This window comes from Gopherus evgoodei, chromosome 6, assembly GCF_007399415.2.
Source record: "Gopherus evgoodei ecotype Sinaloan lineage chromosome 6, rGopEvg1_v1.p, whole genome shotgun sequence".
In the NCBI taxonomy this organism is placed as follows: Eukaryota; Metazoa; Chordata; order Testudines; family Testudinidae; genus Gopherus; species Gopherus evgoodei.
In genome coordinates, this window is record NC_044327.1 from 59,286,417 (window position 1) to 59,568,395 (window position 281,979).

Below are 281,979 nucleotides of genomic sequence, written 5' to 3' on the forward strand. Positions count from 1 at the left end.
TTGAAGACTATTATCAGGTAACCACTCAGTCTTCTTTTCTCAAGACTAAATGTACCCAGTTTTTTTTAATCTTCCCTCACAGGTCAGGTTTTCTGAACCTTTTATGATTTTTGTAGCTCTCCTCTGGACTCTCTCCAATTTGTCCACATATTTCCTAAAGTGTAGGGCTCAGAATCAGACACAGTACTCCAGCTAAGGCCTCACCGGTGCTGAGTAGCGTGGGACAATTACCTCCCAGGTTATACATATGACGCTCTTGTTCATACACCCCAGAATGATATTAGCCTTTGTAATAACTGCATCACATTATTAAGTCATATTCAACTTGTGAGTCACTATAACTAAGGATGAGATTATATCATGGAAGTCATGGATTCCGTGACTTCCAGAGACCTCTGTGACATTTTCCACTTCAGCCCTGGTGTGGCACAGCTGAACCTGTCAGCCAGTGGGGCCCTGGTGCTCCAAGCTGCCATGGGGTGTAGAGGGCTTCCACAGCTCTCAGCCACTGTGGGCAGTGGAGGGACCTGGAGCTCTGAGCCGCTGGTGCTGCAGTTCCCAGCCATCATGGGTGGTGGGGGCCCCCTGCAGCTCTTATCTGTGCCAGTCCCAGAGCTCTAATCTGCTGTGGGTGATGGTGAGCGTCCCACAAATCCGAGCTGCTCAGGTGGCAGGGGGCACCTGCAGCTCTGAGTCGCAGCAGTGGCAGGGGGATGCTGGACAGCAGGAGGTGGCCCACAGCTCTGAGTCACTGACCCCAGTGCTGGCAGCAACTGCAGGTGGCAGACGGACCCTGCAGTTTCCAGCTGCTGGCCCAGGAGCTCCGAGCCTCTGTGAGTGGCGGGGCGACATGGAGCTCCCAGCTACCACAGGTGTCAGGGGACCCCCGAGCTGTCAGCTGCAGCAGTGGTGGGTGCTGGACCTTCCTCCCCCAACCTCTCCCACAGCAGGCTCTCATCCTCCCAACAGCCCCATTTTGTCAGTTATTTTTTATTAAAAGTGAGGGACAGGTCACAGATTTCAGTGAGTTGTTATTCATTGCCTGTGATCTGTTCCTGACTTTTACTAAAAATAATTGTGACAAAATCTTAACCTTAACTATACCCCTCAGATCCTTTTAATCAGTCCTACTGCGTAGCCAGTTATTTCCCTTTTTTGTAGTTGAACATTTCATTTTTCCTTCTTAAATGTAGTACTTTGCACTTGTCTTCAGTGAATTTCCTCCTATTGATTTCAGCTCAGTTCTCCAATTCATCTCTGAATTATAATCCTGCCCTTCAAAGTGCTTGCAACCCCTCCGAGCTTGGTGTCATCTGCAGATTTTATAAGTATATTCTCCACTCCATTATCCAAGTCATTAATGAAAATATTGAATTGTACTGGACCCAGAACTGACCCCCCTCTAGATACGTCCTCCCATTCTGACAGAAAACCATTGCTCACTACTCTGTGACTGCGGCTTTTCCACCAGTTTTTCACTAGTAATTTAATCTAGACTACATATCTGTAGTTTGCTTATGAGAAATGTCATGTGAGACTTTGTCAAAAGCCACAATATAATCAAGATACAGCATGTCTACAGCTTCTCCCCTATCCGCTAGGCCAGTAACCCTGCCAAAGATGGAAATTAGGTTGGTTTGGCATGATCTGTTCTAGACAAATCCATGCTGGCTATTATTTATCACCCTTCTTGGAGGGAGTCTCAGACTACTGAGAGTTGGGTGTGGGGGTTGGCATGAGACCCTCAGGGTTTATTCAGGGATTAATGGAGAAAATCTGGGAAAAGGGTTGCTGGGAGAACCTGGTGCTGCCTTCCTCATTCTCTCCTTCTCCCCTAAACCTTTTCAATTTTGCACCTCATTTTGTCCCCTTCCAGTTCCTCATTCCTTGTCCCGCTCACTCTTTCCTACTCTGCTCCTGTCCTCAGCCTGTTTCACCATTTCTGTTTTCATCTCCTTTGCAGCTGCATCTTCTTCCCTGGGTGCTTCCCTCTGGTCTGGATCCAGAAGGGGAAGCAGAGAAGCCACCTGGCTCCTTGAAGCAATTGCCAGTAATTGCTTCTGAATATGGCCGATTGCATCTGGGAGTTGAGCAGATGTGATGGGTCTGTGCACTGTGCGAGTGTCACATCAGGTGTATGACCCTTGTTGGCAGCCTAGTCTGCACCATCCCAAATGTGTGCCAGTGATGAAGCGGCACAATCCAATGAATAATGAATAGCCAATGTTGTCATAGCAAAAAGTGGAGATAGAAAGCCCAGGCCTGAGAAGTGGTCCTGGAAGTGTAAAAATAGAACAGTAGACAATCCCGTTCCATGGGTACAGGACCCTGTGGATATGGTGTTGCCAGCTTCTCTTCTTCCTGTTGCACTCCCTCTGGGGCAAGATCCCACTCTACAACTCTGGCCTGGAACAACCACCTCAAAGAGTGGGGCCATGTTCAGTCTCCAGGTTCATTCAGTCCTTGGCCTTTTCACCGAGTGTGACAGCAAGGGTGCTAATAGTGATGGTTGTTTTTGTGAGGTGGACATTTGGCCATTAGAGCTGGACTGAAACTACCATCTCTTTTAGATAGCCCACCAAAGAGCCATCTGACAGTACTGACTTTCAGTCACTAGTGAGCACTGCACCATACAAAATCAGAATATAGAAAAGAAAAAACTTTGTTTCCATTACAATTCCCCAAGCCCACCCAACCCATAGTTCCTGTTTTCAGTGAACTCTTATTGAGGCTTTTAAAGGATTTGCGACTTTAGCCTGGGATAATCAATGCAGATACTGAAGTGGAACTCTGAAATTATCCAGACAAAAACAAACTGACAGTCACAAACAAATAATATGTGTATTTCAAAGTAGGGCATTTAAATTACTGGATAGAGTGGTTGTTTCACTTCTCCAGACACAAAGTTAAAATGCACAGATAGGAGACAGATTACTAAAACTACTAATGCAGACTTCATTACCTACAAGCCTTTTGTATTAGACACAAAACAGAAGCAGATTAAAACAGAAATAGTTTGAGTTAAACTCCACTGTTTTAGACTTTAATGCCTGGGCAGATGGTTAAGCATTTTGATTGTTCCACACCTTCTTCTGGCATGCATATGATCAGTATGAAACAATAATAGTCTAAAAATAAAACTGCCTGAATGTAATTGTATTATAATAGGTTTTCTTCCTCTCTCATGTATGTTTGTTTTTACTTACACTGTCAGAGAATATCACACCCTACCTATTGCATTTCCCAGAAAAAGCCCTGAGTAGTTTGACCTAAAACTCCAATCAATTACATAGCTAGAAGAGATTTAATGAAGAAAAGAATAGCTTTAAAGCTTAATTCACTGTAGTTTTTCCAAAGCAAGATTTATACTTTAAGTGGATTTTTCAAGCCCCAAAATGAAGGATGCATAGCAATGTAATGGAATAATCTGACTTCCATGGCTGTATTAATAAGACATAACCATGTTAAAAACAAAACCTTCTGTGCGTCTAAAATCTATTTTGTATAATTCTGTTATTACCACAGTTACAGTGCCAACATCTCACATTCCACATTTCCTAGCTTTTCATTCCTGAAGGATGTTTGGTTTCCTTAAACATTAGTCCTACATAGAACTTAACCAGTAATTGGGAAGATAACCATAAAATCATAGAGATGTAGGGCTGGAAGGGGCCTCAAGAGATCATCTAGTTCAGCCCCCTACTCTGAGTCAGAACCACATCTATACCTAGAACATCCCTGACAGGTATTTATCTACTTATTCTTAAAAGCCTCCAGTGATGGGCATTCCACAACATCCTTTGGAAGCCAATTCCAGTACTTGACTATCCTTACAGTTAGAAACTTTCCTAATATCTAACTTTAATGTGCAGCAAAGCACATTTAACTGATTATATCTTGCATACCTTCAGTGGACGTGGAGAACAGTTTATCATCATCCTCTTTATAACAGTTCTTAACGTATTTGAAGACTGTTATCAAGTCCCCACTCAGTCTTCTTTTCTCAAGACTAAACATGCCCTTTTTTAACTTTTCTGCATAGGTCAGGTTTTCTAAACCTCATCTTGTATGTAGTTTCTAAATTTAAAAAAAAAAATGTAATGAAAAGAAAACCACCAAGTAGACAAACTTAATCCATGCAAACCACATCAACTGAAATAAACTAACAACATTCATACCTATATAGTGCAATTAAACCTGCTATGGAGATTGATGCAAAAACTGAACTGAAAAAAGATTCACAGTTGAACTAAAAAATGTACAAGATAATATTTAATCAAAACAAAATCTGTTTGGATACGAAATTTTAAACTCACAAAATTAACACCTGGAGATTGCTAGGGGAATATATAAACCATGTAATTTAAAAATAAATGCTATTTTGGCCAGTGACTGAAACCCTCAGTTGTTGTGAGCAACAAAATGGCATAACCAGTATAGACAAAGCATGATGGGGCAATAGATCATGTTAATAACATTTGCAATAAACAATAACAGAACAAAGCAAACATCTATAAAAATCCCATGAGGAATTTGCCTTATCCATAATTTTTCTTTACATTAGAGAAACTGTGTCAGGAAAGGCCATTACATTCAATGGCACCAATTAATTTCTGCAACTTTTAATGACGTCTTTCTGAGTAAAAACCTCAGATAATACCCCAAGCACATGATTGATAGAAGCATATGTTTGATTTGTACTGGAGTCCTGACTTTTTTTTAGTATTTTTAAAGAGTCCCACTGCAGCCAATCAAGCAATCAACATGAAATACTCAGATCCTCTCTTGTAAAGTACAAGAAAACAGAAAGACAATGTGATTTTCTTAGCTGAGCTGACAGACTGTTGGTGATTTTACGTAAGTAGTTTTCTGGATGATGGATTACAGGCATTTTTATTTCAAGAGCAAATGATAGACAAAACGAAATGTTCAATTCTCTTTCTATTCTGTACATTATAATGCCCTTAAAAGGACTGTTGAAATGCAGTAGAGATAAATATAATTGATTCTGAGAAGTAAAACACATAATAAAAAACTGTTCCTTACGTTTGGTTTTCTGGTTTTTAGCTGTCCAGCAGGCTTCATGACTATCCTGTAAATTTCACTTTAAAAAAAAAAAAATCATAAATCTTCAGAGAATTTTTTTAAATACAGCAGCAAATCAGGTTAGAAACCTAAGGTCCATAACTTTCCACAGGAGTTAAGCCCTTATCTTGCTTAGACACTTTTGTAAATCCTTCTAGGCACCTATCTGCATCTTTAGGGTGCTAAATATCTTTGCAAATCTGCCCCTAAATGCTCTTTTTATTATGGAGGTTGGTATGTGCTTTCACCATGTATTTAAGAACATACCCAGGACCAGTTTCACAGAAGGATAGCTCTAGTATAACCTTTCCAATTGTAAACTCTAATTTACTTGTATTGTTTGTGTCAGTCAGTGTTTGTTAATCATGTTCAGGTATGCGTGGGGAAAACGCATGTTGTATGCAAACTGTCTTGAATGTTTTGCAGTAGCATACATTTCATTGATTTATTTTGATAGTTTTTTTTCATATGCTCAATCATTTTTGCAATATCACGATAAGTATGACTGTGTCATTCATATTTCTATTCTCCTGATGGCATGCAAATAGCATGCTATAATAATATTTTTATATATGGCTATAGTATTTATTATATTTTGTTAACATTTCTCTAGGTTAATGTTCTTTCATTTCTGTGGAGTAATAGTTATTTTACTTTCCCCCGTAGTATTAAGCAACTGAATTGCAAACATGAATGCTGCTTAGTTAAGTATTCTCATCTGCAGCGTTATTAAATATTGTAACAGTTGAATCTAGTGTGCTTACTCTTGCCAAATAGAAAGCTTGGGGGTGGGGGCTTCACAACTGTATAATCCATGAAGTGATAACGTTTCAACCCCGTTAAGCTTGAACTACATATTTGTTTTAATTAGTTCTTCAAGATGGCCTTTCAGTTCTATGTCACTGTTCCTGATCAGTCCTTCAAAGCTCATATAAATCAGACACTGACCCTTTCTCTTCTGTTTTACAGCATCCTTGCAAAATTGCCACAAAAGCTTAGGAGGGGCCCAAAGCTACTTACATGCCACTACTGTGATGAAGATAATGAAAAAAATTACATTTTACTTGTGCACAGACAGACTACTTGCCCTGGGCAAACAGAATTTTTCATGGCTGTTTTACTATTAATTTTTCTTTCATTACAGAAAAGAATAATCATAAATACGTTATCATCAGGCTATATTTACGCTCGTTGCCCACATATAGCTGCTGTATAACTATACTTATACTAGATGCCATGACTTTACCTTCAAGGCATGCATTTTGCAAGAACACTCAAATTCTTCCCATCTCAAGAACTTCCCTTTTCAGATTCTGTAATGGCAAAGTTTGGGGTTGTAATTATTTATTATGTGAAATATTAACTTGGGTACATCTGATACAACTAATACAAGAGTTGGAGATATTAAAAAGAATGAGGTTTATCTTCCCTGGCAGAATTATTTGAAAGAAGCTCTTGCATGGTAACCACAGCACTGATATTTATTTCAGTGTAATAATTAGGAAGGAGACATAGGAGAAATGCTGTCAGATTCTGGACACAACGGTCTCCTCCCTCTTTCTTCTCCTGCCATCTTGTGAACAACTGGAAATGCTCAAAATAAAATGTGTATGTTATGGGTGACTCATGTAAGCATGCGTCTGTTTTGTGAAAAAGACGAGTGTTTCATCCTAGGGCCTAATTCAGTAGATTTATCTGCTACAATTACAGTGCTTTGATCACTCCAGAATAGGTGGTGTAGCTGTCCTTTTCCAATTCACTCTCCTTATCAGGATACATGTCTGTTGATTTGTGGGAAGCTGGCTGTTTTTCGTTCCTGACAAACTCCAGTGATTAAAATGTAGTGGCTTGCTCTTGTTCCCCTGATAAAGGTGACAGCTGCAGAGTTTCCAGTGTTAGTGGATATGGTCCATGCAGATTGCTTTTTAATGAAAGCAATATATTATCTTACCTAGAGACCCTGCAGCCTTACCTTGTTAATGTATTCTAGCTTGGCACCACATTCATCTATAAATTAGTTGTATTAAAAATGCTTCTTACTATTTATCCAGTCTTTAAAGAGGTTTTTTTAGTTTAGTTTGTTTGTAACTTTGTTTCATGCCATGACCACCACCACCATCACTTACAAGAATGCCCAGTAACTTTGATTTCTCATAAAATATTTCTAACATTGAAAAATATCATCACAGACACCTCCATACTCGATGAGTTGATAATCCTTCACATTTAGTCATTAAAATATGCTCTAAGGGATATGAACTCAACAACCCTTGATTAAACTAGTAATATCTGCAATGGTTTTCTTTTTCCACTGCAAATTTATGATCAAAATAATAGACAAATATAAGCATGTTAAATCAAGGAAAGTGAAGCCATTAAAGTCCAATTGCATTTTGTATGGCAATATCTCTTTTCAAATTGTTTGATTAAAATGTTTAATATGAAACAAATTGGAAATCTCAGTTTTGCTATATAATGTAATAAAAGCTTGCAGGTTCTTAAAATCTATGTCTAATTCACCCTCACTATGAATGTTGTGATCATCAAATATCAACGGTGCATTCACTGGCAATATTTTCAGTCATCTCTTTTAACCTCCCTGGTCCAACCAGACTTCTATGGATTGGTCAATAGAATACCATCTGGCAAACAACTTGGGCTCTTCTTTTATTGTGATTTTTTAAAAAAATACTGGGCAAATATTTTATCTCAGTATCACTGATAAATGTTGGAGGGAGAGGAACATGGAAGTTTAATGACATCCTTAATCCACATGTGTAAAATAGAACAGGACTTTGGCAAAGTGGGACAAAAAAATTATCTTCAAATCTTCTATATGAATCAAATCTTCTACATGAATCAAATAACAGAGATGTACCCATTAGGAAAAATTATACTTGTATCTGTTAACAGCTCAGAAAGCATGCTATGAAGATCAAAACCAAAATATATTCTGTCCAGTCCTAACATTTTTAACACATCTGTGTTCTACATTTTTATCCTTGAAGGAGTAGAATTCAACTCTCTTAGAACTTATATATTTCTCTGCCATCTCTGTATCTTTGTTGACCATGCATATAGAGTGGGGCAGATAAGTAAAGGATTAGTAAAGGATTACAGAAAAGCCTTTGGTTTACATATACTATGAACTCTGCCTCTGCAGTTAATTTTTTGAATTTTTAAGTTTTCTTAGAAAGATAACAAAATGTCCTACCTGATTTTTCCCTCTAAGCCAGCATTGCAGTTTTCTTTTAATCTTCTGCTTAGAAAAACATTGTTTGAGTATCTAAAAGCAAAAAAAACTTTTATAAAATTAAGAATACTCAAATCTTTGCTCTACAATTCCTATTAACAATTGCTTTGGTGCAAGAGATCTATGTATGTTTATTTCCTTCATTATGTTTATTTGTATTATTGTTACACATAAATCTGGAACTGGGAAAAAATTTTTTCCCACTGGTTTCAGTTTTGTTCCTTTAAAAGGGAAAAAATAAACTTTAAATGTATATTTTTCAGTGAATAAGAAAATACAAGAATAGAAAAAAGAAAGAAAACACAGGAACATATAATTATGGAAAGGGTACAGAACTGTGTCATCAAGGTTTTCCACTCACTTAACCAGGAAATAAGAATCCATAATCTAGCTAGTAACTATTCTCTTGTGCTCCCTTTTTTCCGGTAAGGTTCTTTCCTAAAAATAGTCTCTTTCTCACTCTCTCTTTAACACAAGATGTTAACTATATTAAAGGTATTCGTACCAATTATTCTTTTTAGGGACACTCCTTCTTTTCCTAGAACCTGATTCTAAGCCCATTAAAGTCAATGGAAATTCTTCATCTGACTTCAGTGACTTTTGGATCAGGCCCACATATCATATTTATTCTCTACTAACACCTCTGTTTTTTTATTACTATAGGGCTTTGGCATGAAAGCAAGTTCTTTGTCCCTTTGCAGTTTGTTTCTCATTTGAAGTCATAGTTCTCTGGTTGTGACATCACAATGGTCTCTAATTAAGACTTCAAGTGAGAAATAAATACTAGGGGTGAAATCCTGTCCCCACTAAAAATCAATGGGAAATTTCCCATTTCACTCTAGGAGTAAAATGCTTGGGAAACATTATACTGTTTTCAGGTCATGTTTTTGTCCCTAGTGGTAAATTAAGAGGATTACACATACACAAACATACTGTACATCATCAGATGAGAGGTTTTGGTGCAAAGGGATCATAGGACTAGACCTGTACCTCAGCAGAATTGTTTCTGAATAGAATGTAAAAGGAAATTTTCTATTAAGCATCAGGTGCCCTTACAAGATTGCTTCCTTTTCTCTGATGCTTGGTAATATCAATGCTACTCTTAACATATTAGCCATATTTAGCAGAGAATATGTAGAGAAGAAACTGACCTTATGTTCATAGTTCTAAAATACAGCTCTCATTTTACTGAACACTAATGTAGTAATGGCTGGCCATATAATGGTCAATAAAATGCATGTAAAATGATGGTCTGTTATTAAATATAAAGGCTGAGAACTTATGTAAAGCAAAGAAAGAGAGAATCTGCTTTTATATCTTCCTAGGAGATATTATGGACCAAGATACCATAAACCTATCTTTGTAAGTCAGGACCTTGCTCTAAACAAATACTCCCTGAAATACTGTGGGCCAGATGCTCCAGAAAATTCCAGCCTCCCTTTCACCGCTTTGTTGGTGCGAAGGAAGGAGCCACAAAGCATCTAGATCTGGCAAGCCAAGAATCCTCCCAGTGTACCAGGGTAGTCCACTGATGCAGAGCAGGTGTAGCTCATGTCTGGAGTACCTCCTTACATGGCCCCATGCGTGGCCGCAGTGTAATGAGGAAGGCTGGAGCAGCAAGGAATTGGGATATGACTCCACCATCAGGAAAGCAATGGGAAAAATACAAGAGCTCACATGAAAAAAAAATCCACTTTGTGATCATTAATCTTTCAGACAATTATATAGACCACAAAACATATGCAAGCAAACCCACAGAGCGCTGACTACAACACTTGTTTTTTAAGTATAAACAGCCACTACTTTCTGAACTGGCTTCTCCAATATATTACCCTGTAAATAATCCATGTGAAGTAAACAGATGGCTAGTCTCTATCAGTCATTCCTCGCTATCTTTTTTGCTACATTCCTGTTGCATAAAGACATTTTGATTGACAAAATGACATACTGATATAAAACAAGCAGGAATTTCGTGATGTAAATCACTAGGGAAAGGAAAGATTATCAGGGAACTAAATAATGCAACCTACAGCAAAATATATCAGTAAATCATACAAACCAGGGTAAATTAGATAACACTGTCCATATACAATTACACTGTTTGGTTCCCATGACAGCCTTTAAATGTGACATGTTATTTGACATGTGTGCAATTAGGGCTTAAAATCAATGTTTGTCTATTCCATTTAAAATAAAAAATGTACCACTTCCAAATCAAATGCTACCTTTTGATTCAACATAGACAAAAATAATATCAGGTTAGCAGCACCACATTTGCAGTGTGGACATAGACCAATGAGGATCAGCTTTATTAGAGTCGATGACAGAACAGATCCTTGGGAGTAATTACTACTGTGTATTATTTCCTTTCATTATTATCACTACTCATTTTTCACAGGCTTTTAAAAAGCCAAGAATTGGTGGAAACAATGCAGTAAATTCTAATACATAGTAATATATGTAGCGTGGTGAATGCCAGAGGGGATTAAACATTTTCCAAGCATTTGGAGTAACACCCTGCTACAGTACAAGCCCCCTAGTCTCAGATGTGATATGGTATAAATGGATTGGAGAAGCCGCATGGTGTCTAGAAGTTACAGCATCCTGTAAGGAAGCTGGCTGCTACTACTAACTTGCTGTTTGGTGTAGGATAAGTCACTTAACTACTCTGTCATAGTTCTCTCATTTGTAAAATGGGGATAATGCTACTATCCTATCCACCTCAAAGGAATGTGGGAAGGATTAATTAATTTCTGTAAAGTAATTTGAACATTTAAGGCAATATATAAGTGCTCAGTATTATTACTATATTGGGATCATATTCAAGGATGGGAAAGCGCTCTCCCCTTAGACTTTCACAGTAATGTATGTAGTATGGATACCAAATGGGGACATCAAGTAGTTCAGAGATTCTGGTCTGATAAGCATCAAAAGTTCAGATATGAATCTAGAATTATGCAAATGATTCAGACTTCCTCCTCCACAAACCTCTAGTTGTCCCTGCTTCCACTACTTTAGCCTCTTCAGCCTAATCAACAGTTTTCCTGAAGCCTCCATCCCTCTATGTGACCCTCCAAAAGGCCTTATCTCCCTTCACAATATGTCCCTCTGCAGTAGATCCCAGCTTCCACCCAGCTGCTACCCTTCAGTAGGCTCCTCCTCCTCCTGATTCCTTCTCCGAGGACCCCATGATAGTGACACAGTCACAAGTGAGTGACCCCACAAATTAAGTGGAGTTGAGACAGATGTCATACTTGCAGAATAAGGGCGTTCAGATGAATACACACAGTTCACAACTTGGGCAGATAAGAAACATGATCTGAAAATCTAGAGATTTGTAAAGTAATTATCAGAGCTCAAAGAACTAAGTGTGAGGTGGAGATTATGATGAGCTTCCTGGGTTGTGAAATGCTGCTGTCTCAATTCCAACTCTGAATCCATGTAAAATTCCCCTCTATTGCAAGGAATAGAGGTATGGTCTAGTTGCCCAAACAGAGGGCTGAGACCTAAGGAATCCTGATTTGTATTGTATTGTATTGACTGTGTAATTTTGGAAGAGATCTATAATCTTTCTGCTTCAAATTTCCCATCTCCAGAAGGGGAGTAGAAGAGCGTTGTGAAGATTAGATGATATTTGTAAAGTACTTTGTAACTCAAAGTGTGCAGTACTATTATTGCAATGCAAGTTTCTGCCTTGATGGATATATTGGGATGCAGTTTATGCTGAGCAATTGCAGATTAACACAGTTCCAGTGATTTCTCCAATGGGGGAAAAATTAAACCAAAGAAAAGAATGCCACTATTCTGAGTAATTACTTGAGAGTAATTACTTCCAAGACATTCATGCAGTTTTAACATGGAGTCCTCTTAAGAAGGAAGCCAGTGAGAAATGAGGCAATTGTTTAGGAAAGGATAGATAACACAACAAGAACAAAATTCATGGAACTGCTATGATGTTTGCCGCAGACACATTGTTCACGCTGCTCGTCTGTTATATCCTATTACCCTTCCCTTTCTCTGTGTTGTCTATGTATATTGCAAGCTATTTGGGGCAGGAACTGTCTCTCATTCCATGTTTGTATAGAGTAGCACAATGGGGCTCCACTCTCAGTTAGCATCTAGACACTAGCCTCTAACTTGCAAAGGGCCTGAACTTGTGAGGTACTGAGCATCCTCAACTCCCAAAAGAATTAATGAGGATTGAGAGCTCTCCACACTTCACAGGAGTTGCTCCGAGCCTCACAAGACTGAGCCGCCATGTGGAGAGAAACCATAACACTTCCCATGTTGTGTCAGGAACCCTGTTCTGACTGTCCTGTGTGAAGATTCCTATAGGATAAATAAATATGTATCACACTATGTATGTCAGATACCTTACGCTGCAGGTTGTAGTGCTGTTGAAAGATGGCAGCCAAATCTCCTTCCCAGAGTACTGCATTCTTAGCTAGAACTTGTACTTTTATCAATGGATTGTATTGCATTGTCCAATATTTTAAAAGGTGTAACTGCAGTCTTACTACAGTGAAAGAAAAACTCTAAACAGAGTCAAAGAATTAGTTTTTTTAAATGGTACAAATTCACTTGCAGCTAGTGCTTGGAAAGGGTAGAGTACATATGGCATCCCAGCCTCTAAGTAGACAGGGGAATGGTGCAGACTCCCCAATAAAATTCACAGTCATCACTTTATCCTCTTTCAAATCTTTCCTCAAAACTCCTCTCTGCTGTGAGGCTTATAAAACCCTGCCTGCTTAGCTGGTGGTGAACAATGGCTTATGTTCACTACCCCAAACCCCCTCGTTTCACTTTTACCTCTTTCTCTCCCCCCACATCCTAGTTGTCTTGTCCCTGTGTTGTATCTTGCCATAAGACTAAGCCATTAGTGGCAAGGTCTGTTTGGTTTTTGAGTTAATATCTTTGCAGCAGCTTGCACAATGGTGCTCTGGTCCTTAATCAGGATCCCTAGGCAATACGGTACAACACAATACATGTACCTCTTCTCTTCCATAGAGCTATTCAGTGGATTCTGGAAGGAGATGGGGAAACTCAGTCTAACAATGCTTTGCTGGTTTTACCCCTTCCCCTTCTCCGCTGCTACCACTTTTAAGACTTTGCCAGTCTAAAAAGTTGCAAAAGCAAAGTGTGGCATGACAGGCTGAAAGGGATCCAAGGGCTTAAACAATCATGTACCATTGATTGGGATTCTAAAACTACTGGAAAGCTTCTTGTTTACCAGCCTCCTGATGCAGTGGGGGAGCAGAGCCGTAACTAGGTATTTTTGTGCCCAAGGCAAGAATATAAAATTGCACCCTTCCTTAGGGCCGGTTCTTCAGTGGCAATTCGGTGGTGGGTCCCTCAGACCCTCTCGGAGGGAAGGGCCTGCCGCCGAATTGCTGCTGAAGAATGAAGTGGCAGCGGAAAAGCCTGTGATTTTGGGGGATCTAACTCATGATTTTTGACTGCTTGGGCTGGTAATGTTGCTTCCAAGATGATCTTTGGTTCCAGTCCAGTTCCAATCCAGAGACGGACTCACAGGTTAAGACAGGAGGGACATGCTAGATAACAGCAGTGGCCACTAGGGATCAGCATGTGTCCCGAGAATGCTGAGAGTTCAGGTTTGCAGGGCAGGAACAGGGGTGGCAGGTTTGTAGAAATTTTGGTGATGCCCAGAACCTGCCCCCGCCCACCAACCCAAGGCTCTGGAAGGGAGTTTGGGTGAGGGAGGAGGTCTGGGGTGCAGGCCCTAGGCTGCGGCAGGGGATTGGGGTGTGGGCTCTGGGAGGGAGTTTGGGGATGGGAGTGGGTGCAGAGGGATGGGGTGCAGGGGTGAGGGCTGTGGGTTGTGGCTGCAGATGAAGCGTTTGGAGTGTGGGAAGGGCTCAGGGCAAGAGTAGGTGTGAGGGCTCTGTTGGGGGCTGGGAATGGGAGGTTTGGGGTGTGGGAGGGGCTCAGGGCAAGAGTAGGGGTGTGGGTTATAAATATCTCCATGCCAGCAGCTTTTTTTTTCTCCACTGCTTTCTGCACCCCCTGCCTTTATGTGCCTGAGTCAAGTGCCTCACTTGCCTCGCCCTTGTTACAGCCCTGTGCAGTATCATAGCTGCTCGTGCTAATCTTTTAAAGTTATGTTAGGTGCAATTCCCCAATGAAAGCAAGAGTCTGGGGTCCACTAGATCTCAAGCCACTAAAGAGTGTGTGCATTCTGGTGAATTTTAGCACAGTTCTTGACAAACTTCAACTACTTGAATAGTCAGAACTGCCTCCCCTTCATTTACACATGGCAAAATGAATAAAATGCCCGAAATATTAATATTCCCCAGCCATTTGACAAATAAAATGGTAAAATAGCTGACTTGGCCAAGGCCACAGTGGGAGTCAGTTTTGGAGCCAGGAGTAGCATGCACAATTCCCATGGTCTTTGTCTCTTTAGTCCAGTAGATCACACTGATTCAGATGCTATTGAGCTGCCCTCGCTTGGAATAGAATAACACCTGCTGCTCAGCCAGAAGATACCCAGCTTACACCAGCCTTTGTGCCTTTTTTTCTCTGTCATCTCCTTTTAACACTCCAGATACTGGGCTCCTGAAGATAGTCTTATGAAGAGGGCCCAGAGTATTGCTAAGCAGAGGGAAATAACTACAGTATGCTTTTGCACTGATACTATCTCCTTATTCTGACAAAGCTAAGGTATAAGGGTTTGCAATGGGAACATTTTCTCATTACATGGCAACAGCTCCCTCTACTGTTTTACTAGGGGAAATTTGTAAAGGGCTTTCCATTGTTAGAGGTGACACCTTAGGATGTGCTGACTTATGACGTTTTAACCCCCCTGAAACCTGCCCTGCCGTTAGTTTGAACAGGCAGCAGAGGTGGCATTGCAGTATGCTACTGGAACAGGATGATAGCTAAAGAGAGAACCAACATGATCTTTTTCTGAGAACTCAAGGCAGGAACATAGCCTGGATCTTCTAACACATGCTCAGATGACTTTGTGTCTAAAATCAGAGCTTATTTCTTTGTGTTCACCTACCCTTCATGTGTGCAAGCCAGGACAATTGAACAAACAAGACGTTATAGTGAATGAAACAGTCAAAACAGCTCCCAGCAGATACCCAGCCCCTCTGATGGGGGTGTCCAATCTTATGGACTGTGTTTGTTTCTACTGGTCATTAAATACAATATCTTGATTTATAGAGCAATGCTGGTTTTCTTTGCCTGACATGCACAGATATAAACAATCTTAATTTGAAGATTCCCTCCCCACAGTCCACTTAATAGTGAGAGCACCCACCTGGTATTTACTAACTAGTAGTACAACCATTTCAGTACAGATGTTACCTTACACTTACAACTGCAGCAGGATTACTCGAGGGCACGCACAGCAGGTTGCCACAAGGAAATTAAGTTCTAGCACCAAATTTGCTCAATTAATTCCATGGGCCAGGAGTGCTAAGTTCCCCCTACTCAGAAGTGCCTTATGACACTCCAATGCCCTGCTGCTAATGCTCATAGTGGTCCTGACAGGCTCCAGTCTGGAGCGAACTGTATCCAACTCTCTTCTACTAGAGTGGAGGAAACCACAGTGTGGGGCTGTGGCTGGGAAGACAGGCGGATCCTAGGGTGCACTTCAAAATGATTGCAGACGAACCCTATAGAATCAACTCTGATTAACTGAAGGGCTGTCACATTCCCCCAACAATGCAGTGCACCATAAATCAGTGCTCAGAATCTGTGATGATGAGTGCTATAGAATAACAATGGGTAGAGACAAGAACCATTGCTTACCTGCTTGCCGACAGCCCCATTTTGTCTCAAAGCCCCTTCATTTCAATGAGCTTGCATAGCAGGGAAGAGCTGACTAGTCCACTTCACAAGCATTTTACCATCAATTAATACACTTAATAAAGAACCTTATTGGGCCAAGTCACAATGCCCGGGTATACAGGTATATATTATTCTAGGTATCAGACCACAGCTAAAATAATATACAGAGATAGCCATCACCTCCAAAATTTACTCTTCCCCTCCTGCTTCCCTTCAGTGGTGTTTTCTCCCTCTGTCCTCCAGTTTATACCTCAGTGATTTATATACACATGACAAATGGGCTTGAAGCATTGGGCTGGGCGTATATACAATAACAGGATGCAAGAGCTGCCCTGAGGGGAATACGAGTTCTCTGCCTCCTTGTCCCCTGTGCCCCAATTAATTATCTGAAAAATAGGAGGCAAGAAGGAGAAAAACATTTGAAAAGGAATAAATTCCAGATAAAAAGAGGAGCTGCAAAATGCTTGGTCATTTTGACATAGGTGCATCTTCCTACACTTCTCCCAGCGCCTCAGCTTTGTGAATACCATTTAGCCTTAGGAAAGCTACATTCTCTAAATGTGGGGGCAAGGGAGAAACTTGGGTTGAATGTCCTGATTAAAGAGACATGCGAGCAGATAAGAATATTCACTTTATCCCTGGCTAGCTAGCCATACTGTATTCCTGCTCAGGAGAGATCAAGGATTGGTTTTTAAGGGATGGACTCTCTTTCTCACAATTAATAAAAGGATCCTTTCTCAGACAAGAGCCCCTTAACTTCTTCAGTAGCTGTGTTTTTTGTTTTTCAATATGCCTGGGTACGACAGCAACAAGCACTTTACAAATGCCAGTACAATTTTTGGTGGATTGACAGTTTAGGTAGTGTGTGTGTGTCTGGGCATCAGAGAGGCTAAAAAATGGAAATGCAAATATTGTTAATCCAGTTTCCAGGAGCAGGACAGGTGGGTATTTCAAATGGGAAGTGCTCTCTAAAATATGTGGCAAGAGTTTCAGAAAGTTCCACGGAACTTGTTTTTCAATGTGCTCCTGACTCTGTCCTCCCCCGATTACAGGCACCTTTTTGTGGGATAATCATGTAGTGCCCTGTCATCATCCATTGTTTCATAATCTTCTCTGAGGATTTCATTTGATCATTATCATTTTATTACTTTTTTAAACTCCTGCTCTGCACTTTTCTTTTTGACACTGAGTTTTGTATTTATCCGTGTAAAAATTCAAGTAGGTTTGTAAAAATATTCTATTTGGCAACCAGTTCTTGGCTGTTCCAATCAATTAGGACTATTAGTCATGAATGGATGGAGTAAAGGACCTGGGTCCAGGGCTTGCAAATGTCATCAGGACCCAAAAATTATCTTGGCCGCCTGAGATCTGAACTGTTTCTGTCTGTTTAAATTATTCTGTTTTTCAAGTGTGGTTTGCCTCACAGATTTCTCAAGTGGGAAGGGACATCTTGAATTATTTTTGTGATGTTCACAGGGCGTCTAGTAACCTCTAGATTGAAGGGCAGAAGGGATTGACACTTGACTTTGAGAAGAGCAATAAAGGGGGCTCTTCATTTAGAATGTCCTTCAGTCTCTGAACCTCTTCAACTGTCTGAGCAAAGCACTGTGGGCCAGGTCAATTAATGGATTCGTAAGGAAAACAGGGTGCTGCAAAGAAGTGTTGACAGGTCAATAGGTGACACACTTCTCTCTAACTCAGTATTAAATCAATTCCTCAGCACGTTGCTAGTGGGCAGTGTGCTGCAGAAGCTACCCACTTTCAGATGTGTCAAGGCAGCATGTGGTGAAGAATCTTTTGGTCTTTTTTCAAGACAGTCTGTTAACTCAATGGCCAAAGTATAATCAGAGCAATTAAAATCTGCAGTTTCAACAGAATATGGTGTTTTATTTTCCAGTAGTTTTTGCCTGTCCATTGCATTGCCTGCCTGAGTCATGGCATAAATTTATTGTAACATCACATTAAATTAGCTAATCATAGTCACTGAAGTGGTGCATAAGGAGAGACCCGTACCTAAGGTCTCAAAGAACATGAGGGCTGCATACATTAGAATCAACATCTTGATTGCATCTAGAAGCAGATGGGCAAACAATAGTTTGCGAAGCACAGGCGGAATCTATTCAGACTAGCCCACTTTATCAAGCAGTTAGGCTGCCTCATTCAGTGCCAGCTCAACCACCCAAGTGGTCTTCCGAAGTAGCTCCAGTTAGAGTGTACTGCAGCAGTGATAAAGCAAGAATGTCTGTGATGAGGACTGAATCAGCAAAAGAAAGGCTACAATCTCTTAGCTGACTGCAGATGGAAAACAAGTGGTATAAGTCACGATATCATCTTGGGAAATCAAGAGAGATCATGGTTCCAAAAGACCTGTAGACTGCAAATATCTTTGGCAAGAGACAGACTTACTCCACCAACAGATGGAACAGTTACAGTCCCTCTCAATTAATCTACTTGATTCTCCCAGGCCCAGCATCATCTCCATCTTATTATGCCAATTAAGCTCTGGCCAGTTTGTCTTTATCTAGTAAATCAGTGTCGTTTACATGCCAGATCAAGTGAAAGTCTACAAGTGAAGGCCATAGGTGCCTTACTGAGAAATGTTTGACTATTACCAAGTTACCAAGTGAAGATGGTGTGAATACATCAGGATGTTCAATACAGAGACCAGTCCTACTAGTGTGAACTTCACACGTTATATGGTGGATCAGAGAAAAGTACTTTCCCCCTTGATCACAAATGCAGTGAAGGAATGTAAATTCTATCAGTGCTGCAATCAGTCAGTAAGCACACTTGCAAGTATACATGCTGTGTGTACTGTACACAGATCTGTCTATATTATATGACACGTGGATAGATTGTCCTTTATAACAAATCTTAACAGAAGGTCATTTGTTTAAAAAAAACCCACACACTTCTATAAACTCAGTTAAGGTCCCAACACCAGCATTCTTATGTCATAAAATCAACTGCTCAGCTACCATTCACGTAAAAAGATTTTCTACAAAAAGGATAGGGTTTGCACAGGACTGTGAAGATGCTTCTGACTCAGCACTGTAAATATCTTTTCTCCTGGTCCTAATAGTCTCATTATAGGTACAATTAGTTTTCATGTCCTGATGAGTCCAAGACCAACATTCTAAGATCAGAATCTAGCCCTCTACTTTTGATCAACTTTCAGTCCAACCTGTTTTTTTATAGCTTGAGGCGCATCCTATTACGTGTTATCTGGTGTTACAATTTACAACCCCACTGGAATCTGACATTTTCCTAATTCTGTTTCTTGCAAAGCAAGTACAGGTTTTTCTTAAACAACAATTCTTACTCCTTTTCCAGGAAGGAAGTAGTATACATGTGCCGCCTTATCTCCTGATTTAGTTTCACTAAATGCTGGCTTGCTTACTTGTTCAACAAATATAGGGGCCTCATTTACCTTTTACAGAAACAAAAACTGAAATTATTGATTACCTGTTTCCTTCAGGACACATTGTTAAACTGCTTCACTTCGAAACCAAAGAAACTGCACAAAGCAGAAAATCCCCCTGAAAATGTAAAAAGGTCAATGGTGCATTTGATGACATGTGTGCTTATGAAGCCACATAATTCATCATTTGTTACTACAGAACTTGTTCCCTGGAGGGATCAGCATTTGCCAATAAATATACCATATGGTGGGTTCTGTATGGAGATTTTTTTTTTTGTTTCTAAATTGTTAAGGATCTCCCATGACAACAATGACTAAAATAGGCCAAGCCTATCAGGGTTCCCTAGACCAGTAATGCATGTCGGTTAGAGGATGAAGTCATGTCTGACTCACACATCCATTCTTCAGTGAGACATTTGCAATTAAAATACTTGGCTTGTTATTTGACTTTCAGGAAGAGCCATTACTCCTACTTTTAGCTGTCAGATTCAAAAGTTGAAAACTCTTTTTAAACACATAGGAAAGTGAATCAGCATTTGAATCACAATTAGTGACCATGGCAGCTTGGATTTCTGGCCTAGATCTGTGAAAAGCTCTAAAAAGGGAAGCTACAATAGTCTGACTTTTCCTCCTGTCAAGCAGTTAAAAGCACCATTTTATGTACCTTCTAAACCAATTTGACAGGTTGTGTAAAAAGCTGCTTCAATTATTGATGCTAGACTCTTCTAGGAAATGTTCATGATTTGCACTTTCATTCCATCAAGGATCTTTTCTTTAGCAACAGTGCTTGAAAGGGTAAAGAGAGACAGAATGTGCTTTCCATGTTCTTCACTTACACTGTTAACAGGAAGTTCTGTACTACAAATGTAAGTATTATTTCACTCAAGCTCTGTAATAGAATATGCCAGTCAGTCAAGAAAACCATTTTACAGATGACAAGAAAGCATCATCTGCTTCTCAGAATCCCCTCTGCAGTTTTATTTGGTGAAAGCTTTCTTTTTCACTTCCTGTCCTAAACCATTAAGTGGTGTTGCTCTGCACTATTAAAATCTGCTGTTTTATCCAGATGTTTGGATTATACAGAGATGGGAAAGGTACAAATCACTAAGTAGAAGAGAAACAATAGGAGAGTAAATCACAAAGTTACATGGAATAATTGCATATTTTATACCTTCAAAGTATCTACTCTTGGAGATAGATGCATTTTTTCCCCCAAAATTGAGACTGTTGCACTGGTGTTGGGATTTCTTAAAACAAAATGTATTAATGTTGACATGAGAGCTCCCAACTTGCCTAATACTAAGAGTTTATTAGCCAAAAAAAAAAGCTAATTTCTTTTCTTTACTTACTATGTACAATTGAATTAGGGGGAACACAGCAATCTGACAGGAAAGGAATGTTTATTGACCTTGTTATATGCTTAACCTAATTATTTACAATTAAAGCCTTTCAAGAATTCCCCTTTAATAACAACCAAAACACCTAGATAATACTATTGGCAGGGGAAAGCCATAACTGGGGAAAGAAATAATTTATAATCATGTAAAATAAATGATTCATAAAACCTGCAATGCATGCAACTGTGACCAATGAACATTACCAGTCTAAAACCAAAATGGGATGGCATAGTCAACATGCTGGATGGACTGAAAACTAAGATCAGGGCTAAACATGAAGCCACCTTTTGTTAATAAGGTAGAGTGAATAATCTGATATTACAATGGTTTTTCCCTCACTCTGAGGAAGGACTGCTAGCCAGTGACTAACTAATTTTCTCTTCCTAATATACATTTTAAAGAACCCTTTTTATTTCTAAATTGGTAATAGCTTTGGCAACATTTTAACATTTCATTTACTATATTAAACCAAAATAGGAGGACTATTGTGTAAATCCTATTCCTTTCTCCTTCCCCCCAGGCAGATGTAAGAAATATATTAATTTGAATGTGGTTTGGAATACAATGTACATTTAAGGTTCAGCACTAAAGTGCTGTTCTGCTCTGAGAAATGATGTGAAAATTGGCCCAACTCAGCAATGAGTGTGTAAGAAGCCAAGCCTTCTCTCTAGAGGGATCTAGGAAAAGATCAAGGAGACCATCAAGAGTGCCATAGCTTATGTCATTGCCACCGATACCAGCAGACTGCATGGAGGCAATATCCTGTGGCTGGACAACAGGATGAAGAAGTCAGCAATGCGGGTATAGGACAGCATGACTTGTTAGTACAGGGGCATGCAAATTTGAGAACTGAAACAAGATTGTGTCAATGTACCTGACAGTATTTATGGACAGTATTATCAAATAAGTAGATGTGTCATAATAAGTGACTTATTGAAATGCTGATTCAGTCTGTCACTGTATACCAAAATTTTCTGAAAAAGTAGAACATTAACATATGCGTTAATTTGTGCTTACTTAACATTTAGTCAAGAAAATATTTTCACTTGTTTTACAATTATGAGTTTTCAGCTTATGCACTGTATTTCTGATAGTTAAATTGGTTTATAGATTTTTGTTTTAGGGAGCTAATACACAAGTTATAAAAACCATGCAAACGTTATTTTATATTGTTGTATAACATTAAAATATTTCTAGTACCTCTTGCAAATAAGAAATTTAAATTCAATAGCATTATAATAAGCATTATTTGATCACTTATATTACATCTTACAGTTCATTAAAATCCAATTGAAGTATATTAATCCTAAACAAAAAGGAAATAAAGATTTTTGCTTCAACGATTTCTATATGTTACTTTGTTCTCTTTGTAGAGGCTCTTATACATAACACAGTCTGGTAAGCACCATATTTGGATTCAGCACACTCTAGTTGTCTTAAAAGACTTGTTACCCGCTTCTAACAAAAAATGCCTCTTACAGTTAACATTTCTGGAAACCAGGCTAGTCTCGATAAGGAAGGAGGAAGACCAAGGTATTAATAGTTTGGGGAGTTCAAATGAATTGTCTCTTGGGGTGGGGGGCTAATTATTTTGGGAGATGCCACAGTTTTGGTGCATTTACGATACATCCACCTGGGTGTTGATTATGACACTTCTGCAATTCACAGTCCCTGCTAACCTCAGAAGGAACTGAGCTGGAATTTTCATATGACTTATTTGTGGCCTGTCTTTGTTCTCTCCCTCAGGAAAACCAGATAGCTTTATATCTTCTTAAAGGATTATAATATGATAGCTCAAAAGTCAAAATCCATGGAACTCACAACAATTTACCTCCTTTTATCTTTCCTTGGCTGCCAATCTTTGCTAACAGAAATGAATGGTTAGCCATCAAATGTCGAACATCAGTTAAGTCTATCATATATTTGTGCTTTCTAACTTCAAGGGTGAGTTTAGTGGTTTCCTCATATAATAAACCACACAGACATCCATATGCCATGAATGCCACAGTGTACAATTTGTACTTTCAAGGGGACAATGTTTCTTATGTCGCCTAGCAGTGGTTTGTAGCTTTTTGTTCAGTAGCAGTGTTCTTATTAACATGCTCCTATATTTAACTGAGGAAATGTAATGGCATGCCTCCACTGTGAGATTATACTACCAGTGCTGCCAGCACACCATGATCCTAAACTGCGCTCTCAGGCACAGACCTCTTCTACTCAGACAATATCAAAAGCATCATTAGATCAGGTGATTGTAGCATATGTAACTAGGTGAAACATACTTTACTTTCACTTTTAATGCAGGATTTGAATCCAACTTTCCAGATACGATACGCAAGTGTATTAACTCACTATAACCCACTCATACCCCTTCATAATGTTTTTAGATGTCAGATATCCCGGTAACAACAGTTATGATACATCAGTACTAAAGTCATGATAGGCTGCTGGTTTATTGCTCTGACAAAACAAGGGAAGTTGCAGAGCTAATCCATGTGGTCCATGTGCAGAGCTAATTCACTGCCCTCTGAATGCCAAGCCCCTGCAGTTCACTCAGGGCACGTCTACACTGGCCTTTTACATCACTTTCTAACACCTTAGCTAACATGATTAGAAGATGGGCATAAATGTTTGTCCCTAATGTCCTTTTTACAGTACAATTTACACTCTCATTAGTTACTTATTAAAACAATTAAAAATCCAGTGTAGATTAGTCTTGATGATAACAGCTCGCTAAAGGGTGTATAAAAATGATGACTATAATACTCATCTAATTCTGTTCCCTATTAAGGCCCCAATCCATCAAATCACATAAGCACATGCTTATCTTTGAAATTGAATGCAGTGGGACTTCAACCATGTACTTAATCATTTTGCTGAATAGGATGGGACTGCATATATGCTTAAGTGACCCGCTGAATTAAGACCTATATTTTCAAAGGCGGGCTCTCATTGCAGTTGTCATGCCTCTTGTCTCTTGCAAATGCACACAGATAAAATGGCAATTAATTATTACATACTTCTAATTACACATTTCTAATAGTATAATAGGTGGGACTCTTAGAAACGGGCTCCTCCATGTGCTGTCTCTATCTTGAGCTTTGAGCTCATCTACCTGCTATCTCTTTGACTTTCCTTGCCACTTTATTCTTAAAGCTCTACTTTCAATTCTGAAATGTTACAAACTCTGTCTCCCTCTGGTGGTCAGTTGTGCTATACTGCAGGAAGCATCTCAGTACACCTTCAGTTTGTCTGTATTCTCAGTACAATTATCTTTTCCCTTAATAGTAAGGATCTGTTACAAGCTATACTTTGTAACAAGTAAAACCCCTGCAATGCTCACTTTGTTGGCATGTTGCTGAAATATGCTCCTTTAGTGCTCAAGATTGGGGATTATGTTAAAAGTTATGCTCTGCAATAATAGTTGGTGCATATTGCATTTCTACCAGTACACTGAAAGCATTTGGAATACAGAAAGTTAATTCTCCTAGGACAGATGCTGAACTGATGACCATACCGTTCACTTACAATTACCAAGATTTAAACAATCTCTGTCAACACTGTTTTGTACGTTTTCATATTGTTTGGATTTAAAACCTTTACTAATCATCTTACATGAAGCCCTAGATTTATCATTAAGGAAATTTTGGCTCCCATAATTTGGACAGAGAGAAGAAAACACTCATATTCCTCGTACAAAACAGAGTGGATCTATTATATCCTGACAATCTTTAGGACCACTGCCTCTGAGCAAGTCCTTGACATTTGAATTCATGTGTGCTCTGGTGTGTGATCAGATATGGAGAACTCCAAATCCTGGAGAATACCAAACAACGGGCACACAATTCAACTAGCAAGTTTCATTTAGATCCCACCATAAAGATGGCTCCAATTTCATCTTCAAGGTGGGGAGTGGGTGAAGTAGGAGGAAGCTGATAGCACAGTAGTAGGCCACAGACTCCAGAACTACAAAAATCTGCCCACCGCCATATGCCCAATTTGATATAGTTGTAACTGGCAATTTCTCCCTTTAACAAAGTGAGTAACCTTGACTATAATTACAGATCTCTAAAGTGCAGCTAGTAATGATGTTGGCTCCCCTCACATCTGTGGAGCCACAAACCTAGTTTGTGCTTCCTGTGGCTGAAAACATCTTAAATGTGTGCTAAATTCATAGCACTCCGCAAACATCATGCTAAGACCAACTAATTGATATTCAGGGCATGAATGGAGCCATCACACTTCTGGAATGTGAACATATTCATCTTCACTTTACAGTCAGTCTGTTTCAAGCTCAGAACATATCCATCCACTTCCTGTGCTTTGCGTTTCAACCAGAAAGATGGCAATCTCCATTGGAAAACTTGGAAATATGCCTCCCCAGGAGAAATATGAGGTGGCTGTCATGCAGCACCTTAGGAAGCAGCAAGAGAGATTCCCTAACAGACTTACATTTGTTTGGTTTTAATCAACCCCACATTCCCTTCTCTCTTGTCTGTGTCAGACACTACCTGGTTCTTATTTTAAAAGCTGTTCAGAATAGATACCACTTATATTAAGTACAGTCAGTTTCTGGAATACAAGTTTCTGTCAAAATCCTTCCTCTATTAGTGATACAAGCTGGAACTGGAGAAATGATACTTCCTTAAAAATGCCTCCTTGTTATTTTCCCCTACAGTGTAAGAAAATTCTTTAGAGAGGGAAATTAGGAATCTTAGAAAACAAATAAGTGATTTTTTTGGTAGTGTGAGATTGGAATTTTGTAAGAACTAACTCAGGATTCATTAGAGAATGTAAGGGTTTTATCCCCATACTGGTGTTTTACCCAGTCAATGTTTGTTTCATAAAATAATGTGTGTGTGTTTTATATTTGTGTGAAACTGTTCCCTCCCCTTTGGACTGGCCATTGGTGACAAACCTGTGTGGCTCCATAGTTTGGTTCTGCTTTGGGGAGCAACAGTTCCTAGGACGGCTGGGAGGCATGATGCAGTGTTGAGCTTCAGAGTGCTGCAGACCTCTCTGGCTTGTTCCCAAGTAAGGTAAAAATAATCTTACTTGCTGTTGTTGTCCTTCTGCATAGCCAGGCCAGTGAACAGCTGGAACTCTTCCTTCCATTGGGTCTATTGCTGGACTGGGGCTCCAGGGGGCTTCAGATAGTCTATGGCTCACACTGCCAGGGGCTGCACTGCAGAGAACTCAGAGCTCAGACTCTGCCATCATATTTCATTAGCAAAGAGCTCAGGTGAACGCAGGCTAAGATGAAATTTTTTTTAACTTTGTTAAACCTTATGGACTGCTCTGTCCATGTGGTTAGTTGCTTCCAACCAAACTCCCCACATTCCCTGTTTTCCTGACAATAACGGACCTTCCATGGGCCCTCTGACTCCAGTTCCACTGATCATGATATGATGGGGACCTGAACCACTTCCTCACCCTTAAAATTGATCCTGCCAGGTCAGGACTGGGGCCCATTGTTGGAGTAGTGTAGCAGTTCTCAAACTCTGGGTCAGGAAGCCCTCAAATTTTGTCCCCTCCCCCGCAGGACGGTGGGGCTTGGGGTTGGGCCCTGCTGCCTGGAGTGGCAGGGCTCAGGCTTCAGTCCCCCTTCCCGGGATTGTGCAAAATTTTTTGTTTTCAGAAAGGGGTTGCGACACAATGAAGTTTGAGAAACCCTGGAGTAGTGTGTGTAGGTGGAAAATTCTTTCCCTGAAAAACCCTACAGTGTCCTTGTTCTGGGGAGGCTCAATAGTTAAGCTTATGTTCAGATCTGCACTTGAAAGTCCTTCTAAATCGAATTTTAGTGATTGAATTGAGTGTCCAAACACTCTCACTATTAAAAAGCTAACTGAATTTCCTATCGTATTTACTCAGGCAAATATTGTCCAGCTTTGGCAGTGGAAACACTTAAAAATCAGCTTTTTAAAAAAATGTTTCCTAACGGATTTATGCTTTCACAGTATGTTCTGAAATATACCTATAACTACCACACACCCGCACGCACCCCTACCTCCTGTTATCACATTTGTCTGCAAGAACACAGCCTTAGCTCCACTGTGTAGATTAATAAAGAAGCAAGCCATTGTATAGATGTAAAAGACGGAGTTGTGTTCTTTTTAGGAAGAATGTAGTCTGAAATAGTATTTATAGTTGTGGTTGGCTAGATAATATTGTGTTATAAGAACATGAATGTGTGGACTGCTGATGTTGCATTATTACCAATTGTATGCTATGAGGTGGAGATAGCTGTACTTATTGGGATATATCTTTGTCATAAACAGATACCTAAGGGTTAATGTCTCTTTCACCTATAAAAGGTTAACAAGCAGTGACCTAAAACACCTGACCAGAGGACCAATCAGAAAACAAGATTTTTTCAAAACTGTGGAGGGAAGTTTGGGTGTAAGTTCTTTGTTCTTTGTCTTGGTTCGGTGATCCTCTCAGCTCTGAGAGTGATCTCTCTCCATCTCCAGTTTTCTAATCTTCTGTTTCCAAGTTGTAAGTACAAGGATAGTAAGACAATAGGATTATATTGTTTTTTTGTATTTACATGTGTGTAGTTGCTGGAATGTTTAAATTGTATTCTTTTTGGATAAGGCTGTTTATTCATTTTTTTCTTTTAAGCAAATGACCCTGTATTTGTCACCTTAATACAGAGAGACTATTTTTAATGTCTTTTTCTTTCTTTTTTTTATATAAAGCTTTCTTTTTAAGACCTGTTGGAGTTTTTCTTTAGTGGGGACTCCAGGGAATTGGTGGGAGGAAGAAGTCAGGGGGAAAATCTTTTTGTGTTAGATTTACTAAGCCTGACTTTGCATACCCTCTGGGTGAGGGGGAGAGAGAGATTAGCTCTCTTGGTACTTGTGTTTCCAGGACTGGAAGCAGGGAATCTCCTAGGGTTGTCCAGGGAGGGGAGCCTGGGAGGAAGTAACCAGGAAACAAGGGGAGGGGGTTATTTCCCTTTGTTTTAGGTCTCAAGGCATCTGAGTCTAGGGGTCCCCCAGGGAAGGTTTTGGGGAGACCACAGTGAGCTAGGCACTGTATAATCCCTGGCTGGTGGCAGCGTTATCAGGTCCAAACTGGTAACTAAGCTTGGAGGTTATCATGCTAACACCCATATTTTGGATGCTAAGGTCCAGATCTGGGCAAAAATGTTATGACAATCTTAGTTTAAAAAGGTGATGTGCCATATGGCAAACTTACCTTATTTTTCTCCTAGTTGTAAGTGGGTTTTTCAATGTGGTATTTGGTTAGAGTTAAAGTTGTGTGTTTGCTGTCAAGTGTGATGGAGTTAGTAGTTATGCTGTTGGTGGTTGATGGGAATTTTATTCCTGGGGGAATTCTGTGCCAAAAAATTAAAAATTCTGTGTATACATTTTAAAATTCTGCATATTTTGTCAAAATAACACAATATAATCACACCAGTTTTAATTATTTTGGTAATTTATTTCGAAATACCTGTCTGCCAGTATGTCTGTAACAATATGAACAACAAAAAAGATTCAGGAAATGTTTTTTGACAAATAGATTCTTTAATAGGTATATTAATTCAGAACTTTGAGTAATAATTCACTTAAACTACAATACAGAATTGTATTTCTCGCCCTCCTCTCAGAAGCTGTGCAAAGGCTTGGGGGAGTCAAGGGTAACAGAGGAGCTGAGGGAGAGGGAAGTAATTGCTGGGAAGAGCCTGGGTGTGAACTTGGAGAGTGGTTGGATGCGGATGGGAGAAGTATGGAAGGGGAGGGTTGGGTGTGAGGAGAGATTGTTAGGAAGCTTCCCCCATGCAGACCCTGACTGACCCCTAGCCTCTCCCTATCAGTCAGGCACATTTTACCCATCCCCATGTGTCCCTGCAACTCCAGGCATTCCTGCACTCCCCACTCAGCCACTTCATCTCCCTCCATCCCCATGTGGCCCTGTACCTTCATTCATCCACACCATGCCCCATCCCCTGTGGCTCAACACCCTCACTCACCTACCCCGTCTCTCATGTGGCCCTGTAGCCCCACTCAGCCTCCCTCCCCTACCTGTCCCCGCACCCCTTCCCCATCCTCAAATGTCCCTGCACCCCCACTCAGCCACTCTTCTCCCTCCCCCATCCCCATGTGTTCCTGTACCCTTCACTCACATTCAGCTCCTCCCCCAGTTTGTCCTCCCCACTAGCCCTTCTGAACCCCCAGTGGCCCCCATGTGCCGCATGCTGTCCATCCCCCCATATTCCATGCCTCTTGACCTGACCCCATGGGCAGGGCGCTATGAGGGACACAGCCTCTTCTCTTCCCTATCTGCAGCTGCATCAGGAGCAGGAGCAGTTGCTTTCTGTTCTGGTGCCACAGAAGCCCTAGTGGGCAAAAGGCATAACTGCAGCACCTCTCTGACAATGTATTTTCTGCAGGGAAAAAAAAATGTCTGAGCAAGACATGAATTCTGCATGTGCACCATGGCACAGAATCCCCCAGGACTAGTATTTGTATATTTGAGAAAGTGATATGAAAGCAATATTATGTAGCATGGGATGAGGAACTTAAATGGGAATTTCCAAGGGTTTGTGTTGATAGCTGTTGCTCTTGAGCAACCTTGACTTAGACTTTTTTTTTCTTTTGGTAAGACAGGACTTTGGTTAGAACCCATACACTGCACATGTGAAAACATTCTATTTTCATGCACAACTGTGTACTTATAATCCTGTATGCTTCAAAATGCATTTTTTAAGAGTATATTGTGATCTAGGCATAGCTTTGGTACAGTAGCTATAACTTAGAACAGGTGCTGGTTGGACACATTTGATCAGCAGCTAGAATAGCCTTTCTATATCTCATTCAAAACTTACTATAGTAACTGCACCAAAAAGTAGAGAGATTATTCTTATTATATTTTGTCATTTGGAAGTAGCTGAATGATAGACATTTAAGCCTTGCAGTAAAACGTATTTAATACTGTTGATTCACTGACTATGCTGTAGTGATTCTGTTTGTCAAATTTCAGTCAAATAGGTTTTTAAAGGGTTAAGAAACACTGCCAGTTTGCAAGGGTAGTAACAGCTGAGTCTTATTCTACAGTCAGACAAAAACTGCACCAGCACTAATCTCTTCACTAACACATTAATTTGCATTCAACACATAATGTGCTGACATTTTCAGTTTATTTTCAACTCTGCTGCTTTGCTGTATTCTGAAATTACTTTGCCTGAAAGGTATGAAACATGCTATGAAACATCTTTTAATGAGCACATTTCAAGCCAGTTATTAGTGCTACAGATATATGGATGCTGGAATATTTGTATTGTTATGCTGTCATTCATACTTTGTTGTGCCATTGATCTTATGTCAGACTTGATGGTACAAGATAGTTTTTGAGTGACAGCTTCAATGGAATGAATATTAAATTTAAACTGATACTTTCTTTGCCTTTCTAACTTGTCTTACACAGTTCTTTGTTTTAGACCCTCACAAACTGATTATGCTGGATCTTGTGTATTTCATTTATCAGTAACCTACTCAACCAACATTTTTTCTTCTAGTGTACAGATTTAAAGACAAAGAAATAACATTATAACCAAGCTGCTTTGCTGATGTTCAACACCACACTCATAACATTGTCACTCCACATCTACCCAAGCAGTCCCACCCACCAAATCCCTCAAAACAGCTGTAACAAACAAATCAGCTAACCAACTAAAACAAAATATTCCTAGCAGAGTTTTTAATACCTGAAAGGCAGGAGAGACAGAGACTAAATGAAGTCAACAAGGATTGTTGGATACTGCTGTTGGATTTTATATGGGAAACACTAAGGGTATGTCTACACTTGACACTGGGGTATGATTCCCAGCTCACGTACATGTTCCTATGCTAGCTGTGCTTGAGCTGGCATACTAAAAATAGCAGCATAGCCAGGGTTACACAGGCAGCAGCTTGGGCTAGCTGCCTAAGTACATACCCCAGGGTCCAGGCAGTGCTGCCCCAGCTACACTGCTATTTTTAGCATGCTAGCTCAAGCAGCACATCTACATGGTGACAGATATTGCAATCCTATGCAACACCTTTGAAACCATATTTTACAAAGTTTATATATCACTGTAGGCCAGGGATTGTATGCAACAACATGGGGGAGGGTTACCAAAACTCCTTCAGGAACCAAAAACAGTGAGAGGTGATTAAGGTGAATCACTCAGTGAACACCTCCAGAGATGTATCACTTATTGGGAAGCCTTGCATGTAAAGACTGAAACTGGGTTTTCCAGAGACAAACAGACAAGAAAGGGCTTTTGGCTTAAAAAGGGCTTTTGAGTGAATTTTAATAGAGTCAGAGCCTTCCTTCTGATCCAGCAAATGGAAAGGACCTTCTGCCCAAGGGGGTCCCAACACTTGCAGAAGGGTTGGAAAGAATTTAACTTTCTAGGGCCCCATAAAATTGATGGGTGATCTATGGTTAGCTTTAGCATGAGTTTAGGAATTTTTGTTTTGTATATTTTTTCTTTAATGTTTTTACCTCAAGAATAAATGTGCTTGCTTAGAACGAGCTGTGTGGTACCTTGTAACTGCAGACAATGCACTCTTTATAGCCCTCAGAGAGAAAAGCAAAGCACAGGCACTGGACTGTAGGCAGACTGGCTTTCTAGGGATATTGCAGTGTAGGCAGGGAGCTGTGCAGCCTTAATAACCCCAGGCAGAAGGGAGTGGGACAAGGATCCTGCCCACAGATAGGTGATGGTTGGAGACTTGAGATCTGATTGGGCATTTCTGGAATGAACTACAGAGGGTGGGAGACTACAGAATCCGATACCCTGAAGGTGTGATATACGCATGCTGGGAATCACCCCCTCAGCTCCAGTGTAGACTTAGCCTCAGATACTCTGGTGATAGGCTGCAGAATAAAAATAAAAGGTTACTCACCTTGTGCAGTAACTGTGGTTCTTCGAGATGTGTCCCACCTGGGTGCTCTACTTCAGGTGCATGTGCACTTCTTGAACCCTTGATTGAAGATTTTCTATAGCAGTGTCTGTTCAGCCCATGCATGCACTCTATATAACCTGGTGCCATCCTCTGAGTGTACATAGGTTTTGCATATGTTCAGTTCCTTCTCTAGCTGAACATTCAACAAGAACAGCCCAAAGTGGAGGGGAAGGAGAATGAGTAGCAGAGCACCCATAAGGGCACATCTCAAAGAACCACAGTTACTGCAAAAGGTAAGTAACCTTGTCTTCTTAGAGAGGTGTCTCTGTGCGTGCTCCGCTTAGGTGACTCCCAAGCAGGATCCTCACAGGGAGGAGGAAGCTTCGGAATAAGTCCAATACTGAAGAGACAGTACAGCAGAATCAAGTGCTGCATCAGATCTGGTTGCAGCGACCAAGGCATAGTGTTTAGAAAAGGTATGCAGTGAGGGCCATGTAGCAGCTCTACATATCTCAGAAACTGGAAAGTTTATGAGTAGATCTGTGGAAGTTGCTTGTGACCTGTAGAGTGTGCTGTAATTCTTTGGGATGCACAAAGCACCAACAACACCACCACAAGCAGTAATATACCCAGAGATCCATCTTGTCGGTCTCTGTGAAGACATAGTGGACCCCTTTGATCTTTCTGCAAAGGAGACAAAGCATCTAGGTGATTTCCAAAATTGCATCTGCCCTAAGTTGTGAGTGTGTTGAGGTGTGCTTCGCCCTAACAATGATGTGTGCATTCTCATTTATTACTGTAGCTGTGTGGATGAAAGGAATGCTGCCACAGATATTGTGCTGATCTTTCCACCAATCCAGGAAGTTCTTCATCTGCAGGGGAACTGTAATTGGTTTGTTCAAGCTGTTCCTGGTTGAGGAACAAGTCCTCCTGAGCCAGCCCTGAAAGCAGTGGAGGAGTAATCTTGCATGCTTGGTCACAAAGGTGCAAGCTGCCATAGTCCCCAGCAAGCAGTTCCTTACTTTAGCATGGAGGCGTCTTTGAACTGTCCTGATCATATTCAACAAAGTTATGAATCTGTGTGTGGAAAGGAAGGCCCTGCCTGCCAATGAATCCAAATATGCCCCAATGAATTGTGTTCACTTCACAGGGGCTAACTTGAACTTTATGTTTTGTTGACCTGTTGATGTCCAACTGAACACTGCAATGCGGTGCTCCACTGAAACCTTTAAGTCGACCCCCAACACCTTGGCTGCCAATGCTGTCACACACTGCTCCCACATCCATTTGCCACGATACCACAACCCTTCCGGAATTTGAGAGAATTGTGGAAAATGAACATCTTCCCAGCCACCAGGACCGTAACAACATCCCTCATTACCGCTTGCAGTTGCATAAGCCCTTTTGGACTCACACATTTAACCTTCAACAATGCAACTTCAGTCCTGATGAAGCTTGGAAAGCTGAATAGAGGTCACAAGAAGTCACAAACAACCAACTTGTGGAAGATCTAATGCAGAAGATCTCTGGCTTCAATCTCCCATGAAGCTCATGGGCAACCCTAAACCGTAAGGGGAATGATGTAGTTGGGGCAGGGGAGGAGGATGGAAAGATTGAAAACCAGACCATTAGTTCTCTTCCTTTCTGGCTCCATTGCTGATGTGTGATGGAGTCAAGTAAGTTGTTTCCTCCTCCAACCCTTCTACCAGATAGGAAGACAGAAATGGCTTGAGAGATATAGAGCTTGCATAGGATCAAAAGGATGGGCAGACAGGAGTGGGACTGTTTACTTTGTGTAAGCTTAAGGCTGACTCAGGTTACCGATCTCTGCCAAGTGAGGCACTGTGTGGTATCCCTGTTACTTTTACCCTTGCCACATGTAGCAGTTTAGCTATTTGTCCCCATAATATCCCCAACAACAAGTAGGCTCTTCCATGACTGAATGAACGTCAGTCTGTCAGGGAAGTATTTGAAAGAATCTGCAGACTGAAGTGGCTGTGTCCGCGTGAATCCTCTGTTTCAAAGTTCAAGCAAAAGATGAAAGAGCAGTCTGCTCTAAAGATGCCTCCTCTGCCTGCTCCATAATGAGATTTGTGGGGGGCAACCTCTCAACAGATATCCATTCATAGGCAAGAGAGCCTCACTTAGACTGGCAACCAAAGAAACCTGAATGCTTTGCAGAATCCTAATAACTGGAAGCAGAGGGGGCACAAATTCTTCCTCTTCTATCTTGGCTAACTATTTTAAATGCTGATGGCAGTCCCTCAGAGGCCTGGAGAATTATATATCACATGAATGAGTTATGGTGCCTAGATACCATGGCAATGAAGGATACATAATGGTAACAGTTTTCTACTTGCAGGATACATTTCAGCCAACTGGGGGTCACAGAACCAGTGCATTTATCCACTGGGGACCATAAGGTAGTTAACATCTGCAGGCTCTGGAGACCTGGGTGGGAAACTGTAAATGGCTCCTACTCATCCCCCCAGTGTCCCCTTGTAGCTGGGAGCGCTAACACAAGAGTTAGCATCCCACTTCCCATCTTGGCCCCTAAGGACTCCATGACAATCTTTCTTGCCTCAATAATACTCTCCTTGGGGGGGTCAGTTTATTATAAAAACACAGTGTACCTATCCATAACAAAAGTTCCAAGCCACAGTCTAGTCCCCACCCCCAGTGCATGTAGCCCTGACAATCTCATATCCTCTAGTCCAGTAACATAGCACATACCGCACTCCAGCCTCCTCCACCAGATCCAGATGCTTCTTCAGACCTCTCCTATCATTTAACCAGGAAAGCCATCCCCAGCTCTTCCAGCTGGAGTGCAGCCCCACTCTTCTCAACAGGAACTCCCAAAGCATCTATTGGGAGTATCCATCATATTCCCTTGTCAGCTAACCTCTCATCTCATACAGGCCATCAGGTAAACCCATCCACTGCTTCCCCACCTTCATTCCTCTCCAGCTTGGAAGTTGGCAGGAAACTCCCTCTGCTGCCTTCAGCCCTCTCCAGATCTAGCTCTGGGAGGTCAGCAAGCAACCTCCCCTTCAGCCTTCCCCCAGGAACTCCTCTCATTCCTCCTTGCTCCTTTATGCCCCAGGTGTTGCCTCACCACCTTAATTGGCCAAGCTGTACAGTACTTACGAAGAAAGGGGCACTGGACCTGCTTCATTTAAAGGGAATAGCCACCCTGTGACAGCGATCGATAGCTCTGAGACCTGGAAGTAGTAGAGTGAAAAACTTATTTACATGAGCTCACTTCCATGAGACGTAAAACCTTGTGGGGGAGGAGGGGGTTTGACATTTATAGCAGGCTGTCCTTTCTACAGGGTTACCCTGCCAGAGCCACTATTCAGTGCTTTCCACAGCAGCAGATCAGCAGCATGTTGTGATTGGCTCACTGCATTATAGCTGGCACAACATATACTGTACAAGACGAGTTAGGAACATGGAATAAAATGTATCAAGTGTGCGATGGTGTCAACCACAACATCCAGCTCTTTCCTACTATACTCTATAATCCAATTATCTCTGAGCCTTTAGAATCAACTTCAGCCAGAACTATCCATAGGATCCCTTTAATCAGAAATCCTGAACATCTCAAATCCCAGTCCCATGTAATTTAGCAATCTCGTGGTTTTATAGTGCTTGAGTAATTTCAATTTACCACATAAAGCACCTGCTGTCTCTACGATATGAAATGCAAATATCCTCAATATGGATTGGAAGCTAATTGACAGCAGGTGTCCTCTAAAGCCACAGTGTCCAGAAAACGTAATTTCCTTCTCCCAGTACTTGACAATATTTACACCGTAACCTGTTACAATCCTTCACCAAGGCTCAGCTTGTCTCCTGCTGCCACAAGATGTTATAGATAGCTAACACGCATCAAATCAGTCATGAGACTTTAATCACTTTAAGGAGTCAGTGTCTTATAACACAAACTGTCCTTCAGGTCTCTGTCCATCACATATTCATGCAAGGCATTCTACCTCTAGAATTTCAGACCTGTCATTAAGTGTTGATGGTGCAGTCATTGTTGAAGGGTAAATATTTTTAATATTCTGTTTTATTTTTTAAAAATTGTCCATTTATCCTTCATAAACCATGTTATATTTGTGAGCTTCTTGACGTTCACAAGATTGTTCACACACTCACCACAAATCTGACTCAAGAAATCCATGCATCAGACACAGTAACTTTGCTTACTCTTTTATTCAGACATTATCTTTCAACACTCAGACAACTGGAACACGTGTCCCTTTTCTCTTTGCATTTTTATTTCTTATGGACACATGGAAGATGAGAGGCCCAGCTAGAGGTATTTCTGTTCCTGGCTTTCAGATATTTTGGAGGTTTCATTGTTTTCTTAAAAACCACAGTTTATGTCAGCTGGAGTGCTAAATTCGTTCCTTCTATTTGAAAACCAAGGCATTGCCAAATGGAAGATAAGAACTAGAGATGTTAACACAAACTATGAATTTCACTTCTGAGTGTGCTTGTCTTTTATTATTTCAATTTATTTTTCTGATCTCTCCATTCTCTTAACAGATAGAATTGCTGTGGAAAGCCAATAAGCAATGCATAATGGGTTAGTCACATATCTCCTCTGAAGTCAGTAACAGTTGCAAACAGTGAAACACATTTGGAAAACTGATCCAAAGTGACCCCATTTTGCTCCATTAAGCTACACCCTGATCTCTCACATTATCTTACCTGTAAATCACACAATAAGTGGGACGTTAATTTGTGTAATTTTAACATTGTAGCTTGTCTTCTTTGAAAAGAAAAATGTCACCAGTAAACTTGCTGTTGTTGTAGTAAGATCTGTCTCACCAAGTCCACATAGCCCAGTTGAGAAATGAGGGGGAAATGCATCACTTAACAATTGCCTGTTACTCTGCTTTAGAACTATATACTGTAGGGATTGCCAAATGGAATGTTTTGATAATGTATAAAGAATCTAGAAGAGAACTGAATGAGGAATTAAAAACTCACTTCTTCCAGGAGGTTGCAAAATTCTGACTGACCCATTAAAAAAACCTCTATATAGCAAGAGAAACAACATCCTTCTCTGGATCTCCCAGTATATCTTGTATTACCAATGTTTGTCTTTCAAACCTGAACTAGTTCTCACTGAATTTAATGGAAAGTCTGTGGGCTACAAAGAGATATGAACTGGGCTTTAATAGACTGTAGGGTCCTCATAACAGGCACTCTGAGGCTAGTATAGCACCAAGCACATTCCAATTCTTGACAGAAAATAACAAAAAATGTTAATTCTGAAACTTATTTATGAGTTTCCTGAGCCACTGACTTTTTTTTTTAAAGCTACAAAAGCACATTTAAAATTTGAAAGCAATTTTTAACACAAATGACTTTGCACATTTGACCATTTGCGTGGAAGTCTAGGCAGTTGTTAACTGCACGGATACTTCCATCATTCAATACTTAAGCATTCTAAAAACCAAAAATGCCACTGTGAGGAAGCAAAGAACAGTGAAATGAGAAGTATCTGGACCCATTCAGATGGTATATTGTTAAGACTGTTTTTATTTCCTTTTTACAAAAAATAGAAACAACAGACAAAACATACCAGACAAAAAAACAACGTTATTGCCTTGGTCTCATTGAGGAGCTCAGCAGGCAGAGTCCTGGCTGAAATTTTTACAGTATATGTCATTGAGAAAGGGAAATACAGACATATGACAGTATATCCATGCAATAGATGAAGTACAAAATGCGTTCAGTGGCCAGATGAACATTCTTGAGGTTGCCCGTGTCACTGCAATTTCCAAACCATTACTTTTGCTCCCTCATGCCTTTGAACAGAATATCTTACAAAACAAGTTATAGACACACACATAGCATAAAAACATTTTGTATATGGTTTAACTGCTACAAATTTAAGGCATCCTAACAGTCTTGTTTTGCTGGTGAGAGTTATGTCTCATATTAATGTTCTTAAAAGAAGATATTTCAGGCATGTCAAACCACGTTCGAAGGCAGATGAGACATCATGAGATGTGATTTAGAGGAAGAATTCCTGCAGCTCTGGCTCTGCAATATTTTTTTGGCTGTAAGATTTCAGACTTTTCCTATTGATGTCATTATGCCTGGGGAGAAAAAGAAGAAAATTATCCATGATCATACTAATGATACGGAGTGTTTGGTCTTGCGCTTGTTTTATTTAGAATGCAGGTTTTGTGTGGTGAATGCAACCTTATCTACAAGCTTGATTCTCCAAACATTTACTACTGAATGGAGGGCTTAGTACTGTACTGTACGTTGTTCCATTGACTTCCTTATGGCTCTTATTCAGGTATCAAATTAGCATGGGCAGATATCCAAAGCCAGCCTGGGACCTTTGTTTGTAAAGAATTGTGTACATTAAGGCACTATTCAAATATTTAATGATAATGGGTAGAAATTTCAAAAATTCTTAAGTCCCATTGCAAGGGAGTGGGATTTAGGTGCTTTTGAAAACGTTACCTCAATAGTACATTCAGAAAATCATATTCAGTACACAAAAATTCAAACAAAAGGATAGCAATAATTATATGGTAAGCTCATTATGGCAAAGACCATACCTTGTTTGTAGAGCACCAAATATTTGGTACCTTTTACAATTCTTCCAGTTTTATTAATTAAGATGTTATTTATTAGCAACATCGATAAGTATGCCTTCTCTATAATATATATTTTAATCTCCAGAACGCTCCATTCAACCAGTTTTCAAAGGGGTATACAATATGCTCAGAATTTTATCCTTTAATTTAAGCAAGGAAACCAAAAAGAGAAACATTTAAGTCTGCAAACTATTTTATAATATATAAATTCAATTCAGAACATTCCAATTCTTTTGATTTATCTGTGGTCTGAATCTTCCAAGAGCATAATGTGAGTCCAATGCTGTTCTAATTCTCTTCAATGAAGTTTTTAAATTTTGGGGTAGGATTTTCAAAAGTGCCTAAGGGAGTTAGGAATCCAACTCCTCCCACTTTCACAGTGACTTCTTTTGAACACACTTAAAATTTCCCACCTTCCATTATTTGTCCTTAGCAGTAATACTCCTACAGTATAATCATCATATAACTTGGTCTCTGTAAGGGCCACATTCTGGTGTGTGGGTAAATTTCACAGAGCACGGTCAGACAGAGCGTGTCTGAAAAGGTGGCTTCAAGCTCACGTTTGCACAGATCCTGCTGTAGCTCTGCAAACCAGACAGCTGCTTTTGGGATGACTTGCTACTGTGCTGTTTCAGTTTTATGCCAGTGTAACACCACTGGAATCCACAGCTCTGTGAATCCCTCAGCCTTCCTCATGTGGAAGGCCATGCAGAGCACAAAAGAAGATACATGACTCAAGCATCCTCTCTGCTACAGCTCTACAACTGCTCCAGGGTTTGTGGGAGGGATGCAGCTTTTCTAGGGGAACATGTCATCTAGAAGCTGCACCTTGACTCCACCTAGGGAACACCATCAGACTAAAGGCAAAACACTGCTCATCACTGCCTCTCCTCAGTTTGCTGCCCAATGCAGCATTTTCCATGTTTTTGTAAACCTCAATGCTGAGCTATGGGAGGGAGTGGGTGGGATCTTAGTGCCCCGCTTGGATACTGTTCCCAGTTCCTGCCAACCTGAGGGAGAAGATTGTCATTACAGGTTTCTAACAGATTGTCATAACAGGGTTTCCTGGTTGATAGTGGAGATGGCTACCACTGTGCCCCTAGACTACTGCACCATAGTGTCCCTTACACAGCAGATATTAATGACTGACCATAACTAATCTTCAATCTGTTACGCACTCACTTTGCGCTCGGAAATATAAATCCCAGTGTAATCAATTACTGGGCACTAGAACTCTCATTGGCAATGTCTATTGCTTTAATAGGCATTTATAATTTTAAAAGGGTGTACTATTTATTAACTGCCTGAGGGCACTATGATGGTGGATTCCCCTAATGCACTAGAACATCCAGACAAAGTACTTCTAATTGCTGATGGCTAGCGGCTAATACAGCGCTTCTTACTGATGAGACGAACCAGTGTTCACTTTAATGTATTACAGATTTCAAATGAAAAATTGTGGGAAGTGAACATTTCATTGGCATCTAGGACACAAGTAATTGCAAACATTTGTTTGGACTTGTAATAAATAAAAAGCTAACCAGTCCTTTCAAAGAGAAAAAAATCACCCTCTACGTTGAAATCTCTCCTCAGATGTTCAGAGAAATGGAGTGAATCTAATTTTACAAGGACCCTGGAAATGTTGTTAATTTATTCGCTATCAAACTGTGACCAACTTGGAAAAGTGAACAACATGCCGAACCCCGACAAATGAGATTTTAAAATGTTTTTTAAAAAAGAAGTTGGGATTGGATGGGGATGTTGGTTGATTTCAGGTTGATCTCAAATAATTATCCACCATTTGCTACAAAATTACATATGGAAAGGTTTGAGTTAGAATGAGTTTGGGGCTGTCCAGAAAAATAAGACAGGCCTAAGCATCTGAAAAAGGTTATAACTGTAGAGGCAGCACCCTATTCAAAACAGGTACTTCTTTTTTTGGAAGAAGCTGCGTAATGTTTCAATCAGAATTACAGTCTTCCAACTCATTCCAGGGGAAAGTCGACTCTGCCCAGAATGACTAGTAATGGGACTGAGGCTGATACTTTCCCTAACCCAGTGATCACTGACTGGTCGATCCTGGAGCTTCTGACAGTTGATCACAATCTCTGGACGCTAAAATTTTGGTGGCGCAGAGGGGTTAAGGCAGGCTCCCTGCCTGCCCTGGCCCCATGCCGCTCCCGGAAGCAGCCAGCATGCCCCTGTGGTCCCGGGGAGTGGGTCAGGGGTCTTCGTGCACTGCTCCTGCCTGCAAGCAATGCCCGTGCAGCTTCCATTGTGCCACTGACCAGGATCCGCCTGAGGTAAGTGCCACCCGGTGGGAGCCCGCAGCCCTCCTGCACCCCAACCCCCAGCCCTGAGCCCTCTCCCAGAGCCAGCACCCAATACCCCTCCTGAACCCCAAGATTCTGCCCCAGCCCTGAGCCCCCTCCCAGAGCCAGTATCCCATACCTCCTCCTGCAGCCCGAACATCCTCCCATACTCCAACCCCAGCCCTGATCCCCCTCCCGGAACCAGCACCCCATACTCCCTCCTGTACCCCAACCCCCTACCCCAGGCTCAGCCTGGAACCCCCTGCCACACTCTGAACCCCTTGGCCACAGCCCAGAACCTACATCCCCTCCTGAATGCCAATCCCCTGCCCCAGCCGGTGAAAGTGAGTGAGGGTGAGGGAGAGCAAGCGACAGAAGGAGGGGGGATGGAGTGAGCAGGGCGGGGCCTCGGGGAAGAGGCGGGGCAGATGCTGGGTGGCACTTATATTCTAAAAAGTGATGTTGTGCGTAAAAAGGTTCAAGACCACTGCCCTAACATATTAAGCTGCACAGGCTACATGACACTAGTGGGTGCGGGTTGTGGGTGAATGGAAAAATGATAGGTGCAGTCTTGTCAACCTTGAATGTTCCAAAATCATGAGAGAGACCAAACAAACCAAAGGTTGACTTAAATATCATAAGAACCCTTTAAAAATGTTTTAACCAACTGCTATTTGGTTCTTTTTCTGATTTCTGACTCCTAGCAAGAACAGCCCCTTTTGTAATTCAAGAAACTCTCCTGAAGTGCACAAAAAACACACACCCAACTGGGGGACCTCCTCTCTTTTACTCCTGGTTGACAGGGGGGCTCTTCCCCAAAACCATCCCTTCCCCAAGCACTGATCTCAGCTCTCTCCTCTGTGCCCTGCCCTCTACAGCCCCCTCTCTTCAAACGGACACCAACCCACACCTCACTCTTTCTACTGTTTTTGGGCTCTGCCCCTACCAATTCTCATCCTAAAATACATTCCCCTGCTCAGCTCTCTCCCCTCTTCCCTGGATGCTGCCCCTTGTGAATGTTCTGGGAGAGTGCATCCCAGTTGGGGCTGGATCCCTGCAGGCTGGAGAGGAAAGGGGGGACACCCACCCACTGAGCCATTTACATGCTCCTTGGATCCCTTTTCTACCATCACATACCCCTATCTTTGCTTCTCTCAGCCCCACTCAATGCTGAATAGAGGAGGGGACAGTTAAAAACTATCCCTAAACTGGTTCCCTGTTTCTCCATCTGCCTCATGGCCCAGGAAGAACAGACAGATTTGTCGTGAGGGAAACAGCAAGGAGAGCACCAGCCTCTGGTGCAACTCATACTGCAGTCCAAAGTCTGCAGCTCAGTCTCCCAGGAGAAGCCTCTACAGTCAGAACTGCAGCTTCCACTACATCACAACAGTGGTGTTCAACTTTTATTTGTGGACCTCTAAAAAATTTCAAATGGAAGTGTGGAGCACTTTGGAAATCATAGATAGTCTGTGGATGTTCATGGGTTCGCGGACCACAGGTTGAATACCACTGTCCTATGGTAATTACAACCTTTTGTGGACCCCTTAGACATAGTCTGCAGACCTCCAGGGGTCTACAGACACAGGTTGAGAACCACTGCACTACATCTCCAGCAGAAATCCTGCGCTACCAGGAACTTCTCATGAAAGGCCAATTTTAATGGTGCAAAACTGTGGCACTTATGAAAATACTGTGAGGGCTGGCAGCCCTTTGAGATGGTTCTAGCGTAGGGAGATGATTAGTGGCTTAGTATTTCACCATACTCAAATGTCTGAGCTACTTTGGCTGGAGACTGTCCAAAGACATTACAAGAGACTGTTATAATACAGGCATTTTCCCTATCTTAAAATAGGTCAGAAGCGAATCTCCCCAATATTCCCCAGGGGAAAAGAAAATCTTCGTAAACTATACTTTAGTGTCCTGATGCTGATTTCACCGACACCAGTGTAAGTGAGAATTCTCAGATTCTTGTTTGCCTGAACCAATGTTTCTCAACCCCTGGCCCACTTGTGACCCGATCAGTACACAGCTGTGGCCCAGGTGACATCCTCAGGGCCATACAGGAAGTATATACATTGTGTGGATGTGGCCCACATGACACACACAGAGCTGTACATGTGGCCTACAGTGGTAAATAGGTTGAGAACCACTGGTCTGAACTATTAAGATCAAGTTAGGTATATGCGAGAAAGATTTGGATGGTAAGGGACAGATAGCCCTAGCCCTACATTTAAAAAAAACAAACTCAAACTACTAAACCTGCTAAAGTCATTCAAACTCCTAAACTGCTAAAAGATTCATTTTAAACTTTTCCCAAAGTTGCTAGCACTAGGTTAAAATAACAGAGCAGTTTAAGGAATATTTTCTTTTAAAACAAACATATATCTTATCAAATCCTGCATTTTGCAGCACATATTTATGGTTACTGAGAGATTGGTCTGTCTGCCTGACAATCTCATAATGCAGTACATTTAAATTAGAAAGATTAAACAAATGGTCAAAATCATGAGGAGACTTTGTTTTAACATATATAATTTTTTCTGAAGTCCAAGGCTGGATGAGAAGAACACAGAAGGCAGAACACTGTACTTTATGTTCAGATTATGATTGGAGGTTGACTTGCCCTACTCATGAGAAGAAATTTGATTTCTATTCTCATCTGGTACTTGACTTTCATTCAACAGAGACCAAGCGCTATGCCAAACAGAACTAAACTGCATGGTGGATTTATGAGTATGACTACTTTTATGCATGCTCACAGCTGAAGCCTCTAAACTAGTTCATCTGTGACATTAGCAGAAGTTCATCACAAGTGTGGCTTATTTTTTTTTTTAATTTTTTTTAAGGAAATCAAGTATTTGCCCTGTTTTTTATTCCTGACATCAGTCATATCATTTATCTCAGCAGCGAATTATTTTTAACAAGCACATGCAATTGGGGGGAAAAAAGCAACAATAATGAAGCCAAACAATTCACTCCGTATCAGCACATACCATGCACAGTTACACAGACGGTCTTCAATCAGCATGCTAGAGGAAAGACTGGTGTAGCTGGAGCAAGGCCCCTAGGGAAGTGCAATATACAAATCAGTTGAAAACATGCAATAAGCTTATCACATGCACAGTGCACACAGACATATTTAAAGTAATTGTGCAGTCAAAAGGCTACAGGAGAATTTTTAACAGTAAAAACTTAAAAAAAAAAAGATACTTTAAAACATAATTAATCTGTTACTTTTTTGAGGTAGAGAAAGCCCATTGTTATGAGGTATCTCTGACCAGCTGTGAAACTACATTTCCAGATGAATTTGGTGTTTGATGAAGATAACATGCAAATGTGGCATCTTGATATTTAATAAGATGACCTCTCGAGGTCCCTTCCAGTCCTACAGTTCTACACAGAGCAAGTGTTAATACTGCAAGCAATGATTGATAGCGTCAGAATTTCCTTTCCAACTGTTTAATCTTCCTAAGTGAGCTAAGTAAGCTATTTATGACACTACTTTCTATCAGTTTGCAGTGTTGTAGCTGTCTTGGTTCCAGGATATTAGAAAGACAAGATGGGTGAGGTAATATCTTTTACTGGGCCAACTTCTATTGGTGAAAGAGAAGCGCTCTGCGTAAGTGCGAAAGCTTGTCTCTTATCAAAAGAAATTGGTCCAGTAAAAGATATTACCTCACCCACAATGTCTCATTTTCTGCCAGAACATTTTTGAAGACAATCAGTCCTTTTCTCTCTTTCTCAAATATCTGAATCCATCTTTTTGAAAAATTTCACTCTTATGGTATCGAGTTACTTCTGTATTTCAATGGCAGTTCAACTATTACAGTTACAACAATTTGTAAGCTATTTGAAGGCCCAAATCTGCAATCTTTAATCTGGCTGTGTATTTCTATGCAAACAGCATTAAGTGCACCCTCTCTTGTCCACCTAACCTATCCCATTGACTTTACATTTTTAATTTTCATTTAATGTTTTGGCATTACACACTCTATTAATAATACAGTAAATTGTAACCCATCTCTTATGAGATTGCTTTTTCTTCTTTTTGCCTTTCTTTCCTTCATTCACTTCTTTTCACTGGCTGTATATTTGGAGGCACCTTTTCCTTCTCTTTTTCCATTTACTCCTAAATTATATTTTTGACAGTACATAATTCTTCCATTTCTCTCTCCCTTAGTCTGTTTTCTGTTATTTTGGTGTTTCTCCTCCCTTTCAATTTCTCCTTCCTTTTCTTGTCCTCCATTCATCCCTTTCCTCTCGTCCTTCTCACCCCAAGAGACTGACTCATCACTCACTTTCAGTGCTTCTCCACATCCTGTCACTCACACACTCTATTCTCTTCCTCGCCAGACATGCCTGTTGCTCCTCACAGCCACACACACACACACTGCAATCACACTGTTTCCTACCCCTCTGTCTCTCTTGCACTCACACATACACACACCCTTCTTTCTCTCCCTCCCCCAGGGGGACACTCTTTTGGAGTAATTCTTCTCCCTCTTTCAAACAAGGGAGGCGGTTTCTGAACAGACACATCCTTCTTTTCCCTGTTCCTCTCAGGAGGGGCACTTACTTTGGCACCCAGGCTGCATGCAGTGATCACGGCTCAGCTCACTCTGACACGCCAGCTCTCAGATAGCAGGTACCAATCAGCTGCTCTGATATGAACAGGAGAGTGTAGGGGAAAGAAAGCCACAGCTGGGAGGGTGTGAGGAGTGAATTGGGCAGTGGCTGCTCATGGAGAGCACTATAGCAGAGATGGAGGCAGAGAGGGGCAGCAGCAGCAGAAAAAGGGTATGTTTACATTATTTTCTGCCACCCATTCATTCCTGCCACTCTAGGTAACCAGGTCTATAAGACAGGGGTGGCCCTGAATGTATTTACTCCTTTGTAATCAAAAGGTTTTAAAATTAATGTTCTCACTATGAATTGTCCCCCAACAATAAGATTAAAAATGTATTCTGGATGAAATTCCCCTCTGTGCAAAGCACAGAGCCAATGCATCAATTAAGGGCACTTATGGACTTAAGTGGCTCCTAGTGGTTCCTCTCATGGAGGGAGAATTTCACCCTCAATGATTCCCCTTCCTTCCATAAGTCTTCAAATAAAAGCCAACTATGATCTGCAGTCTGTGTTTCTTTTTACCAAGCAAGTAGTGCATATTGGTTGTTTGTGCGTACATGGCTGTGGGGAGGGAAGAACATGAAGTTGTCATTCTTAACCATAGGTAAATTGTTCATTATTTAAAAAGGAAAAGAAATGAGAAGGAAAAAAGGCTTCTCTCTCACACCCTGAGAGCACTCACTGTCTTATTTTTTCCTTTAGAAGGAGCTGCTGGATTTCCCTTGCTATCTGCAGCCTTTCTTCCTAATGAGGTAAAGGGCAATGTTGATGAGGTTTTCATCAGGTTTGCTGTTTGACAGTTGTTGTTGTTGTTCTGGTTCCCGCTCAGAGTCTCCATTATAGATCTAAATGTTCCAAATGGTCTTTTCAGCTGATCCCCAGGTTCAGTGCTGGCTGGAGCCCGCTGAGGCGCTTTGCTACGGTCCTTTTCCTCATTCAGTGCAATCTCTGTTTGCTCCATCTGCACCACGGGCTCCTCAAAAGTTACTCTGAGTTTTAAATTCTGGGAGGTTCTGCGCTTTGAAGATGGAGACTTGAGGGCACTCTTAGGACTAGTAGCAACCTTTTGAACAGTGGCACTGTCAGTGCTGGACTGAGAGGTATCTCCAGAAACCTGGCTCTGAGATGCAGTCCCAGACTGATACTGGAGTTCGTTATCAGGATCACTGCTCTCTGAAGAGGGAGATGGGCTGTGGCCATCCACAGATTTGGAAGCTCTAATGCCAAAAGGAAACCGGCGCCCTGCTGCCAAAGTGTGTTTCTTAATCATCAGATGCAAACTCTCAGCGCTTTCAACACTTTCTACTATGGGTTGTGGCCTTGGTTTGTCAGTTCTTTTCACGGGGGTATTCTTCAGGTCCTCAGAATTATTTGAGTCTGTATCAGACTCGCTGAGGGATCTCTGCATAAGCTGCCTCAGTCTGGCTAACTTCAGCTCCCTTTTCTCTGGTAAAATCTTCTTCACATTCTTGGAGGAAGCATGAACATCCTGAAATTCCAATGTCAGCTTCTCCTGCATACAGACATTCTCAGAGATTTCTTTCCCCAACAATTGGCGCAGGATTTTATCTGAGTCCTCGTCTTTCGTCTTGGACCGAGTACGGCTGGAAGTTCCCATACTGCCAAGAATCTGAATCCCATCTTGGGTGTTCAATTTACTTTTTGGTAGAGACAAATCATCTACACCAGAGGCTTTCCACTGAGGTTTTCCAGAAGTGGGGGACAATGGTGAACTTAAAGGAAAAAAAAAAAAAGAAATGATTTTCAATACAGGACACCACAGTCAAATATGTACAGATATAAAATTCAGCGCTGCCATTTCCAGGGCACGTCTGTCTGAGCATATTGCACCTCTTAGCCCCTTGATCTTTGTCCACGTAGAATGTATTATTATTGAGCAACTGCAGGGGCTCTGCAGTGAAAGCTTTAATTCTGTTTCCATTCTAAACTAGATTTTGACTCCCTTTCTCTGCTAACGTTGACAAAGAAAAACTCTTTACAACCTGTTTCATAAGTAGCCTGTTATACAAATTGTGTATGGCTACTTGAATTCCAAAGAAGAATTTTAGAGGAAAATTTGAAAGAAACAGCTGTTTTTCAGTTATAGACCTTTCTTACACATTTTTCAAAAAGGTAAAAAACCACTCCTTTTTAACTAATTTTGTCCAGTCATAATGCAAAGATAGCTTGGCCTAATTACTACAAACATGCTTTGTGCTAATCAGAGGTGCATTTCACACATGTTGGATTTCACCCACCGCTAACAATAAACCATGTAAGACTATATAAAAAGCTAGGGCCATTCAGATCTTCCCCTTTAAAGTTATCTTGAAAAGGATGTAAATATACATTAATTAAGTTCAACATTATTAGGATGTTACTCCAATAAAAAACCCCAAATATTAGAAAGTGAGGAAATACAATCTTAAGTCTGGTTTGCAAAGGATTTATGTTACAGAGCTCTTTCCCTGAGGCACAGCTTTTAGAGTCCACAAATTCCATATCCTGGTTACAAACCAAACACCACCCTGCTATTAGTCATGGCCACTGGCAAAAAGACTCAGTTATGGTTAATTTGGGGCAGTATAGGTGTGAATTTCTTTTTTTCAAACCACTGTAGTTCTAATCATTTCACAGTCCTAATACTGTTGTACTAAATTAATATACTATTATTAATCACTTCATCTTAATTAAGAAATGTTTTAGTATATAAGTGAAATAGACAAATTAAAGCTGTATCTGGCCTCCTGGGAAATATGCATGCAAAAACTACTTGGGTGAAAGAAGGTTATCATTTGGGTGAAAGAAGGTTAGTTCTGATGATCTTCCTTGGGTTCTTGGAATGTGCTTCAATGAGCAGAGTATTGACGTGGCAAGATGGGATGGGTGAGGGAGTTGTAACTGGAAGGAAAACAGTGAACACCATGAAAGCAGAGTTTAAAAAAAAAAATGAAGAGCCACTTTCATCCCTACCCACATAATCAAGAGGAGGAGGTTAGTGGTTAGAATTAGTGAGTGATGCAGAACATGAATCTTCCTCTCCCATTTGAAAAAGATATACCAACCAAGCAATTCACCCACCAACCTACCCCTCTCATATACAAAGACTTCTCCAATCTCAGAAGGTGTATTTGCACTATCTATTTCTACTTCAGAAAATATTATAAATAATAATGATTTGCACTTGTGTAATACCCCATCCAGTGCACTTTACAAATACTAATGATTAGTATTTGGTCCCACAACTTATTAGATACTGTATAAATAGTACTCTAAGGGCTTGATCCTAAGTCCACTGACATCAATAAGTGACTCTTTCCATTGACGTTAGTGCTTATGTTAAAATGAAGTTAGCTCCATAACACACCCCTGTTATGCAGGAAAGTATCATCTCCATTTTACAGTTAAAGACACTGAGTGAGAAAGCGATTAAGGGAACAATCCTGCAAACATTTAAGTATGTGTGTTACTTTACTCCCTTTTGCAATCCCATTGAAGTCAACTGGATTGACAACTGAGTAAAGTTAAGCACATACTTAAATTCTTGCAGGATCAGGATATAATTGGCTTGGCCAAAGACATAAGAAGTCTGTGGCAGGGTCAGAAACAAACCAGGCCTGCAGGCTCCAAGTCTTGTCTCCTTCCTCTTCCTTAGTGTTATTCAACTAATGTCAAGTCGTCTATTTTAGCGAAAGGCGCTGACATGTTAAATTATACATGTTTCTGGTTCTGTGGCTTTTTACAGTAACTAGTATGGGCAAAACACGTAATGAGCATGAGAAGCCATATTAATCTGCAAGCATTTTTTGTTAGCAACTGGTTTTATGAACTATAGCTAGCATAAGGTTACAATGGTATACATGGTACACAAAGTGGAGCTTTACAATTTCACCAGGTGTTTCCTGTGTTCACTGTGATTCATCTTATACAAAATGTGCTCGGTTTCCATAATAAATCAGATTTTATATGGTGAGGAACAGGAATGATTAGTTCTGCTTACCTCTTTCTAAGAGCATTCAGTATTTACACTTATTACAAGCTAGCAATTTAAAAAAGATGTGAACTTGAAATCAGCAATGAAAAAGAAATGTAATGAGTTTTAGCAGATGTTTTACTATTTTTTAATGTGTGAATGATTAGATAGACTATGATCTCTCCTGATAATAATTATGCAATAAAAAGGCTCCAAGTTACACTACTTTAGAATTCCACTTCTGGAAACTGTTACCTTGGGGATGTTGGTAGTGATTGGCCCTCTGATCTCTGGGCTTCCAAAAGCTGCTGGAGTTGGTTCTGTAATGTCACACGTTCTACTGTCTGCCTGGAAGGAAATATTAAACCATTAAATCCATTTTTAAAGGCTGCCTGTATAAGAGGCTAAATGATACCAATCATTCAACATCACACTCAGAAGAAAGTCTGTTCATCTATAACTGAAGATGCAAATACAGAGCATATAAAAATATTAACATGGACAAAGAGGTTCTGTACTCCTGTAAATTGCCTCTAATCCCTACGGGAACCCCGTAGTCACTGCATAGCACCTTCTGAAAGCTGCCTAGTTAATATAAATTATTTATTACTGGTAGTGACTGCTGTAAGTTGCAAGTTTAGAATTTTAAGCAACAGTTTGTTGGAGCTGAGTGATGCACAAAGCTTAATCCATCTAGTGCCAACTTAACATCCCAAACTGTCAAGTCACAGCAAACTTAAGGTCAGATCATGATGGCTCTTGCTCAGCTGTGCATGGAATGGAAACGGATGCCCCTTGCAGGAGGCTCTAGCTTTGGGGAGTACAGGTATTGCTCACTCCTATTCCCTCTGCAGAGCAAATCACAGGAAGGTCAAGAGGAGGGAGGAAGGCCATTACCTCCAACACAGGACTAGTGCATCAGCAGAACTATCTACTTCATCCTGAAGGTCAGAGCAGACTGTGTACCTGCACTCCCACATAGGACAGTGGTGAAAATACCCACTGAGGGTAAAAGAATACAACCATAGCCCATACACAACCTCTTAATTTCCTGTTTTACTCTGTATGTGCTTTGTAAATAGTCTTCATGCACGTCTAGAGCTTTGGACAATCACAATTAAATAAACATACAATATTGTGCATAACTGATATTGCACGTATGATTATAGTGCAACCCTAGCAAAGAACGAGAGAAAGTCCACATATGCAAATATGAACACAGACACTTATTCCAGGTAGAGAGAGATCTAGATAAACAAAAATATGAAGATGACATCCATAATAAATTGCATCTATCTTGTACCTGTATGGCTCAAGACAGACATTCAGTCTTGTACCAATGACAGATTTAAACTCCAGTATCTCAAAATTTTGTAGAACTAGAAATTGAGGCTTCATAACTATAGGAAAAGAGAGACTCTTAGCTTTCCAATAGGAGACATAGTTCTTCCTTCTGCTAGGGTATGTTCCCATGTACAACATTTTACCATCAAGACATTTTTAAGTAGTTTAAGGTCTTTTTAAGAGGTGTTTTAAGTTTATTAGTTTTAATTTTTCTCTCCTTTGACACTTTGCAGTTCGACTCGCGGTAACTAAGACACATGTAGAACAATATAAGTACTAATCCCAATACATTTTTTTTTAATTATCTAAAAGATTTCCAGAATAGCTTTTCTGTAAAATGTGTCATATAGAGAATACATAGTGGAATAGGGTAGAAGAACAGATTTCGCCAAGTTTTCAAACGCGTGTGCAGAAATTGTGTCAACCAACGTGCATACACAAATATTGGTTGTGTGTATTTTTCTGAGAGTCCACCTTAGATGCTCACCTTTGAGCAGTTCACCCTTGGAAACATTTTGTTACTTCATTTAAAAAATCCAGTTCTCTAGAACAGGAGTTTATGAAGTTTGCACCCAACTGAAGCCATCACTGACAATTTGTTAGGAAACTTGACACTATATTAGTTAGCCTCATATTTGATACAGCAATGCTGGCCACTAAGATTATGTGTACACTGCAATGAAAAACCCACGCCTGTCCCATGCCAGCTGACTTGGGCTTGTGGGCCTATGGCTGTTTCAAGGCAGCGTAGACTTCTGGGCCTGGGCTCTAAAACCCTGTGAGGTGGAAAGGTCTCAGAGCTCAGGCTCCAACCTGAGCCCGGAAGGCTACACTGCAACGAAAGAGCTTTGCAGCCCAAGCGCTGCAAGTCCAAGTTGGCTGGCATGGGCTGTGTAGTTACTGTGTAAATATACCTTAAGACTGAAGCACGTTTTATACAATACTCTATCTTGATTCAAGCAGCCTTTTACTCAGCTCAAATGAACCAGTGAATGAAGACTCTGCCTCGAAGAGTGGCCATACGCTACAATTTATAACTTTAGGAGTTGTACTTGGTGTGCACATTTACTTCCCTTTGCTCTAAAATTACTGAATCCCAGGACATATTCAAGACATGGACAAATCTGAACTATATTGATTGAGGCCACAAGAAAATGGATTCATCTGTTTTGAAACGATACGTAAAGATACTTTCTAGGAGCAGAATTCTGGATTCTCCAGTCCTGAGTGGAAGGTGGGGGAGAACACTGCATGGAGCTTCTTGTGGCTCCCTGATTCAGGGCTACCCAACCTGAGTGCAAATTAGGGCACCACAGGAGCAGCCCTAACTTAATGCTGGTATATGATTAGCTGAACTCTGCTCCACTGTGTCCCATCCTCTCCATCCCCTTCTGCTGGGGGTTGGGGACGGCTGGCTCAAGAGATGGTGGAGCCACATCTGCCACCTTTCTGCTGGCTCGAAATTCTTGCTCATAAGGACTTCACCACTGGTTCTTTCTGGCTGGTTCAAAATGTACTACTTACAAAGTAGCCTTAAGCAGACTGCAGAAACTGGACTTAAGTTTCCTGGGATGAAAGCTATGACTCCTCTATCCACTGACAAAGCTATCTCCTGACATAGCCACGAATACTCGACATAAGCTAAATTAGGGTACCATCTTAACTAAAATACCCATATTTGTGGGCTTGCTATTTAGACAATTACAGATAAGCTTCACACAAAAGAGAAAACTAGAAAGATTTAATAAAAAAAATATGCAAGACAGGTGGTGTAAAGTGCTGTTTACCCACAATGCTTTCAGCACATTTGATTTTATTTCCTATCCCTTTAAGCATAGGTACTTATACATTAAAAGTGACCATGCAAAAAGCACTACCTTTTTATCTGCTTTATGGTTTTGGTCTTATCTACTGCCTTTATAATTTTAATATTTTTTTAAATCTTGTTAGTTGTGCAGAACTAACATGGCTCTTGACAGAGAGCTGGATTCTTTCCTAGCTCAAATACCATCAACAGAATTGTTAACTAAGTTCCAAATACAGAGTCTTTATAGTTGGAAATGTCAGAGCCAGAAAGAATCCAGATGACTTCTCAGATCTCAGGTTGTATTTGCAGGACTGACAGAAAATAAATGTTTTTTTCTTCTAATGTACCAAGTGGATCTGGAAAGCACTAAAGCAATAATGGTAAGATCCCAGCATGCCATTTTACAGTTACGTCTCAAAGCATAACCACACTAAGTTATATACATCTTCTCTTCCTTTAAATTTTCCCCCTTCCTTCCCTTCGCCTACACAGTTCTGTATACTATTTTAAAATCACTCCCACAATCTGTCAACACTAGATTATACGGTAAACTCCCAAGACACACTCTTTTCTAGGCAAATTATTTTCATTTGCGATTACTCTCTGATATCTACGTATCTATTCACTCCCCTCTTACCCTTTTCTCAACTTTCAGTTCAGCATATTAAAATAAGAAAAATAAATCACATACAGTGAGAACTCATCTGAAAGAATGCAAACTGTTTCATAGGTGTAACTAAAAACTTCCTATACTTGTAACCTTTCTTTATGTGTTTCTCTCACTAGAACATCTTTTCTTACAGTTACTCCAGCCAAGCCTCAATTATTTTTTAAAAGGCATTATACAAAAAATCTATTTATTCTTTATTAAACTAAAACTATTAAAGCTTACTCCATTCCCACATTTCCTTCATTTCATTACGTAATGAATACTATATAACAGACAAGCATGCACACACACTGTGATAGCCTTGTAAATTACAGGATCATATATTCTTGAGCAGTACTTTGTCATGCAATATCATAAGCTTTAGTATTAAAATACATAATTACAGCTCACCCTACCTTGCTCCTAATCAAGTCACAGAATTTCGTCACTGATGACAGTGGGAACAAACTGAGGCCCCAGACACTAGCAAAATGTTTCAATGTACCAAGATCTATTGTTTTATTAAAAAAACCCAGACACTTTATACAGCAGAAAATAAAACACATAAGTAAGTAAATGATGGAATAACATTTTAAAGTTTACGCCTAGTATCTGTATACACGTTTATATTTTATAAGAGTACCACACACAAAAACAACAGAGCATACTATAAGGTTAAATTTTATCCTATAATCATTTTTATTTGTTTGGCTTCAACTGCACAACATTATAAAACCATTCATATAAAATTTCAGCTAAATCCTGGCATTTTATCTACAGAATGTAGATTAACACTGGGAACAAAATGACAGACTGCTTTTTGATGAAAACCTGTAGTCCACGCTTCATTGACATGAGGGTATTTTTGTCTACATCTTTTTATTTCAGTGCTTGGCTTGGGTAGATGATTCCCACCCCCAGCTCCACCAACATTATCTAGCTATGGTATTATGTCCAATATATATGCTGCAAACCACAGGCAGTCCACAGAGAAGTCTGCCATGGAAGGACACTGTCAAAGACATCTAGGGAAGGGCTGATTTTATATCTTTGGGCCTGACAGAATTGTTCAGGCCAAGATAGCTCAAGCAACACACAGGTCAAGGCTGCTAATGCCAGCAGAGGGTCAAAAAGGTGGCTCATTTGTGCAGCAGGGTGTCTTCTGATCAGAGACCCATGGGTTCCTTAGGCCACAGATATACTACTGAGAAAATCAATCTGATTAACCAAATTGTTAAAAACCTTGGTGACCTTGAGAAGTACAACCGAGGCCTTTTTATGTAGGCATTGTGAAAAATTTGTGACTGTCTTGGGAATCTCTTTTGGTTGGCTGCTCCCATTCTGAATTGATCATTCAGAATGACAGAGAAGTGGAGGATGGGCTTTTTACAGTGAAGCTGATGGTAAGTACTTGTTTGTTGTTTCACTTTCCCTATGACCCATGGTGGAAAGAATTTTCCTGAATCTCTCTCTCTTCTGGATTCTGAGTTCCCCTTAGTCTGAAGATGAGAACGATAGGTAGGATTTCTGGTTTCTAGACATTTTCTATTTTCTAAGTGTCATATCTTCTCTCTGGAGAGAGACCGAGACCACCTTAGAGACCTTTTGTTTACACTCTTAGCCTTTGAGCTCGCCCATTTGCTCTGATCAAGGGGAAACTGAAAACTGATCTGAATGTTGTTTTACTCCTGGTTTTGTGCTCTCCCTTAACACTGAACCATGGAGGGGTTTAGTTCAGTAGCAGAGAGTCTTTCCCCTGGCAGAGAGCAACACACAGGTGCTCGTTTTCTGGAGACAGTCCTTGAAACAAGAATCAGAAGAGATGATTCTTGAGCTGGTTTAGGCCCCCTGAGCTTCTTAAGTTCAGCTGGTCAGGCTGAACGGCAGGGATGGTGATCTGATTTCACATAGCCAGATCCTACGTGTATTTGGGACAGTCTGACTTGATAACATGCTAAAGGTGGTGCCAATTCCAGGGAGGCAGATAAATGGCTGAAAAGGAAGGTGGTAGATGAACTGCTGTATCTGTAGGACACCATTAACCTCTTCAGCGCTTTCATGGATGGAGATAAAAGGGGGTTTCAGACAGAGGCACTTGTCCCTGGCTGATGAGACACACTGGTAAGTAAGTAAGTGGAAGTCACTGAGTCTTCCAGCATGTCTGGAGCTGGAGTTCCAGTACTGGGGCTGAGGTTGGTAACCCAAACAGGCAGGCAGAAGTTGCTTTTTCAAGCCAGTGATGGATTATTCCACTGCCTGACTAGGTTGCAAGACAGCTCCACAAGAAGCTCACAGCATTTTGTCTCCATCAGAGATTGAGGAGAGGCAGCAACACTGAGTGGAACAAAGCCCTTTGGCTTGAAAAGACAGACTCCTACAGAGCACAGATTGATTTCCAGCTGGGTCAAACACAGAAACCAATATGGAGTCAAGTTTAATGATTCTAAAGGTTTTCTATGTGCTACAGTTCAAGGGAAACCGGGGGTCTGAGAAGGTGCCTGTTGCTGTTGTCAGGAAATATTCTGAGCTACGTTATGTTCCTAAGGGGGCAAATGTGCCCACTGCTTGCTGGCTGACAGGTTAAGTCTTCCCTCCCCAATGAGGCATCAGAGGTAAAATCCAACACAGATACGGTGAGTCTTGATAAAAGAGAATTCTACTGAAAAAGAGAACTGAAACAAAGAACTGATGGTTGCCATTTATCCTCTCCATTTCTATTTCAGTTTGTTGAAGCTATAACAACTGAGATGAGTATCTGAATAAAAGTGAGTTTTCAATACTGAAAGACAGCATATGAAAAGTGTGACAAGATAGAACATTTTTCTCTTTTGAATTCACTGCTTTGGAAGGCGTTTCTCATTGTGTGAGGGAAGTGGGGAAAGGAACACAAGCAGCTGGATCTAATGCACTGCTTAACGACCTAATTCTTGAGCGTCATGTTCAAGTTACCAGGAATCAGGCAGGAGCCAGATGAACTCATCTGGACGGGGTCAGACACTAGTCAGGTCATCATGAATCAGGACACGGTCAGGATACAAGTAATCAGGCATATCTGTGTCTGAAGCACTGGACGAGGTGTCCAAGCAGCAACCAGGTAGAGCCTAATTGTGCAGACAGACATCTTCCAGTGCTTCTCTTTGGGTTTAAATAGGAAGCGCAGACCAATTAGAGATCCTGGTGTTCCTCCAATCAGGGCCCAGAAGAGGCCTCAGTGATATAGCTTCTGGTTCCTTGTTCTCTCCATTTGGTCAGCAAGTAGTGATCAACTGGGTGTGAGCAGGAAGGTGTCACTCGACTAGGAATCTTGCAGGCTCAAGACACGTGGGGTCATTACAGTGTGTGTCTAAAATGTAAACTGTAACTAACTGAGATGTTTCAATAATACAAGTATACACATATTTGCATATATGTACACAAAAACAAAATACCTCAAATGAACTGAAGTGTTCTGTACTGATAGAGGAGGCAAATTGCTACTGTATAATCTTTTTGTTATACATATACAAAGTCCTATGTGGCAGACACACATGGACTTAACAGCAAAGGAATAATAAATATTCAGTAAAACATTTTGACCCTGATTCTCAAGACATTAGGTTTGTAATTGACTGCATAAATCATGTGACCCATTTTTCCATGTTTGCATGTGTAAATGGGATATAGTGTACACTAAGAGCTGGATTTTCAGTGTTCATTTTGGGTCTAATATTACCACTGACCTCAATGGGAGCCAAGTTAGGCCAATACTGAGTGCTTTTGAAAATTCACCCTAAGGAGATATTCAATCACAATAACTGCTAACACAATATAGTCATGCTATCCCACATCTAACATTTTGAAAATCAGGCCCTTGTAGCTAATTCATTTGCTATGAGCCATAGTGATGCGCTCAAACTTGGTCATATCCAGAAAAAAACAGAACAAACAATATTTCCAGAATAGCTTTTTCCAAGATCCAAAGATTTTCTAACTACTATTTTCATGATTCCTCACAACATCAACACCTAACACTGTAATTGCAAAGAACTGTTTTAATTATCTAAATGTATGCTAAGTGACTAGAAAAATAAGATTAGAAATCATGTGGTCCTTAGGATTTTAAGGGGACAGGTATAAGGTGATTACTTACACACACATAAATACACAGATATCGCCACTTATACCCACGCCCACATAAGAACAGAAAACTTTCACCAAGATTAGTAGAAGAGCTAAGCAGCTAAAGATGAAGCTAAAGATTGATTAGAGTTTGAAAGAGTATGGTGATGGATAGAGAAAGAAGGGGAAAGTGTTAATTGACTAATTTTAATGTAGAGGTAGCTGAGGGACCTAGTTAATAAACTGAAGACAAGGGAGAGACTTGTATTGAGAACAATCCTGGTGTAGCCACTATCCCGCCTTCATGAATTAGACACTTACTCCTTTAGTTGTTTAGTTAATTTCACAACCTGAGATGCCAATGACATGCATGTCTCCACAACCACTAAGTAACGGGAACACATGGTGTGTCCATGTCGTTCAGCACTTTGTGAAGGTTTCTCTCCAGCACGGTTTTGCATGGTGACATTTGCTCCATATTCAACCAATGTCTGCAAAGATGTAGAAAGAACACGAGCAGCTGTAAGTGTCTTTAAAATCTCTGCTATAAACTATGGCAAAGATTTTCAAGTCAATGGGAACTGCTGAATTTAGAACCCTGACTTCAGGAACTCAGTTTTGAAAATCTTGGTCTAAATTATTTTTAAAAATCATCCATAGAAATAACTCTTCAGTAAGTCAGAGCTCCTAACTTGACAATCAAAGTTAACAATGGGGCATAGGAGTAATTTAGAATACTGAGCTACCCCTTCAGATGATCAGAGAGACCAGATGATATATTTCCCCCATCTTGCTTTACCTGTCCCCCAGTTAACTTGATTTTACACCTTTTGTTACTTTGTGTAATGTAACTTTTATAATGGGTTTTAAATCTACAGTATACTCTGGGGCTGAGACTAGTGAATGAGAAGTGTTTACATTTGGACACCTGCCAAATTCTGCTTGTGATAATCAGGGCTGAAAGTAAGAGAAAATACTTACTGGTACGGGGTCCCCGGAAGGGATGGGGCCTTGGGTCAGCCTCCTCCAGCCAGCCCTTCCACGTTGTCTGGCCTGTGCTGCCTGAGGGCTCCAGCAGTGATTTAAATAGCCCGGGGCTCTGGCCGCTGCTGCGGTGGCTGGGAGCCCCAGGGCCTTTTAAATCACTGGGCCCGGGGGAAGCTTCCCCTTTTGCGTGCCCCTTCCCCCTCGTTGGTGGCCCCTGGAGTGGAGGGGCGGAAAAAGGGGCAGCAATGTTAAAGCACTGCCAGTGTCCACTTCTTACTGGTACCCCGTACCGGTCTACTTTCACCTCTGGTGATAATACAATAAGCCTTTTTCAAATGCACTTGTACAAAATCTGTCTTTTTCTGTGAATGACTCCAACTAGCCTGATTTCAGGAATGCCTTACTATGAAATTAACAATCTGAGCTTTTCAGCTCAGATGGGTTTCCCTTGGCACTGGAATCCCTGGGTATAATAAGGTCAACGTAGTTAGCTTTCTGTCCTGGTCCCTTGGCACAGGAGCATGTTGGAGATGGAAGGTGTGGCAGACTCAGAGGGGTGACAGACACACTCGAAGAACTCTAGTAGAAGGGAGTGGCACAACTTTCCTTTACAGAAGCTGTGCTTTTTTAAAAAAAATCTGTTTAATTATTATTTCAATCAATTTTCCTGGTACTGATATAAAGCTTACTGATCTGTAATTGCCAGGTTTTCCCCTACTGGTTTATCTATCTATCAATCAAATAAAAATTTTTTTCAAAAATTCAGGACAGTTTATTCAAGTTAACTCTTCAGAAAGGAAACAACACTAGTCTTGCTTCCATTTAACTTCATTTCCCAGAATAGACTGGAATTGTTACTGTTCCATGCAAAATCATTTGCTAATCACTACTCTTTCACAATTTATTGCACAGCTCTAAGGGACACTGTCAAAGTTGGTAGCCTTAAACATTGACCTACCATGACAGTGCTCCCATCTGGTAGGTCCTACACCTTTCGCATTCCTTCCATCTATTTCTTTTCCACCTGATCGTTGCAACTATCTGAAAAATAACAACAAAAACACTAAGATAGGGATTGCGCATGTGCGCTGATTCGTTTAATGTGACTCTCACAATAAACTGGGCAGGGTACACTCCTGATGTGTTTCAAAGCAGGACAGCATCTCACTAACAAGAAAATTCAGCAAAGTTTTGTAATGGTCATGTCTCCAGATCTGTTTGATCGATTTCTTACCTCAACGTCTGCTGGTTCAATTTTCCTCTATTGCACTTACTATTTACAGATGCCTGAAATGACTTTCCTGAAATTAGCACTCCTTGTCTACGACTCTCAAAAAATACTACTACTGGTCAGGTACATTTTCTCTGTCTCTCTCTTCCTCTTGTCCTCATATCTTCTTTTTCCCATCTTGGCTTCTGGCTTTTGTCTTCCACCCATGTAGCTGATCATCTCTTTTCCTCTTCTCTCTATTCTCCTTCCTTTCTGACCAATATCTTTCTCAGATACTCTGCTTTTCCACACAATCCCTTTGCCATCCATTTAGACTAATTCTTTCCCTATCCATTAGTCATCCAATCAACAATTTTGGCTGCCTAACACAAGAAGTGCTAGCAGCACTGAATACTAGAAATCATTCTTGTGCACAATGCTTCTAATGATCCTGCACCCTGGCTATTCATGGTTTTTCCTCTCCTTCCGGATAGTTGCAATGGTTTGCTCGAAAGAGAAATAGATGGCAAGCATCAGAAAGGTAAGAACTTTCAAAGGAGGTTAATGCCAGAGTATGCCTATCAATCCTGACAGAGTCTCTTTCAGCTCTTTAGGAGTTCATTAACTCATTAAGGGGTAGTCTCATCTTAATGCACATGGAGTCACGTTATTTTTCTTTGTATCAATTAAAAAAAACTCTCTAGGAATTCAGTCCTTAATTCTTGTCTCATTACAACAGAATTACTTTGGATTTATACAAGTATAACAGAGTGAAGTTTAGCACTTAAGGTACGTAAGTTTTTAGAAGTTTTATTTTGAAGCCTACTTGTTCAAGCTTTTTTATGGTTTTAGTATCTTTTTTATTATAAGGATTTATTTCTTACCTATGAGGTTCTCCATTTTGATATTAGGGGCTTTTAATCTGCAGATTTATAAATTCAAAAGAGCTCTCTGAAATAAGTGTAGTTAGTACTCTACCTGTATACATCCTAAATAGCCATGCTGGGCAGCTACATGTACTGCACTGTTACCATCCTGGTCAACTTCATCCAAAGAAATCCCTTGTTCTTGCATAAACTGGAGAAGCCACAAAAGTATTTTCTCCTAGGGAAAAAAATTAAGAAAGAAATAAAGCAAAAGCAAAACTTATTAGAGACAGCAATGGTAACACTGCCTGTTATTAAAGTTGCTTGACACTTCTCAAAAGACCTTGTTTTCAGTTCAGGTATCCCCTTTAAAATTCCTCCTCAGAACAATCTCTGTGGATGCATGCAGTGTTGGCCAACAATGGTGAAGGACTATTTTTAATTTTTCATTATCAGAAAACAAAAGTACAGTAAGTATTTTAGAGAAATGCTTGTATAGGATTAAAAACAACTGTAGTTTAGAAGTGTTCTTATATAAACTGCTTTGGTGAACATTAACATCCAAACTTTAGAAGCTATCCTCAAATTCTGTGCCTCCAATTAGCATGATGCACATTATGCTATTTAGTCACCCATTTATCATCTGATTGTACCTAAAAATCAAGTAGGTGGGTGACTAAATGCTATCATTTGTATCAGTAGTGGATTGCAAGCACAAAATTAGAGGCCAGGTTCAAACCCATTTAAAGGTTTTCCCTAGATTTTAGTTCTAGGTAACTTACTGTTATTATATTTTTTTCAACATTAAAATAACTTCTATATCTCAAATAACTACACTCTAATAGTATACCCCCAAATGGCATATGTAGATAAATTAATTGAATGTTTGAGTAATACAGAGGAAAAATGAATTCTTGAACACCAAAAGGCTGTTTCGGTGTCCAAGAAATCATTTAGTGTATTTTGAAGATGAAGATTCTTGGAAATGCACAGAAAATAGAGATGTTCTTCAACTAAATTAATTTTAAAAAAATGAAGAATGATAACAAGCAAAATCTATAAGATTTGGGTAATGTAAAATAATCATAAAAGTGATTCACATCTGCAATAGACTATAGATATTGATGAATTATAGCTGATATTTTCAAGGCTTGTGACTATCATCCACTTGCAATAGTTATTAAGGTTAACTTACACTTGTAGAATTGTATCAGAGGGTAGCCGTGTTAGTCTGGATCTGTAAAAGCAGCAAAGAATCCTGTAGCACCTTATAGACTAACAGACGTTTTGGAGCATGAGCTTTCGTGGGTGAATACCCACTTCCTCAGATGCATCACCTGGAGCAGCATGTCATGTAAGGATGCATATCATGACTGACATATGCTTAGAACTTTTTGGTTGGGGAAATTTTAGATTTTTTTTTAAACAATTAGATCTAGCATTCTACAAGTGCAGCAAAGAATCCTGTGGCACATTATAGACTAACAGACGTTTTGGAGCATGAGCTTTCGTGGGTGAATACCCACTTCCTCAGATGCATCTGAGGAAGTGGGTATTCACCCACGAAAGCTCATGCTCCAAAACGTCTGTTAGTCTATAAGGTGCCACAGGATTCTTTGCTGCACTTGTAGAATGCTAGATCTAATTGTTTAAAAAAAAATCTAAAATTTCCCCAACCAAAAAGTTCTAAGCATATGTCAGTCATGATATGCATCCTTACATGACATGCTGCTCCAGGTGAAGGAGGAGTGACTACGTGATTATTAGGATGAGTTTACGGTCTGTCAGTTTGTCTGTTGTGTGCCTGCTTGATTTGAGTTTATAGGGTTGTCTGTTTTGGGGGCTATGTGCTGAGCCTAGAAGCCTATCAGGCAAGGCTGAGAGCTTCCTAATGAGGTTCTAGGCTGCATACTTTAATTCCTGATCCCTCTAGTATCCCTTGACAAAGGGGCGGGGCTAACACAGTGAGAACAAGGATTTAAAAAGCCTGCTCCCAAGCGATCAGAGGAGCTAGCGAACAGGGGAGTTTTGTGAGGGAGATCAGAGAGGGAATGTGAGAGCCAAAAACACTTAGCAACCATACTGTAAACTTAGGCCAATAAACTCCCCTCAAAAAACAAAGAACAAACAAAATGAGTAAAAATAATGCAAGCGGAAGTCCAGCAGCAGAGTGGGGGCTATCCAGTTTATTGCACTGAGTGAAGCATGTATGATTACCTGCCTTGTGGGCAGCTGGTGTATGTGTGCATTAGGTGCAAGCAACTCATGGCTCACAGAGACCATGTACAGGCTCTTGAGACCAGAGTGACTGAAATCAGGGGCGGCTATAGACATTTCACCGCCCCAAGCACAGCGCTCAGCCGGTGGCCGGTCCTGTGGCTCTGGTGGACCTCCCACAGGCATGCCTGCGGAGGGTCCACTGGTCCCGTGGCTCCACCAAAGCCGCGGGACCAGCGGACCCTCTGCAGGCACACTTGCGGGAGGTCCACCGGAGCCACGGGACCTGCGAACCTCCGCAGGCACGCCGCCAAAGGCTGCCTGCCTGCCGCCCTCCTGGCGACCGGGAGAGCGCCCCCCGCGGCATGCTGCCCCAAGCACGCGCTTGCCGTGCTGGGGCCTGGATCCACCCTGACTGAAATGGGGGGAGCTAAGGGAGACAAAGAGATACAAAACACAAGACTTTCAGGGACGTAGCGCGATCCCAGCCCTGGTCTGACAGCCTCAGTGCTGCTGAGGAGGATGAAAATCTCAGGGAAGGAGAACATCAAGCTAGAGCGGAGGGAGACAATCCTATAGTTGGGACTCTCCTTCCAGATGATTTCAGGGTATCCTCTTGTACTGAGGATTCCCCCCTGGGATAGGAGACTTCTATTATTAGGAGATAGGTAATAGCAATGGAGGATTTGATTATTAGAAATAGAGATAGTTGGGTGTGTAATGATCGGGAGAACTGCATGATGAATTGCCTGCAGGTGCAAAGATCGTGGACTTCTTAAAACAGCTAGATAGATTTATGGGCACTGCTGCGCAGGAGCCAATGGTCATGGTACGTATAGGTATCAATGACATAGGGAAAAGTAGGAGAGAGGTCCTGGAAGCTAAATTTAGGCTGCTAGGAAATAAATTGAAGTCCAGGACCTCCATGGTAGAATTCTCTGAAATCTTCCAGTTCCGTGCATAGGGCCAGTTAGACAGGCAGAACTGCAGTGTCTCAATGAGAGATTAGTAGAAGAGGAAAAAAGTAGCAGTGGCTAAATCAGCAACTGGTTCTGTGCTGTTCCCAGTTATATAGGATAAGATGAGGGCTGCTTGTGCACTCTCCCTGTGAAGGCCATCAGGCTTTGACTGACCCCTGAAGAAACTGGGGGGAGAGGAACCTATCCACCAGAGAAATGAGACAGGGTTAGCAGCCCATTAGTTCTTTCCCACAAAAGTCACTGCAGAACCCAAGAATGATGGGGGTCCTTTGGGGTCGGTTCACTGTAGGGTTTATTTTGGGGAAAGGGGACCCTATAGTAACTGAGGACTGTATAATCTAGTAGTATATCCTCCCCCGAGCTCCCCACAAATCAGTATTATTGGCAGAAGCATCCAAACACTGAACCTTTTACGGTTATTCATCACTAGATTTATATATTGATTAGGTTCAGTATAAGATAAGGTTAATTTACAACATGCTTTTAGATAAAGCTTAATAAAAATGGCTAGAGTTAGGCAGATGTTATTCAAGTTTTTCCATCCCTTGCACCTTTGCTGTCATAAACAGATGGTTAAGGGTTAATGTCTCTTTTACCTGTAAAGGGTTAAGAAGCTCAGTGAACCTGGCTGACACCTTACCAGAGGACCAAAGGGGGGACAAGATACTTTCAAATCTTGGTGGAGAGAAGTCTTTGTTTGTGCTGTTTGTTTTGTTCGTTGTTCGCTCTTGGGGCTAAGAGGGACCAGATGCACACCCAGTTTTTCTCCAGTCTTTCTAAATCAGTCTCTCATGTTTCAAAATAGTAAGTACTAGCCAGGAAAGGCAGATTAGTCTTATGTTTGTTTTCTTAATGTGTAAATGTGTATTTTGCTGGAAGGATTTTTACCTCTGTTTGCTGTAACTTTGAATCTCAGGCTGGGGGTGAGGAAGTCCCTGTAGTCTATATGAATCTGAATACTCTGTAAGCATTTACCACCCTGATTTTACAGAGATAATTTTTACTTTTTCTTTCTTTAATTAAAAGCTTTCCTTTTTTAAGAACCTGATTGATATTTCTCCTTGTTTTAAGACCCAAGGGGTTTGGGTCTTGGGTTCCCCAGGGAAGGTTTTAGGGGAACAGGAAGTATGCCAAACACTATATTTTGGCTGGTGGTAGCGTACCAAATTTAAGCTAGTAATTAAGCTTAAAAGTAATCATGCAGGTCCCTAATTTTTGGACGCTAAAGTTCAAAGTGGGGAAAAGACATTGACATGGTGGCACAGCGGTGGTATTGGGTTTAAAAACCAAAAGCCAGTAGGATTTTTTTTCTCTCCTTTCTAGCTGCTTGGAAAGCAGCCTGAGGGCAGAGATGTTAAATTTTTTAACAAGAGTCTTTGTTAAGAGGAGGCTCAAGCTGTGAGCCAGCAGACAGCCAGCAAAGGGCATTTACAAGTGAATTGTTTTTTCTTTCTTTCTACCTCTTGGGCATAGCTAGTTAGAAAATCTCTGTTAACCAAGCAGTCAGTAAGCTGCAGATGGGTGCGGCCAGCACAAGAAAGCAGGAAGAATGAGTTCCAAGGAAGCCGCTAAATAGGAACTGGCAAAGCTAGAAGCAACAGAGAGAGACAACGAACATAAGAGACGGATGGAACTAATTAATGCAGAAATAGCCAGAGAAGAAGCGGCCTACAAGAGAGCTATAGAGATGAAAGAGGCTGACCACTGGAGGGCTTTGGAGCTCCAGAGGGAGGCCCACTAACAGGCCCTGGAATTAGAAAAAGCTAAGCAGAATGAAACAGCCAACCCTAACAACCCTTCTCCAGGTACTGTTTCCCATCCCAGGAAATTCCCCACCTGTGAGCAGGTGATGACACTGAAGCCTTCCTAGAAAATTTTGAAAGGACCTGCCATGGGTACAACATCTCTACAGACCAGTACATGATAGAGCTGAGGCCACAGCTTAGTGGACCTTTAGCAGAGGTGGTGGCTGAAATGCCTAAGGAACACATGAGCAATTATAAACTTTTTCAAACCAAGGCCAGAATCAGAATGGAGCTAACACCTGAGCATGCCCGTCGGCGGTTCAGAGCCCTAAGGTGGAAACCAGATGTGTCATTTACCCGACATGCCTACCACATTGGAAAGAATTGGGATGCCTGGATATCAGGAGCAAATGTTAAATCTCTAGACGAGCTATCCCTCCTAATGCAAATGGAACAGTTCTTAGAGGGTGTTCCTGAAGAAATAGAAAGGTACATCCTAGATGGGAAGCCCAAAACTGTAACCGAGGCGGGGGAGATTGGAGCCAGATGGGTGGAAGTGGCAGAAAAGAAAAAAGCTACTAGCAAGGGGAGTGAATATCACAGAGGGCAAACAGAAAATAAACCCTATCACCGAGGGCAACCCAAGACCCCACCTACAACCCAAGGAAAGCCCCAGACACCCTATTGTCCCACCTCACCAGTCTCCAGCAACCCACCTCGGCCCAGTGACCAGTCAGCTGGGGGGTGCTTTAAATGTAATGAACTGGGACATATAAAGGCCAACTGCCTCAAGAACCCCAACCGAGTGCAGTTCATTACACCAGCATCACACCAAATATTCCCAGGCCCAGAGGCCTCTCAAATGCTCTCAAAGCGAAGGAAAAGAAGGTTATCGCGTGGAGAGACACGGAGGCAAAAGTGTCAGCTATCCACCAATCCTTAGTGGACCCCAAATTCATCAACCCAGAGGCCCAAGTGACAATTTACCCATTCATGTCAAAATCTGTAGACTTGCCTACAGCTGAACTGCCTGTCCAGTACAAAGGCTGGTCAGGAATGTGGACTTTTGCAGTCTATGACAATTATCCCATCCCCATGCTACTGGGAGAAGACTTGGCCAACCAGGTGAAGTGGGCCAAGAGGGTGGGAATGGTTACATGAAGCCAAGCCAGGCAAGCTTCCAGACCCATCCCTGTTCCTGAGCCATCCACAAGGGCCCCGTCTGTGTTACCAGAGACGCAGACAAAGGCGATGGACCCGAATCCCCTGCCAACGACTGCAACAGCCATAGTGCATCCAACACAACCCAGACAACCCTACCCAAGAGGCTTGGCCAGAGCCTGAAATATCACATAGTGCACCAGTGGAAAGTGGTTCACCATCAACGAAAACAACCCCATCACCTACATCACTTCCAGATGGACTGAGCCCCAGTCCACAGTCTAAGGAGGAACTGGTGTCTCCAGCCTCAAGGGAACAGTTCCAGACTGAGCAGGAAGCAGATGACAGCCTTCAGAAAGCTTGGGCAGTGGCATGGAGCACCGCACCGCCTCTCAGCTCTTCTAACTGATCCCAGTTTGTTGTAGAACAAGGACTTTTATACAAGGAGACTCTTTCTGGTGGACACCAGGAAGACTGGCATCCTCAAAAACAGTTGGTAGTTCCAACTAAGTACTGGGGAAAGCTCTTAAGCTTAGCCCATGATCATCCCAGTGGCCATTCTGGGTGAACAGAACCAAAGACAGGTTGGGAAAGTCCTTCCACTGGGAGGGGATGGGCAAGGACATTGCTAATTATGTCCGGTCTTGTGAGGTGTGTCAAAGAGTGGGAAAGCCCCAAGACCAGGTCCAGGGCCCTCTCCAGCCACTCCCCATAATTGAGCTCCCATTTCAGTGAGTAGCTGTAGATATTCTGGGTCCTTTCCCAAAAAAGACCCCTAGAGGAAAACAGTACATACTGACTTTCGTGGACTTTGCTACGCGATGACTGGAAGCAGTAGCTCTAAGCAACACCAGGGCTAAAACTGTGTGCCAAGCCTTAACAGACATTTTTGCCAGGGTAGGTTGGCCCTCCGACATCCTTACAGATTCAGGAACTAATTTCCTGGCAGGGACCATGAAAGATCTGTGGGAAGCTCATGGGGTGAATCACTTGGTTGCCACCCCTTATCATCATCAAACCAGTGGCCTGGTGGAGAGGTTTAATGGAACTTTGGGGGCCATGATACGTAAATTCGTCAATGAACACTCCAATGAATGGGACCTAGTGTTGCAGCAGTTGCTTTTTGCCTACAGGGCTGCAAACATCCCAGTTTGGGGTTTTCACTATTCAAACTTGTATATGGCCACGAGGTTAAGGGGCCATTACAGTTGGTGAAGCAGCAATGGGAGGGGTTTACGCCTTCTCCAGGAACTAACATTCTAGACTTTGTAAGCAACCTACAAAGCACCCTCCGACACTCTTTAGCCCTTGCTAAAGAAAACCTAAAGGATGCTCAGAAAGAGCAAAAGGCCTGATATGATAAACATACCAGAGAACGTTCCTTCAAGGTAGGAGACCAGGTTATGGTCTTGAAGGTGCAACAGGCCCATAAGATGGAAGCATCATGGGAAGGGCCATTCACGGTCCAAGAGCACCTGGGAGCTGTTAACTACCTCATAGCATTTCCCACCTCCACCCTAGAGCCTAAAGTGTACTATGTTTATTCTCTCAAGCCCTTTTATTCCAGAGACTTAAAGGTTTGTCAGTTTAAAGCCCAGTGAGAAGATGGTGCTGAGTGGCCTGAAGGTATCTACTATGAAGGAAAAAGTGAGGGTGGCATGGAAGAGGTGAACCTCTCCACAACCTTGGAATGTCTGCAGCAGCAACAGATCAAGAAGTTGTGCACTAGCTTCGCCCCATTGTTCTCAGCCACCCCAGGACGGACTGAACGGGCATACCACTCCATTGACACAGGTAATGCTCACCCAATTAGAACCCCACCCTACCGGGTGTCTCCTCACGCCCAAGCTGCTATAGAACGGGAGATCCAGAACATGCTACAGATGGGTATAATCCGCTCCTCTACTAATGCATGGGCATCTCCAGTAGCTCTGGTACCCAAACTAGATGGGGAAATACGCTTTTGCGTAGACTACTGTAAGCTAAATGCTGTAACTCGTTCCGACAACTATCCAATGCCATGTACCGATGAGCTATTGGAGAAATTGGGAAGTGCCCAGTTCATCTCTACAATAGACTTAACCAAGGGTTACTGGCAAGTACCGCTAGATGAACCCGCCAAAGAAAGGTCAGCATTTGTCACCCATGCAGGGGTGTATGAATTTAATGTGCTTCCTTTCGGGCTGCGAAATGCACCCGCCACCTTCCAAAGACTTGTAGATGGTCTCCTAGCAGGACTGGGAGAATATGCAGTTGCTTACCTCGATGATGTGGCCATTTTTTCTGATTCATGGCCCGAACACCTACTACACCTGGAAAAGGTCTTTGAGCGCATCAGGCAGGCAGGACTAACTGTTAAGGCTAAAAAGTGTCAAATAGGCCAAAATAGAGTGACTTATCTGGGACACCAGGTGGGTCAAGGAACAATAAACCCCCTACAGGCCAAGGTGGATGCTATCCAAAAGTGGCCTGTCCCAAGGTCAAAGAAACAGGTTCAATCCTTCTTAGGCTTGGCTGGGTATTACAGGCGATTTGTACCACACTACAGTCAAATCACTGCCCCACTAACAGACCTGACCAAAACAACCCAGCCGAATGCAGTTAAGTGGACTAATGAGTGTCAGAAGGCCTTTACCCAGCTTAAGGTGACACTCATGTCTGACCCTATGCTAAGGGCCCCAGACTTTGACAAACTATTCCAAGTAACCACAGATGCATCTGAGCGTGGTGTAAGAGCAGTTTTAATGCAGGAAGGACCGGATCAAAACTTCCATCCTGTCGTGTTTCTCAGCAAGAAACTGTCTGAGAGGGAAAACCACTGGTCAGTCAGTGAAAAAGAATGCTACGCCATTGTGTATGCCCTGGAAAAGCTATGCCCATATGTTTGGGGACGGCGGTTCCAGCTACAAACCGACCATGCTGCACTAAAGTGGCATCATACGGCCAAGGGAAACAACAAAAAACTTCTCCGTTGGAGTTTAGCTCTCCAAGATTTTGATTTTGAAATTCAACACATTTCAGGAGCTTCTAACAAAGTAGCTGATGCACTCTCCCGTGAAAGTTTGCTAGAATCAACTGGTTAAAAATTGTCCTTGAAATGTGGAAAATCTTGTAGTTTACATAATTAGTAGTATATGTGAAGGTGCATGTGTTTTATTAATCGGTTTATTCAAAAGTTCTAGGAAGAAATCACCTCCAGTGTGGTTCCACACTGTCTGAGATTTGGGGGGCGTGTCATAAACAGATGGTTAAGGGTTAATGTCTCTTTTACCTGTAAAGGGTTAAGAAGCTCAGTGAACCTGGCTGACACCTTACCAGAGGACCAAAGGGGGGACAAGATATTTTCAAATTGTGGTGGAGGGAAGTCTTTGTTTGTGCTGTTTGTTTTGTTCGTTGTTCACTCTTGGGGCTAAGAGGGACCAGATGCATATCCAGGTTTTCTCCAATCTTTCTAAATCAGTCTCTCATTTCAAAATAGTAAGTACTAGCCAGGAAAGGCGGATTAGTCTTATGTTTGTTTTCTTAACTTGTAAATGTATTTTGCTGGAAGGATTTTCACCTCTGTTTGCTGTAACTTTGAATCTCAGGCTGGGGGGAGGCGGGGGGGGGGGGGTTTCCCTGTAGTCTATATGAATCTGAATACCCTGTAAGCATTTACCATTCTGATTTTACAGAGATAATTTTTACTTTCCTTTTTTAAGAACCTGATTGATATTTCTCCCTGTTTTAAGACCCAAGGAGTTTGGGTCTTGGGTTCCCCAGGGAAGGTTTTGTGGGAACAGGAAGTATGCCAAACACTATATTTTGGCTGGTGGCAGCGAACCAAATTTAAGCTAGTAATTAAGCTTAAAAGTAATCATGCAGGTCCCCACTTTTTGGATGCTAAAGTTCAAAGTGGGGAAAACACCTTGACAATTGCCAATGCATCTAATTCCTAAATTGTCACACTTTTGGCAAATTATTTCAGGCTTGTAGCCTCCTGGAAAGAGCATGTAAACTGCACCAGATTGCTTGGTTGTTTTCTGATGTGGCCAAAAGTCCATTAGCACCATGATGATATGACTAATCCCTTTTACCAAAGGTGAGAGAGTAACGTATCAACCTAATGTGTTACTTAACCCTACCCACAGCCAATAATTTACAACTTGATGGCAGGAACTAGAAGGAGAAATAATTTTAAAACACCTTAATTAAAATATGCAGTTGTATGATGCCTTAACATTCTGATTAATTAAGGAAGTTTGTACTTAATAATTAAGAGAAGTTGCATTTAGTAATGAATGTAGTTTCTGTTGCAAAACATTTGACTTGAAGAACAGTATAAAAGGGAATTCTTGTGCAAACATTGAATCAGTCTTTTTTAAAAAGTAAAAACTCATTTAAAATGGAACCTTACCTGACCATAGGAACCTGCATAGTGAATAAGGCTTGGGTGATCTTTTGAGCAACTTAATTCAGCAATGGCTTCTGTTTCGCTCACCATCCACCGTACACACTCCAGTTGACCATTCTAAATAGAGGAAGAGAAGGATTTTAAAAAATTCCAGTTGTTTTAGATGCCAAACCACATCTACTACATATGGAAATGCTAATGAGAATCATATATGCATGTTGATGGTCATGTAAATCATCCTAATTGCTTTGCAACGTTGTATTTATATCTACTGATAACATATTTGTTAACCCAAGTGGGATGGCCTAATTATAACTTGATACTGATAACATTTTGCCTACTTAAATTTACCCTGGAGATTTACATGAATAAATTATTCCTCCCATTCCCTTCTAAATGCCTGTTGTACAGAGTTTTTGGCACAGAATGGCTGCTGAATGACACCACAGATGCGGCTTCATTTCAAGAGTAAATGAAGTGATACTTAAATATTCAAGCTGTACAGAATGGAACTCTGCTTGTGTTACTCATGAGACTAGTCCCAGCAATTTGGAAGTCAAATCAATGGGACTACTACCAGTATGAATAGATAAAGTATGGTTTGGCCACATATATTAAACTTTTACTGTCACACAGTTAAAGGGATACTCTCTAGATTAGGAGATACAAAATTTGACCTCTCTCTATCTGCCATTTCTTATTTATCTTTTTTTAAACCTTTGTAATGCTCTATCTAAAAAGTTTCAAGTTACTTTACTCACTTTCTTATATTTCTTTCAATTTAATTGAAAATAATTAAAGCTGCAAAAATATTTTAATGTATACTTTTAATCAGTCCTTTAACAGAAATCTTACATCTCAGATCCTGGCTCAAATGCAGCCAAATTTAAAACTATCTTGACAAAACAATATCTTTTCTACCACCCCACAAATAAAATCTTCTCTTCTGAGGCTTTTTAAATCAGAGAAATGGATAAATGACAGTGTTTGCTAGACCACTAGAGTCATCAAGGGCACCCTTTCTAATGTGCAGCGGGTTTTCACACAAGTTAAAACAAATTATCAATATGGCAGTGTGACTTGTTTGATACAGCACTTACTGCAGTTCAACTCTCCAGCTCACGAAAGAATCAGAATGAGGTCTTAAATTACATGGCTTGGTTGAAATTCACTCAGTCCTTAATGGAGAATGAGGTGCATCACACAAACATCATCTTCTGAAGCATGTGGCAGCGGTCATTGTCAGAGACAAGACGCTAAGCCATTAGAATAATTTGATATGGGAATTCCTGCTCCTATACACAGATACTGGGTCTGTACATTGGTGTAAATCAGGATTACCTCCATTGGAGTTGTACTGGCATAAAACAAGTGCAGGGAGAATAAAACCTATTATAAAGAGTTGCAGGGATAGGGATTAAGGACTGTCAAATTTAGTAGTTATGCCAAAACAATTTTAAACTTGAAGGACCACATAAGCACAATACACTATAATTAGTGGAACTTGTGCCTGAGTCTCCTACATGGTACAGTACCCATGCCTGCATAGTATAATAAATATACATACTGTGACAAAGTTCCTCCTCTACCTTATTGGGTCCTGCGCTTATCGGCAGATTTGCTCATCTCAGCGATCTTCCCCACAGTCTGGGTCAACTCCTCCTGTGTCTGATCAGGAGTTGGGAGGTTTGGGGGGAACCTGGGCCAGCCCTCTACTCCGGGTTCCAGCCCAGGGCCCTGTGGATTGCAGCTGTCTATGGTACCTCCTGTAACAGCTGCATGACAGCTACAACTCCCTGGGCTACTTCCCCATGGCCTCCTCCAAACACCTTCTTAATCCTCACCACAGAACCTTCCTCCTGGTGTCTGATAACACTTGTACTCCTCAGTCCTCCAGCAGCACACCCTCTCACTCTCAGCTCCTTGTGCCTCTTGCTCCCAGCTCCTCACACACACTTCCTCTCCTCTGGCTCCCCCCTCCCTGACTGCAGTGAGCTCCTTTTTAAACCGAGGTGCCCTGATTAGCCTGCCTTGATTGGCTGCAGGTGATCTAATCAGCCTGTCTGCCTTAATTGGTTCTAGCAGGTTCCTGATTACTCTAGTGCAGCCCCTGCTCTGGTCACTTAGGGAACAGAAAACTACTCATCCAGTGACCAGTATATTTGCCCTCTACCAGACTCCTGTACCACACTGGTCTGGGTCTGTCACAATACATAGCGCTTTTTATCTCAAAGGATGCCCACACATTTTATAAATAAAATAAACTATTGAAAAACAGCCACTCACACTGGGAAGGAAGACAATGAAGTTAATAGAGTATAGCAACAGTATCTGACAGGTTAGGATAAGAAGTAAAGAAAAATACTATACCCAACTGAAACTGCAAGAGGACTTTCGGTAGACAGAATGTAGATATCCAAACTTGAATTTGGTCATGACAGTGATTCTAAGGCTATGTCTATACTGAGTACCTAACAATGGCATGGCCGTGCCACTGCAGCTGTGCCTTTGTAAGGTATGCAATGTAGCGACTCTGTCGCTGGGAGAGAGCTCTCCTGGCAACAAAATAACACCACCTCCAATGAGGGGCGGTAGCTTCATCACAAGGAGAGCGTTTCCCACTGATGAAGTGCTGTCCACATTGGTGCTTTTTGTCATTGAAACTCTTGTCGTTCAGGGGGGTGTTTTTTTATACCCGTGAGCGAAAAAATTTTGACGAAAAGTGCAGTGTAGACATAGCTTAAGATCCCTATAACTCTGAAAAGCAATTCACTTGCCAAGAGTAGTTAGATATCGATTTAATTCCTTATTTGAAAGATGGCAGTTTAGTTTTACTGTCAAACTTCCTGCACACCATTGGATTTTACTACAGCACAACAGCACTATAAACTTTCATGTTTTACTGTATAATAGATTTTCCCATAAGCTTTAACTTTTTCCCAGATGACATTCATTTTTGTAGTTTCTGACAGGCTGCATGCTGTGGTCTGCAAGAGGTAAATTTTAACTTTGGTCTGATACTCCAAACTGCTCTTGATATCTAAGAAGTTTCAGCTTCAGATGTGGCACATTGAAAAAAGCAGCATTAGAAACTACCAAAAGTGCTGTCATGCTTTACCAACACATATTTCGCATACTTGTCTTTAATGCTATACTCATCTGAATGAAAAACAAGACATAGTTATAGCAAGTAAAGAATACTAGTCTGAATCTAGTTAATATGAATAAAAGTTCCTTGAAATATAACAGCTGGTTTTTCTTAATAGCAGTTAACTAATTTAAAGTTAGGTTAATGTGTATGTGAAAAAAAACAAAAATGACCCATTAAATGATACAGTGGTTTATGGCTGACATTAATTCTTTAAAAGAAACACATTTTTATTTATTTATGTGACATCAATAACAGAAATAAAAAGGATTGAAAATAATATCATCTTAGTATCAGCATTATTTTAGCCATCACAGATTATTTAAAACCAAGTCACCTTTATTGCTAACCCAGCTGGTGTTAGTTGTTCATTGTTTCGCTCATTCAAACAGTCTTCTCCCATCAAAGAAGTGAGATGTTGCAAGCACTCAGCATGTCCCTGTGATGCTGCTACATGCAACAGATTGTTCTCACTTTCATCGTGAATTTTGTCCAGATTGTCTGCTGCTAGGTGTGGCTGTGCAAAAAGGAACAGTGAAAAATAAAGTATATCAGTTATGCAATTTAGGATAAAAGTTTAAATAGGATATCAAGTCTCATGGTTCAGGATATAAGCCAAACACTTAATACATGGGCCTATGAAGAACCATTCTCCATGCACATGTTATTGTACATTTGTCCGTAACAGGGGGTTTACACTTTCTAAAGCATCTGGTGCTGGTGTAATCAGAAACTAGAAGGACTATTGATCTGATTCAGCAGTTCCTAACAAGATTCCCATATACAGAGAAAGGTCATGTCCTGTGGTTTGGCCTTTCTGTATAGTTTCTGGTTACTTTATCTGACAGAATATACTCACATTTCAACTGTTTTTTAAATTTGTCCCTTTTCTTTTTTGCCACTATCTCTAGGAGTAATTTGGCATAAAGTGTCCATGACTCCCCTCAGCAAATTTGCCTATGCTTCCCATCGCCAGTTTCACGTGCCACTAGGAAGACAAATAATTGAAAAACGTCAGATTTTTCCTAGTTCATGGTAAAAGTGGCAGCTTATATTAAGTACAGTGAAAAATGTAATTAAGCTCTGAAACTTCTGAATGCTACTTTATTAGCTAGTTCCATTAATATTATTTATATTGCAATAGTGCTTTGAATTATTGGATTAACCAATGCGCAGACATATGGCAATATATGATCCTTGCCTGAATCTAATTTTAAGACAAAACATAACTGTTTTTCATAAACAGGAGAGAGAGGAAGAAGGGAAGACAAAGGTAAGGAATAACAGTGACAAGATCATATGGTTATGCAGATTAGCTAGGGCACAATCTGATTCAATTAGGTGTTTTATACAAAAATCCTCTGCATTTCTTTACTTCCAGTTTTTTTAATTCTGTTTTTATTATTTTTAGTATTGTGATCTATTCCTCTGCCTATTTCTAGTGTTTGAATAACTCTGCTTTTGTCTTTGTTGCTGTGTTAATTATGTGCCACTGTGCTTGCTTTAGACTGGTAAAGCTAAACAAAAAAGAGAGTACAAAATACTGCATGCACTGCTACTCCGACAGCCTTTCTGAGTATTGCCTTCCCTGCATCATGACGTTAATTTGCAACTAGTTACTTTGGAAACACCTATTCATGGTTTCTAATCAAAGAGCTGGAACGAAACAAAACTTCAAATGGGTCAGAGGGTAATCAAGCTTTAGTGTGAGCTCCCATCTGTGAATGCTGCTCTAACAAACTGGCATAAACACTCCTGAATAATAATCAGAATACAACAGAAGCCCCTCTGTTCCCATGGCCAGCATCTGAGTAGAAATTGATGTAATCCACAAATAACTGAACAAGGTGAACTGCAAACATTCTGCAAGGCAGAACTTCATTAAGAAATAAATTTTAATTTAGTAAACAAGTAGATTTTAAGATGAAAAGCATCTGCATTTTATATTATTTCAGTGTATTATCTACATTACAAATCTTGTCCAACATGACTACCTAAGATTAAATATCATATTTATATGTAAACTCCACAAGTTTCTTTGGAAACCCATGCACTCAGTTTCTAATTACAGGGGATCAAATGGAGTTGCAATGTATGATATGCACCTAATCAACTGTTGACTTATTGTATTGTCTTACAGATATATGTTTTATTATAAATGCCTTATGAAAAGGATGACACTTACCAGTAATGATATCTGTCCTTCTTTCACAATGTTTAAGATACTTTTATTTTTTTTCATGTCTTCGCCCCTTTCCTCTGGGCCTCCTGAGCAGCTCCAGTTCATATTACTGTTCAGTTCATCAAGTTTGTTTTCTGTCACGGCTGTCTGCAGATGAAAAGTCCTCAGCTGGCAGTTTGGCATTGTTTTCTCAGTTTTATGAGCTTGAGGATCAGTAAATGTCCTGTTGAGGAAGCCCTTGCTCTGGGCTTCAGTTTCATGGACTGAGCTACATTTAACTGGAGGCTGGGAAAGCTCTAATTCTTCAGCTAAATGCTTGTGCTGATTAAGGACAATGGACTGCGCATTTCTCATCTGAGAGCTTTTCACAGGGGACAGAACACAAAACTGTGTCGTGCTGGCTGGCAAGTTCTCACTGTTTCCTGCAGAGCAGGTCCTGCCACTCAGACCATTCACTGTTGAACATACACCCAAAATCCTTTTCTCTGGAGCCACCTTGGTAAAAGCAGCAAGTTGCTGGCTTGATTTAATGTAAGGCACATCCAAAATTTCATCCATATCCAGGTCATAGTGCTCCAGTTCCCCAAGAAAAACACCAGACTCAATGTTTTTACTTTTAAGACCCTCTCCATCTCCTGAACACTGATCATCATTCTGAGATGCAAGGTGAGAATCGCTACCTTTCTGGTATTCCACCTTCTGGTTCTTTTGGTCATCACTTTCATTGTTCTCTGAGCTCTCCGGCTGGTGCTTTAGTGGGGAAACTCTCTTCACTGGTCTGAACTTACTGTACATGTCTGCAATTCCTGTTGGTTTTTGTGCATTTCCAATAAGAGTTGAAACTCCACAGCTCCAGCTAGTGCTTGAAACTACAGAAAAAAGGGAATTTGAGTAAGAACAGAATATTAGTATCAGGTGTACATCTTTATCCTGTTGTATACTTTGAAGATATGATATTCCAGACCAAGTATCAGGAACAGAAATTTACTAGAAAACATGTTGCATTCACATCTAAGCAGATATGCATTTAACCATACTTCTGCTACAGTAATACCAAAATTAAGCAGTCTGGAAAGAAATGCCTTTCAAGTTTGACATACATCTTAAACAAAAAGAACTGAACCAAATTTAATGAGAAAAATATAAATCCCAAGTAACATCAAGTGGCAAAGGCCCATTGGCATTCATATTAATCCTGTCATAAAACCTTGCTAACCCATGCTCTGCCATTTTTATCTGACTGAGCTTCATTGAAAGAGTCGGATATTCTTCTGGGAGTTCAGCAATAGGACTGTTCGGAAATTTCCCATCACAACTGACCTTCACTGGAAATTTGGATTTTTGACTAAAAGTTTCTCACAAAAACTGTCTTCTTTCTGCAAAAAAAAATTATTCTTCATCAAAGAACTGAAAAAGTTCTTGGACTCTGTCTGAAAATGAGATATCTATTTGGATATACCACTATGGTGCCTCAAGGGAGTTGTAATTCCTTGTCTCATGCCCCCATACTCCTCTATGGGTCAGGCTCCCCAGCTTGACTTTATGCTCCATTATATATTGCAGGCACGGGACTCCCGTGAAGCACCACTTCCTCTCACCAACAGGAAAGACTGTGATGCTTCATAGGAAATGTACTCTGACCAAGGGAGCTTGTAGAAGAGAGTGGAAGCATGAGGCACCTGAACCTCAACTCCCATGAGGCATTACATCAGAATTTCCCAATTAAAATATCTGGCTTTTTTGGTGGAAATAGTTCTGTATTTTTCATGGAAAATTTCAAACTATTGGTTTTCTTTCCATTTTGGTTGAAAATTTTTATGCAGAACGCCTCGATTTTTCAACCAGTTCTATCCAGTAAAAAAAATCCTCCACCCTTCCATAACTACAAAACGTACAGCCCCGGTTCATCATAACCACAGTGCTCAGGATCAGTGGAACCCCAGTAATAAGCTTCCTTTATATTTATATTTTTAGTGGGGGAGGTGGGAAATTCACCAAATTTCTTTCACTAAAATCAACTTAGATATTTTCTTTCCAGGTGACTTTTAATATTTATAAAGAATGAGCACATTCTAAAGTTCAAGAGGCACATTTTAAACATGGTAGATTTATTACTAGCTGTAGTGTATCAGTGAGGTCTAATTTGTGATCACATACAACTTGTGATCTGTAACAAACACCTTTTCTAAGAATCAGCAATATACAGTTTTCAATACTTTATTAAAGATACGAATCAATAGAATAATACTGCTTAGTAACTGGAGTTCTCTGAGTATCACCTTGATTTCTTTGGAGGCTCTTGTGAATACATATCAAAGAAAACAACAAACAACAACAACAACAACAAGAAGCCAAGTAATTTAGTGGGCCAATATAAAGAACGCATTGTACTGAATTATTTATGTATTGTATAAGATTCTAGGTTCAAAGGGTTACACTTTTATGTTGGTTTTATTTACATGTGAAATTTTTTCCAAGTGATACAGGGAAATGGATACCATATGTTTTCCAGCTGTTTTGTTCTGACAGGAACCATTAAGGGCTCTGAATGGAAATGAATTCTGCCTGAGTCTTATGAAAACACTTCTTTCAACAGAAGGGTCTTGACAAAGAAAAAGGCATCAACATTTTGTTTGTCCTCACTTTCCTTATGCTTAGATCCATTATTCTGTTCCTATGCTGAAACAAGCTACCTTTGCCACTTTTTAATCTTAAAAATTTAAATCTACACATAACCGTGACAGTAAAAATATTAAACCTGATGTTAAGAGAAAACAAAAAGTTGCTTTCTACAAATGTTCTTGATTCACCACATGTTCATTTAATTCTTGTTTCCTGCATTACATCCACAGAAAACCACTTTTTGCTCATTACTCATTTTTCTTTCTGTTTTGTCCACGGACATTTCTTTATACATATTGCTTACAGAAAAGCAGATTTAAACACAAAACAATTATCTATGTTTCCTCTAACTCATGAATATATTTACTTATTTAAGCAGAAAGATGAATTGATATCGCACATAATACAGGACTAGAAGGTTGTACCATTTACCAACAGGCTCCTATAGGGAGTGAGACTGATCAGACAGGCAGGCACAATCTCTTCTGATGCTGCTTTCTGTGCGTGGGGATCACATATTTTGCACCAGCCATTATACTGACAGAGTGCTGATCCCCTATGCACACCGGCCCCACTCCACAGACCTGTGCAGAGAAGAGGAGGGCCATGATCTTGCCTCCTCCCCACCCCCTTGTCATGGACTTTTTCCCCTGAGAGATCAGAAGTCAGTAGGGGGGTTGATTTCCTGAGGTCTCAGGGATTGCTATTGTGAGTAGCCTTTACACAGATGCTCCAGTGGGAGAAGGCTCTTGCTCACCCCTCCACATGCATGAGGTCATGCAGAAGCCACTGGCAATCAGGGTCAAATAAAGGCTAACTGCTTGACTACTCTAGAAATCATGATACAGGCACTGAACTGGAACCCAGGAGATCTTATTCAATTCCAAGATCTGCTGCACACTTACATAACCTTTGGTATATCACTTACACTGTGTCTCTCTGTTTCCCAACTATAACAAGGAGATAACTCTTCCCTACTTCATAGGAACTGAAGGTTTCCTGAAGCCCATGCTACTGCCTTAACCACTAGACCATCTTTCCAGTATGCAAACTTCTCTACGAACTTACTCAGGAACAGGAGGTTTGATACTGGGTGGTAGTTGGCTAGGTCTGATGTCCATGGAGTCTCAGAAGTCCCATTCTGAAAATGTGATTATTGCACCAAAGTGAGATGATAGTTCCTTGCAGCACTTGATGCTTGGTTCTGCTGTGGACTCCAGGCAGTCAGGGTTAATGAAGAGGTTTACCACCTTGAATACCTCCTTAGCAACTTCAGAGGCTGACCTATGGAGGCTGAAAGGCAGATTTCTTGACCTGTAACACTACTTTAGCATAGGCTTTGAGAGATTCTCTCGGTTTTGACTGGTCTGTTTCAGCCTTTGTTTTCCAACATTGGTATTCAAATTTCCACCCCTCTCTTTTCATCTGATACAATGTGTCAAAGAACCAAGGAGGTCTGTGTAAGTGATGGGGAGGAGGGTACTGCTTGGAGGCCACTGGGCCAATAGTCAACACTAGAGCATGATGATGATATGCTGCTGTTCTTAAGCATGTTTTGGAATGTGATGGGCTCCATGAGTCTTCACAGTCATATCAGGGTCCTGGGTCTTTCTTGTTTAGTGAGAACTGGGAAAGCTGTGATCATTTCCTTAATGAGATGACTGTCTTTCCAAGATAGTAGCTGGGACATGATGTAATCTATAATGACATTTAGCTGCATGGGCTGGACTGGAGATGACATGTGAAAATGCTAGGAAGGCAAGTGAGGAAATGTGTTTTGGGGCTTTTGAATCTGAGGTGATGTCAGCATAGAAGCTGAAGTCTTGCAGCTGAAGTCTGGCAAATCTGGAATATTCATCACTGTTGCCAACAAAGTATCGATGATCTCCTTTAATGAACTCTTTAGGCTGTCATGGTTTGTAAATGAGCACATCATCTATTTTAGGCTTGGTTTTAGTTGGCTCATTTCTGTCGTCGGATGAATCAATTCAGATTACCTTGTCTTAATGAAGCACCTCTGCTCTGTCCCTGCGGGACTCGATATGAAATTGGAAGCTCTTACCATCTGAAAATTCCCTTATTGTGGTGTTTACTCCCTTTCCATGATCAGTAACGAAGACTTGGCCTAGCACTGATCCCTGTGGTACCTCACTAGAAACCTGCACAACATTTTAAAAAAATCTAGCCCTTTGTATTTTAAAGTTACCATTTATATACTGTACAACCACTTAAGAGACAGGAATAAATATATGGATAATTTTACATTTGGAATTCTGCTGCCATCTAAAAGAAAAGCCTTATCTTTCCTCTTATGGTTCATTACTTCATCAGAGCCCCTTGAATGAATTAAGACTTTCATTTATTCCAGGTCCAGCTGTCTTGGACTTAGTATACAGACAATGAGGCGCAGTCTACACTATGGAATTTTTTAGAAAATTCCTCACAGTTGTTCACACTGATTCATCTCCACCAGTGTTAGCAAAGTTGGGGCTTTATGAGACAAAGGGATGCTATTTATAACAATGGGATAATAAGAACCAGTTCTGAATGTATTTCTATTTTAATTAATAACATCAGTGAAATATATTAACAATTTTAACTGAAGGTGGTGCTGTTTTACAGTTTAATATACTAGCAGATTCAAAAAGCACAACTTGTGCGTTGACATAAGTGCTCTGGCATGAGAAACTTGATTTGTGAATGACCCTGTGTGTGTGTGAGAGTGAGACCTGGTCTACACTACGCGTTTATACCGAATTTAGCAGTGTTAAACCGAATTAACCCTGCACCTGTCCACACAACGAAGCCCTTTATATCGCAATAAAGGGCTCTTAATACCGATTTCTGTACTCCTCCCCTACGAGGGGAGTGGTGCTGAAATCGGTATTGCCATGTCGGATTAGGGTAAGTGTGGCCGCAATTTGAAGGTATTGGCCTCCGGGCGCTATCCCACGGTGCACCATTGTGACCGCTCTGGAAAGCAATCTGAACTCAGATGCACTGGCCAGGTAGACAAGAAAAGCCCCGCAAACTTTTGAATTTCATTTCTTGTTTGCCCAGCATGGAGCTCTGATCAGCATGGGTGGCCATGAAGTCACAAATCCAAAAAGAGCTCCAGCATGGACCGTATGGGAGATACTTGATCTGATCGCTGTATAGGTAGACAAATCTGTTCTATCACAGCGCTCCGTTACAGAAGACGAAATGCCAAAGCATTTGAAAAAAAATCTCCAGGCTGATAGACAGAGGCCACAGCAAGGAGTCAGCACAGTGCTGTGTGACAAGCGTAATGGAAAACAAAGAATCAAATGGACGCTCATGGAGGGAGGGAGGGGGGGACTGAGGACTCCAGCTATCCCACAGTCCCCGCAGTCTCCAAAAAGCATTTGCACTCTTGGCTGAGCTCCCAGTGCCTGAAGGGTCAAAAACATTGTCCTGGGTGTTTCAGGGTATATTGCCGTCAATTTAGCCCCACTTCTGAAAGAAAAGGCAAAAAAAATCATTTCTAGCTTTTTTTCAGTGTCACCATATGTCTACTGCATGCTGCTGGTAGACGGAGTGCTGCAGAGCTGAACAGCAGCATCCCCTCCCCTTCCTTTCCTGATGGCAGACGGTGCAAAAGGATTGAAAACCGTCCTCATCATCCCGTGAGTGCTCCTGGCTGGCCTTGGTGAGGTTGGCCGGGGGCGCCGGGCCAAAAATGGGAATGACTCCTGGTCATTCTCAGCAGACGGTGCAAAAGGATTGAAAACTGTCCTCATCATAGCAGCTGGAGGTTGAGCTCCATCAGCCCTCCACTCTTTCATGTCTAATGAAGATTCTGTACTGCCTGGACTATCATAGCAGTGGGAGGCTGCCTCGCCCTCACTAAAAAGTCAGTGTTTCTTATTCCTGCATTCTTTATTACTTCATCACACAAATGGGAGGACACTGCCATGGTAACCCAGGAGGGGTGGGGGAGGAGGGAAGCAACGGGTGGGGTTGTTGCAGGGGCACCCACCTGGAATGGCATGCAGCTCATCATTTCTGCGGGATCTCTGGGGCCTTGACCCGGAGCGGCTGTGCTCTCTGGTTCTCTAGTACACCTGCCCCATATTCTAGGCAGGAGTGACTATTTTTAGACAAAATATAAAGAAGGGAATGACCTGAGGAGTCATTCCCATTTTTGTCCATGCGCCCCTGGCTGACCTCAGCGAGGCCAGCCAGGAGCACCCATGACAGCAGCAGACGATACAAAAGGACTGAGAACCGTCATCACCAATTTCCAAATGCAGACGGTGCAAAGTGACTGATAAATGTCATCTCGTCTCCAATTTCCAATTGCAGACGGTGCTATAGCTGGTAATCGTATCTTCTACCTTGCAACGGCAAATGAATGCTGCTGTGTAGCACTGCAGTATCGCGTTTGTCAGCAGCATCCAGTACACATACGGTGACAGTGACAAAAGGCTAAACGGGCTCCAGGGTTGCCATGCTATGGCATCTGCCAGGGCAATCCAGGGAAAAAGGGCGCGAAATGACTGTCTGACGTTACTTTCACGGAGGAAGGACTGAGTGACGACATTTACCCAGAATCACCCATGACACTGTTTTGGCCCCATCATGCATTCGGATCTCAACCCAGAATCCCAATGGGTGGGGGAGACTGCGGGAACTATGGGATAGCTATGGGATAACTACCCACAGCGCAACGCTCCGGAAATCGACGCTAGCCTCGGTACATGGATGCACACCGCCGAATTAATGTGCTCAGTGTGGCCGCGTGCACTCGACTTTATACAATGTTTTAAAAAACAGTTTCTGTAAAATCAGAATAATCCCATAGTGTAGACATATCCTGAGTGTTCTCAACTTCCTGGATTTCAGTTCCACCTATCCATTAGGACAAAGCAAGGTTTGGGGCTAAGATATGACAGAAACTGGCATTAATATTAGCTCACTCTACATCTTTTTCCAAATGATCCATACAGCAATAGCCTCAATGTAGGATTCACTTGTCCTAGCTTGGATAGAGGAAGAGCATTGCAAATCCTGTCAACTATAACAAATAGGCTATAGAGGAGAGAAGGCGGGAGATGATAAATGAACTGGAATCTTCCAGACCTTGTCCAGACTGATTTTAGGATGTGACCAGGTGAGGTGAGGGAAAAAAAAAAATCACACTCAGATGTCTGGGAGGGAATCACGAGGTTAGTACAAATAGAAAATAACGAAGGAGAAGAAATTAGGTAAAAAGAACAGATTTTAGGCTGAAGAGATATCACAAGTATAATTGTATTACTATACACTCATTTTAATTATTGTTTATCTGAACATAATCGTGTATCTTCCCTTTTTTTCAGGGTCTGACATTATCCAATCATTCATTTATTCCAGTAATTTCAAACATATTTAGTTGGGACATACTTAGGAGGCATGATAAATACCCAGAACTTACAAATACAACTGCCACCAAATCACAATTTTACCTAATATAAGTCACATATTGGTAAACTACCAAATAGCTTGGTGCATAAATTGTGCAGAGCATACTCCTGGGGGAATTCTGTGTCACTGCACAAGTGCAGAATTCATGGCCCCTGCAGATTTCTTTGCTTACCCGCAGAAAAATGACTTTTGATGGGAAAGCCAAGGGAAGCTGCAAGAGGGGTCATACGCCAACTCCCTGGCAGTGCAGAGTGTTGGAGCAGCAGTGATCTGTATGCTCTGTATGACTATGCTATGTATAACCTGTATGCTCAAAAGATCTGTTATACTTCTTCTTGCCCTCTTTTGTTTCCTCTCCCTCTCTGAATACCTGTGAAGTGGCTTCCCCCCTGCCCCTCCCTCCTGGAATGCTTGTGGGATGAATGGGCTGGTTGAGCAGCTGGAAGATCAGAAGAGCTCCCAGGTAGACAAGGTGTCTGGGACTCTAATTAGGCAGCACTCACACACCCAACACATAGACAATGCCCGAGGTGGAGTGTGACCAACCAGACACGGCCAAGTCATCTCTAGTCACAGGCCATGAGGAGCAGGTCCTTAAAACGGGAAGGGGTCATGTGCTCAGGAGCACACTCACAAGCTTGTATCTCCCGTGAAGGCCCTTTGAACAGGCCGCCTGGCCAGTGGTTCGCCGCATTTGTCATAACATTTCTTCCCAGATCTGGACCTTAGCATCCAAAATATGGGTGTTAGCATGAATACCTCCAAGCTTAGTTACCAGCTTGGACCTGGTAATTGCTGCCACCAGCTAGGAATTATACAGTGCCTAGCTCACTGCGGTCCCCCAAAACCTTCCCTGGGGGACCCCCAGACTCAGATGCCTTGAGTCTTACAACAAAGGGAAATAACCCTCTCCCCTTGTTTCCTTGTTACTTCCTCCCAGGCTCCCCTCCCTGGATGATCCTAGGAGATTCCCTGCTTCCAGTCCTGGAAACACAAGTACCGAGAGATCTAATCTCTCTTTCCCCTCACCCAGAGGGTATGCAAAGTCAGGCTTAGTAAATCTAACACAAAGAGATTTTCCCCTTGACTTCTTCCTCCCACCAATTCCCTGGTGAGCTGCAGACTCAATTCCCTGGAGTCCCCACTAAAGAAAACTCCAACAGGCCTTAAAAAGAAAGCTTTATATAAAAAGAAAAAGGACACTAAAAATAGGCTCTGCATTAAGGTGACAATATACAGGGTCAGTTGCTTAAAGGAAAAAAATGAATAAACAGTCTTATCCAAAAAGAATGCAATTTAAAACATTCCAGCAACTACACACATGTAAATACAAAAAAACAATATAAACCTATTGTCTTACTATCCTTGTACTTACAACTTGGAAACAGAAGATTAGAAAGCCTGGAGATAGAAAAAAATCACTCTCAGAGCCGAGAGGGCACAGACACAAGACAAAGAACAATGAACTCACACCCAAAACTTCCCTCCACCCAGATTTGAAAAAGTCTTGTTTCCTGATTGGTCCTCTGGTCAGGTGTTTCAGGTTACTGTTTGTTAACACTTTTATAGGTGAAAGAGACATTAATCCTTAGCTATCTGTTTATGACAGCATTGCATGCCATCGTGCCTCGGGAAGACTTACCTTCATTGCACCGTCCATTGCTGTGCTGTGGGACTCTTACCTTAAAGGATCCTAACATCTCCAGTGCCATGCCTGTCCTGGAAGTGTAAGTGTGCGAGTGTTAGTGTGACCCTCCCCCCCTTCTTTTGAGCTTAGCTATCAGTATAATAAACATGCTGCTTTCTGACAAACTCTGGTGGGTCATTAGTCCTCCCTAAGCTTACTAGCTGGCCTAATGTCAGGTAACACAGACAGGTCGGTTTGGGCACCCAGAGCAGCCGGTAGAGATGTAAATCACCACCTGGGAGAGGGGGGCTGGATAGCCATGTGTATATGAGAGAGAGAGAGAGAAACACTCTGTCTTTCTCTCTCGCTATTACAGCACTCTCGGCATGGAGGGGCAGGGCTTTGGGGTATTTCCGAAGAGGTAGGAGTGGGGCAAGCTCTGTTCCCTCAGGCAGAGGAGAATACAGCAGCCTGCCTACTTAGGGAATGGTTCCCATTGTTCTTAGTAAATTTCCCCAGGAGTATAAAACAAGTATAAAAATTTTAAGGCTCCTTTACATTGCCAGAGTGGTGTAAAGGAGCCTTGCTGTAAAGGACAATATGGCCTTATAAATGCTTATGGTGCTTAGTGATGAGAACTGGTCTCAATTTTTGGATTGAAAAAATGTCTTATCAAAATGTACTTCATGAACTGTTTGCTACTGACCTTTTGGACATGGTCAGTAGCCAGTATAAATTGTGAGCTTGAGTCCCCAGCCATCACTTGTTCTTCAGTTGTCTGTGATGTGACACTGAGCATAGGCTGCATATATTTGTTGACTAATAATTGGAAGCAATGTGTCAATACTACCTACATTACTATTAGATGAGGGGTAAGGAGGGGAGTGGGGGTTGGTGATTTCCTCCAATGCTCTCCACTCCCATTCTCCATCCATTGTATTGTAGTTTAAATAAATTACCAAAATAATTGAAACTAGCTGGATTATATTGCATTATTTTGACAACAAATATGCAGAATTTTAAAATATTGTGTGCATAATTTTTTGGTGCAGAATTCCCCCAGGAACAAGAGCACCAAACTTGGAGGAATAGAAAATTTCAATATTTACTGATAATTTCCCCAGTAGGAAAGCAATCCCCTGGATATTCTTGTGAACCATGCTTTATTTAGTTCAGCGGATTCAGTAGCATAGAGGGTTACTGAATTAACCTTTCACTGCTGGGGACAAGAACTCAGTTGGCTTTCATCAGTAAGTGAATAAAGATCTCAAGTAGGATGCTGTTCTCATTCTAGACATCTATTTAACAACATCACAGAGTCATCTCAGCTAACAGAATACACCTTAGTGCAATCAACTAGCTCAGCGAAGCTGGTTGGGCACAGATGTCATGAATAGTTAACTGCAATGGCCTTATCAAATCTACCTTTCTCCCCAATGTTCACTTACTACGAGAAAGCAAGCAAGCAATTTCATACTGAACAACAAAAGCAACAAGAGACAATTTCTGCTCAAGTAAATCATTCTTGCTTAGAAAACACTGGAAATCAAGTGATCTATGGGTTAGCAACACCGTGACAGAAACGGAACTAGCTGGAATTATGTTTAAATGGATTCCTTTAACTTTAGTTGGCCTCAGTATAAATAGGGCCATAAAGGTCCTTGGATCTAATTACCCTGGCCATGAACAGCCCTTCCATGAGATGGGATGGGACAGAAAAACCTTACAGGATATGTCTATATTGCAGCTGGGAGCAAATCTTCCACTTTGGGTTGACAGACTTGCACTAGTTCAAGCTGAGCTAGTGCACTAAAAATCGTATTGTGGACGTTGGAGCTCTGGCAGAGACTCCTGCTAGCCACTCAAACTCAAGCCTGGGGGGTCTGCCGCCCAAGCCACAATGTACAACTATTTTTAGCAATCTCGCTTGAGCCCTGCTAGTGCAAGTCTGTCTACTCACACTGGATGCTCACTCTCAGCTGTAGTATAGACATACCCCCGAGTTCTCCTTGAATCATTTTGCGTCATGAAGGACAACTGGATGAACAAGAACTTACCTCATACCCTTTTCCCCACAGAATGGGATGTGCTTTCCCCCTTAAATCCTGTGGAAACCCAGGGATCTGGAACCCCTGACTGACTGTGGGGCCCTCTGCAGCTTTACTGAACTGTTACGTTTCTCTCAGACTCCACAGTCCTAGCAATGTGCCCATTAAACAGCAACTTCTTGCTGGTAAGAGGGTCACAGAAAAGATAATGCCCTCACTTTGCATTAACTCTGCTGCCACTCATGTCATACCATTTTTTCCCAGATTTGGACCTTAGCGTCCAAATATGGGTGTTAGCATGAAAACCTCCAAGCTTAGTTACCAGCTTGGACCTGGTAAAGCTGCCACCAGCCAGGGATTTATACAGTGCCTAGCTCACTGTGGTCTCCCCAAAACCTTCCTTGGGGGACCCCAAGACTCAGATTCCTTGAGTCTCACAACAAAGGGGAATAAACTATTTCCCTTTCCCCTCCTCCCTTCCAGGTGTTCCCTCCCTGGGTTCCTGGAGAGATATACAGAAGCAAGCTCCGTGAATCTAAACAGAGGGATTCCACCCTCCCTGTTTCCAGTCCTGGAAACACAAGTACCGAGAGAGCTAATCTCTCTTCCCCCGTCACCCAGAGGGTATGCAAAGTCAGGCTTAGTAAATCTAACACAAAGAAATTTTCCCCTGACTTCTTCCTCCCACCAATTCCCTGGTGAGCTGCAAACTCAATTCCCTGGAGTCCCCACTAAAGAAAAACTCCAACAGGTCTTAAAAAGAAAGCTTTATAAAAAGAAAGAAAAATACATTAAAAATAGTCTCTGTAAAAGGTGAAAATATACAGGGTCAATTGCTTAAGAAAAAAAAAGTGAATGAACAGCCTTATCCAAAAGAATACAATTCAAAACACTCCAGCAACTACACACATGTAAATACAAAAAAACAATATAACCCTATTGTCTTACTATCTTTGTACTTACAACTTGCAAACAGAAGATTAGAAAGCTGGAGATAGAGAAATCACTCTCAGAGCCGAGAGGGCACAGACACAGGACAAAGAACAAAGAACTCAGACCCCAAAACTTCCCTCCACCCAGATTTGAAAAAGTCTTGTTTCCTGATTGGTCCTCTGGTCAGGTGTTTCAGGTTACTCCTTTCCAGGTGAAAGAGATATTAACCCTTAGCTATCTGTTTATGACAGAGAAGGTGAGAGACTAAGGAATGCATTTCCCCTTAGGCACAGATCCTTGACCTTTAGGAGACAATAGGGCCAGAAGATGCCATGGAGGTGACAGATCCAACCCTTTTACACCAGGGGGAAAATCCAGCTGGAGAGGATTCTTCTCAGACCCTTTGGCTCCTTGTTGACCAAAAGAATGGACAGTGAGAAAAAAAAAAGATGCATTATTGGATTTTTGAAAATAAGAAGTGAAATCCAGATGACGATGGGCCCTGAAGGAGCAGCAGTCAGGCAATAAGGACAAAAAAAAAGATCTGTTGAAAAGTTTGGGTGGAATCCATGAGAAAGCATGCTGATTGGTAAATAATGTTATGTTTTCCTAGGATTAAAGGTATTCAGAGCAATTTAAAATCAATATAACCAAACACTTTCTCATGTTACCACCGTATTATTCAAACATTTAGATGAAATGGGTGAAGAAAATGGTATTGACTAAATCCCATTCTTACACCATGAATAACAGATTGGTAATGATGTAATACAGGATTTTAGTCTCATCAAGAGCTTCTGGTGATACAATTCAGTTCAGATTGTCTTGCAGTGACTTTGCTGTACACATATCTTTCATTTTTTAATATAAAATAAAAATGTATCTATATTTTTCTGGATTCTTGATCCCTTGATTGAGCTTGCTGAACTAAAATACAAAAGAAAAAATAACCAAAAAATGATTCAAACCCACAGCTGGAGGCAAAAAAAGTGGCAGCTTATTTTTTCTGCAGCACACCTAATCAAAAGCACCACTACGGAGGTAGAGGAAAAGTCTTGAGTGCAGAGTAGCTATTATTTTGCTAGCCTAGTAAGTAATGAGATTTTGAGGTGGATGGCTGGACCAGCTTCTAGCAGACCTGGCTTGACATAAGTAACTTGCCTTATTTCTTATTGGGCATGACTGGGAAGATGAATGGAAAGTTAAGTTCTTATACAAGCAGTATGCTGGAGTTAGGATGGCTAGCTCAGATCAGCAGGAACATTCTCGTGTTAGTAAACAAGCCTAAATGTAAAATAAGGTAGAGTTCATATTGTGTGTGCTTCCACCTCCTGTGTTTGAGACTAATCAGCTAAGTGTAGCCTTACTGTTTACCAAAGAAAGGAACATGAGTGATGAGATTGGAGTCGAACTGAGTTTTGGGGGAACTGAATGGAAGAGGTCTCAGGGGAGCCCCAACACCTCTCCTAACACCGCACAGTTGTTCTGCATACAATTATAATTTAAATTGTCAATGGAGTGCAGACATATCAGGTTGTCTTCATTTACACTTTTACTATCTTCTGTAGGGGCTGGACATATTTTCTCTTTATGTGGAAATAATACATAATAAATAACTCTTGGAGAGATTAATAGTTTTCCTATAATCTGCAGATCAGGAAGTCAGAAGGACAGGAGACCACAGTAGAACAGAATAAAACCTGGGTTTTTCCCAGTGAGTGGAGTCAAGCCATTTCCCTATACATAACAGGCCTGGTTTTGCCTCCTAAGCTGCAGTAACAGGAAAACCCCATTGTTTGAATGGTGAACCTGTGCGTGAAGGAGAATAGATGGGACTTGTAGACTCCTGCTGCAAGAAAGGATGAACCCAAATGCTTGTTCTTGAGTCCATACATAACTGCTAACATTTTCTAAAAAGTTCTGCAATAATTGTTCACTTAAGCCAGGACTCTAGGAGCTCGTATGCCCCTGTATGACTGTGATGTGTGTATGTATCCTAAAGTTTGGCACTTTAGTGCTATACAGTCACTGACTAATTTTTTTTAATCTCAACTCTTTTTGAAGACAGGTAATTATTATCTCTATTTCCTAATAGGGAAACTAAGGAAGAAAAGTTAAGGTTTCTCTCTCAAAGACAACTATGTAAAAATGATCTCAGCTGATATCAACTGATGTAGTTCTACTGATACTTCAATGGAGTTATACCTATTTATGCCCATCAAGGATATGGAATGTTATCTTCTCACTCAATGGTTCTACTCCTTGCATATATTCCATTATACTTTTAATGAAAAAAATAAGGTCATGCTACTTTCAGTCCTACACAACCTTTAGGACTGAAATGGTTACCAGCTCTGAGAAAGTAAATTGTATTATTTTCTGGATCAAGCACTTTCAACAGAACTCTTAGTTAATTTCCATTGGTAGGGGTCCCCTGGCGCTACCGTCTGTCTTCCAGAAAAGCCTGTAATTGCATCTATCCAACCTCATTCAAGGCAATTGGTGTGTAAAGAAGTAACTCAGTGGGCATCATTGGAAGACAACTGACAGCAAAAGAGACTTTACAGATGGAACCTAGTTAACAATTCAGCTGCACAGCAGGCTGTGACTATCCCAGGATTTCTAAGAAGAAGCAGGCGTAACAAATATTCCAACCTTGTTATTGGTATACATTCGCAAGGCTCTCTCTGCAAATAAAAAGAAATATTATTTCTTCAAAGGGAGCTGAGCAGACCATTCTGGTTGGGAAGAGACTAGAGAATGAATTGTGACTTTATTGCAATTCCTAGCCTGCTCCCTCTTGCTTTATCCCCTTTTTGTGGAGCAGTTTATGTAGCGATATGTGTGTGGAAGATTATAATTTAGTGACGATCCCTCATAACGGACAGTATTGTAAATATAGTAGTTTAGAGAGGTGTCCTGGAAGCTGGGGTTGAGAACACAATGTAGCTGTGTACAGCAATTCATCACAGTAGTTCTCTTGTTTGTTTTATTAGAGGTTTTATTCCTTTCTCATTCACCAGTTAGTTGTTTAATGAACGCCGAGATCATTATAGTTTACATCCCATTCCCCGTCCCTTCCCCAGCCACTTGTTTGCAGCAGAAAGTATTGTTTGAATACACCCTCCCCTCCCTACTGCAACCAGTCACAATCTGAGCAGAGAAGTAAGTGAGGCTTTACTTCCCTTTATTTTAAAGTCCAACTGCCATAAGGACTGTGACAATCTAGCCCTTAATAATTCTGGCAGGAGAAGCAGCTATTAGAAAGCTGCAATTTAGCTACAAACCTTGGTAATTTACAACTATGTGAAAGGAACTACAGAAATAAGGGTTGCCAAAGTCTGGCATGGTCCATCTTCCCCTGAATTTCAGATCTCAGGTTTCTGCTGTAAATATTTTAGATTCAACAATATTAATGAAAGCACACTTAAAGCATCAGATGAAAGCATAAAAAAAACTTTTCATAGCTCCATAGTAAAGTATTACTCTCATCAATTCATTTTTGTTCATCACAAAAAGAGAAACAGAAGAGGCTTAATCTGATTTAGAAAGTGAAAAACAACACTGCATGCACTTTTTGTCAGTGGGGGGGTAAAGGTCTCCAGCTGGTTCTCATCTATATGCCATGATTCTTCATTTAGTTTACACTATTAAACTCAAAAACTTTGCTTTAATCTTAACTGTTACAGTATGTCTTAGAGTAGAGTACTGTAGAATCTATCTTGTAGCATCTCTGATAGGGTTTCAGACCCTGGCAAAATATCATCCCTCAAACTGGTCATGTCATAGGCAGAGTAAATGTATCCAACATTCTTTCATTGGCGCCTACATCATTATATCTTGTCACCAATGGTTTCTTGGGTTTTCAAGTAAATTGTTGAATATATTGTGGTTTGGATTGCTCAGATGAAGCCTTACGTTTATATAGCCAAATCCTTTTATGGAATTTTTTTTTTGTGCTAATGACCTAACATCTGTTGGAAAAAAAAAATCCATGTTTCCAGAAAGCAGTACAAAAATAAATGAAAACAAAACCAGCAGAACACTGCCAAGAAGCAAAGGCTGTCAAGTCCTTCACCTTAAGAAGCAGCCTAAAAGAGGATGGGAGAACAAAAGTGGGCAGCATACCTGATCTGTCTTCATTTTGCGAATCACACCTTCTACATAATTCTGGGATAGTCTTGAGAGAAGTTACCGAGTACTGAAATAGAGAGAGGGAAAAATGCATATAAAATACAAATTGGCTCATTCCCAAAATTATACAAAAGAAAAACACAATAGTAGTAAGGACACTCTTATTCCAAGTGTCCTATGTAGCTGAGTCCTGAAGTTACCCCTAATCTGCACGAAATGGAGCAGCTGCTATCTGCCTATGATGGCAACTGCATCCCAACATCCAGCACTCCATCTAATACAATAAGTGATATGTGAAGGGAGAAGGATACCATTACATACAAACACACACACACAAACTGCATGTATTTTTTATTGCTGCTGTTGCATGAAAAGTCAAACATTGATCCGTACATTTCAGTATTTTACCATACAGATAATATCAGCATTTCTTGCTTGGACTTGTCATCCTTGTGGAGCATAACTGCTTGGGTTAAGATGTCACATATATTCATCATTTCCACAGGTGGTACCACCATATTAAAATTGACAGAGGCTTTAGAAACCCAGGGACTACTTTGGTCGCCTGTGCTATACATTATGGTGTTTGATTTTGCAAGATCCAGCATACCTCTCTTTAACATAATTTGTTTTATAGCAGATAAAATTCAGATTTATACAATGCTATGTGAAAAAATATGCTAGTGTGTTAGAGATCTGATCTCAGAAACAGACACCTCCCCACAACACACAGGCAAACAAGGACATAAATCCAAGAATAGCTTTCATTAAAGCAAACATGTATTACCACTTTGATGTGAGGGGATACACCTGATGTTGATCAACAAGTTACTCTTTGGATTCAACTTTAAAGGGGTGGAGGGAGGACGACATATTAATCCGACTAAGCAACAAACGTTTCCTTATAATCTTGTGGAATGCCTTCAATCTGCCATATGATCCAACATCATAAAAATACAATTTCCCACAAACAGAAATCTGGTTACTCAATATCAAGAAACCCTTAATCTAATGCTACAGTGTCACAAGAATTTCCTTTCAAACCAACACATATCTGAAAATCATTATGCCTTTTTAAAAAAAAACAATGGATTCTGCACATTTAAAAGAGCTATTAAAAACAGACAAAAGTAAAGTAAAAATATTTAGGATTAATATAGAACAAAATGTTGAGGAATATATAAAAACCATATGTTCGTAAAGGAAGGCATATTTTCAGCTAGTTTGCTATTGACAGATGAAGCCGAACAACAACACACAAAAACATGGCAGCTTTCCACACAAAAAAGGAACTGTCATACCAGTTTTGTTTTTTTGTTGACAGTTTGCCAATTGCATGTCTGAAGCAAATTAAAGTTCAAGTGACAATATGCCTCTGCATGATACAAAGTAAATCTCAGGTGACCAATTACAGAAATAACTTACTTGTTTGATTCCAGTGAACTCAAGTAAAACAGTCACTCCATGGATTGTGGCTACTTCAAACACATACAACCACCCCCCAAACACAGCTTCCCTCTATAATTTACTTTTCTTCTTTAGGGCCTACTAATCCTAAGAGACATGGGGCACCTGCAACTATGTCAATGGGAACTGCAGATGCTAAGCAGTCTCAGCATCAGAACTTTAATTTATTAATTAATTTTTATATCGCAGTGCTACTCCGAGTACCCAACCCAGGGAGAAGTTCCATTATATTAGGGGGAAGTACAAACACACACAAATATTTTGTTCCTGCTCACAATCTAAGGGTCTGTCTACACTGCAATTAGACAACTGCAGCTGGTCACACTAAGGGGCTGTATAGCTGCAGTGTAGATGTTCGGGTTGAGACTACAGCTTAAGCTCTGGGACCCTCTCACCCCATAGGGTTCTAGAGCCTGAGCTCCAGCCCAAGCCCAAACTTCTACACCACAATTAAACAGCCTTTTAGCCAGAGCCCAAGTCAGTTGGCATGGGCCAGCCACGGGGTTTTAATTCCAGTGCAGATATACTCTAAGACAATAAGTGATATGTGAAGGGAGAAGGATACCATTACATACAAACACACACACACAAACTGCATGTATTTTTTATTGCTGCTGTTGCATGAAAAGTCAAACATTGATCCGTACATTTCAGTATTTTACCATACAGATAAAAAAAGAATGTTGAACTGGCATAGTAAGATTCTTAAAAGAAGCTACCAAGAAATTTGTAGCTCTATAACAACACCAGTTGGTGCAGGTTAAACTATTAACACAGTCTGTAATTCAAATAGAATTAGGCCTTTTGTACTCCAATGTTATGTGTTTGTCAGGCATTCTCAAAAGTGAAGACCCAATCCTTCTCTGTCTTTTTTTTCCACTTCTGGAAGTAAAAACTTTCTTGTTGGTCCTATGTTGTATTAAAATATACTCAGTTACCCACAAAAAAGTAAATTAAATGTGTTATAAATTTGATGATGATGATGTTTAACAATGTATGCTTGATTTCGTTAACAGATTTTCTCCCACCCACTTCTATTCTCAGAAATATTTTTGCACTTTTACATTTCTGCTATCTGCATTTGTGGTCAATACAGAGACATGGCTTTCAGCTTAGAAACTATAGAGCTGCTAGGAGGTAACAGTACTTGCTTCCTGTAGCAGACCTTTCCCAGCAACTTCCTTCTCTAGCTTTCTAGCTCCAGTCCTGGTCCACCAATGGTTGTTAACCTTTCTTCCAGACAGAATTTCCAAGTTATTTGATGGATTGAACTACAATGCTGATAGCTGTAGGGCTCCCATTCTTTAACCAGAATGCCATGTTTGCTACACAATTCAGTGATGTTATTTTCCACTTTTCATTCAAGGATCTTAAAATGCTTTACACACATTAATTAAGCCTCACAGCTCCTTTGTGAAACAGATATTATTAAACCTCACTAAAGAAAGAGAAACCGAGACAAGAAGCAGTTAAGTCATACACTCCAGAGCACAGAGTGAGTGAGCGAGCAGCAGAGGATTCTCCTTTAAACAGCAGACACACTCTATCCTGGTCTTCACTAACTCAGAAGAGGAGTTATCTTGTGGTTTACACTAAAGTCCAGTTGCAAAACAAAAGCATGTTACAAGACTAGATTGCTTAGTAGTAGTATTTTTTATTTCAACCATATTACACAGAGATGATCCAGATTCTAAGAGGTGCTGTGTGCCCTCCACCCCCACTGAAAAAGATGGCATTCAGCAAACCACATGATCAGGTCATAATCTGCAATCTTGATACTCCTATTGTGGAAAAAAAATGGTACTGCTAGAAAGAGATTAATAACAGCAGGCAAGAGATTTCTAAGAATTCAGTGGGAATCCAGACAAGCCCAGTTTTTCTGCTAGTAGAAGCTGTAAATCTGTGGTCACACATTACTGAAAATGATCATGGCTTGTTTAACCAGTCATTATTCCAGCAATAATGACTACAAAATCTTATGGAATAGAAATTCTAAAATCTTTGCACTTAATATTATTTTAAAGTTTGAATTAAAACTTCGTATTAAATGAATTCTAAATATACACACCCACAAACAAGCAAATCTTCAGAATATCTAGCAGGTACATTCTAGGCAGTTTCATGCAAGTTTAAAATTGACTGCCAGCCCAATAATAGCAGAAAGAAAAATAATGGAAGAAAAATTAAATGCAGCGGCACACAGAGACATAACAGAAACAGTTTTAAAAATAAAATGAAGGGAAATGTATAGTGACAATAATGGCTATTTGTTAATCTTTCACTTGTCATATGGAGCATCCTTAACTTGCACTACATTGGAACTGAGATGTTCAGCACTTCCCAAGAGACACTCAGCACCTCAGTGGGGACACTGACAACCTCAAAGGATCAGGTCCAAAGTGATCGCTGAAAGCATCAAGGACCTTACCCTGCTCCCACTGATGTCAATGGCAAAACTCTCACAGATTTCACAGGCACTGGATTGGGTCTCCAGTGCCTTTGTTTTCATCTTAAACTCCTAACTCCTCTGTTTTTAGCTAGATGATACAGACAGCTTCTTGTCCATATTACAATTAAGTTTTGCTCAGTTATTAACACTGTAGAACTTTTCCTAGAACAAACTATTATTGTTTAAATATTATTCTGGAAAATGCAGCAATTCAGTTGTCTTCCATTCACATCAAATCAACAAAAAACAACTAAGTTTTAGTTCCAAATTCTGGCCTATCATTCAAAATTCTTGACTGATACTAAATTCTTTAACTGGTATATTGTATTGTAACTCTGGATATTAAACACTCTCTTAAAAAGATTAGAGTTAACTGCCAGAGTTAAGATTACAGTTGCACCAGTGTATTAATAAGTTAAAATATTTTAAGTAAATTTTAAAACATTTTTAAATTCACTACTTCATGGTTTAAAACTGTGCAGTACATTCCTCTTTCACGACACTTTTCAAGGGTTGCTACTTAAACAGTGATCTAGAACCAGTAAAGCAATACATAGAAAGCATCACCACATACGGTGCTTCCATAGTAAAATGAAAAACACCCAATTTTCCCCTCCAGAGACAAGGTTACAAATCCTAGCTCGAGTTGCAATTGAAAATAAGGTAATCAACTCTTAACTATTCCCTTCAGGGTTTTTGTGTGACTTACAGAACTCTTACCCACAATTCTGCAAATTCACAATCTGTGTCCAGGACACACTGTGGGTGCTGCAGGTTGGGAACAAGATTATGAATTAGCAGAGCAGCCTTACAACATATTTTATTAATTCATTTGTTTATACTGCATGTCTAATCCAAATGGCTGCCTAAGCATAACAGATGAATATTTATTGACATTAAAAATGAAAACAAAAAGCTTACACAAAAACTTTGTCTATGCTATGTCAGTGCTCTCAACCTCTTCCTTTAATGAACACAGAATTCACTTATGTAAACATTAAAACAACAAAACACAAAGAACAGCACCCATAACTGAAAAGAAAATAGCAGACTGGTGGCTTGACTATAAGTAAATAATTTACTTCCCAAGAGGATAAACTATGGGCCAACTGGCTATGATTAACTCATTTACAGCCCTATTCTGATACTTCATGCTCATGTGTATTGTTTGCACCATTTGATATAGACATATCCTCTGAATTTTATTCTTCTCTTTTAACAACAGACAGGAGTTGTTTTTCTATTGGCTTTTGTTTGAATCTAAAAGAGTTTGTAAGTCTTAACAGCCTTCTGCCTTTTGTCTCACTGTGTAGAAATTAGAGGATGATAATTAGTTCTGCCTACTGCTCAAGAAGTCAGTCAACCAATGTCTGGCTGGGGTGAGCAGTCACTGAGAACAGCCGATTTTATTAATAGAAGACAAAAGGCTTTCAAATTATTTCAAATTCATCAAGGAATGCAACAGCTAATCTATGTAAATATAAAATTTTATTACTGTATTTAATTACCTCTTACTGTTATTAAAGTCACATGTAGCATCTTCTTTCAAACCCAGCTCCAATCCAGCAGTGCCACAATGCAGAGAGACCCCTGAACCCACACACAGCTCTTTGGGAAACAGACTGTCTTCCTGTGTGCTTGTACAATACCTAATACATCAAGGCATTTGGTATTATTGCTGTATTGCAATAGTAAGTAATAATAATAATTTTAACAGCATAACATGAGTGTGTAGTAAGCAGCCTGTATTTTAAACTACTAAGAAACCATAAAGGGACCACTAGAACAGTATACAACTTACTAACAGGGCTAATTTTATCTGTCCCCATTGGAGTGACTGGGAAAGGGGGAAGTGCGTACTGATTTTTAAAGGTATATATATCTGAGATTAAATGCAATTTACAAGTTTCATAGTGCTCCCACTTTTATTCATTTCCCACTCTTCTATTGTCTGTTTCACTTGCTCTTTCATAATAGTAATAAGTGAAGATGTGCTAGTTGGTGACCTAACATCATTTTGGACAGAATGTAACATTACCCTACTCACATATAAACTACACCCAAATAAATCTGTGATTTGTGGCACTTAAACGATGGCAGTCTAAGAGTCTCAAAAATGAGCATCTTACGGGAGAGAAAGTTATAGTTTCTATTTACTTATACACACATGTAAAACTTAAAAAAATATTTATTTTGTGTTTAAAACAGCTCTAGTATTCCAAAGGTAGTTTCTGTGGCCATTCAGATCTGGACCTGTTGGCCAAGATGACTCACAAGGATCTCATCTGGGACAGAAATGTACACTGAGAAATGGATTGAGACCACTAAAGCACTGCACATAGGCCACAGAACAGCCATCGGATTGTAACAATTTCCACTCACTACTTATCTGCTTTGGATCTTGTCAAGGTTCCTTCCCCACTCTGAACTTTAGGGTACAAATGTGGGGACCTGCATGGACACTTCTAAGCTTAATTACTAGCTTAGATCTGGTAACTCTGCCACCATCCAGAAATTTCAGTGTCTGGAGCACTTCCTGCCTCCCAAAACTCTCCCCTTCCTGGGTGGCCTTGAGGGACATCACCAATTCCCTGGTGAACACAGATCCAAACCCCTTGGATCTTAAAACAAGGAGAAATTAACCACCCCTCCTCCTTTCCCCCACTAATCCCTGGTGAGTCCAGACCCAATTCCTTGTATCTTAAAACAAGGAGAAATCAATCAGGTTCTTAAAAAGAAAGCTTTTAATAAAGAAGAAAGGTAAAAATCATCTCTGTAAAATCAGGATGGAAAATACTTTACAGGGTAATCAAATTCGTACAGCCCAGAGGAACCCCCTCTAGCCTTAGGTTCAAAGTTACAGCAAACAGAGGTAAAATCCTCTCAGCAAAAAGAAACATTTACAAGTTGAGAAAACAAAATTAAGACTAACACGCCTTGCCTGCCTATACTTACAAGTTTGAAACATGAGAGACTGATTCAGAAAGATTTGGAGAGCCTGGTTGGACGTCTGGTCCCTCTTAGTCCCAAGACCGAACAACCCCCAAAATAAAGAGCACAAACAAAGACCTCCCTCCACCAAGATTTGAAAGTATCTTGTCCCTCTATTGGTCCTCTGATCAGGTGTCAGCCAGATTCACTGAGCTTCTTAACCCTTTACAGGTAAAAGAGGCATTAACCCTTAACTATCTGTTTATGACAGATCTGAACAGGAAGCATAGCAGGAAAGTTGCAGACGGTTAATAAAAGTGCTCTGGAGCTGCTCTCTCCACAGCAGCATAAAGGTGAAACCTGAAGTTTCAGAAAGCCAAGAGAGCTTGACAGAGAGCCCTAAACAACCCAGATGAATTAGCCTGCTGGTCACATGCACACAGGTAATTGGGGATTAGAGGGGCAGCAGCATAAGTGTTTTGTGGATTGACAAAAGGGAGAATTCTGTCCCCTGTACCCATCCCTAAACGCTTTCCTTGTAAAAAGTCTGTTTATTCAAGCATTTGACCACATAAGAGATGAGCAGAGTAGTAGAAAAGCCAGTACTTCTCAAGTTAATCTTGCCTTTGACATCAACTCCTTCATTCTCCTGCCTGGGGATAGGAATAATATTTCTTGTTCTATAATCTATGCCATTAGCTCAAAGGTTCAGCAGGAGGTCAGAGTACTTCCTAATAGCATGGGCAATCTAAGCTGTACAACAGTGAAACTGGTAGTTAAATCCATCATTTAGCAGCATCAGGTAAAATGCGAGAGGCAAGAAGAGGAAACATCTATTCTGCTTTATGTTTTTGTAAAACTGGGCCTAGAAAGAGATTACAGGACATAATCTAACATGGGACAGTCATCACAAGACAGTGCCCTGGAATAAACTATCCTCTCAAGACTGGATCATTGTCTTGTGATGTCTCAAAACCTCCCTCCCCCCTCTCCTTTAAACAAAAGTCAACATAAAATAGGTAAAAATAAAATCCATTTTAAAAGTAAGCTGCATGCGAGTAAAGCATGTGGAGCTTTTTTAAAAGGAACCATCTTCCGAAATGCTAGAAAGAAAATAAAATCCTTTGCAAGAGCTTGTAATGTTATCTGACAAGAGAGCTTGGGCTCTGCACTTTGTATCATAAAGGTGAGCTGCAAATCAAATAAATAAATTCCGCTTACAACAGAAATATTTGTGTGTTGAAGAGCCTTCACTCACCAGACATTCAGCATACAAACAATTTTTCTTTTCTATTGATAAAAGAGAAACACTTATGGCAGAGATATGATTAGGGAGGGAGGAATGAACTGCATTAGTGGTTCCTGTAATAACTGCCCAGTGTGCACCTTACACGAACAGCTTTTTTGCTCACAATAATTACAGCTGCAAGTATTTCAAGAACACCAGGACTGAGATATTTCTTACTTGATCATTTTCTGTTAGCAGCTTCTTTCAGAATTAATTATTCATGCGCTAATACTCCCTCCTCCCCCTCCCTGTGGAATTTGGAAGCAGTTCAGTGAGTTGCTGGATGCTCCAGGACTAAGCTCCACCCTTCAGCTCAGGCCATCAAAAGAGTTATTCCACAACTGTAGAAACACTCCACCAACCAGTTATTAGCATTAAGACAAGCTCAAATGAAATGTACTAAATTAACCTGAGACAATATATTATATCTAAGGGCCTGTCTACAAAAACAATTAGACTGTGGAAAACTGGGTATGAACCTACCCTGCATTAGCCTGTCACAGTCTAACTGTCCCTTTGGATCCTGCTGCTGTGGGTTAACAATTCATTAGAGTGCTTTGAGCTAGTTCCACTCCAAAGTGTCTTGCTCAAAGTGCGCCAATGAACAGTTAATGTTCACCTGCAAGGTCCACATGGACAATTACTCTGCAGTAGGCTAGTGCAGGGTAGATTCAGATCCCAGCTTGCACAATCTAATTGTTGGCATAGACAAACCCACAGTCTCCTTTTAGAGAAGAACTTCAGCTTATATTCATTTCAGGCTACGAGGGTGGGTTGAATTTGGAGAAAAGCTACGAATAGAGAGAAAATTATCAGATAAGACATCTCTCATTCAAAGTCTCTCTCCTCACTCATTACTTATAGGAAGAAGCAAGCAGCGAATCCCAGAAAGAGGGAGGGATAAGCAGAATTTAATTATTATAGTAGAGTAATAGTAGGAATGGAAGCTTCCCCTTATAAAGAAACAGCTTTGTAAACTAACGAGTTATGTGGGAACCAACCCAGTTGCTTCTTCCTACCAAAGGAGGCCTCTTCAGAGGAATGGAAACTTATTTTACAAACCTTCCTCAGATAAGGCCCATATACATTCCCTTAGTGCCTCTAAGGACTTTAGTTTCCCATATACAATAGCAAGCTAATTGGTGCAGAATTTTTATATCATGCCTGCAGCAACTTTGAGGCAATAAGGCCTTTGCATTTCAGATGGAATGAGATGAATAGGGTACAACTGGTGCGTGTGTATATGTATTACACACACACACACACACACACACACACACACACACACACACACACACACACACACGAGATGTGTGTTTGGAGTGGTAGGAATGTCCACATATACCACAACCTTTCAAGGATTACAACAAAATGATAGGACGACGATTTCCCAGGAACTGTGGAAAAAGGAACTTACCTTGAACAGAAAGGGTTTCTGAAGCTACAAGAATAAACTTTTGCACGTGGCAAGAGCAGTGTGGTTTTTGCATAGATATAAGAACTAACTCCAAAACTTGCCTTTCAGAGGTAATGACATCTAGAAAGACACCAGCCACAGGTTTGTCTAGTTTGTCATTGTGATTAAACATAGCACCTCATACTCAAATAGAGGATCCCATGTGCCTGGCTGAAAAATGCTGCTAAGGCTGATACCCACGTTTCTAAGGGGCTTGGTTGTAGGGCTCCAACCAAATCTCCTGCAGAAACTCTAGCTTAGCTGAGCGCACCAAAACTTTGGGATTATTATAATATTTGTATCACGAGCATCTAGAGGACAGTGCCCCATTGTGGTTGGCACTATACAAAAGAGGCAGTCCCTGCTCCCAAGGAGCTTTCCCCTCACACGTGCAATATGAATTTGACCAGATCAATTAATGAAATATCCTGAATTCTGTTTGTACACCAGACTTGATCAGAGGTTAATGAAGAATCCATGATCAACAGTTAGGGAGTCAAGTGTAGGTTTTCTGGTCTGAATGAAGGAGTCACTGCATCAAGTGCACGGTTCTATGTCCTCTGAAGAAACTTCTGCAGGTACATTTTAAGAAACCCACTCAGGATGAAGCTGATGCATGGCATCAGCAACCCTAGCCACTGGAGCTAACTGGCTACTGATGGCCCCCTCAATGCAATGAATGATGCAATGAAGTTTTGGATCTTTGCAAATCTTTGTCATTACGGTAACATTATGGTCAGAGTCACACTTTATTTTGAGCTCTAGGTGAGCAATTCTCTGCACTGGGATCAAAAGCTCTTCCTGATTTTGAAGAAAGGGTAGCTATGGATCCTTTCCAGCTGCTTTCCAGTTATGAATGGTTCTGTTTCTCCATACAAGGTACTGACTGGCATGTTGTTTACGTATGAGTATGTGTGTGTAATGTGCGACCTGTGCCTTGCTGTGACTACTACCAGCCACTTCAGACTCTGGGTGCAGAGGGTTGTTCAGAAGAAAGTCTTCAGGAATTATAAGCACTCGTATACAAATGCTCTTTTGTCTTTGTCATGCTGAGAATTTTGTTTTGTTTTTCTGTGACGCATATGTGGTACTCCTTCCTCTCGCTGTTAACAGGTAGGAGGTAGTACACACACAAACCTAGGATGGCGGCCGCACAATAGAGATGGGATACTGGTACACATACCTAGACTGGAAGAGCCAGTACCCCTATACTGCATTGCAAACCTGGTCTCAGACAGGTATAAGCCCAATCCCACTTACTATCCACGTATAAGCCTTCTGACTTGGGTTAGCAAGCTCTCAGGACCCAGGTCATAGGAGCCACCTGGGGTGAGGTGGGGTGGGGTGAGTCCAAGTCTCAGTGGGACTTGGGTCCAAACCTTGTCATTTTGCAGCATTGACATAGCTCAAGCCTGGGTCCCCCAGTTCATGTCCAGAGATTCCACCAATGCTATCCCCAATCCTTCGGCCCTGTATTTCTCAGTCCTCTTACCCCCCTGTAATCCCATGATGATATGGCTTCATGAGGAGTGTCTGAAGAGAATGTAAAGCTTAGGAGCCAGCATGCAGAGTGAGGGAGAGGTGGCAGGAGAGAGACCCTTTCCTGCTTTCCAGAGCCTCAGCCCCTTTCCATGGCACAGCAAAAGTTTATGGCTATTGATCATATGGCACAATTCCCATTCCTGAAAGCTGAGTCCCTTTCCCAAGCAGAGCAAGGGACTTCGGGCTGAAACCCAGACAAGCACAATTCCCATTAGGCTGCATACTGAGGCAGGGCTCCACAGGAGGAACAGGCTTCTCAGCATGCCCAGACATGAGGCCATGAGCAGGATACAGAGCACTATGAGAGCTTCTATGTAGAAAAGCCCCAGTAAACAGACCCTCTGCAGAAGAAGGCAAAGGAGAAGGGGTATCTGGTCACAGGTATAAACCCTGATTTTCACCCCACTTGTTAATTAAAAATATTAATTACTGCCTTGTGAAGGACATATTTGCTTGATCCTTTTTGGGTCTCTGGACTTTTCAGGACTTCTCCATGATTATCATGGAAATTTCCTGAACCTCAGTTGGAGGAAAGGGAGCTCTGTAGGAGCCTGGCTTCTTTCCTCAGGGAACAAAGGGCCCACTTCAGTATCCACAGGGCAGGGGATGACTTTGGCTTATTTCTGGTTTTTTTCCCCCCTGTCCAGCCCAAGTCTTTTGCAGTTTAGCTTCCTCCTCATGCTTAGACTGTCTCCCTGAAAAACTCAGAAGCCTCTGATTGGATTTGCGTCTCCTTGGGGCAAGGTGGAGACATGCCAGTCCAAATCTGAGCCCTGTACTCTGGCAAAGCAAGTGTGTTGGGTGGCTGGGAAGAGACAGGGTATAATTCACCCTCTGTAGCTGTTGTAAGTGATGCCTCACATAGGGAATACCTCATTAGATTTAAGTCAAGTATTTGCAAGCTAGCTCTGCCATGTCTGAGTGAGGGCAGAGGAGCCCAACAGGGGAGATGCTACAGTAGCAGATCCAGGTGATTGAAGTCACCATGTTGCTATTTACCCATTGAACAGAAAGAGGAAGATTATAAACTGCAAGTGCATGAAAATGAATACAAATAAAGATTTAAAAACAAAATGTTCAGGAGAAACTTAACCGCCAACTTATTCCACCTCTTGAGGCAGAAAATCCGGCATCCTGAGCTCAAGGACAGAGCTTAATGCCGGTGCCTCCAAAAGCAACATTGTATGCCTCTGAATTCCATACCTAGGTGGGGGGCATTAGTCCATTAGTGACGGATGAGAAGAGAAGTGGTGCAACAGAACCATGCTCTCTTTAGACTCCCTGGAAGTCCTGCTGGCTCTAGCTGCAGTATAAGACCTCAAAACATATCAAATTGCAACCTATTAATGAAACTTGCTGAAGCCTGGAGCTGGCCTATGTGGCAGAGTAGCCAGTTACACAAATAAAATGGTGATGGGGGAAGAGGATAACATATGGCACTATTTTCAATTCATTTAAAACTATTCTTTTGGTGATTGTAGGTAATCACTTGATGGGTAATTCGCCCAAATAGTTAATAAAGGCAGTTCAGCATGAGTAAAATAAATGTATTAATTTGATTTGCAGATCATCTTTACGAATGAAGGCAAAGTGTGGGCCCCAAGCACTACTTTCAGAGATTTATGTTTCCCTTGGGGAAAAAAAATCTGATTTTCATTCTTGCACACGGGGACATAGTTTATTTTTTCTATATACGTGAATTCAGTTCATATATACTGGAAGCAAAATAAGTAGCCTCTGCATGAGGTAAAAGCCTGCTTTGGCCTCTAATGACAATGAGATGTGTCTCTTATGCTAGAAATCGAGCCACTTCAATCCTCTCTCTCTAAACAAACAAAAAATATTTATACTTACAGATATATCATCGCTAAAATCTATTTCATCCAAATCAAGGTATTCAGGGGCTTCCATTATTCTTCTATGCACATTTTGGGTGAGTCAGTACAGCAAAGTCCTATTAAAAATACAGAAAATGAGGTATTATATATTAAAGAATCTAAAACTTTTAAAATGTTTTCACATGGTCACGACATTATTAAAAAAGTATTTAAGCTGGACTAGAATTGCAGTACCCTTCCAAATACCTTTAATTTAATTTGTTTGTTCTTGGCTATGCATCATGGGGTTGTTTGTGCATGTGCTTGTGCCCATTTCAGCTAATACAGCAGGACAGCCACCTTGAATATGAACAGGATACGACAAGACTCCAATCCTGCAACTTGTTGTACACTCACAGGCCTGGTCTACACTACGAGTTTAGGTCATATTTAGCAGCATTAAATCGAATTAACCCTGTACCCGTCCATACAACGGAAGAAGAGGTGAAATCGACATTGCCGGTTCGAATTAGGGTTAGTGTGGACGCAATTCAATGGTATTGGACTCTGGGAGCTATCCCACAGTGCATCATTGTGACTGCTCTGGACAGCAATCTGAACTTGGATGCACTGGCCAGGTAGACAGAAAAAGCCCTGTGAACTTTTGAATTTCATTTCCTGTTTGCCCAGCATGGAGAGCTGATCAGCATAGGTAACTATCCAGAGCTCATCAGCACCATTGACCACGCAGTCCCAGAATTGAAAAAGAGCTCCAGCATGGACCGTACGGGAGGTACTGGATCTGATCGCTGTATGGGGAGATGAATCTGTGCTATCAGAACTTCGTTCCAAAAGACGTAATGCCAAAACATTTGAAAAAAATTTCCAAGGCCATGATGAACAGAGGCCACAACATGGACTCAACGCAATGCCACGTGAAACTTAAGGAGCTGAGAAAAGCATACCAGAAAGCCAAAGAATCAAAAGGATGCTCCGGGACAGAGCCACAGACATGCCACTTCTATGCTGAGCTGCAGGCAATTCTAGGGGAGACTGACACCACTACCCCACCCCTGTCCGTGGACTCCGATGATGAGGTACTCTCAGTTGCCATGCCTGAGGATTTTGCCAATTGGGAACATGAGGAGGAGGATGAGGATGAGGATGAGGAGACCACACAGCACACCTTTCTCCCCAACAGCCAGGATCTTTTTCTCACCCTGACTGAAATACCCTCCCAACCCTCCCAAGGCAGTATCCCAGACCATGAAGCCGTAGAAGGGACCTCTGGTGAGTGTACCTTTGTAAATATAAAACATGGCTTAAAAGCAAGCATTTTTTAATGATTAATTTGCCCTGAGGGCTTGAGATGCATTCATGGCCAGTACAGCTACTGGAAAAGTCTGTTAATGTGTCTGGGGATGGAGCATCTCCATGAAGCTCTCCTGGAGGTACACTTTGCAGAAGGTTTCTGGGGAGAGCAGCCTTATTCCGTCCTCCATGATAGGACACTTTACCACGCCATGCTAGTAGCAAGTAATCTGGTATCATTGCATGACAAAGCCTGGCAGTATATGGTCTTGGTGTTTGCTGGCATTCAAGCAACATCTATCCTTTATCTCTCTGTGTTATCCTAAGGAGAGTGACATGATCCGGTGTCTGGTGGAGGTTCAGGAACATCAGCTGGAGAGACTGCCGCTGCAGCCCCTGTTTAACCACCATCCCTCCTCCCCACGTTCCATAGCTGCCTCCTCACCCAGACACCCAAGAACGCGGGGGGTGGGCTCCAGGCACCCAACCACTCCAGCCCAGTGGACAGAAGGCTGTCGTTCAACAAGTATTGAAGTAGCCTCTTCCTTCCCGTTTCCTCTCCTCCCCCACCCCACCGTGGCTACCTTATGAGTTATCTCCCTATTTTTATAATCAATTAATAAAGAATACATGCTTTTTAAATGATAGTGACTTTATTTCCAATCTGTGATCAGAGAGCGGTTTACTTACAGGTTATTTTAGTCAACCAAGGGGGGTGAGTTTTCATCAAGGAGAAACAAATAGAACTGTCACATTGTACCCTGGCCACTCATGAAACTGGTTTTCAAGCTTCTCTGATGCGCAGTGCTTCCTGACGTGCTCTTCTAATGGCCCTGGTGTCTGGCTGCACATAACTGGCCGCCAGACTATTTGCCTCAACCTTCCACCCCACCATAAATGTCTCCCCCTTACTCTCACAGAGATTGTGAAGCACACTGCAAGCAGCAATAACAATGGGGATATTGGTTTTGCTGAGGTTTGAGCAAGTCAGTAAACTGCGCCCGTGACCCTTCGAAGGTCCAAATGCACACTCTAACACCATTCTGCACTTGCTCAGCCTATAGTTGAACAGCTCCTTACTACTGTCCAGGGTGCCCGTGTATGGCTTCATGAGCCAGGGCATTAAGGGGAAGGCTGGGCCCCCAAGGATAACTATAGGCATTTCAACATCCCCAACAGTTATTTTCTGGTCTGGGAAGTAAATCCCTTCCTGCAGCCATTTAAACAAACCAGAGTTCCTGAAGACGAGAGCGTCATGAATGTTTTCCGGCCATCCCACATTGATGTTGGTGAAACATCCCTTGTGATCCACCAGTGCTTACAGCACCATTGAAAAGTACACTTTGTGATTTATGTACTGGCTGCCTTGGTGGTCCGGTCTCAAGATAGGGATATGCGTTCAGTCTATTGCCCCACCAGTCAGGGAATCCCATTGCACCAAAGCCATCCACTATGACCTGCGCATTTCCCAGAGTCACTATCTTTGACAGCAGCAGCTCAGCAATTGCATTGGTTACTTTCATGACAGCAACCCCCACAGTAGATCTGCCCACTCCAAATTGATTCCCGACTGCCCGGTAGCTATCTGGTGTTGCAAGCTTCCACAGGGCCATAGCCACTCATTTGTGAACCATGAGGGCTGCTCTCATCTTGGTATTCTTGCAGTTCAGGGCAGAAGAAAGCAAGTCACAAAGTTCCATGAAAGTGCCCTTACGCATGCAAACGTTTTGGAGCCACTGGGAATCATCCCAGGCCTGCAACACTATGCAGTCCCACCCGTCTGTGCTTGTTTCCCGGGTTCAGAATCGGCGTTCTACAGCATGAACCTGCCCCATTAACACCATGATATCCACATTGCGAGGGCCCACTCTTTGAGATAAGTCTCTGTCCATGTCCTCATCACTCTCGTCACCGTGCTGCCGTCGCCTCCTCACCTGTTTTTTCAGCTTCTGGTTCTGCATAAACTGCACGATAATGCGTAAGGTGTTTACAGTGCTCATAACTGCTGCGGTGAGCTGAATGGGCTCCATGCTTGCCATGCTATGGTGTCTGCATGGAAAAAAGGCACGAAACGATTGTCTGCAGTTGCTGTCACGGAGGAAGAGGCAACTGACGACTGTAGCTATCTCACAGTTCCTGCAGTCTCTGCCAACCATTTGAATCTGGGTTGAGTTCCCAATACCTGATGTGGCAAAAACATTGTCGCGGGTGGTTCTGGGTACATGTCGTCAGGCCCTCCCTACCCCTGTGAAAGCAAACAGGAAAAAATCGTTTCTTGCCTGGCGGGCCTTGGTGAGGTTGGTTGGGGATGCTTGGGCAGACATGGATGCTCCTGGCCGGTCTTGGTGAGGTTGGTTGGGGGCGCTTGGGCAGACATGGGCTCTCCTGGCCGGCCTTAGTGAGGTCGGTTGGGGGCACTTGGGCAGACATGGGTGCTCCCGGGCCGGCCTCAGTGAGGTCGGTCAGGGGCTCCTGGAAAAAAAAGGGGAATGACTTTAGGTCATTCTCTCTTTAAGTTTTGTGTAATAGAGATTCAGTCCTGCCTGGAATATCATGCGAGCTGGAGGCTTCTGCCTCAGGCTGCTCTCCCAGTCAGCAGCACCGCGCAGTCACACCAACCTCAGCCTATCCCCTGCTCCCATGGCTCATGAAGCCTGGACAGTAGTAAGGAGCAGTTCAACTATAGGCTGAGCAAGTGCAAAATGGTGAATTACTCTACTTCCCCGTAAACCAATCGCCCTTCCCTCCCCCCTTTGATCTCTGCTTGCAGAGGCAATAAAGTCAGTGTTGTTTCAAATTCATGCATTCTTTATTACTTCATCATTCATATGGGGGGATAACTGCCAAGGTAGCCCAGGAGGGGTGGGAGAAGAGGGAAGCAATGGGGGGGTTGTTGTATGGGCACCCCCTAGAATGGCATGCAGCTCATCATTTCTGCAGGATGTCTGGGGCTCTGACCTGGAACGGCCGCTTGTATCTATGGTTTTTTAATAGGCTTGCCTGATATTCTAAGCAGCACTGAATCTCCATTAGACAAAAAACTTAAAGAAGAGAATGACCTGGGGAGTCATTCCCATTTTTGTCCAGGAGCCTCTGACCGACCTCACGGAGGTTGGCCAGGAGCACCCATGTCTGCTTAAGTGCCCCCAACCTACCTCATCGAGGCCAGCCAGGAGCACCCATGACAGTAGCAGATGGTACAATATGACTAGCAAAGAATCCTGTGGCACCTTATAGACTAACAGAGGTTTTGGAGCATGAGCTTTCGTAGGTGAATACCTACTTCGTTAGATGCAATTAGTGGAAAATTCCAGGGGCAGGTATATATATGCAAGCAAGCTAGAGATAATGAGGTTAGTTCAATCAGGGAGGATGAGGCCCTGTTCTAGCAGTTGAGGTATGAAAACCAAGGGAGGAGAAACTGGTTTTGTAGTTGGCAAGCCATTCACAGTCTTTGTTTAATCCTGAGTGGATGGTGTCAAATTTGCAGATGAACTGAAGCTCAGCAGTTTCTCTTTGAAGTCTGGTCCTGAAGTTTTTTTGCTGCAGGATGGCCACCTTAAGGTCTGCTATAGTGTGGCCAGGGAGGTTGAAGTGTTCTCCTACAGGTTTTTGTATATTGCCATTCCTAATATCTGATTTGTGTCCATTTATCCTCTTCCGTAGAGACTGTCCAGTTTGGCCGATGTCCATAGCAGAGGAGCACTGCTGGCATATGATGGCATATATTACATTGGTGGACGTGCAGGTGAATGAACCGGTGATGGTGTGGCTGATCTGGTTAGGTCCTGTGATGGTGTCGCTGGTGTAGATATGTGGGCAGAGTTGGCATCGAGGTTTGTATGACTGGTAACCATCATTGCCAACTTGCAAAGCAGCAGATGGTACAGTATGACTGGTAACCGTCTTTGCTAACTTGCAAAGGCAAGGAGCTGCTGCTGTGTAGCACTGGAGTACCGCGTCTGTCAGCAGCATCCAGTAGACATACTGTGACAGTGAAAAAAGGTTGAATGGGCTCCATGCTTGCAATTCTATAGTATTTACTTGGGCAATCCAGGGAAAAGGCCGCAAAACTGCAGCAAGGGAGATTTAGGTTGGACATTAGGAGAAAGTTCCTAACTGTCAGGGTAGTTAAACACTGGAATAAATTGCCTAGGGAAGTTGTGGAATCTCCATCTCTGGAGATATTTAAGAGTAGGTTAGATGAATGTCTATTAGGGATGGTCTAGACAGTATTTGGTCCTGCCATGAGGGCAGGGGACTGGACTCGATGACCTCTCGAGGTCCCTTCCAGTCCTAGAGTCTATGAGTCTATAAATGATTATCTGCCGTTGTTTCACTGAGAGAAGGTTGACTGACAACATTTACCCATACCCACCTGCAACAAATTTTTGGCCCCATCAAGGCATTGGGAGCTCAACCCAGAGTTCCAATGGGCAGCAGGGACTGCGGGAAAGCTACCACAGTGCACCGCTCCAAAAGTCGACGCTTGCCACAGTACTATGGACTCACACCGTCGAATTAATGTGCTTAGTGTGGACACATGCACTCAACTTTATACAAGCTGTTCCCAAAAACTGACTTCTGTAAAATCGGAGTAGTTTCGTAACGCAGACATACCCACAGACACCCTCTTCTCATGCAGAGCCCCAATGAAGTCAAAGAGGCTGTGCATACAGAGTCAGTTGCAGGAGAGAGTCCTTAAACAGTAACAACCCTCTAGATCAGAGGTGGGCAAACTATGCCTCACGGGCCACATCTGGCCCACGGGACCATTCTGACCGGCCCTTGAGCTCCCAGCTGGGGAGGCTAACCCCCGGCCCCTCCCCTGCAGCTACACCTCCGTGCGGGCAGTGCTCTGGGTGGCAGGGCTGAGAGCTCCTGCTGAGAAGAGTGGCAGTGTGTCTAGCTCCGGCCTGGTGGCGCAGCTGCCAGACATGCTGCTCTGAGTGGCATGTTAAGGGGGCCAGGGCTGGGGGGTCGGATAAGGGGTAGAGGGTCCCACGGGGCAGTCAGGGGACAAGGAGCAGAGGGCAGTTGGATGGGGTGGTGATTCTGCGGGGAGGGGGGCGGTCAGGGGATGTGGAACAGGGGGGTTGGATAGGGGTGGGGTCCCAGGGGGGCCTGTCAAGGGGCGGGGGGTGTGGAGACAAAAACTGATCTATACCTATAGGTACCAAACCTTGGGGTTCTTTACTAGTTCCTCACAGTGAAAAAAAATAGCTTAAGAAAAACTCTGTGCATGAATCAGAGCTCACACATTCCAAAGGGGTTAGGATTATAAAGTACTCATAATTTTCTTAATTCTAACCAAATCACTTTCCAGCTTGTCAAAGGCATACATCCTGACCGAAGACAAGTACACTGCTGAAAAAAAGAATATATTTAAGTTAGCTAACAAAGAAAGATGATAATGCATTAACAATAACAATTAAGATGTAAGGCACTAAGTACTAAGCATTATTATGGCAGCAAATTCACTCTACCAGCACTTCTGTGTGACAAAGGAAAAGCTTGAAGCAAAAAATATACCAGCCCCAGTTCATCAATATGACGATTGGTAAACAATGCATTTACAAATAATGGAAATTAAGCTGTGCTGGTCTAAACAGAATCATTGTACGTATCACTAACATTTGGTTTCCAATGTTCTAACAAGTTTAAAAAAAACAACCCAAAACTCTATTCTGCAGGTGTTATATTCATTGGCATAAAAAATTGTAGTCATTAATCTCCTATACACGGACCTCCACAACTAAAAGTTGATCTTAAAACAGCTGCTCTTCAAACATTATAAAAAGCAGAAGTGAGAAATATATTCAAAACAGTTTTTAAGCTTGAAAAGCTGAATGTTTGATTCTCAAATTACTGCAAATATAGGATCATTCAGTATCAGGTTTTCTATGGAAATTCAAAGATTCCCCCCCCCCCACCTCCCAACACACTCAGGTATTAATATATTTCTCCCTCACAGCACTCTACAGACAACTGTTTAAAAACATACAAATCTTACATATTTTCCACTTACACAAAACAGGTTTTACCTCAATTAAAACTTTGTGTTCAAGGAGCAAAATACAAAATGAGGACAACTTTCAAGACAGACTCTGGAATAAATTCATTTGTGACTTAGTTGGTGGGTTGGGTTACATATAGATGGGACAATGGGAGGGAGATGTGTGTAAAATGGTTAAATAATACAAAACAAGCTATATCTTCTTTATATGATGGAGCAGAAGGTGGTGTATAATAGGAAACTATTGGGCAGAATAATTGCACTCATTTTGTTCACTTGCCAAATATCAAATTGATGCTCAACGTGCACTCACATAGTAAGATACTAGTCAGTGTGAGTAAGGGTGACGTGATCAGGTCTTCAGAGTTTTCCGACTGTTTGTTTATTAATGGGCACATAAGACTGCAGTACATTTGTTATGGCTGTTACACAGTACATTTAGAGGGAAATTACGGCTTAGTCATGGTAAAATAATTAGTTGTAGATATTTTAGTCAAACTGTATCAACCACCAAATTACTCTTGCAAGCATAGGTCCCATAACATGAGAAAAATTTCCTGCTCCATTTTGTACATCAATTTGGCATTCATTAAATGTGCCAACTTACAGGTGGCCAAATTTTGCTAGATCAGTAACTTGCATTATGGGAAACTATGCAGGTTCAGAAGCAGGTTCTGCAGAACTGCTATGTACCACACTATACTGGTGGCAGGCAGAACAGGGCAGGAAATGGCAGAGCCTTGACTCTGCCCCCGACAACGTGCCCAGCGACACAGTAATAATGGCACATTTGACAGCATACGCATCTCTGAGTACAGACCTAATGCAGTTCACTCCTTCCACAAAACAGTAGGGGAAGAGGGATGGAGATTATGAGTCTCTGAGTCTCAGCCTCTCAGACTGATCCAAGGGCAGTGCAACAGTGCACTGTCCTTTATTCTGCACAGATTGTTACCGCTGGACATAGGCTATAATGAGGGGTGAAAGGCAGTGTCAGAGCAAAAACAACTATTAGTGGGGGACCCCGAGAGAAAAGGGAATGTTACATGAAGTAGGGGTGGCCCCCTTTACCTAACTTATCTATACTCATTTATCATCCCATTGGCACACACCCCATTAGTAACTACAAAAAAATGAGCATCAAAAACATCAATCCACTTCCTCCATGCCCACATATCACTGCCATGCAACTGAGTTGGTATAACTGTGGTTCTATAGATATGCAGCTTCATAACAGGATCAATGTTATGAAGTCCCCAAGCAGGCTACAGAAGGGCCCAAAATATGGCAGCAGCTGCTGCTGTATGAGTGTCCACATCTTTCAAGCATTTTCCTGTACTGTCTATGACATGACTTAAGTATTTGACAGTTGCCACCGGCTCTGTGTCCTGTCCAGGCAGGTTCATATTGAGCTGAGTATCATCTGTAGCTGGAGGCTGCTTGATGGTAATGGTCAGGGATTAGTTTTAGCCATATGATAATGGAGACCAAAGTGCACTCCTTTTTGCCTGATCAGATTGGTGAATAACAGCAGCCGAGAGCCAAACTGAGCCAATAAGACAATGTCACCAGCATATTCAAAATCTCAAAGAAGCATGGGGTTGAGCTCAATGCCTCTGAATGATGCCTCCTCATGCATATCCATCAGCCAATCAATGCCAATATTGAACAATGATAACAGAACACAGCTTTGCCAAACTCCATGGAGATAGGAAGCCATGTGTGTATTTGACATAGAATGGAAAACTGAGTTTAAATCAATTATAGATCTTTTCTGTCAATGACATTATCTTCCCAGGGATGCTGGATTGCCTCATCAGATCTCACAAACTTGCTCAATGCATTAAATAAAAGGCCTGACAGAAGTCTATACAAAGTGTTGTGCATGTCTTATTAAATTCAGTTATCTCAGGGGTTCTCAAACTGTGGGTTAGAACCCCTCAGGGGGTTGTGAGGTTATTACATGGGGGGGGTCGCAAGCTGTCAGCCTCCACCCCAAACCTTGCTTTGACTCCAGCATTTATAATGGTGTTAAATATATTAAAAAGTGTTTTTAATGTATGGGGGGGCTCAAACTCAGAGGCTTGCTTTGTGAAAGGAGTCATCAATACAAAAGTTTGAGAACCACTGAACTATCTCCTCAAAAAGCTGTCTCAAGGTAAAGATCTGGTCATCAATGGAAAAAAAATCAGGTCTAAAGCTACATTGAGTATCCCAGTCTTTGTCACAAAGTGGATCACTGATTTGAGACACCAGCCCAGAGTGAAGACTTTCCCTGGGACCACTAACAGCATAATGCCTCTATAGTTGTTACACTCAGTCATATTGTCCTTTCTGAATGGAGGCAAAGTAACACCACTCATTAGGGATAATATAAGTGTGCCAGATGGTCTGGAAGAGCCTACACAGCCATGTACAATAATATTCTCACTGGTCTTCAACAATTCAGATGAAATGTCACAAACTGAGATTTCAGCTTATGGACTGTGAACTGGATCTCTTCTTGGTTGAAGGAAGGTGGCTTTTTCGGAAGTTCCTGCCCCTCTTAAAATGGAAGAGGGACGTTTTGATTCTTTGTTGTCTTCATCCGTTGGTCCATATTAAGTGGCAGGACAAGATCAGAAATGAGGTTAATCAAAGCCAAATTCAGCAACTACCTTCATTAGCATTGTTAATATTTCAATGGCTTTCTTGGTATGAACATATTAGGATGGAAGACCAATGAATTCTGAAATGTGTTTACCAAGGATTGGCTCTACCCACCTGGCAATGAAGTGGTGACAAAAAATTCCCAAATCCATCTGCAAAGAACCTAGAAGAGTGTGCCTCATCTGAACCAGACACATACCTGCCCATGGTGAGGCAATATATGACTAAATATGCAATAAATAAATTATAAGATACAAAATTTAGGACAGTCACATAACAGACTGGGTACACACAAACAGGTATAAACAGTGTCTACAGCTACAATATCCTTATACTGCAGCGAGATGTACTACTAAAAGTGTGTCTTACCAGAGTTTTACTTCAATTATTAACATTATTCCAGTTTTTCTTTATTTTACTTTTAAAATCCATCCCTCTTTGGATTGCAGTATATCCAAAAAAGTGTCTTGGAAAGAAGTATTTTACAGTGATGAAAACTATTTGATAATTTTGTTGGCCTTCAGAAATAAATTGATTTCTGTTATTAAATGTATGGAGAAGGCACAACAAATTTTGGTCCAGCAGACCGACTTGCTTTCATTTGGGAACAGAAAGACAGCAGCTTTACCCTCAATTGTAATTATTCAATTTAAGACGATAAGGACCGATAGATTCATGAATAACTTGAAGACAGAACTGTGAGGATCATTGGCATAAAAACAACAGGAGTCTAGGTCTTTTTGGTAATAAACGAGGTTAAAGTGAGAAATCTAGAGTGCAGAAACAAAAACATCAGTGATACAACTTTAGGTGCTTTGATGACCTTAGTCTCTGCAACATCATTCCCAATCCAAATGCCACCATATGTTGCCTTCTCATGGTTCCAGAGCAGAAGGGCTCTTTGAAAACATAAAAAGATTAAAACTAGCAAGGGAAGAAGGTCAATAACCACCACAAATATTTTCCCATAGGAAAAAAAAACCCTCTACTTTTTATTTCTGTACTCAACCTTAAATTCTGCATAAATAAAATCGCTAGGACACTGGTAAGTTTTATTTCCTGCAGCCAGCTATGCATTCTTTTCTTATGTGCTAAAACTGTACAACAAACTGCAATACCAGCAACCCAAATAGCAAAAACAATGACCAAAAACATTTGCATTGGTCCATGCTTGGAGTGTCACTCAGGGGTCGATTACTTGTTATAGTTTAACACAACAGAGCAATGCTATATACACTGTGAATCATATGGCAAAAGTCATAGTTGGTGCTGCTGTGAACAGGAGCACTTTGCAGCCAGGTGAATCCAACATACCACAGGAGGTGTGAACAATCTTCATAACATTTACCATCAATTTCTTAGCAAGATTAACAAATGCAATGCTGAAAATAAGTACAAGTGACATTCACTAGTGTCCAGTGATGCACCTACTGATACAACAGATTAACAATATGTTTCCAACCAAGCTCACAGCAATCAGATGAGAAAGCAAATTATCATCTCTGATATGACAGCAAAAAGTTCCATGTTTTTTAAACTGGTCTCTTTTTCCAAATGCATTTTGCTCCTTAGAAAGGTTTTGGACTTCAAGAATTCATGTAAAAATGTCATGTGTCCGGTGAGATGGTTCACATACATATTACTTCAACAGCTGAGAAGAACCCATAAAATAATCCAGTCTGTTGATGGAATGCAATACTGAAAAAAACCTCAAACCACAGCACTCCATATGTATGTACCCAATGGGTATATTTATTATTTTATGGACACTACTATTGTGAGAAAGCACAAGGATATTACATAACTGAAGAAGATGGAAATATATTTGTAAAATACATAATAAAATAATAATCTCTCACATGCACTGTGTTGTAATTAATGCTAAACATCACATAATTTAGGGGTTATGCAGTTTTGCTAAAAATCACCTTCCCCTTCCTGTTCAGGTATGAGAAACATTCATTGTTTCCCCAAAATATTAGGTTGTTCTTTGCTACCCTTCCCCCAAATAAAACTGATTTATCAGAACTTAAACCTTGTTGCCTACAAACACAAAACAAAAATACAGGCTAAGGACAGAGACAGACAAATTTGTGATAAAATGGTAAAAAGGAAAAAGGAACGAAGAAATCTTATTATCTGGTAGCTTTTGCCAACCAAAAATACAAGTGAAATTTAATTAAATTATTACCTGCTGGAGAAACAACTATTACTTAAAAATCTTTGGGTGCACTGACTAACTACCACATCTTTCCTGAGGCTGAAGCTGAAAACTGGAATCCTGGCAGGAGGGTCATTTGGCCAGGGCCTCAAGCTCAAAGGGGACCTCAAATTTAGACACTTGTTAATTTTTTTGGCATTTGATAAGTTTTGCAACTTGTTTTCATGTGCATCCCTATCGGATCAAAATGTGACACACTCTCTCAGCTTACAGATGCAAATTTAAGAAATTGCTTCAAGAAATACTCGAACTTAGACTCTCTGGGAGTTTCCTAATATCACAACTGTATTGCATAATTTTGTCAGTTTGCCTGCATCAGTGGTTTCAAGTGAACGCACCTTCAATGTGTTGAAGCAGGTAAAGAACTATCACCGTTCAACTATGGGACAAGAGCATTTGAATGGGCTCGCCATGCTTAATATCAACTGTGACATTGCATGAAAGCTACATTTTTCCTCAATAATTAGTGCATTTGCACAAAAAAGGGCTAGAAAAGCATTTGTTAAATAAAAAAATATTCAAATTATGTCTCACTTTTTTTGGTGCCTTATTTTGTTTTCACGTGTTGTATTTTTTTATTTTTGTTGTGGCTAGGGGCCTCAAAAGCTGGAAGTGGCCTGATCCTCTCTGGACCTCTGGGAGGGCCTGGTTTAGTATGACCTATCACTTCATGCATCTTACTCTTCTTTACACATTCTGTGTGTTGGTGTGGGTGGGTGAGAGAGAGAGGTTGACAGAGTGAAGAAAAAAAGGAGTGGAAGGGAAGGCAGAGAGAAAAAAGCAGCAGATACCTCGTTTTAAGAAATGCAGCTGAAGGATAAACAGTAAGCTATTTTCCACATCTCAAAACTACGATGCTAAAGTACTTGGGGATTTACTTAAACTTTCAAATCAAATCAAATAACTCATATGTAAATACTTTTGGTTGACAAAAGACTAGGTTTCCTTAAGTGCATATGTGCAAAAACTAATATTAAAGATTTATGCTCTAAATCCAGAATGCCATGCCGGTTGGCTTTAATTAGAGACTGTTACTTTACACAATTATAGGTCTGAGATCAAAAATAAACTTATTGCCCTCTCTTGAGCATTAGATATTATCATAACATTTCTTCCCAGATCTGGACCTTAGCGTCCAAAATATGGGTGTTAGCATGAAAACCTCCAAGCTTAGTTACCAGCTTGGACCTGGTAATTGCTGCCACCAGCCAGGAATTATACAGTGCCTAGCTCACTGCTGTCCCCCAAAACCTTCCCTGGGGGACCCCAAGACTAAGATTCCTTGAGTCTCACAACAAAAGGGAATAAACCATTTCCCTTCCCCCTCCTCCCCTCCAGGTGTTCCCTGCCTGGGTTCCTGGAGAGAGATACAGAAGCAAGCTCCGTGAATCTAAACAAAGGGATTCTACCCTCCCTGTTTCCAGTCCTGGAAACACAAGTACCGAGAGAGCTAATCTCTCTTCCCCCCTCACCCAGAGGGTATGAAAAGTCAGGCTTAGTAAATCTAACACAAAGAGATTTTCCCCCTGACTTCTTCCTCCCACCAATTCCCTGGTGAGCTGCAGACTCAATTCCCTGGAGTCCCCACTAAAGAAAAACTCCAACAGGTCTTAAAAAGAAAACTTTATATATAAAGAATGAAAAAAGGACATAAAAGGATCTCTGTAAAAAGGTGACAATATACAGGGTCAATTGCTTAAAGAAAAAAAAATGAATAAAACAGCCTTATCCAAAAAGAATACAATCCAGCAACTACACACATGTAAATACAAAAGAACAATAGAAACCTATTGTCTTACTATCCTTGTACTTACAACTTGGAAATAGAAGATTAGAAAGCCTGGAGATAGAAAAATCACTCTCAGAGCCGAGAGGGCACAGATACAAGACAAAGAACTCAAACTCAAAACTTCCCTCCACCCAGATTTGAAAAAGTCTTTTTTCTTGATTGGTTCTCTGGTCAGGTGTTTCAGGTTACTGGTGTTACCCCTTTACAGGTAAAAGAATATTAACCCTTAGCTATCTGTTTATGACACGCCCCCCAAATTGCAGACAGTGGGGAACCTCACTGGCGGTGATTTCCTCCTAGAACTTTAAAATAAACAGATTAATACAACACATGCACCTTTACATATACCACTAAGTATATAACTAACAGACTTTTACATTTTAAGAACACTTTTTAACTACTGGATTCTGGGAAACTCTCATGGGAGAGAGCATCAGCTACTTTGTTAAAAGCTCCTGAAATGTGCTGAATTTCAAAATCAAAATGCTGGAGAGCTAAACTCCAACGAAGAAGTTTCTTGTTGTTCCCCTGGGCAGTATGAAGCCACTTTAGTGCAGCATGGTCAGTTTGTAGCTGGAACCGCCGTCCCCAAACATATGGGCATAGCTTTTCCAGGGCGTACACAATGGCATAGCATTCCTTTTCACTGACTGACCAGTGACTTTCCCTCTCAGACAGTTTCTTGCTGAGAAACAGGATGGAAGTTGTGATCCGTTGCTTCCTGCATGAGAACTGCTCCAATACCACGCTCAGATGCATCTGTGGTTACTAGGAATGGCTTGTCAAAGTCCGGGGCACTGAGCACAGGGTCAGACAAGAGCGTCGCCTTAAGTTGGGTAAAGGCCTTTTGACACTCATCAGTCCAATTAACTGCATTTGGCTGGGACTTTTTGGTCAGATCGGTCAGTGGGGCAGCAATTTGGCTGTAGTGTGGTACAAATCGCCTGTAGTACCCGGCCAAGCCTAAGAAGGATTGAACCTGTTTCTTTGACTTTGGGACAGGCCACTTTTGGATAGCATCCACCTTGGCCTGTAGGGGGTTTATGGTTCCTCGACCCACCTGGTGTCCCAGGTAAGTTACTCTGTTTTGGCCTATTTGACACTTTTTGGCCTTAACAGTTAGTCCAGCCTGCCTGATGCACTCAAAGATCTTTTCCAGGTGTTCTAGGTGTTCGGGCCAGGAGTCAGAAAAAATGGCCACATCATCGAGGTAGGCAACGGCATATTTGCCCAGTCCTGCAAGTAGACCATCTACCAGCCTCTGGAAGGTAGCAGGTGCATTTCGCAGCCCGAAGGGAAGGACATTAAATTCATACACCCCCGCATGGGTGACGAATGCTGACCTTTCCTTGGCAGGTTCGTCTAGCGGTACTTGCCAGTACCCCTTGGTTAAGTCTATTGTAGAGATGAACTGGGCACGTCCCAACTTCTCCAATAGATCATCAGTGCGTGGCATTGGATAGTTGTCCGGACGAGTTACCGCATTTAGCTTACGGTAGTCCACGCAAAAGCGTACTTCTCCATCTGGTTTGGGTACCAGAACCACTGGAGATGCCCATGCACTGGTAGATGAGCGGATTATACCCATCTGTAGCATGTTCTGGATCTCCCGTTCTATAGCAGCTTGGGCGTGAGGAGACACCCAGTAGAGTGGGGTTCTAATTGGGTGAGCATTACCTGTGTCAATGGAGTGGTATGCCCGTTCAGTCCGTCCTGGGGTGGCTGAGAACAATGGGGCGAAGCTAGTGCACAGCTCCTTGATTTGTTGCCGACATTCCAGGGTGGTTGAGAGGTTCACCTCTTCCACGACACCGTCTTTTTTCCCTTCGTAGTAGACACCTTCAGGCCACTCAGCATCATCTCCCTGGACTGTAAACTGACAAACCTGTAAGTCTCTGGAATAGAAAGGCTTGAGAGAATTAACATGGTACACTCTGGGCTTTAGTGAGGAATTGGGAAATGCAATGAGGTAGTTCACAGTTCCCAGGCGCTCTTGGACTGTGAATGGCCCTTCCCATGATGCTTCCATCTTATGGGCATGTTGCGCCTTCAAGACCATAACCTGGTCTCCTACCTTGAAGGAACGTTCTCTGGTATGTTTGTCATACCAGGCCTTTTGCTCTTCCTGAGCATCCTTTAGGTTTTCTTTAGCAAGGGCTAAAGAGTGTCGGAGGGTGCTTTGTAGGTTGCTTACAAAGTCCAGCATGTTAGTTCCTGGAGAAGGCGTAAACCCCTCCCATTGCTGTTTCACTAACTGTAATGGCCGCTTAACCTCGTGGCCAGACACAAGTTCAAATGGTGAAAACCCTAAACTGGGATGTGGTACAGACCTGTAGGCAAACAGCAACTGCTGCAACACTAGGTCCCAATTATTGGAGTGTTTGTTGATGAATTTACGTATCATGGCCCCTAAAGTTCCATTAAACCTTTCCACCAGGCCACTGGTTTGATGGTGGTACGGGGTGGCAACCAAGTGGTTCACCCCATGAGTTTCCCACAGTTTTTGCATGGTCCCTGCCAGGAAATTAGATCCTGAATCTGTATGGATGTTGGAGGGCCAACCTACCCTGGCAAAAATGTCTGTTAGGGCCTGACACACAGCATTAGCCCTGGTGTTGCTTAGAGCTACTGCTTCCGGCCATCGGGTAGCAAAGTCCATGAAAGTCAGTACGTACTGCTTTCCCTGGGCATCTTTTTTGGGAAAGGACCCAGAATATCCACAGCTACTTGCTGAAATGGGAGCTCAATTATGGGGAGTGGCTGGAGAGGGGCCTTGACCTGGTCTTGGGGTTTTCCCACTCTTTGGCATACCTCACAAGACCGGACATACTTGGCAACATCCTTGCCCATCCCCTCCCAGTGGAAGGACTTCCCCAACCTGTCTTTGGTTCTGTTCACCCCAGCATGGCCACTGGGATGATCATGGGCTAAGCTTAAGAGCCTCCCCTGGTACTTAGTTGGACCCACCAACTGTTTTTGCGGCTGCCATTCTTCCCGGTGTCCACCAGAAAGAATCTCCTTGTATAAAAGTCCTTGTTCTACAACAAACTGGGATCGGTTAGAAGAGCTGAGAGGCGGTGGGGTGCTCCGGGCCACTGCCCAAGCTTTCTGAAGGCTGTCATCTGCTTCCTGCTCAATCTGGAACTGTTCTCTTGAGGCTGGGGACACCAGTTCTTCCTTAGACCGGGGACTTCGGCTTGGTCCCTCTGGAAGCGATGTAGGTGATGGGGTTGTTTCCATTGCCGGTGAACCGCTCTCCGTTGGTGCACCAGGGGTTATTTCAGGCTCTGGCTGAGCCTTTTGGGTATGGTTGTCTGCTGCTTCTGCCAGTTCTGGCTCGTTGGCACCCTCTGGCGTTGAGTTTGAAGAAGTGGTTTCAATTGCTGGTACTGGTTGCTGTTCCAGTTCCAGGCCCGGGACTGGAGGTGCTGTGGCTGTTTCAGTGGTTGGCATGGAATCCTGGTTCACTACCTCTGTCTGGGTCTCTGGTAACACAGACGGGGCATCTGTGGACGGCTCCGGAACAGGAATGGGTCTGGAAGCTTGCCTGGTTTGGCTGCGTGTAACCATTCCCACTCTCTTGGCCCGCTTCACCTGTTTGGCCAAGCTTTCCCCCAGTAGCATGGGGATGGAATAATTGTCATAGACTGCAAAAGTCCGCATTCCTGACCAGCCTTTGTACTGGACAGGCAGTTTAGCTGTAGGCAAGTCTACAGCTTGTGACATGAAGGGGTAAATTGTCACTTGAGCCTTTGGGTTGATGAATTTGGGGTGGACGAAGGATTGGTGGATAGCTGACACTTGCGCCCCCGTGTCTCTCCACGCAGTAACCTTCTTTCCGCCCACTTTCAAAGTTTCCCTTCGCTCCAAGGGTATTTGAGAGGCATCTGGGCCTGGGGTTCTTTGGTGTGATGGTAGTGTAACGACTTGCACTCAGTTTGGGTTCTTTGGGCAGTTGGCCTTTATATTTCCCAGTTCATTACAATTAAAGCATCTTCCAGCTGACTGGTCACTGGGTCGAGGTGAGTTACCGGAGACTGGTGAGGTGGAAGAATAGCGTGTCTGTGGCTTTCCTTGGGTTGTAGGTGGGGTCTTTGGCTGCCCTCGATTGTAGGGTTTATTGTCGGTGTGCCCTCTGGGGTATTCGTTCCCCTTGACAGTAGCTTTCTTGCTTTCTGCCACTTCCATCCATCTGGCTCCAATTTCCCCCGCCTCAGTGAGATTTTTGGGTTTTCCATCTTGTATGTACTGTGTTATGTCCTCAGGAACACCATCCAAGAACTGTTCCATTTGTATGAGGAGGTGCAGTTCGTCTATGGATTTAACATTGTTTCCTGATATCCAGGCCTCATAATTTTTCCCAACGTAGTAGGTGTGTTTGGGAAATGACACATCTGGTTTCCACTTTTGGGTTCTGAAACGCCGACGGGCATGATCCGGGGTTATCCCAATTCTTAATCTGGCTTGTTTTGAAACAGTTTATAATCGTTCATTTGGTCCTTTGGCATTTCAGCCGCCACCTCCGCTAAAGGTCCACTGAGCTGTGGCCTCAATTCTACCATGTACTGGTCTTCAGAGATGCTGTACCCAAGACAGGCTCTTTCAAAATTTTCCAAGAAGGCCTCAGTGTCATCACCTGCCTTGTAGGTGGGAAATTTCTTGTGCTGTGGAACAAGTATTGGCGAAGGGTTGTTAGGATTGGCTGTGTTTTGTTGCTTAGCCTTTTCTTATTCCAGGGCCTGCCGGTGAATTTCCCTCAGGAGTTCCAACTCTCTCCTGTGGGTAGCCTCTTTTTCTCTTTCCCTCAGCTCCATCTCTTGTAGTTTTTTTTTCATATCTCGCCTGTGCTTGGCGTCTTTGATTTGTTCCTCGGCCTCCATTTTTGCCTTAGAAGTCATGGTTCCTGTTTTCTTGTGTTGGGGTGCCCTCCGGTGTTTATTGTCTGAACTGCAGGTTCTCTGTTGCCTCCTGGGGTCTGCCTAGCAACAGTGCCTTTTTCCCTTTCTTCCTCTAGCTAGTCTTTTAAATGTAAAGTAAACCAGAAAAACCACTTTATTTGCATGTGTATTGTGCTGGGTACTTGACTCTCAATGGGAGTGCTATAGTCTAACAAAAGACCTTATGTCACAGCTTAATGTTTCCTTGCTTAATATGCAAGCTACTGCCAGGAGAGAACAGAAAAAAAATTTCTCTCTGGTTCCTTTTAAAACCAAACCCTCTCTGCTTAAAAGCCCCTAGCAGAGAAAAGAAAAATATAATATTCCTACTGGCTTCTGGATTCTATCTTTCCCACAAAGCTGCCAACATGTCAACATTTCTTCCCAGATCTGGACCTTAGTGTCCAAAATATGGGTGTTAGCATGAAAACCTCCAAGCTTAGTTACCAGCTTGGACCTGGTAATTGCTGCCACCAGCCAGGAATTATACAGTGCCTAGCTCACTGTGGTCACCCCAAAACCTTCCCTGGGGGACCCCAAGACTCAGATTCCCTGAGTCTCACAACAAAAGGGAATAAACCATTTCCCTTCCCCCTCCTCCCCTCCAGGTGTTCCCTGCCTGGGTTCCTGGAGAGATATACAGAAGCAAGCTCTGTGAATCTAAACAAAGGGATTCTACCCTCCCTGTTTCCAGTCCTGGAAACACAAGTACCAAGAGAGCTAATCTCTCTTCCCCCCTCACCCAGAGGGTATGAAAAGTCAGGCTTAGTAAATCTAACACAAAGAGATTTTCCCCCTGACTTCTTCCTCCCACCAATTCCCTGGTGAGCTGCAGACTCAATTCCCTGGAGTCCCCACTAAAGAAAAACTCCAACAGGTCTTAAAAAGAAAACTTTATATATAAAGAATGAAAAAAGGACATAAAAGGATCTCTGTAATAAGGTGACAGTATACAGGGTCAATTGCTTAAAGAAAAAAAAATGAATAAACAGCCTTATCCAAAAAGAATACAATCCAGCAACTACACACATGTAAATACAAAAGAACAATAGAAACCTATTGTCTTACTATCCTTGTACTTACAACTTGGAAACAGAAAATTAGAAAGCCTGGAGATAGAAAAATCACTCTCAGAGCCGAGAGGGCACAGACACAAGACAAAGAACAAAAAACTCACACCCAAAACTTCCCTCCACCCAGATTTGAAAAAGTCTTGTTTCCTGATTGGTCCTCTGGTCAGGTGTTTCAGGTTACTGGTGTTACCCCTTTACAGGTAAAAGAACATTAACCCTTAGCTATCTGTTTATGACAGATATGTACAGCAGTTCTACGATAAACAAGCTTCACAGACATAGTGGAAGATTTTACTATCTTTATATTGGGTATATAATACAAATGAATGCCTGTTATAAAGCAATACTTAAAACCTGATGAGTGTCATACAACTTTATCCCGTGACTAACATTAAGGCCTGGTCTACACTACAGAGTTAGGTCGACGTAAGGCAGCTTATGTAGACCTAACTCTGTAAATGTTCACATTACAATGTTGCTCCCGCTGATGTAAGTCACCCACTACTCCAACTCAGTAACTCCACCTCCGCAAGAGGGGTAGCACTTAGGCTGATACAGCTATGGCGACTCTATAGACACAGAGTTACATCATCTGTTAGTTGTTGGCCTCTGAGTGGCTGGAGTCGTTGACCCCAGGACGGGGATGGGGGGCATGCTCCAGCTGTCAGCCCCAGGGCCTGGGTACTCCAGCTGTCAGTGCCCCACAATGCCCCTCACAATTAAGTTGGTGGAAGCGCTCCTGGTGAGGATCTGTACACAACAGAGGACACAGGGTGGACATGAACCACGGCAATAATTACCTAATTTTGGTCGATTTATTTTGTAATGTCAACTTGCCCTTACAAAGAGCAAAGAAAATATAACCAAGCTTCTTCAGTTTCAAAACAACAGAACAGTAAAAATTATTCTGTTCAGTCTATTGTGCCTGGACTTTAAACCCCAGCACCCAATTAAAACTGTTCCGGAAGGCAGATTTTCAGTAAATTCTGGCAGCAGTCAGAAATTATCTGGGACTCTGGATCAAATTAATCCCTGCTGGAACTCTACTGGATTCAGCAGAGTACCACTAAGGATGAATTTGGCAATCTCAGTTATCCAGCTGCTTGAGCCTGAAGGAAAGCACACATCCAGGAGCACTGCTACAGAGTGTGTGTGTGGAGGGGGTATAGTACAGAACCAAACAGGGGAACATGGGCAGCAGAGTCCTACTCCAAACCCCAGGGAAGTCAATGGTAAGACTCCCAATAAGCTTTGAATGAGGCGCTGCATACAACTTTGCTTGTAGGAGGTCCGAGTATGGCTTTAAGTGCCATATACTAAAATCTTCTTGGAGTTTTGGGTGCAAAACATAAAAAGAAGTATATAACCATAGAAGTACTGATACAATGCCTAATACAATAAAGTCCCAGTACTAATTAAAGACTCTGGGTGCTATCACAAAACAAAATATTAACGGTTTATAGCTTGCAGCTCTATTTGTATGCCATGTATATTTATTTACAGTTCAATTTTCCTAGCAGGGATTAATTAAACCACACACAAAAAAATAAAGCTCACTTATTTATATTTACATTGTCCTCAACAACTCTAAGGCAAAATGACTGTTTCATCATTAAAGATTTGAATAGACCAGCCTGGGAATGAAAACTCAGAAGTTGTTACTCAAATTGACAGTTGATTTGCAGCTAAAGTACTTTATTTCAGCTTCATACATTCAGATAAAATGATAACCTGACATACTGTGACACTATTTTGAAAGTAAGAAGTCTAATGAGCAGGGCCAGCTCCAAGCACCAGCATCCCAATTAGGTGCTTGGGGTGGCAATCTGCAAGGGGTGACAATCTGCAAGGGGCGGCAGTCCGTGAGTTTTTGCCCCCAAGCAGCGCGCTGAATTGCCGCCGCGGACAGCAGGGGCAGTCCATGTGTCATTAGGGTGGCACGTGTGTTTCTGCGGCGGCAATTCGGCAGCAGTTTCTATGTTCAGCTGTCTGTGGTGGCGCAGTTTCTGTCTTCCAGCTGAAGCTGCCTCCGAATTGCTGCCGCCACGGAAACATGTGTGCCGCCCTAACAGCACACAGACAGCACCTGCCGACCGCGGAGGCAATTCGGCGCGCTGCTTGGGGCGGCAAAAACAGTAGAGCCGGCCCTGCTAATGAGAGATCGTAATACTACAGTGCAATCTCTAGTGTACTGTTCAACTCATCTTTCTGAGTTTTGGGAATCTCACAAGGTTTTTTCTTTTTTAAAAAAATTAAGTTAAATAACATTGTTTCTATTACTTGTCAAGTGCGACATCTGGATTTTCTCTCACTGACTAAGCGTCTCTCTAGTACAAGCTTGTTTTATTTACTTTTTTCTCCCTTTTAAGCAAGCCAAGAAAAATACATAGTACAAGAGAAATTATCTACACAGTCAACTTCAAAATTAAAATACCATTTTTATTTTTTTGTAAGACCTTAGGTGAATTTGAAGGAACAATGTATTGTAAGAAAAATGAACAACTGGGTTGAAAATGATGTAATTTACTTCACTGGAGGAGTGAATTCTGAGACCAGGATTACCTTATCCCTTATCACATTTATTCAGAAGTTCCCTTGAGTTCAAGAGTTCACAGCAGCCATTTATAATGGTCTATTACTTCTGAAGCAAGTTAGAGTGAAAGCACTGCTTTTAATCAGCACACAAGTTCCATCATTATACAAATCTTACCGATAGGGCTGAGACTGGAATGGGACCAAGCATATTGATGCTCAAACAATTAAGAGCTGCTATTTAAAAAAAATAACTTAAAAAACCTGAATTATAGCCACAAGAGCCTGCAGAAACACCATACTCAGCCCTGGAGAGAATGGAAAATTCTGGGCCTGATTCTGCTTCTATTGAAATTAGTACGAGTTTAGCAATGACTGCAGAGGGGAAAAATGACAGGCAGGCCTTTATTGTTTTATGCGGCAGAGCAGTGGCCCCTTCAGTAAAACTTTACGAAGAGTTCCATCCAGCCACTGGTGAGAAAGAAAGAAGCTGCGCTAAGGGGTCTCCAAGAAGGTCAAGAAAAGTGTGTGCGTGCATGTAATCTTCAAGACTTTCTCAGGTATACAAAGCTTCCACCCCACCCATTGCATGGGAATTCCTCCACAACCCTAGAACAGGCATAATTAGCAGTGTAGACTGTGAGGCACTGCTTAGCTGAGTAAAGACATGCCTGAACCCTTATGGTATGTACATTCTGTTCAGGGCTCTCTACATTGCCAGAGCCTCCCACTGTACGCTGCTATTTTTAGCAGTGTAGTGTCTCCCTGCCAGAGTCTTCCCCGCCACAGGGAAAGGATCCAACAGCAGAGAAAGACTCTGGCAGGGGAGGCAACAGAGAAGGGCTCCGGCAGGTCTCCACTGCTGGAGCCTTTCCTTGCTACCTCCTCCTACCAGAGCCATTCACTGCCACATGTAACTGCACATCACAGTGTGGGCACAGACTGATTTTCACTTAGGGCATGGCTATACTTGCAGATATAGAGCGCTGAGTTAAATCCGCCTTCGTACAGCACAGCAGGGAAAGCGCTGCAGTCTGTCTACACTGACAGCTTCAAGCACACTGGCGTGGCCACATTTGTGGGCAGCTATCCCAGCATGCAAGTGACTGCAACGTGCTTTTCAAATGGGGGGGTGGGGTAGGGTGGAGTGTGACAGGGAGCATGTTGTGTGTATGTGGGGGGAGAGAGAGTGGATTTTTGAGGTGCTGAGAGTGTGTGTCAGCATGTTGTCTTGTAAAATTAGATCCCTCACTTCCTCCCCATCTCTCTCTCAGTCACTGAAAGCAAAACAGTAAATGTTTGCTTTTCTCGGAGCTGATAAGCAGCTGGCTTCTTCAAAATGGAGCTTTGAAAGGGCATTTCTGAATTCCTGCAGGCAATTTCACAACAATGACAAGAGTGGCCACTTGATTTAAGGGGATTATGGGACATTTCTGGAGGCTGATCACAGCACAGTAATGCAACACCTCGTTCACACTGGTGCCATGGTGCTCCAGAGGGGATGCAGCAAACATTATTCTGCTCACCGAGATGGAGTACTAGCAGCGCTGTAGCTGTGGAGTCAGAGCGCTCTACAGGCCTTGCCAGTGTGGACGGGGAGTCAGCTAGGACACCTGGGGTGCCAATAGTGTGTAGGCATAGCCTTAATGGTTACTGTGAGAGACAGTTTTCAGTTTGTGTAAAACTTGCATATCCAGAAGCAAGGAATGGGTGTAAAGTATGATCATAAGGGCAAGATCCTGATGCTGTTACTTATACTGAGTAGTACGTTACTCTGCATACTTACTTAGGGCTGTTCTACACTAGGAATTTACATCGGTACAGCTACATCTCCAAGGGCTCTGAAAATTCACACTTGAGAGATGTAGTTATACCAACCTAATCCCCAGTGTAGACAGCACTAGCCACAGCTTCTCGTGGAAGTGTATAACCTACACCAATGGGAAAACCCAATGTATGTAGTGTCCACGCTGAAGTGCTGCAGCTGCGCCATGTACCATTTTAAAGTGGTGACTCTAGAAGTAAAGTATTACTCAATGGGTGAAATCCTGGCTCTGTAGAAACCCTTAGGAGCTCTGCCACTGACTTCAGAGGGGTGAGATTTTACCCTACATGAGTGGGAGACAGTATCTGACCTTCAGCTGGCATTTCATAGGTCTTCTCTGCCTGCTTTTCATTACTATTCCTGTATGTTCTCTCATGAACAAGCTTTTACTGCATATTTTAAATATTTATAAAGAGAAAAATTCACCTTTATATTCTGTGATGGGTTGGACTCCTTGGGAAGGCACCAGATGTGCTGAGATACCACTGAGTCTACCTGTTCTGCCAACATGGGCCCCCTTTTACCTTTCTTGCTGAGCCAGGCTCTTAAAACCTTCTCTAATACACACAGGCAGAGCCACACCCCGCTGCAGACCAGCTCTGGAGAGACTCAGCTTAAGAGACTTGCTCCAGCACTCAGATGTCCACCTCCCTTGGAGCACAGACCCAAACATATAATATATTTGCCTTTTCCCTCAATGTGGAAGAGGGTATGCACAATTTCTTGCCGCCCCCCCATTAGAAATCACATAAACTGGGTTATATTATAAACCAGAAATAAATTTATTAACTATAAACAGGTGTATTTTAAGTAGTTAAGGAGGTAGCAGACAGAACAAGGCAGATTACTAAGAAAATAAAACAGAGTACACAAACTAAGTTTAATACACTAAAGAAACTGGTTACATGTAAGTTCTCACCCTAAATGTCATTCTAATAATCTTCTTCACAGGCTAGATGCCCTTCCAGCCTGGGACCAGTTCTTTCCCTCCTGTTCAGTCTTAGCTGTTTCCAGCAGTCATCTTGGGTGGGATAGCAGGGGAGAACTGATTATCTGGATTACCTCAATGCCCACTCTTAAATAGGATTTGCATAAGGTGGGAGTCCTTTGTTTCTTAATTTGGGCCCCCTTCCCTTACAGTGGAAAGTTACAAGAAGTCCCAGATAATGTTTCAGTATCAGGTGACAATGTCACAATAAAACTCCCCCCCACTCCTCATCGGATCCCCTGGGTAAGCACCAGCATTGTATATTGCTAACGCTTATATATGCCTGGGAAAGGATTTTGGGAAGGGTTGAAGGTGTGAGTGTAGCATGAAAGATTTCTCTGCAGGTTGCGAGAGGCCGAAGGGGGAGGAATGGGTTAACTCGACGATTCAGCTAGGCTCAAAAGATAAGGAATGAAACTGCCGCTCAAGGCCAATACACACAAACAAGTTCTCTGCTGCCAAACAGCCAAAGCCTGTAGGAAAGGAGAACTGAACCAGACAGACCTGGAGGGGATTGCAAAATGAGAAAGATCAGAAGGCCAGTGAATGGAAGAACAATAGTCTTGCAACCCTGAAGCCGATGTGTTTTGGGGAACCTAAGGAAGCCGCAGAAGGCTGGTTCAGACTGCTACAGAGAGCCTGGGAGACAAGGATCCCTGGACTAAAACGCCCCCGGAAGAACCCAGGGCTTAAAACCCTCCCGAGAGCTGAAGCAAGTAGGAGATCAACAGCGGATCCTAGATGGCCTGTGCACAGGACAGAACTCCCATCTACTCTTCCCCCTCTTCTTCTTACGTTACACCCAAGCTTGGCCAGCCTTGGGTTGTGTGCGTGAGTATGAAAGTGGGTTAGGGCTTGGGCGCTAACGCTTTCTTCCTTCCCTTGAGTGACGTGGGGAGCACCCAGCACTCACTGCTATTTGATTAATAAAGCTTTAAACTTAGTCATTTGGTGTGCTCCTTCATCTCCTCCCCTAAAGATCCTGCGACCTCAGCCTGATCACCTGAAGCCCCATGCAGATTGGTAACATAAATTTGTCACAACAAGACCACCTGTCTCTGTAGGGCCCTTGCAGCCGTTTTTCACAGGCTGACCCACACATTCACAGGAAGACTAAGCTCTTTTCCAGTCCATTGTCCTTGTTGATGGGCCATCCGCCCTGTCTGGCTTTTCAGTTTTTGTACCTGAAGTGTTAGCAGTGGGCATCACCTAAAGTAGCATAGTTGAAATCCAGATACATAGTCAAAATTCCTAATTTCAGATACAGAAATAATACAGGCATACGAATACACCTCTACCCCAATATGACACCACCCGATATAACACAAATTTGGATATAAAGCGGTAAAGCAGCGCTCCCAGGGAGGGGGGGAGTGCTGCGCGCTTTGGTGGATCAAATCAAGTTCGATATAACATGGTTTCACCTATAACGCGGTAAGATTTTTTGGCTCCCGAGGACAGTGTTACATCGAGGTAGAGCTGTAGGAGAATGGCACTAGGTAAATCATAACCTTTCCAATGATAGTTCACGAGTCATCTTGCATAATATATATCTGTTATGTCATATTCATATCATAAGCATATTTTCATAAAGAATATGGAATGACACGTCACATACCCCCTCAGAAAACTTTTGAACTACTCATATATTTTTTGAAAAAGCAGTCAATGTTTAGGCAACTGAGTGAGCTGAATTGTAACATTCTTTTGAAGGCAGACCACAAAGTTTGTCAAGTACCAATCTGAATTTGATAGTAATAAATACAATCCATTTCCAGAAACATGTTTGTATTTCATTAGAGATTTAAGCAAAAGAAAATTTGCACTCAAAGCATTAAACGAGAATGCATGCACTTGCACATTTTGGAATGGTGCCTAGAAAAATAAACTTGTTTGTTTTAATTAGTCCTGAAGAGAAATCAAAGAGAATGGAAATTAATATCTATTATTTTTAAAATTGAAACAGCATACATGGTTCATGTACTTTGCAAAAGCTGTATGCTACATCTTAATGAAAGTATCAAAATAAATAAAAGGTCAGCTGATCTGTTTGAACACAGATATTTGATTTGCTATATTTGATTAATTTAGGTTTGTATTCACTTTGAACTATTACAAGACTGTTAATTGATAATATGAAATATTCTACAGTTATGTAATGTTAACACACTTACTTTGCTGCACTATAGCTCAAAAGACAATTGTTTCAGACAGGGTGATTTTCATGTCAACTGCATTTGCAGAAAATTTGTACAAACATTTTCAACCAGCTAATTCTTTTCTTAGACTTTGAGCCTCATTGACATGCAGATGAGAGCTAGATTAAATGACTCAAACTCTCTCTAAATTATACATGTATGTATATATAAATGAAGGGAGAGACCAAACAGAAACTTGGTCAGAACACATAATAAGGGCAGAGTGTATTCTTGTTATTATAAGTTGCATTTATAATACCACTGTTTTCAACAGACTACCAAGCTATATCAACACAGGGCAGTAGCTGCAGCTGTGTTTGACACAAGATATCATACAACTCCCCTCCTAAATTGTGGTGGAACACAGTTTTGTCTGAGACATAAGCCAAGGCTAAACTGTGTTCAGCCTCACTACAGAAAGTGTGATTGGCTCCAAGTTTTAATAAGGGCTATTCAAACCATCTGCATTGGGTGCTTAATATAGTTTGCCTTGTCTTCTGTCCATCCCATCCATCAACCCATGCCAGCGGAAAAGCAGTGTTTGCAATGGGGTATCAAAGATAAAGCTCTACTTGCTAGTTCTTCTTTATTATGTAAATATCCTTTTCACAGCAACACTTCCTTCAGCAACATTTCTTTATATTAGGCACACACAGGGTTCCAAAGCCATGGTTAGTGATAAATACGGAGTATGCATTCTTTGGTTTACAATTCTCTGTATAAAAAAACAGAGAAGTGTTGCCTCAGGAGGAGGAGAAAGCAAAGCCATACATTGTACACTTCTCTTGCTCGTTTTTCTGTTAAAGAAAGATACACGATGTATTTGCAGTTGGAAAATATCTTGGAGTAGAAATCCTCCTTTTCCCCTAAAACACTACATTCTATCCCCCTCTCCCAAGACAGAACATATTTTGTGGGGTATTCCCTTAACATGTTTAGGAAAGGGTTCTTTAAATGACAAAGAACTTCCACTTATTCCATAAAACAGGACTGTAGCTATAAACATACCTACCTACGATATTATCTTGACATGTCACATGTTCTCAAGAATAATTTCTTCAACAAACACGTTAAAGATTTTGCAACAGAATGATTCAATCTAGGAGGTAAGTGGAGTTATTCAATACGGAAAGCTTACATCTTCTCAAATATTGCTGCCATCACAGGGATATTAATTTCTCTTTGAAATTATCTACTTGCAATCAAGTCAACAAGATGTATATGAAATATTCACAATTAAATCTACTCAAAGTATGGAGTTTTTTCATTCCGATCCAAACAAAAAAATAGGCACATTTTGCATTTAAAATGGACTCATTTTCTAGTGAAAACAGGCTTGCTTTACTTACATGGATAGTTTAATTGGCTTCAATTAAACTATTTGCATTATGTGATTAGGACAGGTCCCCAAAATGAAAGAGAGTTTATTTCAAAGAGAATTCGCTTCAAAGACTAAATTTTTAATATTTTTTTTGTAAATAAAAATCTATTTTCAGAAAAGTGAATTAAGAGGACTACAATTTCCTTTCAAGGGAAAACAACAAAAAAATCCTTCAGAAAATTATCAAAAAATTTTTCAACAGCTTCACATAAGTTACATGTAGATCAACTTTTCCCCAAAATAAACAATGAACAAGTTAAAAATATCTGAAAGGTATTAAACATCAAGGAGGGGGATACTTTAATTAGGATGGGTCAACAGGAGGTTGTTTTTTCTTCCCAAGAACAATGGGCTCAAATTAAATCAAACCAAACTGAAAAACTTTACTATCAGAAAAAACTTCCCAAGGACGACATCTATTAGACTGTAGAGTTGTCTCCCTAAGGAAACAATGGAAATCCCATAGCTTGACACATTTAAAATTACAGTAGGGAAAGTAGTTCTGGACTAAGTGGACACAAACATATATTAAAAACAATTTGTGAAACCACTGTTTAAACAAGCTACAATTAGGATATACTTGTCATTTCAGTACGCTACCTATATCCTTTTAGACTAATCTGTCCAATCAATCAATCAGATAAATAAATTATCATTCATTAAAACAACTATTACAGTCTTTCAAAAGGAAGTTGGTACTGGTGAAAAGATGCTCTTTATGGTAAAGATGACATAATCTTCACTACATCCCAGCTGGCTCTCAGACATGTTTCTCACACAGTTCTTTAAAAAAAAATGCTATAACATAAGGTATAAGAAGATATAATGGCTGAAAGCTGAAGCAAGACAATGCAGACTAAAAATATGGTACACATTTTTAACAGAAAGGATAATTAATCATTGGAACAACTTATCAATGGTCATGGTGGTTCACCATCACTAGCAATCTGTACATCAAGAGTGGATGTTTTTCTGCAAGATATGCTCTAGTTCAAACAGGAATTGTTTTGGAAAAGTTCCACAGTCTGTGTTATACAGGAGGTCAGTCTAGAAGATGATCACAGCTATCAGTTTTGGCTTTATAATCTTGAGTCTATACATATGACAGAGATTGTGTAATATGTCCTTTCAAGCAACTTGCTAGTTAAATGAAAATAATCATGCTTTCATCTTCCTCATCAAACATCTGTCTTCTGTTACAGGTACATGGCATTATTGATTTCTGGCCCATATGCACAACTTCATCATTTCACAAATCTCTAAATGGTTTCTTGAAAATCTTCCTTAGGACCCCACACCAACGCCACTTAGGTAGGCTCCAAAATGTGATAAAAAAACATTATGCAATATATTGATAATGATACAAGTATAATTAATGCATTTAAAGTCTCTCCAACCAATCTTCTAGCAAAATTATCTGAGAAGTCAATGAAATTACTTTTTATGAGGAAGCTGAGAGGTTTTGAAATTGATTGTACAGTGTTGTATCATTATTGATTGACATGTCAAAAGGTGCAAAAACAGATCAACACAAGTCCTTTATTAAACTTCTGAAAGCCATTAGAAATGTGTGTAAATCCCAAGTTGTTAGATAAGCAATGCTAGCTGTGCTTGCAATGTGATTTACCTGTTGCAAAAAAGATAGATAAGAAGATGCTGTTAATCTCTAGGAGATTTCTTTTCCTCAGTAACTTCATTTCCTAGTTTTCATCCTTTAGAACAGTACTTAATGTAATAACTATGAGAAGGGACCACTTGAGACAAAGCCAGCATTTTGCATGAACTCAGAGAAAAGATGTGTGCAGAAGAACTATAATGACCATTTTATTCTAAATATGTTGGCCTTAAACATACCAAGTCATAATCTTGCCAGCTCATTTTATGGAAAAACTGCATATCAATACATCAGTTATCATCTACTACAGTTACTTACCTGTGTCAGAACTAGAATATAGCCAGATTCCATGATAATCAGGTAGCATTCTATTAAGGTTTTTGTGTGCAGAGCCTAGAAAGAATGTTCCATTTTCTGTCTTATTCACTATATTTCCAATGCAGGAGTAGGCACAGCACATACTCTTCCCATCACCAGAGGGATACAGTATTGATGGGGGCCAACTTACTTTACTCTTTCAAATGTAAATGGTACACAATAGAGAAAAGGGCCTCATTGTTCACTTCCTTGCAACTGGTTTAGATGTCTACAAATGGGCAAAGTGGGTACAAGAACACTCCCATTTTGATTTAGCAGCATCTTTATGTCCACTTTGTACATGTTTAAAAGACTACACAAGGTTGTGCAGAAGTATGCAGCTGCTGCCCTCCATTTCAAAAGACAACAGATAGTCAGATTTACCCTTTAAGCCATTTCCTTCATCTTGTGCAATAGTGCAATATTCTTCTGAATGTTTTTCAGACAGCAGGTCTTCTTACTGCAGTTAAAAACTGCACACACAAGTGTCCTGCTGTCAAATTCTAATCTAAGTCATGGGTTAGACTCCATACTACGAAATACCAAAACTAACAGTAAGAGGAACTTTTAATTTGACATTCTGTAACTTTTCATCCACTACTATTCTGTTCTCCACACAAATACTCAGATTCCTCTACTTTGCATTACACATGCTTTTTGTTAGGGCCCAATCCTGTAAGTGCCTACAGAATGTCGGTAACTTCAATGGGAGTTGCATGTATTGAGGATTCACAGGATCAGGCTGACTGTTCTCAAGTGATCGCTATTGCCAACACATGGAGAAGCAGTGAGGAAGTGAAGAAGCCAAATGTCGCCCTCCTTGGCTGGGATGCTCACCAAGATACAGGAACACTGGACAACAGTAGGAGAAACAATGGAGAAAGAGGAGGAACTTTTCAAGCTGAGAAGAGTTGTATCAAATGTCTCCTGTTTGAACATAAGAAGCAACTGCACGATTTAAAGGATTATTTTCAATGGAGACAAGATCTCTGAGAGGTGGGTGAGCTCACAGTTTTAAAGGTGATTGATAAAGAAGTAAGAAATTGTTTGCACAGCTGATTTCAAAATCTAGAGAGATGCCATCTAATAATTTTTAAATGGGAATTGAGAGTTATTTCACTAAAATATCACTGACCAATAATAATAATTCACCAAGTAAAACCATTAAACTAAATAATAAAAATGAGCAAATGACATCTAGAATATTTTAATGGTGAAAGAACTACAAGATAGACCAAAGTGTAACAAATTTGTCCCTTCATAATTGTTTCAGAACCATCCTGCTCTGCTTTGTCCACCAAACGTCCTTTCACACACCAGTAGTTTTATTTTTTTTCTATACCCACTGTATTTCTGCTTTCTGCACAACAAAATCTCTGTGTGGAAAAAGGTGATTCTGATCAGACTCCTGTTCAGTTGAGGTTGGAGTGTGACATTTAGTCATTGGTCTGTACCGGAAAAAGCACAGAGCCATCCTGCTCTCAGGCACTCAAGGAGGGACTATGCTTCAGTAGACAATTCCTATTTGAGCTGCTTGGCATATAGAGGGAGAGCACACACTGAACCAACCTTTGGGTGGGACAGCCTGCTGCCACCTGACCAGCTCTAGTTCCACTTAGTCCCCTGCCTCCATTGGGGTGGTTTGTATGCCAGATAGTGTTAAGAGGGGGCAGTCCTTGCACTCCCAGGATAAGGTCTGCTATTGTGACCATCAGGGAGTGCTACTGTGCCAGGCATAGGTCCAATCTGCTGAAGGCAATTATAGGAAGTAAAATGTGTCCTAGCTTCACATTCTCCACTTCTCCCATGAAAAAAAATAGCAAGTGGCATGCCTCTTTTCTAACCACAGAAGAGCCTAACTAGTGAACAGAGGTGAGAATACTTCTATTTACTGAGAAAAATGCTAGCAGATGATGTTCAGCAGACAGAAACTTAGCTTCAAAAGCAAATATTAGTTTTCACAATAGACAAGTAAGGAAAAACAGTGATCGGTTAGATTTAGTTTAAAGTCTGAGCACACAATTTAGTTTTAACTGTATACTGTTTAGTTTTTAATCAAACAACAGTGTCACAGGAAAGTTTATTTTCGTGTGTAATCACACTATAATTTCTATTTTTATGAATATAATTTTTGCATCTATAAAACACACCATCAGTCTTGGCACATGACCAAAATACAAGTGTAATCATAACTTTACTGGAAATATATACAGCATTGGGTAATGCTGTCAGACAGTATTCAAATTTTCCAACATACTAAAGTCAGTTTACTCCTATGGGGGCAGAGGGATATTTTTTACTCTCACACAAGCAGCTGCCCTCAAGGTGGAATCCACAACCAGGTTCCATTTGGAGAAGCAGTTTACAATTCTAGCCACAACTGGCAGGAAATTTCATGGGGGAAAGCTGCCTGGGAGCTGTGCAGGTTCAACCCATCTCATGGACATGTTTGTTCCATCTCCTTCCAATATGTGGGCAATGTTGGCCTGCTCCATCTCTTTCAGACCAGAGGCCAGGGGCAGTCTGTGCCACTGAAGAATTTTCTGCTGCCACATTTTGGTTTCTGCTGCATATGATAGAAGCCACTTCAAGCCAGGGGGTGCAGCAGCACCCCAGCACCTGCATCTGAGCCTTTACTGGGTCTAGGTGGTAGGCTTCCATATGAAGAATCTTTTTCATTTCAAGGACTAGGTCTTTGTAGTGGACAGCTTTCTGCTCTGAATGAGAATGTTTTGAACAGGAGCAGTTTCTGTCAGCAGTGCTCAACCAGCCAATAGCCAAGCAATTAGGTGCAAAGACTTTGGGTCTGAGGGCAATGCATGACCATAATTGTAAGCTATTTTGTTCAGGCAGTCTGGGAAATGGATGGGAGGCTGACAGGACATTTGCAATAGGGTTGATGGCCAAAACTGTCTCAGACAGTATGGAGCTACCAGGATGGGCCTTGTCGCATCTGACCTTGAGACAAGGAAAAATTGGTGAAAACATATAAGTGGCCAGGAGACCACTATAGCAGAAAGGCTCACGGCAAGAAAATGATGCACAAGTGTCCTCTCTGGAGCTGTACATACTCAGAATCTTGGAAAGATTTGTACTTGGGCAGCGAGGCTCTCCAACCACTTCTATTTTTAGCATGCTAGCTAGATTAGAACTAGCATGGATCTCTCTCTGCAAGTTGGCAGCCTCTCTCACTGCCAGTCTTCGGTACCAAAGGTGACAGCGCTAGCTTCCATGCTAACGGTATCAACTTCAGTTCTGGGTCTTTGTTCGCCACTGGAATCTTCTCCATGCTAATTTTAGGCACCGCACATTTGCTAGATGGGTTGGTCATGGATGGTTCCCCCGGTACCTGCTACGTCCTATTTTGGGATCTGAAGAGCCAGACATTAATTGATCCAGGAAACAAAGCTTCAGCTGAGTATCCCACAACCTGCAAGCTCTCAAAGAGAATGATGGGTATATTGAGCATCTACCAGTAAATTACTCTTGCCCAAGCAGAAGAGGCACTTCCTGTGCCCATCTTTTAAAGAGATCAGCCCACCATAGGAAGGGCAGGGACTGAAGCCTGAAAGCTTAGAGTCTGCTATGTTGAGATGCCCTATAAAGTAGGGTGTAAAAGGGGGTCTGACTGTCCAAAATCAGGCACAATGGGTCACATTCATTCACAGCAGTCCACCGTGTGTGAAACAGAAGAGTTCTGAAGTGTTTTAACTGGAGCTACAGACTAGCAGATGGGACACCCACAAGGTCCCGTCTCACTACTACAGGTAAGAAGAGGGAACAGAAAGGGTTGCTCTACTCTTTATGCCCTCATACAGAGGCACACGAAGGCACAGGGCATATGTGCACCCCTGATGAACACTGCTATTCAAACAACTGATCTCACGTGCATAAGGGGCACGAACACTTCCACATACCCTGACATATAATGGAAAAAACAGTATATTTCCACTGCCCTCACAATTAATTCCCTACTCTGTGCTTTTTAACTCTGTCAAGGGGAACGCAGAAAGCTCCATGTAGGAAAGTATGTAGCTACATCTCTCTCTCTGAGGAGTCCTCCTATATGGATTGACTAGCTCCTTACGTAACTGCCCTAGGAATGGCAAAGACAGAACCTAATATCACCATGGAGCCTAGAACTGCAAGCCACATCTTCTCCCTCTGTACATGCTCAAGAATCCTTCCCTGAAGGGAGAACTGGAGGCTACCTTGTGAAGTTAGCTTTCCAGAGTTGGTTGTACATACTATTTCGCTATAGATTCACATAGAACTCCCATTACTAAGAATGGGAGTTATGACTGAGCTTCAGTAGGAGACCAGGCACACCCGCAGTATTTTAAATGTTACAGACACTAATATGTAAGGACTTGTCCCTTTAATCAATTGTTACAAATTGTGATAGCACACAATACCGAAGTACTAGACAAACCATATTCTATTTTGTAGAGTGATGTTTCCCAATCTCTCATTTGCCTGAACATTACTCATGGTCTGTAAAAAAAAATAAAATCTATAAGAATGCATCAGGATCATTTACACAGTTATTACCAATAGGAAGACCCTGAAGCTGTATACAGAGTCCTTTTGATCTATTACAATCAGCTGATAGGCCTACCAGGTGGGAAAATAGATTGCTCATATTTGGAAATCTAGAAGTGCACAGAATGAGCAAGTCTATTAAAAAAATACCATACATGAATTTATATCAGAACTTCTCAAACTTTTGTACTGGCGTCATCTTTCACATAGCAAGCCTCTGAGTGCAACCCCCCTTACACATTAAGAACACTTTTTTATATATTTAACACCATTAGAAACGCTGGATGCAAAGCGGTGTTTGAGGCAGACAGCTCACAACCCCTCACGTAATAACCCTGCGACCCCCGAGGGGTCCCGACCTCCAGTTTGAGAACCCCTGATTTATATGCTACAGAGCTTGAACTTCAGATTTACACTGCACAGCTAAAAATGACTGGCTGCTAATGTAGCTGAGACGCATGTAACAGACTGCAGTGCACTGTGCTGCCAACTCAAAGAGTCAAGTACAATAAACTAAGCTGGGGGTCAAAGCATTCAGATTGTACAAGTCAAGACATCTGCGCACATCCCAGCTCAACACTTTGAAAATCCACCCGAGTTTATAGGAGACAAGGTGCTGACTTGCTCTTGCACATTAGCCAAAGAATGAAGAAGTAGTTCTGGGATTAGCTGCACTAACTCCAAATCACCACCTCTCTTAGACGGGGCAGGGCACTGAAGAGTAGATCATACTTTGTGAGTGGGGTATGCAATAAAAAGCCCAGCTACATTTTATTAAATATCCCCTAAATTCAGTTTGAAAGATTAAAAAAAGAATTACTTTCTTTTTTCCCTTCTTAGGGGTCATGGCAAAGGTAAATACAATACATGCTATTTTGTTGTCTTCTCAGTTTTATGGGGGTATTTTACCTAAGGAGAAGTTACGTATCATATTGCTTTCCAGGGGTCCAATGTCTGTAGCAAAACTGGGATTTGCAAATATTTTGAAACGATTTTTTATAAGTGCTTTAGTTTTTCAGCATCCTGACTGGCTTCAAACATCTCTCATTAAGGAAAAAGGGTTGTTTTTTTTCTTATTATTGTTTATAAAAGGTACATTTTCTACATTACCATTGAAAATATAAATTCAATGTAATAAATCCTGTCTTGTAGCATCATCACATAATATTGTTCTCTCTCTCCTCCCCACTACACTAGTCAACTCAAATATACTCCAAAAACTAAAAAAGGAAGGATAAAACTTCTTTGGATTTTTAACTTTTGTACTTGAATCCCAACCTTCAGTTGTAGGTGTGATGCTGTACAAAAAGGAAGATGACCATGCTTACACTAAGGTATAACCACTGCTGCAGAACCCCTGTTGCACAGTTGTGATAAATCCTACGCAAAGTACGCTTTGTAAGATACTACTAGAGAAGTTGTGATCTGTTGAACAATGTTATCCTGTTTATATGCATGCATTGTCATTGTATATGAAGTTATGAATGTTTGCTATGTGTTTGTATCTCAAACATAGTGTGTTCCTGGATAAATCAGATTTACATTAAGATCAGTCAGCCATAGAAGATGGGCAATTAAGGATAATCAACTATTCCAATTATCAGAGGGGTACCCGTGTTAGTCTGGATCTGTAAAAAGTGACGAAGAGTCCTGTGGCACCTTAAAGACTAAAAGACATATTGGAGCATAAGCTTTCGTGGGTGAATACCCATGTGGTGGAATCCACCACATGCATCTGATGAAGCGGGTATTCACCCACGTCCAATACGTCTGTTAGTCTTTAAGGTGCCACAGGACTCTCTGTTGCTTTCTACAACTATTCCAATGGGGCTCTCTTCATGATGCCTTAGAGAGCATATGGACAATGCAGGCCCAGTGACTTGGCAGGGCATGTAGGACATGTGATCCCTGATTCCATGTTTGCGACTGTAACTTTCCATGCACATGGGCTGAGGTTGAGGGGGTCAACAAGCAAATGGACAAAGGGATCCAGTGGATACAGTGTATTTTGATTTTGGGAAAGTCTTTGACAAGGCTCTTAAGCAAAGTAAGCTGTCATGGGATAAGAGGGAAGGTCCTCTCATGGATTAGTAACTGGTTAAAAGATAGGAAACAAAGGGTAGGAATAAATGGTCACTTTTCAGAATGGAGAGAGGTAAATAGTGGTGTCACCCAGAGGTCTTATCTACATCTTGAAATCTACATCCAGATGTGGTCACCCCATCTCAAAAAAGATATATTGGAATTGGAAAAGGCTCAGAAAAGGGCAACAAAAATGATTAGGGGTATGGAACGGCTGCCATATGAAGAGAGAATCGAGATTAATAAGACTGGGACTTTTCAGCTTGGAAAAGAGACAACTAAGAGGGAATATGATAGAGGTCTATAAAATCATTTACTTTCTCCACACCAGTCATAAGTGTTATTACTCCTTCTCATAACATAAGAGCTAGGGGTCCCCAAATGAAATTAATAGGCAGCAGGTTTAAAACAAATAAACGGAGGTATTTTTTCACACAATGCACAGTCAACCTCTGGAACTCCTTACCAGAGGTTGTTGTGAAGGCCAAGACTATAACAGGGTTCAAAAAAGAACTAGATACATTCATGGAGGATAGATCCATCAATGGCTATTAGCCAGGATGGACAGGGATGGTGTCCCTAGTCTCTGTTTGCCAGAAGCTGGGAATGGGCACAGGGGATGGATCACTTGGTGATTACCTGTTCTGTTCATTCCCTCTGGGGCACCTGGCATTGGCCACTGTTGGAAGACAGAATACTGGGCTAGAAGGACCTTTGGCCTGACCCAGTATGGCTGTTCTTATGTTACAAACTGGAGACTGTAATATCACCTTCTTGCCTCTTTCCTGCTTCACATCTCTGGACTATGATTAAGGCTACATTTTAGTCACGGGTATTTTTAGTAAAAGTCACAGACAGATCACGGGCAGTAAACAAAAATTCACGGCCCGTGACCTGTCCATGACTATATACCCAACTAAAACTTGGGTGCTTTGGGGAAGGGGGCAGACCAGGGGCACTGTGGGTGCTCTAGGGCAGGGGGCCAGGGACGTCAGGGTGAACTCAGGGCAGGGGAGTCTTCCCGGGACCCCTGCTAGTACTGGAGGGGGACAGGTGGTGGTGCATGGCCCAGGCCCCCTGCTGCTGTTGGGGAGTGGGCAGGCAGTGGCACATGGCCCAAAACATCCGCTGGTGCTGGGGAGAGGCAGGCAGCAGCATGCAGCCCGGGACTCCTGCTGGAGTTTGGGGGGTTTGAGGGGGCTGGCTAGCTCCCTACGTGGCTCCACGCAGTTGCCTGGAAGCAACAACATGTCTCTTGTCTCCTAGATGGAGGGGCGTCCAGGAGGCTCTGCGCACTGCCCCCTACCCAAAGCACCAGCTCTGCAGCTACCATTGTCCAGGAACCAAGTGCCTGCAGACAGAGTGGAGAGACATGTCGCCATTTCTGGGGAGCTCCTCCTCAAGGTAAGTGCTGCCCAGACCCCTTATCCCCTCCCGCACCCCAAACTTTTGCCCCAGCCCTGAGCCCCCTCCCACACCCAAACTCCTGCTCCTGCTGGTGGGGAGGGGGGCAGTGGCCCAAGACTACCTCTGCAGCGGTTCGTGTGGCTGGCCCAGGGGCTGTCCGAGCTGCTCAGATGGCTCCTGGATCAGCTGCACTGGCTGCTGCAGAAGTCACGGAGGTCACAGAAAGTCACGGAATCCATGACTTCTGTGACAGACTCACAGCCTTAACTATGATTTCTAACAAAAGGAAGCTTTGATTAATGGACTGAGGACCCCCAATCTTTTGGGTGATCCAGAGAGACTTACTGCAAACTAGCAGATTTAATATCACTATATATATATATAAATAAACCTTCAGTTTAGTTTACTAAAAGATTGTCTACCAGCGTGGTTTTTGAGTGAGATCCAGAAACACATATTGATCTGGAGTGAGTGTCTGGTTCTTGGAACTGGAAGAATCCAATATATGTGATTTGTGGTTTTAATAATAATTTATCACAGAAGTCTGTTTTTTCTGGGTGGTGTAGGAGGGGCTAGAGGGCCTGAAGGGGACTGTCTGTGGCCCCAGGGACTGTCTGTAGCTAGTACAACATTTTGGAAGCACACATCTGTTACTGACTTGGTGAAATCTTACTAGAATATACCACCAGTTTGGGGTGCTTGCCCTGTTTTCTGGCAGTCTGAACTGAGATTGGCACTCTGAGCTGTGTCCCATACCAGGCAGCGTGACAGTAGGAGTCAAATCCAAGACAATGGGTTGATACTGAAACTTTACTTACATAAATAATCTCATTGAAATGAATGGGACTACTCATATAAAAAACAGTTTACTCATATTGCAGAAAAAGGTCCCAAATATGAACTCTGAACTCACAAAAGGCATTCAACAATCTACAAGCTACAGCTCCTTCAAGAGAGCATACATTTTCTGTTTTAAATGTTAGAAAAACATCAAAGACATGAGACAGAAATGATCAGAATAAAATTAAGGACCAAACACTGAACCAAGAAAGAATTATAGTACCTACGAAGATATGAATGAGAAAGAAGTAAAGTTAGAAGCAAAATCGAGACCAATCAATAATAAAATAAAGCATGCATAATGCAGTGGGAACTATGCCACTGATATACTTTGAGCAATTAATGTACAATGCTTCATGTTTAAATTGGACAGCTAGTAAGTGTTTCATTGTAATTTTTACAGTCTACAAAAATATTTTCTTAAACAAGCCTACCAAAAATCTCTCTGAATTCATTTGTTTTGAATACTGGTAATTTAATTATAATTCTAAACCCAGGTTAAAATAACACATCCATATACAAACTTTGTCAAACAAAGTTCTCTCTAGAAATCTGAGTCTGCAAAAACACTTCAACTGAACAAATCTATACTTTTGTCATTCTTGAGAACTGGACACAGACTGGAAAATATTGCTTAACAAAATAGGCTTAAAAGATACACACTTTCTTTCTCCACTTGCTATGAAATTTTAGTGCAACGGTCACTCTGAGTGAAAACTGCAACTCTTAAAAAAATACATATACCATGATAATTGTGATTTCAGATTGAATTTATGACATTGCAAGTAAAACTCAAAAGTTGCATTCACAAAGTGATATTCTCAAATCAAAAGCAAGCAACCTTGCTTTCCATCCTTCATAAACCTTTATAACCTGTCAGTAAGTCTTAATAATATAAATTAATATTTATTATTAACTTATCTACATTTTCTAAGCTACTTTAAATATCAGTGTCAATGCAGCACATTCACAAACAGGAATTCTCAGGAGCTTCAAAATATCACTAAAAATAAAATTAATGGGTAAATATCTGCAACTTGCATTTAGAGATTAATATTAATAAATTGTGAATGTGTATTTTTCAGATTTTACCAATTATTTTCCACTGACTCGTGGCTGTTGGCAGGAATGAACACCACATTTATAGTACATTTTGAGGATGCTCAGAATTCACAAACACACACACTATATATGCATATACAGCGGATGCTACTTAATAGCAATCCTGATGTTAACCAGAAGTTTTAATAGGAACATTTTGCTAGGAACCAATCCCATGCCATTGACTTTAACGTTAATGGGATTCTAATATTGGCAACAGGCTTGCTGCTTATGAACAGCTTTTTGCCCTGGCTACAACGCCCCAAACCTGCCTATATCTGGGAGGGGAGGCCGAGGTTAGGACAGTCACAGGAAGGGCTGAGACTTTCCACAGTGAGCAGGGACACTGGGGCCCCACAGGGCTGCAGGGTACTTCTCTGTGCTCATCATGCTGAGCCCTGGCCTGGCCCTAGTGGCTTGGCCTTGGTGTGTCCCGGGCACTTCCTTCCCTGGCTGAAGCCCTGCATACCTTTGAATTATAGCAACTTTTTGCTGAGAACAGAGACGTTGCTAATAAGTGGAATCTACTGTATCCATCTCCTGTGCATATATAATAATGCTGAAGGTATATGTTATCATCTGTTTTTAATACTAAAACACCAAATAATTTATAATGCAGAACTATATGATATATACAGAACAGTACATCAATCGTACACATATATTTGTGCTGTCCAACATTTCTGTAAATCCTCCATTAAACTCCGATTTGAGAGTGAACAAAAGACTTATATGGATCAAGTCATGGTTGCTTGGAACACTGAAAGAGAAACATAAAATGCTGTACTATTTCATGTCAAGATTATCTGTAGTTCACTTCATTATTTCAAAGATTACTAGCAACTGAAATACAGTGAACTCCACATAAAAGCCACTGCTTATTCCTTTTCCTTAATACGGAAGGCAAGCTACTAGATGGTAATCAGGAGATCAACTTACAGTGCTCCTAAATTATCTGACAAACTGTATCCTGTTAATGTAAGCAATGAAACAATAGAAGCTTGTGTGAATATTTAAAAGTACAGTCAAAAAAGGCAGAGGAAATTAACTGTTTGAATGCTAAAGGATTCTTGATTCACATTTATAATTTTCAAAATTAGTGTGATTCTACCATAAGCCATTACTCTTTACATCAAACATTACTTGTTCTAGATGAAATACAACATATTGTGAAGTGAGTTACACCATGCCTCCTAAATGGTTGATGAACATACATAACCCATGCCCAGTCCTCTGGGAGAGGAGCTGCCAATGCAGGGTCAATACAGGCTGGGCTTTCTCGCCAATTCCCTACCCTCGGCCTCATCTTTCAGCACCCCCCATTATGCTTGTGGGTATACTGATGTAGCGAAAACTACATTATTTGCTGACCTTTCTGTGACAGTGTTTTTTCCCCTCGCACCTCTTCCATTAAATTTACTAAAACATTCCATGCCAAAACTGTTGCCTTAACAATGTAAAAAGTTCAGGTAAATACTGTAATTACAGCTGAAATGTTTTGAAATGATGATTTAATTAATAAAATGTCTGTTTCTGTCTGTCTTCCCAATACTAGACAATGTCATTATCCAGAAATTCTCTTACTGACCATAAATCAGATCTAGAAGTCTCCTTAGATACATTTTACATTGTGGAATGAATATTTGAACTAGAACTTTTATTTTAACTGATTCAATAATTAAAATATCTTTGCTCAATTCATGTTGAATACAAATAGCTACTGTTGAGGCATGGATTGGTTGGGGATTTTTTTAAGGTCACAGAGAGGTACCTCTGCAACATTTCCCTAAATCTTGCATTGCGTTCTCTAAATTCCCAGAGCCAAATTAAATAATCATCCATTAGAATTTCAATGTTTTGTAATCCTGCAATGGTTTGTGTGATTACTTTTTAAAATATCTTGGGAACAGAATTAATGCTAAATGCCATTCACTTACAATTGCAACATTAAAACAGTGATTTAAAAGTTATTAATTTAGAACTTAACTCATCTAAATTTGCTTGCCAAAAATGCATGTCCTATATCTAATACTGAGATGATTTTTGCTTCATATTACCATTAATTATTAATTTAAAAAAATGTCTCTCCTAAGTAACATATCTCCAGGTATTACAGTATCTTCCAAATTTATCCACAATTTGTGTAAAATCATCTGTATCTCCTTGCTCGCATGTAAAAGCACTGAATGTCAGCAACACTGCTGGAACCAGTCTCTTTCCATATGTCTCATCTGTTGTATCATCCTTCTTTCCCTGTCCTGCCATGTTATTACCAATTCCTCTCCTTTTGCATACTCCTTTTTCTGACTTGAACAACCTAGTCCATTAGTCTGCCAGCTCTGCCATCTGCAAAATGAAAATTACAGGTGTCATCTGTTAAGTATCATTTGGCAAACCCTAATAAACAAAGGAAAAAGAGAAACACACCATTGCATTGCAAGTTTCAAGTGAAACTTACTAATGATGCTAGTAAGATTTACTTGCAGTGTGGTCAAAAGCATTTGTGAGAAGCTTGCAGTACACAAGAACGGAGGCACATTATAAAGGTTGTAAATCTATGCATATCATGGCCTTGGAACCCCTCTCCCCATGCCCCCCCCCAAAAACAAAAAACAAAAAGAAAGAAAAAAAAACCACCATAACCCCAAACCACTCATGACTGTTAGGGTTTTTTTTTAAATCTTTGTCACTTAGACCTACCCAATACCCAGTGAGATTGCTCGATTAACTTTTACAAATTTGACTCTATATGTCCAAAGTAATTAAATATTATTAAAAAGTATTAAATAATGTATTTCAAAGTAAAATATATCTACATTTTCTCATAATTTCCAAAACAATTATATATTATATTATAGGCAATAATATATGCTATGACTTTTTCTTCATTTTAGTATATTTTAAATGATTACAGTCATTTTCTGTCATGATAAACGAATGACCAGCCTTATACATCATCTTCTATAAGAGGGATGTGTATGAGTTTGCTGGAGTGCTTAAAAGTTAAATACTGTTATTTTCAGTTAATTTTATGACCGCCAAAAATAATAAATGAGATAAATAAATAATGAGATAGCTTCTGCACTCAGTAAGAGTCTTGAATAAGGGATGTAAATAGGGTTTAAAAATGGTAACCGTTTAACCTATTAAAATTCTATTGGTTAAACAGTTAACCATTAAGGAGTTGTGCCGGTCCTGCACCTAGCAGCCAGGATGCCACCCATGGGGCAGCAGCATAATCCTGGGAGCACGGCAGCAGCAGAGTTTAATTGACTGATTAAACCAGTTAACTGGTTAAACTTTTACATCCCTATCTGGAATAATTCCACTGACCTCTCTGGAATTACTCCAGAATTACACCTATATAACTGAAATTGGAATGTGGCCTTCGGGAATCACAGTTCACCTGAAATTTTTAACTACATTAATGAGAAAGAGAATGTAACTTGTACTTCTGCAGCTACAGTATACTGGCTTTATAGTGTTGCTAATGTTAAAAACAAACACACACATTTGTTTTGAGCAGGCAGCAGACATGACTTAAATAAAACAATAATCATTTGTACTTTTTGCCTTCCATTAGAGAATCTCAAAACAATTATTTTTTTTAAATTTTGTTAGAAGAACTTTGTCTACGTTTTGAAGTCAAACACTAGAAAGTTCGAAAATGGCTGAATTCATGTTGTGCGTGCTTTCTTAATTCAGCCCCTTGTGCATATACATTAAAATACAGTCTTAATTACACATCACATGCTATTTTTTCCACAGGACCCCTGCCTCATTCAGTGCTCAAGCAGGTGAGTACTCAGGGAATAGGGCCACTGTACAGAAATGTTTCTCCTCATCCTTCAAGCAGTAGCCCCTGCCTCATTTACTGCACCCCATCCATCTGCAGCAATGAATGCAAAATAATTCACTTCCTCATTGCCTTTATTAGTGTCCTCACTATAATATCTAAAATACCTTACAAGCATTAATGAATTTATTTCCACTACAAAATAGAAGGGGATTATAAGTCTCATTTTACAAATGGAGGAACTGAGATAAAGAGACAAAGGAATCACTGTCAGACACATATCAGAACTCAGGACATCATGACTCCCCATCTTCTGCCCATATCACCAGACCTGCACTTAACCACTGCCAGAGGTACTGGGCACCCACTGACTTTAGACGGATGCTCAGCAGCACTTCTGTCCATGATAGGACCTTCCCTTTTATCCCATGTTAGCTTACAATTTTGTCCACCATCCAACCCTGAGTCATTATATGAGCATTGTGCAGCCCGTGCATTGAAAGAGGCAGATTGAAAACTGTACTGCAATGTATACACACAAGGGGTCTGAATTATGGGACCACCAACTTAATTCTGGCATTTCCTATCTTTCCAGTATTTGACTTTGTAACCTAAATGACAGTATTTTTAAAATTCTATATGTGATTTCCTAGTTGTTGTTTTTTTAAAAAGCAAAAGGTAAAAAAAATGCAACTGTAACAACCGTTCCATGTATAAAATTTGTTCCCTTAACCTTAGCATGACTTGAAATATAGGACTAACTACAATAGCTGGCAGCAAAAGGCCATTCCCCCAAGAGGGTGTGGCAGAATGGGTTGCTGAGGTGACTTACTCAGTCTGGGAGGGGAGCCTGGCCTGGCCATCTCTCTTCCCTTGTTCCAGGAAGTGGGGGACCTTCTTACCCACCTAGCACTTTCAGAGGGATAGATTGTTGGGGAGAGCCCAGCCCAGTTCTTTCCCCTCCACTCTATCTTATTTATCTAGGGTATTTATATGATCTCCATTACTGTAGTACATCTGAGTATCTGACAACCTTCAATGCATTTACCCTCACAACACTCCTATGAGGAAGAGGAATGCTATATCCCTATTTCACAAATGGGGAACAGAGGTACAGAGAGAGAGGCTGAGGGACAAATTTTAAAAGGGGTTTAGGCACCTAGAGATGCAGATAGAAGTTCAGTGGCCTAACCTACTTAGGCACTATTGAAAATCCCAGTAGATGCTTATCTACACATTTAGGGACCTAAATACCTTTGTAAATCTGGCCATAAGAGATTTGACCAAGATCACAAAGGAAATCTGTGGCAGAGCAGGAAACTGAATGTACGTCCAAAAAGTACCAGGCTGTTGCCCTAACTATGGACCATCTCCAACTCTTTACAACTTCTTCCTGGGGAGACTGTCCTGCTTCCAGGGATCTCAGTGCATACTGCTGCTGCTGCAGGGGCCTGGACTTTCATTTCAATATTCATATTCAGTTATTATTTTGACATGCTGCCGAAATTCTGCTGACAATGCAACAGAAAGAAAATAGAAATTTTCAAAACTTCATACATCAGCCAAACTTGAATGGAACTTCATGGGCCAAAGAAGGACTTTGTTCATGAGATATATTTCATGGGCCAAAGAAAGACCTCAGTGCTTTGTTCCTGCTGAATTTCAACGATCCAAACTGCAAACAATGGAGGTGTTAGAGCTTCTCAAGACAGTGTTGCAAGAGTCATTTCTAACAGAAAGTGTTAGACAACTATGTTTTAGGTCTCTATCAGCGCCCCACATTGGAAACAGATGTTGCTATTAGCACCCTTTATAATGAGTAAATTGAGTACACTGGTCAGGTTTTCTCCATTTTACTAATGGGTAAACTGAGGCAGAAAGATTTACTTAACATCCAAGAGTCAGAGTCAGAGCCAGCATTAGGAACTCCTTGCTCCTAGTTAATCCACTAAACAGTGCTGCTATTTTTCCTTGAGCAGCAGATAATGACAGCATTAAGGTAACATTTTTACAATCACTTTTTTTTAACCACAACTGCAATTTGAATAATGGAATTTATTTCTATTTAATCATTTATCTAAAGCAGTGGGTCTCAAACTTTTTTACTGGTGACTCCTTTCACATCACAAGTCTCGGAGTCTGACCCCCCCCAATAAATTAAACATGTTTTTTTATCTGTTTAACACCATTATAAATGCTGGAGGCAAGCGGGGTTTGGGGTGGAGGTTGACAGCTTGCAGCCCCCCATGTAATGACCCTGCGATCCCCTTAGGGGTCCCAACTCCCAGTTTGAGAACCCCTGAACTAAAGAGAATATTTTTATCTTGGCATATAAACAAGCTGTGACATTCCACCAGCCTGAAAAGCTCAGCTTCACCTTCTGTCACCAAAGCATGTGTTATTTCACAGAAACACATTTTGTTGCATCCTATTTCTTAATTTTTGATTTATCACCATAGTCTTTGCATAATATATTTTTGTGGCTCATGGAACACTTACACAAGCTCACTTTTTTCCTGTTTCATCCTCATCCTTAGAAACTAAGGTTTCTGCCTTAACTTTCTTAAATTACATTTGGTTTTGGTTTTTTTTAAATGGACGGATGGACAAACATATTTCCATTACAAATACCTCCATATCAAATTTTGGTGTATGACCTATTAATGTCAAATATTATTGCCATAAAGAAGTGTCTTAAACAGCAGCATAGCTAAATACCATATTTTTGAACAAAATACCTGTGTTAAGAATATGGGACACTTTAATAATAGAGAATTTGACTGACAACAAAAAAACACAAGTCAGCTCTTTATAATGTGGGTCTCTTTCCTGATATATGCAAAAAGACAACAAACATTTCTATAAAATGAGATAAATACAGGGTTCTTTCAGTGTAGTTGAAGTCACTGCTTTAGTCAAGACCATGTGTTGATGTTCCCTCATAAACAGCCACATAATTGCCCTTTTTGAAACTGCTGCATAATTGTACTCCAGGTTCTAAACTTTTATGTAAAAAAAGTCTCTAGCCCTTATGGTTTGAAGAAAAATTTCCATACAGGAATCAAATGTACACTAACACAGCTTTCAAAGGCTGCAGGGAGCATGATGCAATAATACTACGTCCTTGTCTACACTGCCACTTTACAGCGCTGCAACTTTCTTGCTCCGCAGTATGAAAAAATACCCGGAGTGCTGCAAGTTTCAGCGCTGTAAAGTGGCAGTGTAGACAGTGCACCAGCGCTGAGAGCTATGCTGGTAGCTACTTCCCTCATGGAAGTGGGTTTTTTATAGCGCTGGGAGAGCTGGTGCCATGACTACATAGACGTGTTAAAGCGCTGCCATGGCAGCACTTTAATGTTGCTAGTGAAGACATGCCCTAAGAGAGATGTGAAATGTTCCCATTCAGCTTCATTGGGTGTTAACTCAGGAGCTTAAATGATAATGTAAAAAGCCTCACTAGTACCAACTATTGCAATGCCAATAATTTTAGTAGAAATATCAAACCATCAGTAAAATGCTTATCCATCTCTGTTGGATGCAGTGGCAGAGCCTGGAACAGTATACTGTGGGGCAGCTAGCTGCTGGCAGAGGCTTCTGAATTCATGACCTCTCACTCCAAACTTATTTTTGCATTGTCCTAAAACTGGGAAGAAAATAGAGCTACCCAAAGCCTCTCCTGCATCATGGGTACCAAAACTTCTCTCTCATGCCTCCTTAGATGCCAAAAACCTCAACAGCTGTCACAGTCTACAATACCTCCCCCAGACCCAAAGCTTTATTTAATAACTAATACCAACTATTTTTTTTAATTTACCTGAATTCACCACAGACTTTTTTAGTTCCCCTCACCAAAGAATCCCATAATCTAGAAACCACTACTACAGATTTTAAATCTACCTTTCTACAAACTACTACCATGACTTTATGCTACTGACGAATGGGACTATCATTCTGTGGAATGAGGATACCAGCCGGCTTGGTGAACAGAAAGCCCCATTCCTGTACATCTTATTTCAGTTGGGAAAACGTGCAACTAAAGGAATTTATGCATGTTTAAAATTAAGCACATGCTCCAGTGCTTTGCTGAACAGAGACTTGAGGATTTAAGTGCTTTGCTGAATCACAGCCAAAATGCACACCAAAGGTGCAGTGCTCAAGCATGCCTGTCTAACTTAAATGTATGTTCAAAAGTGAACTGCAGGTGCACAGAAGCCCTTGTCTCAGTTCTTACTCCCTGGTAAACAGTTATGGGAGAGCTCCCGTAGCACTACTAAGGGTACGTCTTCACTACCGGCCATATCGTCGGGTAGCAATCAATATCTCGGGGATCGATATATCACGTCTCATATATCGTGTCTAGATGAGACGCGATATATCGATCCCCGAACGCGCTCCTGTCAACTCTGGAACTCCACCAATGCGAACGGCGGTAGCAGAGTCGACAGGAGGAGGCGCGGACGTCGAGCTCCCGCTGTGAGGACGGTAGGTAACTTGATCTAAGATACTTTAACTTCAGCTACGTTATTCACGTAGCTGAAGTTGCGTATCTTAGATCGATCCCCTCCCCTAGCATAGACCAGCACTAAGGTCCACAGAAGTGGTTTGGAGAAGAGAAACCATGGAAGCTTGGAGGATGGTGTGAAGGGGCCCCTAGAGTAAGAAGAATCACTGATTTTAAATGAAAAGATCAGCAATGTAGATAGACTGCAGGTCAATTTATCCACAAATTGGGTACAACATGGGAAATCACAGTACAAATTTCAATATACCATTTGCTAACATGCTAAGACCCTCAGGCACTACTTCTCCGTGGAGAGCTGGTAGTTCATTATTTATATCCATGTAATCTTTGATTTATTCTAATGAGAATACCCGTTTCAAGGTGCCAATTTTGATGTGAAAAATCTATCCACTTGGAATTAAACTGACACCACCAATGCTTTTCACATGGCTACTGAATGGTTATGAGACAACTACTGCTTTTGGTCATAATGGACAAAAGTCAGATTTACACTCATGACCAACAGGCATAAGACTTAGTAGCCTCATACTAACCCTTGAGATGGTCAGACCCCTGAAGATCTTATTTTCAAGAATCTTTTCATTAAAATTATTTGCAAACAGAGCCATCTTGCTTCCAAAAATTAACAAACAACATCAACAAATTAGCAAAAGTACAACTTGATAGACTAAATTAAACAAATAGAAGCATATGCACAGCCTCTTATCCTATAATTAAGGCTCCGTGTTTGTCACGGAGGTCACAGAAGTCACAGATTCCATGACATCTGTGACTTCTGCAGTGACCGGTGTGCCTGGCCCAGGGGCTGCCTGAACATCTCCGGCAGTCTCGGTTCCCCCAACCCCACCTCTCAGCAACAGGAGTTTGGATGTGGGGGGGCTCAGGGCTGGGGTGTGGGGTAGTGCTTACCTGGCGGGGGCTCCCTGGAAGGGAGACAGGAACTCCCCTCCCTCAGCTTCTAGCTTCATGTGCTGCCTCCGTCCCCGCAGCTCCCATTGGCCGCATACCCAGCCAATGGGAGCTGCAGAACTGGGGCTTGGGCCGAGAGGAGGCAGCACATGGAGCTAGTGTCGCCGCTTCCCAGATGCCAGGTAGGGAGCCTTCCCCGGCCCTACCAACCCCTCCCCAGCACCCAAGCTCCCCCCACAGCCCCCGGCTGCGCTCCCCTCCCCAGCACCTGCGGCGCACCCCAGGCCACACTCTCCCCCCCAGCACCCACAGCGTTCCCATGGGCCGTCTTCCTCCAGCACCCGTGGCACTCCCAGGGCCACCCTCCTGAGCCATGTCCTCCCTCCCCCACCAAGTTTTAGTCACGGGTATTTTTAGTAAAAGTCATGGACAGGTAACAGCAGTAAACAAAAATTCATGGCTCTTGACCTGTCCATGACTTTTACTAAAAATACTCACAACAAAACATACCCTACTTATAACATATGAACTGCTCCATTTACCTTTTTAACAGTATATCAATCATGTAATTATTTTTTAGACTTCTGGATGCAGCAAGCAAAAACTGGTTTGCAAACTAAATGGATGTAGAGATTCCTGAAGATAAGACTTATAATAGGGGGCAATTACAAAGGTAGGCCAATTTGTGGGGCTAGCCACTTTGCCAATGTCTTTCTAATAGCCAGAATGTTAAACCATCAATTACCCTCATCATATTATAATTTAAAAGTCAGTTCCCCTTTTCCTAAGGATCTCTTAATATGCTGTGCACAGGTAACAAAAAGTATACAGAGAAAAAATTAACAAACAACCTTCATGTAGTTTATGCCAACGAAATTACTTTAGTCAAATATTTCATCCTGATGCTATGTAACACAAGTCCTATACAATAGGATACTCAACAGCTGATTCTCTCTCCCCTCTTCTACTGAACTGCCAACCTTTCCCTGTTACACTGTCTCTGTTGATTGACTCCTATAATCAGAATGCCTATTTATTCAAACATATTGAGCACTAACAAAGAAGTCCAGGTTATCGCAATTCTACTGTAGCTAGGTGAAAACATGCACCATGTTCAAAGATATAGTATAAACTCAAATTTGTTTTTTTGCTAGACATTGTAAAATGCATTTACATCTCATTTTAAATTTGTTTTAAGTAAAGATAAATCAAATAATGGTGTTAAGCATACACCCATTTCCTGGCCATTCCTTTCTGTACACAAGAACAGTTTTTGCCCAGATCCTAGCAACAAGCACAAATATTATATTGTATCCAGTGCTCAAAACATGAGTTTCCAAAATGATGTTAGTACTCAGCTTAGTTAAAGAACATGCTTTGAGAAGAATATCTGACTGTACAACAGCAGCAATAATAGCATTTGATTAAAGTTAGTCTAAATGTGTTTAGAATAACAATTTTCCCCTTTATACAGATAAAGAGAAAAGGCTAACAATCTAGCACAGACAAGAAAACAACTAACATGAACCCATGTGAGAAGGGGGGAAATATTGATAAAGGAACAGTTCAGAATATCCTATTTACATCTTAAAATTAAATATAGAAAAATACAAAATGCTGTTAAAAACATAATAGTGTTGTTTACAAAACTATTTTGGTGTATTTACATACTTCTTAAACTGTTCTTTTAAAAAAAAACAAGAATAAGACTTGTGCATAGCAAAGGATGATCTCCGTACTAACCAACCTGTGAAAGTTGAAATGCATATCAGCTATTTTTGGTAACTGTAGCTTCTTTATATTGTATATCGCTGGTAACTTTATACCTGAAGATGAAATTACAAGACAGATAAACAGCTGTGGAATTTCTACCAGAATATTTATGTGCCTGTTTCTCCCCACCAGCAAAGAAGTCCTCTGTGACACCAGGATCAATAGTGTATCTGATGCATGTATCCTATTTTAATAGTGACAACAGTCCTGTTGTTGCAGGACTATTCCCTTGTGTTTTTAATGATGCACCTGCTCCATGTGAACCATCCCTCACCCCTTTGATAAAGAAATACCTTGTATCTGGCAAAACACCACCACCACCGGCTGGCTCCAAGCTCCCTTTACTATGTCAGTCTACTTGTTTTCACATTTCATTCAAGATACAACACTTCTCAAATACTCTTTGACATATTTTTCATCTTGACAGTGAAAATGATTATTTCATGCTGTGTTAAATATTTAAGCATTCTGAATTATATACAGCAAAATGTTAGTAGCTCTGGTTCATTATAAAGACTTTATTAAAATAACTGCATGCTAGCAAGCCTCTATTTCAAGTCAGAGTAAAAATCAAAGGGATAGATTGTGCTTAGCTCTAACGCAGTCACAAAGAGAACCAAGGTTCTTCCCTCCTTGTATGCCACCATGTTAGTGCCTCCTGGATCACTGCTCTGGATGCTCAGTGGATCACCCAAAATGTTCCTTCCTCTGGAGCAAATGGGGGAATGGGCAGCAAACTGAGCCATGGCTCCTCTACACCCACCTTATAACAACCAGATCTGTTTCGACGCATGAGGGGGTATGCTGCATCTCATAAAAGTGTGTTGCAAATTAGTTCTCCTCAAAGCACACAAAAGGAACCACAGCAAGCACTGTCCCACTAAAAGGTGCCTCTCTCGAGCACAGTGCCTCCCACTGGTCCATTTGATGAGATGCACCTACACACTGCTGCTTATACAGAGCTTTCTTTACCTTAAAGGCAAAATGCAGTCCAAAAGAAGCTAGGTCATACTCTCGTGATTTTTCCCCATTCCAGGAGAATCAAATGATATCGAAGAGCGGACTCTTGTACAATTATTTCAAATGAGAGCATTACCTAACATCTAATTTACTTGCCATAAAGCCACAGCTGAGATCAGCAGGGGTGCCCAAGTTGGAACCCACTCATTTAAGAAGACATCTAGCAGGAGATTCTTTGTGAGGGTCCCTCAGCTTTGGATCTTGCCCTCCACCATTCCCTCTTTCTGAACAGTTAGACTTTATAAACCTTCAGGGCATGCTGCAAGGCACATCTGCTTTCCCTAGCTCAAAGAGACAGGGAAGACTTACATGGCAATTCATAAAGATCTGAAATATGTTTTTAGTTGCTGGGTTATGACTGAGTTAATGATTGGGCAAAGAGGAGTAGCCTGTCTGTATAGCTCTATTACAAATGGCATTTTTCTAACTAAAAACACTAATAATGAAAAAAATATATTTTCTCTATACATTGGGTTAAATACTGCTCAGTACTCAGCCTATTTACTCGAGTAGTCCTACTGACTTGACTTAGATCTGGTAAAGGCTTGCTAATGGACCTCATGCCATTCGACTGACCAGAGAAATACACATTTGCAGAATCATGCCTAACTGCACCAAGTGGAATTATTTTTATTTTCCAATTCAAGGATCTGATCCTGCTCCCACTGACTTCAAAGGAAGCAAGAAGCAGTACTGCCAACCTTAATGTTCAAAAATCATGAGTTAGGTCCCTCAAAATCATGGCTTAAAAATCATGACTTAAAAATCATGACATTTAAAGACTAATAAACTGTGAGTTGTTTTTATTTGCCTTCTGTTTTTTGGAATCTTTAGGGTGCACTGGGATCATATTTCCAAGCTTTTCTTTGCAACCATAAGGCTAGAAACTTAGGGCCTTTTACATGGTGGGGTAATATGCACTGCATGGGTGTGATTTCTGATTTCCACAGTGCACTAATGCGATGCACATTAACTGGTGCATGTATGCCCTGCTGGTGCGCACTAAAGGTTCCCAGATGGTGCGCATTAACCGCCTCTGTTCCGAAGCCCTAGCGCTCGCTCTCTCTCGACACACACACACACACACACACACAATATATATATATAGCTCACAATCAATTGTCTCCTTGTGCTGAGGCTTTCAGTCAAACATCAAATATCATGAGCTGGCGACACTAAAATCAAGCCTTAGTATATTTCAGAGCCAATTTATATGCTAAGAGCTCTTATTCATTCACATTGTAGGAGTAAAAACAAGGACTCCCATTGATAGCAGCTTGAGTAAATAGTTTGTAAATTTCAACCCTATGTTATTAGAATAGCCTTGAATTAATTTAACTGTAATCTAAGATGCAGTCCTTCTATCAGATAGCTCTATAGTTACTGTTCCTAGAACTAAATAAATGCTATTTCCTTACGGTATAAAAACAGCAAACTTCTCTTAAATTTTCTATTAACTATCAGTATGTACCAGTAGAACATGTACAGTGTTCAAAGCCATTTTCCCACAAGGGATGTCAGGCTCAGAACAGAACACAAATAAATTTGCATTTGCTTCAAATTTCACATAAAATGATTTTTCCAGTGGCACTTTGGGAGAACCGACATCGTGCATATGCTTTAGCTCTAATTAAATCCCTCAGATAAAACCCTATTTTTATTTGGAAAACACAACCCTGGGCTGGCTGCACTTTATAGGGAAGAGAAGAGGCTCTTTATTTCTGCCGTCATTCTCTTTCTTTACAGAGCTAAGTGCTTTTCTTCCTAGATAGATATCTGTCAATCATATGCTGATAAGAAGTACAGAGCTCTGTTGCTTGTTTTAAGAGGGAAACAAAAGGAGTACTCCTTTTTCACCAGTTATTCACAGGCAAGCCAAAAATGCCACAGGAACAGACTGCTATATTTCAGGATTTAGTTCAAGGAACACTGAAAATTGTCAACAATAGTTATTTCTGAAACCTATTTCTTCTCTGCAAGCAGAGTTCAGCAAAGAATGCTAGCATTTCCTGTGGAAATTGTGTGGCTGCCAGTAACGTCCTCCTAATTTTTCTTCTCCCTTTTCATTGTTTTGTTTTGCATTTAAAATAAACACAACCTGGAATTTCGACAACAGCCACAATAACCCTTTACCTCACTTACCACCTGCAGATGAAAATCATCAGGAGAGGAAAGCAAAGGAGCCACATTTCAGCAAGCAGCAAAACCAAAGCACACTGTAACCCAGCAAGAGAGGTGGCTGAGGATGTCCAAGTCCTGAATGCTGGATTTTGGGGCACGGGGGGAGAGGGGTTAGCAGGCACTTCCCACACTATCCTATTGTGCATTCGTTTCACCCCACCCTCCCCCGTATGTGATGCTGCCTTTATTCTGTGCCCGCTTTGCATGAAGCGGCTCGTTAAAGGGAAGACACAATGAGCGCCAACACTAGACAGGATGCCAGCCAAGCGGGGAAGAACATCGATTCCCCATACGCTAGCGGTGGAAGCTGCTGCCTCTTGTGTGTCAACCATCTCTCTGCTAAAACAACTCCTTGGCTGCAGCGTTACTATAGAGACACCGGCTCTGTCCTAACCCCTGCCTGGCGAGGCGCTGCTCTCCCGGAGACCAACCGCGCCGTCCCCTGCCTGCGCTGCCGGAAGGGATGCGATGCCCGGAATCCCCCTCTCCGCGCACCGCGGCGAGGGCAGAGGGGTGGGGCCCCCAGTGCAAACTTGGAGCCGCAGCCTGCGCTGCCCCCGGGGCTCTGCCTGGCCCAGGCTCGAGGGAACTTTCGCTCACTCACCTCGGGGCTCTGCCGGCCAAAGTGCTGCTGCTCCGCGGGGCGGCTGCTCAGACTCCGGCAGAACGCGGCCCGGGCGAGCTCGGGGACGCGGCCGCCCGCTGCTTGCGTCACAGTCACGCCGCGGCCATTCCCCACGCCGGGAATTCGGGGGGCTGGGGAGATCCGCCACGTGATGAGCAGGCGAGGCGCCGCCGGGCGGGGCGGAGGCGCTGGAGGCTGCCCGCGGCGAGCCTGAGTGCCGGGAGAGCCCCACCCACTCCCTTGCCCTGCCGCCCGCAGCCCCACCAGCTGCCCGCCCCGTCCTCGCCCCCCGCACACGCTCGTGCTTCTTGCACGTTCTCCCTCACCCCCCCCCCGTGACAGAGACCCGGGTGCAGCCCGGGGCGCCCCGTTCCTGCTCCATCCCCGCCGCAGGGGCCGTGCGGCTCCGCTGCCCCCGGGCACGGAGGAGAGGGGGGCTGAAACCGGACAAAGCCAGGAGGGGTTGCCGGGCGCTGCGTCCTTCACCACCCCCCTCCGGGAATTGCCCCCGCCCGAGCTGCTGGGGGGAGATTTCCGGGGTGTTTGTTTTTCTAGGGCTTGATGTCCCTCTCCTCAAGTGGGTCAGTGATCGCTCCTTGAGGGGGTCAGCTGGGGTGAGGGCTGAGCAGAAAAGCCTGCCTGCCTTCCGGACCGTGCCGCCTGGCCCCAGCCCTCCAGCACGGAAAGAACGGGAAGGGCCAGGCGCGTGCCCTTGTGCTGCTCACGGAATTCCCTCGGGGGGTTCTGCTGTCACACCACGCGCCACTCCAGAAGCGGGTCCGTTTAAAAACACCAGTGTGCTAAAAGTAGCAATATAGGGCGCAGAGCTGTAATTTGCTGGCAGCAGCAGGCACAAGTTGTAATGATGACTAAAAAGCTATCTTTAAGGTGGAAACACACATCATCTCATGGTATAACGTGTTAATCACATGGCATCATATTGCACTAAAAATACCTGAAAATATTGGGTTTAATTCGTTCACATCTGTTTAAAATAAAACCTTGGGTTTTGGCTTAGTATAAAACCTGGAAAGCACGCGTCATGTTTTCCTTTCAGTAGATACAGATGGAGTTGGTGGCACCCTTGCAATGTATGGAACACATTTCCATTAAACTAATTTTAACTCCCTCTGTTAGAAAACCATATTTTATTTCATGTTATTGAGGATTAGTGCAGTTACAAGCTGTGCCTCTGCTTCCGAATGTATAGTATGTTTGTCAAACATGGGCCAGGTGGTCACTCTGCTTAAACATTACAGTAATTGTTTTGTTACAAGATTCTCAAGTGGTAACTTACTAGGCTAAACCATTGTGATTTCAATGTGATGTAACAGGAAAACACTACCCATACTCTAAGTAATAGTTTGGCTGCAGTGAAAGTTCCTTTAAATGCATTTTCCCCTCTTTTTCAGAGTTTAATCTTTTCTGCCCTGTTTTCTCAGAAGTGTCTGGGATTTTTTTTTAATCACTATTCACACACATTTTCCAGCCTGCCTGTTAAACTTATCCTGCTCTATATCTTTCTCACTGGCCCTCCAGAGATTTTCTGTATGCTTTTACATTTCAAACATAAATCAGAACTTGGATTTTCTGTCTCAGAAGAGACAACACTGCAAAAGCCCCAAAGATGTGCATAGTAAATTAAAGTGAATTTCATGCTTGTAAAAAATCCTGGTTTGACATTACTGGTAACTCTTATCCACAGAACAAATATAGCACAGACAGCAGCAATGCAAGCTTCCTCGCAGTGTGCCACCAATGTTACTAAACCCCATTCTGGATTGAACATCTCTAGGAATTAAGAGCAGTGGTTCAGTCTGCATGTTCATTCGCTCCTTGGCCTTCATACTGAAATTTCCAGTGAAGTCACTAATCACAGTTCCTGGCCCATTAGGAATGGAACTGAGACCACCATTTGATGTATTCTGTAGAACAGCCATCAAATAGTAACTACTGATCTGATGTAGTGGCCTGGAGATGAAAGGCAGTATAGTAGTGTTCCATAATTCCCTTGCAACATAATGCGTTCTCATATATGTCACAGCTCATTCAGTACACTTGCCCAAAGGTGGAAGAGTGTTAATTTTAAAAAATAAACTTATGTTTTTAAGATGTATGAAAAGAAGCTTGAACATTGATTACAGTGAATTCTAGTTCTTGTATTCAGGCCATGTTATGTGTAACAGTACTTTGCTCAAATTCACTCTAAAACAGTCTGTGCACTATCTGAGGAGTGTGTGATTCAGGGAGAGGAAGAGAAGAGTTTTATTTTGGAAACATTTGACTATTGCAGTGCTCTTAGGAAATGGCATATTTAGACACTGCACATTTCACACTCGTACTTATATGGAGATTAAATTACTGTTTTGGGTATTTGAAATGCATTTGATTAGGTGGTTTTTTTTTTAAAGGAATGCTGGTCAGCTGTGTGTGATTAAATGGTTTTAAAAGGAATGCAGGTCAGCTTCAGAACACAATGTCACATATAACTCATGCCAGGTCGAAGAACACAGTGTCTATAGAAAAGAAAAGCAACATATTTTGTAATTTAGGGGCTATAAATACACTCTATATTTAAATGCAGCCTATTAGCCTGCCAAGTATATTTTTATGTGTTACATGTGATATCTCACATAAAGCTGATATTCCTGTTTATAGACTTGCTCCTGCACGCTTCAGTGGGAGTTCTGCTTGTGTAAGGAGTTCTGATCATGCCCTGTATGTCTGTACAAGCAATAATTGTTGATATACAAGGGTCAATTTTTATAAGGATTGCAGGATGTACCATATTTATATATTATATTACACAGCACTGCTATTACTTTGTTTAAAAAATATCACAAGTCACAATCTGTATTTTTTAGCATAGGAACAGATACAAAGCTTTGCTCAAATGTATAATTTTTCCCACTTATCGCCTTATCTCCAGACATAAGACATTGAAAATCAGGCTCTAGTATACTTTTTTATAAAAGGTTAACACAAGATCAGTTCAATAGTACATGAAAATTTACTAATCCTACTTGAAGAGACAGACTGATCATGGTAATACATGTGATAAGGGTAAAGAGTATCTTTTATGTGTGTACTGTAAGTAAGAGCCCAGTCTTGTTCCCCCAGCAGACTGCAGGAGTTGAAGGTAGACAGCAGGTAACAGAATTGGATTCTAGGGGACTGAGCAAGCCCCCATTGAAATCAATGGAAATCATTCCATTAACTTCAGTGAATGTTCGATCAGGCCCTGGGGTTTTAACTCCCAGTAAAAGTTACCTTCAAATAGATTAAAATATCACCATTTTAGTCTAGAACTACAATATTTTTCAATTTGGTAATATTTGTATCTTCTATGCCACAGCTTATAAAATTTAAAAAATTACCAAGTTTTACAAGCTGTGAATAAAGGAATGTACAGTACTTGATATCTGTACTCAGCTACCAGGCTCCAGGATGGTGATCTATGACTGATGGTGAGTATGATACCACCAAGAGTATTGCCAGGGGTGTCACGTTAAGTGAGGGCTGGAAATTGCAGAGAAACCACATCCACATCTGCTGAAATAACAAAGGCTAAGTTTTTACTAGTACTGTGATGAATAGTCCCTGTGTGTTATTTAGGGGCAATCAGGAACTAAATGTTTGGTGGTTTGTTTTTTTTTAATTTTGCCATTCAACTTTAAATCTTGGTGGAAAATATTCCACTCTCAAATCCTGAGTTACTTCAGACTAGGGTGATCATATTTCCCTGTGCTGAATACAGGACACCTTGTAAAACGGCTCCTATTCAACAGCAATCAATCAGAACTATGCGACTCTGGCTTGAGCCCTGCGGCAGGCACTGGGAATCAGAGTTATAACACCTCCCCCTCCATGGCTCCGGCTTCAGCCCCACTGCGGGAGCTGGGAATCAGGGCTTCAGCCCCCCACAGCTCTGGCTTCAGTCCCGCAGCGGGCGCCAGGCTCGGGGCTTCAGTCTCACGTCTCCAGCTTCAGTCCCACGGAGAGTGCTGAGGATTGGGGTTGCAACCCCACAGGGGGGCTCAGGCTCTGGGTTTCAGCGTGAGCACCCAGTGACACCCCTGAAAGCACTTGCAGACCCCAACTGAGAACCCCTGCTTAAGGTTTCAAATGGCTAGGGGTGACACACATGGGGCTGCCTCTTGTCCTACCTGATGTGTCCACCACGTGCTCTCACTGATGAGCCACCGCCTCCCCGCACTAATTCGCCAGCCACAGACAAGACACGGCTGGGGCTGCGCTGACTAACCGCTGCCTGGCCAGCAGGGGGAACAGAAAATATGGGACAATTTGCCCGTTTTTTAAAAAAAGGCGGGACGCCTGCAATAGGGCTTAAAAACAGGACGGATAGCCACCCTACTTCACACAGGTGAGCTAGAACTAGAGCCATTGTTCCCACTTTCACCTCCTAACTTTGAGAGTTTGAAATACACCGGACAGATCCAAATTAACCCCGATTTTAGTTTTCCAAACCCATTTTGAATTTTCCCTACCTCCAATTTTTCATAAAGTAGACTACATATATTACGCAATTTAAAACCACTTTGTGTATGTCTGCATGGAAGATTTAATCCAAAACTTTTTGATATACGGTAAGTAACTCACAAAATGCAAGTCTCTCCAATAGTGTGTGCGCAGAACCTCTGTTCTGTTTCAAATTGCATTGTGTGAACACATGGCAGCAATTGGCTGTGAACTGAGAGCATAGCATTCTCTGAAGCTATCCTATGGTCCTTTGCTTCTCTGCTGAGCAATGTACATCCCAGGATTGTTTTTGCTGTGAATTGTGAATTTCTGGGCGGGCTTGCACCATTTTCAAATTGCTATTGGCCAGGATTGACCCAGAAATGCTCTGCACCACTGTTGTGGTTGTTGGGATGCAGATATTGCAAGCGCAGGAGTATTATGTGGCATGGTTGAAGTTTTAGGTACTCTTTGAGCTTTTGTAAAACCCTATGAATTATTTCAGCTTTATTTTTAAGGAGTTTTTTGTTAAATGCAATGAATACTCATAATGGATGTACTGTAAATGGTTTTATTGTGAACAAACAATAAGAACCAATAATAAAGTTTGAATGAAACCAATGGAAAAATAATCTTTGTATATGGAAATACATTTAAGTAACCAAATATACACAAACCTTTCATTACTGCAAACAAATCTTGAACTGCAACAGTAAGAATATTTCAAATACAACTTTTTAGTGGTGGTGTATAAACTTAAAGGTGAGTATACACCTTGCCATTGACTCTTCTTGTACTCATGACCTTGGTCATGGGGAGAGTACATGGATTCTGGGGTCTAGTGTCTTGGTTCAAAATTCTCAAGGATGTTGCAAGGCTCAAGAAGAGCTGGACTCTGAGGTCCAAGTGTTCTCATTTCCCAGACATTGGATCTGAGAGGTGAATGGGTGTTGCTGGGAGCACTGAAGTGGAGATGCAGCGGTTAGAAGTTGCTGCTGGTCCCAGCAGCCAGCATTGTCCAGGAGCTGAAGGACATGGCTAGGTCCCAAATTAAAGGATTGCATGGCCTGCTGGCTTAGCAGAAGCATGTTTTCCAGGAAGGCCTTCTGGCTCAGGATAGCATCCATGAGTTGCCTTTGCATCTCTGTCTTTTTCCATGTTCTCCTTGTTCATCAGCATGGTGATGCTGTCCTTGATCACAGCAATACTTTCCCTTGTCACTGCAACATTGTCTTTGGCCATTGTGAGAGTCTCCTGGGAGATCTGCATTTCTTCCTCCCTCTGGGTCCTCATTTATAGCCTCCACCTCTTAGCCAGTCTAGTTTTGCTCTGTGACTCTGCCTGGAGTTCTGCAAATATCTCATTCCAAGTCCTCCTTTTTCTCCCCTTCAAGTTGGCCAGCCTGTCAGCAGTACACAGAGGCACTGTTCTTAACAGTCTGTCTGTTGCAGGTGTTGTGGGAGTTGCACGGGGAACAAAAACAAACTTCACCTCCCTGAGACTCTTCTTCCCATTCTTGGGGGAACCTCAGTAAGTGGTAGGTGGTCTATGTGTGCGGAAGGTGCTGGATGCATTTGGATTTCAGTCTACTGTATCTGCTTTTGTGTTGGCACGGGGTGGTGGGGCGGGGGGGGCTGGAGTAATGTTCCTGACTTGTTTTTGCAGTTTTGTTTGTATGCTGGAGGTACTTCTATGGCAAAAGAGGTGTAAAGATGGATGGCAGGCATTGGAGCAAGCTAGATAGTAATCTCCTTTAGGCTGTCCTCACTCTGGAAAATGTTAAACTGAGGCAGGTGACTAGGAGGCGGATACTGGTTTTACGCAAAAAGGCCAAGGACAAACCAGTGAGATATGCTGTGAAGTTATTCACCAGGATGGGCCCCGCAGAAGCACTACAGGAGTAGTAGGGGCTTGCAAGTTATACCGGAAGCATGGATGTGCAGCTATTCCCTGTAATATATGAAACAAAATTGAGCTATTTCTCTGTCTTAAGTCCTTCTATACCTAGGGTGACCATATTTCCCAAAGGGAAAATGGGACACCGTGCTGGACTCACTTGCTCCCCACTCGCACAAATTATTCTTGTAGTTTTTGGAACCTTTTCCAGTTTGTCAACATCTATTTTAGAATGTTGATACACCAAAACTGGACAGACTATTCCAGTAATGGTCTCTATAATGCCATTAACAATAATATTGCAATATCACCTCCCTTCTTCTATTCAATGTTTCCCTGTTTAAACATCCAAGGATCACATTTACTGTCTTAGCTACCACACTGCACTGGGAGCTCATGTTTGGTCAGTTGTCCAGCTTGACCTCTGTGTCCTTCTTAGAGTCACGGTTTTACAAAATACAGTCTCCTATCCTGTAAGTGTGAACTACATTCTTTCATATACCCTGTGTAGGAAGAGAGATGGAGGAAAAGAGAGGAACTGTTGTCTCATGTGGAGCAGTGTATACACATGCTCAGTGGTGCCAATCAAAATGCCGGATAAAAAAGTCAGAAGTCTCTAAGTTAAGTTAAATGTCAATTTACACATATTCTTTTCAATTCAATAGAGTTATGAATGAGTTACTTTAGGAAATCCTGACCACACAATGTGTTTAATTGGGTTAAGACCATGAACAGTAAGCGATTGGTTTCATTTGAGCCTTAAGCAAAAAACAATGTTATCTGAAACTTATATTAGAGGCTACAAATTAATTCTAATAAAGAAATCCTTTATATATATATATATATATATATATATATATATATATATATATATATATATATATATATATATATATATATATATATATATATATAATATATCACAAGGAATTTTTCAACTATAGTCAATATACTAATTAAGCCCTCTGCTGTGGTTTTTAAGAAGATATGCCAATGAATAACAGGATTGTAAGAAATTTTAAATTAACACCTACTGTGAACCACTTAGAATACAGAAGGCAGAAGAATCCACTTCTTGGATTAGTTCAAAGCAAGACATTTTAGACAATCATTAAATAATTGTAAAAAACCCATGCAAATATAGCTGAAAGGAATCTCTGAGAACCAATTATCTGTGTCACTTGTACGTAGGAGAAAGGCAAAGCGAGACTTCTGGAGTACCTCATAATGACCCTCCACTAAGAAAAGAGGGACTATACATAAATGAGTAGTAAAAGCAGAGAAACTTAGAAGTCAGTAGGAATTGTTAGATATCAAAATCATACGGCCCTGTCCCACACCATTAAAATTATGGGAAGTTTTGTTATTGACTTCAATAGGGGCATCATTGGGGGCTGAGAGTCCTGGGGAAATGGTTCTAAAAGAGTGATAATTGGCTGGCCTTTCTTTCCTTCTCCAGATGGCTTTGAGATAGTATATTTACAGGAGGACCAATTCAAAATGCTAACTAAGCAAGAATACTGTGTATACCCCATCGAGGCCAATTCTTAACAATTTTGTATGCTTTTTTCCATTGTTTGTTTTGGTCCCTATAAGATGTAAGCTGAGAATGGTGAGGCTGTGTCTTAGAAACCCCACACAGTTTTTCAATATCTGACAGAAGTAACAAACATTTATTTGAAGGTGTGTCTACACTGCAGCCGGGAGACCACCTGTAGAGGTACCTAAGCTAGCTCAAGTGAAAGTTGCTGTGGAGCCTCGGTATGTACTCAAGAATCTTGGGTGGGCAGGGCTAGCCTGTGAAGCCACCCATGCTACCTTGGCTTCACTGCTATTGTTACTTGAACTAGCTTTGATCTAGCTTAGGTATGTCCTCACTTGCTGCAATCACATCTCCCAATATCAGCACAGACCTATCTCAAAGCACGGAGAGTCTGGGCAGAAGGAAAGAACACAAGCAATTGGATCACAGTGCATGCTGGTAAGGGAACTTTTCCCTTAGTTCTTAAAATTAGACAGCTTGTACGAGTGATATGTTTAGTTTTCCTAAAGAGTAACAACAAATCATCCTCATTGTGATCTTTTCTTAAAAAAAAAAAAAAAAAAGCACTCAAATCCTTCATGTCAAAACCAATAATGTTCCTTTAGTAAAAATAACAACAAACTTTCAGTATGCCAAAGTAGGCAGTAGCTGATGGACTGGCAGTTGCAGAATGCTAAAACAGAATAGACAGCTCACCAAAAATTATCAACAGGAGACTGTAAATGTGTTCGCTGCACAGATCATTTTTCCCAAAGAAGAAGCTAGTTTGCCTGTAGCAGAAAAAAAGAAGAAAAAGAAGAGCGTTTCATTCTGATGATCAATTGCTGAGGAATTTCACCTTCCTTTACCGTTCAGGTCTATCAACATCAATATCCTCCCAACATCAACTTGCATATGAGAAGTGTCTCAATAGTAATATGAACAGAGAACAGTGCAGGGATATCATACTCCTGTCCCCTTAATAGACTAAATAACCTTTAGTTTGCAATATAATATCCAGCAATGTTGATAAAGTAGGTTATTTTGTAGATCTTCAAACTAACTTAACATAACTAATCCATAGTTGTCTTTGTTAATTTTTGTACATTCAATATGTCGTTGTCTTACCTGGGGTGTAGGTGATTGAAAACAAGTTAATTTCAGAGTGTTTTTCTCTGGTTCTGTAGTATTAGGCTGATGTTTTCTTTGTCTTTCTTAACATCTCTCATATCTGCAACACCGGCTATTTAAAGAACTGCTGGCTACAGGAAAACGTATCTTTGAAATTTAACCATTGCTACTGTGTGCACTCCTGTCTGGTTGAAATAGTTTATTTGTAATAAAATTTCCATTAAATTGTAGTGCTCTTTTTAAACATTCAGCAGGCAGGGTAGAAACAACATTGTTCTCTATAATGCAGCAGAGAAAATGAAAGCAAGCTGTGTTCTCTCAGAAAAACATTGTTCGCATCTGCTCCTACTCCCACTGGAGTCAGAGGCATAACTCTCTTACTATGGTGTATGGTGCAGAACATAAAACCTAAATAGAACAGAACAGAACTGAATTAGGTATTTCATGCAGATGAGGTGGATAACCCAGGAAGCTGAACTTGATGTTTGTCTCCTTATTAGACAGATTTTACAATCTCAGGTAAGAAGAGATGTGCAACAGGCACAGGTCAAGAGGAGGTCAACAAGTGATAGTGATAGAAAAATATGGCCTTCCGCAGGACCAAGAAGGAAAGAGTAAACATGCTATGTGTGCTTTCACCCTGCATTCTCTCGCTCATCAAAAAGACAAGGCTTTTCAAAACAAATACAATTAACTTATACAAGAACAAAGCAGCACCTATCCAAATCCACAAATGTGGAACTATGAATCAGAGAAAACAAACATAGTTATCATTTTAAGTGTTGTTCTGATGCCAACTATATTTTCTTCCAAAGACAACATTTTTTATTAATCATTCACATAGCATCACAAATGTACACAGCACTGTGCAAGACAAATAAGACAAGATCCCTGCTCCAAGGCATTTACAATCTATCTCATCCATCCTTCTGTCTCACACAAACTGTACTATATGAATGGTTCGAAAATTAAAGCCAGCAAAGTTAAAACAATTTGGACCATATACTCAACTGTTCCTGATTGTCATACCTCCATTGCAGTCAATGGAAATATGCTGGCTGAGATCTTTTGTTTTCTTTCTCCCCACCCCACCTCAAAATATGTAGATAAGGAACTTAAATAATAGCAAATAACAGTATTTGGAGCTTTTCTTGTCTAGATAAATTCTTCATTTTCTTTTTCCTTCAGAATCATCTATTGCATTAGAAGGATTTTTTCATCCTTCCCTATACACATTTCCTTTTGTCTCTTCTCCCTTTGGGAGGCGGCTAGAATGGTGGCAAAGCTCTGGCAAAGGAATGGGTTCATCATTGTGTTAAGAAGGAAACAAATTCATTGTCATCTTGAGGCAGGATGTTCCAAGCTCTGGGCCACCGTGAAAGCTCTATCCCCCTCTCTCGTGCGTTTCACTTTTATTGACAATTCCATTTGTTCTATTGATTGCAGTTTTGAAGGGTTATAGTGATTGAGAGAGTTGGTCTTTGAGAAAGGTTGGGCTTTGAAGATCAAGACCCAAGGACTATAATTTCTCCTACTTTTTTGGACTCTTAACATTTCTGGAGTAATGCAAAAGTATCAGAAACTTGTCAGATCCGGCCACGCCAGAATTCCCTTGGCATGGGGAAAACTTAAGTTGGTGTATATCTGGTATAACTGTCCTACATGCAATTCTCGCTCCCTGCCCTTGAATTGGAGAAGCATAGTCACAGTACTACTGTGCTCTGAATATAATAAGCTGACAAATGGCACCTTGGGAACTGTTACCAGCTTGTGTCATTTAGAACAGCCACCGGGTTGCTTTAAACTACTTTAGGACTGGAATTAGACCAACCTGAGAATCAGGGAGAGCTAAATATCTGCTTGATAGTCTCTACTACTTTGGTATGCTGAGTGGAAAGGGGGTGCTACAGAGAATTTATATCCAGGCCTTTGAGTTTGACCTAGAAGCCTAAGGAGAGCAAATGCTGCACTGGTAGCACCGCAGTTTTTTTGTTTCTGAGATGGGCTGACACATTCTGTGCCAGCTAGAGATTCTTCTAGAACAGAGGTGAGCAACCTATGGCCTGTAGGACACACCTGGCTTGCGGGACCCTCCTGCCCTGTCCCTGAGCTCCTGGCCCAGGAGGCTAGCTCCTGGCCCCTCCCCCACTGTTCTGCCTCCCCCACAGCCTCAGGTCACTCCGCCACGGGGGCTGCAAGCTTCTGGGGCAGCTCAGCAGAGCCCGGCCTGACCTGGTGCTCTGTGCTGCACAGTGGTGACGGCGTGGCTGGCTCCAGCCAGGCAGTGCCCTCCAGCCACCAGTGCTCCAGGCAGCGTGGTAAGGGGGCAGGGAGTGGGAGGACTGGGGATAGAGGGCAGGGGAGTTTTGGGGTGGTGGTCGGGGGCAGGGGTGTGGATAGGGGATGGGGTGGTCAGAGGGCTGGGAACAGAGGGGTTGGATGGGGCAAAGGTTCGGGAGGGCAGTCAGGAATGGGGAGGGTTAGATGGGGCAACAGGGAGTAGTCAGAGGCAGGGGTTCCCAAGGCAGTCAGGGGACAGGGAGAAGGGGTGGTTGGATGGGGCAGGGGTCCCGGGAGGGCCATCAGGAATGAGAGGAGGGGTTGGATGGAGCAGCAGGGGGCGGTCAGGGGCAGGGTTTCCGGGGGCAGTCAGGGGACAGAGAGTGAGGGGTGGTGGGGTTCCAGGGGGGCAGAGGGAGGGGGGGCCGGGCCACAACCCCTTCCCCTAACCAGCCCTCCATACAATTTCTGAAACCTGATGCGGCCCTTGGGCCATAAAGTTTGCCCGCCCCTGTTCCAGATTATCACTTTCACCACTAGATACAGCACATGGCAATAATCAAGCCTGGAGGTCACATATACATCCATCATCATGATGAAGTCTGCCTTTGTCAAGAAGGGCAGAGTATCCTGGCTAGTCATAGATGAAAGCGAGCATTGTTGGCAGTTGTTGCTATTTAGGTAACTAGTAGCAGTGAAACATCTGAAGGTCCAAGTTTGCAAATATTTTGATAAATTGAGAATAGTTGCCTTAAAATAAGGATAATGGTAACAAAAATCAAACATGGGCAACAGTTCGAGCCTGGGAGAGAAGTGTGAGGAGATTAGGAAAGAAAGGATTTGTGGGGAAAGTGGGTTTATAGAGAAGAGCAAGGATACATGAGGCCTGCGTTTGATAGTTACTGGGCCCCTACATCCCCCTTTGAAGCCATCCTATCAAAGGAAATCATGGGAGTTGCAGGTGCTCAGCACCTAACAGGGAAGAGGGCACAAAACTGAGGGTAGAAAAGTAGAGGAAGGAAAGTAAATAGGGAGGGCTGGTACGATGTATGGTGTGAAGAGAGAATAGGAAGAACTGATTGCTATGTGTATCTCTACTGAGATTAAGCAGGGCATCCAATGTACAGACAAGAAATCTGAACATGACGCATTTAAGGACAGGAAACCTGTGAGCCAAATCAAAGATGATAGGTCAGAGCAGTGGAGGCTAATTGAAGAAGCAGCAAAGGTACTTCAAACTATGGGGACAAGCTGCGATGCACACCTGTCACATTCCTCTTACCTCCATTGTCTGGGATGAGCAACATATAGATCAGGGGTAGGCAACCTATGCAGGGCTGGGTCTAGCCATTTCGCCGCCCCAAGCACGGCTGCACGCCGCGGGGGGCGCTCTTCCGCTCGCAGGTCCCGTGGCTCCAGTGGACCTCCCGCAGGTGTCCCTGTGGAGGGTCCGCTGGTCTGCAGCTCGGTGGACCTCCCACTGGTGTGCCTGCGGATGCTCCACCAGAGCCGCGGGACCAGTGGACCCTCCACAGGGATGCCTGCGGGAGGTCCACTGGAGCCGCCTGCCACCCTCCCGGCAACTGGTAGAGCGCCCCCTGTGGCATGCCACCCCAAGCACATGCTTGGCGCTGGGGCCTGGAGCCGGCCCTGAACCTATGACACATGTGCCAAAGGTGGCACGAGAATTAATTTTCAGTGGCACTCACACTGACCGGGTCCTGGCCACCGGTCCGCGGGGGGGCTCTGCATTTTAATTTAATTTTAAATGAAGCTTTTTATACATTTTAAAAACCTTATTTACTTTACATACAACAATAGTTTACTTATATATTATAGACTTATAGAAAGAGACCTTCTAAAAACGTTCAAATATATTACTGGCACACGAAACCTTAAATTACATGAAGACTTGACACACCACTTCTGAAAGGTTGCCTACCCCTGATATAGATGATGGCTCGATGTTTATATGGAATATGAATGACCCTTTAATTATTCTAATCTATCCAGTTGACTAAAATCTGTTTGCTTGCAGGATCAGACTACTGTTATCTGGGCACTATTCTAACTTTCCCTGAGCTGCTGGGATGTGTTTTCAATGCTTCATAGACTTAGAGGGATTATAATCCAATTGTGGAGTGATTGTGACCCAGGCCAGGCACAGGCCTCAAACATTGTTATTTCTCTCTCATTAGTACTTTTTCGCCGCATAATAACCTTGTTCTTAATTTTAGGTTTTATGTGACGTATCCCTGACAGAGGTTTTAAGACATCGTCTTCCCTTTTGCCCTATTCCTTCTTCTCGTATTGGTTATTTTTTGTTCTTTTTATTTTCTCCAATGCCCCCACACCCAAATTAGACACATATAAACCAAGTAACAAGTTTATACATTTTGACCACTAAACCGAAAAAAAATCTAACAAAGAATTGAAAACTTGATTAATTGGTTATTCAATGTTAATTATCAAGCGCACTGCTGATATTAAACTGATGTGATATTTTTTCAAATTTTCCATTGATAGGATAAGTGATTTTCCAATACCTGCGAAAGCTCAAGAGCAAAAGGAGTTTAATCTTAATGATCCTAATCAGAGGATCTTAATGTTCATGAGAGGACATTAGGAACAAGCAAACTGGCAACATAAGAATGAGCTAGATCATAAGCAAGATTTTGATAATCAGTACAAAGAACTACTGGTAGCCAGAGTACAAATTTAAAAAAAAAAATTTCTTATAAGCTCCATAACACTTATAAGGCTAGCTCCATCCGCCCGCAGAACACGGAGTGCCTCCTGTGAGGAGCTGAGTGTCCGTAATTCTCATTGATTTCAACCTTGACTTTTGATTTTATGTCTCTTCACTGCAATTATTTCAGATCTTGATCTGTCTTCATGGAATCAGATGATTAGAATGAAGATCTAGTGTGTTTGGAGGAAAGGTTGGAACACGGCTTGTTTGTGCTTGTTAGGAAGTTACATTTAGATATCTGTATGTTATAAGCTATTAAAAATGTCAGATAAGCAGCTGAAAAGAATACATGGAAACTAGATAACAAATGTTTTCTTTAGGCTCAGGAAAATGCCTGAATTTCAGATGTTTGGTTTTAAACTTTAATCTTAACCTTGAATTTCCAGACTTTCAAAGTTTGGTTTGAATGAATGTAGCATTTTTTAAATGTTTTAATGTCATTGATCTTTGTTTGAAACACTTTATGTTTACAAGGCCTCGCCCCCCCACCTGGGAATATGTACTAGGTAATGCTAAGTAAAACATCAAATCTTTAGTCAACTTTCAAAATATGCACAGTTGTTTGCATGTGTATTACATATTTGTAAATATGAGCACGTCTTTGGTATATTTTAAAAATTAAAGCACAGATCCTCCATGCTGTCTGAGCTGCATTTGGCATAGGTCTAAAAGGTGGGGAGGCAAAGGGGACTTTAATTGACTTTTGTGGTTTCTAATTTGAGGGGGCTCATGATTGCTGCCCCAATACCTGCACACCTGTTCCTAAGTGTCTTTATGCTGAGAGTTGAACATTTGGATACTATTGACTGCCCTGAGGAACATGGGTTCTTCTCCCTATTGTTGTGAATAAGATGCATAGGAGAGTTATTATATCTTTTGAAACTTGCCATCTAATTCTTGTAAAACTTAATCTCCAGGGAGTGCTTGTCATTAACTTTCTGTCCTTGATTGTTGTTTGCTTTGTTGTCTTAACGCTGGTAAATAAAATACATATGTAGCCAACTACATAATGCCTTATCTGTGGATGTTGTTGAAGAGCATTGATCAGCTATATTAAAATGTTCCTTTTCAGCCAGATTATGCTTTCTTCTGGAGATCCATTGGGCTCAACGTGGAGTTATGAAAGCTTTGTAAGACCCTGTCTGCAACATAAAGTCAGCTGGGGTGAAATCCTGGCCTTGTTGAAGTCAATGGAGTTTTATCATTGACTTCAAAGGGGCCAGGATTTCACCCTTGGAGAGAGACATTTCTATATTGCAAGTCAACTCAGATCTCATGGAAGGGTATGTAGCCCTTAGAGTTCAGAGTCCCTGGGAGGAGCCAGAGAGAGCTCAACATTTCTGATGCAGAAAGTTTCTTATCAATGTAATTCTCTAATTTGGATATTGGAAATGTTCCCATTGTTTAAAATAAAGTGCTGGAAATTAATTTCAACTGTGTCAACAATTACAATTAAAATACATCCAAGCATTGTAAGGATTAATTTAGATTGTGATTTAATCCTTTTCCCTCTAGGATCCAAACCATCAATCCTACCAGAAGAGTTTTTAAAAATAAGTTTATTTTAGAGTATGAAATTTAAGCCTACAGTCTTATTCCTGCCTTTGGTTTGAGGCAGGGTGTGATGTGGCAACACAAAAATAAAGATACACGATAGAAACAGACACTTATTCTGTCCTTGAAGTTGTCTTTTTAAACCATGGAATAAGATCAATGTCATTCTATTTTCTCTTTTAGATGTCTTTGATCCTTTTGTCTATTTCCAGTGAGCATAATGCAGCCTACATACTCACACAACAACAGTTATAAATATCTGTGTGCCTGGTTTAGTCAAGGGGAATTGTTCAAAATAAGTATATATATGATCTTATTTTTGAGTGGAGAGAGTAGGGGACAGGATGTATGGGGGTTGTTTAAAAATATGCATTTTTAAAGAAATGGTAGACCTTTAACACAGCAGTATTAGGGAGCATTGCCATGGTAACATTATAAGCTGTGCTAACAGAATCCATAATAGGATCAAGATGGATAAACCTCTCTCCTTATGCATGAAAGGACACCTTTATAAGTCACTATTTTTTCTGTTATAATCCTGAAAGCTCAATTCATGAAAAGTTTAACATATGGGATTTTCACTCAAGGAGAGATGTGGAGCCTTAAAACTAGGATAGGACTTAGATAAAAAAAATCATCTGTACGTGTCATGTTCCAGCCTGCAAAGAAACTTTATTTGCTTTTTAAAAGATGAGTAGAAAATGATAGATAAAGGATAAACAAGGGCACCTATGACCTGCTATTTGTTTGTAATCCTTTCTGTGTATATGTTAGAAAGAGAGGAAGAGCAAGTGCTCATGCTCTACAATAAGCTGAAAGTCTGCAAGGCCCTGGTTGTCCTGTCTGTTCATTGAATTTTAAAATATTAAGAAAAGAAGCACAAAAGCACGTAAAAAAGAAAGTGTTATGCTGCTGCAGAATACTGAAGTGTTCAAAGTGAATTGAAAATTGAACATGCTGGCGAACAGCAACAACCACAAAGTGTTGAATCTTTAGAAAATGGAAATATGATGATGAAAGGTACACTTGCAGCTAATGATCACCTTCTTGCATGCATGTGTGAAAAGCATACGTTTAAAATATTCAGTAAAGCTGCCCAGAAAGCTTTTAGCTGCATCCTACACTTTATGCTCCATTAGGGTCAGATTCAAAAAGAGATCCATGAAGGACAGGGTAAAAACTATTAAGACAGATGAAGGGTCCTCCATAGGACAGTTCACAACCAAGGGATAACCCACCACAATTAGACAGACGCATTCCAAACAGCCACTGAAAAGAGGAGGAAAGATACAGAATATGAAATGGGGAAATACATATGGCCACATATATGGCTTGGAGGCTCAGATCAGAATTAGACAATATGGAGTCTGCACTACTATTTGAGCACTACCCATTGGGAATAATGGGTAAGAAAATTTCTAGAGTAGATGCAACCACAGAGTGCTTTTGGACAGGGATTCTGAGGCTGGCTGCACTACCTAGTTCCACTGCATAATATTTCTCCCAACATGCAACTGGGATAATTAGGACTGTGCTATATTTCAAAAAATATATAGTTCCTTACCATTAAACATTTGAATTCTGATGACATTTAACTAAAAAATGTTAATTTTGCCAATGAAAAAAGTGAGACTTTTCTCTACTGCTCTGTTGGTTAACTTTAGCATTTTAATATCAACCAAAAAACATTTGACAATTGCTATGTGGTTCATTTAATTCCACACAGGAAAGGTGAGGAAAGTTACCCCTGACCCCTCCCCATCAGCTGGATGCACTATTCATCAGATGTAGCCCTTTTTTTGGTTTCTGAGTTGTCCACAAACAAAACACTATCTCCATGAACACATTCATTGTTCATGTATTGTATGAGCATACATAATGTCAGATGTTACCTAGCCTATAGCTAAACTGTTCGTTGTGAGGACTGCCATGGGTATTTGTTAGTCACTATTTGATATTTGAGCTGTGTTTATTTTAGTTTCATGGTATTATCTCTGCTCCCAGTCTGGATGACTGTCTCTTTTACTCTACCAGGATCCTGACATGGGCAGTAAGGACCAAGCATCAGAGAGCTGGGTCAAACCTGAGGCTGAGAGCAGCAGAGGAGTTCATAGTCAAGTCCCAGGCCAGGATCGACACCAAGGATCAGAATCCAAGTCAGGTTTCAGGTCAGGAGGTGAGGTCCAAATCAAGCCAAGGTCAAAACCAGGAGTTCAAGAGGTAGAATTGTTATAGCAGCTACAGAAGATCCCTACAGTGACCTGGACACTTCTTGGAACACCCTTTGGTTTTATGTCGGGCACAAAGCGAATCAGGCACCATGAGGTTGCTCCTGACAGACCCCTTGAGGTGACACTTCCTATGGTCTGTGTCCATAGTGGGTTATGGGAAGTGGAGGGTGAGCTACTTACAGCTGCTGCTGGGTAGCCCCACAGAAGAGCCTGGTAACAGCTCTGTGGACCTGAGTTTGAAACCTGCTGAGCCTTCCATTCAGGAGTTTGGACCATTTTAGGGAAAGGTAGCAAAAAATAACAGATCAAAGAAATTATAAGACATTTTCTTTTCCTTTACTGTTTTCCACAAGAACATTATATTCTATGTGCATGGATAGCAGATTTTAAAACATCTGTCTACTTCTTGACCAAGGGAGAAAGACAAACCACAAAAAGCAAGATTTAAAAAATGTGTAGCAGATTAATAATTAAAATTTCTCGTGTCACATTCACACAAACTGTTTGCATGTATCCTACTGGGGTGTTGATAAGCACACAGTGCTCTGTGATAATTCTTCCCCTTCTTTTTTATTTATAAATAGGCTAAGCTGGAATGGGGCTATCTAGAATTTATGAGGCCTCAGAAACCCATTTTGTGAGCCCTTCCAAAAACTTGAAGTGTGTCACAGAGAAGTGGTTACTTCCCAATGCTATAAAGCAACTCAATAGCAAAATTGAGGATAGAATTCTGGACTCCTGACTCTTAGTTCCTTGTTCTAACCACTTGAGTGTACACCTTCTTTTGCCAGTTGCTGCTTTCAGCCTACTGAAACATGACTTTTTAATCATACATAATGTTACTATAATTAACAAGCCATGCATTTTTAACATAATTTGTAATGATTAATATAATTTAATTTATATATTAAATATAGTATAATTAATACTTACTAGTAACTAAGCTTGGTCTACACTACAGATTTCTGCCAACATAGCTATGTTGGTCAAGAGTGTGAGAGCTGTGATCCCTGTTGGACAGAGATGTGCCAACAAAAGCCCCTAGGCTAGATTCAATTATACAAGTACAATTGCACTTTATCAGTATAACTTGTTTTGTTTGGAGCAGGGAGTGGAATAAACCATAAAGTACAGCTTTGCTGATATAAGCTGCATCCACACTAGAAGCACTTTTTTGATATCGCATACCAGTATTACTATACAAGCAGAGTGCTGCTAGTGTAGTCAATAAGAAAATCAGCTAAAAATAACCCCTTTTGTTTGGATAGACACCATTTTATGAATCAGCCAACATGTTGAGGAAACTGGTGAGAGACGCCATAATAGCTGATCCAGCTAGTACTCATCTCTTCCAATATGTGGCCCAGAGATTGAGAGTTGTAGTGTCACTCCTGAACCCGAGACTCCAAGATGATGCCACTAGCCACGAGGATGCCTTGTCAGCTGCATTTTCCACCACAGTAACGCTATTTAATGTACTAATTCTGAAAAATTCCATCTCTGAATATGTCATCAGTGCATCTGTGGCCAAAAGGAGAAGTTTCTCCATGGTCATATTTGATTTTTATATCCAACTGCATGTTAACCACATTCGCCCACAATGCAGTTATTTTAGTCGTTGTTCAGTTTGTATCTTACCTTGGTCAGCATCTCCAAGGAAAATAGCAGTTTATAAATGAGCTGCTTCCTAAAATGGATCTCTTTCTTTCTTTCTTTCTTTCTTTTTCACACAGTTAATTACAAAAAGTCATCTCATTTGAGTAATGGTTAATGTATTATGCAATTATAATCATATAAGTCACTTCTTAACATCTAATTTTCATTAATTTTATGTTAGTTTTGTTTTACATTGTATTATCTATAAAAGAAATCCAAGTAGTCTTCAGAATACTGTGTTTAGTATAATAATTTCAAGTTTAATTAACTGGAAAATTCTAATTGAATTGTAAATTCTGTAATCCTACAACAACAAAAATAGTCACGGATTTATTCATGTAGAATGAAATTCATCCCTCTGCAGACAGTCAATAAAAACCTCTTTGTACGACCTATGTCCCTTTTAAACCTGACATTGAAGGCTTAAATGGGACTAAAATCATGCTCAGAACTCATGCTAGCCCTCTACATATAAATAAGTATTTCTGCTCCTTTCACAAGACGTGGCTGAGAAAGTCCCTCAAATGTACTGGAAAGACAAAGGTCATGGCCTTGATTCTCCACTCTGTCAGAGCTCTGCTCAGATAGCATGGGGTGGGGGGGAGGTCACTGGTTGTGGCTTCTTGATTCACAGGAAAGTGGCAGGCACAGGAGGCTGCAGGACCATCTCTGGCAGCTTTCCACCAGGAAAGAGTTTTTCTGTTCGAGGAAAATGTCTACTGGCTATCTCTAGCCAGATCAAGACACTTTGCACTCTTTTGCAGAATGAAGTGGTCTTAGTGGACCAGAGAATCCAGCTGATAGTATTTGCTGGCTGTCTAGCTGGTAAGCAGAGACACTCCTGTCAATCAGAAACTAAGACTAGAAACCATCAAATACAAACTTTGGTTTGGAATAGACTGAGATAAGGATGCCAGAATTCTAGGGCATTACACAATCCTGCTGGGTATGCTGATATCATTGCTGGGGTTCATCAAAGAGTTATGAAGAATGAGACAACTGTGTCAGATACAGACTGACTTTAGGCATAATGGATCTTTGTTAGAAATCCTGGAAAAAAGGCTCTGTTCTGCCTGCTATTACCTACCCAGAATCAGACTATAAGAAAGAATGAAATAGTCAGCATTTCAAGAGCTTACAAAATAAATTACTAGTGCCATGCCTAGTAGCACTGCTGTAATTATGGATCAGTTCCTAATACCATTATAAACCACACATTCCAGGGCTTTACAAGCACTTAAAGACATATTTTAAGCACTTAAAGGCATATTTTACTCTTGGTGCATAAAAGGAACAACCAGTGGCAACAACAAAAGAAATGCAGACTATGTCCCTTGGTTCTTAGTGTTGACTGTGGCCTTTCACTACTTTTAAATAAAAACCTTACAAACATCAGAACGGCCATACTAGATCAGACCAAAGGTCCATCTAGCCCAGTATTCTGTCTTCCAACAGTGGCCAATGCCAGGTGCCTCAGAGGGAGTGAATAGAACAGGTAATCAAGTGATCCATCCCCTGTTGCCCATTCCCAGCTTCTGGCAAACAGAGGCTAGTGACACCATCCCTGCTAATAGCCATTGATGGACCAATCCTCCATGAACCTATCTAGTTCTTTTTTGAAGCCTATTATAGTCTTTGCTTTCAATATCCTTTGGCAAAGAGTTCACAGGTTGACTGTGGACCACAATCTGTTGACCACAATCTGTATGCACTCACATACCATCATCCTAAGCCATTTCTTGTGATATTTTCAGCTACATTGTGAAAAAATTCAGTGATGTGTTACATTAATGCAATATCACAACTCTCTACTGACATGGTATCACATCTGGAGGACCTGATAAATAAAGTCAGAGGAACTTTCTTGTAAAAGATATGAGTTGTAATGGCTCCACCAGCATACTAGATCCAAAGAAGCTGCAGGCGGGATACTGTGTCAATAGCAGGGTTTTGTTTTCAATGGTTATGTCTCATAATCCTGGATTTTGGAAGTGGTACTATGTCAATAGGAATTGTTTTTGTTTTATTTTGGATATGATGTTCAAAAAGAAAGAAAAAAATGTATTAAAATAATAGTAAGACTCTGGGCGAAACCTGTAAGTACAAACTTTGACCTTAATTAACCCTGCTATACTTAGATATTTCAGTACATGTACTATATAAAAATTACACACTTCACTGAGATGCCTTAATGCCAAGCACTGTAGTATCTGGACACGGAATTCCTACAATGCATAGGCACAACAGAATGAATTAAAGGAGACTTAAATCTTACTTCCTTGTTATTAATGATTATCACTAACAATATTTATGTATGTATTTATTTATTTGTATTGTGGTAATGCCTATGAGCCCCTGTCATGGACTACGACTCCATTGTGGACAAACACAGAACAAAAAAAAATGGCCCCTGGTCCAAAGAATTTACAATTTAAATATTTAGTAATTTTATTTTTATTTACTAATCTACTGGTAAAACAGACAAATCTGGATCCTCAGCTGCAGTCAAGAATTACACACCACATCTCAGGAGGGGATTGCAAAAGGAGCTTCAGTCCACCGTTACACTCCCCATCTCCAGGCTGGCTGGGTGCCAGGCCAACACTCCATCATTAGTAGTAAGAGCAGCCTGATCCTTTGTACCAGTTGCCAGGATCCCCATGCTGGAAATATATCAACCAGGGAATGCCAAGGTCACAGCAGCTCATGCCTCTTAAGCTTGCTGCTGGGGGTGAGGGTGATCTAAAAACTTATACTCCAGCTGTACACCACCAGAGGATCCAGATACAATGGGATTGTCCTTCTGTGACTGTCTACAACAGTGTTAGGGTCATTTTGTATGAGCAGTTTGATGCAAAGTGGCTGCAAGGCAGGGGAAAAATCTGTTGTGTATTCTGTTGTGTATGTCATAGAAGTAATTTATCTAAATTATTGCCACTTTGGCAAAGTACCTTCTTCTCCTCAGCAGACTCAGTCCTTTTTAGCCTTGGAGACACAGGCTTGGGCAAGGCCAATCCTTACCGGTAGCACAGGGTCCGGCTATTCCTTTCCCCAGTCAGTCCCTTGTGCTTGTTTTCCTTCCTTTCCGGGGAGAGAGTGCAGCCTTCCTTCCCGGAAGGGTTCAGTGTCTTGCTGCACCCAGCCTACTGGCAGCTTTCCTGTCTCTCTCTTCCCCCTACTTCCACACAGGGGAGGGTTTAAAAAGGTCATGAGCAGTTGGAGCCAGCTGAACTTAATTAGTTCCCTAGTAACCTCTTTTCCAGCTGAACCTTATTTCCCCGTGGTTATCTCTCCTCAGTGGATTGGGAGAGGTCTTTTAACCCCCTGGGACTAATTACTACCTCCCCCCTTTGTAGCTGTTTGTCCTGGGTTTACCACACAACATATTAAATTAAGTTAAAATTATTCTTCCTACCCTACCCTACCCAGAAATATGAGATCTACACTGGCAAAGCTAAAGCACAGCACTTTAACATGGCTTGTGTGGTCAAGGCGCAGCTCTAAAAAACCAACTCCAGGAGGGATGTAGCTACCAGCACCGGGAGTGCAGCTCCCAGCGCTTGTGCACTGTTTACACTGGCATTTTACAGCTCTGAAATTTGCTATGCTCAGGGGATTGTTTTTTCAAACCCCTGAGCCAGAAAGTTACAACGCTGTAAATTGCCAGTGTAGACAAGGACACAGAAGATAATTGCAAAGCATTTTGTCCTTTGGATTATATAAAAAATAGATTAAAAAAATTTATTAAAGGAAATGTTTGAAATGAAATATACACAGTTTGAGGAAGGTACTGTACATCTGGGGTCAGGCTTGGGTTGGGGGGGGGGTTACAGATACCATTTGCAAGGATGAAAAGATACATACGTATCGCAAAACTAGCATAGACCCAGATTGGGGTGCAAGGGTTTTTTAAAGTGTTAGTGAATAAGAAGGCTTGGGTTCGCCACCCATGGAATGAATGAGTCCAAGTCAGTATCGGTGGAGTGGATAGGTACATGGGTGGGGTGCGTCCCTTGGTCCCTCAGGGAAGGAAGTGGGTTATTTCCCTGGTTGGCTGTCTCAATTACTCAGTGTGGTATTGGCGGTGTCCGGTGATGTGTTCGGTATAAATGTCTCTGGACCACCTGATGGTGTCAGACACCATGAGCTGTCTCATGAGCCGGGAGTAGCATCGACCGACCCCACATGCTCTCAGAACCGGCTCATTGCGGGGGTCCCATGAGCCCAGGACTCCCACGATCAGGGCGTGTATCTGGACTTCATAGCTCTGGGCTCTCAAGATCTCAGCCAGCGAGGCATACTTCAACTCCTTCCATGCTCGGGCCTCATGGAAGGCAGGTGACTGGTTTTCAAAAGGCACCGTGATGTCTACCAGGAGGACTTTCTTCTTTTCTGCGTCCATCATGATGATGTTGGGTTGCAGTCGGCTGTCTGTCCCAGGGATGGCAGAGTCGACGGTGATCTTCCCCAGGGATGGTGGGATGGCTTTCACTAGTCGGTTCTGGATGGCGTTGTGGCGGTGCCACCAGGCTCCAGAGTGCTGCTTGCATCCACACAGGACGTGCGGCAGGGTCTTTAATACAGTGAGTCTGACTCTGCAAAACACAAAACTGCCATTGGCACTCCAGTGGTAGGTTGGCCTGAGTAAGGACAGCAGTACACAGCTCAGATTCCACAGCTGAGTTGCGACAATCATTTAGATTCTGATCAGGCATGCTCAGCAAAATTGCTTCACACCAGCACACCTTCTTGTCTCCTATTCTGGTCTCATTTTCTGGCTCCCTAAATTTCTTCCAATGGATTGTTTTCCTAACAATTATCTTATCGAAGCTTTGCAAAAATACAGACATCAGTTACAGATCCATAACTATCATTATTATTTATTCTATATACATTCAGTGTATATAATACAATGGTGCTACAAACAGCTATTGAACTCTGCTCCCCCAAGCTAGTCTCCTTAGAGAAGGACAGAATTTGTGTTTCTACAAGCATAAGCCAGTGGAGAGAGTATATTACAGGTTCCCTCTGTTATGATCCACAAAGAGTATAAGGTGTTACAGACTCACAGAGACAGTTAAGCTAAAGGTCCCTGGTTTGTCAACCAAGAGGGCTGTAGTCACTTTGCCTGTGGAATCTCTGGTGCCTTCTACCACAGTCAACATGAAAGCAACACTCCTATCTCCAACAAGGAATCAGAGCTTGAGAAAGCTTACTTTTAATCTAAAATAGCCTGTCATATTAAAACAATCCCTGGACTGGGGTTTACTGTATTGGCTTTATCAAACTATGACTAGTGTTGATAGGGTAAAAATGAACAATAACCATACTTAAGGACAATTGCACTTAGTACAATTTAAACATTTTATTATTTCTTATATTGTTGCACAAGATTGCAGACTTTGCCACTGTCACTGAGACATTGTAGCAGCAAGCATCAGGTGCCCACTGGAAGTACAGGAAATTTGGTTAGCTTTGATGGCAAACAGTTCTACCCATTTATTAAATGAGGAGGAGGTATTTGTTTAAATGAACCTGGTGTGCGGTTGCACTGGCTTGCATCAAGTTATGGTACGTTACATCTCAGATGTACCATCGTTTATGTACTGAAAAATGATGAGGTGAATTACAGGTCAGGAGGATACTGTAAATGCTATTCCTGCTGTTCTTTGGAATATTGCATGCATTGATAGGAAAATGTCCAACTTCTTCTTACACTGATGAATATTTAATATGCCAGATCCTGACTGGTGCCGAGCAAAAACCAAACACAATGCTACCAATTCACTTCAGTTCCATTTTAGCTACGCGTGAGCCTGAACCAAAACCTCAGAATAAAATATCCCAGAATACTAAAAATTCCAATCTGGATTTGAACTTTGTGGCTTAGGTCCATCTCTAATTTTAAACTTGTAATTTCTCTGTCCTCTCTCATTGCAAAATAATGCAGAGAGACTGGGAAATTTGCACACCCAGTGAGTCAGATGTTTGATGAGACTAAACACTTGATATGACACTGCACCACCTGCACAGGAAAAGCAGCTTAATGGTTTTATAATTGACCATTGTCCCAAAGGTGACTATTGTCTTCTTTCAATGACAGAACACATACTATAGCCAAATTCTGCTCTCACTTACACAGGTTTAAATCCAGAAGAACTTCGTTTAATTCTCTAGTGTAAATGAAACCAGAATTTGGTCTTTAATCTCTTTTTTTCTTAATATATTTTTACTGAATTTCAGATGCACAAGGATCTCCAACTTTTGATAACACATCTAAATAATTATTTTTGGGGGGGGAGACCCAAACTAAACCCCCCAAGTCTTGGCAATTGATTAACATTTAATACAATCTAAATCTTGCATATGATAGATAAAAGAGTGAGAGAAGAAGAAAATGAAAATAGAGAAGAATGGAAAAGTGGAAGAGTGAAATGACAAGCAGATCAAATTGATATATACTGGAAAATACTCACCTGCCTTCCCTCATTAGTGGTATGGAAAGGAGCCATCCACTGATCGGTGCTAAGTTATTTCAGTTAGATGCTTAGGTTGGGATCCACAAAAGGACGTTGGGTTTGCAACATTGAGTGTCATGGTGCCTAACTTTTAGGCAACTAGAAAAATCACAGGAATGACATTGCAATCCACAAAGCCAAATCAGGTGCCAAGGTCCCCAACGCAATGAATAGGGATAAAGAAGTGCTTAAGAATGAGATCAACAAAAGCCAGGAGTTGCCTAAGCTAGCCAATAGGAGATGCTGACTAGATGAGTGTATGCTAAACCCAGCCCCACTCAGAAGATGGGTGCCTAAGTCCAGCTTGCAGAGAGCCACATAGCACAAAGGCGCTAAGGCATCTAAGGTGGTTCTTAGGGGAATGAGTTACACACCTGCCTTGGCCACATAATGGCCAAAAAAGAAAATGCCCACTTTACAACTTTTAGCCCAGTGGTTAGCACACACACCTGGGATGTGGGAGACCCAGATTCAATTCCCCTCTCTCTCCGCTAGAGGGGCAGAAAGGATTTAAGCAAGGGGTCCTCCCCCTCTGAGGGGAGTTTCTAACCACTGAGCTATGGGATGTTGTGATGTGGGGCTCCTTCAACCTCTCCTGTTGAAGATGTTCCACTGTGGCTTAATAGAGTGATTGGAGCCATGGCCCCGACCCAGTGTCTCTCACCTGCCAGGGTGATGCCCTCAGGACTGTCCCACGGTGGATAAATACTTAAATAGTCACTGGAACAGAGAGAAAGCATAACTCGAAGTTGGGGGAACCCATAGTCCACTCCTCCAGTTCTATCACTCTTTCATTATTTGTCCACAGTGAAACAGTTTCAACAGGAGAGACTGAGGTTGACTCAGAGCTAAGCGGTTACAAACTCTCCTTAGAAGTGGCAGACCCCCCTCTTCAAATCCTTTCTTCCCCTCTGGTAGAGAAGGGGGAATTGAACCTGCGTCTCAGGCAAGTGCTGTAGCTACTTATCTGACAAGGCTAGTAACCGAAGTGTCTCCTCCAGCTGCATTTTGAATGAGACTTGATCCAGTAGATGGCCTCTGAGCACACCTACCAGATTGAGCCCTGCTTGCAATTTAAGTAGATGAACGCTGGTCTTCCTTCAGTTTGTGAATCGATCTTGGGGTGAAGCAGGAGACAGGCATCTGGATGCCTACAGAGATGCAGCAGTGCACATGCCCACAGGCAGAAAGATAGACATTTTGTGAACTTTTACCCTGAAAACTTAGGGACCAAGTGAGTTTAGCACCTACAGAGTTCAGCGGGAGTTTTGTGGATCACAGTGGAGCCAAAACTGGGATGTAGGTGCCTAAACCAAGACTTAGGCTCCTAAGTATCTTTGTGGATCTGGACCTTAGATATTACTGGGATGAGTGCAGTCAGGGCTTCCCATTCTTAGAATCAATCAAAGGGTGCAATTTTTTACCATGAGAGCCTAAATCCCTGTTCAAGTGATCACATAAGAGCACAAATACCAATTCTATATACTAAAGTATATATTTAGGTCCCAATCTTGCAATGCTTTGCGCTTGTAGGACCCTGCATCCACAGAGAACCATAATGGTTTTAGCAGGGCACTAGATGGCTACTGGGGTCTACCTGCATGCAACTCATTGCAGGATTAGGGCTTTAAGTGTTAAAATGTGGGGTTTCAGCTTGCAGTTTGGGTTATATAGTTTGGAAAATTAAGATTACAGATTCTCCCAGCAGGTTCCCATCCAACAAGCAATAGAGCTTTGTATTGTGAGGGAGCAGGGTCCAGCGCTGAGAGGACAGGGTTGGGCATTAGGTGAATTGAGTTGTATTGCTGGCTCTGTTCAAGCAAGTCAAGTAACTTTTCTGGGCCTCAGTTTCCCTAACTTTAGCATAGTGTGAATAAGACTTGCCTGCCAGGGACTATAAGCCTAACAAATGGTCATAAAGCACTTTCAGAGCCTTGAACAGAAGGTCCTATAGATGGATTGTTATATCAGATTTTCAGTCTCTTAACAGTACTTTCAAGATTCCAGAGGCTCCCCAGCACTCTTGATTCTTAATTTCACCCAGGGGGACTCTCCAGTTACTTCAGTATCCAGAAGCCCGGAAGAAACCTTCATGTTCATTAGGCTCATTTTCTTTCAGTATTTCCCTGAGCACAAAAATACACGGAACTTCAATTCACTGCTAAAATTCCCTTCCCTAAATATATCCTGTGTTACATATTTACTCCTTTTCCTTTGGACTCTCCAGCTGAATGATTAAAAAAAAAAATTCAACCCCACCTCAAATATTTCCATACATATTTTAACAAATGATAATACTAAAAATAATTAGTGATCAGTAGACTAATCATGAGACCTAACCCCAGAATCAAACTTAGCTTTTGAAGAATGGTTGATTAATTAAGAACAGAACAAACGTGTGAAATCTTATCTGGATGAGAATATTTACTTTAGGCAGGTCAAATGTAAAGCTCATTAACAACAGTACTGCAAGACAAAGCTCTGATCAGAGCTAACTCTGCCAGCCTTCAAAAGGCCATTTCATAAAGAAAAACTGTGGGATGTGTTTCCAGCACAGTTGCCAACTTTCACGTGGTAAATAAGCACCCCGACTTTCACAATAAACCAAAAATCAAGCGAATCCCATTTCAAAACAAGGCCAAAACAAGCCAATCCCTAAGTACCACAACACTCTATGTGACTAGCTCCCCCCAGCGTGCAGTCTGGGACTGTGGTGGGCCCGCTGTGCGCCCCTGACTCTCTCCCCTCTTGCCCCTGCTTGCTAATTACCTCTGCTTGCCCTCCCCCACCGCCCCTGCTTGATGGGAGCTGGTCAAAAAAAAGGAGCTACAAGCTACAACAAGCTACAAGACAAAAACTAGCCAATAAGTAACTCACAAGCCAATTAAGCCAAAAACAAGCCCAATTTCAGCATTGTTTTCGCGGGTTTGGCATGTCTGATTTCCAGACACATTGTGCACTCTGCAACTGAAAGAAACTTTGTTCCAGTCCAGGTTAACGAAACAATACATGGTAAATCCCCCAAAATATGCATATGGCAAGAAGGATTCAGTGATGGAAATAATCCCAGGCCCATTGGAATTTGCATTATTTTAGTGAATAAAATCACCTCCAGTGTTCAGACTTTTATTTCCATGTGAGAGGTACAGCCACACATGACTAGAATTATATTTTTCTTAAATCTTCTTAATATAGTTGGACGACATGAGTTCAATGATTTCAAATTACGACAAGTGCCTATATTGCCACCTGCTGGGCTTTGTTGATTCATCAACAATCAAAACCAACTGCTGCTTTTTCAAATCATGCTGGGTTTTTTTTAAATACCACTTGCACTTGTCAGCATTTGGTTTCAGGTTGGCTAGATCTACATCACTGTTCATTTACCCAGTAGATTGCTTGCAGTATTTTAAACTTAAACCTCAGATATCATTAAACTCATTTACCTTAAAATGTGCTTTTCATTAAGATCTAAGTGAAATCATTTTTAGACTCACTTCTGAGAAATATTATTAGCAGCATACATTGGTAAAAGCTCAAGATGGACACAGCAGAGAGGTCACTGAAAAAGGCTGTTTTCCTATTCCCTCGCAATATTCATTCCTGTAAGAGATCACATCATGATGAATATTTTGATTTTCTCTGAAGTAACTCAGGCCTTGTCTACACTGGGATTTCTAGCCATGGGTGCAAAGTCCTAAAATAGATCATGTGCTGCACTGGTGTAAACCATGATTTGTTCCAATGCAGCTCATCCTGTTTCCAAATGGCACAATCTGCACTAATGCAAGTCTCAGCCGTTCATCATTCAACACCAGAGCAGTTCATCATTACCAGCCGTTTGCACAAAACACAGCTGCATTAGTGTGGATACTAAAGACAGTGCATTTCAAAGTCTCTGTTATGTTGTGTGTGTTACACTTAACAATGCTTTAGATTTCATCATTTAGAAGGTTTGGGGATTAATAAGAAATGGCTGTATATTTACATGATTTTGACCTTCAAATGTCAAAGGTGTAAGTAACAATGGTGAAGTAACTCTTCTAAGGAAATATTTTGTGGAAACAGGAAACAGGTGAAATTAAATTTAAACTAGATTTAGTAAGGCTGGAGAAATTTTTCATTTACCGTGCCTTTTGACAAGAAATGGCATTTTTTAAAAAATGAAAATTTGAATGGAAAATTTTAATTTTTTTCAACATTTTCCAATTTTTAGAGAAAATGAAAAGAGGAGAGAAATTTTGGGGATTTCTGAAACGTACTACCAACAATTTTTTGGGAGGGATTGTTTTTTTCCCCTTTCATCTCCCCTCATTCTATTTTTCTTTTTACCATTTCACAAATGAAAAAGAGAGCAAAAAGAAAAAAGGAAGAGAAAAATGAAGAAAAAACAAACAAAAAAACCCCAACCCCTAAAACAACCTCCCCTAAGCTAAAATGTTCACTTTCTTGTGGTGTTTGGATCTGCTGTGTGTGTGTGTGTGTGTGTGTGTGTGTGTGTGTGTGTGTGTGTTTGAAAAAAAAGACAAAGCAGAAAAATTCAAAAACATTTATGAAAATCTTTGAAAAATGTAAAAAAATATATAAAAAGTGTGAAATATATCTTTGGTTAATGGACTCTATAGTCTGCGTCTGCTTCAGTGTCTCTTAAGTATGTGCACTGTAAGGGTTCAGGATTAGGCCAAAGGCTGTAGGATGTATAATTTCTACATTGTGCCCAGTTTGTTTCTGGGCTATGAGGTATAAATCAAGTTTACAATGAAATTATCTAACATTGTATAATAAACATATGGACTCTTTCCATCACTTACACAAGGATTATCAGAGGGAATAGTTTGTGTATAAAATAAAATGACAAAAGAAAGCTACAAACACGTCTATAAAGTTTATTAACAAATAAATGATTTAGCAACTTTTTATATATAAAAAATAAACAATAATTTTTGCAGAAAAAATGTTTACTAGCAAAAAGGTTTAAAATGAAATAATTTTTAAAAACATTTATGTATCTATAATAGTGTTTTTTCCACTTGCATGAACAAAATCAGTTATTGAACTGCCACATTTTCTCCTTCACAGGCTTTTGTCATGAACATTCATTCATTAAGAAAGTTGAGTAGATAGTGAAGGAGTCACACCCTGGATTGTTTTGATCACTTCCAATGTGCTTTACCACTAACGTTTGAGAGTGTTAGAGATCTTCTGCAGCTAAAATTCTCATGGCTATTAATATTATGTGTCATTCTGAAGCTAGACCCAAACATTTTACACATATTATTCATTTGCAATTGATTTTTTTTTCCTGTTAGGCCAAATCTTGAAGTCCTTACCCAGTTTTTAATAATTCCACAGGAAATGGAGGTTTTGCCTGAGTAAGGACTTTTGAGAGTCTCTTCCTGGAGTCAAGAATTTCATTGCCTTCAATGACCATTAGGCTCCAACTCTGGATCTATATCTTTTAAAACAATGACTTTGTTTAAAGGAGGACATTCATTCTCTTAGCATGTTCTGAGCCTTGCATGAGGATCAGTAATATTTTAGCTTGTTTTCTGACTTTTTATAACCCATGCCTACTTACATGTTTAGTTGCTATCAGCACAGTCATAGCCAACTAAAGGGACTTTCTTTGTTTCTTTAAAGTGCAGAAAAACATTTTTCAGATCTTTAGAACAATTATGTGTTGAATCAGCAGAAACACAGGATTGAAGTGGGACCCGCTATAAGACAACTGAATGTGTGATAAGAATGTGTGGCAAGTAGCCAAAGAACTGTAAACAATACTAAAAAGCAAAGAAAGTTAAATTCTTTGCTTTTTTGTTTTCTGTTTCCTCTCCTGAAAGAAGGTTAAAGGAGGAATGCCAAATAAATATGCAAAATGCTGGACAGATCACAGCTTAGTGCTGCTGAAAAGGAATTAAATTGTGAAATGAATTGATGGTATTAATGCAGATCCCACTGGGCAAATGTTGACATAAAAGTCACCACTGCACTTGGCACAGGTCTAGTACTCTTGCTGGCAGTCTCTGCAGAGAGGCCAGTGTAGACAGACCAGACAGCAAGTGTGAAAAATCGGGACGGGGGTGGGGGTAACAGGAGCCTATATAAGAAAAAGACCCAAAAATTGGGACTGTCCCTATAAAATCAAGACATCTGGTCACCCTAGGCCAGTGACAAAGGCTCGAGATCAAGCTATCCTCTCTGCATCAGTTTTGAGGCAGATTGCTGGGGTTGTGTGAAGAACCTGCCATGCTACTGCCTCTGCAGTACCTCATATATGGATAAACAGAGTGCTGTAGTCTCTAGCACTGCACAAACACAAACACAGAGACACACTCACAAAACCATCACAAAAATGATCAAAAGATCCATTGTATTCCTCACTCGTGATCCTTTCACATTCTCCTTATCAGTTTCTGGGGAATGGTCCCTTCCCCATCCATGCCTTTTTATTCTACTTTCCCCCAAGGGGTCCACATCCTTGTGCTGGTTGAAGAGGACTAGTCCTAGAATTAGCTGGTGGTACTTTATATTTCCATCTGACACAGGGATGGTGTTAGAGAGCGATGTGATATGGAGTGTCTGCTCCCCACGCAGAGCCCAGCTGTGTGATACCTCCACAGTGTTCCTGTCCTGTAAGGTACAAAAGCTTAGACTTTGATCTTGGGTCCCTTAGGTGTGAGAACCATTGTGCTGCCACTGCACTGCCAGGCTATCAGCCCCCTTCACATTTACAATCTCACAAACATAAATATATAAAGCAAGCTCTGCTATATTAACAGAACTTACACTTCACTTTGTACTGTGAAGCTCTAATTAAACTCTAGTTTTCCATTTCAATGGCACAACAGCTTTCAAACTCATGGCCAAAGTTTGGCAGGTCTGGCAGAGTCTTGCCAGAAAGCCCCCAAAAGCCTGCTTAGCAGTCACTCTTCAGGCAGCTGTGACAGGAATTTTGAGGTAAGGCTCAGGAGCCCAAAGGCATGATCCACACAAGTATGTGTGAACACCCCATGTGCACAGCCCTTCAAACAGCTCAGCTCTGCTCTTGGGATACACAGTTTGGGGAGATAAGTAGGTGGATGTAGGGAGAGCTTTACATGAAGCTGGTGTCAGTCATTACTGGTAACATTTTCAAAATAGCACATTACTTAGGCTCATGAGTCCCATTTGTAAAAGTAAATTAGGCAATAAGAAGCCTAAATCCCATTGACAGTTGATCTTTGATTCTACCTCATATTTAGTTTTCAATGCCAGCAAATGAATTGATTACCTTAAAGGTCCTTGGTCCCTTTTAAAACCATTTCTGCTCTTGAAATTGCTCTGGAATGAAGCTTGATGGCTCAGTTCCTCAGCTGCAGCAAAGCATTGCTTACCACAACTGAGGATGATGGCCACAAAGGTACTTTTAAGCCACCTTTGCCAATTCCTCCAATCCTGATGACATTTTGCACTGGGCCAGTCCCCAGAATAAAAGAGAGTAGCTTTCAGGCTGCCAACAGCCTCTGGGGGTGGATCTAGCAGCAACAGATGGCTGGTGCATGGGAACAAGCTGTCCACTCCCTCTTTCCCCTCGCTACACTCGCTCCATCAGTCCCAGGAAGAAGAGGTGAAGTAGCTCTAATGCCACCCAAGAATTCCGTACAATGCAATGAAGATACTTAAGGGGCTGGATCTGTTGGGCTCATGGAGCTTTGAATTGCAGAGCAGGAACTGGCCCACTGACGTCAGGAAATATATAACAAGAGAAAATAAAATTCCTCTCCTGGAGGTGAAAGGGTTGCTGAAATGTTTGACTGTTTGGGAAATTATTTTCAGCAAAGAATGCCGATCTCTGTCCCAATTTGAATTAACTTTGTGTTGCGTCTCAGGCAGGGGCAGGTGCGGGGGCATTCCTGTAACAGCTGAACAATGATGCTATTTCTTGTTTTGCCTTCATGGCAAATTGTGCAGACTGATAGCTTGGGGGAAAAAAAGTAGTTGAAGTCCATCTGTCATTTCAGAGTACATAAAGACATCCAGTTCTTTATATCTGATTTTCATAAATGCAACAATAAGTGCAAATACTCTAGGAATAGTCACATTTGTCACAGGATGCACACAACCAGCTTTCTGACATTAAAACTGAAGGTGAAAACTTGTCGGTGATCCAGTTTCTTTCAGCAGTTCAGGAAATTCATATGATTGCTTAACAACATGTGTTGCATTTTGTCATACATTTCACAGTAACCTCCCTGGTCACTTAGTAAAACACTTTAGAGTAAGGTAAAAAAAAGTGCTGTCTGCTGCAATTCTATTCGAGTATATATTACTTCCTTCACATGTTTAATCCTTTCACTGGTGCTCTTTGACTCTGACTCTGCTCTGGGACACAATAGCATTCTTTGAAATGTTGGAATCAAAAAACATCTCTAGTGCTGCCCCATATAACACATATCCCCATGTCTTGTGCTAGCGCTTTGACCCTGAACCATTGAAGACAATGGGAGTTTTGCCTTTGACTGCAATGAGCAGGATAAAGACCCTTGTACATACCTCCTAGTGCTTACCAGTATGGTTTAGGATGGGGCAAAAGACACCCACATATCCACCCCAGGTAAGTAGTGCTGACCAGCCTCCCCCTTTGCACCTATCAGCACTTTGTCACCTGATTATGGATGCCTTCTCCGTCATTGCAATGGATGGGGAAAGTAGGTGCCTGTGGTTTTAGGGTCTGATCCAAATCCCATTGAAGTCAATGCATGTCTTTCTCATTGACAGTGGAAGTGTACTTTGGGCCAGGTGCTTAAATACTTAGGCCAGCTTAACCAGGCTAAATAGCTTTGTCTTAACAGTGTGATTTAAAATTATGGTTCTATGGTAGGTAACAAAAAAGTTCTGTGTTCTTTATGTTTTAATGGAGAGGGGGCTTAAGTCAGCACAGTATACCCCTGTCCTTAGGAGCCATGCAAACTGTGCAACTCCAAGGAGCCGGAAATGCTGCAAGCTGATTTATTGATTGTTCCTGGGGAAAAGAGCAATCTGCCACAAAGGAAACAGGAAAACTCAGGAAGAGGGAGTGACGGAAGTGCTGGTGTGAAGGGAGATTATTGTGCTCTGCTAAACTTTATGTTCAGCCTACACTTGGCTCCTCTAGCTGGTCCCTCCCCCCAACCACTAGGACTACTAAGCCATGTGACTCACCCTACATCTGACTCCCCTCCACAATCTACAGGTAGGAAGCTTGATAGTTCCAGTCAGAGCTTAAAAATTGAGGACGTTAAACACAAAAAGTAATTTACATGGGAGTGGGGCAGGGAGGCACAGCCCAGCTACCATCACTGAGTACTGCAGAATATCGTCATTATTTGAGACAGGGCGTTCGCTGCTATTTATAGATGATGTATTTGGGTGCTTCTTTTCTGATCGCTGGGGTATTTTGCTCTGGGTAATCCCCCCAGAATAGCACAGGCTCAGGAGGGCACAAAGGTGGCTTAAAGGCACCTTACTGGCGCCCCTGAACTGTGAGCTCTGTGCTGCACTTCTCAGAGCACAGAAATGACAGTTTGAGATGTCTTCCATTTCCATAATGATATGCTAAAAAATCACTGTATTTGGCCTACATTATAGTGGTTACTGTTGTTTTTACCTCGGAGATGATCTGAACATGTTTCCACATCACTATGATTTTACAGAGCCCCTGAGCTATGCCTTTTATTTCCAAGCAGGATTTTATTCTTTTAATGCTTTGGCTGGAAGGTGTGTGTTGGGGGATGGGGAGGGGGTGCGGTGTGCTTTACTTTGCTGGTTTCGGTTTACAGGACCGCTGGTGGACAATCAGTCTGTCTGGCAGGAAAGTACGCCCACAAATATCACATGGAACTAACTGGCTCTGGGCACTGTTCCAGGCAGCCTCATTTAGAGCATCGAGATCATAGAAACCTTTGGCTGGAAAATTAAAAAATAAAGTATTAGTTTTCATTCTGGACAACCATATTCAGCTCTGTATGGAAAATATTTTCAGGAAATACCTGTTGACTGAGCCTTTTAGTTTTAACCAAATCATATTGCTTTTGCAAAAAAAAAAAAAAAAGCCCTACTTATAGTCCCTGGGGTTGAATAAAGTTAACTACAAACTCAATCATTCTGTATTGTATTAAAGCAAGGAGAAAGCATTGCCCTATGTGTTGTGGTATGAATTCTTAAGTAATTACTAACATCTTTGCATACATGTTATCAGCAACTTTCGCTTTCTTGGCCTTATTTCAAGTTCCACTTAATGAATTTATATTATCTGACCAAGGGGATGGGAGGAAACGTATGTTGGGTATGTCCCATCTGTGCTAGTCTGAGCATAGGGCCCAATACTTCTCCAATTTAAGTCAATAAGAGTACTGCCATTGACTTGAATAGGGATGAGATTAGCCCAAAACTTCTTACAGACAAATCCTGCAGTTTTTACTCAGGCAAAACACCCACTGAAGTCATTGAGACTGGTTCTGCAGTCCTTTCCTAAACACATGTCGTATTTTGTTCAACTTTTACTCACAATTATTTCAGTGGTTGTTTACCTGCATTAAGAGTACAGGATCAGGCTCTAAAGAGCTAGCTGGAGTGTATTTCAGCTACATAATTTGTGTCATAAAACCTTGTTTTCTTTCACCCTAAAAGCTACAGGTTGGTTTGTTTTAACAGTAAATGATTGTTTTAAACCCATTTCCAAGAAGAACAGCTAGGTTGTTTAACCAATGCTTTAGTCTCAGCAACTGCATCTAGATCCCATTTGAAGGGCACAAGATAAAAAAATAATCTGGCTTGATTTGAAATGTATGAGTTTCAACCTGACCAGAAGGTATCAGTACTATAGATGGTGGCTATAAGGAATTAAATAAATTTTGTCTTCAAACTGCAAGCATCAGTCTATTTAAAAAATGAATGCATTTTTAAAATATTCCATGGTTTCTGTCACTGGCACGATATGGATCTCTTCATTAAGGGCCCAGGCAGTTTTAATATGATTCATATCCAACAGTTCATATAACCACAATAAGCCTTAGATCTCTTAATATGCCTGTTCCTAATGTTCTTTTCGTTAGATGAGCAACCGACTGATGTTTCTTTCTTTGGCTGAGGCAAATACCCCTTTCATTTGCAGGAAATGAATGTGTATTTTCTGTACTTTGGAAAGTTTATTGAATAAAAAGAGAGAGAGGTAGAAAAGGAAAGGAGGTGACTTTCTCCCTACAGGCATTTGTTGCATTCAGAAAACAAAAAAACTGCAATCAGTCCAGCAGTTCTCTCCAGTCACACTTTTTTTTTTAATTATGTAAACTATACAAAGTTTTATGTAAATAGATCTCATTTCTGTACCTCTCTTGGTTTAGAACACTGCTTATTCCATTCACCAAAAAAGCTTTCCCCCCCCCTCCATTTATAAAACTGTGAGACATGTGGTGTGTGTGTGTATAGTACTTAGCATTTCCTGGATGATTGGAATCATCTTAGCAAAAAAAAACAAAACAAAAAGAAAAAGAAAAAAGGAAGATTATTTTCTTGGGGACAGGAGAGTGGTGAGCACATAGTTTTTGCTCAAATATGGTGCTATTCAACCTATCAGCAGCAGACACTTAGGACCATATTGTGAAAACTGTCAAGTGCCTCCTTGGGAACTGTGAGCACACAGCACCTCACAGTAGGTACTCCACACCCTGTAGCACTGCATAGGAGTGAAGCAATGTGCAGATTCATAGATAGGCGCATCCTGCTGTGCTGATTTCTTTAAGAGTAGATACCTTCTTTTCCTCCCACTTCCCCAAGATAGCTGGTGGCTCAGACCGCTGCTGTTCCACAAAACCTTGAAGTAGCCCTTTTTTACCCAGCTATGCCCTCCTCTGTCAGATCTAGTCCTCCATCTTTTTCTCTCATTTTTACTCTCAGTACGTAGTAATAAAAGTGATGATCATAAAAGAGCCAATGAAATGAAAATGCCATCTCAGAGTATGTCTTCAGCGCAGGATTAACTTGGGTAATCAGCACTCAGGTTAGCCTAGCCTGGCTGAGAGCAGCCATACTGTAAAACAATACTCGAGTTACTGTGTCCTCACTGTTGCTTCACTCACCTATATCCATTGCTGAAACTCCTGGGAGCATAGCCCATGGTTCTTTGTGCAGAGCCACTCTGCAGGGGAAAATGTGGGAAGACACTGGAGGGCTATCAACACCTGAATGAGTTAGCCTACACCCTCACTGCAAACTTGGTGGGTCACCAGCCTGAGTGAAAGCAGAACTCTGGCTGTAACCCAAACCCCAAGCTTGCCAGCAAACCCAGGCTGAAAGCATCACTAAACATCGGTAAGAGGGTTTTAGGTGTGGACAGGAGGAAGGTTTACAGGCAACACTCAAATATCAGTCAGAGCTAACTCTGCTGTGAAGACATATGCACTGAGTAAATGTAAGGGTCCAATCCTGCAAGGCACTGAGCGCTGCCAGTTCTCATTGATCTGGGACGGGGAAGTGAGGAAACTCAGCACCTTGCAGAATCAGGCCCAAAATTACAATCATAGGATACGTAAGAGGAAATGAATGTTCATTTTATGTCACATACAGTATTTTCCACTGTAGTTAGGCTTCCATAGGTCACAGTGGGAAGTGTATTTGTATTAAGCTATTAGGATTTAGAGACAGTAGAAAGACCATAGCATTTTAATGAAGAGCAACTTGCTGTACTGTAGTGTATACAGTAGCTGCTTTTAAAATGTCAACATGTGCTTGTAGTTACTACATAGTTAGCATTGGTATTTCTACTAGGGTAGGGTTAAAACTCTGGTATCTCAGATGCCATTTTGTGGCTACCATTGGCAAATCTTAGTTTGTTGTTTTTAAATGGCCAACATTATAGGTGTAAAAGCTGGCTGAGGTATCAGTCCCCAAGTTGCTCTTGCCTGAAGATATTTTGTTCTAATGAATTCATATGTCAGTGTGACACTAAGACCCCATGTATTCACACCTTATATGCTTGTAATATTCTTTGTACAAAATATGCCTTGTGAGGTATCATTTAAAAACTTGTATCTGACTGATCATTAATATTCCTGTGTGATGTATGTACCCAGTGGGTATTAAAAGATATGGATATATGCTAGATTTATGACTAAAGAGTATTTAAACCAGGTATGTCAGGAAGAGTTGTTAAACAGGTCTATCTTAACCAAAGGAAGGTGTGTTTACCTCAATTTACATACAAGCAGTAAACAGTAAACATCAAGACAGCAGGGGGAAAAGATGTTAGGAACCAACAATTTGCATTTCAGCAAACACAAGCCAGGGAAGAAAGAGCATGGAGCTCCTTCAGCACCAGACTATGTGTTGCCTTTCTTACAGCTTGAATAAATTTTACTTTGAGGGGTAACCCTCAGAAGAATTCATTTAAAAGGTTTATGTGTCTATAAAGACAGGGGCTGAACCTAAGTGATAAGCAATTGCATCAACTGATGGTATACAGTATTACTGTATTACAAAAGTGTATAGAGCGAAGTCTTTTCTCAAAGCTAATGACACCCTGGTGATTAATATCATTATGAAATGACTGTATTAACACTATATAAGAAATTATGGAGAGTCATTGATGCTATGTTTTAAAGTCTGTGGCCAAACAGGGAGAAACAGATTCCCTCCCAGACAGGAGAGAAGGCAACTATTTACCTGTCTCCTATGTAAATTAAGCATGTTGGAATCAAAACAACAGACTGTGATGCAGTGTGCTCCCCATGTAACTGAAGGGAGTAACGTAGGTCAGATGGGCCAATTCGACTGCAAACTGGGGGACTTTTCGGCTGAGAGGAAAGCCCTAATCAAGGGACATATCTGTTCAGGACAGGCGGGGCTTCTATAAAGATCAGGGAGCTGGTAGCAGAAAGGAGGTTGCAAGGAAGAGGGCTGTAGAGACCTCAAATCAACCGTAAGGACATATTAGAGAAGTGTTGAAATGGTAAACAGGGCCATTCTTGTAGGTAATTATCAAAGCCATGTTAAAGTAGACTAAATTATTTGAAATGTAAACCTGTATTGTTAGAGAATTAGAAGAAGATGCCAATTGTATTTGTCTGTGTTTACTTTTATCTTGTTAGATGTTAACAATGTAACCATATTAGCTTGTGAATGATACACATCTTTTCCAATCTGTTACTATATTCTATGGATTCAGAGATCAAAAGGGAATATTAATATTTAGATGAAATTTGTGGTGTAATAATATTGTCTTTATGTCTCTTAGAAATTTGCAGTAAAACTGCTTGAATGGTTAATAACTTTATGCTAATAAATGCAGCTATTTACTGGTCTGTGTCTAATAAATAGAGATTTACTTCAAAGCAACGATGTGCATTATCTATTCTTCATTCAAGGAATGCCCACTGTGTTATCTGCTGTCAAAAGGCTGTCATAGCCTGTGTGACAGACCCAAGCCAGTGGGGTGCAGGAGTCTGGTCCTATTGGCATCCGGGGAGGGGAGGTGGGCGGGTGCAGGAGTCTGGTAGAGGGCAAATATACTGGTCACTGGGTGAGTAGTTTTCTGTTCCCTGAATGACCAGAGCAGGGTTTGCACTAGAGTAGTCAGGAACTTGCTAGAACCACTTAAGGCAGACAGGCTGATTAGAACACCTGCAGCCAATCAATGCAGGCTAATCAGGGCACCTGGGTTTAAAAAGGAGCTCTCTCCAGTCAGTTGGGGAGGAGCCAGAGGAGAGGAAGTGCATGTGAGGAGCTGGGAGCAAGAGGCGCAAGGAGCTGAGAATGAGAGGGTGTGCTGCTGGAGGACTCAGGAGTACAAGCGTTATCAGACACCAAGATGAATGTCCTGTGGTGAGGATAAAGAAGGTGTTTGGAGGAGGCCATGGGGAAGTAGCCCAGGGAGGTGTAGCTGTCACACAGCTGTTACAAGAGGCACTATAGACAGTTGCAAATCCACAGGGCCGTGGGCTGGAACCTGGAGTAGAGGGCGGGTTCCCCCCAAACCTCCCAACTCCTGATCAGACACAGGAGGAGTTGATCCAGACTGTGGGGGAGATCACTGAGGTGAGCAAATCTGCCAATAAGCACAGGACCCACCAAAGCAGAGGAGGAACTTTGTCACACCTGCTAGAGGACTATAAAAGAACTCTAGGGCCTGATCCTTGCCATTTCAGATCTGCTTAAACTTTGTCAGGGGAAGTTCAAGCCACAAGACTGAGGTCTCCTGGAACCCTGAACTGTCTCTGCAGATTCTTATAGAAGAATTTGAACAAAGTCTATACATGGACTGCCTATTATTAAACTGATTCTGGAAGGAGTTTTTGCAAATCAGCAGCTCACCATCTTTGCTATGACCTAAGAACTTTATTCATATCTGTATGTATAATGATCTTTTAACCATGGTAACACTTTTTCTTTTTACATACATCTTATATTAGTTAATAAAAATTGGCTGTAAGAGTATTTTTGAGTAAAATCTGAAATATTCATTGACCTGGTAGGTAATGTGTCCAATCTCTTGCGATTGGTAGAACTATATATATGGTTAATAAGATTTTAAGTAATCCACATCATACTTGACCTGGCTGTTTGGGTGGGAGCCAAAGGCTGCATTGCTTAATGGGAACTGTATTTTAGCTTCTTGGTAACCAGTAAGATATTACAGAAACTGTTTTGTGACTGGCTTGGTGAATCTAATTATAAGAATAAACCAACAGTTTGGGGGATTTGCCCCATTCTTTGCAGTTCACTCGGATTAAGCATTCTCAATGTGGCCCCTCCAGCAACCACAGTCACACCCTCACTGGTCTGGATTGCACTCTGAACCCTGTAACAGTCATACTTGCATATTGTTCTTGGATGAGCTGTCCTGCTTGAAAATGTGCCTTCCTATGGTGCAGAAAGTAGCCAAAAGTAATCCCAGTGAAGGGCTTAGTTATGAAGATTGCAAATGACTGGTTTTAGACTCAAAAGTGATTGACATATAAGGGCTCATTACTTGAGAGACACAGAGTACCTTTAACTGACACTGATTTGGCAAAAGAAAAAATAGGATGCTTTAAACAAGCTAAACTCTATTGTAAGTAGATAGTTTCATATGAATGAAGACAAAATCACATGTAAAACATTTAGCTCTCTTTAAACCTATTTTTTTCCAACTTACATCCTCTCAATTCCTTTTGTTTGGTCTGTAGCTTACCTCCTAAGGATCTGACTTCTGGCTTTTTAGGTTCAGGTCTTCGTAAATGTTTGGGTAGCATGTCATTCTCATTATGCCATTTTTTCAGACATTGTGGTTCATGGATGCCAATAGATTTAGTTCCAAACTCACGGCCACATATGTAACAAACAACAGTGGGTGGCCGTCTCATCACTGGTGGCTGCAAACAACAATTGCAGTAAAGAAGCATTATTGTTTTCAGAATTCATTTTAGACAGTAGTGATTTTAAGGAACTGATCTAAAGCTCATGAAAATCAATGGGAGTTTTTCTCTTGACTTCAGTGAGCTTTGGTTCAGGCCCTAAACCCATAAAGATCCCTCCTTTATTAAATGGCCACTTGAGCTGGTGCTCCAGGCTCTGGGCTAAATGTTCATGGATGTCACTTCATTACTCTTCAACTGGTTATATTTAAAGCCTTCTACTCTTACCATCACAGTCATGCCCATTGCAGTGGATCGGTATGCTAACTAAACAAATATTGTTTAAGTATGGTCTCAAGCAGAAAAAGAGTAGTTTGACTCAGGAGAAAATAATTATTTAAAATAAGATACCTCCAGTGATAATGGTGGGAACACAGAAGTCATCATCAAAGCAAATAGCTTTTTCTTTAAAAATGTTTCCTTATGGGAGAGGGGTAAACTTTTATCTCAGATCTACCACACTTTCATTCGGAAGTGACTGACTGTCATTACTATTGGATAGACACAAGGGGGTTGAGATAATATCTCTTATTTGAACAACTTCTGTTGGTGGAAGGCACAAGCTTTCATACTACAGAGAGCTACAATGCTGCAAAAAGTTGCCATTGAATGGCTGCTTAGTGGCTTATGTGAGAACGAGTTAGTAGTCTCAGTCCCATGCCAACCGCATCACAAAAAGACATCCACATCACAAAACTCACTGTTGCAGTTGGCACTCTCAGCAGAAAGGCTAGAGACTGAATAAGCATATCTAACCACGCCCTGGAAATTGTCCCTCCAGATCATAGCTGGAGGAGTGTAGGGAAGTCTGATAAAAGCTGTATTTGTTCTGTATCAGAGGGATAGCCATGTTAGTCTGGATCTGCAAAAGCAGCAAGGAATCCTGTGGCACCTTATAAACTAACAGACGTTTTGGGGCATGAGCTTTCGTGGGTGAATACCCACTTCGTCAGATGCATGTAGTGGAAATTTCCAGGGGCAGGTATATATATATATGCAGGCAAGCTAGAGATAATGAGGTAGTTCAATCAGGGAGGATGAGGCCCTGTTCTAGCAGTTGAGGTGTGAAAACCAAGGGAGGAGAAACTGGTTTTGTAATTGGCAAGCCATTCAGTTTCTCTTTGAAGTCTGGTCCTGAAGTTTTTTTTGCTGCAGGATGGGAACAAAAAACTTCAGGACCAGACTTCAAAGAGAAACTGCTGAGCTTCAGTTCATCTGCAAATTTGACACCATCAGCTCAGGATTAAACAAAGACTGTGAATGGCTTGCCAATTACAAAACCAGTTTCTCCTCCCTTGGTTTTCACACCTCAACTGCTAGAACAGGGCCTCATCCTCCCTGATTGAACTACCTCATTATCTCTAGCTTGCCTGCATATATATATATATATATATATATATATATATATATATATATATATATACCTGCCCCTGGAAATTTCCACTAATGCATCTGACGAAGTGGGTATTCACCCACGAAAGCTCATGCCCCAAAATGTCTGTTAATCTATAAGGTGCCACAGGATTCTTTGTTGTATTTGTTCTGTAGCCAGAAATCTAGCACTTGGACTTTGTTCAGATGCTAAAAAATCACATTAAAAAAAGGTAAGAAAAAAATGACCCTTTATTGTAATTTTCAACAGCATGCAAATATTTTTCTAAAGAAAATTGAAGATCAGAGGGAAACATCAGAACCAAATTAGATCACCTTCAGGTTGGAACGATCCCTGTCCTGAACCCATGCTACATGTTAAATTCTCTCCCACCTCCACAGATACACGTACCAGAGCTAACTAAAATACAAAATGTGAAAGAGAATTCTCCTTGCTATTTGTAATAAGAGATGATTGTTAAACTATGGAATCTCTGGGAATCTCTGGGATGGTGAGTTTCATTGGGATTTTTAAAACCATTTCTATTCCTCCTTAAACTGTCCTGCCCAAATGTCACATCTGGAATGATCGTTGTTTGGAACTAAATTATTTTTGGAAATCATCAGATCCCAGTTCAAGGAATTTTCCAACCCAGACTACTCACAGGACAGTGACTTAATAGTCTGCTACTTACTGTTCACGGTTTTGTTTTTCACTTGTAAAAAAAGTGATCACGTTAATTCCCAGTGTCATGAGGAAATATGTCCTTATAAAAATAGCTACAAATACCTGACAAAGTCATTAAGACCCTCTTCTTGTGAGTGTCCTTTTTTACAAGGTTATGACCATTTATTATCTTCACTACCATGAATACAAGTATGAAACTCAAAGGCTACATATTTTCAACAGTGACAAAATATGTAATTTCTTTTTCCAAGTCTGTTTTGTAGAACATGGTACTTACCTTAGAGGTACATTTTTGGTTTGTTATGGTGCATTCAATTTGACTGGGTCGCAAACTTCCCTTAAGAGCATAATTTTTTATCTAGTACTGGAAGTTTCCACTCATTAAATTATCTACCTAACTGAATGACAGGGGACCAGAATTCTGGCCAGCGCTGCACACATGTGAACAATGGAGCACCGAAAGAAGTAGAAAAGATTAATACAACAATCAGGCTCCTAGAAAGTAGACTTTTTTTCACCCATCCCAATCTGTCCGACAGTTAAGGATATTAGCATAAGGGATGGAAGTCTCTAGTATGAATCTTATTAGTGACAGAAAGCTTGTCTCTTTGTCACAGGTTATCATAATGACCTCAGTGGGGGATTGGCCATATTGACAGGAATGGTGTAGAATGGAAGCCAGAACTGACCCCTAGATTTATCTAGTTAAGTGTAGTAACAAAAAGGTAATTCTGTTTGACATTGTAGATAAATGCCTATGTAACTGCATGGGAATTATCTGAGTTTTCCATTTTATTCTAAAACTGCTACCTTCTTAAAACTCAGAAGTAAAGTGCAGGGTACTTATATAGAGAGGAGAGAGGGGAACCTCCACACCCACCAGGATATTTCTTAATGAAATTCATTCAAATTTTTTATTGTCCATTTTTATCTATCCTTTTCTATTTCCTCATATTTTTGTGAATTACCTTCTAACAAAGTGTCCAAATCAGCTCCTGCTGAAATTAATGGAGACTTTGTCATTTACTTCAATGCGAGCAGGAGTAGGCCCATGTTGTTTGGCAATACATGCTGTTTGAAAAAGTTCTAATTCTATGAACTGGTTACACAGTTTTGTGCAAGATCAGGTGAATGGTGCAAAGACTTTGCTGGAGTATCAGACTGATTCTGTATTAAGATGTACAGTAATGCAGAAGAGAGAGGTGGTGTAGTGAGGTGGTTACCCGCTCCTGCCCTTTGCAGCTTAAAACATCCCAGGAGGGGGCTGCAGCGGAGCCAGAAGCCTGGGCTGATGGCGGGAGTGGCTGCAGCTGTGGGCCATTCCCCAAACTGAGCAATAAGGCTGTATAAGAAGGCCAGGGGAGCCAGAAGCAAAAAGAGTCTTCCTCTGGCTGTAGAGGGAGAAGGGCCTGGCTGCGGGGAACTAGACAAGGTACCTAGCGTGGAGCAGGGCTGGGGAAAGGCAGTGGAGTTGGGGAGCTCCTGCCTGGAAAGCCCCAGGCTGTGGCCTAGGATTAGGCCAAGAGGTACTGGAGTTGCAGGGTGCAACCCAGGGGTAGGCCAAGGCAGCAGGTCCAAACCGCTTTGCTGATGATGAGCAGCTGATACTGCAGTCTGCCCCAGGGTGTGGGGCTAGACAATGACTGGCAGTAGCTAATAGTGAAGCAAAATGGGGATAGAGGGTGGGGGGTTCCCAGGGAGGGGAAACCCTAAGGAAAAGGGGTTGCTGCCAGGGGGCAGAACCCCATGTAAAAGGGCACCAGGTCCAGGGAGTGACAAGGGGGCCAGCCGGGACAGGTGGATTACTGGCCTGCAGAGGGCGCTCCAAGCTGGAATATTGAGCTAATTCTCAAAGTGACCAGCAGGAGGTGCTGCGGGGGTGAGGTTACCATTTTTATTTTGGGGGTAAAACATTACAGTAGGGAATAAACAGCAGATGGCAGCACCAGATGCTAGAGATCCAGCTAGTAGGATTTTAGGATTAGAGTTATCACTATCTGTTGCCAAAGAAAACAGGAAAAGAACACTTATAGCACTTAATTAATATCAATCTGCATAGGAAGTAGCAACTCTTTTTTTCTATGAAAGAGTAGTGCATTCTCTGTTGTACCGAACTGGATTTAAAGAATATAATTATGTACCTTACTAACAACATCTAATGTATCACTATATAATCCAAATAGGCTCCAAGTAGAGGGATTTCAGAACTGATTTAATCTGTGAAAGTCAATTAGGCATAGGCTATTGTTTGGTTTATATACAGTGAGACCCAATTAATGTCAATGAGTCCATAGATTCCATTAAAATTCATACTTTGGATTAAAAAACAACTTTGAACTAACAAATCAGTAACACATCAACTAGCTTTCTCTATAGCTGGACAAAAGATTTGGCGGAGGATTAGAAGAAAATCAGAGCTAACATAAAAACAGTCGGCCAGATCCTTTGCTTCCTCATGGTTGCTTTATGCTGCTTTGGTCGCACATAGGAGCCCAAGAGGTGCTTTAATGGTACCAGCTGGTTCAGGATTTCCCAGTATGGTGGAATCCCCAGGTGGTGCAGAGTCTGCATAACTGTCCCTACCTCACCCTCTGATCCAACTCCCTGCACAGGGGACTTGGCAAGGGGAACATGTGTGGCAGGACATCCCTTCATTTCAGTGATACTCAGTTGTAATGGCTCCTTTAGACCACTGGCGACAGGGACAAATTAGAGCAACCATGAGGTTCCTCTGGTTAGTGCTAGCCCAGAATTGGGGTATGCAAGTTTATGTAATTTGGAATATTGATGGTCTCTGATTATAAATGTTAATGTAAGAGTTGGCACAGAGGCTCTTTTAATATATATATTTTACTAAATATTCATAAAAGGACCTGATTCAGCAAAACAGTTGATTTTACACATGCGCTTAATTGACTTGCTGATTCTGGACCAAAGAAGTTTGGATAAACATAACATGGACTGCTCAGGATTATTTTCCCCACCAAGAAGCCCTTTATTAATTTCTTCTGACCCTTCTTCTGTCTCTCAAAGGACATGTCCTCAGGCAACATTCCCTCAAGTGAACAGGGCTGGAATGCAGCTCTTTCTACTTTGCATTAACTAAGTATGACTGCATATTGTACTTTCCAAACGTCTCCTGCCACCAGCCCAGCACTTTCCCTCTATGCAGCAAAGCTGTTTGCTATTACTTAATTAGCCATTATTTATTTTTAACATAATATTAACAAATAGTAATATGTGTTGTGTAGCTGGCATAGTGAACAATAGTTACAAGTATTTGCGGGAAAAAATACAGTGAAAAATGGACAAGATGACTAAAAATTAAGCTCTACAGATGGTCTATTTCTTGTGTGGTCTTTATGCTACTCAGATGATTGAGATGATGTTCCCATTATAATTCTCTCTCTCTTTCCACTCCCATTTCTGTTTTTAAAGTGCAGGTCTACACAGAAGAGAGGTTCTGTAAATGTAAAAATGCAGTGTATGGTTCCTTGTCTATTACTGCTGAAGAATTCCCATACTAGATATATTCAATTCACCACTGAAGAGATTTCTTCTCTAGTGGCCAGCACTGCAAACTCAGCCTCAGACCTGAAACTCAAGCAGGGTTTTTTCCTTCTTGTGCATCATCACTAATATTATTACACTGTCAGTCAGATCTGTACAGCCCCCATCAATGTCAATGGAATGAACAGGTGTAACTGACTGGAACTAAGTAAACAAAGTAATGATGCACAAGAAAGATTAAAATCCAGTTCACATCATCTTGGCTCCACTGACTGTGCAGTATTAAGAGGAGTAAAAAGCAGTAATAACTTATTTTTGCCAATCAAGTCAACAGATGTGTCTGAATGTACACACATCTGTTGAGTAAGATGGTAACGTTTATACAAAATGACTTTTTCCATAGAATCTCTTCTCTACATCACTATAATTATGAACTTCTTTTAATAAAAAAAATATATATCTTAATATTTCTTCTTCAGTAAACATGAAATTATATGCAAAGAGTAACGTTAACTCATATGCATTATAATAGTAGTTCATTATACAATTACCCTATATTACATAATGATACAAGTTTTTGGTTGATAATACAATGTAACAATACAAGGTTAATGTATTTTTTTCTATAACCATAGATACTCATATATATTTTGCATTACTTCATATATCCTTGCCATGTGAACATATGGTGAAGATTTGGCACATATGCCATGTGAACATGTGGTGAAGAACCCTACTATTTATTCACCACTGTCTGTCTATCATAGCTCCTAGTACTGTAGTATCTGAGTGACTTACAATCTTTAATGTATTTGTCCTCACAACACCCCTGTGAAGTAGGGAAGTACTATTTATAGCCCTCTACCCACACACATTTTTTTAAACATATGGTGTCATAAACAGATAGTAGGAGTTAATAGAACAGAAGTACTTTATATCTCTTTTGCCTGTAAAGGGTTAACAATCAGTGAGCCTGGCTGTCACCTGACCAGAGGACCAGTCAGGGGACAGGATACTTTCAATCTTGAGGGAGGGAAGTTTTTGTGTGTGCTGTTAGTGTTTGGTGGTTGTTCTCTCTGGGTTCTCAGAGGGACCAGACGTGCAACCAAGTTTCTCTCCAATCTCTCCAATACAGGCTCTTATAAGTTCAGAATAGTGAGTACTAGGTAGATAAGGAGAGTTAGGTTTATGTTTGTTTTCTTTATTTGCAAATGTGTATTTGGCTGGAAGGAGTTCAAATTTGTATTTTGCTGAAAGGATTTTAATTTGTACTTGTATACTTAGGCTGGGAGGGTATTCCCAATGTCTATAGCTGAAAGATCCTGTACCTGTTCCATTTTAAATTTACAAAGATAATTTTTACTGTTTTTCTCTCTTTAATTAAAAGTTTCTTGTTTAAGAACCTGATTGTTTTTTAATTCTGGTGTGAGACCCCAGGGGATGGGGTCTGGATTCACTAGGGAATTGGTGGGGAGAAAGGAGGGAAGGGGGAGAGAGAGGCTAATTTCTCTCTGTGTTAGGATTACTGTCTTTCTCAGGGAGAGTCTGGGAGGGGGGGAGAGAAAGAGGGGGGGAAAGTGCATTTTCCTCTCTGTTTAAGATTCAAGGAGTTTGAATCACAGTGATCTTCCAGGATAGCCCAGGGAGGGGAAGTCTGGGAGAGGCAATGGTGGGGGAAAAGGTTTACTTTCCTTGTGGTAAGATCCAGAGGGTCTGGGTCTTGGGGTTTCCTGGGCAAGGTCTTGGGGGGACCAGAGTGTACCAGGCACTGGAATTCCTGGTTGGTGGCAACGCTACAGGTTCTAAGCTCGTAATTAAGCTTAGAGGAATTCATGCTGGTATCCCATCTTTTGGACGCTAAGGTTCAGAGTGGGGAATTATACCATGACAGATGGGAAACAGGGACACAGAGATACTAAGGCCCAAATTTATGAAGGTATTTAGGCATTGCCCCACTCAGCACTGCAAGGCCTAAGTCCCATTTTCAAAGGTGACTAAAATGGGACTTAGGCACTGCAATGCTGAGCAGAGCAACACCTAAATATTTCTAAAAATCTGAGCCTAAGTGACTTGATCTTGTAGGAAATCTGTAACAGAATAAGGATGTGAATATGGGCCTCCTGAATGCTAGACTAATGCAGTAACCAGTGGACCATGCATATTTCCTTTTTATAGGAGTGTGACTCCATTGAAATCAAATGAAGTTGGATGCTCAGCACTTTTGAAAATCAGGTCATTCATTTAGGCACCTACTTATGGATCTAGATGCTTAACTGTAGGCATTTAAAAAAAAATTCAGCCAAAATAAAGTAACATTCCAAAGTTGGTACAGAAACAAAAATATAGGCTCCATTTTGTTAATGTTCATGTAGCTTCTTGCATATAAATTGGAGTTAGAATTGGTCCCATTAATCTTGGCTCCTTCATCAAATTCAGTGGAAAAACTGCAGTCTCCTTACTTATTTTTCATTGTATTCTGAGTTGCTGGGCTTTGGACATGCAAAACCCAATGATTTTATTCATTGTTAAGTCTAACACTTAAAAAATGTAAATCTCTGGAATGATTAAAGAACAAGGAAACATTAGGGCTTGTGTTAATTAAATACAAACATCTGATGTCTGTTAAAACATACTAGAAAATGCAAAGCCTGCTTAAGCAGCTCAACATAATCTCTTAATAACCTATAGAGCATAATGGCCTCTTCTGGGGATATATCTCTCCCACTAGAACATGGAAAATGAGAATCCAAATATCTCCTTTCAACAAGAAAGATCAAAGAAACAGGGATAAATAGGATTAGAATATTTTATATCTTCCCTTCTGAACACATTATTCCCCCCCTTACTCCACCCTTGCTCAGCTGGGAAGAATTTGCATGGAGCAAAAAGATGCCTTTGAAAGAAGTAGGCCTTGAAATTTAAGATCTGATTAAAGTTCACTCATCTCTAGTCTCTGGGGTATCTACAGCAAAACAATCATGTCTCTTTCATAGGTCGTATGCATAATAATTTACCTTATCTGGTATGGCTGGTGCACCTCCATGTGTTTGTTGAACTTTACTAGATTGATCAGTATGTGCTGCAGATACAAGGCCAGAGCTAGGGCCTTTCACAGATTTTGGGGGGTTAGAGCTTGAAGGTCCCAGGCCACCATCCTTTGGTCTGCAACTCCTTTGGTGCACAGGGAGACGATCAGGAAGAAAAGTGCGACCACAGTTTTCACAGGGTAAGAGCTGAGCTTGAGCACTCTGATAAGCTGTCTCATTTGCAGCCTTAATGTCATAGGTGCCACCAGTAAGGGACTGAGGTTTAGCAGGCTCTGCTCTTCTGAGATGCTTTGGTAATTTGTCATTTTCAATATGCCACTTCTCCAAGCATTTTGGTTCATGTATGGCAAGAGATTGTGACCCAAATTCTCTGCCACAGATATAGCACACCCTAAAGCCAGGTCTCTTTGATGGAATGACTGGTCGATTCAACTGACTCTGAGACATGCTTGCAGTGTTTGACTGTTTTGATATTATTACAGTGCCTGGTCTTCTTTTCCCAGGGCTTGCTTTTACTACAGAATCTAAACTCACTATTTCTGGCAAAACTGTGGGAAGATCTGACACACTGGATGTTGCAATCTGTTTTGAAGGCAGAATGGTAGAGATATTAGCAGGGGCCTTTCCAGCACTTGGCAGAGTTTTATTATGCTGGCTCAAACTCTTTTTCTTTACAGTTGTTTCCATGAAGAATACAATGTTCCAGGAATGTTCTCTCTACTTTACTTGAGATTGCCTTTTTTCAATGTGATGCTCATTTTTGTTGACTTTGCTTCACAGGTTAGAAGCTACCAGAGTACAGGGGAGCTGCATCAAGTTGAGGCATATTAGCAGCAATCAGATTGTGATGTTTCAGTGGCAGGGGTTTGTGGGGGTTTTTTGTTGCAGTTTTTTTTCTTTTGCCTTTTTGCTTTGTTTTATCCTGAAACAAATTATATAAGAAGAAATTAATAAACACCATTTCTTGTTAAAGGTTGGCAACCAGGGGTAAAGTAGACTCCATTTACCTTACCATGATGCTATACTTTCAAGTCCCATACAAATAAGCAAGGCCATCTAAGATGGTTGACCCACAATGTCATCTGCTAAATTATTTTATTATATAAATCTGAAACTCAAAACTGTAAACTTGCAGGGTGCACAGTCATGAGAAGCAAAATACGGATAAAAGATTTGTATGAACCCAGGTGAATCAAAACTGCTGAGCTTCATACAATTGTAAACATAACCCAGAATTTGTTACTTTCATTTCTGACCAAAATGATACTTCATGAAATTTCCCAGTGCTAGTGCATGACCTTCGTCAGTAGTGTCCACCCTTCATCAACCCATGACCCTGTAGATAGCATTCTGTAGGTCCACGGATGAGTGTGGGATGGGTGGGCAGTCCAGGGAGACATATCATGTCCTCTCTCTTCTGTCCTGTGTGATTTTAAAAAGCTCTAACTCATTGCTAAATTGCTTTTCTTTTCCTTGAAGCACGGCTCTGCTGGAAGCTGGTGCCAATAATGGAAAGGGACCATTGGGCCCCCTGAATCAAAGTAGAGGTACAAAAGCTCTTTGCAGAAGGCCTTTGCTTCCTAAGGAAATCTGCCTTCCCTCCCACAAAGAAACAACATGGAGGTAACTGCACAGGATTCCCCTTATAGAATTTTCCTTCCTTGCTCCTTCCACAAGGAACTCCAATCTGCCCCTCACTTATTTTCCTCAGAGGGACAAGTTTTTGCCTCCCTTGTTTTCATCTTTATGCCCCTCTTAAAATAATAATACTTTGCATAGCTACAGCACCTATAATTATAGAATCGCAAAGTGCTTTACACATATTAGTTAATACTCACAACATTCTTGTGCTCCAGAGAAGTATTATTTTGTAGAGGAAGAACTGAGGCCTAGAGAACTAAATTCAGAAGTGGTGTAAGTGGGTGCACTTCACTGACCTAACTGTTTACAGCGGTTCTGAGTTTAACTCTTGTCTAGGCCACACAGCAAGAGACAGTAGGTGAGGTGAGAATAGAACAGAAATCTCCTGTTTCACAACCCACTTACCCCATTGGGCAGTTTGGTCATGAAAGATTACCATGCTTTCCCAATTTTACTAAAGGAACAACAATACTATCAATGACATTTAAGTTTGATAAACAAAACCTTTACACAACCAGTGTCTGAAACTATATATGAGTGCAAGGTCAAAGTCTCGTCTCACTTATGCTAGTCTAAACCTGAAGTAAATCTGTGGTAGGCAGTAGAGTTATATTGATGTAAAATCAGTAAGTAAGAAGAGAATCAGGCCTCTGGCACCCAAAAGGAACATTAAAAATACTGAAAAAATTGACGTGTCATAAAACCAGTTTTGCAGTAAAAAACCTACTCCATCTTTGAAGTCAAACATGGTAGAAATATTATGTGCCTCATCTCAAGAAAATACAGGAAATATTGACCATTCCATCTGATCTAAGATTTGTATTTTGATCATTTTTGCATATGTAACATATAAACTAATGCCTTGCTGCAACTTACTTTTTATCTCCATGACATCATCCTTCCAAGTATTTCTGATTTAGTGTTGACTGAAAAACAAATTCATGGCTGCGGATGTAACAAATTCAAAAATCCAGACAGCATTCTGGCTGACAAAGGTGATTCTGCATGAAAGAAAAGAATACAAGACATGTAACTGACGGACTCGATAAAACTATTAATATGAAGTTTTGAACTTCATGTATTTCTTGAATTGAATTTTAAATTCACCATGCAACTGGGAAATTATATTAGCAATGAAGTTTGGATCATAACACTTCCTCGGAGAAAGCAACAAAACAAACTGTACATCCTTTGATACAAGATACAAGGATGTAATTTTAGCAAGGGTTTCTGGGAACAACTAAATAAAAAATAATCACAACCATATATTTTGTTCATTTTGGATTAATTTTTTACAATGATTGGCTACTAATAAAGAATACAGATACCTGCTGGAACTGTAGTTTTTCAGTTTATGACACTCCTTGAGCTCAATTTTCAAACTTGGTTTCCTGAAAGTGAAATTTTCAGTGAAACTTTGTGGAAATGGAACCTTAATGACAAAAATAAATCTTTATTAATGTCTGCGCCTGTTAGCACAGCACAGTTGTGGGAGTAGGAGCTGGATTCTCCTCTGAGTTCCATATCATCAGCGGAATTGCAAACCCAGTTGTCAGGGTTCCTTCCCCACTCTGAACTCTAGGGTACAGATGTGGGGACCCGCATGAAAGCCCCCTAAACTTATTTCTATCAGCGTAGGTTAAAACCTGGTACGCTGCCACCACCAAGTAATTTAACAAGAACCAGGGAAAGGACCACTTGGGGTTCTTCTTTCCCCAAAATATCCCTCCAAGCCCTTACTCCCCCTTTCCTGGGAAGGCTTGAGGATAATATCCTAACCAATTGGTTACAAAATGATCAAAGACCCAAACCCCTGAGTCTTGGGACAATGGAAAAATCAGTCAGGTTCTTAAAAGAAGGGTTTTATTAAAAAGAAAAGGTAAAAATCATCTCTGTAAAATCAGGATGGAAAATAACTTTACACGGTAATCAGATTCAAAGAGCCCAGAGGAACCCCCTCTAGCCTTAGTTTCAAAGTTACAACAAAACAGGTATAAACATCCCTCTAGCAAAGGGCACATTCACAAATTGAGGAAACAAAGATAAACTAACACGCCTTGCCTGGCTGTTACTTACAAGTTTGAAATATGAGAGACTTGTTTAGAAAGATTTGGAGAACATGGATTGATGTCCGGTCCCTCTTAGTCCCAAGGGTGAACACAACCAAAACCAAGAGCACAAACAAAATCCTTCTCTGCCCTCCCCAAGATTTGAAAGTATCTTGTCCCCTTAGTGGTCCTTTGGGTCAGGTGTCAGCCAGGTTACCTGGGCTTCTTAACCCTTCACAGGTAAAAGGATTTTGGTGAACTCTCGCCAGGAGGGATTTTATAGTATTGTATATAGGAGGGTTTTTACCCATCCCTTTATAGTTATGATACCCATTCTAATAGCAGGGCCAAATTCTGCTCTCAGCTGTGCTTGAGCAATTTGGTTGAAGATGAACTTTATTACTGGGTGTGATGCATATGCAGGAAAAAGAACCCAGCTTGACTTGACTTGCAAGTTTTACTTGTAAACATAGAAAATGGAATATGCATGAAATGGAGGCATTAAAAACAAAGAAGCACAATAAACAGAGATACATGGTGCTTTCTTTATAGAGTCATGTTTCAGAGTAAAACTGCACTCTGTATAAGCTGCACTGCCAAGCATCCTCAATATGCCCTACTTCACTAGGAGTTCAGAGGGTTCAGCCCTGCACATGAAATGCTAAATGACTCACATGATCAGAATCATTACTAGAATATTCAGATCCCACAGCAGGATACTCAGACAGACATTGAAATGTGTAAAACAGGCATTTTCTAAGAAGATATTTAGATTTTGAAGAAATTGCCCATTTTCCATGCTTAAGTGTTGATTTAAGTATTCAAATATAGGTGTGGGGTGTTCCTATTTAATAATGTAATCACTTATATTGCAACCATCATGAAATATATTGTTAGCACTTGGCCATAAGAGACCATTCACTGCCATGACCAATACCAAGCACAATGAACATCCCAGCAGCTTTTAATGAGATTGCTACTTAGCATTTATATCAAATTTCAAGTTGCTTCACAATTTCAAAACATTAAATCATTGATTAATTAAACTTCATTGGTTGAAAGCTAAGCTTTATTGTCCCGATTTTACAGCTAGGGAAACTGATAAAGAGATGTTAAGTGACTTGCCCAAAGCTTCAGAGTGTCAATGGAATAGACAAAAAATGAACTGTGTACTTCCTAACTACTAGTCGTATGCTCTGAACACTAAACCTGTTAAAATCAGTGAAATACCATCTCAGATAAATGCATCTTCTGCTGCATCTACATATTTAACAACCATAATCCTATGTACCTTTGTAGTACTTGACATTAGAAGATCTCAAAGCCTTTTACAAACATGAATGAACTAAGCTTCACAACAAGCATGTAGGCTAGGCACTGTTATCCCTACTTAACAGATGAAGAAACTGAGGCACAGAGCGGTTAAGTGACTGACATTACTGACTGACTGACAAGCTCACATAGCAAGTCTGTGGCAGTGCCAGGAATAAAATCTAGATCTTCCAACTATCTGATCATTCTCCTTCCTAATGGCCCCAGAGTCAGGCTCTGGCCACTCACAAGAGGGAGCAAATTCTGAAGCAAAGAACGTGGCTATTCATCTTCAATAATTCAGCTCCCAACATGTTTCAACATTGGGATTTTTGCCTTTCTTATAGTTTCTGTAAATTGTCCCCTTGATATATGTATGTACTTTACATGCGAGTCCTATTACATGCAAGGTGAGCTATGTTAATACCATTCTCAACACACTATTTGACAAATTTAGCTCCCTTTTCTGTTTGCAAATTATCCATAGAGAGTTAGACTTTTACCAATTTGTTAGTTATTCAAAATTATTTGATAATTTTTACTTAGTGGTATTGAGTACTTAAAGACACAACATAAGAACTCAAATGCAGGGGTCTAGTCATCCTTGCCATTAACTAGTAACAGAAACACAAAAATAACAAAAGCCAAAGTACGATCACTTTTCTGGGCCTAACCACACCCTTAATATTTTACAGGGACATATTCCAGGCCAGAGATTTCTCACAGACTATTTGCTAGGACTATTGCTTCATGCATTTGGGTTTTGCAATTTGCTATTCATACTGGGAGTGATATTCACTCCCCAATGAAAGGTGAAGACAATGCTTTTTCATCACTTAAGTCTTCCAGTGTGGCTAAAGCAGAGCATAGGCCTTGCACAGGCCCACTGCACATGGGTAAATTTAGCACAGATTGTATGCACTTTAGTGCAGGGACTGTCAGGGACCGATCACTAACTAAGGGCTCATGGGGCTAGTGTAAAACACATAAAAAGTAATAAAAATACGAGTGGTCACCAGAGTTGCATGTTATTCTTTCTGTTGCCAGTCCCACAAATAGCTGTCAAGTTAGTTGCACTAACACTACTGGTATGGATTGTGGCTATGTATTCCCGGGATGATATGACACTTTCTCATTCTGACAAAGTCAATTTGGCTCATGCAAGGGTTTGTGGAGAGTGAATACAAGGGGTTGTGAATGCCATCAAAGCAAATCTGTAATTTTTGTAAGAACAAGTGACTGTGAACAACTATTTTGAAATATGCAGGCAGCTCTCTGGCAAACACATTAGGGAAAATATACGTTCCGAGTTTAACATCATCTTCTCTAAAATTCTAATGTCTCATTACAGCTTATATAATGACATTGTAAAGTACAAGGCTGTAAAAGCCTGTAATTTTTGAGACTATATTTGTATTGTATGTCCCTATGCACATTAAAATACGTCACTGTGATATTTTTGTCTGCAGTATCAAAAGGGTTGCTAGCCAGCGTACACCAATTCATCACAAGAGTGTGAAACTGAAATGTCCAATGAAAAAAAATTATTACCAACTAATGGCCATACAAAGATCATAAACAAGTTAGTTCCAGATACTATAGTAATCAACAATAAACAAGAAGCTTAGTGGGTTTGCAGAAAGCCTGGTCCTTTTTAGAGCAAGAACTTTTGCCTCATCACTTTAATGCGGAAAACATCCACTTCTCCACTCCCTGCCAACTATCTAGTGTAGGAAAAAAAGTTGTATATATAATGAGTCTGCAAGCCCCTTACCTTTCATAGGGGTCTGAATTTTCTGGCTCTTACTTCTCTGGGGTTCAATTCTTCACCCCACAAATGACTCTAGTCACTGAATGTGTGGCCGGGTGTGCTCCACAATAGGAGCACATGGTTCCAGAACTCATTTGAATTCATTGGCTGACAAAGCCTGTAAATAAGGCAGCTGTAACTACATGGCCCTTTCAAATAATGGAAAAGGGATTCCTAGGAGGACTGCCTATTGAACACAAGTTGGAAGGTAGCCAAGGCCTTTTAATGGGATGAAGGAAATGGAGACACTAATGGGTCACATGAAGGGAGGAAATAAGGGTTGTTGGAGGGTCATGGGAAGTGACCGTCAGAAAGTTCAGCTAAGTTTCAAAGAGTTTCTGAACCTAGTGAGGTTGTACTCATCATCTTCTCTTCTATTTACTGATTTAGGTCAGATTGATCATTATGTTGCCTGAAAGGATTTGAAAGTAACGTCAAGCAATACACTGATTCCCACATGAAGAATGTTGTCTGGCTCAAGCTATTTTATTATTAACAATGAATAAAACAACAAAAGAAGCTATAAACAACCTATTAACAATATAACCTATTATTGGATTTCCAAGCTTGCTGTTGAAATACTTACAGAATTATTCTTCCTTATGGGGATTACACTATTTGGTCTACGTTTCTTCCTGCCAAATTGACATTTGTTTGTTGGAAAGTAAATATAAATTCAGTGTGAACTGAAAATGTATTTGAAGACTTCAAAACCCCCTTTGTCTAGCTTAAATCATAAAATACATTGAATTCATTCAAGCTGTGGAATTAATGTTTCTGTGTAAAAGGTAAAATAAAACTTTTTTTCTTTTCTAAATGATACAACATTGGAAACCAGTTATGGTTTGCTATCTTAGGCCTGGTCTACACTGGGGGGCGGGGGGGCAGGTGTCGATGTAAGATACGCAACTTCAGCTCCGGGAATAGCGTAGCTGAAGTCGACGTATCTTGTTTCGACTTACCTCCCGTCCTCACGGCACGGGATTGATGGCCACGGCTCCCCCGTCGACTCCTCTTCCGCCGCTCACCCTGGTGGAATTCCGGAGTCGATGGGAGCGTGTTCAATATATCACGTCTAGATGAGACGCGATATCGATCCCCAATAGATCGATTGCTACCCGCCAATCCAGTGGGTAATCTGGACGTACCCTTATATAGCTCTTTTAGCCTATACCTGAGACCCCCTGCAGTTCCCACGGAGAGCAGCAATTCTAAAAATAATGGACTTGTCTGATTCAATTAAAAACAAGTGGAATAAAATGGCTAGTTCAGCTTCAGGCTGAGAGTGACACTTTATATATAACAGCCCAGAATCAAAAGTGTGTAATCAACATAAGTTTGACCACCCACCTTCCTGTTCTGTATGGGGAATAGGACCTGTAGCATATCAAACTTTTTAACTAATCCTAATCAAAAGTTGTAACAATGGCATCATAACCAATACATGTTATTTTCTCTTAGCTGTTATGTGTGGGTCGAGCATTCAGTTTAAAAGGTTCCACCAATAGGTTCAGGAGGAGTATAACTCACTCACATGGCTATTATCCTGATGGTTGTGGACTTCTTTCATGGCTCTGCCGGACTTGGAATCTCTCTAGATTCGCTTATGTAAACAACCCCTCAAACCCTATTAGCAGGCCATTTTCTGAGTTTGGATTTCTTAAATGAATTCTAGCCAACAAAACACATCTATGCTGACCAAGGTATTAAATTGGCCAGTGCTAGTAATCCTCAATACTTCACCTTTTCACTTAGCAGGAATGCCACATGGACATTTCACAACCACAAAACAATATGTAGCTTTTGGAAGATCACATGACATAAGGTCTCCTGGTGCCAGGATAGACTACTGCTTATTCAACCATAAAATGAAAAATAAGTAAAATTAATCATACCTTCCAAAAAACATTCTGTTTTATAAATACTAACTTGAAGTTCTGCACACTTAAGTCCTTAATCAGTCAAAATTCATACAGAATTTAATGAGAGTTTCATCTAATAAGGTCTGTAGAATTTGGCCTATTGCCTTTTTCCCTTCATCATCATATAAGAGTTCATCTGCTCCTACTGCTTATCCTTTACTTGATTTCTGAGGGCATCATTTCCCACTTGTGACTGCATATTTATTTTCACATTAACCTATGAAAATGAATGAGGTCTCAAACAGGGTAAAGTAAAATTTATAATCTCATTTGTGACATCACATTTGGGTTTTATAGAAATTGCAATCACGTTTCCAACATGACATGAGGCATGAACATTATTATTATAATTCATTATTCGTATCACAGTAGCAGTTAGAGGCCCAGGACAAGATCAGGGCCCCAGTGTGCAGGGCAATATACAAATACATAATAAGAGACAGTCTGTGCCTTGAAGAGATTATTATCTAAACAGACAAAATAGACAAAGGGTGGGAGGCGAAACAGCAGCACAGAGATGTGAAGTGATTTGCCCAAGGTCATATAGGAGGTCAGTTGCAGAGTCAGGAATTGGTATATCTAATGATAGAATAACTACCCGTTTGGGATGAGTCATCCCTATTTCTCAGCAGTTTGTCCTGAATCTGGTATTCTCAGTTTTGAGACATGGTGACACCCAGAGCACCCCGCAGGGCTGAAGCTGGGAGCCTAGAGCCCCAGTGCATCCCGGGGGAGGAAGCTGGGGGCCCAGTGTGCCTCCTGCCGCTGAATCCTAGAGCTCCTCCTCCTTCTGGGCCCTGGAATTTTTACAGTATGTTGTGGGGAGACTCAGAAAGAAAAAAGTTGAGAACGCCTGGACTAGATGGTCAGATCCAATATGCCAATGCCTATGTTCCTAAACGGGATATCCCTGTTCTTAAAATCAAAGATAACAGTATACAGAAACATCAAACAACAATTTAGGGAAGAAAATGAAGATGAACAACATATTGAATTGAAGTTTTAGGGGAAACTCAGGGAGACAGATGTAATTACCTGAAGTGTAATACCGCTTGGACGACAAATTTAACACCTTATGTTTTATTAAAAATTTTGTGTGATCCTTAATCAATACAGATGGCTAAAAGCACAGTTTCACATCTCATCTGAACCAGCAACACAGTACTCCCTAATGTCCTGCTGGGACATTGATGTTGTAGAAGGAAGAGTCCTCCTGCTGTATGTAAACAGTGCTTAGGAGGCCAGCGCCCAAATACTAAGCCAGCCAGGCACCACATGAGCTCTGGCAGGATTACAGTGCAAGATCATTGCATAGGTGGCAGATCAGTCATTCACTAGAGGTCCTGCCTCATAAGTTAGTGATGTGTCTTTAACACATGGCAGCCTAAAAGTTTGTTTTTTTATTGTTTTAAAAAACTGGGCTACTGCACCAAGCACAGTGCAGTCTCTTTGCTATGAAGTCGACATTTTAATGGCTGTGGCAGTGACCAATGTGGGATGCCATAGATTAGATTTATGGGATCGAGTCCTTAATTGCTCCCATGCTGCTTTGGAGATTTCACAATTTGCTACTTTTGACTTTGCTTTCTCCTCATTTTCTTTCTTTCCCTGTGTTTGAAGTTGTTTTTCATTTATTTGTTTACACTATCTAGTATCCTATTTTATAATTCTTCAGATACAAGGGCTTCATTACATTTCATGAGCCTATGGAAAAAAGATACAGGGCAACAGCATGAAATACCCCCAGATATTATGGGTTAAATGAAGAAACATTCAAGCTCTGTGCTATAAACAATAGTTTCACCTGGTTTGAAGTAAAATCCTTCCTCTTTCCAGTCAAGTCCCAGGTTACCGGATTAATGAAAATTCCAATTGGAATAAAAAATTGGTAATTTTGCATTAAAACCAATTATGCTAAATAATAATTTGGGCAACCATTCCATCAGGTATAATCTTAGATGGGATTCTTTTTACGTACATCTGCATAAACTTAGTGTACTTCAGAAAAAATTAAACAAAGAGCATATGTATTTTTGTTTTTGTTACTATATGCCATCATTTTTGCATTTTATAGGAAACATTGGTTTCTGGTAACCACTTATCAGCACCTTACCTATACAGCTGATCATTAGAACTACTGGAGGATCCTCAATGTGATCTGGTGCAATCAATAATTTACGTGCCAGTGGTGGCTATCCTATACATCAGGTAATATTTCTGTTTCTAACTTTCAGTGTCCACTTGCACCCACTATCTAAAACTTTGTCAACGAGACTTGTACAGGTGAGCTCCACAAAATAAATATACTGCTTTCCCAGTATGTAAGCCGCATGCCTAATTATCACCAATTCATCAATTTGGGGCGAGAGGTCCCACCCAAATCCTCCCCCCATCTCCACTCACCAAATTGGGAGATCTGCAGGAATCTTTCCCACTGGGCTTTTTGGGCTTGATGTGCTCGGATGATGTCTTAACGAATTAATTTTTATAACATCTTTGTGAGTTAGGGAAGTATTATCAACTGAGTCTGAACTTGAGATATAGAGGCACAGACTGATTAAGTGATTCACCCAAAGCCACAAAACAAGACAGTAATAGAGATGGGATTATAACTCAGGTATTCCTAACTCTTGGCCCTGCATTCAATTCGCTACACAACACAGTTTCCCTGAACATAAGAATATAAGAACGGCTGTACCGTGTCAGACCAAACGTTCATCTAGCCCAGTATCCTGTCTACCGACAGTGACCAATGCCAGGTGCTCCAGAGGGAGTGAACCTAAAAGGTAATGATATATGAGACCCGTTTCAAACCCATAATCATTCCAAACCCTTAATCATTTTAGTTGCCCTTCTCTGAACCTTTTCTAGTGCCAGTATATCTTTTTTGAGATGAGAAGATCACATCTGTACGCAGCATTCAAGATGTGGGCATACCATCGATTTATATAAAGGCAATACTATATTCTCCTTCTTATTCTCGATCTCTTTTTTAATGATTCCTAACATCCTGTTTGCTTTCTTGACCATCTCTGCACACTGCGGTGACATCTTCAGAGAACTATTCACGATGACGCCAGGATCTTTTTCCTGATTCATTGTAGCTAAATTAGCCACCATCATATTGTATGTATATTTGGCGTTATTTTTTCCAATGTGCATTACTTTACATTTATCCATATTAAATTTCATTTTCCATTTTGTTGCCCAATCACTTAGTTTTGAGAGATCTTTTTGAAGTTCTTCACAGTCTGCTTTGGTCTTAACTATCTTGAACAGTTTAGTATCATTTGCAAACTTTGCCAACTCCCTGTTTACCCCTTTCTCCATATCATTTATGAATAAATTGAATAGGATTGGTGAAGGCTAACAAGATGAAGGATCACAATGTACATAAAAGGCTGTTACAAGGAGGAGAGAAAAAAATTATTCTCCTTAAACTCTGAGGATAGGACAAGAAGCAATGGGTTTAAATTGGAGTAACGATGTTTAGGTGGGACATTAGGAAAAAACTTCCTAACTGTCAGGGTGATTAAACACTGGAATAAATTGCCCTGGGAGGCTGTGGAATCTCTATCACTGTGGATTTTTAAGAGCAGGTTGGACAAACATCTGTCAGGGACTGTCTAGATAATACTTAGTCCTGCCATGAGTGTGGGGGGGTGTGGAGTAGCTGACCTCTCAAGGTCCCTTCCAGTCCTATGATTCTATGATTCTAATGTCACTTTACTGCAAATGTGATAAGCAGGAAGTTCATGTTTGCTTTGTTCAGTAAAATGGAAACTTCAATGGTTTTCCTCTCCTGGTGCCTTAAAGAAATTAACAGAATTATCTGAACCAAAGATCAGAAGGGGCTGGATGAAGTGCAAACCTTGTAATGAAACAAACCTATCAATGACTATTTATTCTAAAAATGTATTTTGGTTTAAAGGGCCATGCTGAAGTTTGGATCCACATCCCAATTTTCCTAAGACCAGGAGTGTTCTGATCCAGAGTTATGGTTCAGGTTCATCTTTGTAAAAGAGAAAACTGCGCATCTTAAACAGCAGATTTAGAAGAACACAAAACAAACCACATTTTTCCTGCTCTGCATGTGTAATTTTTTCTGACTTACCTTGTGATTTCAGCACCTAATCCCCCACATACTGATCCCCGCTGTGAGCATCCAGGAGTGAGCAAGGAGCTGGCAACAGCACAGTCCCTTCTCTCTTTCAGGGCTTGGAAGGTTAGCATTTTCTGTTGCTACGGTAATAGGAGTCTCCCTTTTGTCTCCCACATGTTGCCCAGCAACGTGTCAACAAATGTAAATTCACAGAGCCCCTCAGAAGCTGATTGGCCAGCTTCAATGCTTGGTTAGAAAAAGGAACCAGGAGGTGTGTTCAGGAAAAAACAATGGGAGGGAGTCTTTGCAATCCCCATAAGCATCTTCAGTGGAGTGGGATGCCAGGGTGCAGCAGCTGGAAGTTGCTCCAGATTTCCCTCTTGGTGCTCTATCACTGACCTACACCAGGTAAAGAGGAAGGAACAGAACTCTCCCCACTCTGCAAATACTCCATAATCAGTAATCACTGACCTACATGAGGTGAGGTCGGATGTGTAGGATGCAGGAGGAGCTGCAGCTGGAATACCTGCCCCCCTACCAGTTATTGTACAGTTATAGCATGTATGATGTCAGTGTGTGGTAGGACATGTAGATGGATACCCTTAAATTACATAATCAGTCAGCAGTGCATGTGTCACGACTTGAACCTCCTGGGCACACATCTTCATCAACACTGGTTTCTCTGGGCTGCTAGTACAGCTTTTTACCCCTCTAATCTTCTTCACGGGACAGTTGCCTGTAAATATTGGGTAATCTTGGATGCTTTTCTTAACTCTATCTTGAGGGCCCTGCAGATCTCTTCAAAACCCACTGACTGACTATGCCTCTGTGACTGGAGTCCTAGAGGGGAGCCAGCTATGGTAACTCAATTAGGGTGAATTGCAAAGAATGGGGCAGCCAATCTCCATAAAGCTGGTGGATATTCCAATACCTAGATTTACCAAGCCAACATAAAACAGCTTCTTTATTACCTTACTGGTTACTCAGAAGTCCAAACAACACAGTTCCATTAAAGTGATCCAGCCTCAGGCTTCCATCCAGGTACCAACGTCAAATATGATGAAAACTTCTGTAAATCTTATTTCATCATATAAAAGAAAAGGTTCTACTAATCCCTAAGGATTAGACACATTACCTCCCGGGTTAATGAATGTTTCAGATCTTACCCAAATACATTCTACAGCCAATTCTTATTAACTAAACTAAAATTTATTAAAAAACAAAAGAGAGAATGGTTAAACTATCAATATACACATAGATCTGAGTTTGATTAATTGAGGTGCAAAGTCATAGCAGAGATGGTGTAGTTGTAAAGAATTCTTTCAGAAATAGTTCATAGGTTATAGTCCAATGTCCAAATCTCATATTCAGGGTGTACCAGCATAACTAAGACCTCAGTCTTGTGACTCAAACTTCCCCTGGTGAAGCCTAAGCAGATCTGAGATGACAGAATCAGGACCCAAGGATCTTTTATACAGTTGTATGTCTTTTGACAAGCTGGAGTTCCTGAAGGAACAAAAGGTAATTAGGATGACTGAAGGAGGTCCATCACCATTACGTAGTTATATGAATTAACATAGGGCCATTTGCTTGTTCCTCCACTATTCACAGTACATTTCAAAGAGAGATGAATACCGAGATATCCCATGTTTACTTTTCATTTAAATGCTTAGACCTAGGTACCAGTGATTTCAGCTCTGCAGCATGTAACAAGACACTCAGTTGAATCTAAATTAGCTCTTTTATTATACTATGGAGAGAGGAAGGATCAAATGGTGTCTAAGACCCTTAAACACATACCTGTCCCCACCCTCTCTCAAATCCTTGGTCTTTGGAACCCATGTCCCCTGCCTAGCAAGTGTCATTTAGTTGAGTGTGAGTCCCTCCATCGGGGTATGCCAGATACAGTTCTGCTGCCCTCGGTTCACACAACAAGGATAACAACTCCTTTTTACTCCTGCCCCAATAACAAGGACACTGGGGATCCAACACCAGCCACAAGTGATCATTTGGGCAAGCAATCCCATCATACTGAGCACATAGGCAGGGTGGGTGTGTCCATGCAAACGAGATCAGCTTCTGAAGTCTTTTTCCACAGCTCACCACTAGATGTCAGGGGAGAGCTCATTCAGACTCTGCTTACATATATATACACCCCAGTGCTTTATCATGCAGAATGGTACATAGATACTACTGCAAAAGGTGCATTTGACATATCTAAATATATGTTAAGAACTTAATTATTCTCCACTGGAGTTAATGTTGAAGGATTATCTGTCATTTCCTGAGAAAGGGAACACATGTCACTGAGACTGAATGTACCTTGAGTAGGAGTTTAATTACCATTTCTCATGAGGAGTCCGCAGATACAAAAGATCACATTGCTACTAAAAACATAGTTCAAATGTGCACCACCCACATTCTCCTTTGAAACTGGCAGTCTTCCTAGGGAGATGAATATGGCTGCAGCTGAAGCAACAATAACTTTTCAAACAGTGAAATACTGTCAAGCATTCCAAATCTTGGACTTCACCAACCAAATTACACAACAATGTGAATGTGATTCCAATGTTGTCACCACCTGAAAATACCTAGTGCTCATTTTAATCTTTATTTATAATGGTACAATTACACTTACATAGAATCTTCTATCCAAACTGTGAGGTAGGGGTAATGGTTCAGAACGCTAATGGGTTCTGTCCTCAGTAACACAAACACATAACTGGTGGAAGAGAGAATATGTCAAATCATTAGAATTGGTATAATTAAGAATAGGAAGGTAGGTTTTGAGCAGGAATTAAAATGAAGAGAATCAGAAAAAAAAGAGAGAAAAAGAATCCCAGGGAGCTGGGCTAGAAAAGAAGAGGCCTAAAGAAATAGATCTTTCAACAATTTCTTTTAATTAAACCAGAGCTTCTCGGACTTGGCAAACAAGGCTAAAGCATTATTTACAAGTGGCATCCATAAACAAATATTTCTCATCCACTGCCCTGGACATTACTCATAGCATCAGAACTGATCATTTCACCACAGTTTAGGCTGTCCTCACCCATGCACTACTTTGAGTTCAGACACCCTTCCATGGAATGCTACAGCACTGCAGTCTAACCTCAGTTTACTTGGCCTCCATCTGAAGCTGCTTATGGTTCTCCAGAGCAGAGAGCTTTAGCCTGCGGGAATTCCTCTCACAGACTTCCAGGAACATTCAATAAATTGGATTTCCAGAAATTAGAAGCTACTGGCCTTATTTTTATGGCAGCCTGAGGATCCTGTGTGCTCAATCTACATTTCTTGCAGCTCCTTCAGAGTGGGTGTACCTAACTTAGCCTGCCATTTTACTCCATCTCTCATTGGCTTTCCTTAGCAATGCAGCTGTCCATACTTGCAGCCCTCATTGCCAGAAGACCACCCAAAGTGATAGAATCAGCAAGAGAAGATAACCCTGAATTCCCCTTCTCCCAGGTTACTCTATGCTGTCACCAGAGCAGCCTAGCCTGCTAACTTCTTGGACCTGCTGGCAATTATCACAAGAGCACTGAAGCAGAATGGTCTAGTAGCCCATATCAATGTCCACAAACAAATACCTGAATTCCAACAATGCAATATCAGAACTTGAGGTGGGAGTGCCAATGGTGGCATTAGTGTAACACCACTGCAGTAGGACCTATCTGAACATAGTCCATTTTAAAATGAGCAATGCTTCCTAAGCACAAGTGCTCCTGTCTGTTCCTTCTACTCTCCCAGGATTTCAAACTCTGCTTTGTCAGAGGCTATTCTTCGGTTCCTAATATTCTTCACCTCTGGCAGACACCCTTCACTTCATAAGTACCTTCACATGGAGAAAATACTGGGTACTAGCAGATACTATAATCTAGCATGGAAAAGGCATAACAAGAAACAATGGCTGGAAGTTAAAGCCAGACAAATTCAAATTAGAAATAATACCAATTTTTAACAGTGAAGAACAGCTTAGAAGGGGAATTGGTGGATTCTCCATCTCTTGAAGTCTTCACATCAAGACTGGATGCCTTTCTGGAAGATATGCTTTACTCGATCAAGTTTTGGGGCTCAAAGAAGTAACTGTATGAAATTATATGGCCTGTGATACACAGGAGGTCAGACTAGATGATCTAATGTTTTAAAATCTATGAGTCCTGTAATTCCTCATGATTGGCCCCCATAGGGATTAAACCTCAATTACTTAAAGCCTTCTCTCTCTGTCCTTGGAGTTATTAATCAGAGACTTTTTGTATCATCTTTCTTTTACACTTTCTCATCTCCTGTTTCATAGCTGCTCCACAAGACAGATTCCCAGTAGAAGAGTGGCAGCTCAATCTGATTCTGCAGGCCTAGACAAAATCTCCATTTTAGTCCTATAAACAGACACATCCTGTATTTGTTTGTTTTCTTCCTTACTATAATCAGTTAGGATGGTAAATGAGCTGGGGATGTCTCAAAGAACTCATTTCTAGTTCTTCATTAAAAAATGGTGCAGACATTCTACACAGCCAAAAAGAACAGAGCTCCAGTTTAACCAGTGTCTCACCTATATTCCTAAATTCTAATATCATTAAGAAAAAAATTGCATGCATTGGATGTGAAATGGGATTTAAAGTCTATCTGCACTGGACAAAAGGGTTGAGAAAGTGAGAGACCTTTTATTCTTCTTTCATGGGATCTCTAAAATGGTTGAAGGCCTCTCAGATGACCAAAATAAACATAAGCCAAACATGCAAAGTATACTGTAAGACCTCTCCCGTGGACGTGATATATCTTGACTTTAGCAAAGCTTTTGATACGGTCTCCCACAGTATTCTTGCCAGCAAGTTAAAAAAGTATGGATTGGATGAATGGACTAGAATAGAAAGCTGGCTAGATTGTCGGGCTCAATGGGTAGTGATCAACATCTCGATGTCTAGCTGGCAGCCGTGATCAAGCGGAGTGTCTCAGGGGTTGGTCCTGGAGCCAGTTTTGTTCATCTTTATTAATGATCTGGATGAAGGGATAGATTGCACCCCCAGCAAGTTCACAGATGACACTAAGCTGGGGGGAGCGGTAGATACACTGGAGGGTATGGACAGGGTCCAGAGTGACTGAGACAAATTGGAGGATTGGGCCAAAAAAAAATCTGATGACGTTCAACAAGGACAAGTCCAGAGTCCTGCACTTAGGACAGAAAAATCCCATGCACCGCTACAGGCTGGGGACCACTGACTAAGTAGCAGTTCTGCAAAAAAGGACCTGGGGATTACAGTGGATAAGAAGCTGGATATAAATTAGCAGTGTGCCCTTGTTGCCAAGAAGGCTAATGGCATATTGTGCAGCATTAGTCCAGCAGATTGAGAGAAGTGATTATTCCCCTCTATTCGCCACTGGTGAGGCCACATCTGGAGTATTGCGTCCAGTTTTAGGCCCCCCCACTACAGAAAGGATGTAGACAAATTGGAGAGAGTCCAGCAGCAGAGGGCAACGAAAATGATCAGGGGGCTGGGGCACATGAGTTACAAGGAGCGGCTGAGGGAACTGGGCTTGTTTAGTCTGCAGAAGAGAAGAGTGAGGGGGGGATTTGATAGCAGCCTTCAGCTATCTGAAGGGGAGTTCCAAAGAGGATGGATCTCAGCTGTTCTCAGTGGTGTCGGATGACAGAACAAGGAGCAATGATCTCAAGTTGCAGTGGGGGAGGTCTAGGTTGGATATTAGGAAACACTATTTCACTAGGAGGGTGGTGAAGCACTGGAATGGGTTACCTAGGGAGGTGGTGGAATCTCCATCCTTAAAGGTTTCTAAGGTCTGGCTTGATAAAGCCCTGGCTGGGATGATTTAGTTAGTCTTGGTCCTGATTTGAGCAGAGAGTTGGACTAAATGACCTCCTGAGGTCTCTTCCAACCCTAATCTTCTATGATTCTATGACATCGAAGTGCATTCTGCAAAGGGCTCATCAAAGTCTTAGGATGAGAAGCACAGAGTTTTGCAATGCAGCTATGTAAGATTGGGAATCTCTTAATGATAACAATAAAAGTTTAATTCACTGTCTCCTTTCCTCTTGCTCTTCTTTCTCTTTCCTTTTTCTGTTGAATCCTTTTTTCTCTGAGGAGAACTACTCCTTCCCTTCAGTAACAAATTCCTTAATTCTCATCCCCTTCTCCTCACTACTTCTTCTTTCCCATCCCAACTTGTTCAACTTCACTCTTTGCTAATGAAACAATTATCACTCAATCTTTTCCTTCTTTCTCCACTGCCTGCCACAACCACCAGCACCCATGAACTCATTCACCTGTCTCCCCATCCACACTCATTGCCCCCCTCCACAGAGAACCACACACACATCTATTGTCCCACACAGGCCCATGCACCACCACTCATGGGACCTTCTTTTCTGGATTTCACACCTACCCCATACCTTTTCAGGGATGGTAAGGACTCCCCAAACACCCACGGGTCACCCCAGACCCATCCCCCTTTTGAACTCTCATTAGCTCTCCCATAGCCTCCTTCTTGTTCTCTGAGACCCTACCTCTTAGGTCTTTTTGTGCATCTCCTATTCCATTTTCTGGCATTTCTGTGTGACACACACACATACAGCCCCCTGCCCCATGGCCCTCAGAGTCTCTCAGCCTCATCACCCTCCCCACAAGGCTCCCATATGGACCTGTTTAGACCTCTTGTCAGGCCCGCTTTTCCCATATACCCTTCATGGGTCTCTTGGGGCAAGCCATATCCTCTCCTGGCTTTTCCACCTTTCCACCCAGGCCTGCACTCACTCTCTACTTCTTTCATTGCACTGGCCATAGGCAAGAGTAGAATACCTACTATAGGAGGCATCTCTGATCTTCCTCACCTGCCCACAATGCTTCCCTGCAGGGCAGGATTTGAGAGTGCAGGAGCAGCACCCTTCCTTTGTTACAGCTTGTGATTGCTCTGGATGAGGAAGGAGAAATTTGGCTGCTGGCTATGTAAAGGAGGCTGGACAGTCCAGAAGCTGGGAAATGGAAGGGCCCAGGAGAAGGCATGGGAGGACCTGTAGACTGTGCAGTGGACCAGCTGCTCCAAAAGGCCAAACTCTAGCAGTTCAAAAGATTAGAGCACTTCAGAAGGCTCAGCCCTTTTCTTACATTAGTGCAGGAGGGGGTATGCTTTGCAAGCTATGGCACTAACTAAATCCACCCACGACAAGCAGGCTAAAATCGCCATAATTCAGCACAGTGATGAGGAGATTTATCTTTTACCCAACTTCTCCTCTGAAGGCCTTTTCCTGTCCCCAGTGTTATTCCATCTCCAATCCCTACCTATCAGTTTTCCCCGTTTCTGTCTTTTCTCTTTGCTCCATAAGCCAGGCTGTTTGCTCTGTTTCTTTAATCCCAGAGGATTTCTACAGTTCTCCCATATCCTGCAGAATGCAAGTACAGTGGACAAGCACCCTGGCACAGACATTTGCTCATCTGGACTACCCTTTTACCATTGTGTGGCTCTGAAGGATTATGGAAGTAAGAGGCCAGATAAATTCATTCTAGAAGCAGAATCTGGCAATTCCAACCCCATGCTGGAAAAATGGGCAGAAATCACAGGGCCACACAAACAGTCAATATCCAAGATTACACTTAAATAAATATTGACAAGTAAGAAGTCTCTCTTTCCTCCACTTGCTCCCTTTCCCCTAGCTCCTTCACTATTACGACCATCATCGGCCACTCCAGAGTCCATCAGCACCATTACTAACTTTGGATGTGGCATAACATGAAGTACTCATTTAAAAAACAAGCACAATACAAATCAACATTGCAAAAAAGCATTTCAGTCTGTACTGCAGTGCTGGTTCTCTTTCTAGTGAGGGATTAAGAGAAGGTGGGGAGTGGTTGGGCAGGACTGATGGTCTTTCCAAATATTTTCCTCCTAGGCATTGCCAGAAGCTGCAAGAGGGAGGCACAAATGTAGTAATCATACAAAACCGAAAGATTTAAAACAATATTTTATTCCACTTTGCTGGGGGTTGTTTTTTAGGTCTTGGCTTCAGACTGCATATCCCTGTGGATCCATCAACATCTGGTACCTGTAGCACTGTCTGTACATTCTTGGCAGGAGTTTATAGGTTTCATTTCATGAATCATTCACAAGCTGCATGGATGCCAAAGTTATTTATCTCTTTATCCTTTCCTAGTATTTTTCTCCTTCAGCCTATGGCAGAAATGCTGAGCAATGCTAATAAGACATGATTTAATACATGATATAATTCCCTTCTGCATTTAAGTAGTTCCTTCAGGTGCCAATACAGCCATGCTACCTGAATTATACACGAATTTGTGAGAATGATTAGGGAAAGAGTGGCAACAAGATATCAGGTAGAAACACAAACACACATGGAATTTTTGGCACCTAGGATAACAGTAGACATCCCCTACTTTCCCTGACTTCTAGGTAAGCAAAACTCTAGACTAACGTCTATTAAGTCTCCTGACAGCAATGAGCACCAATGCTTTCTTCTGCCACTTAATCAACTTCTTATTATTTCCCATTGTCTCAAAACAATCTCTGAGGAAAAAAAGTCGTGTTTGAATTCTAGTTCATCTGACTTTGTCACCATCATATTCCTGAAAATAGTAGAAAGCCCAACATGACTGTCAGAAGATTTCGTATAGTTCTGTAAGCAGTGAATAAAAAAATTCTAAACGCAACTGGATTAAAAACTATATTACTAAATACAATTAACCCCTCAAAGGAGGACAACATACATTTGGCATGACTCGTCCTATGTAATTAGGAATAAAATGAATTTATTTAATCTTAATATCTGCCTCTTCCCATCTTGATTTACATGTAGGTTGCTACTTTAAAGTAACTTAAAGAACAACCAGCTTAGTTCATCATGACAAGTACTATTTGCTAGAATTTGAAAACTGGCTTCATTTGCATGAGGATGGCACAATTTACTGTGGGTTATTACACCTTTGGAAATACATAGCACAACATGTTTCTCATCACTTATCACTAACTCTCATATGCTGGCCATTTTATTTCCCCGCAGAGATATGACATTTATATTGGATATTTTTTATTGAGATGAGTGATGCTGTAGTAAGGACTAAAATGAGGCTTGAGAGTTATTTTATTTTTAAAGAGAATTGTATGGTAAAGTACTTTAAAAAGGGTTTACCTCTATTGTTTGGAAAACCCTCTTAGGAGCTTGAAAATGAACTCTTTCCTTGTAATTCCTTTTTCTTCTGGCAAATATTGGTTTTATTTGAGTCTTTTTGTTTGCTATGTTACTAAAGAAACTTGAAATCTAGAACTGAGTCTCTTCACTACCAATGTGTAAGAATTTTAAAGGCGGTTATATTTTAAGAACAAACAGACTGACAATGACCCTCTAAAGGTTAATGTACGCAGACATAATCAATTATGTTAACAGGTGTCAAACCAAGAGAGGAAAATATACAGCATGATGTTGCTGGTGGCATGTACCTTTCGGTTGCTTGGATTTCTGGTGTCCAGAATGGTAGCTGCAGGATCTCATGACTCTCAATGCCCAGGCTGTCACATTCTCTTCTTCAGCTTGTGGACACGGTTCCAGTTCCACCAGAGAAAAAAGTCAGTCAAAACTCAGTACAACTTTATGACTAATCAAACCATTATTTACTGGCATTTTACAAAACAGAAGGAAAAGGTTAAATATTAAATGTTTGAGTATGGATATTAGGAGACGTCCCCTCAAGGATCCTCACCATGTTTAAGCTGTCCCTTTCATAATCAGCTTCTGTGCTTGACAGCTACTTCTTAGAGACATAATAACAGCCATACATGTGCCCAGTGGTCTATCTAGCCCAGTATCCTGTCTTCTGACAGTGGCCAGTGCCAGGTGCTTCAGAAGGAATGAACAGAACAGGCAATTACTGAGTGATCAGTCCCCAGTCATCCAGACCCAGCTTCTGGCAGTCAGAGGTTTAAGGACACCCAGAGCATGGGGTTCAGTCCCTGATCCTCTTGGCTAATAGCCATTGATGGACCTATGCTCCATGAACTTATCTAATTTTTTTTTAACCCAGTTATACTATTGGCCATGGCAATGAGTTCCACAGGTTGACTGTACATTGTGTGAAGAAGTACTTCCTTTTGCTTGTTTTTAACCTGATTCCCTAACTTCATTGGGTGACCCCAGGTTCTTGTGTTATGTGAAAGGGAAAACATCACTTTTCTAATCACTTTCTCCATACCATTCAGGAGTTTATACACCTCTATCAGATCCCCCATTAGGCATCTCTTTTCTAAATGAACAGTTGTAGTCTTTTTAAACTCTCTTCATATGGAAGCTGTTCTAGCCCACGAATCATTTTGTTGTCTTTGCTGTACCTTTTCCAGTTCTAATATATCTTTTTGGGGGATGGGGTGAGAAGAACTGCACACAGCATTCAGGGTGTGGGCATACCGCAGATTTATATAGTGGCGTTAGACTATTTTTTGTCTTATCTATACCTTTCCTAATGGCTCCTAACATTCTGTTATCTTTTTGACTGCCGCTGCACACTGAGTGGATGTTTTCAGAGAACTATCTACAATAACTCCAATATCTCTTTCTTGAGTTGTAACAGCTAATTTAGACCCTATCATTTTGTATGTATAGTTGGGATAATTTTTTCATTGTGCATTACTTTGCACTTACCAATGCTGAATTTATCTGCCATTTTGTTTCCCAGTCACTCAGTTTAGTGACCCAATCACCCAGTTTAGTGAGATCCCTTTGTAGTGAAGCTTTGGACTTCACTATCTTGAGTAATTTTGTATTGTCTGCAAATGCTGCCACCTTGCTGTTCACCCCTTTGTCCAGATCATTTATGTATATGTTGAACAGCACAGATCCCAGTACAGATCCTTGAGGGAGATCCCACTATTTACTTCTCTCCATTGTGAAAACTGACCTTTTACTCCTAGCCTTTATTTCCCATCTTTTAACTAGTTACTGATCCACAAGAGGACCTTCCCACTTATCTCATGCCTGCTTTTGAAAATCCAAATACACCATATTGATCACCCTTGTCCACATGTTTGTTGACACCTTTAAAGAATTCTAATAGATTGATGAGGCATGATATCCCTTTATAAAAGCCATGTTGACTCTTCCCCAACATATCATATTCATCTACGTATCTGATCATTCTGTTTTTTACTATAGGTTCAACCAAATTGCTTGATACTGAAGTTAGGCCTAGTGGCCTGTTGTTGCCAGGATTGCCTCTGGAGGCTTTTTAAAAAATTCATTGTTAAATTAGTTGCCTCCCCTGTCAACTGTTACAGAGGCTGATTTGATTGGTAAGTTACAGACCACAGTTAGTAGTTTTGCAATTTCATGTTGAGTTCTTCAGAACTCTTTGGTCAATATCAGCTGGTCCTGGTGACTTATTATTGTTTAATTTATCAGTTTGTTCCAAAACCTCCTCTCCTTACACCTCAATCTGGGACAGTTCCTCACAGTTGTCACCTAAAAAGAATGACTCAGGAGCAGGGCCATCCTTAGGATTTATGGAGCCCTATGCAGTATTATTAAACTAGTGCCCCTATGCCTGATTTGGGGCACTGCCACTACCCCTGCCTGCAGACCCCCAGAAGAACCCCTCCCCCTCATTGCTGATACACACTGAGCTTTGTACGCAGCAGACGCTATGGCAGCTTGTGCTCGCAGCCTGCGGGGGATGGAGGGGAGACAAGGCAGCAAAGAATACTGAACCGCCCAGTCCACCTCATGGTGGCAGTGAGTCACAGTTCCCCGCAGAGACCCCCGTACACTCTCCCTCACGTGGAATGTGCCATGAATGTGCTATGAATACAGCCCCGTGGAATGTGCTATGAATACAGCCCCTGCTTAAGGAGACTGCGGCGTGTGCTGGGTGTGCAGGAGCCGACCCACTCTTACCTGCTGTCCCAGTGGTGCCCCAAATTTTTGGGTGCCCTATGCAGATACATATGCTGTGTATACCTAAGGATGGCCCTGCTCAGGTGTAGGGATCACCCCCACATCTGTTGCAGTGAAAAGCAATGCAAAGAAATCATTTAGCTTCTCCACAAGTCTTGTCTTCCTTGAGTACTCCTTTAGCATCTCCATCATGCCATGGCCCCAGTGACTGTTTGGCAGGTTTCCTGCTTCTGATGTACTTAAAAAAAAATTGCTGTTACATTTTGTGTCTTTTGGTAGTTGCTCTTCAAATTCTTTCTTGGCCTGCCTTATTATACTTTTACACACGACCTACCAGAGTGTATGTTCCTTTCTATTTTCCTCTCTAGAATTTGATCTCCAGTTTTTAAAGGATGCCTTTTTGCCTCCAACTGCCTTTTTTACTCTGTTGTTTAGCCATAGTAGCATTATTTGGTCCTCTTACTTTTTTTAAAATTTGGGGTATACATGTAGTTTGAGCCTCTATTATGGTGTTTTTATATAGTCTCAATGCAGTTTGCAGGCATGGTCACCTTTGTGATTGTTCCTTTTAATTTCCATTTAACTAGCTTCCTCATTTTTGTGTAGTTCCCTTTTGTGAAGTTACACGCAACTATGGTGGGTTTCTTTGGCATTTCCCACCTTACAAGTATGTTAAATTTAATTACATTGTAATTGCTATTACTAAATAATTCAGCTGTATTCACCTCATGGACCAGATCCGGTTCTTCACATAGGATTAAATCAAAATTGCCTCTCCCCTTGTAGGTTCCATGACAAGATGTTTCAAAAAGCAATCATTTATTGTGTCTTGAAATTTTATCTCTGTATCCTTTCCTGAGGTGACCTATACCCAGTTAATATGAGGATAGTTAAAATCCCACATTTTTATTGCATTTTCTGCATTTGTAGCCTCTCTAATCTCTCTGAGCATTCACAATCACCATCACCATCTTGGTCAGGTGGTCAGTATTATAGTCCTACTGCTACAGTCTTATTATTCCAGAATGGAATTTCTATCCATAAAGATTCTATGGTACAGTTTGATTCACTAGATTTTTACTTTATTTGACTCTATGCTTTCTGTCACACAAAGTGTCACTCCTCCACCAGCACCACCTACTCTGTCATTCCTGTACATTTTATACCCTGATATTACAGTGTCCCAGTGATTATCCTCATTCCACCAAGTTTTTGTGATGCCTATTATATCAATATCCTCATTTAATTCTAGGAAGTCTAGTTCACCCAATCTTAATATTTAGACTACTAGCATTTGTATATAAGCCCTTGTTCATTTTGTCTATATCTACTTTCTTGCCTTCATGTATTATATAAAATGAGACTCTTTTATGTTTGACTGTTCCTCGCTAGCGCCTACCTGTACTTTACCAACTTCTTTTTTATCCTCTTTATTTGGATAGGGAGTTCCTCCTTTAATAAATTCACCCTAAGGGCTTTCCCACAGATGTAGTTTAAAAAAATCCTTTGTTTCTAATTTTACATGCCAGCAATCTGGTTATGTTTTGGTTTAGGTGGAACCCATCCTTCCTGTATAGGCTATTCCTTTCCCAAAAGTTGCCCCAGTTCCTAATAAACCTAAAACCCTGCTCCCCTACACCATCATCTCATCCATGCATTGAGACCCTGCAGTACTGCTTCTCTTTCTGACATGTCTCTACAGAGAAATGTGTCATGTACTTAATAATCAACATAGTATAAGTCAATTAGTTTTAATGTGTAGAGATCACAATTTTCAACATATGTTCTATGTAGATCAGAATTTTTTTTCTTTTGAAGAAAGGGGTTGTTATACAGTGAAACCTGCACAAAACACAATCTTTTTGGGCAACCTTCTGCTACAGGCTGCCTCTCAGTATTTCTAAACATATTCAGTCTCGTTCTGCTCTAGTTTTATTAGAAGACTGCCTCCACTAAATAACCAGTTTTTGTTGGTCCATTGAATGATTGCTTAAGAGAGATTTTACTGTATGTTCTTCTATCCTGGTATTGACTTATGATAAAAGAAAAAGTTTCTCACTGATTAATTCATTTTTCAAAATTAGATTCATCTTTGTCCATTTCAAATAAGTTATTTCAATGTCCTTGTCCAGCTAGGTGAAAAAAATCTCAATGGATACATTTCATTTAACTGTTTTGTTTTTGTTTTTTTGTATTATTAACAACCAAGGCAACACTTCTTTTTAAATTCCATTAGCATTAACATGATTAACATGCTGATATATAAGAGGTCAACACACCTTCTAGAAAATAAAGAAACAATCCCTGCCCCAAGGAGCTAGCAATCTAGTTCAACAAAGGTAGGATGTTTGTATGCAATGTATTTTAATTGAGTTACATAGCTGTAGGAATCAAATATAGATATGAAAAAATGACAAATTGAACAGGCTGATCACATATATTACAGTGAAAAAGAGTGAAGGTTCAATCTATCTTAGTTTGCTTCCTTGGGAATTCTAAATTCCTAAATGGTAATTACTGAAACAGGAGAACAGACACTCAAACTGCATGACTGCTCACAAAAAGACAATAATACAGGCATCAAACCAAACACAACCCAACATAAAACATATGTCTAGACCTTTGACACTCAAACTGCATGACTGCTCACAAAAAGACAATAATACAGGCATCAAACCAAACACAACCCAACATAAAACATATGTCTAGACCTTTGAGTCCTCAACCAGTGCAGATCAATTTTTAAAATGTTTTAAACAGAAGCTTTAAGAAGCTATATTCACCCTCTCCTTTTCCTCCCTTAAAACACTGCAAAATCACCAGGTGCTATTCTTCCCCAGTGACATTAATTAGATTATGAAAGAGGAAGATGATTGTGTGCTTAAACCACAGGACTGGGGATGAAGAGTTCTGAATTCTATTCCTGGGTAGCCTTCCTATGTGATCTTGAACAAATCACTTAACCAAGAAGCCTCCAACCTCAGTTGAGACCTCTGTAATGCTACAGTAATGCAGAATATAAATAATAATTGTACCTCCAATTCACTCGTCTGTACAAAGAGGATAATGACACTTTGTTACTCTACAGGATGCTGTGAGATTGATTAATTAACCTTTGCAAAGTACCAGAGATCCTTGATTGGAAAGTACTATAGAAGTAATTTTATTATGCTCACCAGTGTGAAGAGATTTAAGGTTAAGTCTTTTGAAAAATGCTCTTTTTCAATATCTCCCTCTCTCTCTCGCTTCTTCCAGAAGGACATTATGTGAACCCATAGGTCTGGAATGGTGTGAAGCCTGAGCAGAAAGGAAATTCACAGAGGAGAAAATAAATGTCTCATTTACTGCAATCTTGTGGTCTAAACAGAGGAAACCACAGCCAGATGTCAGTGTTTTTGTGCAGGAAAGGGGTATAACACAAGGACTTTTGCATTCCTGAGATTATAGAGCATTGCAGACAGCCAAAGTGTGTACAATTCTTATCTATGGCAAAAGGGAGGCTTTCAGAAGTACGGAAACTAAGTTCACACAGTGGGCACTGGTCTGTTACTCATCCTTTCAAATTACATTTAAAGCACCCATCCATTGCCAACTCTGGAAGAAACTTAAAAGTAAAATAAATGGATAATTTAACAGTTGTACTGTTTCAGCTGGGGATTGCAGTGCATGGTGTCAGATCTTGGACCAAAAACAAGCAGTCTGCTGTGGATGGTGGTGTTTAAAGCATATCTTATTGAATACAGTACAGTACATCATAGAAAAATCTCCATCTGTTTAACATTAAATTTATAATAAACATTCTAAAGAAAGGAATATTGAAAGCAAATATATACTTGAAAGCAAATTCTGAGCTCTTGGGACTAGTAATCCTTCCAGTAATAGCTCCCTAATGCTTAATGGCCTGGTCTTTACAGAAAATGCAAGCAATAAAATGCACAGTATCATGATCATGAGGAAGCATCAGATTCTGCTGTTGGGAAACTGATGAAAGCTAAAAATTATATATTTAACACACAAACATTATGTGGTTATATGGATACCAACATTCATATGGTGCAATCAGCTCAGAAATAAGAATATCGCATTTAACTTCACTTTTTGAAGTATATTGTTACTTTTATAAAATATGGGTAACAGTCCCAATCTGTTTGGATATATCAGATATCTGCCTATCAGCAGATTTATTTCATAATGCCCATTTTTCTTGCCATTTTCAATACTCGGTTAATTCTCTGAACCATTGCAAAGGGGATTGGTAAAGGGATATGGATTCTTTAACCCCCGGCCACAAGTTCAAATCTAGTGCAAGCCAGTAGTGTCAGAAGGTGGTTGCTATCTGACAGCTGTTTACTGGTCTGTATGAACTGTGTAATGCTACTGGACATGTGAATAACATAAGCCCAGTCTCACATTTGGCACTATTTGGCATGCACATAGGCAGTTGCAGAAAGGCTAAAGTGAGGTCATCATGAATGAAGTATCCATTCGCCCTAGAGATGGTACCCAAAGGTCAGGGCTGAGGCAAATTGGCTGAGTAGTGAAGGGAAACCTGCCTTGCCATGTGATGTATCAATTATGTGGATGAAGAGAGAACCTCAACTTCCAAGGCTCTTGCTCTCAACTTTTGTCAGTGTTACCTGTACTTCGACTTCGCCACAAAGAGCCTCAACACTCAAATAAATAAGTTACTTACAACTGCTTAAAATTAACTTACATGTCTTAGAATAAGTAATTTGTAGTAATATTTAGAAATTCACACTAGTTGCTAGATATTAAATGTTAACTAAATTACATAGTATTGCTTTTATTTAGCAATTGAATTGCTGCCTAGTTAGTAAGAAGTCATTAGTCATGAATTATGAAATATTACTTGCAGAACAGTGGTTTCTCTCTGAGGGATAGGGCATGTCATCGTCTCCAGGCTTCCCTCCCACCCCTACACATTTTTACCAGCAATCCTGCATCATATGAGGATTGGACCACAGACGGATTAACTCTCCTGTGGGCCTAGGGCTATTAGATTTTGTGGGGCTCCTATGTACAAGTCTTTTTCCTAACGTAAAACAAAATTATCACAATTATAGCATCGAGGCTATTAACACTATACAAAACTTGCCATTTAGTTAACATAAAGCTGTTCTGTGGTTACGTTTCAGTCTTAAAACACGTAGACTATAGTTAATTCAAAATAGCCTACTTCTTACCTTAGAAAAGCTGTTATATTAGTATCTTTCTAGGAGGGAGTTTAGGTGCAGGAGGGGGTTCCAGGCTGGGGCAGAATGTTGGGGTGCAGGAGAGGGTGAGGGGTGCAGGCTCTGGGAGGGAGTCTGGTGCAGGAGGGGATTCTGACCTGGGCCAGGGGGTTGAGGTGGAGGAGTGGGTGAGGGGTCTGGCAGGGAGTTTGGGTGCAGGAGAGAATTCTGACCACGGACAGGAGGGGGTGTGAGGTATAGGCTCTGGCTGGGAGGCACTTACCACAGGCAGCTCCCGGCCAGCTGCCCAGCAGGACTCAGGCAGGCTGCCTGCCTGCATGCCGTGGCCCAGTGCTGCTCCCGGAAGCAGACAGCTGCTGGCACGTCTCTTCACGCCCCTGGGGAGAGGGGGACAGTGTGTCTCTATGAGCTGCCCACACCCGCAAGCACCATCCCCGCAGCTCCCATTGGCCAGTTCCTGGCCAATGGGGGCTGCAGTGATGGTGCTGGGGGCAGGGGCAGCGCACAGAGTTGCCTCCCCCCACACCTGGGGCCGCAGAGACGCACCAGCAGCCGGCTGCTTCCGGGAGTGGTGTGGGGCCATAGCATGCAGGCAGGCAGCCTGCCTGAGCCCTGCTGCGCCAGGGACCCCCTTAGCCTGGGGCCTTGGGCTGCTGCCCCTAAAGCCCCTGCATTAATCCACCCCTGGATTGGACACTGGGACTGCTTCTGTTTCCCTTTCTTCATGTCTGTGTTCCTAGTGTGCAAGGAGATGGAATATGGCCTGCCTGGACAACCATTGCATTACTGTCTGGCCTGGAAGGTAAGGCTGTATCCTGATTGGCTGGTGGTTGTCTGGGTAGTAACTGCCTGCCTGGCATTTCCAGCTTCAAAGGTAGCTGGTTGGAAGGTTTCCCTCCCCATTTTTGTGGTTCTGATATGAAGGAGCAGTAAGGGGTAAGGTGGGCAGGCCAGTAGGATGTACTCAAAGTAAAGAGCGACACCTACTGGAATTACTACCACCACCTACTACAGCATTCTGCAGAAATATTCACTTTCAGATTCCCCATCCACGCATGAACCAGTGTGGCCCAAGCCGAACCTAGTTTGTGAGCACCAACAAAATCACAGCACAAAGTAGCATTGCTACAGACTCACAAACCTGTTTTCTTCAGAGCACACTTTATTTTGCTTCTTATTCCATTTTATTAACCTTACCGATTAATTTTTGGAGTAAAACATTGTAGATGATTTTTAATCTTACTATGCTACAGCTATTGATTTTCATTCTACTGTTAGGTTAACAGTATTTCAACAAATCCCAGAAAACTGGTTAAGTATGACGTAACTGCATGTGGACTATCCTTAAACTGTTGTTTTCCAGTTGTCCTCCCACCAAATTACTTTAGATATTTTCCAATACATGCCCTACAACAGCTGTATACCTAATGGTCTATAATTTCCTGTTTAGCTCAACTTTAAAAAAAAATGTTTGCCCCTTTCCAATTCTCAGTAACCTCTTCTGAATATAATTAAGCATGTGTTGGTCTCCAGAATTTCTTTGTCACCAACAAATGAGCTGGTTACTTAAAATACCAAACAAGAAATAATGTTTAGAAGCTGCAAGCTTATAAGCACTTATCTTTACTGAATTTCATCTTGTTGATTTCAGACCCATCTCCAATTTGTCAAGGTAATTTTGAATTCAAATTCTATCCTCCAAAGTGCTTGCAACCCCTCCCAGCTTGTTATCATATGCAAATTTCCACTCTATTATCCATTAATGAAAACACTGAATAGTACTAGACCAGGGACAGACTCTCTGTAGGACCTCACTAGATATGTCCTCCATGTATGACAGCAAACCATTGATAACTACTCTTTGAGTACAGTTTTTCAGTCATTTGGGCACCCATCTTATAGTAATTTCATTTGAACCACATTTCCCTAGTTTGCTCATAAGAATGTCACATGGGACTATATCATACCTATAGATTCCCTCCATCCACTAGGTCAGTAATCCTGTCAAAGAAGGAAATTAGATTGGTTTGGCATGATTTTGTTCTTGACAAATCTATGTTGGCCATTATTTATTATCCTGTTATCCTCTAGGTGCCTACAAACTCATTGTTTAATCATTTGTTCCGGTATCTTTTCAGGTATCGAAGTTAGGCTGACTGGCCTATAATTCCCCAGGTCCCCTTTATTCCCTCTTTTAAGGATAGGTATTATGTTTGCCCTTCTTCAGTCCTCTGGGATCTTACCCATTCTCTCAAATATAATACTAATAGTTTCAAGATTGTTTTAACTAGTTCCTTAAGTACCCAAGGGTGAATTTCATCAGGCCCTGCTGATTGAATACATCTAACTTATCTAAATTTTCTTTAACCTGTTCTTTCCCTATTTTGGCTTGTGTTCCTTTCTCCTTGTTGTTGAGATTAATTGTGTTAAGTATCTGGTCACCATTAATCTTTTTAGTGAAGACTGAAGCAAGATAGGTATTAAAGACCTCAGCCTTCTTGGTGTCATTTGCTATTGTCTGTCCTTCCCTGCTAAGTAGCTGATCTACACTTTCCTTCTCCTTTCTCTTGATCCCAATGTGTTTATAAAACCTCTTTTTATTGCCTTTTATATTCCTTGCAAGATATTATTAATTTTGTGCCTGAGCCTTTCTGAACCCCTATTTTCAGGACCATTTTGAAATGTTATAAGCAGAAATGCCTTGCACGTTCCTCGTACCATGTGAATATGTGAGAACCAGATCCTTTTTTAAACATCTGTGGATTCTAATACATCTCTTAGGGCCAGGTCAAGTAACTCAGGTTTGGGTGCATGAGAAGTGTGAGGTACAAGATTTTCAATTAGGGAATAGAGGGGCCTGGATTTATTAACGGGAAAAAACTTGATGAGATTCTGTGCTGTGCTTTAAAAGATACAGCACGGAACTTGCTGCCCAGCAGGAAAGAGGCTAAGGAGACTTTAAGCCACCTTGTTGCCCTCTTGATCCTGAGCTATTTCATAGCCCTTGCATAATTTAGAGAGCTCTGGTAGAGTCTGCTTGGCAACAAAAACAAAAATCAATAGGGAATGAGATACCCTTTCCAGGGAGCTGAGGAGAGAGGAGAAGACATTTTGAGGCAGTGTGGAGTCAGCCAGGGAAAGAGCAGGTCTGGCTGTGTGGGGAGTTGGTGAGTCCCAGACTGCATGCTGGGTTCCCCCTGAGAACTGGCCTCTGGGGACCTGGAGCAAGATCCCTCAGCTTGGCTCTTTCCCTCTCCAAGATGACTCCCAGTTTCTGGAGTTTTGCTGGGAAAACTTCCCCCAGGTAGCCTAAAGTTAGCCTTCCAGCTCCCTAGGTGAGATCAGTCACCACATGACAAGCTCTGCTCTGGCTGCCAGTCCAGGGCTGCCACTTGCTGTGTGTCTGAGTGCTGGTGTGGAAGACTAAAGTTTGGACTTTAGTACAGTTTTGTAATCTGCATCTTGAGAACTGCACTCCTTCATGATGAGAGGAAATCCTGGACCCAGAAGCAGCAGGACTCCTGCATGACAAGGATGCCTGCCAATAGTGACCATCAATAAAGTTAAGATTTTGCCAGTTATTTTTAGTAAAAGTCACAGACAGGTCACGAGCAATAACCTTTTACTAAAAATAACTGGGACAAAATGGGGAGGAAGGGGAGTCCAGGACCCACCGCTGCTAGGGCTCTGGTCTACGGTGGCTAAGAAACTGGGGGTCCCCCTCCACACCCCCCAGTCAGGGCCATCCCTAGCCATTTTGGTGCCCTATGCAGCCCCATCATGTGCGGGGGAGGGTGGATGGTGTGGCCCCAGGCCTCCACTGGGAGGCAGGGGAGAAACTGCCTCCCAGCACGAGCCAGTGGAGTGGAGTAGGTTGGGGCTGGGATGCTCCAATTCCTGCCATCTGGTGTTTGCATGGCGGGCCCGACCCCACACTCATGGTGCAATGGAAAGTAGAGTAACCTGGCCTCAGCCCGCTCCGCTCTGATCCTTTGGCTCCCAGCCTTGGGGCTCTGGGGATAATGGGGACCTGCCTCCCAGCACTCACCAGTGGTGTGGAGCAGGCTGGGACTGGGTCGCTCAACTTACCGTTGGCCAATGAGTGCAGGCCTGACCCCTACTGCAGTCCTCAGGGGAAGGGGTGGAGTGGGGGCAGGGCTGGGGCAGAGCAGGGACGGGGGCCATGGAGAAGAAGTGGAGCAGAGGCTGGAGCAGCACGCAGCTGCGTAGGGCACCAGGAAATTTGGGGCACTCATTGACCGGTTTTGTGCAATTAGAAAGTTGGCAACCCTATTGGGCAGAGATGTGTTCTAAACAGATATTTAGGGAACAAAAGCTAGTTCTGACTGAACACTGGATAAATCAAAGAGTTGTGCTGGGTGATGATACCCTCTCTCTTCCGTAAGAAGTCAGTCTCTAAAGAAAAAGGGCCAGATTCTTAAAAGCAGGTCTCCCTCTTTGTGCTCACAGTTACTTGCAGGTGCACTTCAAGTCAGCTGGAAAGCTGATTAGTAAGCACAATGTAGCTAACATGTGCCAATTATTTGCACTCACAGAACTGTATAGATTTAAAAATGCATATGGGGGTACTAACAATGGGCTAAATATCAAGCCCAGAATATGTCTTGCTGTAAGCTGCAGTTTTGGCTGCCCTTAAACTGTAACTTAAGGCAAGCTTTGAGATGAAGAGAATTTCCACTTCATCTTGTTTGACTTCCATAACAACAACTCATATTCTCCACTTTATGAGGCTCTTTAGAGTGTCATCTCTATCTTCTACTGCTGCACTGCAAGTTGTGCAACTGCCACTAGGCAATGATTTCCACTGAAACAGTGTTTCCTCATCCGTCCTCCATCCCCATTAAGAAGCACATCAAAAGCCTTCTTAAACAGCCTAAATAAATAAAAATAAAATCTGTGTAGAGGGGTAAAAATGGAAATAACTTCCTGTGTATTTTAAAGCTTCCAGATCTAGTCCAAGTTCTAGTCAAAGGTATAATAGCCAATAATTTCCTGGAATGAACCAGCATAAGGAGTTTGAGTCTGTTATCCAGCTCCTCGCCCACTCCATGTAATCTGCTACCTTATACCAATAGACTGGAGTTTTTGGTAACTGTGGTGATAACCCTACACAAGACTGTGATTTTTCTCTCCAAGCCAGGCACAGCTGGCTCAGCTTGTGTTTCCAGCACTCTGATGAGAAACTATACATACATTCTGCTGTTGCCAAGTAGCATGGACCAGTGCCTGAAAAATATGATCATCAAGCAACCCTTCGACAGGGCAGGGGAAAGTCTGTCAGGGAAATGAGCAACATTCTTAGGAGACCTGAGTCACACATTTCAAACCTGAAAATTACTGACTGAGACCAGGAGAGGGCGATGAGCACATGCAATGTCGATGATGGTTAGCACAGACCAAGTTACTGAATGGTATGATGGTTTTCCTCTTTTTACTCCAAAGTCAATATTTATTTACCCACCTCAATTGTTCCAACATGCTGTGTGCCTGAGAGAGACTATCAATATATTTGTGACAGATCTAAATTCTTTCCCAGACATATGTATATGGAAGCAAAGTTCCCAGATGAGTCCTGCAAATGTAAACCCCGCCCTCCTCCATTCAGAATTTTCTGTGGACAGCTTGCTTTGGGGCAGGAAGGACGCATGTGTTTAATTGGACAGACTCCCAGAATTCCACAGAAATTTACATTAAGTAAAACCTAATAATCATTTCAAGGTGGGACAAGTGTTGCAAAGAACTTCTGTTTTCAGGAATTGCTTTCACAACCCCGCTGCACATATAAACACTCTCTCTTTTTCCCTGACGTATGCTTTTAGAAATAGTATGTTTACTTCACTTGGAGTTTTCTCAGAGTATTTACCTTCAGGTGAACTCTAGGAGGAAAAACAATCCATCCATTAACAAAATGGGGACAGTATTTGTTAGTTTTTCTCCTAGAAAATGTACTGTTTGTGTTGCTTCTAGGCCCACTGCAGACATAAACAACAATAAATTGTCCTACTAGATTCAGGCATGTAATTTTCTTCGTTTTCTTTTAAGAGGAAACTCCCTTTAGAAAGGCAGAGTAACTTCTAATTTCAAAGACCTTATAATACAAAATAAAGGGACGTTACTTTGGTTAAAGCAAAAATAACTTTTTCCATAAGCAATTGAATAAATACATCATTATCTTCAGGTGTAAATGTGCAGAGTTTGAAACTCAGGATTGACATTTCCTTTTCAGGAGCTTTTTATAGTTGGAATGGAAATATGTTCCGTAAATGATCAGGCCAAAAAAAATTGAGTACTGAACTTATTATTTTTCCACTTTTTTTGTGGTCTGGTTGGCATCTATTGGATTCTGGTTTTGTCCCTAATGTATTAGTTTAGCATTTTGTACACATGACATTTAAAGCTTTTCTGAGGAATTCAGAATAGCTTCTGTACCCACAAGGGCAAACACATAGATATTACTCACATATCTAATAGTCTGATGGTTTACCGTAGTGAGAAATTGTCCACTGTATATTATGGTTTAACCTCAGTGATGAGAGTTTTTTCATGAGTTCAAGTGAGTTTAACTTGCTTTTGCCCAAGGAAATTATTGCTTCACATTTACAGGATTATTTTGTTCACTGCCGGGATATGCTGCCATGTGTAAAATATTTTTATTGTATAGTAAAATAATGTTCTCATATCGCAAGAACAGTGACTCATCCATTTTCAGTCTCTCTCTGGTTATTGAATTAAGGCACTCATCTTGCAAGAGCTCAACCCTAGCCTCTGTTTCCAGAAGCTGGGAATGGGTGACAGGGGATGGATCACTTGATGATTACTTGTTCTGTTCATTCCCTCTTGGTCACCTGGCATTGGCCACTGTTGGAAGACAGGATACTGGATAGATGGACTTTGGTCTGATCCAGTATGGCTGTTCTTATGTAAACTGTTTTTTATTAAATTACTACTTACTATTTATATGGGGCACTATATTTATTATTTATTTTATTAAATACATTTAATTTATTAAATTAATTAGTTACTATTTATATAGGACCAGGGGCTCTAGAGACAAAAAATGGAGGCTAATCCCTGTTTGGAATATTTTACAATGTAAATAGAACAAAAGTAGCCCATGGGCTGGGATGTAACATGTGTCTTATTAGTTTCATGTTTGTTTGTAGGCCTGTTAGAAGTAATATGTCTTAATGAAGGATTTAAAGGAGGAGAGAATGGAGGTCAGACTGAGTCAAGTGTATGGGACTAGATGGAAGAATATGGAGAGGTGAGAATGGGAAAGGACACAAAGTGTGGGTTAAACTAGCTAGTCTGGATACGTTATACAGATATAACACAGACAGATATGTTAGTTTCTCCTCTGTAATTTAAGCATGACCAGAAAGTCATAATTGGAGGGAGACGAATAAATACATAATGTCCTATGCCCGGTTATCATCAGGCTTCAGTTCTCTTGTACAAGCAGACACTTATGGCAACTGTGCTTTTGTTTTGCAATGTGGATTTTGGCTCTACAGGATAGAAACCAGATTTTTAGTAACAGTGAATAGGGCTAGATAATATAAACCTGTGTTCTGAACATAAACTTCTAGTGATTGAGAAAATTAAACCTTTTCAACCCCCATAGGATTTGTTCTGATCCGAGTGTTTAGAAAACAAACCATACAACAAGAGATGAAATGTCCTTGCTCCTCCCTACTTCTCATCTCCATGACATACCAGCTTGTTTTGTGACCCTGCTAGAAGATGGAGTTAGGTTGGGTTTATGTTTGGATATGAGAACCTCCAGGAAAACCCTAATGTTTCAGGAAGTGGTGTTCACGCCTCAGGAAGTGGCACTCTCCTCTCTTGGTTGCTACTCATTGGTGCTTTTGTCATTGAGGCATCTGGGCACTGTATCACCTCAAATCACAAAAGCAAAACAAAATACAGGTGCCTTCCTAACACTTCTGCGCATCACTCATAGTTGTTAATTTAACTGCACAGTGCTCCAGAAGATGGATCTAAGCAGGGAAGTTGCTTCAGTGCCCCAGACAATGAAGAGTACATTCAAAAGCAGCAGCAGCACTTTAACAAGAGCACCTGCACTTCACTGTGGAGCCAATGGCCATAGCAAAGAAGTGAGGGCTTTTTCAAAAGTGCTCCTATTTAATGAGTGCATGAGGAGGGTTAGTGCTCCACCTACTTTTTTGATCTGCACCACCACTGTCCATAGTTGATACCCACTATGGTGTTACAGGGCACTGTGATGCTGCAGGTGATGTCTTTAAGATTAAATGTAAAAGCAACTTCATTACCATTTATATTAAGGGTTCTAGGACACTTTTCATAAGAGATGGGGTGTTAAATTCAAGTTAGAAATAAGGCATAGTTTTTTTAAGTCAGGGTAACTAACCATTTGACCAATTTACCTAGGGATGTGGTACACTCTCCATCATTTGAAATCAGTAAATCAAGATTGGATGCCTTTCCAAGAGAGATGCTTTAGCTCAACTAGTAATTATGACCTTGATGCCAAAATTCCTGGGTGAAATTCTATTGTATGTGTTACACAGGAGGTCAGACTAGATGATCATAATGGTCCCTTCTCTGGCTTAAAAAAAATATATGAATCCAAATTTCAGCAATTGACCCCTGGTGCAAGACAGGTGACTTCCTTGGGAGTTATACCAGGAATGAATTTGTCCCACAATGTTTTAATGAGGTATCTAGTATAAACATACTGAATAAGACCCCTTCCAACATGGGAAACACTAGTTTAAGGATTTTTTTCCCTTTTATCTCAAGCAGGGACTTGACTCCAGAAACTTATGTGTATCAAGGTTTGTGGATGTTTTCTGTTTCTCCAAAATTTCCTCCTCCCCCTGACATCCATGTCAGTATGGCTCCTGTAGGACAATACAGGAAACCAACCCTGACTCACTCTCTTCAGGGGCCCAGCAGGGCAGAAAGATAATGTTGACAAGCCAAGGATTATCCTTCTGAACTCGCTGATTCCCCTGGCTCTCAAGAGGAACTATGCCTTGAGAGCATCCATTTCCCCAGCCCCACCTGTGAAGCCTGAATTCTGTGGAGCAGTCAGAAGTCGGAAGAACAGAATGATGCCAAGAAGCTGGCACACTTTCCTGAGTCTCTTTTGATCCTGGCAGTGGAGAAGGTGAACTGGCATATTATGACTGATGACAGAGAATTCTCAGGTAGCTCTTCTTAATGAAAAACTTTAAAAAAATAATCAAACATTTTACTGGAGATGGACCCCAACTATAAAGTTTGGATCTGACCGAAATGTTTGCCGACAAAAGTGCTAGTGTAGACAAAACCAAAATGTCCCCAAAGTTTTAGGGACATCTGTGTGTGTGTCTGACCATATGTGTGTCTATGTATTTGTATAGGTCTTGGGTTTGGCTAAGGACCATCTATTAACAACTATACTTTGGAATGTTAATGTTGTTATACACATCGATATACAGGAGGCTCTTTTTTCTAAATAAACACATGTAGAGACAGAAAATATTATGGTGAAAATCAGACCAAAGGAAAAACCACAGGGGATATTCTACTAAAGTCAGAATTGTAGCATGTCTGCTTTGTTAAATAATACACGTAGCTGCATGAAAGGCTTTGCAAGGATCTAAATGACTTAAAATGTTGCATTTATTTTCAGTGCATCTATAATGGCAAACACATTATGCAGCTAAGCAAATTACTGTGTATTCATTGTCTTTGTTAGATAGGTTTAAAATCAAATGCAATAATACTGACCTGCTATCCCATGACAATTCTCATGCTTACTCCCAGAGGATCATACTTCAATCCATATCAGAGATTTGTTCAGGTATCTAGGTTATCAGTACTTACTGCAAAAAGAAAAAGAATTCAGTGATAATTTTTATATCTGCTATTGAAAATCCCAGTCGATTTTTCTCCTGCTATCTCTATAATTGGTAGGATAAATACTATACATGTTACCTTGACAAGCTTTTGATGCCTCTTACAAAGCATTTCTTTCAATATATCTGAGTTACTTTGAATTTTGTAATTCAACTATTTATTCATTTATCTGGGTAATTGGAAGAGCAAAAGTGAAATGTGACAGTTATCCATAGTTGAAGTCAAGAATCTGGCTGGAGATATATTTGAAATGGATCTATTGTACAGCTATATAAAACAAAAATGAATAATAAAAATGTATATGTTTGACCATAATATTGTACCTAAGACAAATGTTCTATATTCAGTTTGGACTAATTAGTTAAAGTTGTTATTATTTATATTGCCATAGTGGCCAAAACTAATAGGATCAGAGCCCTATCATGATGTAATTGAACAAACACCTCTGAAACCCTGCCCTGCAAAGCTTAAAATGTTATTAAAGAAAATATGCAAACTATAGGAGGGAATTGGGGAAGGACGATAATGGCAGTTACACAGTTACACAGGATAAGAATGTGAATACCTAGATATCCTTTTATTTGATTCAGAACTCACTGTCTCTTATAAAACAGCTAAATAAATAAAATCAACTCTCCATGACTGTTATTCAACTAGCCACCAAGTTCTCCATACTTCTCAGAATAGTCACACTCAGATCTCCTGAGAATAATATTTAACAATGGAGAACTGATCACCAGGCCAAATCACCAGGTTAGGTAAATTGGAATAGCTCCAGTGAGGATCTGGCCCCTTGTCTCACGTTAGCTGATACAGTATAGTCCAAAGATAGGAATATATATCTTGTGAAACCTCAGTTCACTTCAATCTCACAGGAACTTTACTTTTTCTGTACCTATAGCTTAAACATGGAATGTATATATATTAATCTTATCTGGTGAGCTAAATAGCATTAATGTATCTCCTGGTAATTCCTTCAGGATGAATTCTTATATGAAGATTTTTACTTATCTGTACTGGGCTAGCCAGTTACCTTGTATCAAATTTGCATTGGCATTCATTGCAGATATGATTGCTCCAGTACCTCCAGGAAAGATACATATGCACTGGAAAATACATAGCTACTAATGCCAGATATAGGAACGTGGGGTCTGAGATTTTCAAAAGAGCAAAGGGAATTAGATGCCCAACTCCCATTGGCTTTCAGTGGGACTTGAGCATCTAGGTCCTGTAAGCCCATTTTGAAAGTCCCAATCCATATCTCATCCTATATCGAAGGTCCTCTTTTCACAGGCAGATCTCTCCATAATGCAAGAGATGTGAAAACACAGCAGGTTAATCCATGTGATCTGATTCCGTTCTCCCCTCACTTTCCATTCAGACATGAGTCACATATTTTATTTTTAATATTCTTGAAATGCTGACTTTCTATGAATGACAGTGCTGGTTTCCATATTCATTGTATCACCATATAAAATTTATTCAATTTGAAGGTAAAGATCTTTTTTTCTATTTCCCAGTTATACAAATTAACTTTGGGATCTAGAAGTCAACCAGAGTGCTTTTCATCTTGTATGTTATCCTCAGTCATAGAGGTTCTGCAGGCCAGATTAATTACATCAGCTACATCTGTGCAAATTCAGAGAATGTTAATAATGGGTTTCACAAGTATCTCTGAAGGCATAATCTGAATACAGGATGTTGCCAGGAGTAGTTGAAGACATAATTTACCTTCAGAATTTCTATTACTGGAGATGATGCACAAGATGGAAAGGAACAAGCTTGACTTTCAGATCCCAAGTGGATATGACAGTTAGGGAAAAAAACAATTTTACTTGAAAACTAAGCAAATTGATATAAAAATCAGTGACAGACTAACAATTTGGAATTCAATTATGCCATTTTTACATGCCACCTTTTATGGTACAGCTGTATTTTAATATCACTTCCTCACATTCTATATACCTTTGGGGGTATCCATATTAAAAATTATGTTCCAAAATTTCTTAATGTTGCCCTTTAAATGAATGCATAAGCTCTTCGTAGTATAAACAGGAGCATCTTGAGAGGAATAGAGAGTTTCTATTACTTCCATATCTTGCACTGTATTTCGCTACCTGACTACTATGCCAGTTCTGGTGTCCACAATTCAAGGATGTTGATAAACTGAAAAGAGTCCAAAGAAGAGCCATGAGCATAGGCGCTGGCTTTCTCCGGGCTCAGGGGATGCTCAACCCCCTGCTCTGCCCCAGGCCCCTCCCCCACCTACCCCTTCTCCCAAGTCCCCACCCCCCCGCCTCTTCCCGCCACCAACCTGCTTCTTTCCCACCTCTTCTCGCCCAGTTCCACCCCTTCCCCTCTGCGTGCCTCATCCCCACTCCTCTTGGTTTTTTTGGAGCCTCATGCACAGCACAAAACAGCTGATTGCAGCGGGTGGGAGGCGCTGGGAGGGAGTGGGAGGAGTTGATCGCAGGAATGCCAGAGGGCAGGAAGCGCTGAGGGGGACGGGGGGGTGGAGTTGGCTGCCAGTGGATGCTAAGCACCTGCTAATTTTTTCCAGGGGTGCTCCAGGGCTGGAGCACCCATGGAGTCAGTGTCTATGGCCATGAGAATGATTAAAGGATAAGAAAACATGCCTTAAGCTGAAAGCTTCAAGGTGCACAATCTATTATAAAAAAAGAGAGGTTACTCACCCTGTGCAGTAACTGAAGTTCTTCCAGATGTGTGTCCCTATGGGCGCTCCATTTCAGGTGTGCATGCGCTCCATGTGCCTTCAACTGGAGATTTTTGGCAGCAATGCCTGTTAGGCCCATGCAAGCACTCTACATATCTCATGTCCTGCACTAAGTCTATATAGAGCTGCACAGGCATACCGTCCTTCTCCACCCTAAAGTCTAGTAGAGGACATTCTAAAGCAGAATGGAAGGAGGGCAAGTAGTGGAGCAACCATAAAGACACACATCTCAAGGAACTCCAGTTATTGCACAAGGTGACTAACTTCTCTGTCTACTTGAAGAGAGTCCCTGTGGGAGCCCTACTTCAGGTCACTGCTGAGCAGCACTCTCAGCTGGAGTGGACAGCTTCAGAGCTGAGTCCAGGACTGTAAACAAAACTGCATTCCCAAGGGCACCATCAGATCTGGAAGATGGAACTATTGTATAGTGTTTGGAAAAAGGTGTGTATTAATGTTCAAGTTGCAGCCTTGCAGATCTCAAGTGACGGAAATGTTCTTGAGCAGTGCCATAGAGTTAGAGAGAGCCCTCATGAAATGGGCCAATACTGTAGAAGGAGGTTGCATATCGATAGATTCATATAGGAAAGTCTCTGGATGGAGGTTGTGGACCCTTTTTTGCTAGGTCAGCAATTGACACTACCAGTCACAGAGTCTTCCTAAATGACTTGGTCCTTGGGTGGGAGCTTTCACCTGAGGGAAAAGTTTCTCCAATCCTTTGATAAATGTCACTGTTGTGGAATGAGCAAACACTGAGAACTCCTCAACCCAGGGAGTGAAAGGCCATTATAACCGCCAAGTGAACTCTCACAGAACTCATAGATAAACCTGTCATCTTCAATTCCAGGAAGTAGTCTAGGAGAGATGAGACGGAAGAATAAGCAGGTGAAAGACATTGCTGTTCACCCTAATGGTTGAATCTTCTCCACTTTTGAAGGTAAGTATTTTGGGTGGATGCTTTCCTAATGTTCAACAATACCTGTTGTATTTCTGCAGCGCAAGCAGTCACTATTCCTGCAAACCATTGAGAAGGTGAAAACCTCCTAGGTTGGGGTGAAGAACCTGAATAACCTCCTGAGAAAACAGATGAGAAATTGCCACAAGGCTGATTTCAGACCGCTAGGTGAATCAGGTAAGGATACCAGATGTGTCTTGACCATGCTGGAATTATTAGTATGACCCTGGATATGTCTTGTCTGATCTTGTTCACCACTTTTTGTATTAAAGGCATTGGGGGAAATGCATACATATGTCCCTTCATCCATGGGAGGGGAAGGCATCTCCCAGTGAGTGAAGGCCCAGGCACCCTTTCAACAAAACTGACTGCACTTGTTATTGGGGATGGTAGAAAAAAGGTCCATCTCTGGAAACCCCCTGGTCAGAAATATGGGATTGAGGGTCCAAGAATCCAACTCCCACTTGTTGTCCTGGGAGAAGAGCCTGTTGAGAGTGGCATCTGTGGTGTTTTGAATGCCCGGAAGATAGGCCACCAAAATGAGGATCTGATTGGCTATGCATCAGTTCAATAACTTTATTACTTCAGTACAAGGAGAAGGAGATGACATTTCCTCTTGCCACTTGATGTAAAAAGACAGTCATTCCTCTCTGCCTTCAACTTCAGAAGGTTAATATGTAGTTGAGATTCTTGGGCCAACCATCTTCCCTGAACAGTATGTGACACTAAATGTGCCCCCCAGCCCAACATCTCTTGTTATGGTGATGGATAAAGATGATTGGGTAAAGGGGACAACTTTACAGACATTGTGAGAATCCTTCCACCAATTGAGTGAATCTCTTATTTGTCAGTCTAGCCTGTGTTTACTCAGTGAATAAACTGCTCTGAGTCATCATAGAAGCAGCAAAAGCATAATCTTGCATGACGTGTTACAAAGGTACAAGCTGCCATATGTCCCAAGAGTTGGAGACGATGTACTGCCACAGTCTGACAGGGTTGTGAATCTGTCCATGGGAAGGCACAGCATCCAGAAAAGCTCCTATGAATTCTATTCTTGGTGCAGGGTCAACATAGATTTCTTGATATTGAGCTGAAAACCTACCCTACGGAACAGGGGCAAACCTCATTGTAAGACCAGCTCTTAATCAGCCAGTTGTAAAGGTACGGAAATATTATCATCACCTGTTGTTGAAGATAGACAGGGATCACTGCCAGAACCTTCTAAAATATTCCTGGAGTAGGGGTAACGATCAGAAGTACTCAGTATTGGAAGTGGTCCTGGCCTACCACAAAGCAAAGAAATCTCTTTCAGACAAGTGAATAATTACATGCAAATATGCTCTTGACGGTTGAGGGATGAAAACTATCCCTGGATCCAATGATGAAATTATATCTGCAAGAGGAATCATCCTGAACTTTCATACTTTCACTAACTTGTTTAGGAGTCTTAGTTTTAAAATGGGTCTTCACCCTTTGTTCTCTTTTGGGACCATAAAGTACTTGGACTAAAACCCCTTCCATTTGGGCTGTGCAGGAACTGGTTTTATAGCTCCTAAATGTAGAAGATTGTCAATTTCCTGTCTCAGCAAATGTTCATAAGAGCGATCCCTGCAGAGGGACGGGAAAGAGGAGTGAGGTGGGGGGAAGGGAAGTAAAATGGATGGAGTATCCTAATGTTATGACCTCCAAGATCTATTTGTTGGATGTAATCTGCTCCCATGGAAGTTGAAAATGGGGGAGGCAGCCTCCACATGTGGGGATACAGGCAAAATGTTGCAGCTGGAAATGCAAAAAACAGATGATTTGGATCTTCAACCAAGCTGTTAAAATTGACATTTTGTCAACGAGGAGAGTTTCTTTCTCTGAAAACTTGATTGTGGCCTTGGAAGCTCAGAAGGTCTTTGGAAACCAGTGAACTGGATGGAAAAGGATCTCTGGGCTGCTTGGGATTTATTGTATCTCCATTTACTTGCAAGTGTGTAGATCTCAAGATGGCTCTGGAGTCTTTCACCGTGTGCAATGACTCATCAGTGTTCTCAGCAAAAAGTTTCATACCTTCAAAGGAAAGGTCATCTGTATTTTGGACTTTCCTAGGAAACCCAGAGAGCTGGAGCCAAGATGCCTGTTTCGTGACAACTGCCATGGAGAAGGAATGAGCAGCAGTGTCTAGCACATCCAGGGAGGCTTGTAAAGCTGTCCTGGCAAGCAGCTGACTCTTGGCTATGATGGCTTGCAACTGCAATGTTATTTATTGTTTGTTATAGATTTTACCCAATTAAGCAAAGTACTTATGCGCATGAGTAATCCCATTAATTTGAAATGGGACCACCCGTGCTGAAAGTTAGTCACATGCTTAAGTAGCTGACTGAAACATGACCCAGTAAAATACATGAACTTTAAAAATGAAGCAGTATTCAAATACCTGGGTAAGGTGAATGTGTTGTGTTGAATACCTGTTATATCACTAGATTTTTAGGGCAATTTTTATACAATTATACTGGGGGAACAAGAGAGTTGGATGGGTTAGGAGTTTTGTAATGAGCTTTTCACCTCTCCATCTCTTGTTCAGAGCCAGTGGTGGGCTCTTCAGTGGCCTATGAAAACAAGTTAATCATCTTAGTCCAGTTCCTCAAGGATAGGTATATTGGCAATATTTGCAGAGAGGACAGGGGCTGAATGAAGTTAACTAAAAATGGAGGATCTCACTTTCCAGGATTGTTGCCAGCACCTTTTATGACTCATGAGCTCTACATTCACTAAAAATTAAAAATCGTTCTTTGGAACAAATGATAAACAATGTCTGATAAATGGGCAAGACTATTCCCAATTATTGGTTTCTTCAATTTCAGGAAAAACAGTTACGTAATCAGGCAAAGCACAAGAGTTGTGGCCAGAATCCCAGTGTGTGGAAACATTTTCTAATATCACACATTGGTATACAACCTGCTATTTGTAACACTAGTAGGATTTATGGGAAGATTAGAAAGACAGAGACTTCATTTTCTTCCATGTTATATTTTCCTTCTTTTCTAGACTTTCCATTTTCCTCAGTTTTAGTCATTGTTCCAGTCAAGACCTAAAGTGGAGGATAAAATATTCAGTAACCACATGAAAAAGGTCTGAGAGACTGAGATGAACTGTCTGAAAAATGAGAAGAAAATCTTGTTAAAAGAAACAGCAGAGTAATGGCTTAACAGTTGCTTGGCCTGGGCATATGAGGGAAGTTACCATTTACCTGTTTTACTATTAGAAGACCCTGTACTGAAAATGCTACCTACCAAGTATTTTTAAACTATCATGAGCAGGACACTTCAGCCAATGGGATCACTCCTGGGAGAAAACACTATGCTAGTCAGGAAATGGTTGTAGAACTACCAGGGAAATTTACAACAGACAACAACAAAAATCCCTACTGGTTTTAACACCTGGTAGAGAGGAGCCTATTTTTATCACCATTTTAGTTACAGCAGCTGGAAAGCAACATGGTGGTAAAAAAACAGCCCAGCAGAGAGATCCCTGTCTGCCCTAAGGCTCCCACCATTTCTAACACCAATTCCACTGAAATTATTTTGCACATGTGGCAGTAATGGCCTTAGTGCTCTTTTATTTATCTAGCAAAGGCCCCAGGTCCTCCAAATGCACCTGCTTAACTTTTCAACCATTGAAATGAATAGGACTCCTCCTAGTAAAGTGTTATATAAAAGGTATTAATTTTCTTATTTATTATTAATATTATTATCAATTGGATGATAGCTTAAACATCCTTGTATTGTAGGATCAAGTCCAACATTTATACTGAAATTATAACCAGTACTGTACAAATGGACACTTTTTATGTTATTGCAAAGAGTAGGTGGCAAATTTGTCCAGAACCGGCTTTGCATGGCACTGTTAGCAGGTTGCTACCTGAAGGTTCAGGAGAGTTAGGAGAATCTATTTAACTGAGGCAAGAAATTCCAGCCTGGGACTGACCCAGGACTGACAGTGTCGCATGAAAAATCCTCACTAACAAACTAGGGCTGATTCTGTCCCATTCCTTTGAAATGATTCATGAGCAAACATTTGCACCTGTAACAGCCACTGAAAACACACCAGTCTGGAGTCTGTCTGTGTTTCATGGATGTTTAGTTACTCCCAGACAGTGAAACAGTCTGATATGATCCAAACACCGTGTTTATACATTTTTTTTAAGCAGGAAGGGGAAAAAGTCAGATCAAATACCTTTCCTCTTCTCCCGGCTCCCCAGGGAAAGCATAGCTTTAGGGGACACTTGCCTGGCCAGGTTTATTTGTTCTGCTGATGGGCTAAGTCTCTCCCATGTGAAATTTCATTTTTCAATGAACACTTACTCTGGGAGGCAAAGTTGTAGTGCATTTCTCGTGTGACTCATGCAGAAATGGATAGGCAAGAGTTTATTTGCTGAGGGGTTTACCTCAATTAAAAGGGCATTAAGAATACTTGACTGTTACTTAAATCCTCAGCAGTGACCATATTGTGGGAGATGTTTTGGCCAGAATATTTCCCAGAAACATGTTTCCTCTCTTACTAAGCGCTCACCCCAGTCTCTCCAGTGCTGATGAGCTAATAGCATTTTTCCTTTGCATATTTTGGCATTGCCCCGCGGTCTGGCAGGCCGTGTGTGTCTGAGCGCACTGAGATGCCTGCAGGCTCGCCCCAGCTTGAGACGTGCAGCTAGAGGTGTATATATAGAGAGGGGAGGGATCCTTTTGTCTCCTTCCCCCTGCAAAGAGGCTCTGTGAGCGCGGGCAGCGGCGGGACAGATGTGAGGCGCTGTCAGACTCGCACGTTCCCCATCGCATTACGTGAGCAAACAGCGGCGGAGCAGCCCGCCAGGCGGGCTTGTGTAACTTTGCAAATGTGCCAGAAAGTTTAAAATCCCTGAGCCCTCCTCCTCCCGCCTCCAGTCCGCACCCCAGAGAAAGCCGGAGGAGGATGAGAGGCGGGTTGTTTGCTGCTGCTGCTATTCAGAGCCGTGCCCTGTAAACACCCCGCGAGCGGACAAGCTCCCTCCTTTCGGAAGGTCTCTGCCTCCCCGGCCCGCCCGCGGGGATTGAGCCTGGCTGCGGCCAGCGGTGTTTGGCGAGCGACCTTCGGGCCCGCCCGGGGCTATTAACGCGGGGAAGATGCAGGTGGCGCTGCCAGCGGCTTTGCTCGCCCCGCTGCAGGTGTGGGTGTACCTGAGCTGCGCCTGGCCCGCCGGCTGCCAGCCGCCGCCGCGCCACAACCCGCCGGCGCCCGCCGCCTGGAGGCAGAGGATTCAGTGGGAGAACAACGGGCAGGTGTACAGCCTGCTGAGCCTGGCATCCCAGTACCAGCCGCCCCGGCGCCGGCAGGCAGCGGCCGCGGGCAGCCCCATCCTGCTGCTCCGAAACAACGCCACGGCCCTGCGCGGGGCTGCTGCTGCTGCTGCTGCTGCTGAAGCCGGCGCTGCCCAGCCGCCGGCCGGGGCCGCCAGCAGGGGCTCGGGGGCTCGCCACTGGTTTCAAGCCGGCTACCAGCCGCCCCCCGGCAGCACCGCAGGGCAGAGGAGCCAGGGAGCCACGAGCGGTTCAGCCCGGAGCGCTCCCCAGGGGGCGTCTCGGCCCAGCGCCCCCCACAGCTCAGGCGTCGGCCCCAGGAGGGGCAACAGCACCAGCCTCGGCAGCCCCCCGCCCCGGAGCAATCTGAGAGCCGGCCGGGAAGATGCCATGGTAGGAGACGATCCCTACAACCCCTACAAGTACACGGACGACAACCCCTATTACAACTACTACGACACCTACGAGAGACCCCGCCAGGGCAGCAGGTACAGACCCGGCTATGGCACCGGCTACTTCCAGTATGGTAAGAGCCCCGCACCCCTCGAACGCGAGCAGTAACCCCGCGCCCCAGGCTCGGGCGGGGGCCCCACCGCCAGCTCCTAGCTGGGCTCTCCGCTAGTTCCCACAGCCCTCCCCGCCTCAGCCCGCAGCCAACCCAAACGCCAGCACAGCACATAGCGATAGGCTTTGGCAGGGGACTCGCATCCCAGCATGCTCTGGGGAAATGACCAGCCCTGCCTGCCCCACACGAGGCAAAAATCTGAAACGGTCCTAGGATTCCTAGGATCATATGGTAGTCTGAGGGGCCTGAGCCCACAGGATTTAGGAGGCGAGAGGCTGGCTGCAAACAATAGGCTGTGCCTGTCCAGCAAGAAGTTTAAATGCTTCTTGTGACCTAAAGGGTGGCAGTAGGCTATGGCCAAAATAACTTCTTCTGATGCTTGAAAAATGAAACAAAATGTTGGCAGACATGTTCTGGGTTTGATTGTGCTGTTGTGTGGTTGGTTTGATGAACTGCAGGTCTTCCTGACTTAGTCCCGGATCCCTATTACATCCAGGCATCCACATATGTCCAAAGGGTGTCCATGTACAGCCTGAGATGTGCTGCCGAGGAGAACTGTCTGGCAAGGTAGGCATTGCTGCTGACTTCTCCCTTACATTAGCCTCAGGCACTGCTTCAGTTTCTTCTAGCCTAGGTACCCAACACCAAGGAAAGCAGGAGGGAAAGTAAAGACAGAGGGCTTTATAACAGGTTCTGAGTCTAGCTTCTTTTGGGGCCTGGTTATAATGTTTCAACAACAGACAAGAAGAAAGGGTAATGTACTAACCCATATTTTGAAAAAGTGACAAGTGCTTTTAGGTGCCTCCAGTTGACAGAGCTTAGCTCATGTGAGATGTGGTAAAGGAGCCTGATTTCCGAAGGGTAGGTACTCTGCACTTTCTGAAAATCAGGCCTCTTTAGCTTCAGAAATGTTTAGATACACCAAATCACTTACCCCTTTTGAAAATCTTTGTCCCTGGTTTTACCTGGAATCTGGTCTTTTTCAACTCTCTCCCTTAACCTGAAAAATCGTTGTTTCATTTTTAAAAAGTCACCAGCTGCTCATTTGTGTGGGTTCACAAAATAGTGTACTCCCTGTTCTTGGGCACATGCAATACAACATCTGTGAGACAATCTAGCAGAAAAATATTTGTGATAATCTCTTAGAATTTTGAAAAAAAATTCTTTACTAGGGAGTTGTCCGTATTCACTTGGCAAAACAGGGATTTTTCCTGTTTTGACTGGAACTGAAATTAACATGGCTGAGTTTCATAAATTTAACTTGTATAGTACCTTACCATGCAAAACAACTTTGTTTATTCACCAGTTTCATAACCTGGTTATAGCATAGCATTAAGGAATCATTTTTGTTAGTTTGCTGCAGGAAAACCAGCAAAGGGAGCACAAAAGGTTGATTATGTGGTTCTTGTTGGTAAATTGATAGTTAAAAATCAGATATTTAAAGTTATAATTAGTTTAAGATAGACCAAATTGGGACCAAAATGTCTTGATTGTAGCCTTTTAAACTACAATGGAAACAAAATCGACTCTGGCCATGAGATCAACTACAAGATATTTTGTTTTACAGAAACTATTGAAAAACAGTTTTTCATGCCAAACAGGGACATTTTTACAGCTATCCATTGTTAAAGTGATCTTATGCTCTTGGCTATTGTTAAACACCATTGATTTCCCTAAATATCAAAGCATTTCTAACCAGCGCTCATCAGGTATCAAAATCCTGCTCTTACTGAAATCGGTGACAAAACTAACATCAACAGGAGGACTGAGTCCTAGAATGTTACTAAAGCCTGCGTCCAATACCAGAAGCTCCTAAATACACCATGGAGCATTCTTGAGCATCCTCAGCTATTTAAATTAATGGGGTTGAAGGTGCTCAGCAACTTGCTAGTTATGACATCTAGTCACAGAAGGTTGAATGCTAGATCATAAGCCAAGAAGCAGCAATCTTGAGTGTTTAATATTTTATAAATATACTTATGCCTCTTTTTACGTCATTGCAGTTCAGCTTACAGGGCAGATGTCAGAGATTATGATACTCGAGTGCTTCTGAGATTCCCCCAAAGAGTGAAAAATCAAGGCACATCAGACTTCCTACCAAGCAGACCCCGATATTCATGGGAGTGGCACAGCTGTCACCAGTGAGTGAAGTGCCCAGTATGGTACCTTCTACTTATCTTTTTTAATTTGTCATTTGTTAATTGTAATGTGATATGTTTTGTTAGTATCTAGGGGAAATATAGCTATAGGGTTTTGCTCTCCACTCCCATTTTATGGTAATAGCTCATTATATAGCTACACATGTGAGGATGAAGAATTGAAATGATCAAATGAAAATAAATAGTTCATACTCACATACAAATATGACAATCTGGAAGCCTATGCAATCAGTTTAGAATATTCGGTCACATATCCCATCTATTGAATTCAATTTTGCATAAGTCTATTGTCCATTTACCTGTATATTAAAGAACTAACCAGTGAACTTAAAAAAAAGTTACAATTATAGTTAATGCCCCAAAATGTATTGTTTACTTACTCATTCACGAAAAAAAAGTATATTCAAATACTGAATGTGTCATTTGGTCCTCTAACGGGTCATTATTTCATGAGTCAAGGAACATTTTCCTCAATATTGAAAAGAGGAATTGGAATGGTCCTTAATAAGCACTTGTACCTATATGAAGTCTCAGGGTGGTATCTTGCTATCATCTTCATCTGAAAAGAATTGGAGTTTGACATAAAAAGTGATGCCACAATAGATACCATTTAGCTCCGATATAAGGTGCACCAATATCGCCTTTGCAAGGCGAACATTGATAGACACTTGGCAAGACAAACACTGGAGAATATTTGTAACATTTTGGGACCTAATAAAACTGCATATGTGCACTTGTGTCTTTTCCAAGAGGCTTGGCGTATATGAGTTTGAAATCTTGTCCTAAATTTAGATATTTCATATCAAGTTTGTGATACTTTAGGAAAGTATATATATTTTCTTCAGTTTATTTAAAATATGACTCTACAGTTGTACATACATGATTCATTTTAATACAATGACAGAAATAATGTATTCATTGATAAAGTGAGACTGGACACTGAATTCCATCTAAATATGTACCACAAAGGTTGCCATGGGCCTGATCCAGAACCCTTTGAAGTTAGTGGAATTTCTCCGTTGATTTCAAGGGGTTTGGGATCAAGCCTGCACCAATGGGTCAAATTGTAAAATTGTTTATTCCTGATGGAACAATTACTATCAATTCAAATGAATATGGACCTAGCAAGGCAGATGGTTTATTCAGAGTGTAAGAAGCCTTTGATAAAGTCCAAAAAAACCCCCTATTGCTCTGTGAATGTTTTAGTTTTAAAAAATGTAATGTGAAACTGATACTTATAAAGGTGACAGATTGATAGCACTACAAGCTGAAATCCTTCATCCACAGAACACGTAATCCTTGCCCTGCCAATAGGCCCTATAACTATACTGACCAAGGTGCGAATTTAATTCTTTCAATACTCAACCAATTCTTGGACTTTGAATACGCTGCCAACAAGAATGCCAATTGTGGGGATGGTTTCTATGATGCTGACACTAGTCCATTAGTAAATGAACTATAACAATCAATTCATTTCTCAAATGACCTGCCATCAGATGGTACTGTTTAATCATCATCATTCTCTGAGTCACCTTGTCGTCCAAGTTTTTCGTTGGTGATTATATATTATATAAAATGTCTATTTTTCATTAAAGGGTGTTTGAAGTATATTTTATTTAATCCTTTATATATACACAGCTTGCTAAAATCTTTCATAGGCAACAGTAGCAGAATGCTACAAAGACAAGCTGCTGATTTGTTGGCTCTTGCTAGTTTGCTTTCTCCATCTATGTGAGAAAAGTAGAACCACAGAACAAATAGGTATGTCACAGCTAGTGTGAGAGACCTAGGACTGACACCCACACACACTCTCTCTCACACACACACTGGAATAGTGTACACTGTGAAACAAGTGTTTTTGCAGAACACCTTAACATCAAACCAGCAAGACTTTGAATGTCAGTTTATACATTTGAATGTAAATAGCAATTCTTTCAGCTAACCCAGTCTGTAATATTAGTACATAGAGGATGAATCTCTAAGCAGAGTAGATTGTTTGCAAATATAATTATAAAGTGTCATATGTTTGGGGGACAATGGAGGTGGAAAAATAACCACAACCCTTCAGCCCCTTCCAGAAATAGCAAACTTGCCTAGAATTTACAGTATGTAAGGTAAGCATTCCTAGCCAAACAAGCTGTGCCTGAAGGCAAACATTATAAAATAAATTGTTCATATTTGAGTGGTTCAAATGCTTGCTAGTGTTATTGAAAAAGAGAAAACAGGAAATTTTGGGAAAAGCCAATACAAACCATTCCTTTAACGAATTAAAATGTGATTTGTTTTTAGAAGGTTGTGTTTTTATACAATTTTTTTTTTACAGTGGTGCCACTGAGAAAAATATATTAACCCATTAGTTTTATGTAAGAAATAAAATTTGGCAGGATGCACGATAAGGTAGATTAGATAGGAAACATGATTTAATAATGTTTTGGCCTCTCCTAACTGACCTGTGGTCTAACAGACATTACCACAGCATGGACGAATTCAGCCACTATGACTTGCTGGAAGCAAGCTCACATCGGAGAGTTGCTGAAGGGCACAAAGCAAGTTTTTGTCTTGAAGATACTTCCTGTGATTATGGATACTATAGACGATATGCCTGTACAGCACATACACAGGTAAAGAGATGGTTCTAAAGAACCAAGAGATTTTCTTTCTTGCAGTTTGCCTTACTTGAGAGATTTTATGTAACATTACAGGCTCCAATGCTCAGGTGCCTTAATTAGCTATGAGATAATCACCCCAGGGTAAGGGGAATCTACTGGTGGCATAATACCAGCATAGCAGCTTTGTGGATGCTGAAGTGGGTGGCTGGTGCTTTCTTGTACACTGGTAGGTCCCCTGGAGCCATTGGCAGCTGATGTACATCAAAACAGTCCTCAGGGTACTCTGATTTAGATTGGGGGACTGGCCATCAGACAGCAGGCCCATGATCAGGGGCAGTAAAGAAATCCTTTAAGGTCTTACTCCACTTCTTTCATCTCAATCCACATTCTGTTGTCTTTGGCTGCAGTCAAAGATCAGAGCTAGTATTCTTTCTTCTCAGAGCCTGATAGTGCAAGGTGCTGTTTCCTCAGTTCCCAATGCTGTCAAAGGGGGTTTGAGTACACCACAGCATCATGCTCTGTGCATACATGTAACAGACATTCAAATTAATGGGAACTGTGTGAACATCATGAGCAAACTATATCCCTTTTTCTGCAGAGGTAGTGATTTTATCCCTGAGAAATGCCAAATATCTTCTGATGGTGGATGTTTAAATCTTAAGAACTGTATAATGAATTGTCTACAATATGTAAAGTTTGTGAAGGGGGTTTAAAAATAGTCTCTTTGTGGAGGTTACAGTGTTCACCTAACATATTTTACAGCTGGAGTACTTTTGTCACTAGAGTCAAGGCTGTGTCAGCATTTCCACTGTAAACCCTTATTTTTAGGGGTTGTAATTGGACTGTAAAACTTTGCACTAGACTCAAACTTGGCACATGCAAGTAGGGCATAAGCTGATTACCAGCTGGGGTCAGAAGGGAATTCCTACACGGCTTTGTCTTGCATAGTTAAGTGCCTTATGAGGATTTTTCATTTTCCACTAAAGCATCCTATACTGGCCACTGCTGAGGATACCAGACTTGATGGACCATTGATATGTTCCAGTGTGGCAATTCCTATAGTCCTAGCAACAAAGTAGGAGGTTTTTTGGACACCCAGATCTGGAAAAACCTCTGTGGCCATTTTGGATACCCTCTGAATTCTTTCAGACATTTCTGATGTTTCAAAACCTGTATTTGCTTGAAGAGAAAAACCCTATTAGGCCATTTTTTGCAGAACTAAAGACGTAGACAAATAAAATACAAAGATAGCCCATAAACTCTGCTTCCTATGCCAAGAGAGTACTTTACTCTTTGCACTGGATGCAGAGTTCATCTATGGCCAAAGCTAACACTTCTTTGAGGCAGTCCAAGATTAGTGGCAATTACATTCACATAAATGAGTTTGGAACTGGAGGATGGGATTCACTGAGCACGCATCTAATGTCCTAACTCACAGAGCAAAGTTATTTCTTGATTTTTCTTATATTCAAATAAATTTAGAAGGAAAATGGTTTAAAATGAAGCTGCCAGGACAAGAAACAGGAGCTGTATATCCTCCCCAACTTATCTCACAAAAACGGTGATGAATATTTTTTGCTGAATTGGTCTCTAAGATTCTAAGTCTTAAGCAACAGCTATAAGAACTTCCTCTTCAGATAGAAGGGATCTAAAATGGCATTTGCAAATAGTATGTCTGTGACTTTATCGGTGCTGTACTGTCTCATGCAGGATCCTCCCTACACCTACCAAACTTTTCAAGTGGCCTTGTATTTTCTCCCCAATGGACCAAAATAACTCCTTTGATTTCATTTAATCAGGTAAATAGGTAAGAAAAATCATAGGTGTTTAGTCAAAATTGGAGATGTTTATTTGAACTGTACCCAAGCTTCTTGGGCCTGCAAATCCAGGATTAAACTATCGCAAGATTTCCAGTGCTTCCTGTCAGGCTGAAAATACTGTGAGAACAGCCTCCCCCATAATATTTCAGCAATGCTGGTGCCAAGCTGAACCAGAAAGTGGTACATGAAAAAAGACAACAGGAAAAATGATAGCCAAAACTTTTTGAACCTCAAAAGCCATTCAGTTGAAATTCAGAGTTTTAGGTGTAGATTTTGGTCAGTTCTTATCTTTTCTGAAATGATTCCTTCACCTCTTGCAAGTAAGCGACACTTTAGGTAATACTGTCAGATAGTACTTAAATATAGCGATTTTAAATTTCAGGTATATGTAATCAGTAAATACCTACTATATTAAAGTGTATAAATAGTAAGACTAGTTCAAAGTTTTCAATTGAAACTGTTTTGCTGGAAAACTGGGTTCTCAACAAAATATTTTCTGGGAAATGTGTCTGCTTTCCACAGAACATTTTGATTTTGAATCAAACTGATCACCTGAAAAATGAAATTTTTTTAAATTCTGAAATGGAACCATGCTGGCTCAGGGAACTGTAGTTTATCCCCTATCGTCTGGTTGGGGATCCCAACCTATATCTCTCATTATGTGCTATGATGCACAGCCTCCCCTCAGCAAGAGGGGAGACTGGTGCATCATGGGAGATGAAGTCCCTTGGAAAGACCAGTCTATTAAGAATGGGAACATGAAACACCTGAACTATAAATCCCAGGAGCCCCTGCAGCAGCATTTCAGAATTGAAATATTTCTGGTTTTGGCCGAAATATTTTTTTTTGATTTTTCATTCAAAACTTTCCATGAAAAACAACCCTTATTTTCCAACCAGCTATAACAAATACCTATTTATCCAAAAGAGCAGAACAGCTTGTAAGTGATGCTCCAATCTCTCAGATAAACATTGTAATTACTGGTACCTATTTATGAATCGTTTTATCTTTAATTTTCTTACGTGGGAGAAACAACGAAAAGTCAATACAATGGCTCTGTCAGAGCTAGGCAGTACTATTTAAACAAACAAAACCCAGAAAGTTCAGATTCAATGCTTAACTCATTCATTGGTGCCTTTTCCCCCCCAGTGATGGGCACGAAGGAAGCATCATGGTGTTACCTGAATTTTTTGATGGTGTTAATGTTGATTTCTGAAAATATATTCCTTAGACTCCTTTGCTTGCATATTTTTAGGGACTAAGCCCTGGCTGTTATGACACCTACAATGCTGACATAGATTGCCAGTGGATTGATATTACAGATGTAAAGCCTGGAAACTACATACTGAAGGTATGGGGTGTGTTTTGAGAAATCATAACTATAAATCCCTTTAAGCCAGCACAGCAGATTACCAATCCAAACCCAGTTGTAAATGGCATTTTCCTTCCTTCAAGGTTAGTGTAAATCCCAGCTATCTGGTACCAGAGTCTGATTACTCCAACAATGTAGTACGCTGCGATATCCGCTATACAGGCCATCATGCATATGCCTCTGGCTGCACAATTTCACCGTAAGTAGATTCCTCTTTCTTTGTAACTACTTTACAGTCATAAAATTAATATTAGCTAATAGGTTTATAGTATCTAGGGGTGAATTTTGCATTGAATAGATAATTGCCAAATGAGTTCTAGTGATGCAAACTTTGTAAGTGTATAATTTTATACTTAGTGTGGAGTGTGCTAGTTTGGATTACAGATAGAATTTAGAGAGGTTTTTTTGTGTGTGGGCAGAATAGGAATGATTATTTTGCTAATTACAACTGCATAGCTTTCAAATTATAGTTTCTTGTAATGAAGCTATTTTCTTCAATCTCCATCAGATTCATAGAACCATTTGAGATGGAAGGAACCTACAATAGTTTATCAAAATCTATTCCTCTCCCAGTACAGAACACCTACTAAAATTCTTGTTAGAAAAAATTGTTTTTGAACTCTTTAATTCAGGATTTATAGCAGGGGTTCTCAAACTGTGGGTTGGGACCCCTCAGAGGTTATTAAAAGGGGGGTTGCGAGCTGTTAGCCTCCACCCCAAACCCTGCTTTGCTTCCAGCATTTATCATGGTGTTAAATATATAAACATGTTTTTAATTTATAAGGGGGGGGGGTCGCACTCAGAGGCTTTCTATGTGAAAGAGGTCACCAGTACAACAGTTTGAGAACCACTGGTTTATAGAGATTTTAAAATTGCTGCTCCTACCTGGATTCCCAGCTGTTCTCCCTGGCTCAACTCCCTTCTTGAATTTGCAGTCACAAGCCTCCTGATGCTTGTTCAGTTGTCATACAGAGCATTCACACAAAGCTGTTGCACAGGTTGCTGAGGGGCCCTTGAAACACTTTGTTAAAAACAAACCAAACCAAACACGTGAACTTACATATTACCGTCTCACTGCTACAGCAAGGCCCCCAAGAACAGTTTTTCCAGCAACACCTCATTTACTGTTTCACGTTAGCTCCCTTGGTGTTCAAGCAATAACCCTTAACTATGTCTGGCCACAAATTCTTTTGTAAAAAGCATATGTACATTGAACAAAATCAGTGTTCCCTTCAGATTTTAGCTTAACATAGCTTATGAACATTACACAGAAAAATAAGTACTATGTTATAAACACATATAGAGGAGTGGACTTTCCAGTTATTTTTATACAATACATGATTACAGAATCACATTATTCATGTGTGACATTTAGTAGTTGGTTTAATCTGACTGGAAATAACAAATGAGAGCATTAATCTTATGTGGAAACCTTGGTGACATTATTAGTTTTCATTTATTGCTTTGGAATTTAAATAAGCGGTCAGCGTGGATAGACATAACTACCTTAATGAAGTCTTCACACTGATCTCATTTGGATGCTGCTTAATTACTATGTCACGGAGCACATCACTCACTGCTGAACTGGCACCTCCTCCCGGTCGTTCTGGGGATTAGCTCGAGGCCAACACCCACATCTGCGGTCTGCACCCCATCAGGAACTGCAGAATCCTCTTCGTGGCTTGGCCCTCTGGCCATGTCATTATCTGCGTTCTCCCTTTTGGGGGGAGATTTAGCTCTTCAGTAGTCAAGCCATGTCCCCAGTGGCGATTGTATTCAGTTGTCCTGCCACTTCCTCAGTGGCGAGTGCGGGGTATCCAGGCCTGCCCACTGCTCCAGGTCCCAGCCCAGGAACCCTCTGAACTGCAGTTACTTACTGCGCTCCTTTGTCTCTACTATCACTGCATTTCCCCTGGCCACTTCCGTGCAGCCACAGCACCCTCCTCAGTCTCACAGCCCATCTGGAGCTCCTTCTGTCTTCCTGCCTGCACCGCTCTGTCCAAGATGCTATGAGGTTGCAGCCTACTCAAGACACAGTTCTCCCTCCTTGAACTCCAGGCAGCTACTGACCCTGTTCTGCCCTAAGGCTCTTTTTAACCCCTTACTGGCCAGTGTGGGGCTGATGCCCCATCACATACCAATTGTAAGACTTATCTCACTTTGAATTTACTCCAAAGTCCTTTGTACTGGGAAATCAAACACTGATCAAGCAGGGCTAAAATAACAAATATTTGTATCACCCCTGTGTGAAGACCTAGGCTCTTATCACACCAGTCACAAAGAATAAGATAGGTCCATCAGTGACCATTAGACAAGATGGGCAGGGTCTCAACCCCATGCTCTGGGTGTCCTTAAACCTCTGACTGCCAGAAGCTAGGACTGGATGACTGAGAACTGATCACTCAATAAACTGCTCTGTTCTGCTCATTCCTTCTGATCCAACTGGCACTGGCCACTGGCAAAAACAGGACACTGGACTAGATCAGTGGTTTTCAAACCATGGGTTGCGACCCAGAACTGGGTCGCAGAATGTAAGGCATTGGGTCACAGCAGCTCTGGTCAGCACCACCGACCGGGCCATTAAAAATCCTGTGGGTGGTGTTGCCTGGCTAAGGCAGACTAGTCCCTACTTGTTCTGACATTGCGCTGTGCCGCGGAAGTGGCCAGCAGCAGGTCTGGCTCCTAGGTGTGTGTGTGGGGGGGGGGGAGGGAGGGCACAGGGCTCTGCGTGCTGCCCCTGCTCCAAGCACCAGCTCCGCCTGGCCAATGGACTGACCGGGAGGCACCTGAGGTAAACCCATGTCCCAATCCCCTGCCCCATTCCTGAGGCCCCCCAAACCCAGAGCCCTTTCCTGCACCCCAAACCCCTCATCCCTGGCCCTACCCGTCTGCACCCCCAGCTGAGCCACTCCCACACCCCAACCCTGCCACAGCCGAGCCCCCTTCACCTCCTGAACCCCATTCCCAGCCCACCCTGAAGCCCTCACCCCACCCCAGCCCCTCCCACATCCCAAGCCCTCATCCCCACCTCCACTGGGTCACCCAGTATGGCCATTTTCAAGTTATTAAAAGCAACAAGTTAAATGGCCTTGGCCTGGTCCTTTATTTGTTCTCACCACCAGAGTGTCTGTGCTTGTGGGAGAATGAGGTGTGCTGCAAGTTATGAGTGGTTATTTTTGGCAGAGCAGTGTGAAGAAACTTTCATGGCATCTCCCTGCACTAGGACTAGCTCTAATCAGAGCCTCCAGTAACAGAGCTTCTATTCATTTGAATTCAAGAAGGGGAGGAGAGAGAAAAGGTTAACAGAAGGATGTCAGTTAGGGTTATGTACAGTTACTTTGCTTTGTAGCCTCCCCTCTCAGTTTCCTAAATTATTAAAATACTGTAATGATATTCATATTCAAACGTACAAAGGAAAGCAAGTTCTCTAGTTCCTTTTGTGCTGCATGTTCATACTGATGCTAGGTATTTAACACAAGTGGGTTAACTTTGTTTAGTACTCGTTTGCTAATGTCTGAAATTTTTAACACATTTTTCCTTTTTTTAAATAGATACTAAGATGCAAGAAAATGGACGAGTCAGTGCCCACTGTTTTGTACTGTAATATCATTATATAAACTTCAGTAGAATATGAACACTTCACAAAAAGCAAAAAAATTCAACACAAACTTTTATGTCATTTTGAAGCATAATGGCTGCTTCATAAGATGTGTAACTGGATTTTTAGCACTCAAATTGTCATTTACTTAAAAAAACTATTGCAATGTGTGGGATTGGTGATTTATGCACAGATTTTCAAATTCTAAAGAAAATGAACTCATTCACAGAAAAATAAGTTTTTTTGTGTTTTGTTGTATTTTAAACTCCACTGGAAATCAGAGTGCAGATAACAGCAGAGTTTGGTCAGTACACTATCTGTGAATGAGCTGTAATCTCTTTAAAAGGTAGCAAAAATGTATAGTACTAAATAAAATGCAATTAGTAGAGTAATAATGCTGGCTAGCTCAATGAATGCCAGATCAAAGACCAACTTGGGAGTGATGCTCCTGCCGTTACAGTAAAACTAATTGGATACATTGGATGCAGACGAGAAAAGTATCCCTGGTTTTCAAGGAATATCAACATATAGCAGAAAAATGTTCATGTATGCATTAGTTACACCCCATATACGAAATTTATGTTTAATTTACATTTTTAATATATTAGTAGGTAAACCATTTTCTCAAGCCAAATGCATACTGGGGCTTTGGCCATAAGCCTGTTTTACTTTTGGAGTAGAATTAAAGAACTTAGTCACTTTTCTCTGTGAATAGAGATTTTCAAAATGGGGCTCTTAAAAGGATCTACCATTAATTCAATGTGAGTAAAATGAACTAGGATGAACTCCTGTCCAGCAGAAACAAGGCTTCTGAAAGCGACTTTGGATAGTCCCTAATCATTCGCTGTGAGGGGAGGGGAAAAAAAAAAAGCATGAATTGAACAGGCCAACCAATTACAATAACTGACAAGAGGCAATCAGCTCAGAGGCACCACAGACCGAAATAGGCCAAAAGACCTATCAGGGTGTTCTTATTGAGAAAAGGCCTTTTACTTGTATTCTCATTAACATTATTTTACACTTAGTATTGTACTTGATTCTTAATTGCATATTTGGCTATTCAGAGAATGAAGCTTAGAATATTATACAGTATGTATAGAATAGTAGTTGGTGTATGCAACACAGAAAGTACTTTAGTTAGGTCAATCATGAAATATTCAAAGCGAAAAACTTTCAGCCCAAATGAACAAGATACATCATGCTGCTTACTGGTGGGGGTTCACAAAATTACAATTATTTCATGTATGCAGTGGACCAATCAGTAAGCTAAAACAGCTGTGATTTTTGTTTTTTAAACTGTGAAATTATTGCTCACAACATTGTCCTGATACTTTTTCCGAAGATCACAGATGGTGCAATGCTCAACTTGCAGCTCACAACAGCCAAAGCTCAAAACCTTTAGAGTTTTAATGGCATTTATCTTTATGTATTTGTGTAGCTTGAGGAATATTGGGGTATTTTGTTACAACTTTGGGAAATATTTTAAGCAATATTTGCCAATATTGCATGCAGTAGAACCATGCAAATTTAATTCTGAATTTGTGTTAGTTATCAGAATATCCTTGAGGACTATGGATCAGCTAATTATTTCCTACATATATTTTGTTGTTTTAAGATCATCAAATGTTTGTCCAAATCACGATCATGTTCTGGCACAATAAACCTAAACAACTGAAACATCAACACTTAGCCAGACTGACACTGATGACCTAAAAACCATTAACTCATTGAGGGCATGGCCCTTATGACTACTCACTCACCTTTCACTTCTGCATGCGGGATGGGTCCAGTTTACATCTGCAGGCTGCTAAGTTTTCCATTGGTTTTCCTCATTTGGTTGATAAATGATCATTTTAGTCACTCACCAAGTGGGTATCTAACTCAAGCGATAAAGTTTGAAAATTAGACTTGGTACATTTTACTATAGTAGGGCTCTATGCACATCAGCAGTTAAAGTTGTGCCATTATTTCTCATAAAAAAGCATTATTTTAATGTGTTTATAATTGTACAACTATGTTCCAGACTGAAGTTTGGCTTTTGAGGTCTGAGCTCCAGAACAATTTTTGTAAATAGATTTAAAAAAAAAAAGCGTGCACGTGCACACATGTGTATGAATGAACGAATGCAGGTACATTTATACCTCCTGTAAAACGTGATTCAGGCCAAAATTTCCAGTCTGGGATGAAGGCTCTGATTCTGCAACTTCTTGTGTGTGGGCAACTTGTACGTGTGCAGTTGCATGGAAGTCAGAGGATACGTCTACACTGCAAACATGTACCAACTGCAGCAAGTCTCAGAGTTCAGGTCTCCAGACCTCGGCTGGTGCTACACAGCTAAAAATAGCAGGGTAGATGTTCGCGTTTGGGCTGGAACTCGGGGTTTGAAACCTGGTGAGGGGAGTGATTCTTAGAGCCCAAGCTGGCATGTCTACACTACTATTTTTAATACCATAACACAAGTCCTGAAAGCCTGGTTCTGTAGAGCTGGACTCTGAAAACTGTAGGGCACAGCACCTTTAGGATCAGCCATTAGCCAGGAGCTGTGCAGCCAGGAGGCACTCTGAGGTGTGATGTTCTAAGAGTAGTTCTGGGGGTGTTTACTCTGTAGATGCCCTGAGATCTGTGGGATTTTCCTGTAGCTTTGCAGGTATCTGCAATGTTGGAGAGCCACACCCTCTACTTACCTCCCTACTAGATGATACCTCAAAAACTATGGAAGTTTAAAAAGTTTGCTGAGTATCTTTGCCTCTCCTGTAGGAAGACATATTCTGGCCTTTAGTGCTGATGCTTGGGCTGCCAAATGATCCACTGATTTAAGAATCTTTAATTACTCATTGACATGATAGATGTTAGGGCTCCACAGACACCTTCACTGGTAAATGAACACATTTTACATGTTTATCTGATAGACAATGGAACTTCTTTTCTTTAGCTAAATACTGTACAAGTTTTAAAACGTTTTAAACAATGGGAAAAGAGATGAAATTTGCTCACTGTTCAAGAATACATGAATGGTCTTGCTTAAAATCAACAAAAGCTAGGAATGTCAGAAATAAAGTTGGAAAAATTAATACAATCTGTCCTTAACAAATCCTGCTGAGTTATAATGCAGAAATAGAGAAAAGTTGATTTATATAGCTTATGAGCTAATGTTAATAAATGGAGGAGTGCTGGCCATAATTCTCAATATCTTGGTCACTGCAGGTTTGACCCAGGTACCTGAAGCCTACTTTTTTCATGCTGCAATATATTTAAGGGAATGCTTGCTTTTTTGTAGGACATCTTTATACATTGTTTTGATGTAAGTTTATTTTATAAAACAAATTTTATTGTGTAATCATTTTAAACAGGCTTTGGGCCTGTTCCTGCAGTCTTTGAAAAGGAGCTTTGCCCTTGATCTCAAAGAATGTATGATCAGTCCAAGAGTTCGCAAAATTTTGGAAGTACAGAAATGCTTCTCTTGCAGTTTCAAATTTCCTTTGAAAATGTTAGAGCGTGCATGAAGCAATTACCTCCCACATTTCAGGTCTTTAGAGAAATGTTGCACATAAGGAACATTCCCATGCAACAGACACATTACAAGAGGACTTTGCTATATTTGTAAAACCTTGAAATACATGTTTGATAATAGGTGCATATTTCTAGACAAATGTATTTAAAAAATGAGATTGGTCATCAGTTTGAACCAACAGATCATGTAGATGATATTTTTATGTTGCACACCAAAGTTTACTATGTAGTTTGAATGGTGCATTCACCAAATTTACCTTCATAGTCCTTTTATATATCTGTTTTTTTAATTGTATTTGTTCATACCAAAAGGTTTATTTTCATTCATAAGATATTGAAAGTGGTCTATCCTGTGCCTCACATTATGCCAAATATGGTCTTTTCACATTTCCCAGATAAAAAAAGGTGCTGAAATAACTTGAATTAAAAGCAAGAAGTGTATGCTAATAGAAAGTTATTTTTTTGTTGTTGTTCTAGCAACTAAATGCTACAAATTCAGTGAAATGCCACTTGTTTTTGCAATTTCTTGAAGGAGTTTTCAATGTTTCCTTCACTGTTTTCCAAGAATCTTAATTTTAAAATCTCTATCTTTATTTGAAGAGCTTTTATTTATAATATTCAGACACTAGCTTTGTATTCTTCATTGCACTTTCATATTCTTATGTTACATTGCCTGTATTATGGTTGCAAGTTTATGTGAAAATGACTTGAATAAAATGTTTCAAGTGTTCACACTGTCTATCCTGCTGCACCTGCGTTCAACATGGGCCTGATCCCTTTGTCACTGAGGTCAAATGGAGTCTCTTCATTGTCTCCAGTGGCGCTTGGCTGAAGCTATATATGTGTCAAAATAGGAATGATTAAAGTTTGCCAAAGTTATAAACATCTTATAAGTTTATGTCTTATAATAGGAAGTGTCAGGCAACCAGCAGCAATATCAACTCTGCCTATAATACACAAGGACTAGCACGAATACATAACATGCTTATAAATCTTAGTACTGGGTTCTAAATTCACTTTTGGGTATAGATCTTTAAAACTCTGAATCCTCTGGCACCCAATTGTCTGAGATAGCCCTGTATCTCATCAGGACAACTAAGCCAGCTGGGATTAGTGAAATGTGTGAATGTTTTAATAAGGTGATCCCATGAAGTGCTTGGGCCTGTACTAATTTATGTGTCTCAGGTGCATGTGCCAGCAAAAGAGGAGGGGTGAGAGGCTGGGAATTTATTATTTTACCCACAAATGCTTTCTTCTAGCCACAAAAAAGGAAGCAGTCAATACTTGTTTGGCAAGTGATGTTACATTGCAAATGCCTGAAAAAAATGTACACAGTATAGTGATACCATACCACTTTTAACTTATGTAATTAGGAGGAGGAGGAGGAGGAGGAGGAGGAAGTAAAAGTCTTCTAGTATGTCCACACAACATTTTGGAGCAAGTCTCAGGCCTCTGAGCCTGAGCTCCAGCCCAAGTCAGAACCTCAAAGCACTGTCTCTACAGTTGTTTTTAGAGCGCTAGCTTGTGCTCACTCCAAAATGCCATGTAGTCATATCTTTAGCGTTTCCTGGTATCTTCCCCTCTGCAAATATTTTGGAAATGCCTGTCCTTCACTGTAAACTAATAAAAAAATTGTTCTCCAAGAAGTATTTCCTAAGCCCAGACTTAGTTCATCTGTGGCAGAGATGGTTTCAAAGCATTAAGAGAGGATGTGAACTCAATAAAGCAGGGAAAACACTTCAACTTTTCCTTCATTTTGGCCAAATTTTTAAGAAAGGGCTCCTGCAACATCCTCCTTGTAACAAATCCTGTTGGGAAGTGCTTGCTGCCAGAACCCAAGTCTAAACACTCCACGTTCAGAGGCAAAAGTATGAACAAAATGAGTGCCCCATTTGGAATCTGCTCTCCCTGGAAGCCAGTCAAATCCAAAGTGAACTTTAGGCCATGTCGAAAGATATTTCATTAGGATTTGAAAACTTTTTTTGTGCTCTAAAGTCTGTTTTGAAAGCCCGAGCCGCCACATTATTTATTTCTATAGTAATTCTCAATCTGACTTTTTAGAGTACCAAGGAAAATAGAATTGAATACGAGACTCTATTTAGATACAATGATGTTCTGTTACTTGGAGAAGATATCCTTTGTGGAACCACATCCCAATACCACATACCATACCAATAATATAGCACAATGTATTTTGTCATTTGACTTGGGTAATTCTGATTTGAAGTAGAAACAAAATAGAAAGTGGAAATCAAAGCTAAATTACCATATCGAAACAACACATGAAAGTACGTTACACTAATGCCTAACAATACAGGAATGGTGGGATGATCTATCCTACAGCTAGATCAACATTCACACTGTGCTAAGAACACACCGTTAGCAATCATCTAACCAGAGCACCAGAGGAAACAGAGCATGAACCTAGAAACCAGTTTGAAGAATTCATTCCAAAGAACAGATACCATAAGGAAATGAGTGGTAGACCCTCTAACACACCTGGCTCCATGTAAGCCAGAGAGATGTAATGGCACATCTCTAGCCATCCCGCAGTTCCTTCAGAATTTCAGTTTTCATAGAAATACATTTTTAAGCCGTATGGTTTACCTTCTAAATATGAACGATTATGATGTTGTCTTCCCAGTTCTGTATACTGCCTGAATCAATAGACTAAGGCTATGCCTACACTGTACCTCTTGTGATGGTGTGTAGGGTTGTCATGATATAATTCCCCACTCTGAACCTTAGCGTCCAAAAGATGGGGTACCAGCATGAATTCCTCTAAGTTCAATTACCAGCTTAGAACCTGTAGCGCTGCCACCAACCAGGAATTCCAGTGCCTGGTACACTCTGGTCCCCACAAAACCTGGCTCGGGGACCCCCAAGACCCAGACCCTCTGGATCTTAACACAAGGAAAGTAAACCCTTTCCTTCATCGTTGCCTTTCCCAGACTTCCCCTCCCTGGGTTACCCTGGAAGACCACTGTGATTCAAACCCCTTGAATCCTGAAACAGAGAGGAAAATGCACCTTCCCCCCTCCTTCTCTCTTCCCCTCCCAGATTCTCCCTGAGAGACAGTAATCCTAACACAGAGAGAATTTAGCCTCTCTCTCCCCCTTCCCTCCTGTCTCCCCACCAATTCCCTGGTGAATCCAGACCCAGTCCCCTGGGGTCTCACCAGAATAAAAAAAACAATTAGGTTTTTAAACAAGAAACTTTTAATTAAAGAGAGAAAAAACAGTAAAAATTAGCTTTGTAAATTTAAAATGGAATAGGTACAGGGTCTTTCAGCTATAGACACTGGGAACACCCTCCCAGCCTAAGTATACAAGTACAAATTAAAATCTTTTCAGCAAAATACCAATTTGAACTCCTCCCAGCCAAATACACATTTGAACTCCTTCCAACCAAATACACATTTGCAAATAAAGAAAACAAACATAAGCCTAACTCGCCTTATCTACCTAGTACTCACTATTTTGAATCTATAAGAACCTGTATCAGGGAGATTGGAGAGAAACCTGGTTGCACGTCTGATCCCTCTGAGCCCCCCAGAGTGAACGACAACCAAAACTAACAGCACAGCACAAAAACTTCCCTCCCTCAAGATTTAAAAGTATCCTGTCCTCTGATTGGTCCTCGGGTCAGGTGACAGCCAGGCTCACTGATCTTGTTAACCCTTTACAGTGAAAGAGATATAAAGTACTTCTGTGCTATTAATTTTTCTTATCTGTTTATGACAAGGGTGTATAGCTACAAGCCACAGTGAAAAGCAGGGTGGTCCAAGTTGCAGCATGTAGCTACATGTGTCAGTGAAATCCTCTGGCAAGGGGGAGGCAGCAGGAAAACGCTTGGCAGCAGAGAGCTCCTAGAGCCTTTCCCTACTGCCTCCCCACACCAGAGTCTTTCTGTGTTGCAGCTGCCTTCCTCTGTGGCAGGGAATGGCTCTGGCAACTCCCTGCTGCTGGAGCCTTTTACTGGCAGGGAGCTGCCAGAGACTTTCCTTGCCCCAGGGAAAGGCTCCTACAGCAGGGAGCTGCTGGCCAGTAGCAGAGAGCTGCCAGAGCCTTTCCCCGCTACAAGGAAAGATCCCAGCAGCTCCCTGCTTTAGGAGTCTTTCCCTGGGGTGGAGAGTGGCTCCATCAGCAGGACCTTATATTGATAAAACAATGAGGAGTACTTATGGTACCTTAGAGACTAAAATTTATTTGGCCATAAGCTTTTGTGGGCTAAAACCCACTTCATCTGATGCATCCGATAAAGTGGGATGTAGCCCATGAAAGCTTATGCTCAAATAAATTTGCTGGTCTCCAAGATGCCACAAGTACTCCTCGTTGTTTTTGCTGATACAGACTAACACGGCTACCACTCTGAAACCTGTATATTGATAAAAATAGTATTGTTGACAGGTAGGCACTGCTTGAGTGAATAGAGAGCCCCACACCCACATAGTTCAGGCATACCTTTACTTACAATCAATTGTTATTTATACCCATGTTAGAAGTGTGTGTAGTGTAAGTACTTCACACATCGCTGAAAGGAATTTGCAGTATAGATGTACCCTTAGCTGTGTAGTGCTCCCATTCATCTGAGGAGTTAATGCAGAAGTATAAAGGTGAACACATTTAAATGTCCACTTTGTTAACTATTTCACTCAATATCTGTAGCAGAAATATCCAGTTAATGTGTTTCTCTGTCATGCTGGATATCACAGCAGTTGAGACAGTCAAAACGACCTTTCAAGACCATAAGGCACGGCAGGATTTTTCCTTCCAGCAGTGTTCTTCAATCCAGTTTTAAAATAATCCCAGTGATA

At 41.3% G+C, this 281,979-nt stretch overlaps 3 protein-coding genes and 1 pseudogene across 10 annotated transcripts; 1 reads left to right on the forward strand and 3 right to left on the reverse strand.

Annotated features, from left to right (window-relative positions):
- Positions 1-37,407: 37,407 nt before the first annotated feature.
- SNCAIP (synuclein alpha interacting protein) lies at positions 37,408-161,768 on the reverse strand. Of its 3 annotated transcripts, none has more exons than XM_030567445.1 (12): positions 161,610-161,768; positions 105,978-106,077; positions 92,985-93,057; positions 76,203-77,068; positions 74,355-74,534; positions 70,873-70,986; positions 60,486-60,611; positions 57,632-57,801; positions 49,668-49,760; positions 46,122-47,172; positions 43,807-43,877; positions 37,408-37,988 (listed from the first exon to the last, which is right to left on the reverse strand). In XM_030567445.1, exons 2-12 carry the CDS (start codon positions 106,032-106,034, stop codon positions 37,904-37,906), a joined length of 2,886 nt encoding a protein of 961 aa, XP_030423305.1. In that variant the 5' UTR covers positions 106,035-106,077; positions 161,610-161,768; the 3' UTR covers positions 37,408-37,903. The 3 variants fall into 3 exon arrangements, with proteins under 3 accessions (XP_030423305.1, XP_030423306.1, XP_030423308.1); XM_030567446.1 differs by lacking the exon at positions 161,610-161,768 and adding an exon at positions 160,967-161,188; XM_030567448.1 differs by lacking the exon at positions 43,807-43,877 and having other exon boundaries at positions 37,904-37,988.
- Positions 116,561-167,351, reverse strand: LOC115654035 (annotated as a pseudogene).
- A 668-nt stretch (positions 167,352-168,019) lies between these two features.
- Positions 168,020-225,613, reverse strand: LOC115653875 (zinc finger protein 474-like). Of its 5 annotated transcripts, none has more exons than XR_004001027.1 (7): positions 225,518-225,613; positions 215,641-215,703; positions 215,189-215,313; positions 212,639-213,593; positions 203,833-204,013; positions 170,171-170,318; positions 168,020-168,059 (listed from the first exon to the last, which is right to left on the reverse strand). XR_004001027.1 is itself a non-coding variant. In XM_030567604.1 (6 exons), the coding sequence occupies exons 4-6, from the start codon at positions 213,356-213,358 to the stop codon at positions 170,254-170,256; spliced, it is 966 nt and encodes a 321-aa protein (XP_030423464.1). In that variant the 5' UTR covers positions 213,359-213,593; positions 215,189-215,313; positions 215,641-215,703; positions 225,518-225,613; the 3' UTR covers positions 170,092-170,253. The 5 variants fall into 5 exon arrangements, 3 of the variants coding, with proteins under 3 accessions (XP_030423464.1, XP_030423462.1, XP_030423463.1); XR_004001026.1 differs by lacking the exons at positions 168,020-168,059; positions 170,171-170,318 and adding exons at positions 192,619-194,279; positions 197,275-197,573; XM_030567604.1 differs by lacking the exon at positions 168,020-168,059 and having other exon boundaries at positions 170,092-170,318.
- Positions 225,614-260,962: 35,349 nt separating this feature from the next.
- On the forward strand, positions 260,963-277,893 carry LOX (lysyl oxidase). 2 transcript variants are annotated; one of them, XM_030567192.1, is made up of 7 exons: positions 260,963-262,056; positions 262,554-262,662; positions 264,099-264,236; positions 266,719-266,875; positions 269,939-270,034; positions 270,139-270,254; positions 273,607-277,893. In XM_030567192.1, exons 1-7 carry the CDS (start codon positions 261,357-261,359, stop codon positions 273,611-273,613), a joined length of 1,323 nt encoding a protein of 440 aa, XP_030423052.1. In that variant the 5' UTR covers positions 260,963-261,356; the 3' UTR covers positions 273,614-277,893. The 2 variants fall into 2 exon arrangements, with proteins under 2 accessions (XP_030423052.1, XP_030423053.1); XM_030567193.1 differs by lacking the exon at positions 273,607-277,893 and having other exon boundaries at positions 270,139-270,258.
- Positions 277,894-281,979: the final 4,086 nt, after the last annotated feature.

Bases quoted from the DNA above. Each gene is read 5' to 3' on its own strand.
- SNCAIP (XM_030567445.1), bottom strand. From the start codon at position 106,034: ATGGAAGCCCCTGAATACCTTGATTTGGATGAAATAGATTTTAGCGAT. The intron at 93,058-105,977 runs GTAAGTATAAAT...TCTCTATTTCAG, and splicing joins ATTTTAGCGATGATATATCT to TACTCGGTAACTTCTCTCAA. The intron at 74,535-76,202 runs GTAAGTGTCATC...CTTTTTGCACAG, and splicing joins AAGGACAGATATCATTACTG to CCACACCTAGCAGCAGACAA.
- LOC115653875 (XM_030567603.1), bottom strand. From the start codon at position 213,358: ATGGAAACAACTGTAAAGAAAAAGAGTTTGAGCCAGCATAATAAAACT. The intron at 204,014-212,638 runs GTAAATTATTAT...TGTTGTTTGCAG, and splicing joins CACCAGCCATACCAGATAAG to CCACCAGTGATGAGACGGCC. The intron at 197,574-203,832 runs GTAAGCTACAGA...TTAATTTTCCAG, and splicing joins AGAAGTCAGATCCTTAGGAG to CCAAAGGTTTCTATGATCTC.
- LOX (XM_030567192.1), top strand. From the start codon at position 261,357: ATGCAGGTGGCGCTGCCAGCGGCTTTGCTCGCCCCGCTGCAGGTGTGG. The intron at 262,663-264,098 runs GTAGGCATTGCT...ACGTCATTGCAG, and splicing joins GAGGAGAACTGTCTGGCAAG to TTCAGCTTACAGGGCAGATG. The intron at 270,035-270,138 runs GTATGGGGTGTG...CCTTCCTTCAAG, and splicing joins CTGGAAACTACATACTGAAG to GTTAGTGTAAATCCCAGCTA.